Raw genomic sequence first — 252,222 nt, 5'->3', positions numbered from 1 at the left:
AAATTCATACATGTTGGCAGGTCTGCACGAACACTTAAAGTACTCCCTGCCTCTCACGACCGAAGCGCTGCTTTATTGCAACAGCGTGCTTGGTGCCTTGGTAGATACTAGGGGTGTCACATGATCTTGTGTCACAATCATAAATAAATTAGTTAATCAGACATTAAATGAAAACGAACTTGATCATTTTGCCGGCCTCAATATATTGCCATGTGCATGCGTGTCTGTTTTCCTCGTCTCCCGCTTCCAAACAGGCACGAAAGAGAGTTCACTCTGTGCATTGGTTGTAGCATCTTGGCACGTTTGTTTCATAGAACAACAGCATGAACGGAGTGAGCCCTTTTGTCAGTCACACAGTCTTTTTGTCTGGGTGGGTGGAGGCGGGGCGGCTGGCATACACACAGAATGCAGAGTGTAGCCTCATGAGGAGCAATGTAAGGTAAAGTAGTAGAAATTAAATTAGTACACTGCAATATATTGTTATAGATTTTTTAAAAATAATTTTTCATTGTGCTTTTCTTAAAAGTAATGTTAAAATCTCATCTGATCTCGTTCTCGTAGACCCAATCTCGTGTACCGTCTTGTGTATCTCGAGGGAGTGTCGTGACACCAAAAACACTTTTTGGCTCATTTTTGCATTAATTTTTTTTTTTGTAACAAATATTTCAACTTTAATCTCGTGATTTTTTTTTTTTCTCAGAATATTATCGCTTTATCCCAAAATATTTTGGCTTTATTCTCTTAATGCGTCTGGAACAAATACCAACTAGTGCTGAGGGAAGGAAAAAGGAGACACAACATGTCCAGAGAGCGCTCTCAACCTGTGGGTACCCGCGGTGGGCTTTTAACAAATGTCAAAAGAAGAGAGCAGGGAAAGAAACCCAAAAGCCCACAGAAGCAAAAAGGAGAGGAGTGGTAGTCCCTTATGTAGCTGGGGTCTCCGAAAAACTCCAGAGGATCTTTTGGCAACACAAAATTCCTACCTATTTCAAACCAGTAAATACCCTGAGACAAAAATGAGTGCATCCTAAAGACAAGGCTCCAAACCAGAAACAAAGCAATGTGGTCTATTCCATCCACTGTAAAGATGAGGAATGCAAAGAGCACTACATTGGGGAAAATAAGCAAATGCTCCAAAAAAGGCTTTATCAACATCGCTGGGACAATTCTAGTGGTCCTCAATCAGCAGTACATCTACACCTTAAAGAAACCAATCACTCTTTTGAGGACAGCGAGGTAAAGATTTTGGCCAAAGAAAACAGATGGTTTGAAAGAGGAGTAAAGGAAGCTATTTTCGTCAAACAACAGAACCCATCATTGAATCGGAATGGTGGTTTGAGGTTTAATTTGGACCCTGTGTTCAGCAGGTTACTGAGACCAAAACCCACAGCTCTTAGTCTTGCAAATGAGGTGGAGCCAGGGCCGAGCCAGAACAATAGATGCTAACGAGCCAGTATCAGAGTCGTTCATACCCAACTACAGGGAGCGACACTTCCCTTTTATCGGAGGTGCTAATAGCAGGAGAGGATTATACCACTACTCCGCCCAGGCTTAGTGTAAGGAACCAATAGGAGGAGGGCATTGGCACATAATTCCGCCCACTCTTACTGTATTTAACGCCTAGGCTACCAGCACTTATTAGTTCACTGACGAAGCTCTTCGGATGAGGAGCGAAACGTCCGACACCTTCTTCACAGAAGTACAGATGACGTCTCAAGAAGCCTTCCCTTTATTCTCTTAATGTTATAGCATTTTTCCCAACCTAACCGCACATTTGTTTTCTTTTTTCTCATATTACGGCTTTTGAAAAAATATGCCCTTTTTTCTTTACCGTATCAACTTTGTTTCTAAACGACTTATTTCCTCATATTACGACTGTATTGTTGTAAAGTTGAGATAAAGATTACCACGCTTATCTCTTATTAGTACAACTTTACTCTCTTCTCATATTTGCTGTTTTTTTTGTTTTTTTTTTTAGTTTTCCTGTTTAATTGTATTTCTAGAATGTGCCGAGCGCCATTAAAAAAAACAGCTCTGGGCTGCAAATGGCCCCGGGGCCGCACTTAGGACACCCCTGATCGAAGTAGTTAACAGGTAAATAGATGCAGCCTAGATAAATGTATCAATATGCTGATTATTAGTGTAGATATGATGAAATACACGTGCTAAATACAGTCCAAGTCGACCAACTCATCAAGTCTCAGTCCACTGTGTCTTTATTACTAAAAAGTTTCGGTACGGAACATTGGGTGAGGGACAGGAAGCAGGACTGCCTCATGATATTTAGTAGCCACACGTCTACTTTACAGACAAATCCAGTGCAGTCCAGCCTTTGGCTAACAGAAGTCATGGCTAGCGATTGTGCCAAGGAGAAGCCAGAGCTTGAAAAGCCTCTTTCAAGGTTAAAGTTTGGGAACCTTCCTGCTGGAATAGCTAAGGGAACAAAGACAAGCAGATGAGGCAAAAGCAGTGTGCCGCCATGGGGATCACGACTTCCAGCTGTGACTAGGGGTGCTCCGATCCATCAGCCACCGATTTGCGTAAAAAACACGTGATCGCCATATGCCGATAAACGCCTTACAAAGCCGATCACAAAAAGCGATCGTCGTGCGGCGGCGACATGACAATTCAAACATGACATGAACATGCACGTGTGCTATGTCACGTAGGGTCCCAACACCTGTACTGACTCGACAAGGGACGCACTTTGCCCCGTACTGAACCAACACCAGTCTGAGTTTGACATCTTGCCACAGGCTACGCCAATCCATGCCAGCGTGTTTGATCACTCCCTTGTCAAACTTGTTGGTGTTTGACCTTTCTTGCATCTTTCTTTAAACGCTTTGCCATGTTGTCACTGGCGGCAACTAGGTAGCTAGGTAGCTAGTTAGCTAGTTATCTACCTAGCTTCTGTCTTTGCACTTCAAATGTGACTTTTTACCACAGTGACATTTTGTTTTTAAAACAAACAAGCAATACGGTTAGTTTGGAGCTCATTTTTGTCCCACGGGGAAGTGAATATCACGTTCATGGGGTACGTACTAACTTTTTCAAGTGTCACTGAACAATTCTGCTCTCTTGTTGTCATGATACTAATTGTGCTTTGTCCTCAAAACACTATTTGGGTGTGGTTATCTAATGAACATAAACACAAAGGGTGTCCAGCCTTATGGTGGTGATACTATCACAGGGGTCTCCTAGCTCGCCAAAACGTCAAAGAATACTGTATTTGCTTCAGCTCTCAGTAGTTTTTTATTAGAACTGTTCAATTCAGACTTTATGCTTACTATATAATGACAAATGAGCACAAAATAGCACAAACACGATGGCCACACTGTCTGAGTGGAGATGTGCTTGGTAAATAAAATAGTGTACGATTTATATGTTGCCAGTCGTGAATAAAACATAAATAGTTGACAAATGTATGTGCAGTGTATTCATATTACTGCAAAACATGCATCAAATTAACTTTGTTTGTGTCAAACAGTACAAAATTTGTTTCACAAAATTAAAGGCAAAGAAACAAAACAAACTACCCATCCCAAAGTTTATTTTTTAATAATTCCCTATTTGCCACGGACCCTCGGAATTGTCTAAGGGCGGCCCTGGCCAATAGCAATCATCATAAATTGAAACATCTACAGTTAACGCAGTGCTTCTCAAATACAGTAGTGGGGCAGGCCCCCCTGGGGGGTACGCAGTGAACTGTCACGGGGGGGGGTTGAGAGGCATGGAGTACTTTCAATGTTAGTGCAGACCTGCCAACATGTACTAATTTATCGCACTCATCATGCAATTTGACTCTTGAACACGCTTGTACGCTTCATTGCTCTCCGTTTTGTTGCATTTTGCTGGTTTCAGTTTCGAGTTCAGTCTGTGCAGTAGAGATAAATAAATAGATATTATCAGTTTCTCAATAGTATTTCAAATTGGGGGGGGGGGTCTTTATAATACACACTTTGTTCTTCATATGCATAGCTTATCATACGGTATATTGGATCAGTTTGGTCTTCATGCAATTCTCTTTGCAAAGAGAATTCCATTTATTGGAAAATGATCTGGAAGCAGTTAGCATTTTTTCATTTTTCATTTTAGAAGCATTACGCCATCGGTGTCCAAAGTGCGTTCTGCGGGCTATTTGCTGTTTGTTTTTTTTTTTATAGGGTCGTAGCACATTCTTGTAAAAATCCTTTTACAAGAATAAAATTGAAATATTAAGAGAAAAAGTTGTCATTTTCCAAGAATAACATGGTAATATTGTGAGGAAAAATAATGCTATTTTAAGAGCATAAAGTTGAAATATTAATAAAGAAAGACAATTTTTTCAGAAGCTGTAATATCATGGCAAACAAACAAAATAACAAAGTTGTAATTTTTGACAAATTAAATTGCGGAAAAAGTGATACAAGTGTTACAAGTCAAATATGAGAATAAAGTCATAATTATGAGTAGAAAATTTACAAGAAGAAAGTTAGTAGTGAGATAGTTGGGGGGAAATATACTGCAGAAATGAAAAAAAAAACAGCTGTAATTTTATGAGAATAAAGTCAAAATATTAAGCGAAAAAAGTTGGATTCTACCAAGAAAAGAAGTCAGTTTTCCGAGAACAAACTTGTAACACTATGAGGAAAAATAACATCACTTTAGTAGCACAGACTTGAAATATTAAAAGAAAAAAAAATAGTTTTTTAAGTTGTAATGTCATAAAAAACAAAATAAGGTTGGGATTTTTGGAAAATTTGGTTGGGGAAAAAAGTCATAATATTATGGGAATAAAGTCCTAATACTACAAAAAGAAAATTTACAAAGAGTATTTGAGAAGAAAGTTGAAATATGTTGAAAATTAAAAAACAACAGCAAAAATGGGAAGAAAGAGCAAAGAGCCAAGTTGATACGAATAAGAGGCTTTTTCACATGCAGTATACCACGAGGCTTCAAATATATAACTTATCTATAAGTTATAAATATCAAAGTGGCCCTTGCATCCTTTCATTTTTCAGAATGTGGCCCTCGCTGGAAAAAGTTTGGACACCCCTGCACTACACGATAGCTAAGCATTTTCTTTACTGTCCCCCCAAATGAACCAAACCCTGACCTTATCACCGAGGCAGGTGCCAGTGTGTGATTGTGGTGTTCTGTTCCTATCAAATAGGTGTTGTTTAACCAAAATAATTGTGTTTTTTGTTCGTTTTTCCCATGTCTGAGTTTGTGCGATGCTGCGTGTGCTGCATTCCGTGCTAACATGCTGTGACTGATCATGTCTGTGGGGGTCAACAGTGGAGATGGAGCCGTGTGTTTATCCGTACCTCACTCCCTCATCGCCTGGCTTCAGCATCCGTGATCCATGATCCCGGCTGCTCCCACGTTCCTGTGACTATCTCTGTCTAGCTCGAAGCGCGAGAGAGGTCAGAGGTGTCTACTTGCATAAATATACAAGCACATACCGTTGTGTGTGTCTAAATACATACTGTGTAGATATGTGGTATCCCACAAATGTATGCTCTTCTGACAAAGAGTTCGACCTCAAACTTGTGAGGATTTGCGTGACTATGTTACTCATTAAAAAAAAAAGTTGTTTTGATCTCATCTGGACTAAAGAGAACTGATGAGTCATTGGCGGCTGAACAATAAAGGAAAGTGAGTGAGAGGAGGTCTGCTTCCAATTATTCCCCCCCTCCAGGGCCTCGGATCATCTCGTAAACAAGACGGCAAGCGGTGCAATTTGATTAAACGTAGAGGACAACAGGAAACTTAGCTGCACGTATAATGCGCATGCAAACACGTGCAAGGCATCCTTCAACATGTACAGTTCACCTAATCCTAATTTCACCATTTACTGTCTTTTTATTATGCCACTATACCATGAAATGTTTATATTATTTTGGATTATTAGTAAACGTCATTATTTAGGGCTGTTATTTCCTGAGTCATCTGAAGCTTGTTTCGATTAATCGAGTAATCGGTTAGGCCCCAGATCAGGGACGTCATACCGGTTTTCACTGTGGGCCGCATCTCAGTTCTGGTTACCCTCAGAGGGCCACCTGTAACTATGAAACCATACAAATGTATATTGCCTCATGATTTTAACCAGATTAATCACAGTTATTAAATGAAACATTATGATTAATCACCATTAGCAACTATGTCTGAAATATGCCCATTTTTACTGTATTTAATGAAGAGAAAGGTAATTGACAGGGCAGGAATATGTATATTTGTATGTATTAACAGCTCCAAATGAATTGAATATGTCAATCAAACTAAAAGACACCACACAAGTCTAACAAACTATTTGTCTAACACTAGTCTCTTTAATAGTAGCAGAACATTTGAATCACACTTTTAACTGTGTTATTATGAGCAATGAGGGGTTGCGTTCAAAGACATCATGTAATTTAAGGTAAATTTACTTGTTTTCAGTGTATTTTCCAGCATACTTAAATGTAGCAAATTGCACATCCGAATTACGAATTTTGAAGTGAATTATAACTTCATGTTTTTCTTTATCTTCCTGTTTGTTTACACACACACACACACACACACACTCACATTATAAAGCCATTTGTTTTCTGTTCGGAGTGTCCCTGAATGCATCTCACGTTTTTGTAATGAGAATGAGGAAGTGTCGTTCCCAGGATGACCGGATTAGAGACGTGTGTGATTTGGAGATACATCCGGTAAATGGTGTTGGAATTGTTCTGCTGTTGATGTGTTCGGGTCAGAATGAAATTCTAAAAGAGCGTCAGAGCCTGTGTGACTGACTGCGTGGGGACGCTCCATTGCACACTGATTCCTTCTGACGTCACAACAGAGAGGCATGCTTGCGCTGGTGCAAATGAGTTAATTACACAAAAAAATGTGAACACGGTTAATGAAATAAATGACTTACCGCCGTGAACGCGTTATTTTTGACAGCCCTAATTATCATTTTCACCTTTGTATTGTTTTACCAGCAAACTTACACTGTACAAAGTCAAGGTGCAAAGCAGAAATTTGCGTATGTAAATATTACACAATTCACAGGAGTGTCACAGGATCTCACAAGATTTAAACGTGACAAGATTTCTCGTTCAGAAAAAAAGATGTCTCGTGGGCACGAGGCCTGGGATGATAATAAATTAATGAATGAATCACACAATGAATGAAAATGAACTAGAATTTGCCGGCGTCAATATATTGTCATGTGTGTTGGTTGTTTTCTGTCTCCTCGCGCCAAACAGGCGGGAACAGGATTCACTCTGGGCTTCTTGGCGCATTTGTTCCAAAGAACAACAGCATGAACGGAGTGAGCCCTTTTGTCAGTCATACAGTCTCTCTGTCTCGATGGGTGGAGGCGGTGCTGCTCGCATACACACACAGTGCAGAAGAGTGTAACGTAGTAGAAATTAAATTAGTAGATTGCAATATACTGTCATATATTTTTTTGTTTTTCATTGTACTTTTCTTAAAAGTAATGTTAAAATCTTGTCTCGGCTCGCTCTCGTAGACCCAAATCACGTGCATCGCCTGGTCTCATCTCAAGACACCTCTCATAATCTATTTTAAATAGAGACAACAAAAAATAAAACTCCAATTGCATGCAGTTCAAATTTTCTGTCACAATTTACAGAGCAAGTGTCATTTTTTTTTTTTTTTATTATTTAAGTATGTTAAAAAGTAACAAATATATTTACCAAGAATGATTGTCAAAAGTAAAAAAAAATAAAATAAATAAGAAGAAATGAAAATATAAATAAAAATGTAAAAAAAAAAATACAAAAAATTATTTTTTTAATTCATGTCTTTTTGAAGTGCATTAATTCCAAGCTTTTGCGGGCCACATAAAACGATATGGTGGGCCAAATATTGGCCCCCGCGCCTTGGGTTTGACACCTGTGCTCTGGACGGACCAAATCAATATGAAGCAACACAAACAGTTAGTGGTCTGGTCCACAACGTATCAGAAAGGAGGCAAAATGTTTGATCATTGTCGTCCAAAGTCAAAGCTGATGTGTGTGAATATCTTGTTTCGCCTAAAACACAAAGATAATAGGTCTGCTTTCATGGATGACTAAGGAAATTAAAAATATTCACATTTTTGATGCTGAAATCAGACGATATTTACATATTTAAATTTAAAAAATTATTAATCAAAGACTAAAATAGTTGATAATTAACTGGATAGTTGAATAATCACTGATTCATCAATTAATTGTTGCAGCTCTACAATTATTTACATTTTTCAACAATTAAATGACATTTCTCCATTGTAAGATGAATACATTTTATTTTAGATTTTTTACTTTATATATTTTGTGTGCAAGGAAAACACAACTTCCTCGGTGGAGGTAAACATCTGGAAAGTTGCAGGTAAATCTTTTACAGACAAAACAATGAATTGTTAAAAAAAATAGTTTTTGACAATTAAAATCACCAAAAAATATTCATCCACCTCACATGGTGGCATATCAGTATTATTGCAAGTGTGTCTTAGGCTGGCCACAATAAAAGGCCACTCCAATATGTGCACTTCTACTGTCAGAAAAGCTTTCACTACCTGGTGTGACTAGCATTTGCCTGCCATCTCCTTTGAATAGAGTTGGTCAGGTTGTTGTTTGTTCCATTCCATTCCACTGTCTTCCGCTTGTCCAGGTCCGGGTCACGGGTGAAGCAGTCTCAGTAGAGAAGCCCAGACTTCCCGGACCCCTGCCACCTCTTCCAGTTCCACCAGGAGGAGACCAAGGGGTTGCTGTGAGACATAATCCCTCCAGAGTGTCCTAGGTCTACCCCAGGGCCTTTTCCCGGCTGGGCATGCCCGGAACACCTCACCAGGGAGGCGTCTGGGAGGCATCCTGGCTAAATGCCCGAGCCACCTCAACTGGCTCCTCTCGATGTGAAGGAGCAGCGGCTCTACTCTGAGCTTCTCTCGGATGACCGAGCTCCTCACCCTATCTCTTAAGGTGAGTCCATCTACCCTACGTAGGAAACTCATTTCAGCCGCTTGTATCCGCAATCTCGTTCTTTCGGTCACGACCCAAAGCTCATGACCATAGGTGAGGGTGGGAACACAGATTGATGGGTAAATTGAGAGCTTTGCCTTACGGCTCAGCTCTCTCTCGCCACAATGTAATAAATTAATTTACAGCCTTAACCGAAAAACACACTATATATTAGGGATGTCCGATAATATCAGCCACCGCTAATTATTGCCCCGATATTGGGAGATAAATGTGATATCAGCCAACTTCGGTATCGTCTTTTTGCCGCTTACAAGCCTGTGAGGAAGAAGTAACTCTTTATCAACTCATTCATCATTTACAGCAAAGCATGCGGGGAAACAGGAAGTGTTGTTGCCAAAACCATATACACTCCTGATCGAAATCTTAGGACCAGTTGAAAAATTGCGAGAATTTGCATTTTGCATATTTGGATCTTAATGAGGTTTTAAGTAGAGCTACAACATGCAAAACAAGAAGGGGGAGTGAGACAAAAAAAAATTTGGAGCTTGTAATTTAAACAAAAAAAAAAAAAAAAGAAATATGTTGTTTATCACCTAATCAAAAGTTTAGGTCCACAGGCTATTAAAGCCAAAATCTGCTCAAAATGTTCATTTTCTGTCAGGCATTCACACTGTCATGCCCTCCTGATGGCTAAAGATAAGAAGCTTTCTCTTTTTGAACGTGGTCGGATTGTGGAGCTGCATAAGCAAGGCCTCTCCCAGCGTGCCATTGCTGCTGAGGTTGCGAGCAGTAAGACAGTCATTCTACATTTTTTAAAAGATCCTGAGCATTATGGAACAAAAAAGTCAAGTGGTAGACCCAACAAAAATCACACCTGCGCTGAGCCGGACGATCCGATTGGCTGTCCATCAAGACACAGGGCGGTCTTTGACCCAAATTAAGGCCCTTACTGGTGCCGACTGCAGTGCAATAACCATCAGACGGCATCTGCGGGAAAAGGGGTTAAAAAACAAAAAATTAATTCAAAGACCTCGTCTCCTTCAACGCCACAAAACTGCCCGTTTAGACTTTGCCAGGGAGCATCAAACATGGGACATTGAAAGGTGGAAAAAAGGTTTATTCTCTGATGAGAAAAAATGTAACCTTGACAGTCCAGATGGCTTCCAACGTTACTGGCATGACAAGGAGATCCCACCTGAGATGTTTTCTACCCGGCACAGTGGAGGGGGGGTCCATCATGGTCTGGGGTGCTTTTTCATTCAGTGGAACACTGGAGGTTCAGGTGGTGCAGGGTCGTCAAACGGCGGATGCTTACGTGCAGATGTTGCAGCGGGCATCCCTCATGACTGAGGGCCCTCGTCTGTGTGGTAACAGCTGGGTTTTTCAACAGGACAACGCTGCAGTTCACAATGCTCGCTTGATCAAGGACTTCTTCAGGGAGAATAACATCACTCTTTTGGACCATCCTGCATGTTCCCCTCATTTAAATCCTTTAGAGAACATTTGGGGATGGATGGCAAGGGAAGTTTATAAAAATGGCCATCAGTTCCAGACAGTTGATGCCCTTCGTGAAGCCATCTTCACCACTTGGAGCAATGTTCCCACTAGCCTCCTGGAAACACTCGCATCAAGCATGCCCAAAGCAATTTTTGAAGTGATTAACAAGAACGGTGGAGCTTCTCATTACTGAGTCCTACTGAGAACATTTTTTGTTCTGGTTTGGACAGTTTTTTGTTATTTTTTGAGCGATGGTCTTAAACTTTTGATCAGCTGATAAACAGCCTATTTCAGTTGAATTGTTGTTTTCACTAAATTACTTTTTCAAAATGCTTTTTGTCTCACTCCCCCTTCTTGTTTTTGCATATTGTAGCTCTACTTAAAACCTCATTAAGATCCAAATGTGCAAAATGCAAATTCTAGCAATTTTTCAACTGGTTTTAAGATTTTGATCAGGAGTGTATTTGAGCTGACACCACTGCTGCTGTGTTTTTGTTGTTGAGTTTGAAAAAGTTAACGCTAGTTGTAGGTGTTTGTTTCTATGTTGCTATGTGAAATGAATGCACCGAGGAAGGACGTTCCAGTAATGCTTAAAATGGCCAAAGTACTGTAAGTATTACATGTTATCATGAATGTATCTGTTACTACATGGTTCCAGCATGGATATAAAACCATAAAACCTTGTTGGAGGTTGTTGGAGGTGTTTTATTAGTGGTCTTTGTAGGCGGCATACAGTAGGTGCAGTAATGACCTCTTTCTTATCTGTTTTTATATCTTTAGAATGCACAGAAAAGAGAGAGGCTTACATATTCATGACGTCTCACATCGGTTCAATATAGTTAAGTTCATTTTGTGATCGCAGTAATCAGCACATGTTGATGTTTATTCAACACTTTCTGTTTATAGCTCAGAATGTTAAAACAAAAATAGTTATGTAACTCAGGCAGTGTGTCAGCAGAAAGAGACGGCGAGCAAAGCCACTTGTGGTCTACGTAAACAAAGTCTAGACGTTTGCATTTATCAGATGCAGGAATGCTAACAGGCGAGTCGATGAGATCTCAGGTTTCCTGTGACGGCTCCTTGAAACGGAGTCACTATTAGTGTAGTGTAGCTTCTTATCTTATTCTTACTTTATTTAGACAGTATTTATTATACCGGTCTGGATACAATAACACTTCAAAGACATACTTGATATGAATAATCTGGTATGTTATTGAAACTGAATCATCAAATATAACAAGTATTTTACTCTTTGACGCAAAAACAGGACGTCAACTTCCTGTTTTTTTGTCTACGCAGGGGGCAGTTGACTCACCAAAGTTCAACTACACAGTATTCATTTGTTCATTTAGGAGTCACTTTCTCCGCCTTAAATTAGTCTTAAAGCCCCCAAATGGACACTAACATGTTGTGGTATTGGTTTAGTGTATTGTAAACACGTCCACACAATGTTACGTTGGAGTACATCTCTGCTTTACAGTTTTACAATTCAACATGTTCAATACAATATGTACACCTTTTTTTAATATAAAAGGGATAAGCATGTTAGTGACGTTAGTCATACACCTTGCAATTGTTAAAATGCTAACTCTATCACTGGTTTGACCCTCAAAGGCCGCCATCGCTACGTACCTTAGCCATGTTAGCAGCTGTGAGAGACAGCCTTTATACGTGATATACAATATACAAAGACACACAGCAACATTTGTTTAAAATTATATAAATGCACATTATAATGAAAGTACCTCTTCAAACGAGCTTTAAGTGCGTTGATAGTGGTTGTACTGTACTTACCGACCACAGGGAGCAGCAGGTGGGTTAACTATGTGCCAAGGCACCATCGGTCACAGTGCATTCTGGGACCTGTAGTACCTAAGGTGCGTGTGGCTATTACTTTAGACAAAAAATATTTTGCTGCCCCAATAAAAGTTTCCCTAACGTTTATTGCTTATATTTATAGGGCACTGTTACACGATAATAATACAATGTATTATAATCCTTCTATCGGGTGTTGTTGAATGCCCTTGTAAGACAAAGAATGCAAACTTAAATCAAAATGGCCGCCTGACAGTCAGGCTAGCTGCAGCAATGCTCTGCACAGCTTTCTTTTTCAGCTTCATGTTTACACTACAAAAATATGACAGTATAATCAAGGCTATTGAACTGTAGGCTATTTAACGACAACAATTACTTAAAAGTTGGCATACTTGGGACTACAAATAATGAATAATGACAATGTGGGAGGCAAAGATCCGCCATACCAGGGGTGTCCAAACTACAAACTACAAATAATGAAGGACAAAGAAGCTCTGAATACAGTGTGCACAGGTTTATGTTTAATCACATTTTGTCAGTGTGTCACCACAGTACAGCACAATCATTGAGTTTCAACATATATGCACCATACATTTATACCAATCTTAGTATTTTATTGGGGGCAATCAGTCCTATATTACATAACAGATGTAGTGGGACAACCATAGACCTGCTACTAATATCAACAAAACACAGTTAAAATGTCCAGCTTGGCTTATATAATAGAAAAATAAATTATATGTATTGACTTTTAGCATTATTCAGTCCGTAGTGTTCACAAAAGATACAATCACACACACGAGAGGAAGTGTAAAGTGCAATCTACATAAGGAGTGTGCAATCAAGTCATGTGACTAGTCAGATGTTATACTTCTTCATCTAACAACAGTATATATTGTTTTATATTAACCTTTTGTAGTGTTGTAAGCTTAGTTTTTTTAAAGAAAAATGCAGCGTTTAGGCTGAATGTCAACAAGTGATTTTGTTGCTGCTGCTAATTACTTCAAACTGTAACGCCACATAATTAGCATGATCAGATTTTTGCTAAAGTGAGGCGAGTAGCAAGCTTCAATTCATGAGAGACTTGGGTCTTTCTTTAACAAAATGTAACTTTCACACTTTTGGATGATGTGCCTTCAGTTGCAGTCCTTATGATATGCTATGCTAAGCTAAGCTAATAAGCAGTGTATGGGTAAGAGGTGCGTTGCAGTGTCTCAAACGACAAATACGTTTTTGTTCATGTTCAAGGTCCAGCAGCAGCGAAGTTAATTTTTCACATTTTTTGTATCAAAACCAAACAGGGAACCGTAACTAGACACAACTGGCCAAAAACTGCAGTCACTTTTAAAACTAAATAAATTGTTTTAATTTTCTGGTTGCTCCTGTCTTATCCAACCTCCGTAATTTAGTGCAAGTTTGAGATTTAAACCCAAATTGAGGCATCACATCCCTTTGGAAAATCCTCCCAAGGAATAAAAAGCCCTTCATACACATTGTTCAAGCGATAAACCTTCGGACATGCTTCCGTTTCCTCGACTTGCAGTATTTCACCATCAGTCCCGACATGATCATTGCGAACAACACAAACACGACAACAACAATAATATAGTTCACTTTCTTTGGACTATGACACATTTCCCGACTCACTTTCTCTATATTGACCGGTTCCGAGTCCTCCCGTAGAAGGCAGGTGACCGTCTCGATGTCGGGAACCACCACGGTCGAGTGTTGGACCAAATGCAGGAAGCCGAGGTTGCCGCAGCAACTGAGCGGGTTGGAACCCACATAGAGGGTTTTTAGCGAGCGTTCCAGAGCGATCATGGTGCTGTGCTCTAGAGTGACTAAGCTGTTGTTGTGCAGATTGAGTGTCTCGATGGATGACTCTTTGGACCACGCGGGGAGACTGGTCAGCTGGTTGGTGGACAGGTCTACGAGTCTGAGGCTCCTCAGCGAGGACAGTTCCGTATTCAACTTGGAAATGTTGTTTTCTCTCAGGAAGAGGTGGACTAGGGTGTGCTCGAGACCGGACAGAGAGTCTGGATGCATTTCCAGACCGGGGTTGAGGGACAAGTCCAGCAGGGTCAGAGGGGTATCGGCAAATGCACTGAAAGGTAAACTCTTCAGGTTGTTCTGTGAGAGGTAAAGGTACTTCAGATTGGGAATGCAAGAGAAATAGACACAATCTGGAGGATGGAGGCGGTTGTGGTCTGACGGGCATGGCTTCGTATCCCAGGGACAGACTCTCAGGTTGTTCTCCTGAAGCTGCAGGAGATTTAGACTTGGAAGTCTCTGGAGTGTTTGCTGTTCAAGGGTGCTAAGGTCGTTTCCTCGTAGTAAAAGCTCTTTCAAAGATTGTAGCGTAGCTTCACCGAATGAAAGTCTCTGTAAGGAATTATAGTTGAGGTTGATAATCTTCACTGCTGGTAGAAGGTCTTTGTCAACAATCAAAAATGAGTCTATACAGTTGTTGCTCACGTTCAGGACCTCCAGGGATGTCATAGTGTGGAAAAAGGACTGGGGTATGTCCTTGAGTTGGTTGTAACTCAAGTCCAAGTATCTCAGGTGATTCAAAACCACGTGGGTCTTTCTTTCTGGCGTGTCCGTCATGTTGACGCTCTGCAGCTGATTGCGTGAAAGGTCCAGATGTTGGATGCTGTTGTTTGCCGGGAGGAGTGGAAAGCAAGGCAGCTTGTTTTCGCTCAAATCCAAAAAGACCAGGTCGTACACATCGGTCAGTCTCGTGCTCTGGAAAATCTCGAGGCTGTTCTTGCTGAGGTTTAACACTTTTAACCGACTCAGATTGAAGTCTGTGATACACGTGATGGAATTCTTGGACAAGTCGAGCTCGGTCAGACAATCCAGAGAGTCAAAGGCACCATCTTCGATCTCCAGAATGACATTGTTGTGGAGACTGACTTTCCTCAAGGACAAAGCTCCCCTGAAAGTGTTTTGTGCTATTTTGGTGATGCTATTACTGTTCAAGGACAGCTCCACTAGTGATGGAGAGTCTGCGATTAAGAAGTCGGACATCCCGGTATACAACCCGTTACTGGACAGATCGAGAGTCTCCACGGCTGCAAGAGTCCCAATTTTGTTTTTGGTAAGCGCAAATACATTTAAATGATTCCTGGACAGATCCAGGATTTTAAGATTAGTCATGTCTTCAAAGAGTCCGGGCTGGATGAAGTGGATCTTGTTAGAGTGGAGGTTGAGGTGACGGAGGTCCGTGCGGTACGCCAGGGTGTCCCGGGTGAGGTTCTGCACCTGGTTGTGTGACAGGTCAAGCGTTTCAATACCCGGGGGTAGGTTGACAGGGGCCCCGGTGAGGCTCAGATTGCTGCAGACCACCACGCTCATCTGGACCTGCCAACAGAGACAGAGTCGGGGTTTTGTCAGGACAGAATGTTCGAAGTGGACCTTTGATTGATGAGACCGTATGCTATGCAAGACAGTACATCAGTCCAATCAAAATCTCAATTCCCCAGTTCAGAAACCCAGCAGCCAAGATGGAATACCATTGAGTGAAAAGGTACCCCCCTTCTTTGCCATTTTCTCCCTGTTGGCACATTGAAATATTTATTGTACTTATTGAGTTCATAATTCAAACCACATGGCTAAAGAAACGCCCCCACCCCCTCCTCGTCTTCCAGTCCAAAAACAGCCCATAAAACTGTCTCCATCTCTGATTTCTCAGTAGGGCCTTTAAAGTTTTTCTTGGCATATTTGTGGTTTGATGAAAAGTGCTCGCTGCTTACACAATACCTGCAGAGGGTAACATCTATCTATTTTAACCAAGCCCAGGAAATACCAGAACTAACTAACTTACACATTTTAACTAAAAACTGATGGAAACGCTCTTGTTTTGATCGCACCAGTGTGTTTTGGAGCCCAAAAACAATAGCACTAAACAACAGAGGGTCTTCTGGGTAACCATCCAGACAGTAATGGTGGAAAACAGTTCAAGCTAATGCTTCTTTTGCAACCAGCTGAGTCACATCGCGTACAAAAGTCATCAACAATCGGATGCCGTGGCCTGACTGATGTAGTACCTGGACGGACCTGTGAGAGGCAGCAAAGGGCTGCAGGCCACCTGAAAGAATGTGGTAAAATAATTCGAAGAAGTAGCTAGGCTAACTGTTAGCTTACGTGGTAACTCCATTGCCGTCAGGCTTGTGTGTGGTTGCCAAACGTCCCTTAAAAAATGAAATCGTACAAAAGTACGCCTCACATTTTGAGTCACTCAAAAGGGAAGCGATTTGTCCCGTAAAATCAAAAATGGTTCGTAAAATATCACTGTGGCATTTTATGGCAAATTTCTTCCCATCCCTTTGCTGCTCTGTCACCAAGTGTTCTGGTAAGCCCTGGTGGTGGAGTGTGTACACTTCTGACGGGTTCACGGGTTTGATCCCCGGCCAGGGTTGCATCAGGAAGGGCATCTGGTGTAAACATTAAGCTAAATCATTATGCAATTTGCTGTGGCAAACCCTAATCGGAAAAACCTGAAATACAGTTATTTATTTTATTGGGTTAATTTTGTTATTTTGCACAAAAAAATGAATAATTGAGCAATTTGTTTCCCGTGTAGTCTTACTACGCAATAAAAATTCATTTGCTCGGATGTCGTCGTCTTTGTCGACCGCGCACAACTGGATTTTTCATTGTAAATCTCGGACATGTTTAATATCTGCCATTACCACAAAAATAAATCTGTAATAAACACACATCCCGCATGCTAAACCGACAAACAAAACACAACCGCAACAGCGGAAAACAGCTACATATAGCATTTGTACCAATATAACGCTCCACTTACGACACCTGCTAATGTATCCGGGGGTCACGGTACTCACTAAGGGGCACGTCAGACAGCTCTTGTGCCATTAAACGTAAGCAACTTGACGTAGTACCCAGACTGACCTACGGGAGGCAGCAACGGCAGCAAAGAAACAAGAAGCTAGGCTAACTGTTAGCGCCTCTATTTCTCTATTATTTAAGTTTGTTTGCTTTCTTCAGTCAATGTCATCGGTGTTGACCACACCACACCACAGGAGTTTTCTATGGAAATATTGAATTGTGATCGTGGGAAAAATACCACCGTTAGCAAACCAGAAAGCCAGGCGATCATTTTAGCTCAAAATCCACAAGTAGCACTTTAGTCATCGCCTCGCCACCTACTGGCCTGGCATACATATTACAGCTTTTCCCCCACACTTTTTTTTTTTTTTTTTTTGCCTGAGTCATTTAAGTGCGCTTGAAAAACCAGCAAAAAAGAAAAAAAGCTTTTATTAGGCTGTTATGTTCATTCTTACTCAACATGACTTATACGCGCTCTTTATGAGCCGCCAGTGATTCCATTCCTCATCACCTGAGTGTGGACTATTTCCTTGGAAGAAGAAATATGTCCTCTGGAACGCTGGAAGCGGGGTGAGTTACGTCCCAGATCGCCACCCAATTACAACAGCAACCACTAGCGGTGATTTAAGAGGGGTCAAAAAGTATTTCGCCAGAAGGATTTCTAAAATAAACCTCGCTATTTGTTTATGTTAAGACACAAAAAAAGGTAAGGAATGTGCAAGACTGCAAGAGAGGATGTGTGGACCGCACAGATTCGTACACACGACTTACCATGTGGCATGAAGGCCGGTGGCGGGGAAGGCGGGGATGGTGAGCGGCGGACGCCATGCCGCGGATGAGGAGCGCGAGGAGCAGCGGCAAGGCGGCCATGTTGCTGCGGCACAAGGATCAATCATCAACAGACACAAGAGCAGGATGCTCGCTGGGAGCGATAGGCTCGCAAAAAGGAAGCCGAGGGGAAGTAGAGCCGCTGGGTTGACCTTTGACGAAGCTATTTATGCCCTCACTCACGTAGAAAAAGGGGCTTTTCTCTTTGAAAAACTGGTTCTACAGAAAGGGGATGACTTTACAAATGAAACCATTGTCATGTCCGTGGCTTCTTGTCGTTTGTTTTGCATCATGTGAAGATCTGAGTGACTCGTTGTTCACCCGTGGCAAAACAAGCAAACAAGTCACGTTCGTCCATGACAATGTGGGAGGTGAAGATCCGCCATACCAGGGGTGTCCGGAGGCCATTTGCGGCACGCGGCTGGGATTTTATCGGCCTGCTGTCTAAAAATGTCATTTAACAAGGAAACTTTTAAAAAAACAGCAGCAAAAATAGGAAAATCAATCAAAAGTCAAAATATTAATGTATGTATGTATGTATGTATGTACTTTATTTATCCCACAGCGGGGAAATTTACTTGTTACAGCAGCAAGCAAGCAAGATACGCAAGTAAAGAGAAGAGTTGTAATCGAGCAAGGAACAAAAAGCCATCATTTCACAAGAATAAAGTAGTAGTGTGAGGAAAAATGTCATTTTAGTCGCATGAAGTTGAAATATTAAAGAAAAAAGTCAAAAACAGTGAATGAAGTTGTAATTTTTGGAAGCTTAGGTTGGGGGAAAAAAATGATAACATGGGAATAAAGTCAAAATATCAGGAGACGAAAAAGTAGTTGAAATATTTGGAAAACTGTACCAAAGAAAAATCAACAGCAGAAATTTGATTTTAAGTAAAGTCAAAATATGAGGAGAAAAAAATGGTTTTCTAATGAGGAAAAAAAGTTGTCCATTTTATGAGAGGAAACTTGTAAAATGAGGAAAAATATCATTTTAGTGACAATGTTGAAAAAAAGAAAAAAAATACGTGATTGTTTTAAAAGATATAAAGTTTGATTTATGAGAAGAAAATTTACAAGAGGAAAGCTGAAATGAAATAGTTGGAAAATTAAAAAAAAAAAAAAAAAAATCAGCGGAAATGGAAAAAACAGCTGTAATTTTACAGGAATAAAGTCCAAATATTAGTCATAATCGAATGAAGAACAAGAATAAACTCATATTATGATGGAAAAAACATCATTTTTAGTAGCATTTTGCCTCTTTTACAAAGGTGAAATGCCGTTTTTTCATGAGCTACGTATAGCTTCTTAGCATATCTCAATGTGTTGGTTGACAAAATATCAAGTTAAGTAAAGTCAAAATATGAGGAGAAAAAAATGGTTTTCTAATGAGGAAAAAAAGTTGTCCATTTTATGAGAGGAAACTTGTAAAATGAGGAAAAATAGCATTTTAGTGACAATGTTGAAAAAAAGAAAAAAAAATACGTGATTGTTTTAAAAGATATAAAGTTTGAATTATGAGAAGAAAATTTACAAGAGGAAAGCTGAAATGAAATAGTTGGAAAATTTAAAAAAAATAAAAAATCAGCGGAAATGGCAAAAACAGCTGTAATTTTACGGGAATAAAGTCCAAATATTAGTCATAATCGAATGAAGAACAAGAATAAACTCATATTATGATGTAAAAACATCATTTTTAGTAGCATTTTGCCTCTTTTACAAAGGTGAAATGCCGTTTTTTCATGAGCTACGTATAGCTTCTTAGCATATCTCAATGTGTTGGTTGACAAAATATCAAGTGGTCCCTTGCGAACTTTCATTTTTCAGTGTGTGGTCCTCGCTGGAAGAAGTTCGGACACCCCTGGTCTAGACTGCATGACAGCAGCGCTCGGCTGTTTTTAAAACGCTGGTCAAAGATCCTCTCTATCAGAGCTTCTCAACTGGTGGGTCGGGACCCAAAAGTGGGTGGCAGATCCAATTCTGGGCGGATCGGAGAGAGCAAGTCCACAATGACATCAAAGTATGTGACATACAACTGATGTCTGACTTGTTTTCAAGTAAAACTGAGCAATGCTTGAGTCGTCTTCCTCCGCGGTACAGGAGATGCACACGGCACACCACACTAGTGAAATATCTGATGTTGTGGTCTTTGTGATATTTAGTTCCATTGGATGCGTTATTTGTATGCACGCTGTTATCATGTTATCATCTGTTATCATTTCTTTGACAAAATGTCATCCTGGATCTGTCTAACACGTCGTGATGTGTGTTCATCGATCCAAAGATGATAAAGCAAACGCATTTGCTTGGTTTGACTTCAGTCAAATAGAAATAAACAAATGAAGGCATAAAGAAATAGAAAATAAACATGGCTTAAAAGTGTAAACGCTAAAATAAATAATAAAAAGGACTTCAATGTGTTAAAAAAAAAAAAAAGGACAAGCGGTACAGAAAATGGATGGATGGAAAAAGTAATACAAATACATAAAAATAACTTAAAACTGTAAAACTTATAATCTAAAATGACTTACCGGTAAATAAAAGTATAAAAAAACAAATAAAAATGACTTAAAGAAAAGCATTAAAATCATTAAAAAAAAAAAAGTGTCAAAAAAATACAAATAAATAAAAACAGACAACAGATTAAAAAAAAGTGTTAAAAAAATGTAAAAACAATAATAAAAATTTTAAAATAACTTATAAATAAAAGCGTAAAAAATAATTTTTAATAAATATAAATTAAAGTGACTTAAATAAAAGTGCAAAAAATAAAAAAAAGACAAATAAAAGCATAAAAATACCTAAAAAATAAATACAAATGGCTTAAATAAAGGCATAGAAATAATAAAATAAATAAATAAATAAATAAAAATAATACATTCTAGGGGCCGCTGGTCCTTGCTAGGGTCGTGGGTGTAAGCTGGAGCCTATCCCAGCTGATTTTGGGTGACAGGCGGGGTACACCCTGGAGTGGTTGCCAGCCAATCACAGGGCACATATAGACAAACAACCATTCACACTCACATTCATACCTATGGACAATTTAGAGTCTCCAATTAACCTAACATGCATGTTTTTGGAATGTGGGAGGAAACCGGAGTACCCGGAGAAAACCCACGCACACACGGGGAGAACATGCAAACTCCACACAGAGATTCGAACCCACATCTTCCATACCTCGTGACAGTGTGGCCAACATGCGAACCACTAGGCCACCGTAAATAATGCAAATAAATAAAAATAGAAACGACTCAAATTTTAGTGTAAAAATGATTTTCTAAACTCCAGCATAATCCAAAATCCAGCACTCAGCTGATTTTAAGAACCTGCATAAAAAATGCTAGTCAAAGATCCTCTACATCGGTGGCTCCCGTCCACTGGGTTGGCTAGGTTGGGCCCCACCCATGGAGCGGTGCCAGGCTGCGGGAAACTTTCAGAAGCGGTGATAACATAGACGGTTCTTTTAAATGTTTTTGTAAAAAAAAACGACGTAGAATTTCACGTAAAATGCGTACCAATTTTGCAAGTACGGGCAATTATTTTATTCGAAAAAATGACACACAAAAGACATTTATTTTACTCTGACGTCACTCTCGCCATCCCCAGCAGCGCTTGTTCATTTTGTGTGTTTCTCATGTGATGTTTTTCCTGTCTTGAATAAACTATACATCATGCAATGCATTAGCACGAGGCCCCACCCCTTGGGCCGCCAGAGGTTTGTGGGGACACGAGCCGATCCGTGGGTTCATAAAGGTTGGGGCTTCCGTAAGCGTTAGTCAAAGATCCTCAGCAGCACTCTGCTGTTTTTAAGAACCCACTGCAACAACACTAGTCCAAGGTGGTCTCTGTGTCAGGAGCACGCTGCTGTCCGTAACATCCTCGATATGACAGGAGCTCTAATTAGGAATGCGCAGTGAAAAGCTTTAAAGTGAGGTTGCGTGTGGGAGTCATGCGTGGTTTGGCTTGCGGTGCCGCCAATTGAAGAGCACGGCCTTCCATAGGAAACTAAATATATTTACCTGACTCTCAGCAGAGTTGTCGTCGTGCAGCGTGTCCTGACCACGTTGATTTCACATCGTCACCCTCACACACACACACACACACACACACACACACACACACACAAGCACCCCCTTCCTCTGAAAGTTAGATAGCAACCACTGGAAACCAAAAGGCTGCTCGCTCTCGCTCAGCTGACTCTTCCCAGCTCAGCTCGGACTGCTGCTCGTTCCAGCCATCAACATCCTGTGAGAACATCCTGCAAAGGGGGCCAGGCCTCATGCCCCCCCACCCCACCACCACGACTATCTAAGACCACCTCCCTCTCTCTCCTCTCAGGGAAATGCCTTAAAAGGGGGTCCTCATTACAAGAAGACACCCTCCATTCATCACAACCTTGCACTCTTCTCCTGGTACAAACATCCAATAGGAATTTTGGGGCACTTTACAGTTCAAAGGTCACATGTACCTTTGCCTTTTTTTAAGAAAGCATACTTTGAATTGTCTATTCCCAGGATTGGTCTTGGACTGCAATGTGACCATTTAGGGATGGGGCAACAAACAAAGGGAAGCTAAAAGTCAGCAGCTTTTATTGACCGCGTTTTCTTATGCATCGTGTTTAAACCCACATCCTTGTAACGAGGGCTCCGATTGGTCGTCACACTCTTACGCTGCAATAACGGAAGTGAACGTTTGAGAACCTTTTCCAATCGAAAGCAGGACGAATGTGTATTCTAAAATACGTTGTTTTTGAGGAATGTGGTGCGTGTATGCTAGCACGACAACGGCCAGTTCAACTCATTACGAAGCCACAAAACAAACATTTGTCTGTGGAAGCCCGCTTCTGCCCCTGAAAGAACAAAAATATCCCAATGAGATAAAAAGTCTAAATTATGAGATAAAATGTCAGCATTATGAGATAGTCATAACTCTGAGACAAAAAGTCATAATTATGAGATAAGAAAGTAATAACTCTGAGACAAAAAGTCATAATTATGAGATAAGAAAGTAATAACTATGAGATAAAAAGTCTAAATTATGAGACAAAGTCAAAGTTATGAGATAAAAAGTCAGCATTGTAAGATAAAGTAACTATGAGATAAAAAATAGAAACTATGAGATAAAAAGTCAAAATTATGAGATAAGAAAGTTTTAACAGTGAGATAAAAGTCTAAATTATGAGGTCAAAAGTCAAAATTATGAGATAAAATGTCAGAATTATAAGATAAAGTAACTATGATAGAAAAAAATCAATTATGAAATAAAATGTCAAAATTATGAGACAAAGTCATAACTATGAGATAAAAAGTCTAAATTATGAGACAAGAAAGTCTTAATTGTGAGATAAAAAAGTCAAAATTATGAGACAAAGTCAAAGTTATGAGATAAAAAGTCAGCATTGTAAGATAAAGTAACTATGAGATAAAAAATAGAAATTATGAGATCAAAAGTCAAAATTATGAGATAAAAAGTCAAAATTATGAGATAAGAAAGTTTTAACAGTGAGATAAAAGTCTAAATTATGAGGTCAAAAGTCAAAATTATGAGATAAAATGTCAGAATTATAAGATAAAGTAACTATGAGATAGAAAAAAATCTATATTATGAGATAAAAAGTCAGAATTATAAGACAAAGTCATAACTATGAGATAAAAAGTCAAAATTATGAGACAAGAAAGTCTTAATTGTGAGATAAAAAAGTCTAAATTATGAGGTCAAAAGTCAAAATTCTGAGATAAAATGTCAGAATTATAAGATAAAATAACTATGAGATAAAAAATATAAATTATGAGATAAAAAGTCAGAATTATAAGACAAAGGCATATCGATGAGATAAAAAGTCAAAATTATGAGATAAAAAAACTTAACTATGCCATAAAAAGTCTAAATTATGATATGAAAAGTCTAAATTATGAGTCAAAGTCATACCTATGAGATAAAAAGTCTAAATTACGAGATAAAAAGTCATAATTGTAAGATGGGAAAGTCATTATCAGACAAAAAGTTGAAATTACCATCCATCCATCTTCTATGCCGCTTATCCTCACTGGAGTGGCGGGAGTGTGCTGGAGTTTATCCCAGCTGACCTTGGGCGAGAGGCGGGGTACACCCACTGCCACCCAGCCAATGGCAGGGCACATATAGACAACCAACCATTCACACTCACATTAGCTTGAAATTACGATGAGATAAAAATCAAAATTATGAGAAAGTCATAAAACTGCGGCCGTGCTGCCTTCTTCATATCACACAGTTTGTATGTCATACTTATGACTTTTAAAAATCTATAATTTACCATTGGGATATTTTTTCTTTCTTTCTTTCAACGGACTTCCATATATTTCAGTGAAATGTACACCAAAAATGTCAATTAATGTCTTACCTGGTCGTTGCTCAGCCACTCTGTCGACTTTTAGTTTCAGGATCAACATCTTTTCATTGCCGTTGGCTTGTCAATATGAAATTGACCTGTTGTTACCTGTGTAATTTCCCGGGATTCCCAGCAGTTTGTTAAAAAATATTAAACACCGCCCTCTGCTGGTCAGACTCATACAGTGCATCCATATGTTGCTTTACTGTAAACAGCGACTTTCGGTTTAGAGCGATTTTAGGGTCAAACTGAAACATACACTGTAGCTGTCAATGAGATCAATAAGTAAAACCTTAATTTATTTTTTAAAAATCTATTAATTTAAATGTGAATCCACTTATTATTTCTGCTTAGTTATGCAAGTTATTCTATACCAATGCAATGTAGATTTTACAGTAGATGACATTTGAACTACAGTACATGATGGACAAGTTAATATAAACTACATTAATATTTCAATGAATGCTATTTCATTGACTGATTATCTATTTCATACATCACTAAAATATATTATGAAAATATGACTTCTCCTATTACGTGTGTATTTACGTGTGTGTGTGTTTATACTCATTGACTATATTATGACTATTCGCTTGCAACTTCCTGTTATATAAGATCAACCAGGATTTTTTAACAAGATTTTTCATCAAACTGTTATATGCACTGTATATATACTGCTCAAAAAAATTAAAGGAACACTTGGAAAACACATCATATCTAAACTGGGGGGGAAATGATCTTGAATATCTTTCCTGATAATAAGTGGGTGATGTATTAGTAACAAAATGATGCCACATCATTTGATAGAAATGAAAATGATCACCCTATAGAGGGGGGAAATCAAAGACACCCCAAAAATGAAAGTGAAAAAATGATGCAGCACACTGGTCCATTTTGCTAAAATGTCATTGTAGCAACTCAAAATGATTCTCAGTAGTTTGTGTGGCCCCCACGTGCTTGTACGCATGCCTGACAACGTCGGGGCATGCTCCTAATGAGTCTACGGATGGTGTCCTGGGGGATCTCCTCCCAGATCTGGACCAGGGCATCAATGAGCTCCTGGACAGTCTGAGGAGCAACCTGGCGGCGCCGGATGGACCTAAACATAATGTCCCAGAGGTGTTCTATTGGGTTTAGGTCAGGTGAACGTGGGGGCCAGTCAATGGTATCAATTCCTTCATCCTCCAGGAACTACCTGCATACACTAGCCACATGAGGTCGGGCATTGTCGTGGACCAGGAGGAACCCAGGTCCCACTGCACCAGCGTAGGTTCTGACAATGGGTCCAAGGATTTCACCCCGATACCTAATAGCAGTCATGGTGCCGTTATCTAACCTGTAGAGGTCTGTGCGTCCTTCCAGGGATATGCCTCCTCAGACCATCACTGACCCACCACCAAACCGGTCATGCTGAATGATGTTGGAGGCAGCATAACGTTCTCCACGGCATCTCCAGACCCTTTCACGTCTGTCGCATGTGCTCAGGTTGAACTTGCTCTCATCAGTGAAGAGCAAAGGGCACCAGTGGTGTAGTTGCCAATTCTGGTGGTCTATGGCAAATGCCAATCAAGCTCTACGGTGCGGGGCAGTGAGCACAGGGCCCACTACAGGACGTCGGGCCCTCAGGCCACCCTCATGGAGCCTGTTTCTGATTGTTTGGTCAGAAACATTCGCACCAGTGGCCTGCTGGAGGTCATTTTGTAGGGCTCTGGCAGTGCTCATCCTGTTCCTCCTTGCACAAAGGAGCAGATACCGATCCTGCTGAGGGTTGAGGGACCTTCTACGGCCCTGTCCAGCTCTCCTGGAGTAACTACCTGTCTCCTGGAATCTCCTCCATGCGTCCAGGTACCGCAGTGATGCCCTGGTCCAGATCTGGGAGGAGATCCCACAGGACACCATCCGTAGTCTCATTAGGAGCATGCCCCGACGTTGTCAGGCATGCGTACAAGCACGTGGGGGCCACACAAACTACTGAGAATCATTTTGAGTTGCTACAATGACATTTTAGCTAAATGGACCAGTTTGCTGCATCATTTTTTCACTTTCATTTTTGGGGTGTCTTTGATTTCCCCCCTCTATAGGGTGATCATTTTCATTTCTATCAAATGATGTGGCATCATTTTGTTACTAATACATCACCCACTTATTATCAGGAAAGATATTCAAGATCATTTCCCCCCCAGTTTAGATATGATGTGTTTTCCAAGTGTTCCTTTAATTTTTTTGAGCAGTATATACTGTCCACAGCTGTCATGTTAAACCAGATTTAATGCGGATTGGAAGCCATTTAAATGTAATACGTACATTTAAATATTTGACCTAAAATATACCCTGTACTTACATCTCACAAGTCTATTGTGTTTTAGAAATATCCATCCTTCCTTCCCTTTTCTTCCGCTTATCCGGGTCCAGTTTGCAGGGGCAGCGGTCTCAGTCGGGAAGTCCAGACTTCCCGCTCTCCAGCCACCTCTTCAAGTTCCACTGGGAGGAACAGGTGTTCCCAGGCCAGCTGTGAGACATAATCCCTCCAGCGTGCCCTCGGTCTGCCCCGGGGCCTTCTCCCGGCTGGGTATGTCCGGAACACCTCACCAGGGAGGCATCTGGCCTAGATGCCTGACCCACCTCAACTGGCTCTTCTCGAAGTGAAAGAGCAGCGGCTCTACTGTGAGCTCCTCCCGGATGACCGAGCTCCTCGCCCTATCTCTTAGGGTGCGTCCAGCCACCCTACAGAGGAAACTCATTTCCGCAGCTTGTATTCGTGATCTTCTTTCGGTCACGACCCAAAGCTCATGACCATAGGTGAGGGTGGGATCATAACATAGATCGACAGGTAAATTGAGAGCTCCGCCTTCCAAGTCAGCTCTCTCTTCACCACGATGGTCCGGTACAGCGACTGCATTACTGCAGACGCTGCGCCGATCCGTAGAGCTGGTCCAGTGTTCTCTGACCGGGACGAAAACCAGATTGCACCTCCTGTAGCCGAGGTTGGACTAACGGTCTCTCCAGCATCCTGGAATAGATCCTTGTTTAAGAAACATTTTAACTTTTTTTTTTTTTTTGGAACTTGACTGTCAAAGACTTGTGCAGCTAAAATAATAATAATAAAAAAAAGTAGACAATATATGGCCAGAAATAGTTTTATATAAAATTTGAACAAGTGGATACAGAATGGCTACTATGTGTATAAAAAAATACATACAATAAAAGGAAAAATAAATGAATCTTATCTTTTCTATCTTTAAAGCAGATGTTCAAGTTAGCTGATGAAATGTAAAAGGCACTAAATGTACAACGTTCCAGTTTTTTTGTTGGCTTTTTTTTTTTTAAAACAGAGGCCAGGTCATTCAAAGATGGAAAATAAAAATCACAGGGCGTTTTTGTCTTCCGTAGTCAAGACGTAGTGCAGATATTTTCTTTCTTTCTTTTCTTTTCTTTGTTTTTTTTACAACATAGCAAACAAATCACCAACATCACACTATATATATATATATATATATATATAAGAACTATTTAGCAAGAAGAGAACGCCGTTAAGAGTCTTTACGACTTTGGAATTTTTCTTATAATTTATAGTTTACATCACTACAACTTGTACAACAGCACGACTACACACGGCCACCAGTCACAATCAGAAGCGGAGCAACTAGCGGTTTAAAACAAAAAAAAAAAAAAAGAAATGATAGCGTTTGTGATTTTTGACAAAGAGGCGTAGCGTCCTGCTGACAAGCAAAAAAAATTAAATGGATGAAGACGTTAAAAATACACGTGGAAGACAGCGGTGCCTGCAGAGTGTAGTGCAGCGTTACTGCGTCAATACAACGTGGACGTAGCATATTGCATATGCTAACATGCCCCTAACCCCCGCCTGTAAAAAAAAAAATTGCAATTTATTTTCCGCCTTTTGAAGTGGCATCATAGCGGTAACGAGGAAGGCCAAAAATCTGTGACAGGGATGTGAACTTTAACACCCGACACTCGCTGCGGTTGTGTTGACAGCGATTGTTGCCGTCCCGCAAAGTATTGCATACGTCGTTACGCAATCGACTTTATCGGATTGCGGCATGCCGGGCGTCCTGAGGACATTTTTGTTCACTGCTTCAAAAAGAATGCATCAAAAGCTTTATTTACCCCAAACCACAAAGAGAACAGGGCGTTAATTAGGACCAAGAGGCCATCATTTCCCAAATGTGAAAAGTCATTATATATACACTCGTAACAAGTTCATTTTTCACTTTAATAATAATTTGGAGTGCGTGACAAATAATGCCATCTTGTGGCCATTTTTAGGCGGTTGCCTACAGCCACAGCTGTGAATGCCAATGTTTTTTGACTGCACTAATTAGAGACTGGGCGACGATAGAAGAGTATCTTATTTTCCATGTTGCCTTTGCTGACCACCGTCGCCCTCATTCCCTTACTGTGACATCACAGGGGGGCGTGGCCACAAGCCAACTGGGACGACTTCACGTTACGTCGTATTGAAGCGCAAGTGTGTCACTATCTGCAAGCACTTGGCAAATAATCATTAAGACTGAAGGGGAGGGGGGAAAAACAGATGTTGGAATGAGTGAGTTACAGTAAAGAGCACTACTTTACATCAACAAGTGTTTTCTGTACAAATACTGTCAACTTGGACACTTACTGCATCGGGGATGACGGCATGAAAGCAGTTTGGACAAACACAAAACACACACACACACACACACATATTTCACATTAACAAAAGGAATTTGGCTTTAAATGCTTCAACATGACGAAAAGAAAAAAAGGGAATGCATTTTAAAGCTGGAACGTAAGTGGTGAATGACATATGTGGCCCGCGATTCTCTTTTTTCATATCAACAAGGAGTAGTGATAATTATCATGTTAGTAGATTGCATGCAAACAGTGTTTCAGTATTTCTTCCCCCCACAAAGCGAGCAGTCGCCTTTAGATTTTCCCCTCAGTGGAACGGGCAAAAACAGAAAAAACATAATTTTACATATATTTACTTACACATTTGATCAACCAAAAAAAAAAAAAAGAAAACAATTATTCCACTGAGGGGAAAATTGAAAAAAAAAAAGAAAAATGGTAGCACAGCAACATGCTGGAAGGTTACACAACATGCGTTCACAGTAACAACGTTATCATCATCGCTGTAAGACAGGGGTGGGCAAACTTTTTTTTTTTACAGTTTCAATGTTGAAGGGTTAAAAAAAAAGAAAAGAATTTGGAAATGCCCGGTGGGCCGGATTAAGAAGCTTGGCGGGCCTGATGTGGCCCGTGGGCCGTAGTTTGTCCACCCCTGCTGTAAGAGGAGGCGGACTTTCCTGATGGCTGCATGCATACAAGATGGTTACCGTGCGGAGGACTTAAAAACCAGAGCCCAAAAACCTTTAAAAAAACAAAACAAAAAACGCTGAGTCAAAATAGCTTGTCTCTTTGATTTCCAACTGTACCTGAATGCAGCACCACAAAGAACACTTCCAGAAGAACAAAATAGCGTTTCCTTTTTGGCCACCAAAATAAATAGTTTTTCTACACAATTCCGTGAATTTTATGCAGATAGGTTAAGGGATGGGTATGATTCATTCACTTTAATCATGTGGGCTTCTAGTTTGTTTTTTTATATAATGTTTATAATAATAATAATAATAATAATAATAATAATAATAATAATAATAATAATAATACTAATAATAATAATAATAATAATAAGCAAGCCTCAATCAGTTTCACTTCTTGGCGACCTGGCAGAGAGCACCAACGTCTCTTTTTTAAAATCAATATGTGGTTTAAATGAACAGATTGAACAAAAGAAGTCTATAATTGTCACAATTACAAATTTAACTGCATAAAAATGGTTGTAAATTTTTGTTTCAAGATTTTTTGTATTGTGTGCTAAATGAGAGCTGGTCTTCTTAAATGTAACTGTGACTAATTAGTGCGTCATTTGTTGACTGGATGCACTGACTATGTTAGAAAACCCCCAATTTTGCACGTGTAAGTAAATTTATGCCATTCCATTCCATTTTATTCCGCTTGTCTGGGTCGTGGAGGCATCAGGCTCAGTAGGGAAGTCCAGACTTCCGGGTCTCCACCACCTCTTCCAGTTCCATCGGGAGGACACCAAGGCATCCCCAGGCCAGCTGTGAAACATAATCCCTCCAGCGTGTCCTAGGTCTGCCCCGGGGCCTTCTCCCGGCCGGGCATGCCGAGAACACCTCAACAGGGAGGCGTCCGGGAGGCATCAGGACTAGCTCTTCAGCTCTTTCTTCACCACAATGGTCCGGTACAGCGTCCACACTACTGCAGATGCTGCGCCGATCTGTCTGTCAACCTCACGCTCCAACCTTCTCTCACTCATGAACAAGACACAGAGATACTTGAACTCCTCCACCTGGGGCAGGACCTTACCCCCAACCCGGAGGGTGCAATCCACCATTTTCCGACTGAGAACCATGGCCTCGGATTTGGAGGTGGTGAGCCTCATCACGGAACCCCACTCAGCTGCGAAGCACCCCAGTAAACTCTGAAGGTCACAGCCCAATGAGGCCATCAGGATCACATTGTTTACGAATAGCAGAGACCAGGTCCTAAGGCCCCCAAACTGGACTCCCTCGACGCCTTGGCTGCCCCTACAAACTCCATCCATGAAAATTATGAACAGAATCGGTGACAAAGGGCAGCCTTGGCGGAGGCCAACGTTCACCGGAAACAGACTCGACTTACTGCTGGCAATCCGAACCAGGATCCTGCTCTGGTTGTACAAGGACCGAATGGCACGTAGTAGCGTGCCACCACTCCTGTACTCCCAGAGCACCCCCACAGGACACCGCGAGGGACATGATCGAATGCCTTTTCCAAGTCCACATGTAGACCGGTTGGGCAAATTCCCATGTACCCTCCCTAATTCTACATGTTATGTTACCCTTGTAAGGGTGTAGAGCTGGTCCAGTGCTCCTCGACCAGGACGAAAACCACTTTGCACCTCCAGTAGCAGAGGTTCGACTAATGGTTTGCCTGAACCTCTTCGAGGCTGACCGGAAGTCGTGCTGTGCTCCATGGCCTCACCAAACTCCTCCTACACCAGAGATTTTGCCTTGACCACCGCCGAAGCCCTGTGTCGCTTGGTCTGCTGGTACCAGTCAGCTGCTTCAGGAACCCCACAGGCCATCCATGCTCAATAGGACTCCTTCAGCTTGACGACAGCCCTGACCTCTGGTGTCCATCATCGGGTTCGGGGCTTGCCGCCACGACTGACATCAACCACCTTGCTGCCGCAGCTCCGATCGGTTGCCTCAGCAGTGGAGGAACGGAATACGGCCCATTCGGACTAGATAACCTCATCCTCAGGAGAAGCTCTGATGAACAGGAGACTCTGCCAGCACACCCTCACTACAGGTTTGGGTCTCCAAGGTCAGTCCGGCTCAATCAGGTGGTAATCAGTTGACAGCTCAGCCCCTCTCTTCACCCGCGTGCCCAGAACATGTGGACGCAGGTCTGATGATACGACTACGAAGTCGATCATAGACCTGCGGCCTCGGCTGTCCTGGTGCCAAGTGCACTTATAGACATCCTTATGTTCGAACATGGTGTTTGTTATGGACAAATTGCGGTTCGCACAGAAGTCCAATAACATCACACCGCATGGGTTCAGATCGGGGAAGCCATTCCTCACAATCACGTCCCTCCAGGTCACAATATCATTGCCCACCTGGATGTTGAAGTCTACCAGCTGGGGTGCTCTACAAATTTGAGACCTATGTAATAATCGTACAAATGCAAATTATCATTATTGACCATCAATTTGTTAAAATATGAATGGCCTCGCCTCATATGCTACTAGCCAATTACCTGCAAGTACACCCCACATTTTCAAAGCTAAACTGTAATGGTTATCAGTGTTAGCAAAGAAAGATATTTTTAAGGTGGTACTTAGTACGGAAATGCGTGCAACGTCGTGCTTTTGCTCATGCACGTCAGTTTACTGACGCTTTGTGTTCACATTAACAAGTCACATTTTTTTGGTATCGTGAACGACCACATCAAAAATTGGATTTAAACATAAAATCCCAATTGGGCATCATACCCTGCAGTGTCAACGTAGCCAAATATGTTTTTTTAGTATCTTCTACCGTGTGAAATAAATATACAGGGCAACATTTCCCCCTTTCTAAGCAATTAGATGTACTGCGACAAAGGATGTTTTTAAACGCATCTTTTGCATTGTGATATACATTTAAAAGCCAGCAGAGGGCGCCATTTTCCCAAGGGCAGAATTTTTTGTCTTGTGTAATAAATATAAACATAAATGACACACCAAATTTATTGCATACCCATCCCTTTTTGATCTACAATTAGCTGACTGTTTCTAGTATTTGCACTTAATGTCAGTGGTTAGTGCAAGAAGGAATGTTGAAAGGTTCTGGAAAATTCTGTGCATGCTGCAGTATAAGAAATTGGGCCACTGAAGCATTAACTAACTTTTTTTTTTCGGCCAATGCAATATTTCATAAGACGGATTGAGAACATGGATATGTTGTGTTAAAGTGTGGAGTCTTTGCATTAAAAGCACATAAAGAATAAAGGCGTCATGCTTCCAGAGAAACCAAAACACACACAAACAATTCAAATAAAAGCGTCCCTGTATAATAAAGAGGCCCACCCTTCCCGAGAGCAGCTGACAGAAGAGGTCTGATACTTTACTGTGTGTGTTATTCTCTTTTTCACGCCGCTCCCAAGTCCATTTCAGTTTTTGCGAATGTCAGCGTAGACCACCGGCTCCATTTTGTGGAAGGAGTTTTTGCTGCCTGAATGATCCAATTGGACGTATATCACCGGGCCCTGTGACAAAGACAAGCGTATCACACCATGTTCAAGATAACAGCATCCTGAAGTAAATCCGCTTTCCCCGCCCCCTGATAGACAACCATGAGAGTCATATGTGAAAGGGTGGAGTGGGACGCAGGTCATGCATTGGTCCTGCGGCTCCTACCTGGACTTGACCTGAGGGGCTGGTACTCCTGGGGCTCTCCAGCTTTGGCTCCGCCTTCTTTATGGGCGGCGGAGGTGGAGAGCGCGTGCTTTCCAAGGTTATACAGCTAGTTTGTGCGAAGTAGGGAAGGGGGTTACGGTTTGCCATGGTGACGAGCGACCATTGTTGTTGTTGGAGAGACACAATGGAGAGACAGGGAAGGACAAATGATTGGGGGTGGGGGGGATAGGGGGGGTTGGGGACAAAAAGAAAAGCACAAAAACACAAAGAAAAACTGTGAGAGATGAGCAGGTGAAGCGTGCAGATGATAACAACAAATATGCCGCAAAAGACACAAATACTTTGTTCTGACTGTGGGTGGTTTTGTTGTATCTTATAGTTTTTATCAGGCCCAGGCAACATTTGAAACATGGGCCATATACAACCCGCCAGAGCACTTCATCTAGCCCCCAAGTAAAAGCTCAGAGGAACAGAGCAATGATGCTTTTGCACTGCAAAGTACTGACTCTACTCTGTTTGGGTGTCGATTTTTCACATCTAAAACTATTCCGCAGGAGCCTGCAAAAACCATACTGCTTTAAACGCATCAGTTGGAACGAGACACGCTAACGTAACAACAATGGAGGAGAATGTGTGTCATCAATACTGCTGCTACCAAGGACTCATTCTCATACGACTAATTCGTATGTGTCAAACTCAGGCCCGCTGTTTGGAAAACAGCTGGCCCGCATTGCAGACCTGAACCAACTAAATGCTTGTAACAATCTGCATGATCAAGTCATTTCTCCGGTAAAAACTACTACTCGTCTGAGTAGTAGAGCAAGAGCTAAAGTGACAACAGTATTATTTATATATAACACAAACTGCACAACCACTCACGAAGGGTGATTCAGACCAAAAGTAACAATAATTTGACTGTATACAACTAGAAACAACTTTAACCACTTTAACCATTACATCCTGTCTGTACTAAATAACACCTTAAAGAGGCATAAGACAGTCAAAAGTGATCATTTTAACTACAACAAAACATGCTGGGAAACGTGTAATCTGTCCATTTTGAAGCTGCAAACCCTTCCAGGTTACACAGCTTGCGGATTGTAATGTTTTTGTGTTGCTATAAAATACTGTAGCTTTTGCCTCGGATGTTGAAAGGATCAACAATCACTTTACTTGAAACAAACAACTATGTCAAAACAACCATTGTCATATATCCGCAGCCGTCTCACCCTCCCTCCTCCTGGCTCATCCAATCAGCAGTCAGGATACATTCACGGTGTCAGAGACTATCGGAAAGTAGAAACTCAAAAAGAGATGAACAGACACGAACATGATATTTACAAAAATGCACAATTTCCCCCATTCCGATGTTTAAAAAAAGTCCATGCACACGAGTGAAGTTTAAAAATAAAAAGCCTGTCCACATAAAGACACATTCACTGACTGTCATGCGCATTTTGTCCCAGCCTGAAAATGCAACCACAGCGGTGCATTATACTGGTATGTCCCAGTCCTGGCAATGCACGCGGGGACCCGGGATAAAAGGCATGTAGGCTGCTTACTTGTCTATTTGTCAGAGCTAATGTGGCACTTTCTCAAAATCTGACCATACTAAATTTGACTACTTTTTTGAGCCTGGATTATTGAGGCATGTTTTGTCAAGTTTGCAACATCAAATGATCATCTGTGTGTGTGCACTGATAATGCATATGAGTGTGCTACATTTACCAATTATGTTGGTTAAAGAACAAGAAGGTTTTAAGAAGGTATTCAATATGCAGAAATATACACTTTGTCACGATAAATAATCAGAAAGAAAGTGAGTGTCTCGTCACACCCCTATTGCTGACGTATGCAGTAAGGTAATGCTTCATTTCCAGTTTTCGGACGTGCGCATTAACAATGTAGTTGCTCTGTGTAATTGTTATATTATTCTCTCTCTGGACTTGTATTAATCTACTTATTCCTGCAGGACTTCTGTTAAAGTGCACAAAGCATTTATTTTTCTGTTTTCGCTACTTTACATTCAAGCTAGTTTAGCGATGAGCATGACTTGTTGTCTTAGCTATTCCTCATCCTGCTTTTAGCGATGATACTTGATGACAAGAAATGTTGATTTGCCATCACAGAGACAAGGATCAGTAACTCAGAGGAGTGGCTGGTGTGGAGGTGAGCCGTGAGCCTAAATATAAATAGAGCAGTCAAGCGTAAACGTTTTAGGTCAACTGGACAGCGCTAGTCTCGAGACAGGTAAGGAGACCAGTTTTATCTGAAAGGAGACTGAGGGCGGCGAGAAAAAATGCGCGCTGCAGCAAAGGGGTGACTGTGGAGTATAATACTGCAGGGTAAGCTTGTGTTGTATTTATTGCAAAATATTGCCGCTCAAACAATGAGGTGTCGCCCCCACCATGAGGTACTCGAAACAGCGAGTGGAGGCGAGTCTGTATGACTTTGTGGAAAATAGCGCGTCTAAGGGCAGTGACCAGACACTTACCTGCAAGAGCAGTGGCAATTGAAGCATGTTGAGATTTAAGATTCTATTAAAGATTCTATTCTTGAAGCGGTATCGACACACAGAACATGCTACGTGTTGTGAGTTAGCTAGCGAGCTTGACAGATGCAGATAGCGTAGCGGCTGTGAGAGGTGACAACAACAATGACAAGGATGTTATAGAATTAAGTTTAGACAAAAAAGATGAGACAGAAGTGACTGGCACCAGTGCAAACAGCAACCCCAAAGGATCACCAGGACACAAGATCGAAAGACGGCAGATTTATTTGGGACGGTCCATCACATTTGTTTTTGCCAAGTATTTGTAGAGCAAACTGAGAATTCAATTTTGCAAACCGTTCCAGATCAATTCGCTGGTTCACAAGTGAGAATCAATAAGTCTTTTAAGCCCTGTTTCCATGAAGCGGTACAGTTTGGTTCAGTTCACCAAGTTACAGTGCGGTTCGGCCTGTTAAATCCTGTCCCAAAGGTGGACAATTCTCTAGTCAATCAACCAATTGAGAGCATTGTAGTGTTGGCTTTGGATACCTTAGGACCCTTGCACTGCAAATGGGATCAAATCAAACTTAACAGTACCGCTTGGTGGAAACGGGGCTTTAAAGTCATGAAGATGATCAGAGAAAGTGTGTGATTGAGAAAAAGTCGAACAGGAAAACTGTCCTTCTCTCCATGTTAATGATTAGTGCAAAATCAGTTTTTTCTCCAATTAAAAAGTAAACTCAGCAGGTGTGCAGTGTTAAGTGTTAGAGGAGTTACAGGCTGATGTTAAATTATGGAAAAGAAGCCTGCTTACATACATTGTTAGGTAAGATTGGCTGTAATATTCCATAATTACATATACACAAGTCAGTCCTTTGACATAATGCAAACAAAATTGGGAAACACCACGCTAAAAGAAAAATACAATCTGGTATAGGCCAAAGGTTGGGTCACATTTGTTCAGGCAACCAAAGAAGTGAAAAAAGACAGAGAACCTACCCTTCGTAATCGTGGCGGTTGTGAAGCACCTTCATGACGACGCATACGGCGACGAGGATGAGCACCAGCAGGAACAAAGCACCACAGACCGCTCCGACAATGACCGGGGTGTTGCTCCGAGGAAGAGATTCTGCACAGGAAAGCGAAAAAAAAAAATAACACGTTAACGGCAGTAACTAATTTATTTCAATAATTAGGTTGCATTTTGTGTATTTAACGCATGCGCACCAGAGCAAGCATGCCTCCATGTTATGACAGCAGACAGAATCACAGTCGAGCGTCCCCACACAGTCACACAGGGTCTGACACTCTTTTGTAACTTCATTCTGACCTGAACACATCAACAGCAGAACAATTCCAACACCGTATACTGTATGTACAGTATCTCCAAATCACACACGTCCCTAGTCCAATCTATTATGCCTGCAGCTACTTCCGCATTTTGTTACATTCCTGCTACCCTCCCTCACCATTAACGTTGTTTTGACGACGCACCACGTCCTGACACCCTCAACGCAGTGAAGCAAAGCATCGGCTCAAGTATGCTGCGTGTGGACTGTCATGGCGAGAGGACACGCTGCTGCACGCACACAGGGGATACAAGGTCTATAAACCTCTAAACTTTGCACAGAAACATGTCCACAAATGTTGCTCAGATTGAAGTTACAGATGTCCACCAACTCCTGGTGTAAAGTATTAGCTATATGAGGCACCGTATTTGCAGAAATGGCTTGTTAAATTCAGCAATGTTGCTTGTTGCAATTTAGCGACTTTGCCGCTTAAAGGGTTATGTTTACAATAAACCAATTGGAGGCTAAATAGTTAGCTCGGTAGAGTGCTTACGGCAGTGATCCCGTAGTTGGGCAATGTGGTGTAAACAAAGAATAATAGGAGTGTAAAGGTGACTGTAGGGGTGTTATTTCATGTCTACAGGGCTCTAATAATGGTAAAAAATGTATTTAGAAAGTCATAAACAGGTTTTCTACACTGTAACTATGAAAAACCTCCATTTACTAATATTGAATTCTACTTCTTGGAAATTCGTTCATCGCGGTCGGGTCTGGAACCAATTCATAAACGAGGGACAACTGTAATTGGTAAATTTAGTGGATGACAAAAAGACAACTACTCAAATGATTAATTGTTTCTTCAAGATACAACTGTGTTTAGTCTGATGCTGTCCCTCTTTGATCCAAAGGTTATCAACCTAACCTAACAAGCTCCATACTGTAGTTGAAGTGTGAAGTAAAAGTCAAGTAAATCTACTGGAGCTGAGTTGACAAAGCGTCCTCTACGATCTCGGCTTTTTCAAGTGCAGGCTGGCTCAAGTCCACAAGAATCTGACATACACTAGAAGATGCAAACCACTTATTAGCAAGTAGAATAGGAAAGCCAGGCTGGAATTTGCCAGAAAGTACAGAGATGAGCCTAACAATTAATCAGTCCATAAAAGTTTTGGCTCAAAATTTATGAAAAAAAAGGCTGTTCAGGCATTTTAGGCCGTAACGATCACACAAAAATACCAGAAAATGATGGAGGAACTGATTCTATTCATATTAGTTAATTTTTAAAAAACTACATCAAGAGGTTGCCCACAGCCACAGGTGTTAATGCCAATGTTTTTTTTTACCTAGTGCCAATGAGAGAATTGGCAAGTGTTTGCTTTTATAAACCATGCATCCTCAGGTAACTCAATAGAGGCATCACTTTTAGTGTTTATTAGGAGTGTCCTGATACAACTTTTTCACTTCTGGTACAATACCGATATTGCAGCCTTGAATATTGACTGCTACAGATATTGATCTGATATCAGCACAAATGATACACTTTTTATTTATTTATTTTGTACTGGGAATGTTAGAAGAAGTGATATTAGAAAATTTTGTTGATTTAGTAAATGTTCAAACTGCTAAAATAATGCAGAAAGTTAACTATCTTGCTACCCAAAAATGCCATACAGTATTTAAGAGAGGAAAAATATGGTCTTAGGGAAAAATTTAACTTGAAACACTTATATGCGAGAACAACGCTGAAAACCCACAGCATTTTAGTATGCAGAATTAAATTATGGAACGGATTGAGCAAAGAACTAAAACAATGCACCAAGATGAGCAAATTCCAAAAACAATACAAGCAGTTGATGTTTGATAAATACATATAAGGCAGAAGAGTCTTGAACTTGCTTTATTATGCTTGTCTTCATCTTATTTATTATTATATTCATTATTTATTTATTGTTTTATCATGCTTGGTTTTATTTATGAATATTTATTTATTATTACACTGATTATTATATGGAATAATATTATATGGAATACAGGAAGTGAATAAAACGTACTGCACAAGATGTGGAATGGATAAAGGGATAGGATTAAATCAACTTTGCTTCTTCCTACTCCTTTTGGACGTGTGGAACTGTGAAATGATTCATGAGATGTATTCCATTGTATCCTTCATGCATGTTCAAATAAAATTAAACCAAACCAAACCAAAAACTCATCCATTTGCGTCTTTGTGCATGTGGGGTATAGTTTTATCCACAATGTAGTGGCATCTAGGCATAATATGTTTGAGGTGCTCAATGAAGCATTTACACCCGACATTACTCACCACCAACAGGGGCTCACTCTTTTCTGTTATAGCTAATGGCTTCTTGCCGTCCCTTGGGAGTTTCTCTGTGTGATGCCGCTTCGTATGCGCAATGTGGTTGGTCGTATTAAACTTCCCCAGTTCTGTGCCATCACGGGAGACTTGTGCATGATAAAAGTTTTGCACCGAGCTGCAACGTCTTTTTACTGCCACACGGCTGACATCACTCGTGCTCCTTACTACTATGTTAGCACGCGAGCCAACACTGTTGTTGTGGTCACATGGTCTCCATTCAGTCGCTGCTGGATGGACGTGCTGTGGCGGAGTCTGGAATATACTGCTTGTATCTGAGTGTTAATATCGGAGATTAGCGATGCAGGCCGATATAATCCCATATTGTTCTTTGTGCTGATATCGGCCCGATATCTGACATCAATATAATTTTGGGACATCCCTAGTATTTATATTGTATTATTCATATTTTTTAAATCAGCCTTTAGGTGTTTTGTGTTTTGTGGCTAGCTGCACAGTACTTTCTGGGTCCTGCTCAGAATGTTGATACAGAAAAAGCACAGCAAGCCATCACATGCATGTGTTCAGTAACAAGGAAAACATAAGAATGCACCCGCGTGACAGCGGAGGTAAAGGTACGCCTTATCATATCCCACAACTGCAAAAAAACCCAAAACAAAACAAAAAAGCCTGGCATTTACCTCTCGAGACCACCCGCAGCTCCGTCCGAGCGGACGTCCCCGAGATGTCTGGCGGATTCTTCACGTCGCAGAAGTAGGTGCCGTTGTCGCTGAACTGGGCCGGGTTCAGTCGTATCGAGACATCCTTCTTGTTGATGTCGCCGATGAATTCCACCCTCTCTTTGAACTCTACTGGCCCCGGGAACGTGGTACCGCTGTAAAAGTAGAAGATCTGCCAAAAAGAAAGGGACAAGTCAGTCATGCACCAAAACTGAGTGGTCTTTGGTCTCTAGGATAAAGCAGTACGGGACAGTAATATGCAGTGGAATCCCCAAATGCCCCAAAAATGTATTGGAAAAAACTTAAATCAACCATTACTGGAAGAGACATCATCACATACTTTATCATCTCACAGATGAACTCCACAAGTGTGTTTTGCTTATCCTTTGGCTTTTTATGCATGTATGTATGTATAGTACTTCATTAATCCCACAGCAGGGAAATTCACTTGTTATAGCAGCAAGCAAGATACGCAAGTAAAGAATACATAGTGACACATGGTCCGGGTGGTGCAGGTGTTGTAGAGCCTGACAGCGGTCGGTATGAAGGACCTGCGGAACCTCTCCTTCTTACACCGTGGGTATAACAGTCTGCTGCTGAAGGAGCTGCTAAGGGAACCCACAGTGTCATGTAGCGGGTGAGAGGTGTTGTCCATGATGGATGTCAGCTTAGCCAACATCCTTCTCTCCCCCACTTCCTCCACGGAGTCCAGAGGACCGTCCAGGACAGAGCTAGCTCTCCTGATCAGTCTATTGATCCTGCTCCTGTCCCTGTCCGAGCTGCCCCCACTCCAGCAGCCCACAGAATAGAAGATGGCTGAGGCCACCACAGAGTCATAAAAGGTCTGTAAAAGAGTCCTGCACACACCAAAGGACCTCAGTCTCCTCAGCAGGTGGAGGCGACTCTGGCCCTTCTTGTACTGTAGAGGGCGTGGGTGTTGACGGATCAGTCCAGTTTGTTGTTAAGGTGAACACCCAGGAATTTGTAGCTGTCTACCAACTCTATGTCCGCTCCCTGGATGTTCACCGGTGTGAAGTGAGATGTTTTCCTCTGGAAGTTATTGATCATCTCCTTTGTCTTGCTGGTGTTGAGTTGTAGCTGGTTAAGCTCACTCCAGCTGACAAAGTCCCTGATGACCGTCCTGAAGTGGTTAGGCTCCTTGGGACGCGGTGTCTTTGGTATCGGGACCACACAGGAGGTCTTCCACAGGGCCGGGACTTTCTCCAGGCTCAGGCTGATATTGAACAAGTGCCTGAAAACTCCACAGAGCTGGTCAGCACAGTCCTTGAGGATTCTAGGGCTGATGCCGTCCGGTTTCGGGGCCTTCCTTGCCTTGGTCTTCTTCAGCTGACTTCTCACCTGATCATCAGTTATGGAGAGGGGGGTAGAGGATGGCTGGGATGGGGATGTGGGGGTGAAGAGTGGTGAGAGTCTCAGGGGGGGTTGAGAGGGGAGTGGTGAAGTGGTGAGGGGGGGAGGAGTGGGCTGGTGGGGGTTGGGTTTTCTGTGGTTTTTGTGAGGCCACCACAGAAAGGTACCAGTGGGAGGAAAAGTACGATGGTAGTCATTAGGAATGTCCCGATCAGACATTGATATCAGGCAGATATCAGCAAAAAAAACCCGATCAGATTATATCGGCCTGCATCTCAAATCTCCGATATTGGCACGCCGATACAAACAATCGATTCCATACTCCGCCCCAGCACGCCTATCCAGCAGCAACCAGATGGAGCTTGTGTGATCATAACTAGTGTTTTCTAGCATTCTAACAAAGTAGTAAGGAGCAAAAGTGATGTCAGCAGTGTGGCAGTAAAAAGACGTGGCAGCTGAGTGCACAACATTTATCATGCACAAGTTACATTTGGTGGCACAGAACTGGAGGAAGTTTTAATACGACCAACGTCGTCGTGCATATGAAGCGGCATCACACGGGGAAAAAGTCATGAGCTCCAACAAAAAAGAGCCGCCCCTGTCGGTGGTGGGCAAATGCTTCACTGAGCACCTCCAACCTCGCTATATTATGCCGAGGTGTAGGGGTGTAACCATTCATCCACTACATCCATGCATCGATTTTTATTCCTATGATTCAACTAAATCAATCTGTGATTAGCAAGTTTCCATTCCGAACGACATATATCGATCTAACATTTAAAAGGTAATCAATTGATTGAATTGATACTACAAAATAAAGCATTAGATTTAAGCACAGCAGGCTTTATATGGATGTGTGGGGTTTTTTTTTTTAGCACTTTTGATGATAAAGACGTTAAACTCTCGATTCAGGCTGCCTGTCGGATGTCATCGTCTGCCGAATATGTGGTGGTCATGGGACTTGTAGTGGACCTTCTTCTTCTTTTGGTCAGTTGATTCACTTCATTAAGTATTCATATTTAACTTGTCTGTCGTTATTTGAAACTCCTTTTAAGCGACATTTATGGGGACAATATGCAAAGTAAGGACGTTTTGTACGCCCCTAGATGGTAGTTTACGGTTCAGTAGCAGTGACGTCATCATCCAGCATGGCGTGTCCAGGTCAAAACACATATGTGTGCTGCAAAACTTCTGTTATTTGTGTATTCTTGCTAGTTGCTGCACCGTCAAATGGCTGCTATGATAAGGATCATCAGGAGGATTATCACCACAAAAAAGCCCCTGCTGCCATCAGCCCGTACAGGTGAGAAACTCTCAACACCTAACTGAAGATACAATACCACATTCATTTGCTGAGGAATTTGCATAATGTCCCTCACCTCTGGGTGCAAAGTGCAGGTTTGGATTGCACTTTTTAAAATAAATAATCATGGCAAGCTTTACCACGCTCTGTGCATCCTAATTTGTATTGCTTTTTTAACCATTTTTTTGTTCACAAAATTTATTCTAAGTATGTCACTATTATTAATAGGGGTGCTCCAATCGATTGGCAACCGATCAGTACCATCGGATTTCCGTGGAAAAGCACGATATCAGCATATCCCAATACTTGCTTTTAAACACCGGTCCCCTTCGCCAATCAGCTCCGCCCCCATTGCAACAGCCAGCCTATAGCGACCGTCTCCCGCCCACTTTCCCTTCACAGAGCCAAAACAAGTATGTCTACCATGTGGGACTTCCTGTCGTTGTGAGAGTGATATAAGTTTTGCACCCTGCAAAACACGCCTTCAAACTCTTTAGTTCGGTACGACATTTGGGGGGGCGGGCATTTTGCAGGTTGTGGTGAGTTTTTGCAGCTCTGGATGTGATGCAGCGGCTAATTAGCCAAAATGCGGGACACGCGCCTGTGATAGCCCGAACAGCGGTTGGATTTGTCAGGCTGGATGGCCGGCCATCAGCGGGGGTGGAGGAAACCGGGTTTGCCATCAAGCTGCTGCATCCAAAGTCTCCTTAAAGAAGGCGTCTGATCCTCTAAGTTTCACCAGTGATTTTGAAAAAGAAGTCAAATATGTTTTTGTCTAAATTTTATGGCTCCCCTTTCATATCATATAGCCCAGGGGTCACCAATGTGAGGCCCCCACGACAACATGAAGCGCCTGCATGCCTGCTTTTCATTCAGGTTTTCAGTTAATAATGTGAGAACAATCGAAAGAAATGCATTCTGAAATACAAAATGTGAGTTGTGAATCGCAGCACGTTGTTAATGTTCTGGTAAAACAAACATATTTGCCTTGTTTGGGTTGTAATAAGCTAGGAAAATAAATGTTTTTTATTTTAAAATTTTCACTTATCACTCATCTATGTGATCGGTAGGGGTAATAGTATCGGCCGATTTCACTCATGGATGATCAGTATCGGCAGCATAAAAACCTGATCGGAGCACCCGTAATTTTTAATAACTTATACCTGACTCCCTTACAAAAAACAATGAGAGTCTAGGAAACTAGGTATTTTTCACAGGCACACTGGTTGAACTGTTGGCTAAAAAGTTACTGAATCGATTTAAAGTTACTGAATCGTATTGTTCTAAATCGAACAATATTGTCCTTGAATCGTATCGACAACCACGAATCGTGACACTAATCGAATCATTGGTGAAACAAACTGCTGCACCCCTTGTGTTTCGGCTACATGTAATTGATCGTGGCGATGTGCCACTACAAAATAAAAGCCGCCACAATTAAAAATGAGGGTTTTTAAAACTTGAAAACAATTTTAAGTAATATATTGTATGAATGTATATATAATGCTATATAGATACATATATAGCTCATTATTTACGTACATATTGGCCACAATTATTTAAAAAAAAACATAATAAAAAACATAATAAAAATGTTTCACTGCGCTTTATTTTGATAAGCATGCACCGAAATCGCCTGTCTGCCTTGCTGGCACTTGTCCAGTGACCAGGTATGCGACACGTCTTGTGTTGACTTTCACTTTGTTTCTTATTATGGGGAGAATGAACAACAGCCCGTAAAATGTGTAGATGACGACAGCTTGTCACATGCTAAGCCTATCTATGCCAGTGTGTGCGATCGCCCACGTTTCAATCTCATTCCACTTTCTGGCACTTTTGTTTAAATGCCTGGCTGGCGGCATCTAGCTTGCTCGGAGCTACAAGTGGCTATTATGTTCATGGGATACATCAATCATCGATTATCATCACAACTTACTTTTTTAAAGTGTCACTTCACAATCTTTTTCTCTTGGTATCATTATAATACTTATGGCTCGTCTTCGAAACACTAGTTGTGTGTCGAAGTTGTGCATCTGAAACACGTAGTGTGTACAGCTTTAGACAGTGACGCTGTGCCTATATATGCAGTCATTGACATAACATATATGTTATTATATGTCATTGACTGATATAATATGTCCCATACTCTACTCCCCATAGGAGCTTAGTTTGGAATTGTCTTTTTTCCCCTGTTGTTCTCTTTCCTCTCCCTCCTCCATTGCCCAGTCATCCTGTCATGGACACACCTGTGCTATCATAACCCTGGACGGTCAATTTATACTGTTTATCCAGGACAAATTTATATAACAAAAAATATTTACATGATTTTATTTTGTTAAATGTGTTATGCGTCAAATTCATTTCCCATGTCGTAGTTTTGGTCTAAAACATGCATCAAATTCAATTTAGGTTTGTGTCAAATAGTACCAAATGTACTTTTGTACAAGTCACGTAGTACTATTGGACTAAATACGTCAGGTAACAAAAAGAGGCTCAACATTTTAGACTCTCACTTTAAGTGCTCTCAGCAAGTTTGCCTTTAAATTAACAGTTTTGCAATGTTCTCGGTTCATCTTCTGCTGGTTGTTCAAAAAAGTTAAATAAGTTAATAAATAAATAAATAGTCATAAAAATTGTTATGTCATTTAAAAAAAAAATGCAGATGCAGCAGCAGCAGCACAACACAGCAGTGGCAGTCCCATGCAGCCCACCACCACAGCTTCAGAAAATCCTAGGGGAAACCCTGGACAGTATCACCCAACAAACCCCTTCACATACCCCTTTACAGTGTCTTCAAGAGGTGAGTAGTTTTACCTGACATGTGGTTATACTGTATTTGTAGTTTTAACTACTTTTTATTCTTGTATGAACCGTTAATAATTTTAATAAATTAAATGAATGAAACCAATTCATTCATTTTATATTACCACCGTATGGGAATAATTACTAAAGCTGCAGTGTGAAGTGAACTAAAAGGACAGTTTCTTGTGTTATCTGCTTCCTGATAAGTCACGCCGTTTTCCGGTTTTATCTCTTACACACAGCAGCAAAAAAAGCAGCAACACTGAGCGGATTTGTCATGGAAGGAAATGTATCTTTCTAAAGATACTGTGTAAAATTTGATTTGCCAAACGCGGTCGTCAAACATTCTTGTCTGTCGAAAAACACAGGAAAGTGACAGCTGCTGTGTTTTCCACAGGCGAGCGTATGTGTCCGTGCTGGCATGACAGCTCTGTGCAAACATAAGGCCTTGGCTCTTGTGTCATCATGTTCATCACAAGATCACCAACAGCTCTGTTTGACAGCTATGTGAAACAACATACTGTATACAACACACGTAGATCCTGTTCCTGATCTGCAAACCTCCCCAGACGGAAGATCAATGTTCTTTGTTTGTGACGCCACCACAGAGGGGTAGCAGTCACGGCAAAGATGAGGTGAAAAAATATAACATAGACCCATAAATGGAAGTCACTGAAACGTATAGGGAACTATGGCATTGCTACTATGAATGATAATACACTTAATATGGAAGTGGCAGTGTGCCAGGCTGGATAGAAACCTCACATTCAGTGCTTTACGCACACTATAAATCTTGCAATTCTACCTACCTCAAGGTTCCCAGCGTCACTCGCTCATGACACGTCTGTTTTTTTATTCTACAAATCTAAGATTTGTCAGATTAAAACATGATGGCTGCATAAGACTTCTATCAAAACATATGATAGTCTGAAATCTCAAAAGACACCCGGGTTTCCCCTAGAATTTCTGAAGCTGTGGTGGTGGGCTGCATGGGAGGGCAGACTGGTGCTGCTGTGTTGTGCTGCTGTTGGGCTGTTGGTTTATTAGCTTATTCATTTAACATTTTTCAACAACCAGCAGAACATGAACCGAGAACATTGCAAAACTGCCTCCCTTTGTTACCTGACCTATTTAGTCAAACAGCACTATGTGACTAGTACGAAAGTACCACATTTTGTACTTTTTCACACAAACATAAATTTAACTTTATGACTGTTTTAGATTAATATGAATTTATGATGGCACAGGTGTGTCCAACTTGCAGCACTATTACAGCTACTTTGACAAAGAGAAAGGAAAGGTGAGCTATTGTGTTTTATGCGACAGCCAACATTTAAATTGTTCTTTATTTACAATGTACATCTCCACTCAGTGTTAAATACAGGCATCATGTTTGAATAGAACACTTATAAAACTACTAAGAGGTGAAGCAAATGCTGAGCTACAGCTAGCATACGAGCCAACTGATGGAAACCCCTGTGATAGCGTCACTATCTTAAAGCTGTATGGTGAACAACTTATAGACACAACTGGTGTTTTCAAGACAAGCCATAAGTATTATAATGATAACAAGAAAGCAATATTGTTCAGTGACATTTTAAAATGTAAGTTAGCATGAACGTGATAGCCAATTGTAGCTCGCCCGTGGGACACAAATGAACTAGCTAGCTACCGCCAGAGAGGCAAAATGTGTAAACAAAGATGCCACAAAGTCGAATGAGATTGAAACGTGAGCGATCACAAACGCTGGCTGAGCCTGTGACAAACTGTCGTCAATTGACTACACATTTCACAGACTATTTTTCAATAGAAAAGAAACAAAGCGAACATTGTTTATCTGTTCACACATACACAAATGCCAACATGGCAGACAGGCGTTTCCGGTGCATGTTCAGATATATCAAAATAATGTGCAGTGAAATTTTTTTAATGATATTTTACATTGCTTACAAACTACCGGTAATGTATATGTGCGTAAATAATAAACTATACTATATGTATTAGGGCTGCAACTAACGGTTATTTTAATAACCGATTATCAGTCGATTCTTTTTTTCGATTAATCGATGAATCGGATTTTTATAAAATGATTTCCGCACCGTAATCTTGTTGTCCAAAACCCGGTTAATTTTAACCGGCTGTTAACTTGACGTTAAAGTTAACACACCTAAGGACCGACGCTAACATTTTAACAGTGTGGTTAACTCTCAAGATGGTGTTGGCAGCTAAGTCTGCTTTCATGATGCCAGTTCAGCGCAGGAAACGTGGGCTTGACTTTGGCATTGGTAATTAGTCTACTGAAGAGGTACGCATCTGCAACCACTGTTTGCTTACCTATGCAATCTACTGCAAGGTAATCTGCAGCGTCTGACAAACAGGGGACACGCACTGACTGTGGAACAGCAACATTTGGTCGCCCTCCGTTTCTATGCAAGTGGAAGTTTTTAACAGATTGTTGGAGATACTGTAAGATTACATTAGAGCATCGTATCGAGGATAGCTAGCGAAGTGACCGATGCCTTCGTGAGAAGACAAAAGTATTGTTTCATGACCGACTGAAAATCGCCGACTTCGACAAATTGAAGATGGCTTCTTCAAGCTAGGTGCTTTCCCTATCGATAGAATCCATATTGCTACACAAGCCCCAAGTCAAGACGAACCTGCATATGTAAACAGGAAAGGTTTCCACAGCATAAACATGCAGGCAGTGTGCGATCACTAAACATTTCCTAGTATCACTACAATTAGAGTGGTTTTCCCTGTTTTTTTTATAAAAATCAAACTCTCCCAGTGAATTGAAATGAATCCTACTTTATCCGTGTTGTCAGAATCTTTTGTAGAGTAGGAAAAATAGCATTTTTCATAGATTTATTAGACAAATAAGACATGACTGATCTATTTGGACATTTGAACGGTCTTACATAATGAAGTCAAAAACAAATACTGGAAATAGATAAACATTGCATCTGTATGCAGCATCCGTAAAATGTATATATTTTCCTTGTCCATGGTAACTTGAATAACAGTCTAAAATTAGATTCAATTAGATACTGTAGGTTACAATAGATATAACAAGCCAAAAAAATTAGCTCATGGATTTATTACAAATAGATGATTATGTCCCACAATGAAGTCAGTTTTTCAGTAAGAGATATTGACAGAATCATATTACATCCATGTGAAGCACCCGCAAAATATCTGCTGTAAAGTTGACTGATTTTCTCTGTTCACTGGATCATTCAATACCATTTAAAGACTTGTTCAAAGAGACATGGCAATGATGATGCATTTTATATAAATACATGTAAAAGGCATTAGTATTTACATAGATTATTATATTTCAAAATATTATTAAAAAAAAACAATACAAAGTACAATGAAACCTAAAATGGCATTCAGTATAATAATGCTAAAAGAGATGACTTCATTTTGTTTGTTTGTTTTTTTTTCCAAACCATCCTTATCAAGATTAAACATGGGGTATGATAATTGCTTGATATGAAGCATAAAATCAATGATTCGTCTATAAAATGTCTAGTAATTGTAGGTGATGCCCCTTCTCTGTATTCAATCTTAAGTACAAAACAGAGAGCTAGCAGTACGTGTGTGGAACATTACATTATAACATAATATTACCGATAAATTCAGCAAATTTCATTTCAATATGATGCCTATTATCATGATAAACACTCCATTACTGTTCCTGTAGACTATGTGACAGTGTACAAAACAATAGTAAGTTTATGGTTCTTTAATCTTACAGGAAAGTTCACCAACATTTGTGTGAAATGGCCCGGGTCTGCTCACGACAGTCACATCGGTCAACCACACGGTTAACTTGGTTAACGGTGCCGTTAATTAACGTCATCAATAACCATGTTGAACAACGCATATAACAGTCGTTTAGCTAACGGCGGGTGAAGAATTTAACCAGTGGTTAGGGGTTAACCAGCGGTTAAAATAGCCAAGTTCTGAACTGCTGGAGCCTATCTCAGCTGACTTAGGGCGAGAGCGGGGTACACCTTGGACCGGTCACCAGCCAATCACAGGGCACATACTGTATAGACAAACAACCATTCACACTCACATTCATACCTATGGACAATTTAGATTCACCAATTACCAGTAATCTAACATGTATGTTTTGGGGATGTGGGAGGAAGGCGAAGTATCCGGAAAAGACCGACACGTGCACGGGGAGAACATGCAAATCCACACGCAGATGCCCAAGAGGAGAATCAAACCCAGGTCTTCCAGATCTCCTGGCTGTGTGGCCCACATGCCATGCAATGGCCAACACTTGGCCACCATGCGGCCCTTCTGTTAAAATAATGTTAAATCATAACAAATCCACATAATAATTTTCTTAGTCGATTAAAATATCAGGAAAGAGGCAAAAATGTCTGTCACTTTTTCCCAAAGTCAAAGCTGATATGTGTGACTTTGCTTTGGCTAAAACACAAAGATAATAGGTCTGCTTTCATGGATGACTAAGGAAATTAAAAAATATTCACATTTGAGGGGCTGAAATCTGAGGATATTTACATTTTTAAATAAAAAAAAGATGAATCAATTAGCAAAATAGTTGTTGATTAATTTGGTAATCATCAATTAACCATCGAATGATCGATTGTCACAGCTCTAATATGTATCTATATAGCATATACAGTATATCAATTCATACAATATATTACTTAAAATGGTTTTCAAGTAAAAAAAAAAAATCATTTTTAAGGTGTGGCAGCGTTTATTTTGTAGTGGTGGGCCGCCACGATCAATTATATGTACCGGAAACCCTGGACACGGTAAACTCACCATACATGCGTCCCGGGAACGCAACTCAGTTTTCCCATGTAAAATGGTACATTGTGAGCATCTCGTGTTTAGAATCAAAGTAACTAGCGAAAGAATCCTTGTTGTCAGCAGACTAGATAAGCTCTGTTTCAACCCTCCGTCACAGCATTCACTCGCATTTTTTCGACAGAGCTTCTGCATACTTCATATGGACATAGCAAAGGACTACATAAATACAGTCATGCAGGAGCAGCGCAAAATGGTGTGCCTTCCCAGTAAGTGCACTTTCCTCCATGCTGCTCTTTAGTTGAAAAGCCAGCATTTCCAGAAATGCTACAAATGTTTGGCAGACAGTATGAATTGCCTGTGAGAACACACTTGCAAATTCCACAACTTTACAAAGTGAAAAATTCCATATTAAAAAAAAGGAAATACTGCGTTATTATGATATGTTATTATACTTATTTTTAATATATTATTAACATTAGTGGCTTATCTGTTCTCAGAATATTTTGATAATATTGTTTAGTGTCAATTTGTGGGACAATAAACATTTCAAATGCACCTGCATTGTTTTGTGAGTCGGTTAAATTAAAAAAAAAAAGTTTGTTTGTCCAGTCATATTTTTTCATTGTACTTTTCTTAAAATTAATATTTGTTTGGCGGTTCTTGAACGCACCATAGTTGCCGTGAGATTCAAAACCGAAACTGAAACTTCTACACAGTGGCTACGATGCCGTAGATCATCTTCTATTATCATTCATTACTGCTGTGAACGTATACAATTTTAATTTCAAATACCTTTATAAGTGTTTGAGGTATATTGCAGAGAGACAGGGAGGGTTCGGGAGAAGTCACTCTTATTGCAAAATGTTGATCCGAAATCAGAGGCGTCAAGCCATCAGGAGGGTTTGGAGGCGGAGAGTGAGCTATGTGTCAAAAATAGACATTTTTATAGGCGTCTCAGTTACCTGAAGATTTGCGCCATTCGCTTCTGGTCCCAAAACGGAACCCCTGCGTAAAGCAGGGATCTACTAAAATGCATATATACTGTAAGTATAAATATTGGACACGCAAAGGTTTGGGAAACTGTTGTGAAGCTGTGTAAACAGGCCAGTGCGTGGACTCACCCCATACGGCGCTTTGGAGAACTTAGTGTCAGGCTGACTGGACTGGAAGCTCCAGGTCGCGGCCATGTTGCTGTTCACCACTTCGCTGGACTTGAACGTACAGCGGAGGACTACGGCGGTCCCGTTCTCCACTACCACTTCCGATTCGGTGTAGACCTCAACTGCCAGCGTAGGTTTTAAGACTGAAAAGAGAGGGAATGTCATCGTTAGCGTGACCAACTTTTAAATTCTCCCATATTTAGGTTTTAATAGAGTATTACATTACAACTCAACCAGTATGGAATTCAACCAAATTGTCAAAAAATACAACTATAATGAGAAAAAGGTAATTTTGTTTGGAATGTCATTACATACTACTAACAGTGAAGGCAAAGAGGAAAATATGATGATAAGCAGAGAAGAGGAACTGCACCTTATTGCAATGTAGTCATTGCAGAAAACTACCTGAACTCTACCTAAAAAAAATGTCTCGGAACAACCTTTAGTTCTGCTGTAGTTGCATTATCTAGCAAGATCTCACACTGAATTTGATTAACAAATAAAAAACATTCCCTGCAGGGGATTAGTCTGCATACACAAGCTAGCTGCACTACCTCAACACTGTGTCTGCTAGCTACCAGGTTCAAAACATACTGTACATAGAGTACAGTATATACTGTAAATCCTGGGGAATGTATTTACCTAATTAGAAGAAAGCAATAATTAGAAGGAAGCTGTTATTTCCAAAATTTAAATATATCTTAAGTTAATATTTTTTTAATGATTTGGAGTGGGTTTGAGTCTCCGTTGGGCATTTCTGTGTGGAGTTTGCATGTTCTCCCCGTGCGTGCGTGGGTTTACTCCGGGTACTCCGGTTTCCTCCCACATTCCAAAAACATGCATGTTAGGTTAATTGGAGACTCTAAATTGTCCATAGGTATGAATGTGAGTGTGAATGGTTGTTTGTTTATATGTGCCCTGTGATTGGCTGGTGACCAGTTCAGGGTGTACCCTGCCTGTCGCCCGAAGTCAGCTGGGATAGGCTCCAGCACACCCTAGCGAGGAGAAGCAGCAGTGAAGATGGATCGATGATTTAGAGTGCATACGAAAGCAGAGAGGAGCACGTAGCTCGCATTGACCACATGGCCATTTATATTGAGTATATCTCATAACACAGCAGCAACAGAATCAATGTTGTAATTGCAGAAAGGAGCAAACTGCTTAGCCAGCATTAATACAGTCGTGCCTTGCTACATTGCGGTTCGAACATCGCCCCCTCACGATCACAGTTTTTCAAAGAGTAATTAATAAATGATCACCGTTTTGTGGTTGAATAAGGCCTATTCTTATGAAAAAAACATGCATATTTAAGCAAACTGTACTGATTATTGGCTTAAATTAAGCATTTTCAGCATAAAAATGGCTAAATGAAGTAACTAAACGAACTAAAATGAGTAGAATTGTGAATGTGGTACTCCACATTGACCACTAGGTGTCAGTAATTATCATTGAGATAAAGCACCGGACGTGATCGCCAGAAAACGCAGTTTTAAATTATCTCAAAACAGGCACAATAATAACATAATCATAATAGTATAATAATAATAATAATAATAATAAACACGGACTACTGTTGGGGCCATTTCCCACAACAAGCTAAAACTCAACTCTGAAAGTTCAACATCACTTCCTGTCGGCCCACCACTTAGGTCCCCTAAGGAACACCTGGCTTATTTACTCTTATGGGCGATACGAGTGTAAAGCCATTTAAAGCCACCATTACAATACATTAATGTGTAATGTGTAAGTCTTTTATCTTATTTATGTCTCATATGTTTATTTTCGGACCGGGTGGTCTAGTGGTTAGCACATGGGCCACACAGTCACAGTCTGGAGATCGGGAAGACCTGGACTCGAATCTGCGTTGGGCATTTCTGTGTGGACTTTGCACGCATTTCCTTCCACATTCCAAAAACATGCATGTTAGGTTAATTGGAGACTCTAAATTGTCCATAGGTATGAATGTGAGTGTGAATGGTTGTTTGTCTATATGTGCCCTGCGATAGGCTGGCAACCAGTCCGGGGTGTACCCCGCCTGTTGTCCGAAGTCAGCTGGGACCCTAATGAGGAGAAGCGGTATAGAAAATGGATGGATTAGTTTAAAAAAAAAAAACATCAGGAAAGCCAATCTTTTTTTTTTCCTGTTTGCGCCAATTAAAGACACCAGCGGTTATGTGCTTTTATAGATCACGCTCCTGGCGAAAGACCATTGGAGACAGATTTGTTTTAGTCAATGAAATCAACAAAATGTAGCAATTTTGATGAGGAAATATGTGACTTGACGTGGCTTCCGCTTTGACAACATCAGGAACAAGTTGTCTGTGCTGTGCTGTGTTGTAATGTCATATACTCTGCTGGGAAAACAGAAGTAGAGTGTGTCGGCTTTAGCTTTAACTTTCGTATATGACATAGGGAAGTGTTTGTCACCTATTCCGCTTCCTTGTCTGGAGTTACGGCTCTATCTAGAGTCAAAGCAGAACCTGCATAGCCAATAATTTGCATATGCAAAATGCAGATTATTATGATTGCCAACATACCTTCATGTGTTCATCTATCTCCTCTGGTTATTCATGAGTAAATCCTCTAACCTAAAAATAAACTAAAAATAATCCGGGTAAACTGTGCATTGTGTATATGCATTCTATTTCTGTGTAGATGCTAGATTAGCTAGAACACTATAAACACAAGTGTACCGTCGTGACTTGGCCAATACACTCGCCATCGTGTACATGGTATGTTGAATGACCAAAGGTTATACCAAATGAGACAATGTACTCTGACAATGGCGAGGCTAAGCTAAGGCAATTTTGTAGCCATTCTGAATATACAGTAGGATACAGTATAATAGTGTATAATATAATACACATTTTAAGTGAATGGAGAATTATCATTGAGACGAGACGTAGACGTCTAAATCCGTAATTTTCTTCCAACCCTGTCGCCGAACGTTCTAGTACAGTATGTTTACTGGGCGTGATTGATAAGACGACAGTTGATCATTGAGCGTGTATCAAACTCATCCTTTTAGTGTTTTTTGTGTCATTAAAACGACCATTTTTGTTTGAACAGTGCGGCAATTCGCGGCCAGGGCGGCAGCCAGCCAGCCAGCTAGCTAACGTCTATTTCAGCTTGTTTGTGTTTTGGTGGAGTTTAACTGCTACAGTCAAAGAGCTTCCCCCCTTTCAAAGCCTATTGGTTACATTGCGGTGTTTTGGCGTCGTGTTCATTTTCGTTTACATAAAAAGGCAACATTAATTACACAGAAGATAATGTCGAGGTGTTGTTGGCAGGGAAGGTGTATCCCCCGTACACGATACGTCCTGATATCCACACCTAAAAAAATCACACAATCACACAAATACAACATTCCGCAACGTTAGTTACACTTCTCAAATTTCCTCACCTGATAGAACACATAACACAAATCCGGTCAGTACAAGGCGCCAGGCATGCGTATTTGTCCATTTAAGCTCCATTGTGTTGTTGAAAACGGGACTACTGCTGCTTGGCTTTTTTTCCCACCCTCTGTCTTCCGAGCATTGTCTTCTTCGCGGGGAGGAGGTTGGACAGCGTCGAAACACGATTTGTGCATATGTTGCCCCCTGTCGGTTACACTGGTACATTGCGATAATCTATTTGGATGTGTGCTAGCGTTGAAGCTTAATAAAAAGTTATAAACACAGCGTATAATCAGTAAAAAATACGTTTTCATTAAAATACGTATCTTTGGCGAAAACAATACTCTAGTAATTATTTTTATACGTTTTACGTAATGTCCTTTTTTATAACAGTAGAAAAGATAACTTTATTTAAAAATGTGTACATTTTTTAAATAAAATTAATTTAAAACATCAGGTTATAGCTCTACTTACCTATATTTTTTATTTAGTTATATTAACATTGCACATGAAGATAACATTTTCAGTCACACCAATGATATTGTAATAAGCAGTTTTTCTACTTAGTTTCCACTTACAGTATATGTACTGCAGCAACCATCTTCATAATTTTATTTGAAAAAGTAGTTGTAATATGACCATGTACAACACTGAAGACATCGGTATCAGTATTCCGTATCTTAAAATGACTGTATATTACCAAAAAACACCTCTACTGATTTAAAAACCACAATAACCGGATACATTTGATAAGTTGTGCCCATAAAACATGCCGGTCGCTAGGACAACCATTTAGGGAAGATATACCTTCTATTTCATTGGACAAACCCCAACAAATCACATATGACCAAAAAGCCTCGTGTTTTGTATTTGAAATAGAAAATGAAAAACACATTTTGAACACAGAAGTTGACATTTTATTGACCAATTGATTATTATTTAAAAGTATCATTGAATTATTATTCATTTTGATAATTGTCATAATTACTATTCAAATAATTAACATTACTAAAAAAAAAAAAAGATGTTTTTTTAAAGTTGTAAATCGAATCTTAACTGGAAAATGTGCCGATTGCATTCCCTACACAATAAACACTGTTAACCAGTCAAAATGAAGGAATAAAACCCACATGGCAGATGTGTTTCTTCACTGTATTTCTGCATATTTAAAAACAAAAGAGGAGCTTAAGAAAAGCAAGATACAGCAGCTCGCACAGCTTTTGCAGTTATCCCGGTGAGTCACGTGAAAGTATTTTCCATAGCCATAGTATTTCCTTCATCTTGTGTTATAAGGTTGTACATGGATGGAGAATGTCACATAAAAATAGCCAGAAAAAGGTGAGTTGAACAATTACGGACCAGTCAGACAGAAAAGAGAAGCCGCAGAGGAAAAAGTGCTTTCAGATGATGACAAACCTTTTTTTTTTTTTGGTTGAGCTCATTGGACAAATAAAGTTGTAATTGAATTAATAGTCATATCTACAGTAAGAACAATACACACACACACGCACACACACATCCACAGGCAGACTTCCATACACACACTTAAATGTTTTTAGTAGTGTTCATCATTATTGTGTCCATGGTGATTGAATGTACACAAAAAAGGCCATGAGCTCCTCATGCCGTCGCCATGACGGTTATGGAGTAGGAGGAGGTGGAGGAGCAGGTGGGGCTTGGAAGTGTCAGATCAATAATGTTAATTGGGATGGGGAAAGATGTGGGGAATGAAACTGAAGGCAGTCCGTTTCCACAGGTTGGGTATCATGTCTCCGGAAGCTGGTTGATGTCAGTCAGGTTGGTGTCGTTGAGGATTAATCGGATTCGATCCAACGAGTCGGCCTGTCGTATTCGCTCCAGCTGGACCTGAGGACGTGGACATCAGTGACCATCCATGTAAAAGTACAACGTACATTCAAAATGAGATTTGTTACCTGAAGAGTCTGAGAAAGCTTTACAAAGTCCTTCTGAACTTGCTCGCTGACATCCAGCTCTGTTTGCAAGCGCTGGGCTTTGTCCTTCTCTTCCAACACCTGACTCTCTAGTACACCCTGCAGAAGACACACACATGCACACACACGCACACACACAGTGGATAAGCTTTGCGTTGAACATGATCACATGATCTCCAAAATATGCAACATTCTGCATAACTGAAGGGGCAAAATAAGCTTTTTCTTCTCTTTGGCAATGTGGTGCAAGAATAGTCACGGCAGTGCATGATATGCTGCGATGCCTTCAATATTTTCGAATAATAATAATAATAATAATAATAATAATAATAATAATAATAAACGTTACCAAATTTCCAGCCAAAATGTGAAGAAATCTAGATGCACTACAATGGCGGCATCTAGGCCTGCCACATAATCAATAAATCAATTAACCGGACGATGAAGAAAAATGAGCTTGATAATTTTGCCGGTTTCGAAATATTGACATGTGCATGCGTGTTTGTTTTCCCCCCTCTCTCTCTCTTCCAAACAGGCTGGATGACAAGATTTACATTTGCACACATTTTGTCCAGCGGTTTGTCGTGGCAATTGGTGTTATTTATTTATTTATGGCACCCTTGAAAAACGTGAAGACTTGTGTGCGCACTGTTTGCGTTCTGTTCACGCATAAATTACGTACTTGGCTAAAAGAAACAGGGTCCATTTTATTTTCATTGGGGTTTTTTTTGTCTTTTTTTGTTAGTTTAATTTAGTATGTCGTTTATTTTATTTAAAAGCTCTTGACATTTGAATTACAAAGTTAAATACTCTTGAGAAATTAAAGTTTACTGCTTTTGAGACGGTGTACTTGCATTATGACATATATTATCATTACATTAATGAAAAATGGTCTCAATAATAATTTGTAGGACAATTATCATCCAGCAAAATTGGTTATAGTGACAGGTCTAGTGATGTCACATAAGCTCCAAAATTTGCACCAATATGCAAAATAAGCTCTTTCTTATTTCTTTGCAGTAATGTGCTAGAACAGTCATGACAGTGCACGATATGCTGCGATACCTTCAATATTTCTCAGACAATTAAACAAAACTAATCCATTTATCAGGACATTGAGGCACAATTTGCAAAGGTCTTTGGAACAATGTGCAAAATAAGATGTTTGTTGTGATTTGCAGTATGGCATTAGAGCAGTCAAATGCTTTCACTAGTTCTCTGCATGACTACCAAGTACAAGTATTAAAGACCATATAGAGCATACATCTTTCATCTCTAACAATTCACTGTATCCAACACCAGTTGTTCTGCGGAGGACAGATGACAATAAATCTATCGTGTCCCGCACAGATACAGTGTTGTGTAGAGTTTAAGCACATGGGGGTTAATTCTGTATAAGATTGAAACTGACCTTGGCTGTGCTCAACTCTTTAAGCTGCTGCTCCAGACTCATTTTCAAGGCCTGGATGCTCTCCAGTGTCTCCGTCTTTTCCACTAATCTGCTCTGCAACTATACAGAAATAAAACACTGTACTGTAGGTACACCAAAACTAATTCATTTAAAAAACAATGAACAAAACATATATACATATACTGTATATACATACAGTACATAGCCCACACCGTAGTTTGAGGAAACGCAGTGGTGTGGCAGTTGATGTGGAGCCACAAATGGGAACAAATATTGGGCAGAAATGGAAAAAGAAAAGGGTCGTTTGAATGGTAAGTTTACCTCCAAAGCCCTGGCATATGGATCTCTTGACAAGACCAAAGTTATTTGTATCTACTGGCGCTGTGAGCCGAGTTGTCACAGAGTACATAGACTGAAATGGCAGTCAAAAGAGAGAAGGTACTAGTGCACTGCAGGTATTTTTTATTGCCATTTATACAGTGGTACCTTGGCATACGAGTGTCCCAACTAACTAACTTTTTTTTTTTTAAATATACGAGCCATTTGTCTGCAGATTTTTTGCTTTGAGCTGCGACCTAAAATTTGGGTTATGAGCGAGTAGTTACAGGCAGGCATAGCCAAGGACAGCTATTTGGGTTGTTGTGTCAATGTGACAAAGGCAGAAGTGAGCGAGCACATACACAGAGAGATGGGAGTAAAGGCTCGCTAGGGACATTATTAGCATTATTATTATTATTATTTATTAACAATTTATTTGTGTTTATGCTTGAACTGCTGTGTTTGTCAAAGATGACGGAATAAATGTTGCATGTTGCAAGACCCGTGGTATCAAACTTCCACGTCGTTGAAGTCACCAGATCAAGGAAAGTGTGACAAAGTGTGTGTGTGTGTAAAAGAGAGTTTGTACATGTGTGTAAAAGAGTGTTTGGAAGTGAAGTATAAGCTACAGCCTGACTGCATTACAGTATATGGGCGCAGTCCTATTTCTGTAACTGACTGTTCTTGAGCACTCTATTTTATTTTTAATTACTCAATATTTATTTTGCTGCGATTGGCTGGCGACCAGTCTCTCACCTGAAGTCACCTGGGATAGGCTCCAGCATACCCGTGGCACAGAAGATGGATGGACGTATGGATATTTATTTTTGTTAACCCCCTGTTTTCATTTCACTTGGTGGGTGATTTTGCAAACCTTTATTTGTAATGTTAGTCACAATTGTATTTCCTGAGGTTACATTCTTGAAGAGAATGAGATTTGAGCGATAGACAGTTGACCAATGTCTCTTGTCAATGTTGTACATTGTGTGTTTTTTATACATTGAGGTCCATTTTCTGTTGAGCTGTTTAAAAAAAACAGAATGTTTAATAGCAAAAATTTGCATAAAGCAAACACTATCAAGTTTCATATTGATAAATGCATTAAAAACTTTAAAATTGTCTTTCAAAAAGGTACTCTTTATTAAAGATAAAGCATTTTTATCTGCGATTAATTATGAGATAAATATGGACAACATGCGATTAATCAAGATGAAATTTTTAATTGATTGACAGCCCTAATACACACACACACACACACACAGTCATCCCTTGCTACATCAAGGTTTTAAAAAAATGTACGAAATGATCGGTTTCATTGACTATGCCCTATTATTAGTAAAAAAAAAAAAAATCAAACAGCATGATTTATTAATGACTATATTTTTGAAAACCGTGATGGACTGAAGCCTCAAAATTCGACAGTGAAGTGGCAAGGCGTTACTGTATTATACAATATAATATAATAAAATACAGTAAATCAAATGAAATCTTGAAACCCTGCACAGGATAATCAAAATGTATTTAAGACACCGACACAGTGAAGTAATGACAGAGGTTGATATTGGGTACAATTACCAAAAGGAATAGAATAAAACCCTTCTTTATACAATATGTATGTTACTAAATGTTATTTCAGCCCTGACACTTGACTTACCTGCTCTTTCTCTGCCTTTATCCGCTCCAGCTCTGTCTTCAAACTGGAGAAGGATGCTGTAGGACGAGGAGACATGGAATCATGGACATATCAAAGCCAAAACACCATCCCTGTTCTGAAAATGTTGGTTTGATTCATCCGTGAATAATACAACAAAAGGTGAAAGAGACACGTCGAATAAACTGCATGTGAGGTGTTACATCAAACAGGACTGCGTTAAATGTGAGCCGCAAGCTAAGCCAACTATAGAAAGAGTAAGAGCAAATCATTAACAACAATTTATAGTGTCAAGTTCATTAGTGTGTCAAGTTCATTAGAGCACACGCCTGCAGCATGAACACACACATACTGTATACATACACAAGCAGGAAAAAAGTGCATGTTGTCATACCTTCCAAGATGTCTGAATGACAACAGAGGAGAAACAAAAGCAGAAACAGAGAAGGATGTAAACATATCTGGAGAACTTCAGAATACAAATGCAAGGTGGATTCGACCCCGCGTGCATGTGGAAGGTTTCCTCTCTGAAGTCATTTCCTGTTTGGCTGAGTTACATCACTGGTCACTCACCGATCTCCTCCTTGCAGCCCTCGATCTCCAGCTGGAGCGTGTCCTCCAGGTTCTCCTTGAGGCACTGCTCAGCCTGGATCTGCTCTTTGAGAAAGAGGATTTCCGCCTTCAGCTTCTCCTCCATGTGGTCTGCAGACGTCCGCAGCGCCACTGTGTCCTCACGCAGCTCTGTCACTTTGGTCTGGAGCTCCTGAGGAGGGACCAAAATGTATTTATATAATATCATATATGTATATATGCAACATAACAGGGCATTTCCAGCCCGGTAGGATTCAGATCAAAACTTGGAAGCGACTAATTCACTGCAGCAGATTCCTAAAAACCAGCAGAACTCTGACATATAGAGGATCTTTGACTAGTGTTCTTGTAACAGATCCTTAACAACAGCAGTGTCTATGTGTGCCCTGAGATTGGCTGGGGACCAGTCCGGGGTGTACCCCGCCTGTTGCCCGAAGTCAGCTGGAATAGGCTCCGCATGCCCCCGTGACCCTAATGACGAGAAGCGGCATACAAAATGGATGGATGGTGTATATAGATATATACGCACATACACTATGTGTGACGTGTGTGACGAAGGAATCAATTCTGGGGTGTTACCATTCCAAATACCATTCTTTCTCACGGTGTCTTTAAAGAAAGACTTAAAAAAACATCAGACAGCAAAGTAATAGGTAGATAACGGACAGACACTACCAACGAATAATGCTGAATAATCAACAACTACATGAGCTCTAACTATGTAACTTAGCAACAACAGCAGTACAGCAACAACAGTGCAGCAAAGCACGCTGGGTAATATATAACAGTATATATTTTAGTTTTAATGCAATAAAATAATGCAAAATAAGAACATCTAAGTTATCAGTCAAAATAATAATCAGTACATTCATGTATTTTAAAACAATACCCTTTTAACTAAAAATAAATTAAATCTTTCCAAAAATAACAATTAAGGCACAAGAAACACAAATGTACTCTTGTATAAAATATGTAATAAATTATCTACTCGGAGATGTGTGTAGTAGCCAACAAAACAACTGTACTCATTTAAGAGTATTGTTACTTTACAACAATTTTACTCAAGAAAAACATATGTGATGTTGCACATATCGGTATCGGTAATCGGTTGATATCGGAATCGGAAATTGAGAGTTTGACAATATCGGTTTTCAGCAAAAAAGCCAATACGTACATCCCTAAATACAATCCTTTTGTATTGAATGTGTGACATCACCTTACGTAACTTTCACAACGCTAACACCCACTGAGGAAAGACTGAGGCACCAACAGGCAGCTCACGTAGCAATCGTAGGCGCTCAATAGTGCGCCAGTGCAGCTGTGATATAAAAGGTGCAGCTTGTTCAACCGCCAACGTGTTGAAAATGTCACAGGAGCATCCCAGGTGCACCACCTACCATGTTTGATAGTGCAGGAAGTGTGGGAGGAGCGTGTGTGTGTGTGTGTGTGTGTGTGTGTGTGTGTGCGTGCGTCAGCAGAGCTATTGTAAAAAATAAAAAATAAAAAAAAAATCCTAACCAAAAATAAAATTCTCTTCCTTGTCAAGATAAGCTAGATTTATGAAAAGACGTGAGGCAAAGACATACAAACATACTTGCACAGTGCTGGGCATGATGAAGTCCTCCTGTTGCTGCAGCTCCGTGTGGAGACGGTGTTTTCCTTGCAGGTTCTCGTTGTCCCTCTGTAGTCGACTCAGCTCGTCTGCCACTTGCTCTCTCGACTGCACCAGTACAGCCTAAAACAAGCACGGCAAGCAAAACATGAGAAACACATCTCAGCGGGATGCTGAGTAACAAGAAACAAGCCTGTAGCCAGTGTACAGCTTATATAGCAGTATAGATTTACTATCAACACACACATTGTTGTCTGTTTACTGTAGCTGGATACACAAGGGAGTAGCAAGACACTTGTGTCTTGACTACCCTCGAGCATGGAGGCGGTGCACAAGTGTTGCCAGGCAGTGGTGGTTCATTCAGGGCGAAACATGAATTCCAACCTGTTCTGAAATAGAAAATGTATCCTCTCCCTTTGGAAACTGATGTCCAACATGTTAATAAGGTGCCCAAACACAAGATGACAAGTGTCTTGCTGAGGAAGATGACGGTGAAGTATGTCTCCTCCACACCTGAACCCAATTGCGCACCTGTGGAGCATCCTCAAGCAGAAGGAAGGAAGGTGGAGTGCAAGGTGTGTAATATCCAGCTGCTCCACCAGTGATGTCACCATGGAGGAGTGGAAGAGGATTCCAGTAGGAACCTGTGCAGCTCTGCTCTACTCCATGACCAAGAGGGTTAAGGCAGTGCTTCACACTAAACATGCACACCAAAGACACCATTTGGACATGTTCACTGTGAGTGAACTCATTGCGTTGCAGTTATTTAGACAATGGCTGTGTGTTGATAGTAAATCTATATTGCTCAAGAAGATGTAACCTGACTACTTTAAAGTACAGTCCATCTACTGTCTGTTTATAGTGTTGTCCCTTACAAATGCTTGCTGATTCACTTTTGGGAGAGACTGTATCTAAAAGGTTGGCATGAGGAACCAGGCATAATATTTAATTATAAGGGATTATGCTGCTCACCATCTGTTCCTGCGTGTTCCTCTTAGCTTCACTGAAGGCCTCTTGTAGTGTGCCGAGCAGTGTCTCAGACTCCTGGACTCTTTGTATGAGGGTGGACACCTGTCACACAGCCAAAAAAAACCTGTCCTTACTTTAGAAACCATCACTGCTTTGATTGCTTATAACATTCGTTGTGTCCAAACCTTAGCAGAAGTTTCCTCGTTTCCCACCTTGACCGAATCTTCCATGTTCTGTTTCTCAATCATCGTCCTCTCCAGCTGATCATTTGCCTGACGCAGCATTGCCTGCAGTTTCTTCACCTGCAGACGAGCGTTAAAATGGTCAGCCAAGGACTGACGCAAGCATTCGAAGGAGTGGTAACAACGGACGGGACCTGATCTCGTGTCTCGGCCTCTTGTCCCTGGAGGACCTGCAGCTGCTTCTCGTAGTTAGAGCACATATCACATCGACGGCCCAACTTCCTGCCGGCGTTCTTGACCTGATGGTGGCATGATGACACAAACAACATCCAATCATTTTCTATGCCGCTTATCCTAATTAGGGTCGCGGGGGTATGCTGGAGCCTATCCCAGCTGACTTCAGGTGAGAGGTGGGGTACACCCTGGACTGGTCGCCAGCCAATCGCAGGACACCAAGAACATATGGGGTCACATTTGATGCCAGTACCATTACACAGCAGGCACGCTGCAAACCCTTGCAAACCCTCAGTGAGCTTCATGAGGGTCACCTGAACTGGTTTTCACCTCACAGGTGTGCCTTGTCAGGGTTACTTAGTGGAATTTCTTGCCTTATTAATGGGGTTGGGCTCATGGGGTTGTGTTGTGTGTGTCCAAATGTTTGGCCTGTACTGTAAATAAGTATATAATTTTTAATTATTGTAATATATATTATATTCATTTATTTTAATACATTCTTCAAATTATTTTTACTATATTTTAGGCAGGATATTATATATAATAATATTAAACATTATATAACATAACTTATTCATTTGTACAAAAAAGGCCTCAACTCGAATCAACCGCTTACCTCTATTAAATGTCTGGCACTCCTTGCAGTTGAGTAAATACAAGCACATGGCCACTATTTCAGGAATTATGGTGTTGGTGGTGTATATAACAACATCTACTATATACATTTACTTCATTATTATAATAGATATTATTGTCATTTATTTTAATATATTATTTTACTTGAAGTACTTGAAGGGGGAAATGATAGTATTAAAATATTATAATTTGTACAAAAAACAGCTTCCACTAATAAATGCCTGGCACACACCACAGTTGAGTAAACAAAAGCACACAGACACTATTTCTGCAATGACAGTGTGCAGGATACAAAAAAGCTACATCAATTCTGCCTAGCAACAAGCAACCGCAATGCCTACCTCTTGTTGCAGCAGGTTCCATTCGCTGTCACTGACCAGGCGGTATCCTGAAGGAGGTAAATAAGCAGTGTCGGGGGCTTGCGAGATGCTGGACAGCAACGACGCCGTCTCCTCCTGCTCGGGGGTCATGGCTTTAATGGCCTTCTCCTGGTCTTTTGTCAGCAGAAAGTGGCTGGCCGTGAGCTTTATGGAGCTAATGGACGAGGTCTCGCCAAAACTACTGTCTGCGATCCCGCAGTCGGCCCCCACTAAGGGCCCAAAGTCCGACTCGTCCAAGTGGCTGGCTGACTTGGCCTTGTGGTTCTGTCCACCCAGACCTTGCTGAGTGGACAGCGTGGAACCGAGGCTGTCCGTCGACTGGACTCTCCGCAGGTTGTCCTTGTAAGGGTCGGCCAGGCCGCCTGCCACCACATCAGCGTCCAGGGAGTGCATGGAGCCATGGGCACTGTGGTTGGTCGGCGGCTAAGAGAAGAAAGAAAAGAAACTGCGAAAAAGAAATCTAGATCAAGCAGAAACTAAGTGTCATGCCTTTGGGGAAAAAAATGTCACACCCCATTTCTGAAGTTCTGAATTTTATTCTCTTTAATCTATTTTAATTTCTTGTTTGTATTTCCCTTTTGTCTTATTTTTACTTTTATTTCATTTTCTACTTTAGCATCACTTTTAATTCATCATTTATTGTTTATATATATATATATTTGTGATTTCAACTCTGGTTTTATTCATATGTACTTATGTATTCATTACTTTAGTTCATTTTTCTACTTTCATATTATTTATATATTTTTTAATTTATTCATTTAATTTTGTAGTTTTATTTCATTTTGGACTTTAGTTTTGCTTTTATCGTTTAAATTTTTTATTAGTATTATTTTTTGTTGACTTTATCTTTACATTTATTTGATTTTACACTTTAGTTTCTCTTGTTTATTCATTCAATTTTAACTTACATTTATTTAATGAATTGAAAAAATGTTCTCTCTCTTTTATTTCAAGTTCCTTCCTAGGGTAGCTAAGAATCTGTTGGCTATTGAGTCAAATTGTTATGAAAGGTGGTGTTATTGCTAACATTTTACTTCAAGAATCATTTTGAGCTGTGAAAAAACACATAATATACATGCAAGCATTTTAGTTACAGTATGACAGTATTTTGTTATTTTTATGTTTTACACTAAGTTTTACAGTGGTTAACTTACAGTATTATATTACACCCTGGACAGATTCAAGTATTTCTATTTCCATTCATCCTTATGGTAAGGAATTGACTTTATAAAAGATACCTACAGTATATTCCTATTTCCCAGTGTCATGAATGCATGAATGCTATGACTATAATACGCAGAAGGTCAACAGTGAAGGTACTCTCATGTTACTCAAAGGGAATGTAGCACAATGACAGACGATAATGGTGCTGTATCCGATTACGCAATGCCCAACCCCTACCTCGTCGACGCTCAGACCAAGGAATAAATCCTCCAACGGTTCTGTGTTGTCTCCGCCATCTTCCTCGTGGAGATCCTTCACTTGGCTCAGCCTCTCTTTCTCGTCCTCCTCCTGGAACAGAGAAAAAATAAGCTACACTTCGCAGACGATACATTAGGTACAGTACAGGTGGCCCACCTTATGAGACGAGATTGGAGTACGTAATGTGTCTGGCGAGTGTATTTTAGTGATAAAAAAAGCACAATTTTATACTGTGTATAAATGCATTAGGTGGGAGACACATTAGTTAAGTAACAATGAGGTTGTAATGGATGCTCCTCTTTCAGTCAATAGCTCAGTCTGGTCTCTGCTCACTCCATTAATTGATCTCAACATGTGTGGCTTCCCAAATGCAACCGGAGACCAAGAGAATACCAAGCAAAATGGCGACCTCCAAAAGCATCACCTGGTCTTTCTTCTTTATCTCCTCCACCTGCCGGAGCTGCTCGGACGACAACACGCTTTCAATTCTCTGCATGTCCCTCATGAGGAGGCGCTGGGACTCCAGGAACTGGTCATTGGCTCTCTGCCACGTGTGTTTGAGCTGGTTGTGCTGCTGACGCTCCAGCTCCAGTTTGTGGCACACTAAGTGGAAACAAGCAAAGGTTGAGACTTACGACGGAATGGACCTTAAGTCATAGTTTATTTCAACCAAAAGCAAAGAAGCAAAGCTCATGAAAATGCCCTCCATGATCATATATTGATAATACAAATTTAAAGATACTTGAATTCCATCCATCTTCTATGCCGCTTATCCTCACTAGGGTCGCGGGTATGCTGGAGCCTATCCCAGCTGACTTTGGGCGAGAGGCGGGGTACACCCTGGACTGGTCACCAACCAACCGCAGGGCACATATAGACACATATACATACGGTATATACAATCATTCACACTCACATTCATACCTATGGACAATTTAGAGTCGCCAATTAACCTAACATGCATGGTTTGGGAATGTGGGAGGAAAGCGGAGTGCAACATACAACATACAACTCCCCACAGAGATGCCCAACAGAGATTCGAACCGTTGCGGCCAACCTGCTAACCACTAGGCCACAGTGATATACGTCAATTGCTATGCCGCTTATCCTACCCTTCAATTCACTAACACAAAAATGTGATTATATAGACAAAGACAAAAATAAAACAAATTAAATTACATAAAATTCCACAGTACACATTGGAATAGTTAGATAACATGCAATATGAAAATCAGCATAAATAAATAATAATAATAAATAAATCAGCATCAGCAACTATATACAGTTGTGTTAACTCTATATAGTTTCAGTAACTAACTATTTTGGTAATAGATTTATCGTTTTATGATTTAAATATGTAAACATCCTCTGATTTCAGCCTCTCAAACGTGAATATTTTTTAATTTTCTTTGTCATCTATGAAAGCAGACCTACTATCTTTGTGTTTTAGCAAAAACAAGATAGTCACACATATCAGCTTTGATTTTGGAAAACAGTGATGGCCATTGTGGCCTCTTTTCTGATATTCTGATACCCAACCACTAACTGTAGGCGTTTGCTTCATATTAATTTGGTCCATCTATGGCAGGGGTGGGCTAACTTTTTGACTTGCGGGCCACATTGTGTTAAAAAATTTGGTGGAGGGGCTGCCTATATATCGAGGAGGCATCAAGCAGAATGACATACTTACTCACGGTGCAACGAAACGAAAACACAACACATCCACAGCAAGTTAATGCATCACATAAATCAACAACTAAGAGCTAAACATTGAACATAACTTAAAACTGTTATTTCCAAATGCCCGCAAGGCATGCTGGGTAGTCCAGCTGACCCACCATGAACTATGAGTATGTTGACTCTGCCTTGTTTACTTCTCTGATCACCTAATCAACATACTTTGCAATCAAGCAAAAATGGGACAAACATGGCAAAATGTTGGGAGAAAGAGCAACACAAGCTACCCAGCATGCCTTGCGGCAGGAATATATGGGTGTTTTTTTGGCATGGGTATTGTGCATAGACATTTGTTTGTATGCCCACATGGTGCAGTAGGTAGGTTATTTTGTGTGTCGTGTGCATTGACGTGTTGTGTTGTTTGGATGGCTTTTGTGCTACAGACTATTTTGGGTGACAATAGCACTGCAAGTCATGTTGCCGGCTACAGTTTCCATGTTAAAGGCTTAAAAAAAAGAATTTGGAACCAGATTTTAGGCCAGATTAAGACGCTTGGTGGGCCTGATGTGGCCCGCGGGCTGCAGTTTGCCCACCCCTGATTTATTGCCTAACCAATTACTCCATTAATTGAAACAACAAGCTTCAAATGAATCATTTTTGTGTACATTTATTGTTTTACTGAAGCTATTTGACAACCATTCAACAATATTCAAGCGGCAACCTGATGTTTCTGCATATAGTATTTGCTCTGTCAGTTCAAATCTTCTATTTCTGAATAAATAGGTGAAAATTAAAAATGTGTGTATGTTTTTTTTTTGTTTTTTTTTAAAATCAGATTCATCGATTAATCGAAAAAATAATCAACCAATTAAATCGGTTATTCCACTAACCGTGAGTTGCAGCCCTAATTGATACAGACCCTTTCCAAAAAATTACAATGTCATGGAAAAGTTGTTTAATTTCCATAATTCCATTCAAAAAGTTAAATTTTCATAGATTATATATTCAGGGCCCACAATTTAAACGATTTCAAGTGTTTATTTGTTTATTTTTACATAATTTGGGCTTCCAGCTCATTAAACCCACGAAAACAGGAATTCAAAAAATTTGAATACTGTGAAGAAATCAGCCCAAATTTTGCAGGGCATGAATGTTTTAAACTGAGTGTCACACACTAATCATCTACTAAACTCAAATCACCTGCACAGGCTTCCCCAGGTGTCATTAAATTGCTTCAGTTTGGTTCAATTGTCTCAGTTCGGTTCAATATGGGGAAGACTGCAGACATGACAACTGGCCAGAAGACCATCATTGATACCCTCCATAGGATGGGTAAGCCACAAAAGTTCATAGCTAAGGAGGCTGGCTGTTCACAGAGTGCTGTGTCCAAGCATGTCAATGGAAAGTCTAGAGGAAGGGCAAAATGTGGCAGGAGAAGATGCACCAGCAAAAGAGATGACCGTGGGCTTCAGCGGATTATCAAACAGGGAAGATTCAAGAATCTGGCAGAGATCCAGAAAGAGTGGAATGAGGCGGGAGTCACAGCTTCAAAACCACCACATTCAGACGCATCCGGGAGATGGGCTACAACTGTCGGGTTCCTCGGGTCAAGCCACTTCTGAACCTGAGCCAACGTAGGAAGCGTCTCCACTGGGCCAAGGAGAAGGACTGGACTGTTGGCCAGTGGTCCAAGGTCCTCTTTTCCAATGAAAGTAAAGTGTGCCTTTCATTTAGGAATCAAGGTCCAAGGGTTTGGAGGAAGACTGGTGAGGAACAGAATCCAAGCTGCCTGAGGTCCAGTGTGAAATATCCACCGTCCGTCATGATTTGGGGTGCAATGTCCGGTGCAGGTGTTGGTAAACTCTGCTTTCTTAAATCCAAGGTCACCGCAACAGTCTACCAGAATGTTTTAGAGGACTTCATGATTCCTTCTGCTGAGGATCTGTATGGAGATGCAGATTTCATCTTCCAGCAGGACCTGGCCCCTGCCCATACCGCCAGAAGCACCAAAACCTGGTTTGATGCCCATGCCATCACAGTGCTTGACTGGCCAGCCAACTCAGCGGACCTAAACCCCATTGAGAATCTATGGGGTATTCTCAAGAGGAAAATGAGGGGCACCAGACCCAACAACAAAGAAGAGCTGACAGCAAGCATCAAGGAAATCTGGGCTTCCATAACTCCCAGGCAATGCCACAGGCTGATTGCTTCAATGCCACGTCGCATCGAGGCAGTGATTAAGGCAAAGGGATTCCTAACCAAGTATTGAAGATTGACATCGCTTTGAAAGTACCATATTTTGATTGATTTGATGTGATCCTAATTTCTTTCTTTTTTTCCTGCAAAAACAGAAGTAAATGGTGATTTCTTCACAGTATTCTAATTTTTTGGAATTCCTGTTTTCGTGGGTTTTATGAGCTGGAAGCCCAAATTACGTAAAAATAAACACTTGAAATCGTTTAAATTGTGGGCCCTGAACCTATAATCTATGAAAGTTAAACTTTTTGAATGGAATTACGTAAATTAAACAACTTTTCCATGACATTCTAATTTTTTGGAAAGGGTCTGTACACCTATCAAACACAGCTCATTTCTCCCCCTCCAAACCCTCCTGCTAGCTTGACGCTGATGTTCTCCTCTGATTTCGGATCAACATTTGCAATAAGTGTTCTATTTATTAGATTAGATTCAGCTACAGAACTCCCCCCACCCCCTTCTCTCTTCAATTGCCATTGGTCACTAGCGACAGAAGCTGACACATTTATGAAACACCTTCAAAGTAAAAAATGTATTCGGTACTCACCACTAATGACTGATTGACGAGCCACACCATCATACCATCACATATTAACTTGTGTTCACCTCACTGCACGCTTTGGGGGCGGATTGACTGTTGGCGGTTGAAGTTTAATGCTTCCATAGCCAAACAAACTTTTGCGTCTCAGCACGCAGCATTGGTGCGTTCAAGGGCTGCCGAACAAACTGCAAAATCTCAACGCTTGATGAAAAAACATCAGTTTTTTTAAAACTGTGGTGCATTTAAGCTGTCCATTTGACCTGTATTACCAGGAATTTATAAATTATTACCACCAATGTGTGGGGATCCACTGTATACTGTTTGTGACATTTTTGTTGGTGGTGCGCTGTGAGATTTTAATGTAAAATACACGCCTTGGTTCAATAAAGGTTGGGAAACATTGCCCTAGTGGACATGTGATTTTCTCATGCAGTCCATTAAGCAAATAATTTAAAGCTGAGAAGAATTAGGCCAGATTCTTCTAACTTCATCATCTCTTCAACCCTTTTGACAAAAAGGCCAGCCATTTTTAAACTTCCAAATGACTGAACTTCCTTACTGTTCTGCACACAAAAACCTCAAAACAACCTCTGAAGACAATAACAAGAAACAAAAATAAAGCCTTCAAGGAAAACTCAATGAATGCTTTTCTTCCTGTCACTCCTGTCTTGTATTCAGGGTGGTCTTATATTTGTGTCAATAATAAACAACCACCTTCGTGGAGCTCTCTGCGCAGTTTCTCTGCATCCTCCTGCAGGACAGACTTCTGTGTGTTGAGCACCGCCACGTACATCTCCAGGTCCGTGCGACAAGACTTCTCAGCCTCCAGAACGTGATTGAGCTCCTTGACCTGACGAAGGATGACTACAAATATTAATCATTGGAAATTCAAAAATTCTCCTCCTACAAAGACAGCAAGGAAAGGTTGTAGATGGCCTCAATGAATCCCACTGAATATTTGCTGGATTTTGTCACACATAAACACAATTACTATGCAGTTGCGCACTACCTAGTAGGCAGATTGGTCAATTACGGTGCATGCAGTGTAAACCCACAGGTATCCAACCTTTTTCCAGCGAGGGCCGCATACAGTAAACTAAAAAAACAGGAAGCACTTGGAATTGTTCAATTTTGTCAACTAACCCATGTAGCTATGCAAAAACAAGTTATATATATTTAAAAAAGAAACAGCCTGCATCTCAGCTTGGTGTTTTAGGTAACCAAGTGTATTATTACTTGAACTTTTTCTCCACTGCTTCTTTTCCATTTGTTGTTTTTCATTTTTACATAAGTTCCAACTTTTTTCTCATGATAATTTTTCATTACATTGTCACTTTATTCCATTTTCATAATATTACAATTTTATACTTATATATTAGGGGTGCTCCGATTGATTGGCCACCGATCCGTGAAAAAGCATAGTATCGCCATATCCCGATGCCGCCCACTTTCCCTTCACAAAGCCAATAAAAGCATGTCTGCCATGTGGGACTTCCTGTCGTTGTGAGAGTGATATAAGCTTTTCACCCTGCAAAACAAGCCTTAAAGAGCTTTAGTTTGGTGCGGCATTTGGAGGGCTCGGCACTTGGCAGTGTGTGGTGAGTTTTCGCAGCTCGCGACGTGATCGGCGGCTAATTAGCCAAAACGCAGGACACGTGCCTGTGGTAGCCCGAACAGTGATTGGATTCGTTGGACTGGATGGCCGGCCGTCATCGGCGTTGGAGGAGACTGAGTTTGCCGACTGCCTGGGGTCCTGCTGGAGTGCCATTAAGCTGCTTTTGCATCCAAAGTCTCCTTAAAGAAGGCGTCTGATCCTGTAAGTTTCACTAGTGATTTTTGAAAAAGTAAGTCAAATATGTTTTTGTCTAAATTTATGGTCCCCTTTTCAAAAAAATATAGCCCAGGAGTCACCAATGTGGTGCCCGCGGGCACCAGGGAGCCCCTCACGACGACATGAGATGCTGCATGCCTGGTTTTCATTCAGGTTTTCAGTTAATAATGTGACAACACTAGAAAGAAATGCATTCTGAAATACAATATGTGAGCTGTGGATACAAGCATTTTATTAATGTTCTGGTAAAACACACATATTCACTTTGTTTGGGTTGAAACAACCTATGAAAATGTTTTTTTATGTTTTGTAGACTTAATCTATGTGATCGGTAGCAGTATCGGCATTGGCATCGGACGATTTCACTCATGGATAATCGGTACCAGTATCGGCAGCATAAAAACTTGACCTGAGCATCCCTAATTGATATAAAAAATATGTTAATATAAATTTACATAAGAATTTTACATTATAATTTTCCCAAAAAATGCAACTTCATAAAAACGAATAGTTTTTAATATTACGACTTTCACATTTATTTAATATTTCAATTTTATGCTTCAAAAATTATTTTTATCACTCATAGTATTACGAATTCATGCTTGTAAAACAACTTTTTTATGACTAATATTTCTCAAATTACTGCTATTTTTTCCACTTTTGTTGTTGTTTTTGTTTTTTTTCTCGTTTAATTGTACTTTGCTTTAAAATGTGCTGAGGGCCAATATTTTAAAAAATCAGCCACTGGCCACCCTTTGGACACCCTGGTGTACACAAACCTTAGACGCCTCCAGTTCCTTGACTCTGTCCTCGGCTGTGGCCAGCTTGGCTTTAAGTGCCGCAATCTCCTGCTCCATGGGCATTACCACAGAACGAAGCTTCTCTGCATCCTCCTGAGCCTTTAAGCAGATTTTATACACCCATAAACATCTCAAATTGTCCAATTGAAATTGTCAAGTCCCAACATAAATATCGACATTATGGACTGTCTACTTTTTTCATATCGTCCTCCAGGTTCTGCTCCTCCTGGCCCTCGGTGAGTCGCCGTCTCAGGTCGCCCACCTCCCTCTCCATGGCATCCCGGTACTGGCCCCACTGGGCTCGCTCCTGCTCCAGACGCTGGTGGAACTGGACCTCATACTCACACACGGTTTCTGAGTAAGGGCATGAGCATTACAAAGAAAAACAGCGTGTAACAAATGGTGACATTGGTTTTGGCTTGGTTTTTTTTTTTTTTTTTTTTTTTTTTTTTTTTAATACCTTTCATGATGGCCTGCAGCGAGGCCACCTCCTCCTGCCACTGGCTGCGGACTTGGTCAATGGCCTCCTGTTTGGTGTTCTCTGACACAGTGGCCACCGCTTTGATGGTCTCGATTTCGGCCCGAGCTTCAGACAGCTGGGCCTGGACTGCGCTCAGCTCAGCTTGGGCGCCCTCCAGCAATGACATCTGCCTCTTCAGCTCCTCTGGAGATCGAAAAAAAAGATTAGCGAGGTAGGCGAGCACAGTAAATGCTTCAATGAATGCCTCAATTTAGTTAACCACCGAGTCTTACAGTCGCCTGGTACGTGGGCTACACAAGCAAATAACTGGCGGGGTCTCGCGGTCTAGCACAGGGGCAAAAACATAGGCATTAACAGCGGGAAACCTCCTGATGCTGTTTTATATTAACTCCACAAGATGGCATAATTTGTGGCTGCTCCCCCACTACCTTGCTATATGATATGAAAAAAGGAGCCATAAAATCACCTTAATTTAGACAAGAACGTATTTGAGTTACTTTCTCAGGAGAAACTTACAGAAGACGGGAAGCCTTCTTTAAGATGTGAGAGTACATTGGTGGAGCTCTAGCAGACTCCCAGGTAAGTGAGCGAGAACTCGGCGAACCCGGTGTCTTCCACCGCTGAGAAAGGTTGGTCATCTCGTCCGATGAATTCAATTATTTTTCAGGTTATTTGTGACTGTCACGCACATGCGAGCGAGTGTTGTCCACATGGCTACGTTAGCTGCTGTTTGAGTGATGATCACACTATGAGTCTCAAAAACTCACCATAAAAGTTTTTTTTACAGTGCTACGCCAGCAAGATGAGTTTTCGCAGCATGTGTTTGCAGTTAAGTTCCACACGGTTTTGGTACACCTGCGCAGTGTGAAGGGAAGTGTGAGAAGGACGCTGCCCGAGACCTTAGTTAGGGCAAGCCATAGGTCAACGTCTTTTGCGATCGGCACTGAAAGGCATTTATCGGCATATGCCGATCACGTCAAATTTCAAGGAAATCGGTCAATACTGATCGGTGGCCGATGGATTAGAGCTTCCCTACCTGTTAATAAATGACTATGTAGTCAAAGACAGCTGCGTTTTCTCTTTCCACTTTCTCATGCACTCCAGATAATTATTAAAGTTGAAAAATGAACTCATAATATATAACATGAGTGTTCAAAATAAGTAAATAATCTCTGCTTCCAATTAAGGCCCTGTCCTTTTTACAGTTTAGGTAAATAAACACCATGGCTACAATTACAGCATTTACAGAATGCATCATTACCAAGGCTAGAAAGCGCGGCATGTTTTATGTATTCAACAATTGGTATGTACATCCCATGGCACCGTGCCTACCTTCTTTGGCCAAGTAGAGCTCTTTAAATTTTGCTCGCTTCTGGTTGAACTCAGCCCTCTCCCGCTCCAGAACCTCCACCCGCTGCTGGAGCTCGTCTGAAAGCATCAAACGGAAGCAGACACGGAAGAAACATTCAAGCATTAAGCAAGGCAGACCGCCACACAATATCGCGAGTTATGAATAATGCATTGCCTAATACTTCTTAGCCAGTCTACATTCAGACATTTAGCACAAAGATGCATATGTAAAGTATATCCCTTCTTCCATTCATCATGGAGCCAACCATGCAAGCTTGAGTTGTTCCATCATCAATTAAATGTTACTTAACACATGCAAAGATGGACGTTTGCACATTGCAGGTACTTCATAATCCACACAGTGCTGTGAGAATTTTCAATGACATTGTACGCACAGGACGTTACTGCACGCTGTAGCATGAACAGTGCAACTGAGTAAGTAATGTGATAAGTGAAACCGATCAGTACCACGTACTGTACTAAGGCAAGGCCAGCAGCTCAATAAGCATACATTACAATAGTACGTATATGCCAAAGATGTGTCATAAAATATTGTCACTGTCTCGTGAAAATTAATGCAATCCATCCATGTATCTCCAAATGTCACTGTCCAAAAAACAGCAAGGGTCTCCAAATATACAGGTGAAAAGAATTTTTTTTGCTTTTGTTGTTTGTTTATTGTTACTATGTATCTGCCAAAATAAAAAAAATATGTTTCCACATTTTGTGTGTGTGTGTGTGTGTGTGTGCGTGTGCGTGTGCGTGTGCGGCTGGCAGGGAGGGGTGTTGACCTAACCAGAAACGTCAGGAAGGACATTGATTGCCAATGGTCTACAGCCAATCAGGACCCAAAACACAATGGCCGGGTTCTCCCTTAGCCAATAAGGACTGTTGTGGCTCTATATTTAGCCGGCTCTCGTCTACTGTGGGTTCCTGCTATGCTCCTACAGGCACCTTAACAACTGCACACGTCTTCAGCATGTACACCCTCTACTGGTAGCAATAGAAAAGACAGTAACAGACACACAACAGAGCACCGATAGATCACTCTAATACACCATAAGGACACAGACCACAACACGTTGCTGTTTGATGTGTGTTAAAAGGCCGTGTAGTGTGCTAGCATGGATTAACTTGAGGTTGTGCACCAACAAATATGCACATTAGCAAAACGTACCTTTATGCATTCCCACATAGTATCAGCATTTGGGACCGAATATGAGGTTAGGCCTGTCACAATAACAAATTTTGCTGGTCGATAATTCTTACAAATTATTGCCAATAATCGATATTATTGACACCATTTTTTGAGACCATTTTTTCAGTAATTACTGTATATGGCATAATAATGCGAGTACATCGTATCATACTTTCTCGGGAGTATTTAACATTGTAATTGGAATGACAAGAACTTTTAAATAAAATAAATTAAACAAACAACATAATCAGTTAAACAAAAAAAAAACAAAAAACACCCCAATGAAAATAAAATGGACTCTTTTAATCTCTTAGTAAAAATTGCACTTAAATCAAACTCACATACTCCAAAACAATAACAAGTAGATCCTGTCTGTTAGAAAAAAATTCTCTCTCACTACAATAAAAAGCACACACAACAATAACTACAATATAAATAAAATGGAGTATCACGTCTCTTGTAAACAAAATTGCACTTGAATAAATAATCAACATTGGCCATTATTCCTTAACAGGAAGGCTTAACATACAGCGAATGACACTGTGAGTATGCACCTTTCTGCACTATTTTGTTGATATTTATTTTGCCGACCAAATGCCTCAGTAAGCGTTGGCTGTTGGGAGGAAGGCTACTCCATTGGTAGTTGTTTTTTCACAGATATATGCAACTGTTAATGCACATGTCCACTATTATCGAAGACTGGCGTTTCAAAGTGAAATAAAGATATATACACAGCGTCCCACTTCACGTCATACTTCTATGTAGGTTTTACATGGGCTCACACATTCAAAAGTTAATGTCTTCATTAAAATCTTTTTCAAAATGTTCCAAGTAATGTATTTACTTGTAATTTCATATATTGCATGTTTTGAAAGCAGCCCTCCTATTAAGTCTAGTAACATAATGTTTCTTTTCTTCTTATTCATTTTCTTGTGTTTTCTTTCTTTTGTTTGGGAGAATGAACAGAACAAGAATTTCATTGCATAGCATAACTACCTGTTTTACTGCGCATATGACAATAAAACTCTTGACTCTTGAATGCATGTTTGGTTATTATTTTGTTTGTAGTCAACTTTTTTTCATTTGTCTTTGAGCTGTTTGCAAATACTCAGTGGCTGCAGACAGAACTTTCCAATAGCTGGTAAATATGACTAATTGATCATGGTAGTTGATATTGGTTGAATAAGCCTTTGATAAACACATAATGTATTAGTTGAAAAACACCTCACATTAGCCTATTATCTCTTTCAGCCCAATGCAGCCACTTGTTTTTATTTTTTGTATTATTCGTATTACCACATATAGTAGACATAATAAGAGTTAATAAGCCATTTAAGACGTAAATAAAAGAGGGACCTTAGTGGCGGCCGGACAGGAAGTGACATCAAGGGTTCAGAGTTGAGTTTTAGCTTGTCGTGAGTAGTTATTACCAGTAGTTATCCATCCATCCATCCATTTTCTATACTGCTTCTCCTCATTAGGATCGTGGTGGTATGCTGGAGCCTATCCCAGCTGACTTCGGGCGACAGGCGGGGTACACCCTGGACTGGTCGCCAGCCAATCGCAGGGCACATAGAGACAAACAACCATTCACACTCACATTCATACCTATGGACAATTTAGAGTCACCAATTAACCTAACATGCATGTTTTTGGAATGTGGGAGGAAAACGGAGTACCCGGAGAAAACCCACGCACGCACGAGAACATGCAAACTCCACACAGAAATGCCCAAGGGAGAATCTAATCGACTCGATCTCCAGACTGTGACTGTGTAGCCAACATGCTAATCACAGTAGTTATTATTATGATGATTATGTTGTAATTATTGTGCCTGTTGCGAGATAGTTTAAACTTCAATAAATGCCTGTCTGGCGATCACCTCGGGTGCTTTGTCTCAACAAACAATTACTGACACCTAGTGGCCAATGTTGACTACTACATTCACAATTGCAATGCTTCTTCTGCCTTGTATTTGTATTTTTAGTTCATTTAGTAAGTTCATTTAGCCATTTTTATGCTTGAAAATACTTACTTTATAGGCCGTATTCAACCACGAGACAGCAATCATTTAATTCATTCATGGGGGGGGGTTCCTTGCTGTCCACTGAAATTTTATGAGTTCATTCTTTTATCCTTGCTCTTCGATGAAAAGAAAGTGTCTGCAAATGTTAGTTTTTAGTCAAAGAATTACGAAATGATGTTTAACATTTTTTGCGTAATTAAGGCATGCCACGCCTCTCTGTTATGACGGCAGACAGGAGGCACAGTGTAGCATCCCCACAGAGTCACACAGTATCTCTTTAATCACTTTATTCCAACCTGAACACATCAACAGCATGCAATTCCAAAACCATATATGTATCTGTATATACAGTATACACTGTATGTATATATATCTCCGTCTTTGGAACAACACTTCCTCATTCTCACCACACTCGAGTGAGGTGCATTCACGGAACAAACCAACGTCTTGCAACTGTAACAAAGGACTTGTTAAGCAAACTGCTAGGAGCATTATACATCCTGGGACGTACTAAAACCCTCCTCCCTCTCTGAGCATGAATCTCCATCTACAAGGCATACATTCGGAGTATGCTTCTCCGATTTGGTGTGGAGCAGGCACCACCGCACTCACACTATTAGACAGGCTGCTGAGCAAAGCCCTCTGATTACTAAAAATCATTTAGGAATCACACGGAGCTGAAATTATCCCACTTGAGTACTGGAGGAAAGTTGCATCCCTTTGCACTTTTTACCGACACTTCTTCATGAAACCAAATCTGCTTTAAAAAAAATACTGTCAAATATTACGTCTTAAGTCTTAAGACGGATACCCCTCAGGTCTGGTGCCCCTGGCAGCCTGGCTAACTTCAGTTTTGTCCCGTGAACTTGCAGCATGTCTCTCATGCAATTGTTTTCGAGGTGTGTGTTTGGAATTTGTTGCATTTTTCTTCTGCATTTGTTTTGGATCCAGCATTAACGTGATTGAAGCATTCTTAATTTGCAGCATTTCTATTTTGCATGTCTTGGGTCACTTCTGTGTTTGGAGCGTTTGGACGTTGATGTGCATTTGCTCGTTGGCCAGACGGCACCGCTTGGGTGGGGATCTGCTTTGTAAACAAAGTACAACTAAATGTTGCCAGTTAATACAAATAGTGTGCCACTCTAACGTCTGGAAAATGTAGTGTAATAAATAATATCATAGTTTTATATTGAGATTTTGCTGTTTTTTTTGTACAACAAGCAAAACTTAAAACAGCCTATTCGCCTTGACAATTTATCAAGCATTACCTATGGCTACAAAACAGACGTCATGACTGTTTATAAGCTGTCAATCAAAGCTACAAGACCCCAACATGACCCCTAAACCACTGCTTGAGCAACCTGCATAAAGGGGACAGACCCTGTGGAGTGTGCAGGCCACATAATGATCACCTATAATCACTCCTTAAGCCCTTTATGTACACTTCAAGACTGGGAATATGCAGATCGCTCTAGCTTGAGCTTGTCTGGAGCCTCTTGTGAGTGCTTGACAGGTAGCAGTGTTAGCTAGATGAAATTACTGTTATAACACGCTTCTACCTTATTTTGGAACCTTCTGGTGAAAATAGCACACATTATTCCAGCTTGTTAATTTCATTTGAACATTTAAACACCCACAATATGAGTTTATAATTGTTGACAGCCTGTGTGTGACACGTAGCCCCGGGGATGCTAGCAAGCTAATGTTGTCAAAAGATGCCGAGGCCGCTAGCTGCTAGTTCCGGAGGTCGCTAGAAATTAGCGTGCTCCCAACATAACCAAAAAACAAAGTAATGTTACCGTCATGCTGAGACGAGGGAGCGGATCCCGCAGCCTGCTCGGCCATGGTTTCCTGGGGGAGCTTGAGGTAACCAGCAGAGCAACGGTGTCCAAGCTAGGAGTGTCTAAGAAACAGGCTAACATGACAACTCAAGTGAAACGTACGAGGGGAAAAGGGCACCGCTTCCGGTTGGGCTTTCCAAGTAAAATTAATGTCACGGCGTTTATTTTGCAATATAGTGTACTACCGAAGTAAAGTACAATTGAAAATTTATTAAATATAGACATATAAAACTGTATCTCAACATTAATCGTGGCACTAATCCCTTCTTTTTTGTTAAATAGACAATTTCTGGTACTAGACAACCTATTTCCTGTACAGTGTTTCTTTATTTTAACTTGCTTGAGCGCGGTTTGCTCGAGCCTTCAAAGTAAAATAAAATGTTACGACGTTTATTTAACAATATAGTGTACGATTTAATTAAAGCACAATATACATTTACTAATTATAGATGTATACACCTGTTTCGCAACATACATTTGTTCACTTATTCTTTTCTTGTTTGCTAAACAGACCATTTCTGGTATCAGAAAAAGTATTTTCGGTATTAGACAAGCTATTTCCACTGCTGCACTACTTTTTAACAATTTTTTAAAAGGCTAATTGTTATGTGTTGAAATGATACTTTCCATTTAATTTTATTAAACATATTATGTTATATTTATATATACATATATATATATATATATATATATATATATACACATACATATATATATATATATATATATATACACACATACATATATATATATATATATACATACATATATATATATATATATATATCTTGAAAATGGTTGCTGCATTTATTCATTCATTTTATTCATTCATAAATTGTTTTGGGGCCGATATACAGTATGACCGTGTACCACAAACTCGCAGGCCAGTTTGCTATTAGCTAACCTCAATGGTCTTCATGTCCATTACAGTTGAAGTCTGTTACTTTCCAAACTTTTTAACGCTGACAAAAGATATAGCCCCAAAACAAATGTCTATCCCAAAAACAAATGTCTGCTACAGAGGACACAAATGCATAGGCTTCTTTTCAGGAGAATACTGGTGGAAAGTGACAAAAAGGTATACAGTACAGTGTTACATTTTTACTCAAGGGTAAAGCGAGATTGCGGGAGAGACAAAGTGAGCGAAACATAACCTTAAACGTGTTTGTCTGAGGCTTACAAGCACTTTTATTATGACAAATGTACAAGATCATAAGAAATACTGTAACAGTTAACCAATCAAGGGGTCAGGAGCGGTTGACTAGGTTCTGTATACAGGGGGTGGGGGATGGGAATAGAAGAGGGGGGCGTTTCCACCCGCTGTTTCTCCCAAATTCCCAATGAGGTCAAAGGGTGGACGTAATATTCCGCTCATTGGCACCAGATACTCTTATTCCCATGCAGCTCTTACAACAAGTCACACTAATGTCCACTAAAATTCAACAGAATTTTTTTCCCTCCCCAATTTAGTCTGTTTTTGGCCAGCCTGACAGGATAAATACAAACAAGCTTCTGTGGTCCAATTCCACCCGTTTTCCCCAGTTTTGATTTTATTGTCTAATAATTAGACAGCAGGTCACATGCTAACATGTTCTGTTTTTTTTGTACGAAAATTCAAGAGTACCTAGAGTTCCTAGGGGAAAAAAACAGAAAGGAACCCATGCAATCCCATAGGAAGAATTGCCTCATGGTTAAAAATGCCTCCATAGATACATTACAAATAACTACACACAAACTATATTTTTAATTCAAGACTTTAGAAAATTATCTAGTGTGCATGGGAAGACCCAGAAGGAAAGAATAATAAAAAAAAAGTTCATAAAAACTGTGACCCTTTCTGCTGTGAATGTACAAAGAAAATAACACTCTTTACACGTTTGCGTAGCGACACCACATCCAATCAACGTTTAGATATGCAAAAAAAATACATTATATATATATATATATATATGTATAGATATATATATATATTGTGTGTATAAAAAGTCCAGGCTAGACACTGTAGCGTTACTGGGGAGTGTCTTTGCTCCCTTTTGTAATGTAAAAACAACACAGGACACAGATGGCAGTTCAAATGTGTACAATATACAAAATCATTTCACACAGGATGGAAGGGAGGACACATGACAGCAACGTTTGGTACAGGAAAAAGGGGGACTAGTGTATTTTTACACCACTTCTAACCTGGAATGATCCACTTCACTCAAAGCAGAAATATTTAGTTGCCCTGCCGTGTGAACGGGGAGGATATTGGGGACATGACATAAGGACACGTGGGACGACGGAGGTAAAGAAACCTTTCACACTGAATGCGTCCAAAAATGCTGCCTGTGTGAAAGGGAATAGGGGAAAAGCAGGAATGATTCTGGGGGGCAGGGTGGCGGGATGCCGTGTTGCTGTGTGAAAGCAATATCCTGCATTGCTGGGGGCTGTGTAAAAAGGGGATGAATGCCGGCTCTGTATTCTCTGGGTCTCTGCGTGAAAAGAGACAATCCGGCTATGTTCAAACAGGGAGTTGTTGCAGAGAAAGAGGCAGTATTTATTATAACAACAACAACAATAATAATAATTAATAATAAAGTTAATGAATATAAAAATACAATACCACAAAAAATAAGAAGAAATAGTACACCATCTTGTCATTTTTTTTTTTTTTTTTTTACAAGTCTTCGTTATTGCAGACGTAGTCCACGAGGTCTGTGACCCCCAAGAGGTCGTCTTCGTCCTCCTCTTGTGCCGCCCCTTGCTGGCCGCCCACTCCATTTCGGCTGATCACGCCCTCCACGTTCTTGGTCTGTCCGTTGGAGGGTGGTGGCAGCGGAGATGGGAGTGACGGCTCGGCCGTGTTGCAGACCGATGAGTTCGTTCCCTTCGCCGTCACACTGCCACCACCGCCGTCCTCGGCTGCTTTCTTCTCTTTCGGTTTCTCGTCTTCTTGCTCTTTGTCGTCCTCGTCATCCGAATCGATACGGTTTACCCTCTTACGGACGGGCCGGTCCTCCTCAGACGATTCGTCAGAGTCGCTGTCCGAGTCCTCCTCTTCTGAAGCTCTCCTGCGCTTGAGGGCGAGGCGCCGGCGTCGCTGCTGGGACTCTTCTTCCGAGGAGTCGCCTCTCCTCTTCATCCTCTGATCCCTGGAGCCCTCCTCAGAGTCTCGGGAGAAGCTCGCTGGAACACAAAATGAGAAACATCTTTCAACGTGTGCCAATCATCATGTAACATTTGTATGAATACTTTACTCCGGTCAACATCACTCTCTGTTACAAAGTACAACAACTGTCTACATATTTACATAGAATATTATTGAATGATTCTAATTACATTATAATGGTATTTACCGGTGGGGAGGAATTAAGTTATATTAATTCAGGGCCAACAGCTTTGTTCCTCAACCAGCTGCAGGACTACTTAGAACTAAACAAGGTTTGTTGTGAATACAGTAGATCCACGACTGGCAATAAACCACAAATATTAGAAGCACACTTAAAAAGCTCTTTAAAAAAAAAAAAAAAAAAAAAAAGAGTGATGCTCTAAGTGGTTCTGGGATTCATCTCTTCAAATACACCATCCTTTACAGGCACTTTTTCTAAAAATACTTTTGAGTTTGTGGATAACAACGTATTATTCCTCATTAAACATTTCTGCAATTTTGGATCACAGCTTGTCATAAAGTGGTGATGGTAGGTCAGGCATCCAACACAGTTAAGAACCACCACCGTCATCCCTTGCTACATCGAGGTTCTAACATTGCTCCCTCACTCTATCGCAGTTTTTCAAAATATGAATGAATGAATAAATAAATGATTGCAGTTTCCTGGTTGACTATGGCCTATTAGTAGTCCAAAAAAGACGTATATTTAAGCAAATTGTATGTATTTGTTGCCTAAATTAAGTATTTTCAAGCATAAAAATGGCTACATGAACTAATATACAAGCCATTAAAGCCCACCACTCAACTTGTGAATGTAGTATTCGACATTGGTCACTAGGTGTTGTTCGGTAAGACAACCACCAGACTTGATTGCAGGAACAACAGGCTTTTATGGCAGGTGATCTCACAACAAGCACAATAATAGTAATAATAATAGTAATAGTAACAATAATAATAATAATAATAGTAATAATAATAATAATAATAATAATAATGATAATGTCAAATATGAACCCCTGACGTCACTTCTTGTCCGCCACTGATTCTGAGTCTGAAATGTCTTATTTTTTTTCTGATTATATACTATATTGGGTAATATGTAAAGGTGACTACATGGGTGTTATTTCATGTCTAGAGGGCTGTAATAATGTTAAAGAACATATTTAGAAGATCCTATGCCATAACTATGAAAATATTCCATTTATAAAGAAGGAATCGTACTTTGTAGAAATTCACTTATCGTGGTCAGATTTGGAACCAATTAACTGCGATAATCAGGGGATTACTGTACTCTACACCCGATAATATAACGCTTACACTTATTGAACCCATTTAAAATTCAGTTGTACACATAAACAAACAATGACAGCCATACGGTACACAGTATTGTATTTGTATGTGCAGTTACACATCATCATACCTTGTCAAAGCATCTTGCTGTTGGAAAATATTAAGTGAATTGATTTGTGAGAGCGCCCCCTGCTCGATTCATATCTGCATCACCCTCCCCCTCAGCAAATTTGCTGATCCTGAAATAGACGGGGATCTACTGTACATCAATTCTACTTCTGATGAAAGTTAAACCATAAATGTGTGTATTTACTGTTGGTGGAATAGGAATGCATTGTGGTTACCCACACAAGGAAAGTTAGCATGCCGGTAGGTGAACTATTAGCGCATGTTTTAAGTTGATGGACTGTTATTTTGCAACAGCTGATTTTGGAAAAAAAAGAAAAGAAAAAAGAGACAGGTCCAGAGTAATTGTGTCACTTTTGGATGACATCAACGCAGGACTCTTACCGTCACTGTCCGAGCTGTCCAGGCGCCGTCTCGGTTTAATTTTGTCCCGGTTGGTTTCGGCCTGAGAGCCTTCGGATTCTGACGTCTCTGCATAATTCACCTGCGCCTTGTGGCTGCGCCGCGACCGCCGCCGACTCATGTCCAGATCGCTGTCGCTGTACTCGCTGGAGCCTTCCGTCGCTGGAGATACAAAGGGTTACAAACTTCCCCTCATCAACAAAATGTACTTTTATTTTAATGATGTTCTAACAGTTTACAGTCATCCCTCGCTACATTGCAGTTCGAACATCGCGCCCTAGCCCTACTATGGTTTTTTAAAAATTAATTCATAAATGATCGCTGTTTTGTGGTTGACTATGGCCTATTATTACTAAGATTAGTTATATGAAGTAGTCTGGTCACTAGGCGCCAGTAATGTTTCACTGATGAGACATTACATTACCTCAACACTGCATGCAGTCAGCCATGGCATGTCCGACATGATGTAGTGGGGGGAAAAGTTCTCCTCTCATTCCGTGTGGAAGTGGTAAGTTGTTAGTTTCTTACTTTGCCCTTCTTCCCCACTCCGTTTGAAACACTTCCTTACGTTTAGAACATATAAATTGAAGAGACCAACTAGTTAACTTGGTAGCTTGCTATACTAGCGTTGGCCGTTTCTAATGTCCCTGCAGTGATCCCAAAGCCTGTGCATATGTGTTGCGTAATGTAGTGTACTGTATTTTCACGACAATAAGGCGCACTTAAAAGTCTTAAATTTTATCCAAAATGGGCGGGGCGCCTTATAATGCGGGGGCAACTTATAATGCGGAGCGCCGCGTGTGTACCGAGTTCCAAAATCTGTAAGTGTTGCTGTGTGACTTTTATGAGCGCTCCGCTAGACTGTGAGCGTCTCCTGCCGACACGCTGCTTGTATAGAGGAAAGCGACGTGAACGTGACTGAGGACGCTAAAGGCACGCCCCAGTAGTTATATAAGTATACTTAATGAAATGGCGCCATCTATCCATCCGGGCAAGGACTACCGTGGCGCAGCAACATTCAGCGGATTACAAGGAAAGCTGGCCATCTTCCGTTCCTGCTGCAGTAAAAACATTGTAGACAACTACTACCCAACTACATCACCAACATGAACGACGTGCCGCTCACTTTCCACATCACACACGGGGCACTAGAAGTCGGCTTTTACTGTTTACGGGTGCGTCACAAGTGCAGCAAATGAAATTGGAGCTTAACATTACTGACGAAGGAACTCCAACCGCTGGACATCGGTATAAACACGGCGTTTAAAGTCAAGTTGCGAGCAGCGTGGGAGCGATAGATGACAGCTAGTGAACACAGTTTCACTAAGACTGGGAGGCAGGGCCGTGCGAGTTTCGCCACTATTTGTGAATGGATGTAAACACGGCGTTTAAACTGAAGTTGCGAGCGGCGGGGGAGCGATGAATGACAGCTAGCGAACACAGCTTCACTAATGGATTGTGGATGCTTGGGCTAATGTGTCTGATGCACTGTTCGAGCTTTCACAAAAGCCAGCATAATTTCTGAGGCGCCACACTGCAACAACGACAAGGAACCTGGCGTGTTTGACGGTGAACTTGCCACGCTGTTCATTTGGGATACAAAAGATGAGGACTTTGATGGATTTGTGGATGAGGATTGATCAAAAATAACGTGAGTGCATTGTTAAATACTTCAATAAAGTACAACCGAACTCAGTTTTGCTCCCGCTGGCTTTTTAAAAACATACAATAGCATGCATGCTAATATTGTAGCATCGCTGGGAGCACTTCCTGTTCCCCAGCGTGCTTTGCGGTAGTGTTTTGGTGCAAATGCTCTTAAACTTACAGAAGTAGCGGTAGTGTCTTGTCTGTTTTTGTGTTGCTGTGTGATGTTTTTAGTTGTGCACCATGACTGAGACTGCTGTGTTGAGTCATGACCATCCTGATTTCAAGTGGGTTTGATAAACTGAATGACAGTTCTGCTCTTAATTTATCTAAAGAAATAAAGCACTGTCGCTTCCTCACTGAGTTCTGAGCATCACTGTATCTTTTAGCGTGCATACCTGCGCCCAATAATACGGTATTATTACGGCCTTGTGTATGTGTTAAATACAAAAATAGCACCTGGAACTGAGACTGCACCTTTTAATACAGTGCGCTTTATGGTCGTGAAAATACGGTACACAAAAAAAATAATAGGAGTGTAAAAGTGACTGTAGGGGTGTTATTTCATGTCTAGAGGGCTCTATTAACGGTCAATATTAAATATTTAGAAAGTAATAAACAGGTTTTGCTCTAACTACAAATATGTTTATTAATATTGTTTTCTTCTGGTGGCTTTCAATGAAGGCGGTCGCATCTTTTCCCTCTCCTCTCCCCTATCATCCCTGCTTTTCTTCTCATGTCTTGTTTTGTACTGTCTCATGCTTTTAAGAGCCTCTCTACATTGCTATCAAAATCATGGAATTAAATCAACTGGTCTGTCCACGCAATTGACAAAATCTTCTCGACGAGAAGCTCTGGTTCGGTCGAACCTGTCTGCCCTGACGGCACATTCACCACCGGTTATGTGATGGACAGTTGGGGGAAGTTGAGGGCCATGTGCCTGGCAATAACAGGTCTGTTGCTGATTGGAATTAAGCACTGCCCTCGTGTATTGGACACAGAATTTAGCAGTCAAACGTGCCCACCAACTGCCTGTCATGATTGATGTGGTGGGTAAAGCCATTGACACTCTACGAATCACGACAAGGAAAACATTTTGGAGAAGCTTTCAACTTTGCAAAGTCAGGTGGATGGATGGACAGACCAGAATGGACAAACAGAGTAGCCGAGACTATTGGAATGCGGCTACTCGCACTAACCCAAACAATCTAATTAATCTGCATTTCGGCGGCGTTGAAGTAAAGGTCTCTCTCTCGAATCCTACTTAGCGGAAATTTACAATTGGTTGTATGTTGTTCATAAAATGAAGTGAAAGGTAATGCACCTATTTCCTCTTCCTCAACATCCTCGTCCGTTTCCACTTCCTCGTCATCAGAGTAGCCTTTGGGTCGCCGCCGCTTTCTGGAGCTTCGTCGTCGCTGGAGCAGATTCCGGCTGTGTAAGCTGGCCGCGCGACGCTTGCCGCTGATATTGCTGTCGCTGCTGTTGGAGTCTGCGTCAGTCTCTGCTTCTGCCTCGTTCTCGGAGACCACAAAGTCCTCCTCGGAGCTACACCAGAAAGGCACACCAGAAAGCAGATATTAAAATGAACTTGTTAGGTGCCCTTGTAGGACTCATTACTACCTTTCGCTGAGACAAAACTCGTCTTCGCTTTCCTCCTCGTCCACCGTGCTGTCGCTGTCCAGGTCGTTGAGACGCCGCCGTTTTTTCTTGCGCTGCCCGGCGCTGGGGTGCATTGGTCGGCCGTTCTCCTTGCCCTCTTCCGACTGGAGGATGGTGGACATGTCCTTGCCTCGGTGTCCTGTGATGTTGGCCATGTCTTTTCCACGGCCGGCTCCTGTCAAACAGTAGGAGGACACTTTTCATAACTTCAGCCTTTCCCTAAACTCCCTGGCCTCCAGGTCCAAGGTCACTTCTGAGTGGGTCTTAGGTGGATATTATCAACTTCTTTATCCTGAATTAGTGTGATGATAACCACAGAACCAGAAATGGCACTTACAACACAGGAAATGCTCTTAGTCAACATTAAGCAAAATCATTATGAGATTTCAGAAGATGAAAAAGATGTAGATGTTCAGACTTGTCTGTACCCTGAATCACCAAGCGCAAACTTTCAAGCACCAGTTGCATTTCAGAAAACACCTCATACATAGAAGAGATCCATGTTGACAATTTAGTGACATGGTGGCTATATGTAGCAAGTAAGGGTGCTCATTTAAGTGTTTCTTGCATCTATCCGGAAATTAAATACAAGATGTGAACCATCCGCCGAGCAGGTGCGCGGGAGTGAGCCCTACCTCTGTAACGCTGTGCAACGCATGTCTGAAAGCTTAAAAAAAAAAACACACCTCTATAATGCAACCCAGCCCCTGACCAACATCGCCAAGAAGGCAGAGCTTGGACACAGTGTTTCGCCTTCCTGTCAAAACATGCATGGGTGTCTAAAGTGTGGCACAGGGGCCATCTGTGGACCCGTGGCTCATTGCAGAAATAAAACAAACAAAAGGCCAGCAAAAGTGGAAAAATAGAGCAAAAGGGCATAATGTAACTAGAAAAAGCTAAAATGTTGACATTAATAACTAATAAAAACTAGGGCTGTCAAAAATAGCGCGTTAATGGCGGTAACTAATATATTTCATTAATTACATTAAATTTTTTAGCGTAATTAACGCACACATATCATGGCAAGCCGCGGCTCTCTATTATGACGACAAACACACAGTGTCTGATACTCTTTTATAACTATATTCTTACCTGTACACATTAACAGCAGTGTAACACACACACCACATATGCTTCTCCTACTCTAAACAAACACGTCTCACGTCTCATTCATTGCAACGACACGTCCTCATTTGCACGAGAGAGAACGCAATGCAATGCGTCCATGAACGCATGAACACGCCAAACATCACAATAACGTCTTTTGTGCATGTACGGGTGGTCTAAATCAACAGAAATGCAATGAAAATCAAAAAGTGGATATTCTTGTCACTCACTTTGTAACTCTTAATGCAGTAGTACAATTTGCTGAATTTAAGTGTGCTCGTGAATGTGAATTAAATTTACAGTCATGTGAAAAAATTAGAACACCCCATTAAATATTCAGTTCTTTATTAAGAAATGTTCACATATCAATGTCTGATCTTGTTTTTCTTTATCTCTGGAAAAGAAAGTGATTTAATTGCAGGTAAACAACAAAAATTAATATTGTTTTACTCATTAAACAAAATGTATCAACAAAAATGCATATTCTAACTGAGGAAAACGTTAGGACACCCTACCACCTAATAGCTAGTGTTACCCCCTTTGGCTGAAATAACTTCAGTGAGACACTTTTTGTAGGCATCTACCAGTCTTTGACATCGGTCTGAAGAAAGTTTGCCCCACTCCTCGACGCAGAATACTTTCAGCTGTGAGATGTTTGAGGGGTTTCTTGCATGAACAGCCCGTTTCAAGTCACCCCACAGCATCTCAATGGGATTAAGATCTGGGGTTTGACTCGGCCATTCCAGGACTCTCCCTTTCTTCCTTTTCAGCCAGTCCTTGGTGGATTTACTGGTATGTTTTGGGTCATTGTCATGTTGCAGGGTCCAGTTTCGCTTTAGCTTTCATTTTTTCACAGATGATCTCACATGTTCCTCAAGCACCCTCCGATACACGACAGAATTCATGGTGGATTCTATGATGGTGAGCTGGCCAGGTCCTGCTGCAGCAAAGCATCCCCAAACCATTACACTTCCACCTTCATGCTTCACAGTTGGTATGAGGTTCTTTTCCTGGAATCCTGTATTGGGTTTATGCCAAACATGTCCTCTGTTCTGGTGTCCAAATAATTCAATTTTAGATTTATCTGTCCAAAGAACATTATTCCAGAAGTCCTGGTCTTTTTCTACATTCACTCTGGCAAACTTTAGTCTGGCCTTCATGCTCTTCTTGGAGCGCAAAGGTTTCCTCCTTGCACACCTCCCATGAAGGTTAAACTTGCGAAGTCTCTTTCTGATTGTAGAGGCAAGCACTTTCACATCAACAGTAGCCAGAGCCTGCTGTAGGTCCCATGATGACATTTTAGGGTTTTTGGAGACTTCTTTTAGCATCTTGCGGTCTGCTCTAGGGGTGAACTTGCTTGGACGGCCAGACCTGGGCATGTTGGCAGTTGTTTTGAATGTCCTCCACATGTAGACTATTTTCCGGACAGTGGAATGGCTGATTTTATATTCTTTTGAGATCTTTTTAAATCCCTTAGAAGACTCATAAGCGTCTACAATCTTCTTTCTGAAGGCCTCAGACAGCTCCTTTGATCTCACCATGGTGTTTTCTCTCACTTCAACAGTCAGGGGCACACCAAACTAAATGTGAGGTTTAAATAAGGCAAGCCTCCTTCAAAACACTAGGTAATGATGCTCTAATCATGTGCACCTGATGTGATACATCTGTGTGTGATTTTAGCCATTTTCAGTGGGATTGACTGTGGAGATGTCCTAATTTATTCCTCAACAGAAATTGCATTTATTTAAAATTACATTTTACAGAAAGTTATAAAAAATCTTTTTTTCCAGTTTTATTTGTTTAGTTCTATTACTTGAATCTCTCAAGATAGTTAAAATTGATATTAAATATCCATATGGCCAAATATGTTAGAAAACACACAGGATTCCATGGGATGTCCTAATTTTTTCACATGACTGTAAATGACGTGGTGTTTTTCAACGCAACTCCTCATTGCTCATAATAACACAGTTAAAAGTCTGATTCCAATATTCTGCTATTAAAGAAACCAGTGTTTTCAGACATATGTGCCATATCTTGACTTGATTTAAATTGTATTTTTTATATCATCCTGCCCTGTCATTTATCTTTCTTTCAATAAAATAGGACTAATGGGCATATTTCAAACATGATAATGGTATTAGTTAAATTTATTTTGAACATGCATACAAGTTACATTGGAATACATCACATAGTACAATTTACTGTTGTACATGTCCAAAAAGGAGGAGGAAGAAGAAAAACTTATTTAATCCTACCCCCCATCCATTTCACATCAATTGCACTACATTCGTTCACTTCCTGTATTCCAAATGTACTTTTCTAGTTTAAAATGCATAGGAAAATCTGATAATATGATAAGGTAATATAAGGTAACAGTGTGATATGGTGATTAATCATCCAACCATCTTCTATGCCGCTTATCCTCACTATGGTCGCGGGTATGTTGGAGTCCAGAGGCGGGGTCTGGACTGGTCGCCAGCCAATGGCAGGGCACATATAGACACAACCATTCACACTCACATTCATACCTATGGACAATTTAGAGTCACCAATTAACCTAACATGCATGTTTTTGGAATGTGGGAGGAAACCGGAGTACCCGGAGAAAACCCACACACGCACAGGGAGAACATGCAAACTCCACACAGAAATGCCCAACCGAGATTGGAACCCAGATCTTCCTGACTGTGTGGCCAACATGCAAACCACTAGGCCACCGTGCGGCTCCGTGATCAATCATGATTAATTTGAAAACTGATTCATCAGATTCCATTTTTTAATCATTTTACAGCCCTAGTAAAAACACAAAGATTTGTCTTTAAATACTGTATATGTTTTTAAATATGTTTTTTTAAATTATAAATTATTCTTTTTTTTTTTTATCAAAAGGACAGCCCTGATGTAAATAGACAAGTAAACAAAAGAAAAACTGTGGGCGGTATTATTATTATTATATATTATCGTAACAGTGTTATATATTTTCGCAACAATTATCGTAAAAATATTTGGTATCAAAAAAATGTTGACAGTAATATCTTTGAGCGTCAATCTGTGGGACAATAAACATTTCAAAATGCACCTGCATTGCTTTTTGACTCTGTTAAGCAAAAAGGTTTGTTTGTCCAGTCATATTTTTTTCCATTGTACTTTTCATGTTAAAATCTCGTCTTGCTCTCGTGGACCCAATCTCGTGCACCGCCTTGTCTCATGAGTTATGTGCCCCGTGACACCCCTATTCGAAAGCAATCACACACACACACAAACACACACACACACACACGCACACGCACACACTCAAGTAGGACATAAATAGTAGGAGTGTGATGAAATATCGATGTGAACTACTGCAATATTTAACATTACGATAGATTATTGATACACTCTCACTGCGTATCGGTTTTGAAATTATTATTAAAATATAGCCATTATAAACTTAAGATTGCTGTTTGTATTTTAATTTATGCTGCAAAATATAAAATTACCCTTATTTTTCATTATTTGTTTTGTTTCACCCTATTGAGGCATTATTGTATCGTTTATTGCAGTGGTCCCCAACCTTTTTTGACCTTTTTTGATCTTATTTATTATGTATTGTGTAAAACTAACACATGAATAACACCAAATTAAAAGCACAAAATGAATGCCGACCCACCATCCACCAGTTCAAGTTTCAGCCAAGTTTTTCCAGAGAGATTATTACATCGCCGTTTGACGTGTGTGGTAAAAGGCAGTGTGCTAGCATGAATTAACTTGAGACAAATGTTCACATTAGCACTCAATAAGTCATCAAAACTTACCTTTATGCATTCCCACATAGTATCAGCATTTGACACCAAATATGAGGTGAAAGAAAAATGGTAAAAATACAGTAGTAGTCTATCTGTGTGGCGAGAGAAAGTTAGCATACGCACAATGGACATGCGTCAAGTGAGACGGATGTAACAGAGAAAATCCGGCCACTTTTCAAAATAAAAACAAAAAAATTAAATAATGGAAATTATTTTTTTTTTCTTTGCGACCCGATACCAAATGACCCACGGCCCGGTACCGGGCCGCGGCCCGGGGGTTGGGGACCACTGGTGTATTGTATGATGAGGTACCCTGAGATCCCAGCCCTAATAAAAATAGCATGTAGCATAATGGCTAACAGCTAGCTTGAAAATGGCCACACTGAAAAGAGATAATAATCATTTCCAAAGGGTCAATAATTTAACTTCTCTTTACACTTGTACGGCACTTAGTTTGATGCCAAGTTTGGTATTTTGGTTTTGCTTTGATATATTTTCATCAGAGTGAGTACTCACCTCCTCCTTCGGCTTCTTTGATGTCTTCCTCAATGGCCTCCTCAATGGCCTCGTCAAACTCGTCGAATCTGTCAGGTTAGCACCTGGTATTAGCAAGTACGCGCTAGTAGGTTACCAGTCAGAGAGGGAGTGAGGGCTCAGACCTGTAGCTGATGGACTTCTTGGCTCTTGTTGACCTTCGACCCCAGTTCTTGCATCGCTTGGAGTCCTTCTTCTCTTTGACAATCACCTCTGGCTTCTCCTCCTCCACCTGACGGCAAGAGCCAAAGTTAGCTGACGAACAAAAGAAATGCTGTGCACTGCCGCTGCGTACTTACCGTAGGTGTGATGATGTTTTCCAGACTGATTCCGACATAAATGAGACGCTCTTTCCTGAAAAAACACAAAGACAATAATGTCGCTGACAATTCAATATGGCAGCTAATCTATTGTGACCACAAAAGGAAACGTCACCTTCTCTCTGCCCGCTCTTTCTTCTTCAAGGCGGCGTCAAGGTTTAGCAGCTGCTCTTCTAGTTTATCACAGAGCTTTTTCTACAAAGAGACGCACAACGTTCATGGTTCACCAAAACATGGCTGTTCTCTGATGACACGTACTGAGGAACACGTACATGCTGGCAGGGCGGGCAGAACCATTCACCGTCGGGGATGATCATGAGTGGCGGTCTCAGACAGGCCGTGTGGTAGCCGCTGTCGCACGAATCGCACAATAAGATCTGGGAAAGACAAACTGTATCAACAAAGGTATCAACAGCATCTCTACCGGTTGCAACCAAGTAGTCGATCTGATCTATTTTGCCTTGAAGATGTGTATTTTCCCAGATGTCTGTATGGTTTATAGTGCCACCTGCTGCTTTGGCACACGCTTAACAAGCAAGCCCCTTTCTTGCTTCTCAAACCCGAGACTTGTTGTGTTTCGCAATTAATTAATGTGTCATCCTGAACTACATCTACCCACCAGCTCCGGGTGATTGGGAAGACCACAGTGTTTGCACGGGTCATCGTTGGGCGGCAGGTCATCGTCGTCCGAGGACGTGGAGGAGTCTGAGCTTCGTCGCTGTCGGTTGTGGCGGCGGCGGCGCTTCCGGCCCCGCTCCACCTTGTAGTCCTCGTCGCTGTCGTCTTCGTCCTCTTCGCTTTCCTCATATTCACTGGACTCCTCATCGCTGTTGTCGTCTTCATCATCGGAGCCTTTCCTTTTGTGGCGGGTGCGCGTGTTGGACCAGCGTGTCTTCCGGCGTTTTCGCCCCTAAAAAAACCCCACAAGTGGACTTTAATCAAATGGAAAATCCAAATGAGACCTTGTAAGGAAAACACACCTTTGGTTTGGATTGACCCTCCTGAGCCAACTTTATCTCTCTGGGCTTCTTTTGAACAACCTTCACCTCCTGCTCCTCCTCCTCTTCTTCTTCCTTGTTTTCTTCTTCCTCATCTTTTTCCCGGGTGGCCTGGCACTTCTCCGCCTTCTTGTCCTGGATCTCCACCGCCTTTAGCGTGGGTCTGGAGATCCTCGGCGATCGTCGCAGCGACCTCCCGCCAGTGTTGGTGTCAGACTCCGAGTCGCCCCTCCTCTCCTCCTGCTGGAGTTTGGCCTTGCGGAGGTGAGCGGGAATTCTGCCTTTCCGGCAGACGGCCTTCTCCTTCATGTCTGGCAGACCTTCGCTGCAGTTTTCCGTCGCCTCTTTCTTGGACTCGTCTTCTCCGCTTTTGCTTTTGGCAGCCTTGTCTGTTGGCTCGCTGGCGGTGGGTTCTTTGCTCTCACTCGTGTCCTCAGATCGCTGCGGCTCAGACGGTTGGTCAGTGGATTTCGTCACTTCAGGTTCTTCAGGTGCATCTTTCTCCGTTGATTTATCGCTTTTGGAATCCTTCTCATTTTCATCCTTGTGGACTTCTGATGCAAGCTCCTCCTCCATTCTTTCAGGCTGTTCCCCAGCTGCCTGTTCCTGTTCCTGTTTGGACTTTGCATCAGATTCTAGAGGGGTGGCGGTTTTGTCAGCAGTGCTGGATATTCTTTCTTTATGTTCAGAAGCCTCCTCTGTCGTTTTGGGACAATGGTCCTGTTGCAGTTTTGCCGTGTAAAGATCTACAGTGTTTGCTTCTTCAGATGATTCAGATGTCTTGCTGTCCTCGCTGGCTTGAGGCTTTTTTGGGGTCTCCTCTTTCTTAGCCGATGGACACAATTCTGCGCCCAGCTTTGTAATAACAGATGCCTCAAAGCATTCTTTATTACAGGATGATTTCTCTGATTTCACGCTTTCAGGTGTCTCTGCCTTTTTAATGACGCTGGAGCTCAGTGCTACCTCTCGGCTCCCTGCGTCGTCCTTTTGCTGGTCTTCCTTCTTGACGATGGATGTCGGCAGCACCTTCTCGTGAGGTCCTGCAGGAGAAGTTTTCTTGATAGAGTTATCCAACTTTCCTGCTTCACTCTCGCTTGAGTCTTTTTCTATCATGCTCGTTTCTGTTTGCTTGACGTCTGCTATACTTTGTGTCATCTCGGGGTCCTTCGTTTCTTCAGCAGCCGTCGAGTTCCCGCAGTCTAGTTTTTCGGACTCTATGTCTTTGACTTTATGATTTGAATTGTCTTTAGCATTTTTTGACGTGTGCATCTGGTCACCTGCTGGCTTGGCTTCTGCTAGAGTTCGATCCTGTTCCTGATTGGATGACCTCTTGTCCTCATTAGTCAAAGACTCTGGAGGAGCTTCCTCCTTCTCCATTGTGGCACTCTTTTCTGTTCCGACCAGCACACTTGGTTCTTTCTGGTCCGATAGTGGCAACGGTGGTGGTGTGATCTTCACAGGACAGCGAGGTTCCTTCATGGCATCTTTCAGCACATCTTCTTTTGGAGAAGCTTTGTGTTTTTCCTGGTTGCTGTCACTCAAGTTCTCGCTCAAACGCATCTGGAGTTGCGTCTCTGGTGTCGGCTGAACTTCGCCGTTGATGTGGTCGTTGCCGCCTTGCTTGGAAGGGGTGTCGGGTTTGGAAACAGGCAGATTCTGCACAATGTTTTTGTCAAAGTCCTCGCTGAACTTCATCCCTCTTTTCTTCAAGGGGATCTTGGCCTGCTGCTTGTTCTTGATCTGCTGGATCTCGTCCGAGTTGCTTCTCTTGGCCTCCTCACCTGCCTCAGCCTTTGCACACTCAGGATCAACTTTTGGGAGAGTCGGGTCCCCGCCTGCCAACTTCACATCATCCGTCGGCTCTTCTTTGATGCTCTGGACTTTTGTGGCTACACTTTCATCAACTGGCTTTTCCGTTGCAGCCTCAACGATGCCGTTCAAAGTCGATTTGACCTCGGATGTTTCCAATTTGACGTCATCATGGTGTTCAACTTTTCGATTGCTCTCTGTCTTCGGTGAAACAGGTAAGGCCACCTTGGTGGAGTCTTTGCTGTCCTCATCTGATGAGCTCTCGTCTTTTTTTACTTCGCCTGTCGGAGAAGAATAAAGTTACTGTGTGTCGAGACGCATGTCAACTTTTTTAATTATTTTTGGGTAAACCTTCAATTAATACATTTATCAAAAACTTGATTAAGAACAAACACTTGTTCCATATTAACCAAAAAATAATAAATATAAATATAATATAATATGAATATGAATATATGAATATAAATATAAATATAAAATAACTGATTAAAATACAGTACAAAAAAGTTAGTCATACATAAAAACGACAATAAAAACCTACCTAAATTAAAGGTTAAAACTTTTAAAAAATACATATACATTTCTGTCAAAACTGGGTGGCAGTATTGTCAAACTAAGTTTTATCTGTATTTAAGCCACGTGTTAGCATTTTGCAGCAATTTCATTCTGACAAAGAAGAAAATCCTATTTAACATGTTCTGACAGACTGCACAGAGCGAGTGGTGCTGTAGGTGAAAGACAGTTGAACCTAGACGTGAAAAGTCCAATGGAATTACATGCAAATGTCAAAAAAAGGAATGGATGGCGAACTAAAACACTGGTTAATAATACATTAGCAATCCTCAGACACCATGCCAACCCAGCCCCCTAGTGGTTGAAAGCAGTATCGTGATTACATCACAGCTAGTTGATTCGTTCGTAAGTACTATGGTTATCTAAGGAAGCCATGATATTGCACCTTTTTAATTTGAAATGAAATAAATACCTCCTTTTTCCTCTTCATTTTTGGCATCTTTCTGCAGGAGCTCAGGATCAATATGTGTCTTGAGCAGAACCAAGACCTGTGCTAGGTCGTTACGATCTCTACAAGGGAAAACAACCCAAACCGTGATAAATCATAACCATAAACTAAAGACGCGGTCAAACGCTTTTGGAGAAACGTTACCTGACGATACACTTCCATGAAGAGCCGTCCAGGTCGTCCTGCTCCTCCACATAGAGGCGGACGTTGTTGTCCTGGTCCAGCTGGAACCAGTACATCTGGCCGTCCTTGTCGCGGCCGATGGGCTGCAGCCGCATTTTGTCTGGGTCCTCCTCATTGATGGCATTTTTGAACTTGAGGTTGTCATCAAACTGACACTCGCACAGATACTGTGAAGAGAGATAAATATGACGTGTCTGGTTCGTTATGCATACCTTTTCCTCATTCTCTGTTAAAGCTACACTTTTAATGGCCCCTTTCATAAAATGTAAAACAACTACCTTATATAATAATATTTATTTCCCTTTCATGGCATCAAATATTTTCAGATTTAAAACATGTTTTATTATTTTCTGTTTTTTTTTTTTTTAAGAATCCCTGATTTTTTTAAATGAGAAAAACAAAAAATATTCAAAATAGGGGTCCCTTACAGGTCCTTTGAAGGTACAGACTACGATTTACAAAGCCTTATGACAGGTGTGGAGTGTCAGTGTTTATGCAAATCTCTTCTAACCACTCTAACCACTCTTCTAACCACTCCCCGCCATGGAGGGGATAGTGGGATTTCAAAAATAAAAAAAATCTTGTCCAAGTTTCGTACAATTAGCCTTTAAAATGGCTGATTTGAGAATTAAAACAATCAAATAAAAGTCGAATGTACATGGTCCCAAAAGTTGCCACAAGGATTAAAGAAGTACGTGTTTACTTTGAGAATCGCTGTCTTGCTCTCCAACGTCATACCCTTGTATCCCTTTTCCTCCAGCTCCCATGCCCATGTTGTGTTGAAATCTTGGCATATCTGAGCGACACAAAAAAAAATAGTCTCACAAATATCGTGATCAATTACTGCAGGTTGATATAAATACCCCATTCTGAACAAATACATAATGATCAGAGGGGAGCATCTTCAAGGAGAACGAATACAACAAAATACCTAACGCGATGATGTGTAAATAAGCAGCCATCTATGAAAAATAAACAAGTATGCAAAAGATAACATGAAATATTTTTGTTTTCTAAGCTAAATTAAAAAGCAACAACTTATTATACCTTGACTAGATACTTCTCCCATCTGTCCGCTGACACGGACTTTCCAATCTTCCTCAGCAACTTGACATGAAGATCAACCAGAAGCTTTGGAACTACAAATACAAATACATACATATATGCACATATATGAGGGATATATACACACACACACACACACACACACACACACACACACACACACCCCCCCCCCCACACACACACACACAAAATAATATGTATATATTTACACATACACACAGTATATATGTATACACACACACACAACAGTATATATATAAATACAGTCAAACTTGTCTATAGCAGCCACTAGAGGGAGTCTGCAAAGTTGGCCGCTATAGACAGGTGGCCTCTATAGACAGGTTGGCGTCCAGTTTGAATGTTGACCAGTAGAGGACACTGCGGACTGCGGATAAAAGTTGTACATTACTACTAGGCTTGTTATTATCATGGTTCATGGTTTTAATTCATCCTGAACAGTAGCACATCACATAGTACAATTCACAATTTTGCATGTCCAAAAGGGAGTAGAAAGAAGCAAAGCTTATTTAATCCTACCCCTCATCAGTTGCAATACATTTATTCACCTCTTGTTCTTCCAAGTGTACTTTGTAGATCTACATGACAATGTAGTGCAATCATAGCCAAGGTTTTTACTTACTAAAAGGAAGCTAGAGGCTTAATAATAACTGATAGAATATATCCACGACCCACAGAACAAAGCTGTGCTAGTAATGTCTTACGCTTGTTTTTAATATTTTACTTTTTATACGGCAGAGTGTCATTACAGCTTTAGTTCATCAGGAAGTGACGGGAAGTGACGGTGGGCGCCCCGAGCAGGAGAGCTACGCTCAGTGCTAGCTGTGAGTTTCGAGAGAGTTGGGAAGTGTGTTTATGTTGCTGTGGATGTAAAGTCATGCAGTGTTCTCCGCTGTTAATAAAGCCATTAAAGTGCATCGGCGACGTGAGTCTCTCCTTCCCCACAACAAGCGACATTACAGTATTGACCAGTGCACATTGTCTCACACCAGGAAATAAACGATGTCACTTGTTACAGGCATTGCCTGGACAGCTATGTAGTGGGGCTTGTTTAACCTTTGCCTTGTGGGCAAGCAGGAAGGAGAGACGATGCTGAGAGATGTGTGTGTGTTCTGAGCTGCTGTCTGGTGGCTGCGTTCAATAAATAAAGTTGGCAGAAGCAACAGGAGAAGTTTCCTTCTTTGCTTCGGAGCTGAATAACACTGACAAGTTAACAGACTAGTAGCGAACCGAAAAGAAGACGGCTTTTTTTGAGGACTTTGATGGATTTGTGGATGAGGATTGATGAAAAATAACGTGAGTACATTCTAAAATACTTCAATTAAGTACAACCGAACTCAGTTTTGCTCCCGCTGCTGCATGCATGCTAGCGTATGCTTTTTTTTTTTTTTTTTTTTTAATTGTAGCGTCGCTGGGAGCACATCCTGTTCCCAGCCTACTTTGCGGTAATGTTTTGGTGCAAATGCTCTTAAAGTTACATGTTTGACCAGGAAATAGCAAGCTCAAAAGAAGACGGCTTTTTTATGTGGAACAACTGACAGTTTGTGTGGATCTTGTGAATGATTGTGACTGAGCTAGGACTCAGTAATCAAAGTCTACACACGACGGCTTCATTGATTGAAAAACAAAACTTTTTCGTGCATGAAGCTTCTACTTGAGTTGGTAATTTGGCTGCTATATGCAGTCAGATATTGACCAAGGGAGACAAAATGGGTGGCCGCTGGCCGCGTTAGACAGGTGACTGCTATACACAGGGTCTATAACATGTAAATTTGCTACGGGGGATTTTTCAGTGGCTGCTTTAGGCAGGTGGCCGTTCTATAAAGGTGGCCGCTAAGACAGGTTTGACTGTATATATACTGCTCAAAAAAATTAGAGGAACACTTCATAAACATCAGATCTAAACTGGGGGAAAAATGATCTTGAATACTGTATCTTTCCTGATAATAAGTGGGTGATGTATTAGTAACAAAATGATGCCACATCATTTGATAGAAATGAAAATGATCACCCTATAGAGGGGGGAAATCAAAGACACCCCAAAAATGAAAGTGAAAAAATGATGCAGCAGACTGGTCCATTTTGCTAAAATGTCATTGTAGCAACTCAAAATGATTCTCAATAGTTTGTGTGGCCCCCACGTGCTTGTACGCATGCCTGACAACGTCGGGGCATGCTCCTAATGAGACTACGGATGGTGTCCTGTGGGATCTCCTCCCAGATCTGGACCAGGGCATCTATGAGCTCCTGGACAGTCTGAGGAGCAACCTGGCGGCGCCGGATGGACCTAAACATAATGTCCCAGAGGTGTTCTATTGGGTTTAGGTCAGGTGAACCTGGAGGCCAGTCAATGGTATCAATTCCTTCATCCTCCAGGAACTACCTGCATACACTAGCCACATGAGGTCGGGCATTGTCGTGGACCAGGAGGAACCCAGGTCCCTCTGCACCAGCTTAGGTTCTAACAATGGGTCCAAGGATTTTATCCCGATACCTAATAGCAGTCAGGGTGCCGTTATCTAACCTGTAGAGGTCTGTGCGTCCTTCCAGGGATATGCCTCCCCAGACCATCACTGACCCACCACCAAACCGGTCATGCTGAATGATGTTGCAGGCAGCATAACGTTCTCCACGGCATCTCCAGACCCTTTCACGTCTGTCGAATGTGCTCAGGTTGAACTTGCTCTCATCAGGGAAGAGCAAAGGGCACCAGTGGTGTAGTTGCCAATTCTGGTGGTCTATGGCAAATGCCAATCGAGCTCTACGGTGCGGGGCAGTGAGCACAGGGCCCACTACAGGACGTCGGGCCCTCAGGCCACCCTCATGGAGCCTGTTTCTGATTGTTTGGTCAGAAACATTCACAACAGTGGCCTGCTGGAGGTCATTTTGTAGGGCTCTGGCAGTGCTCATCCTGTTCCTCCTTGCACAAAGGAGCAGATACCGATCCTGCTGAGGGTTGAAGGTTCTATGGCCCTGTCCAGCTCTCCTGGAATCTATCTATCTATCTATCTATATATCTATATATCTATATATATATATATATATATATATATATATATATATATATATATCAAATGAGTGAAACAACATATTAAACTAAACAAAATTAAGTGCCAGACACGCACGCGCAGAACAATCAACTTAAATGACCCACAGTGAACTAGCAACCGGAAGTACTTGGAACGTGTTTGAATTCACATACGGTCAAAGCTACAGGGTAAGCTAAAAATATATAAATATATAAATATATATATATATATAAATATATATATAGAGAGAGAGAGAGAGAGAGAGAGAGAGAGAGAGAGAGAGAGAGAGAGAGAGAGAGAGAGAGAGAGAGAGAGAGAGAGAGAGAGAGATTTTGTGAAACTAATACGCAATGAATTGATGTTAATTTTCGTACAATGTTTATGTTAGACGTGTGACTTTAATTTTTTTTTTTTAAAAACTTTTATTTTGAAAACCGGAAAAGGCTTCAAAGAAGCGAGGTTAAGCAGAGCACTTGGTGAATTAGTGTTTTAACTATGAATAAAGTGTACATTTTTACGCCGTTCTCTTGTACGTAAATACAAACGGACACATTTAAAACATCTAAAAGGTGTGTTGTGTGAACTCGCATCACGGTGGCTGCCTAGTAGAAAGTACTTATCTTTGCATGTTGTGTTAGTGTTGTGTTACAGCGGCAGATAAAGGCTGCTTACAGGGGGGGGGGAAATAAGGCACATTCAAAAGCTTAAAAGTGAGACAAAAACGAGGGTTATTCTGCGAGCCGGACACACGTACAGTCATCCCATTGCACCTAAATACTCTTGGTACTTCCTGGCGCACAATACACGTTAAACCGAGTCAACACGGAGGGGAGTAAGGCACACAATAACACAACACTTGCTAACCTAGCATGCTAGCCAGCTAGCTCGGTACCATTATCATTAAGTCTCTCCTCCAGCCCGGTGGGGGTTGTCCGTTTTCCCCGCCCTACCTGAGGATGTGTCCCGCAGGTACCTCTCCAACTGTGGGAAGGTGAGCTCTGGCAAGTCCAGCAGTGCTCCGTAGCGTTCCAGGAAGGAGCATATAACGGCGTAATTTGGACACAAACCAGGGGGAGAACTCGCTGTTGCCGCCGAAGCAGCCATCTTTTCCAACACCACTGTCAAGCTCGCGCATAGAGGCTCTTCTCCAGGCTTCCGGTGTTGACGAAATAAAACAAACGAAGTCCGCAGGAAGTAAAACTTCTAGCGTGACTTCTACCTTCACTATTATTATTTCGTATACAATGTCAATGCAAAGCTCTGCCATACCATACCAACATTTTAGTCCGTCATAAATAAAGTCATAAATTAAAATAGACAATATGTTTGTGCGAGTCAAAGATTCTCTATATAACAGGACTGCGCTGCTGTTTTTAAGGTCCTACTGCAAAAAATGCTCATCAAAGATCCTTTATATGCCAGTAGTACTCTGTTTTTAAGAATGTACTGCAGAAATGGTTAAGTCGGGTTCTGCTGTTTTTGATGGTCTATTGCAAAATACCAAAATCCTCTACAGGGAGGTTCTGCTGTTTTTGATGACCTACTACAAAAATTCTACTCAAATATCCTCTATATGCTGGGAGTGCTCTGCTGTTTTGAGCACCGACCACAAAAACAGGAGGGTTTTCCTGTTTTTCAGAGCTATTGACAAAAATGCCAAAGATCCTCAATATGCTAGCAGCACTCTGCTGTTTTTTAACGACCTAATGCAAAAACGTTAGTCAAAGATTCCGTCTATATGTCAAAGAAGTTCTGCTGTTTTTAAGGACCTAATGCAAAAATGCTAATCAAAGATCTTCCTCTACATGACAGGACCGTGCTGCTGTTTTTAAGGATCTACTGCAAAAAAAATGCTTGTCAAAGAGCCTTTATATGCCAGGAGCACTCTGCTGTTTTTAAGACCTTAATGCAAAAATGATAGTCAAAGATCCTCTGTCTTCTGTTTTTGAGGGCCTACTGCAAAAAAATACCCAAGATCATCTATATGACAGCGTGGTTCTGCTGTTTTTGAGGACCTACTACAAAACATCAAGTCAAATATCTTCTACATGCCAGGAGCGCTCTGCTGTTTTTAAGGACCTAAAGCAAAAACGCTAGTCAAAGATCCTCTATATGCCAGCAGCACTCTTCTGTTTTTAAGTACCAAATCCAAGCACTATGCTAGTCAAAGATCTTCTGTATACCAGGGGTGGTTCTGCAGTTTTTAAAAGTCTACTGCCAAAAAATACCATTCAAAGACCTTCACTACGAGAATTGCACTCTCTGTTTTTTAGGAATCTGCTGCACAAATGTTAGTTGCTCTCAAATTTTGAACCGGTCTGATGTCATTCCAAGGTTGAATTTAGCTGTCCATAGTAATGGGACATTTTAAAAAATTGGCAAAGAGGGAGAATCAAAACGTCATTATGTCGACAATAAAAAAATCACTGTCATTGCGTTAAGCTAGCTTTATTTCACATTTATTTATATACAATAAATACTGTTAAACATCCACTTGTGTGTAAATGTGACGTTGGGCCCCCACTGCAGCGCTAACATTGTTGAACTAAACATGGAATATAGGGACCAAAACAAAGCCTTCTTTATTTTTTCTTTCAATACAAGACGGTAAATGCAAACTTCAAAAATAAGTTTGATGTCATTCAGATCTCAAGGAGATCAACGAGAAACAGCAACGTGGCTGACAGATATCTTTTTTTCTGCAGTTTAAGATGAACTATATAGGGTTTTTTTTTAAATCCTAACTCTAAACGCTAAAGTTACAAACGCTAACATTTGTACAGATATCCATCTCCAAGCTCTCTGTAAACTAAAATCTTTCAAAAATAAAACGTCATTACTTATAAGACGCTATCATGTCTACTTAAGGCTAAATAACACGATACAAGTATTTATTCCAATACAGGCTGGTAAACAAAGGAGACATGTTGAAAATAAAACATTAACAATTTAGCATCCACAACAGATCAATACTGAGAAGGAATAAGAAGACATCCAAAAGTGCTTCATTGTGACAGTATAGATTTTTTCTCCCCTTTAAATGAGGATGATTCCCTCCTTAAATGAACGCTTCCATGTCAGAATTACTGTTAAAAAGAATGTTGCATTTCCCTTAAACATCTTGCAGACAGCAAACAAATAGTTAAGAGGGTGAGGTGGGGTGGGATCCGTCATTCTTTACGAACATTGCACAAGCTACGAGCGGTGGCCAGGACCAGCCTCGCCCCGCCCCCCCATTAGCTATTCCGACACAAACTGGATTCAAACAGAATTGGAACTAAAATGAAGCAGTAGATACAGTATACTGTGTATTTTGGGTTCAACGATGAAGAGTCTTTTTAATTTTTTTTTTTTTTTTTTTTAGGACTCTTAGATTCTGTCCCGGTTCGGAAAAAGGCACCGCACTGTTCTTCCAGCGAAGGAGGCTTTCTCCAAAGTGTCCTCAGAGAGCGTTGAGGGAGTGCAGGGGGGGGTGTCTCAAAGTTTACTCGGCGTTGCTTTCGCCTTCACACCAGCGTGATCTCCACCTCCTCCCGCCGCTTGACCTGCCCCCGGGGGTGCTGCTTCGGAGGTGGAGGAGCCGCTCTGACCTGGACACAAACATCAACGCTTTCAAATAAGTATGAACTGGGACAGACACAGAAAGATCCATTTTTAAAAAGTTTAATAATGATTTGGAGCGCATGAGAAAGTGGAAAGGAAAACCACATGGTCATTTATGAACAAGTATGTTGCACAACACAGCAGCAAGACAACCAGCGTTGGAATAGCGGAAAGGAGCAAACTGCTCAGCATTAATAGCGCTGGTGAGTCCATTGTAAACAGCAGTACAGCAAGTCTAACATGCGTGTGTTTCGCACCAACAGCTGAGTAGCGACAAATTAAAGTGCATGCAGAGGGAGTTAAAGCTGCTGGATGTGTCAAATTTGATACTTCAAATATCCACTTTCTTGAGTAAAAAAAAAAAAAAAAAAGGAAGCATTCACAGCAGGGGTGTCCAAACTTCAGCCATTTTCGACCCTCGGCACGTTGTAAAGGTAAAATGAATTAATTACTAATGACACCTCTTCTTAAATATAATACTAATTTCATTTGCTAGAACACAAAGCCAAGATGTGGATGTTTGGTTCAGATAGTTTAGCACTGATCTACATTGGATTGCTTTTAGCAACTTTGATGTACAAAATGCATCAAAGCGGCCCCTGTATCCTTCCATTTTTATGCATGCCGTCCTCAGTGGAAAAGGTTGTGACAGGAGACTAAAAGGGCCACTGCAGCAAAGTGGAGACTGTGGAGTGCAGCATCCACAGCTAAGCTAGCAAGTGAATAAGCTGAACCACTGATTGACCAGCACTCGGAAGCCCAGCGAAGTGGGTACTAGAAATGGTACCCAGTAGTACCTGATTCTGCTAACTGATTCTGCTAGTATCCTGTATTTACATAAAAAGACATTTTATCCACGAGGAGACTGAGGGCCAGTGCAGAAAAGTGGAGACTGTGGAATATAACACTGCAACATCCACAGCTAAGCTAGCATGTGTAGCATGTGAATTCAGTTGGGTACACTTGGAACCCCAGCTGGCCAGGTACTAAAAATAGTGCCTTGCAGTATCTGCTTTGCCTGACAAAAAGAAAGTGCCAATAGCAAGTAGAGCCATGTTTAGTCAAGTAGATACTGTGCAGAGGAATAGATGCTTATGAAGATTGTTCACTCACAGGTCGGATGGTGCCTGAGCCGCCCTCCGGGTATTTGGGAGGTTGAGGGGATTCTTGGGCGGGACCTGGATCGATGCAAACCCAAGTTTAGTTCATGTTGGTGATACAGTGTAGTAAACGTTGGCCCAAACGTACTGTGAAAGGGGCTTTTGTGCGGCACCGGCCTGTGGTGACCATTGTGATAGGAGGGAGGTCTGCCGATGGGCGAGGCTGTGGCGCTGCAGGGGCTGGACTGTGGAGACGACACGGTGGGTGTCTGCAGCGGGCTGCTATGGAGTGGCCCAGAGTGGAAGGGGCTTCGGGGGGAGCGCTCGCAGTGGGCCAGCGGGCAGGGAGAAGACTTGAAGACAGGAATGGAAGGGTTAATACAGACTTCAGTGAAGTGCCACAAATAGTATTAGCCTTAACAAGGTTATGGTTACTGTATGTTAGCAACCACCAGAGGGTACAATTCAGACTAAATCGTTCGTGAACAAACAGCGTTTACTGGACAAAAAAAAAAATAAAAGTAGTATGTCTGCTGTAGACGTTGCAACACTGGCAAAAGGGAACGGACTGATGCTCCCAGGTTGACATCCTCTCCACTTTCCCATCTTTGGAGGGCTTTTATTTATTACTGTTATTATGATTACTATTAATCATATAATTTTTACCACCACCACCATCATCTTAGCATTATTATCACCATTATCATTATTATTAAGGGTGTCCCAATCAGACATTGATCTCAATCAGATATCAGTATAAAAACAAAGAACAAATTGGCACTCCGATACAAGCAGTGTATTCAAGTGTCCATTCCAGCACTTCCATCCAGCATGTGGACTCCACATGATCCCAACAACATTATGTGCTAGCGTGTTTAGCATGTGATGTTGGCCGCATTTTTCATCAAAGCCTGAAAAAGATGTTGCAGCTGAGTGCAAAACTTGTCATGCACAGGTTTCCCGCGGTGGCACAGAACCAGGAAAGTTTAATACGACAACCTTGTTGCAATTTTGAAGGAGGATTTTCGCAACACCGCGACTTCCCGAAACACCCATAAAGCGTGAGAAACTCCCATGGGACAACATGAAGTCATTGGCTATAACAGGAAAGCCTGTGTCAAATGTCAGTAATGTCGGGCCTCGCTATGTTATGCCTACTGTGAATAAAACTACACACCACATGCATCAAGATGTAAATGGATCAGTTTTTCTTATACCTACTGTTGCTGACTATTATTATCTGTTTGAGTAATATCACTTGATGAAGCCTTTTCTACTTACATGCTACTAAACGAGTTATAAATGTATGTATGATTCGTGCTAAAATCACATCAATATCCCTAACAGCCGATATTCCCACTGCAGAAACGCTAGGCAAAGATTGTCTATAAAACGAAAAAGCTCTGCTATTTTTAAGGAACTACTGCTGAATGCTTGTCACAGATCTTTTTTTCTGACCGGAGCAATTTGCTGTTGTTGAAGACTTACTACAAAAACTGCTAGTCAAGAATCCGCCGTGAAACGCTGCCTTCATGAGTGACTTTGCATTGACCTTCATGGAGAGGGCGTGACGGGAGGTAGGATTACGTACGCACACTTCTACTCCAAATACGACAAACTGCATGAAGGTGCCCAGGGCCGTGTCTAGCCTTGTGGGGGCCCAAAGCAAGATGGGGGTTGGGGCCCTTAGTTTGTCAATCTATGATGTAGAGATTTGTAATCCTTACTTACTGCAGCTGCTCTACTAACATGCCGCAATTTATTACACCACATGAGCAAAATAGGCTGCAGGTCCAATGAAACATCTTAGTTGAACTAACTTGAACTGCAAGAGCGGGTAAATTTAAGGCCGCATTAGATTGGAATCAGATCCAGAGTAAGCAATCTGTTCCAGAGCTGGTCTCTCTGAACATTTTTAAATCTTGCTTAAAAGCTTTGAAGAAAAGCCATGGTGGTTGTAAATCTTTTATTTAACTGTATGATACTGTGCGCTCTTTAATGTGTGCACATGTAAACTGTTTCCAGTGTGTAATGTCTTTTTAATATGTTCAATGTCTTATGCTGTGCTGTTGCTACTTGGCCTGCTTATACAAGAAATGTTTCATCTAAATGAAGCTGGTAAAATAAAGATCAAATGGTCTAGGCTAGGGATGCTCTGATCAGGGTTTTATGCTGCCGATTCAGATACTGATCATCCATGAGTGAAATAGGTAGATACCGTTCACATTGATCCTAGATTCTCATAGTGGCGTACGTACACCCAGAGGTACGCCAATTGTAAAAGGGGGTATGTGAATAAAAATGAAAAACAATTAACATCTACCACTTGCAATTACGAGTGCGCCTGAATGCCTCACGGCGAAAGGACAACAGAGCAGAAAGCCCTTGCTCATCCAATCAGCAGTCAGAACGCAGCCTAGATGCATTCACAGACTTGCGGGGTTAAAAAAAAAAAAAATCACCGGGCTAAGCAAAGGGAGCCGCAACAAGGAGGCTGAAGAGCCACGGTTTGCCGACCCTTGATCAAAGATCAAGCTCAAAGTCCAAAGATTCTCTATATGACTACTCTGCTTTGAGGGTCGACTGCAAAAATGCTATTGAAAGATCTTGACAAATGCTTAAATTATTAAAATGACATTTTCTCACGCCCATACCCGAGTACTGCCCTCTCGCTGTCCATCTCCGTTCTCGCTGCTGCTAGCCAGGTCTTCCACCAGGACGGCGGGGAAGACGCCGACGACGCCGTTAAACTCGCCCTCCCAGAAGCCGTCGTCCTCGTGGGTCTCCCGGCTCAGGATGCGGATAATGGCGCCCTCGGGGAAGGAGAGCTCATCGTCCGTTTGTCCGGTGTAGTCATACAGGGCCTTGGCGAAGGACACTGTGGCAGGGAGGGAGGAGCTTGATTCGGGTCAAGGGTGACCACAGCAGAACAAGATGGGAATTTCATTACGGTCTCACCGCTGGAGTCGCCGTTGACGGAGCCGGTTGGGAGCTCACTTTCGGGTTCTGTGGAGTTACTGGAGGAATGGGATCGGGCGTCCAGCGCGGCCAAAGACTGCAGCATGCTCAGCAGGCTGTTAGAGGATGGCAGCTGGAGGTACTTCTCTGGGACGTAGCCCACCTGTCCACTCCGGTTCCTGGCCTAGGAAGGAAACAAACAAAAACAACTCAGATGATGATGATGATGATGAAAGAAAATGTACAAAGGGGTTGAAGTGGAACAACAAACAGCACCTTCACCCAGTCCTCCATGTCACCGTCGTCGATGACCTCCAAGATTTCTTGCTCCTCGATGGTCAGCTCATCGGGCTGAGAGGCCTGAAGACAAAAAGTCAACATGAGACAGCAGGTGGCCTCTTTGATGTTCTTCACATTGGTGTTGATAAAACACGCTACTACCAATCCAATGTAGGTCAACATATGCTAAGATATGCTAATACAGTCAATGATGTCCACACCCCTCGGCTTGGCTGACGCACGTCGAAAAGAGCTTGCAAAAGCTTGCACTTGGGACTTTCGTTAGGACATTTGTTTTCCAACAATTGGACAAAATTTAAATGGGTCCATTTTGTTAGTTGCAAAAATTAAACATCCATCCATCCATCCATTTTCAATACCACTTCTCCTAAATTAAACATCATTCACCACAAATTCATGGACGATAATGATGAAGTTGGCAATACTACATACTACACATGTAGTCGACATAAACAGACCCATTTTCATAGAAATTACCCCTTTTGGTCTCAAATTGTATGTCGACAGTGGTCAACCATGTCTTTTGACATCAACTTAAGCCGGCACTTTTTAGTAATAATACAGTGGATCGGTACTTGTCAACATAAATGGGACCAACTTAGCGGGTTCTACTGTATAGTTGACTACATACTGTACAAAAACAGAGCCCGGTACATCCTTTTTTCAGTCAGCTATGAGCTTTAAATCTACAACTATAATTCCTTATTTCAGTAATAATTAACTGACAATTATCCACCCTTTTCCGAATGAGAACCATGGCCTCAGATTTGGAGTCTCATCCCAGAAGCTTCACACTCAGATGCAAACCGCCCCAGTAAACGCTGCAGGTAACAGCCCGATGAGGCCATCAGGACCACATCATCTGCAAATAGCAGAGACGAGATCCTAAGGCCACTGAACTGGACTCCCTCGACACCTTGACTGCGCCTAGAAATTCTGTCCATGAAAATTATGAACAGAATCGGTGACAAAGGGCAGCCTTGGCGGAGGCCAACGTTCACCGGACACAGTCTTGACTTAATGCTGGCAATGCGAGCCAGGCTCCTGCTCCGGTTGTACAAGGACTGAATGGCACGTGGTAGCATGCCACCAATCCCAGACTCCCAGAGCACCCCCACAGGACACTGCAAGGGACATGATTGAATGCCTTTTCCAAGTCCACAAAGCACATGTAGACCGGTTGGGCAAACTCCCAAGTACCCTCCAGTACCCTTGCAAGGGTGTAGAGCTGGTCCAGTGACGAAAACCACATTGCACCTCCTGTAGCAGAGGTTCGACTAACGGTCATATCCTTCTCTCCAGCAACCTGGAATAGACTTTCCCAGGGAGGCTGAGGAGTGTGATCCCCCTATAGTTGAAACACCCCCTCCGGTCACCCTTCTTGAAAAGGGGGACCACCACCCCAGAGGTGCTGTTCCCGACTTCCATGCAATGTTGAAGAGACGTGTAAGCCAAGACGGTCCCTCAACATCCAGAGCCTTGAGGAATTCAGGGTGAAACTCGTCCACCCCCGGAGCTTTGCCACTGGGGAGCGTTTTGACTGCCCCAGATACCTCAGCCACGGTGATGGAACTGTCCGTATTCGTGTACCCAGACTCTGCTTCCTCTATGGAAGGTATGTCAGTGGGCTTGAGATAAATTTTTTTATTATTTTAAATTGTGTCATCTAATTTAAATATTATCCAAATACTAGATTCACATTTTTTTGGATGGATTTTTTTCTTTTCTTTTTTGTTTTGTTTTCAATGCTACAAAAAAAAAATTAACATATTCCTAATGTGATTTTTTTTTAAATTAAAATTATAGAGCACAGACTGCTACTTTTTTTTTTTTTAAGTTGGTTCCATTGCAATTTCATTTAATTACACTAATATCTGAATCAATTCCTAGGTAGAGAAACCTCTTTTTTTCTCGTAACCATTGCAGTGTGGCCCTAATCATCTTTATGTTGTTCTGATGCAGGCTGTGTTTTAATAAACAATGAGCTGTGGGCTGCATTGTGGACACCACTGCTTCAGAAGCTACATTAGTGGTGTATACACAACATTTTTTTTTTTATTTTTTTTTTTTACATTTTTCTCATTGACTAATCGCTTCTATAAAATCACGTCTAAATGTGTTTTTAATCATATATATTTCTATTTTAATGGATGAAAAATACAACATTCTGATATTTTTGAATTTTAGCTATTTTTATATTATTCTTAATGACTAGTTATACTTTCAAAAAGTAGTCCCTTGTTTATCACTGTTAACTGGTTCCAGACCTGACCACGGTAAGTGAATTTCCGCGAAGTAGGATTCAATATTAATAAATGGAATATTTTCATAGAGCATATAAAGCCTTTTTATGACCTGCTAACTCCGTTTAACCATTATTAGAGCCCTGTACACATAAAATAACACCCCTATAGTCACCTTTACACTTTGTATTACCCAATATAGTAGACGTAGTCATAGAAAATAAGCCTTCTAAGACTTAAATAATGTAAGACAGACTCACGTTAGCACTGACAGCTCCTGAGGTGGCTGATCAATGTAACGTTGCTGACACCTAGAGACCAGTGTAGAATACTACTCTATTGCCACTGTTTATGAGTAAGGAGAGACTCATGATGCTATTCAATCGCTTTACTAACACGCAGAGAAAACATGCTGCGAACATTCGCACTGCTAATCTGCTGCTAGCACTCAACTACAGTCAACTCTAGCGAGCTGACGTCGCACACATCACTTCCCAGGCCCTGCCTTTTAGAGGCGCACACAAGTCACTGACACTCTATTACACTTTATATCACGTCTTCTGAATGCATATATTTGTATTTTCGTCCATTATGCCATTTTTATGCTTGAAAATGCTTAATTTATGCCAAGAAGACATACAATTTGGTTAAATATGCATTTGTTTTTGACTAAGACTATATTCATCTATGAAACAGCAATCATTCATGATTTCATTTTTGAAAAACCGCAATAGAGTGAGGGAGTGATATTCGAACCGTGATGTAGCGAGGGATGACTGTATAACTACAAATTTCACGAGACACTTCTAAACCAAGGGTGAGCAAAGTGCAGCCTAGCGGCCAATTGCAGCCCACAGCACTTTAAAAAGTGAAAAATAAGTGTAAAAAAAAGTGTAAAAATACCATTACTAAAAAAAACATAAAAAATGGGAAAACAGAACAAATAAAAGCAACGTAATGAGAAATGTTGACACTAATAACTGGAGGCTATGTTTTAATATAACTTCTTAGCATATCTACATTGTATTGGTTTGAGCCTTTTTTTACACAATTAAAAATATCACCTCCCACCCTCCTACCACCATATGCGTCCTCTGATTTGTCTGTATGTGGCCCTGGCTGAAAAAGTTTGGTCACCACTGCTCTAAAAAGGGGCAACACACCTTGTAGGAGTAGAGCACTTTGCACGTGAGGGGGTAGTTCTTCAGCGTACTGGAGGGGCTGGAGCTGCTGTCATCCAATACCTCGCCGCTGTCCTCTGTCTCCTCCTCGTCTTCCTCTTGCTCCAGGTCGGCGGTTCCCTTCCAAAACCAAAACAGGAACTTTCAGCGCCACATTGACATATGAAACATAGGGCGCTGAGGGGGTGGGGGTGTCTTACGGATAGCGAAGGGTCATGGCTGCTGAGGTTGTTCCAGCGGTCGTTCTCCAGCTCCTCCATCACCTGATTCATGGCACTCTTCAGCCACGTTTCCACGGTGATGCCCGCTTCCCTCAGCAAGTCCAGGCGAGCCTCCGCTTTCGCTTTTACCATCTGCCAAGGGTATCAGAAATAATAGCGGACAGATTAGTAATTTGATAATCACAAACGTATCATATGTCAAGATCATTTTTTAGAATCACATACATCTATAGCTATACAATTATATACATTTATATAATACATTTTTTTTTATAGTCATGGCTAATACACTGTATATTTCTACATTTACAGTATCTTATTTACTCTTCATAAAAAAATCTTTTAAAGTTAATGAAATACTGTATATAGAATAATTTAGAATTATTTTGGAATGAATAGCTATTTCTAAATGTATTTTATTTACTAATTATGTTAAAAATAATCACATTCTTAAAAAACTATAATATAAGACAATATAATTTTAATGATATAAATGAATAATTACTGTATTTAGATTAACAAAATACCTGAAACAATTATAAATTTAAAAAAAATTTGATATACAACTACTGTATGGTAAAGATTACTGTTAATATCTAAAATTAGCATTTTTTAAAATACAATTTCATATTAATAATTCACATGCATCTTTACATTCATATGTTTAAATGAATCTATTTACTAACCATATTTGGGGGGGAAAATTGTTTAATCATCCACCCATTTCCTATGCTGTTTATCCTCATTAGGGTCGCGGGAGGGTATGCTGAAGCCTTTCCCAGCTGACTTCGGGCGAGAGGCGGGGTACACCCTGGACTGGTCGCCAGCCAATCGCAGGGCACATATAGACAAACAACCATTCACACTCACATTCATACCTATGGACAATTTAGAGTCTCCAATTAACCTAACATGCATGTTTTTGGAATGTGGGAGGAAACCGGAATACCCGGAGAAAACCCACGCAACCCACTCAAAGAACATGCAAACCCCACACAGAGATTCCCAAGCAGAGATTTTAAACCAGGTCAACATACTAACCACTCAGACACCATGTGGTGCATTATTTAATTTTTTTAAATTTTTTATTACTATTAAAGTTATATGGTTTAGATGCTTTACGATGCTAAGTATAATTAAATTGTTTCTATTTATTTTATTAACCACATTTTTAAGTTTAAATCTATCCACAACGTATGTTTAAAAAAAAGCTTTTGAACCAGAAGGTGGCGTGCTGGGCCAGCTTAAGCAACAGGACCTGCTGATTCACAGCCTGCAAACAACACTCCACACTCCAGCTGATGTTACCTCTGCCCTCCGAAGACTCTGCCTGGCCACCTCCATCTTGGTCTCCAGCTCTCCTGCGTTGTGGTCCAAGCTCTCCTGAGCGCCAAATTCCTCCAGGACCTGCAAACAAACCACACATGGCAAAAAAGGGACAAACAGCCATCACTCTCCATCAAGTACATTGGGTGTGAGTCATTTCCTGGTTACTGTACTATCCTGGTGGACTGGAAAAAAAAAATTCCCAGATGAGGTCAGGCATGAGGTGGTGATGATGAACTCCCATCAAGTTCCTCCCACGTGCATATTATGGGATACAATTTGGCCTTTGGTGTTATCAGACTGACCTAAATTGCTTGTCCTATTTTAGCCCTCACTTCATTGATATCAATATTACTGTCATGCATTTACAGGCACTAAAAATACAGTAATACAATACATGAATTCACATGAAACCAGCTGTTTTAAAACACATGTAAACACCTTCATTAGATCGTGTTGGACTTGAAATGAACATACCTAGATTATGCGATTGGGAATGGAGGCTTTCCATACACGTGTGAAAATGGAAGGGACCGTTTTAATTTAGTGCTTACTGACAGGTGTAATGTCTCACCCTTTGCGTGTGGATGATGCTCTTGTACTCTCGAGCCACGCGACTGGCCCACTTCCTGGCCTCCTTGTCCAGGTTGTGCTCCGCTGCCATGCCGCTCTCTTTCAGCAGATGTGTCACCTACAAAGAAGAAAAAACAAGGAAAAAGGACAATTGTCAATAGCAGTTTATGACACATGCTTAAAAAATTTGAGTGAAAAATCTCCTATATAAGAAGAGTGCTCTTTTGTTTTTAAGAGCCTCCTGCAAAAACAGTCAAAGATCTTCTATATGACAGGAGCTGGCTGCTGTTTTACGATAGTCAAACATCTTCCGTTCTGCTGTTTTTAGGGACCTACTGCGAAAACACTTAAAAATATTTCCTATGTAACAAAAGCACTATGCTGTTTTTAAGGACCTACTGCAAAAATACTAGTTAAAGATCTCCTATGTAACAAGGGATCTTGCAAAGATCTCCTATGTAACAAGAGCACCTCTACTATTTTTAGGAATCTACTACAAAAACATTACTCAAAGATCTTCTATACCAGTGGTTCTCAAATGGTTTGTCTGCAGGACCCACAATCACCGCTCAATGACAAGCAGCGATGCAAACTGCTAAATTTTTTCCAACTCAAACTTCTCAAATATTTTAGATTTTCAGGGACTGTTTGCAAAGGTGAGATGCTGTCTTCTCTGTATGGCACGCTCTTCTGCAGCAGATATCTGCAGCTGTGTGTCGGATGGATGGTGCTTTAAGTCCCCACTCCATGTCCTTCGCTGGTCAAACACCCTGTATAATAACAGCGGCGCAATCTTTAAAAAATACCTTCTGCAAAAATTTGTCAAGATCCTCAAAAAAACAGGAGCACTTTGCCGTTTTTAGGAATCTACTGCAAAATTGATAGTCAAAGCTCTTCTATTAAACAAGAGCAGGCCACTATTTTAAAAAGGACCTACTGCAAAAACACTAGTCAAAGTCTGCAATATGACAGGAGTGATCTGCTATTTTTAGGAATCTACTGTCAAACATCCTCTATGATTGGAATGCTCTGCTGCTTTTAAGGATGCAACAGCAGCAATGTTTTAAAGGACCGTGTGCAAAAACGCATGTCAATGGCCTAAAAAAAGCATGTTGCTGTTTTTAGGAATCAATAGTCAACGTTCTTCTATTCAACAAGAGCATGCTACTATTGTAAAAGAACCTGCTGCAAAAATGCTAGTCAAAGATCTCCAGGAATTTGCTGCCAATTTATTGCCAAAAACGCAAAAGATCAAAGATCTTCTATACAACGATAGGAGTGCACTGCTGTTTTTAAGGGCGTACTGAAACAAACTACACTAGTTAAACATCTTCTATATGACTGGAAAACTCTGCTGAGTTTAAGGACCTGCTGCAAAAACGCAAGTCAAAGATCCTCAAAAAACAGGAGCATGCTGCTGTTTAAGAATCTGCTGCAAAAATGCGAGTCAAAAATCTCATACATAACACGAGAGCTCTGCTGTTTTTAGGGACCTACTGCAAAACACTAGTTACATCTGCAATAAAACAAGTGATTTTCTATTTTTAAGAATCTACTGCAAAAATGCTAGTCAAAGATCCTCTATACAACAGGAGCATTCTGCTATGATGAGGAATCTGCTGCAAAAATACATCCATGTATTGGGCTGTTTTTTTTTTGTTTTTTTTTTAATTTACTGAAATGTAAAAAACGCTTGTTGCTAAGAAGTTTCAAATTCAACTCGTTGGCCGTATCTGGGATCAAGGCTGGCTACATCTCCATGTGACTTGCTGACATTCTTTGCTTTGTGGCTGATGAAGGTCTTGTGCCAGGACAAGGAAACAGATGAGAGACAAGAAGAAGAACGTGTTAGCCGCGGAGGAACACATTCCTTCCAGAAACATGACGTCATGTGATGAAAATAGCGGCTCCTAATTGAGCAATGAAGGCATGCAAAGCAGCTGTCTTTGCTGTGATTGAGCCAAAATGTTTAAGTTCTTGCGGGAGAACACAAACCTGCATTAAGATGTTTCCACATGACAGCATCAGTGTGTGTTTGGAGGGGCGGGGAAGGTCAGTGCACTGCGATGAGGCCCACTCACAATGGCTCCTTTTCACACATGGCTTGTTCACTGGGGCCGGCCTACCTCCTGCCCCTCCCTCACGCTTTGCTTTTGGGCTCCGTCCCCTTTACCGGATCCCTCCGTCTGGCCAAAGCGGCGTGAGGAGAGGAGAGGGTAGGGGAAGGGAGGGCGGGGTTTTTGTGTGCCCACCGTTACTGTTTTCTTTAGGAACAGGCTGCCGCTTGTTTGACGTCCAAGGAAAACAACGCCACCGTTTGCAGTTTGAACAAATTGTCCAGTGTGGACGAGCGCCGCGGAGGCCTGGTGAAGACGTGTGTGTTTGTGTGTGTGTGTGAGGCATAAATACAGGGAGGGGATAAAAAATAGTGATCAGCGGTTGTGTAAGAGGACAGCTCCATGAGACCTACTTAATATAACGACGTGCGATGCAAAGGTCATGCGGCTTTTTATAACTATTGTAGTACACAACACCTCTGGCTGGGACAGACTTTGATAAAAACCACAAGCGGGACCGAGTGATGTAATATGGTCATGATGCAACACAAGTCCCATTTGAAGGCCCATTGACAGAAATACAGCTGAGCACTTGAAATAAATTCTGGCTTTGATGTGACACATGGAGTTATGCTGACTTCTTTTTACACTTGAGTGATCATTAAATGTCCAATATTAAACTAGTTTCTCATCCCAGAGGTCCCACAATAATGTATTGGAAGTGTTTTGTCCAAAATGTACCCTTGATCCTGGAATTTTAAAAGTGCTTTTAGTAAGCCCGACTGGGAAAACACCGTTTAGTGTGTGTGCGAGTACCTTTAATGCTAATGAGCTTTTGTGTACTTTATCCATTTTTAATATATACACTGTAACTCTGCAATTGTCCAACATAATAGATGCCTTTTATCACATACAACAACGTAACATTCAGGAGGACACAAACGTTAGCGACACTAGCATAGCTATGTGATGCTAGGTTAGCCTATTCACTGAAAAAAACCAAAATGATCAAACGTACAGCTCCCACGTCTGTATCTGCCTTATGGATAGTTCGCAGAGCTTTATTTTAAGATATGCAGTGAAGCCTGCTTTACGGCATTGTATACATTATCATTAAATAAGCCTCTAAAGTTGCACAAAATGATTAGTTTGAACCATCGCCACAAAAGACCCGAAATATCACAAGTGTACACAACTTTGCTAGCTTGTAAGTAAACACACTTGGAATCTCCAACGCCAAATACGTCTGAGGTCATACAATTTTTAATCCTAACAAATATTTTGTGAAATATATGCCTCTAGAGTCTATCATAACTTCAAAAACGCATTTGAAGTAGCAAGTAGCAACCCACAGTAGCAAGCTATGCGAGCTACAGTGCTATGCTCAGATTGTAACAGCAACATCATGCTAGGTTAGCCTATTCACTGAAGAAAAACAACATGATCAAAGTCCTACGTCTGTAGCTGGATAGCTGGCAGAGTTCCAGGCTTTGTTCTAAGAAGTGTGGCGAAGCCTGTTTTTTTACAAAGTGGTGGGCAGATACACTGGGTGGGCTCCTCTAGCTAGGGGCAGGTCAGAGGCGGTATCCTTCATGAATACCTGTAACTTCAAAAGCGACAAGGTGAATAGCATCTGTCAGTGCCATGGCAACCCCGCATTGTCTACTTTAGCGGCCTGTAATAAGGGTGGACCAGCCAGGACACCCTATTCACTGCTGACCATATCTGTGTCATTTAACTTATTTACCAGCCACAATTGCTCCTTACTGAGGCTTTAAACCTGGCTTAGCCTTGCTGCTGGACAATGCCCTTTTTTCCCCCCTTCCACCCCGGCGTTGGCAAGATGTTATTTTTGTTCATGTTCGTCTGAACACAAACCCACGTCACTCACATTAAAGCCGCTGCATGTCGTTGACCTGCTCGCCTACAACGAGAGCAAACACTGCAGTTGTTTGCGAAGTGATCAAAGTCCATGGTTGACATGAGATCATTAGATATAATGGCTATGAGGCTGCTTGTTAAATGTTTCGGTTCCGCTACGGACAGATTTACAGACATAAAACACACATAAAAAAGGTAGGGGTGTAATGCTCTGTGTTTGTGTAAACAGCTTGAATGATTTTTTTAAAAGAAAACATACAGTAAAAACATTGTGATTTTCATGTTTTACCGTATCCGTGTCAATGGGCTGGTACGAGAAGTCTGCCACTTTCTGGAATATTGGGTTCTTCTGCACAAACAGCTGCTGATGGAACTCCTGCAACACCTATTTCGAAGATGCAAATTCTTTGTGACGCTGTGGTCGACTTTATTAATTGAGAGCCAAGAAGGCTTACCCCGTTGGAGCTGTTGGAGAGCCGGCTGAACACGTTGTGCGCGGCCTGGTAGGTCTCCAGCTCAGTTTGACACAGCGACACCAGGTAATCTTTCACCTGCTCGTAAATCCTGCCATCCAACACCTGCAGGTGCAGAAACCCCATGCAATTTAAAGCTGTGAATTCATCTCCATGGAGACATGTGGCACCACAGTGCACCTTGAGGCAGTCGCTGAGGTCTGTGTCGTAGTAGCGTTGCTGGTGAGCGTTGGCGGCTGCTAGCGTGAGAAGGTAGTCGTTCCTGGCGTGGGTGGCTTTGGAGTTGCACTCGCTCCTCTTGGCTTTCAGCTGGAATGTAGGAATTTTGTCAGGAAAATTGAGCAGCGCTTGTCTTTTTTGGCTTTTTGGGGTGCAAATAGCTCATGCATACCTTGACAGTTGCCCTCTGCAGACTAGATTTGGACTGGAAGAGGCTCAGCTTGGACCTGTGTGCAAGAGACAACAAAAAGTGCGGCATGTTAGCAATTAGCAACATGTATTCTAGTCTCTGCACTATGGAGTACATCTTTAACAGGTTGAGACCGTCAACAAACAGACTGTAATTTATGAGCAGCAGTCAGCTGTGGTGGCCAGAGAGCCATTACACTTTAATATTTGGTTTTCCATGTGTGGTGTCGTCACGCTCCACTCTTGTTTGGCGTCACCGCTGGCTCGCTAGTAAATAAGCAAACGACCAACAGAAGGTGGCGTGTAGATTTTCCAATTGAACCAAAGACATATTAGTTGCGTATGCTCACTTGGCTTCCAGCTCGGCCTTCTCCCGCACGGCCTGCGCCATTGTCTCCGCCTCCTGGTACTTCTTCCTGCTCTTGGCCAGGTCTTTGACGGACTCCTGCAGCTCAGCTTGGATGGTCGTCAGCTGCTCGATACACTGGCGACACACGGAAACAAGATGGTATTTAAATTACATGACTTGTAGTGCATAATATTCTGATAACACTCAGGATAGTGACACAATTGCCAACTGCAAACTATATATAATTCTTTGGAGGTTTTTTAATTTGGTCATTAGATCCCACCTCGCTTACAGCAGCCAGCATGCAATCCTTTATCATCTATGCGTCGGTGAATGGTCCAGCTTCGCTCGTAGTTGTCTTTCAAAGCTTTTAAGTGAGTTTTTAGTGAGTGTGTGTGTGTGTGTGTGTGTGTGTGTGTGTGTGTGTATCCAAACTGAGCAGATAGACTGTAGTTTTGAGCTTCGTGTGAAAGTGCCTCAGCAGGGTAAATTCCTTGGAAACAGAGTTTACTTTGTTACAAAATAAACACATGGATTCCCCACTGACTTTCTGGTCAATGCATATTTTGCAGTCCAGTCACATTTAAAAGTCCAATTTTCAGTGTCTTTTATTTTTTTATTTTTAACAGCATCATATTTGTTTAAAATGCGAGCAGTCTTCTTCTACTGCTACTACATTACGACGCGTAAGCCTCGCTGTTGCCCCCTGTACAGTAGAGAAAGTACTGCATGAACGAGCACTTCTCTAGTCTGAATGCTAAAAAAAAACAGCAGCAAAAATGGGGAAAAAAACAGCAGTAATTTTATGAGAATACAGACAAAATAATCAGCCAGTCATAATACTAAGTGAATAAATAGCATAAAGTTAAAACATTAAAGACTAACGTGTTTTTATTTTATAATACTTAAATATATTACATATTTTTTATAATTAATATAAAAATATATTTGAATCTTTTTTTCTAAGTTGAAAAGAAAAATTAGGATGGGGAAATCTTATATTACAATAATATAGTCAAAATGAATGAGTGGGGGGAAAAAAGGAGGAAAAAATTTGCAAAAAAGTATAATGTAAGGCGAAAAGTTAAATATTAATTATACGCTTTGTCACGATAACACAAAGCTGAGATGCCGGCTGTTTTTTTCTTTAAATATAAAAAAACATCTCATATCTACATGGGTTGTAAAACGTAAACGCGGCCTCAAACACACACCTTTGATTTTTCAGTATGCAGCCCTCAGTGGAAAGATTCTGACACCCCTGCTTTACATTATTTGGGTGATATTTAACAAGCCTTCCTTACCAAATGAAAAGCTTTGGTGGGCCGAATGTGGCCCGCACGCCGCCGATTGAGGCCCTCTATTCTACATGACAGCAGTATTGTGCTGTTTTTAGGATCTACTGCAAAATGTTTGACCAAGATCATCAAAATGACAGGAGCACTCTGCTGCTTTTAAGAACCTACAAACAAAACTGCTAGTCAAAGATCGAAAAATCAAGTTGACTAGCCTTGCTATAAAGGGGTTAAACGCCTTAGTCGTAAATGATGTTTTAACAATGCCGCAGAGCCACACTTGTTTTAGTTGGACCCTGGAGGAAGAAGGGACGGACACGTGACCTAAACGGCATGAGTGAAGCTGTCCAAACATTTGGAAGCTTGTGTAACGAGTGACAGAAACCCGAGCTCAAGTTGCGAGACTGACCCTTGTTGCCGTGTTCCGTTTTACCTTGCGCAGCTGCTGCTCCTTCTGCAGCCTCGCTGTTTTGGCGGGGTCGGCAACCTGCACTTTGTAGTTGTCACAGGCGGTCATCCTGGACTGGGTGACCTGGACCGTACCCTCCAAGTAGGCCCTCCAGACGCAATACATGTTCCTGTACCAAACACACACACACACACACACACACACACACACACACACACACTTGTTTTACACAGCTGAAGCAACAGTGTGTAAGCACTTCTGCATACCCAGGAGGACGTTTGTGGCCCAAATGTAGCAACAAGGAAAAAGAGATGTGTAGAGTTTCACAAAGTGTAAGAGGATACCTCCGATCAGCATCGTGCACCTACAGAGGACACAACAATACTCCCCCTTTGCCTCACCTGTGATCCGCTTCTTCTTCCAACAGGCTGCCAGGCCATTCCCTCTTTAGGTACTGATTGGCCAACTTCTGCAGGGCCTGGAGGAGACAAAGTGAAGACTACATGTTCACTTTTGACACCGGCACACATTTCCTGGAACCCTCTTTTTAACCGTCTGTGACCTTCCTTGATAATATCTGGAAAGCAGTCAGCGCCATGCTTAAATGGTACATGCAATGCCACTTCATTCACTCTTTCACCTTTTCTCTGCTTTTGCTTGAGCGCAATTTTGGTGAGAAGGGGATGGGGGAGAAAACCTTAATTCACGGGATGCCAAATTGAGCCATGAAGATACTGTATGTTGAAATTCTGCATGTCCGCCAACGGTGAGGTTAACCGTACACGAACCGAAATAGCAGAAGAGAGTAAACATTTAAAAGGGAAGCGGTACAAAAACAAGGCCCGATTGATATATGAAATGGTACAGTATCTCACAAAGGTGAGTACAACCCTCACATTTTAGCAAGCATGTTTAAGACATTACATCTTCTCAAGGCACAATACTATACTGTACAAATGAAACGTGAATTTACTTTGGAGTAGTCAGTGTAGAGCTTGTATAAGAGTATACTGTGGATTTGTGATGAACACACAGCCATTATTGTCTAAATAGCTGCCAACACAAGTGAGTACCATGATAATTGCTTACAGTCAATATTTATGTTACTGTGTGTGTGTGTATATATATATATATATATATATATATATATATATATATATATATATATTTATATATTTATCTAAGGCTACGTTCGCCCAGCAGGATATGAAGTTCAATTTGGAGTTTTGTAAAAATACGATTTTTTATGTGGTCGTTCACATGTCCAAAAAAAAAAAGTGACTTGAAAATGTGCAAAGCATCCGGGAAGTGACGTGCATGCGCAAAAAAAGTATGACGTCACACATATTTCCGTGTGTTTGCGGAAGTAAAAACTGCTGCAGTGTGTGTGGTCCTTAATGCGTTTGTGGCAATTTCAAGGATTTTGTGCAACGGGAGTCAATATTTTTTTAACCAAATTATTCCACATAGGAGAATAAGAAGAAAGAGGGCAAGGATATTGACTATGGCAGTTCGTAAACAACTTGCCGCCACGTCTGTTCCGAGGAGCGTGTGGGTGGCAAGAGTGGCGTGACATTGCCATGAGTCGCTTCACTGACACTTTTTAAAAAATAATTTTCGGATGACAAGAGCTTTTGCCTACATGGATGAGTACCTTTATCCAAGTCTCACACGGTAAACCACACCTTTCAATGATGTACAGGTATATGTTGGACATATGCAAGCTGACTGCTCAGACTGCAGTAGATCGGATAGATCCATCCACCTTCTATGCCGCTTATCCTCATTAGGGTCACGGGTATGCTGGAGCCTGTCCCAGCTGACTTCGGGCGACAGGCGGGGTACACCCTGGACTGGTCGCCAGCCAATGGCAGGGCACATATAGACAAACAACCATTCACACTCACATTCATACCTATGTACAATTTAGAGTTGCCAATTAACCTACATAGGAACGAGGCCTGAGCTGCATTTGAAAAAATGTATAAAAAGTTATTGAATAATGAATAAAAACTATTTCTTCACAATACACTAAGTCCCCAACCAATGAACACAATTGGTTCCAGACGACCGTTCTTAAGTCGAATTGTTCTTAAGTCGGGGAAAAGGTAATACTACCAATGATATAGGTACTACATGTACGTGTATACATATACAGTATATGTGTATGTATGTAAATATGAGTTTGGATGTAGTAGTAATATTAAATGAGGATAATTAATGAAAAAAATAATAAAAATGATAATAATATGTAATTATAAATGTTATTTACCTTTGAAGAGGAGTGGTCGAGAATACGTCGTTGTGGTGGAGTTGGAGGAGGAGTTATCGAAAAAAAGGACAAATCATCTTTGTCGTTAGACTCTTCTAAAAGAGGTAGTGTTCTGTGAGTGGTGTAGAATTAAGCAGGCCTATTAACTCTTCATGAACTTTAATCACACGCTCTGTCCGGGTTGTATCATACAGCTACAATTTAGCTTTCCATTTAGCTTTATCTCCAGTGGCTTCCTGTTCCCATTAGCAGTGTCACAGTGCCCTCTACTGGTCAAGCATGTAGCAGTATAAATAATGGAGTTACAGTACTAAAAGGCAAAATACATGAAAAAAATAGACCAGTCGGCTTGTGTTCATATCTCCGAAAGTTCGCATGTCGGATGTTTGTAAGTTGGGGACCTAGTGTACTATGTTACGCTTTTGGTACCCCTTTCAGGAGAATGCTTCATATGTATTTTAGTTAATTAGCCATTTTTATGCTTGAAAATGCTTAGTTTAGGCAAAAAATACGTCAAATTTGCTTCAATATGAATACTTTTGAATAATAATGTGCCGTGTTCAAACACAAAACAGCATGATATATTAATTACAGTGGAACATTGGTGAGAATCCGCCCCGGTTAGCGTGTTTTTCGGTTAACGCCGAAAATTTGCGCCACAGTTTGTGTGCATTCTCCAGTTAGCGTACAATATGGCGCACGTTTTGTCAAGTTGTAAATACACTTTGTGAGTCCAATTGTGTTCTTAATGTATTTTTTTAATCACAAAACGTTCTCCCTTGTTAGCATTCTAATTAGTTAGCTAAACAAAATGGCAACGGGAACCGGAACTTTCGTCACCCATGTCATCAGCGGTTGACTTTCAAAAATGTTAAACACACAACATGTTTTTATAGTTTTACAGGCATAAAATGCCTATGAATGTTGAATGAAAGAAATAAATCAACTTTTAAGGCTACATTTGCCTTCACTGAAGACGGGACTGTTCCCAAAGATACGATGTGGCAGAGACATCAACCACCACCACCTTCCTGTTTTCAGTCACATCAAGAATCCGTCTTCAACGAGGTAAAAGTAACTTAAATGTTCATTTATCCCTTTCATTCATCACATATATACAGTATATTTATATGCGTTTTGAACTGTTTCCTGCATGTAAAACTAAAAAAATATGTTTGGTGCTAATATTTTTGGCTTTCTGGAACTGAATGATTGGAGTTACATTATTTCTTATGGGAAACACTGATTTGCTTTCCGTCCATTTTGGTTAAAGTCAGACCTTCTGGAACAAATGAATGACGCTAGCCTAGGTTCCACTGTAATATGCTTTTGAAAACTCCTGCGAGATGATAGATGGATAGGTCCTGAGTTGGTCAAGACGCCTCTGAACCCAGCAGTCCCGGTGCCAAGCCCGAAGAACCGCAACAAATCGACCCATTGTGAGAGTGACACGAGGGGAGAATGTGCGACTGAACTGGGATAAGCGGACACGTTTGAATAAGAGCGCCTGGAGGAGGAAGAGCCAAACAGAGGAGGTCATTTGAATGGCTCGGTGTGATGGGAATAGCAATCCCCCGGTGGCTGAAGCAGCTCGCAGGTGTACGAGGAACTAAAAGTGCCCGATTGACTGGAGCACAAGCAAATCTTTCAGCCTCACTTTCATTTCAGAGCTTTAAAAAAAAACACTCAACACTTTTAAGATGTAAATGATAACATTCATTTCCACACATTGTTCTTCTCTCCAGAGACGCTCGCTGCATCCCAATGCGGAGGCTGCACCAGGAAGAACGAATATGAGGGCGGACAACTTTTACAACAGCTCAAAAATGGGTCCTTTTGATTGACTTTGGACTATAAAAGAATAAAAATAAAGCAAAAAAACGCTGAACAGAAAGGCAGCCGACACTCAGAGATCTTCCCGCTGTTTATCAGAACATTAAAAGTGTTTCAAAGTATAAAAGCGATCTCAAAAAGTAAGAGAAAACACCCAATAGGAAGGCTGTGGATGTTCAGAAGTGTTGATGCACCAACTTTGTCCGCACTCCATTGCCTTTCCATCAAGTGCTGTGCACATAGTTTAGGCTGTATTGCAGTATTTACAACTTTTTCCCACATTTTCTGTTCCAATTTCTTTGATCTTTCTCAAGTATGCAGCCTTTTAATTAGTCGGGCATGCATTAAGTTGCCTCCTCTGCTGGTTGTGACCTAAAATTCTAACAAAGGCCAACCCTAGCAGTATCGAGGCAATCCTAATGTCCATCATCCGTGAAGCGGGTTTGTGAAAAAAATTTTTTTTACGTAATCCTGCAGACGTACGGGCAAACAAAGAACGCGACCTCTCCGGCAGAGGCACTTCCTTCTCCGCCTCATGATGCAGATGGGCAAACAAGACACTTTGGGTTGCTAGGCGGACCGCAGACGAGCCCCCCCCCTCTCTTCACATTGGCACTGGACATTTCTCACAGGGACGAAAACACGGCAACACTGCCAAGGCGGAGATGTGCGTTTTCCAACGTCCAAGCTGATGTCCCACGGGAAGCTTGCAGGAGGTCTCTTCAGTGTCTGTAGTGATAGTTTGTTCTGTTTACGACATGGAGGTTTCCTTACCTGGGCGTAGTCCCGCTCTACAGACGCCCTCTTTTGGCTAAATGTCCTGCAAAAAAAAAAGAGAATTATTAATTCATTTGGGATTTAAAAAAGCTAGAAAACTGTCCATCCATGTATTATTTTGTCTATTAGTCATTGGCCCCACAACAACTTCGTCTTTACCCCCGCCAAGTAGCCTACATTTCCATTAGAACGTTTGTTTGCTAGTTACACACAACAAAATTTCTACAAAACTAGAAAAATTGGGGAATTCCTTACATTTGGATGCAACTTGGGATCAAAGGTGCCAATACATGGTGGTAAGGTGCAGGGGGACTCATCTATAAAAGTGTGCGTGGAATTCTGAATTTTAAAAAAAGTGGCGTACGCACACATTCATGCAATTTGTGGTTTATAAATTCCACCTTGAGTCCAGGTGTGTGTGTGCAGCTCTGCCTCAAGAATTGGCCGTCAATATTTAAAGACCTTTGATTGCATTGTTACCATGGCCACTTTCATTCGGAATCACGGCTTGTAGGAAGACAGCGAGGACTAAGAAGCAAAATTTCACAGAAATGGAAATACTGAAAGAAAGTATCATATTTGGAGGACCCAGCAGAGGCTTAGCAAATAAAAGAAAGCTTGAGTGGCAGAACGTCTGCTGTCATCGGTGTGAATGGAGCAGGGCAAACGATAGCAAAAGGAACACTTTTTCATTATTAGTGTGCATGTTTTTAATATTGTTATCTAATTGATGCCACATTTTAGATGACTACAAGCTTAGCCAAATCGGTTTCATTTAAAAGGTGGATGCGAAGAGTCAAAACGGGGATGAAGTTACGTCAAAAAGAAATTGCTGGAATTCCAGACGGATATTTTAAAAATATTTAGTCTTATAATGACATTAATCAAAATATTAGGTATATTAGAATGACTCTTATGAGGAACTAATTTTGTGTTTTAGTTTTAAGCACAATAAAACAAAACCCTATCATAGAGTAACTTTCCGCACACAGCCCTGGCACTATCCACGCAAATAAAGGCCATGGTAAGACAAATGCATATTGCTATTGATGACATACTTGACATATTCAATGAAGAACTGTCTTATTTTTTGATAAACTGTCCAAATAAAAGCGAGCAACGGAGCACTGAGGACATACGTACACCTACAGAATGATTTATTTGACAACTTGATGTTTGTCACGATCAATAATAATCAAATACGTTATAATATTCACATGATCCATCCATCCATTTTCTATACTCATTAGGTTCGCAAGGATATGATAGAGCCTATCCCAGCTGACTTTGGGCGACAGGCGGGGTACACCCTGGACTAGTCACCAGCAGGGCACATATACTACCAACCATTCACACTCACATGCTTACCGATGGACAATTTAGAGTCGCCAATTAGCCTAACATGCATGTTTTTGGAATGTGGGAGGAAACCGGAGTACCCGGAGAAAACCCACGCACGGGGAGAACATGAAAACTCCACACAGAAAATGCCCAACGAAGATTCAAACCCAGGTCTTCCCGATCTGGACTGTGCCTGTGTGGCCAACATGCTATGTACAGTATCTTTAAGTGTGGATGCTACACTGGTGCGTATTGGTGTGATACTGCACTTCTTTTTCAAATTTTGCCCATCATCCACCATCCTTATGTGAAACATGAACACGTCTTTCCCTTTTCTGTGCATTCTAAAAGAGAGAAAAAAAACATCCAACATGAGGGAGCTAACAATGCACATAATGGACCCACGTATTTCAACTATAAAGTCCTCCAAAAACTCCAACAATGTTGCATTTACATAAGGTGATGTACATATTAACCCAACTATAGTGACATTGTTATTGAAGGAGCCAACAAGAATGATTTTCTGGTGTTACATAGTGCCTCGCTCACAGCAACTCACAACGCCTCACGCCACGCCAACATACTGTAAGCTAATGGTGTTGCATCGCCTGTGAGTTTGAATTGAATTTACCAGCTCAACGGGGAGCACAAGCCTTGTGCTGAAAGATACAGCCATCCCATCAGTCGGCATCCCAGTGAGAGCAGACATTGTAAGTGACTGTTTCATTAGGGTTTTATTTTGTCAATTAAACTTTTAGTCGCTAACGCTACGAGAACGACTTAGTGTTTCACGATAGATGGATCAGCCTCGCACCCAACAACGTTATTCTCTGCCCTGGGGGGAGTAAAAGTAAAAAGTAGTACAGTCGTCCCTCGCTCAATCGCGGTTCGAACATCGCTCCGTACCTCTATCGCGGTTTTTCAAAAATGTATTAATTAATAAATGATTGCCGTTTCGTGGTTGACTACAGCCCATCAGTCAAAAAAATGCATATTTAAGCAAATGTTATGTAATTATGCATTTTAAAGCATAAACATTTTCTAACTGAACTAAAATACAAATACAGTTTAAGGGGCTATGAACACAGAAATATTTTCATGTAAAAAAGGCCAAGTATTTTATTGTTTCAGCCTCTCCATCACATGGAGAAAAACGGCTTCCACTGTGGGAAAATCTGAAGAGTAATAAGTATGTCCCACACGTGCAGTAATGAGCTTGCTCTTTTTATCTTTTTTTTATAGTTTTAAAACACACAAAAAAGAGAAAGACATACTGTATGTGTTCATGTCTCACATACGGATTGTGGATGATGAGCAAAATTCCAAAAAAAGTGCAGTTTTCCTTTAAATTGCTTATTTTCTATATCATAATATCTACTATATTGGGTAATAGAAGTGCAAAGGTGACTATAGGGGTGTTATTTTTGTCTAGAGGGCTCTAATAATGGTAAAAAAAAATATATATTCAGAAAGTCAAACAGGTTTTCTATGTTGCAAGTACAAAAATATTCATTTTGTTAATACCGAATCCTACTTTGAGGAAAATCCCATATCACGGTCGGGTGGGAACCAATTAATCTAAATAAACAAGGGATAACTGTAGTCAGCGGTGGCTGTCACAAAGCCTGCCATAATTAGTGATAGCAAAAGTTCTTTCTATGTTGCTGTTGACGGAAGTAGCGTTCATTGCCATGAGCTCTGTGAAATCAATGCAATCAAAGCTCCTGTAGTGCTTAAAATGACCAAAATATGGCAAAATACCTTAAGTATTACGTGTTACGATCCTTCAAGCAGGAGGTGTCAGAAAAGTTACCACAGGGACAACTGGCTTGTGACGGCCAAGTGTTCATAGCGACGTCACTTTTAGATTTTTTGATGTCAGCTCCCCCATCATTGTGAAAGAGAATTCACCAAGCGTTGGATTATTAACCAACTAACATTGAACGTGAGCTGGGATTAGACTGTCTGTTGTTGCAATAGTAATCTTGCTAGCATGTACTGTATATAAAACAATAAAATGTTGTTGGGGGGTTTTGGAGGTGTTTTAATGGAGGGCTGGTCGGTGGACTAGGTGAATCCCTTTACCTGCATTGTTAGCTGCTTCGTGCTAGCAGTTTTTCTCTATTTAGAACACACAGAAAGGAGAAAGACGTGTGTTCATGCCTCACATAAGGTGGATGATGGGCAAAATGCCAAAACAAAGTGTAGTTTTCCTTTTTAAGACTGCCACGACTATCTATTTGATGTCACCATATGTTGACAAGCACATACAATATAGATTATTACATTTCATTGACAAATGCAGGGTTTCCGCTGAATGTAATTGATCGTAGCAAAATAAAAGCCGCCACACCTTACGAATGAAATAAATTTTAAAAAAGTCTGCATTCCCTTATTGACGCACTGTCCCTTATTACCGTAAGAATAAAAATAGTGTGTAAAATGTGGAGTCAATTGATGACAGCTTGTCACAGGCTAAGCCCATCAATGACAGCGTATGTGATCGCTCTCCTTTCACTCATTGTCTTTCCACGTTTCTAGAATCTTTATTTACACACTTTGCCAGACTCTCACGGATTCTCTGGCGGCAGCTAGCTAGTTACAGTTATCCGCCTAGCCTCTGGTTCACGGACTCTAAATGTAACAACTACCCTTGTTTAACCACCGTGACATTTTGTGTTTAAAAAAAAAAACAAAAAAAACAAGCAGTGCGGTTTGTTTGGACCTCGTTTTTGTCCCACAGGGAAGCTGCAAAGGCTATCACATTTATGCTGTACGTGCTAACTTCCTTTTTTTAAAGTGTCACTTAACCTTGCTCTCTTATTATAAAAATGATGACTTTTCTTCAAAACACTAGTTGTGTAGCTAAACTGTTCAACATAAACACAGTGTATCCAGCTTTACGATGATGTGACACTATCACAGGGTTCTCCAACAGGTAGCATTGTGCTAGCAGTAGCTCACAAAAAAATATTTGCTTCAACTCTTTGTATTTTTATAACTGTTCAATTCAGACATGATGGGCCGCATTTAATAGCAAATGAGCACAAAATAGCATAAAGACAACGGGCACACTTTTTGAGTGGAGATGTGCTTTGTAAATAAAGTACAATTGAAATGTCGGCAGTCACATAAAACACAAATACTACTTTCTTTTTGTCAAAGTAGCTTTAACAGTGCTGCAAGTTGGACACACCTACACTATCATAAACCTGCACACTCACTTTATACTGTTTTATATTAAGCAGGACAGATTTCTATAAGGGAAAAAAAATGTTATTTTATTTTGTTAATTGAGCTATTTTGAAATAAAAATATATATTGAACAATTCATGTCCAATGTATTCGTACTACTCTAAAAGAGTAGTGCCCTGAGCCAGGCTGCAAACTTTGCCATTAAATAAACAGTTTTGCAAAGTTTTCTGTTCATGTTCTGCTGGTTGTTGAAAACAGCTAAATAAATACGGCAATAAAGATGCCAAAATTATTTGTCGCCATAAATAATAAATTGCTGACACAGCAGCGGCACGACACAGTGGAAGTCCGCCTCCCATGCAGCCCTCTGGTCCATGTCTTTGGTATGTGTAGTATATTAACATTTTGAGCTCACTGAGCTGACTGTTTCAATGCAGTATTGTCATTGTGATCACTATCATAGTTCATCATTTCATGACTACTATTATGTGTGACTGTTTTAATGCAGTATTGTCATTGTGATCACTATCATAGTTCATCATTTCATGACTGCTATTATGTGTGATTGTCATTGACAGCGTTGTCATTGTGGTTGTTGATATTGTTTTGTCCTTTGTCCTTATGTCCTTGTTCGTCTTTATAGTTGTCACAGACATTTATTTGCTGATGTTGTTCTGTATGTTTCTGTTGTTCTGTTCTTGTTGTTACAATTGTTGTTGTTGCTGCTGTTGTCCTTGTCTCTTGTCTCTTTTTTTTTTGTCCCCCTCTCATCCCCGGACCTCCCCCTGTTTTCTTTTCTCTTCTTCTCTGTCCCCTCCTGCTCCGGTCCGGTCGCTCCAAATTTGCTTAATAACAAGCATCAAAGTCAAATAAATTTTGTATAACAGAGGAAGTGTATATCACACTTCTCCCTGGCAGAGTAAATCTGTTGAGCACTTGACGGCATTTAGATCTACAATTCTATCTGCTTTAAAGGCTGGACAGGACAGGGGTTAAAAAAAAAAAAAGAATCCTCGTGGTTATCAATGAAGCTGCTGATCCCAGTGAGGCTCTGACGGAGATCTTTTATTATTCCCGCCATTTCCCCCTTCCTCCTGTGCTCATTTCACACAAAATTGCCACCCTTGATGGCCAAATTTGACAAATCACAAGGGCTAAATGAGTTTCCCTTGCAACTGTTTGCTTAATTTCTTAGCTGCAAACACAAATTGTCAAATGTCTCGAGGAATGTTACAAAAGATTACCTTCAAACGGAGTGGATTTACAAGGCAAAAGAACAAAGCTGCCTCCATCCCTTGCTTTAATTTATAGGTACACTTGAGGGGAGAGGTCAGTGCCCCGGGAAAAGTCTGCTGCAGCAAAAATCATCATTAAGCTAGTAAACATGTCGAGACTTGAGTGTACCGCTCCACCTCGCGCTCCAAACAATCTGGCCTTACTTCCTGGGAGCTTCCACCCCTCCGTCTCTCTTCCTTTCTGCTCTTCCTGTCATTTTCCCAAGCACAAGCCTTGCTGACAACCTGGCACAATTTCCAGTTTGATGAATCACTGCTCAAGCTAAATGACGGAGCCACTAAGCTCCGACGCTCTCTGGCCTCGTATTGTCTCTGGCGAGCGTAGCGTGACCGGGAGCCTCCCACAGCCAGCAATTTGACGCCCGATCGGAACATCTGGCGCTCTTGGTACCTTAACTTCCAGCTGTTTGGAAGATTCGGCTCTTTGCCGCCAACCACAGACAGGAAGTGGGGAACTGTTGGGCTGTCAAGTCAACGGCGGCTGGAAACATGACCACAGCCTTTGACTTGTCAACCTTTGGAATGCATACATGTTGGAGAACAATACTGTTTGTTGCTGTAACACTTTGTATGTGCTGTACATGTATTATTTAACACAAACCTTTACATAGCAAAATCTGGAAAAACACCAAAAATAAAACACTAGCCAAACATGACAGGAGAGATTTTTACTTATCTCAAGCAAAAACACTAGTCGAATATCATCTGACGAATATGCTTTGCTGTTTTGAGGACTCTGTGAGATCCTATATATGACAGAAGCACTGTACAGTAATGCCTTGTTTATCACGGTTGATTGGTTACAGAACCGACCGCGATATGTACATTTACACCAAGTAGGATTCAATATTAGGATATATTTTCATAGTTAGAGCATAGAAAACCTATTCATGACTTTCTAAATACGCTTTTTACCATTATTAGAGCCCTGTAAACATGAAATAAAATCCCTATAGTCATCTTTACACTCATATTAATATAGAAGATATGATCAGAGAAAATACACCATTTAAGACTTAAGACGTGTGTGCTCGTGTGTGTTTCAATAAATGAAACTGTGTGTTCACAGTTTTAGCTGGAGTACGGCCACAACAATGATGACTATTATTGTTATGTTATTATTGTGCCTGTTGTGAGATAAATAATTATAAAATAATAAAAGCATGTCGTTGGCGATCAGGTCTGGTGCGTGTTACTAGTGACACCTAGTGGCCAGTGTAGACTACAGCTTATCAACGTCTTGTATTGCCTTAAACTGTATGTATTTGTATTTTAGCTCATTTGGACCATTTTTTGCTTGAAAAAGCAAATTTTTAATAATAGAATACATAACATTTGTTTAAATATGCATTTGTTGGACTAATAATAGGCTGTAATCAACCACAAAACACCTATCATTAATTAATTTTTGAAAAAACGCGATAGAGTGAAGGAGTGACGTTCAAACAGTAATGGACGACTGTAACGTTTTAAGTACCTCTGCAAAAACACTAATCAAATGTCTTCTGTGACAAAAGTACACTGCTGTTTTGAGGAATCTACTGCAAAATCGCTTAGGGGTGTCCCAAACCGATATTAATATAGGTCTGACATCAGCAAAAATAAATAAATATAAATATACCGGCCTGCATCCCAAATCTCCCATATGAGCAGTCTGATAGCAACGGAGAAGGAGCAACGCTCAAGTCCTAAAAAGACGTCGGAGCAGAGTGCAAAACCCGTCATGCACAAGTCCCCTGCGGTGGCACAGAACCAGGGAAATTCAACACAACCAACCCCATCAGGTCCGAAGCAGGACCACAAAAAACAGCATGAAGCTCCTCGCAAAACCACGCAGGTGAAAAAAAAACATTGCCCCCCCACGCAAACAACCAACACTGTCCAAAATATCCACAAAGCTTGAGACAGTGAGTTTTTCCTCATACCTATACCTGTATATGCTGCTGATTATTACAGGTGCTTACAAACATCAGTGCTCCTGTTATACAGTATAGAGGATCTATGACTAGCATTTTTGGCAGTAGTACCTAAAAAAATTAATTTGTAAATAACTACATTTAAGCTTGTCACAATAGCAAATTTCGCTGGATGATAATTGTCCTACAAATTATTGTTGATAATGGATATTATTGACAAGATTTTTTAGACCATTTTTTCATTAATAATAATAATAACAATAATAATAATGGCATAATAATGTGTGTACATCAGGGGTCACCAACGTGGTGTCCGCGGGCACCAGGTAGCCCCCCACGACCACATGAGGTGCCCGCAAGCCTGCTTTTCATTCAGGTTTTCAGTTAATAATAAAAGAACAGTAGAAAGAAATGCATTCTGAAATACAAAATGTGAGTTGTGGACACCAGCATTTTGTTAACGATCTGGTAAAACAAGCATATTCGCTTTGTTTGGGTTTAAAATAAGCTCTGAAAAGAAATGTTACAAAAATGAGTAGCCCTTGGCTATTTTCATTTTGTAAAAGTAGCTCTCACAAGGAAAAACGTTGGTAACCCCTGCTGTACATCATACCAGTAGCAATAAACTTTAATTTCTCAAGAGTATTACACTTTGTAATTGGAATGTCAAGAGCTTTTGAATAAAATTGCAGATGCAATTGTAATATCTTTATTAATTTATCCGATTTTTATGACACTCTAATTTTGGTACCACTATGAGACAGGATGTGCGGCGCTCTTATTTTGAAGGCCGGAAGTGTGTTGAAAATGTGTTTGGACTACGGCTAAGTGAGATAGCTATCGAGTGGGTCTTGAAGCCATGGCTGTTGTCCCTATTTCACACACAACTAGCATGAAGTCAGCGGCCAACCTATAATGTTGGGTTACATTAACAAGCACTAAAGCACAACTCATACAGCCTGAGTGGCTCACACACACACACACACACACACACACAGCTGCATTAGCATGCTCCGCTAAACCAAGCTAACCTAGCTAGGTAATACTGGCTATTGCTGTACATGAGCTCATGCTCACGTTCGGTGGCGAGCAAGAGTATCAAAAGTTTTTTTGCAGACTAAGCCGATGTTTCTGGTTGCCACCTCGACTTGTTTAGTTCAGCAGAGGGGTGGTTGGTGTTGGTAAGGACATGCCGGTGTGAATGAGCGGTCCGCTGGGCAAATATTTCCACACACTCTTCCTGTGCGAGCTCCCCGCACCATGAGAGAGCAGTCCAGGCATAGTGATGGGGAACTACCGCTTTTGCTACGGACCCGAATAGTGAAAAATTAAAAAGTGAAATTAACAGCGATGGAGACGAATATCCAACGTCCAACATGAAACTAACTTCACCAATGTGCAGCATGAACCCTATTGTCATGCAGCCTTTGCGGTAAAAAGAAGGGAAAACAAACACGCATGCACATGTCAATTTATCGAGGCCAGCAAAATGACAGAGTTTGTTTTTTTTTTCATTATTGTTTGATTAATCGAGTTATTATCGTGACAAGCCTAAATACATTGAATTTTATGTAAATGTTTATCAATATGGGCCATTATTTTACTTAAAAAATAAGACACAGTTACAAATCCCCCAGTTTTTGCATGTTTACATTGTATGTTGTGAGCGGCGACACGTCTCACTTTGTTCGTCGATCTTTGAACGCACCATTGTGTGTGTGTGACCTTTCTCCCACGCTGCACAGATAGACTTCTATACTGTATTTTGCCCGTTTTTCTTTGACCGCATACTTGGTCCCAAACGCTGTGTTGGAATGCTTGACGGTCAGGTTTGATGACGTTATTGAGTGCTAATGTGCAAATTAGTTAATTCATGCTATTGCTAGCACACTGTCCGTTACTATACACACCAAACAGTGACGTTATAATCTTGTCTCCAGGCTCGTACTGGTGAATGGTGTGTCTGTATTGTTTCTGTCTAAGTTTTACACAAAACATAAGATAAAATATATTGCTATAATGTACGAGCTGCCCCCTGCCCCCAGTCTGCTGGAGATTTGTGGGAACACAAGCCTGTCAATGGGTCTGTATGACAATGCTCTGCTACTTTTTGGAATCTACTGCAAAAGATTTTTAGTCACTCCAAAGTTGTGAACTGTCATTCCCGGGCCAGGATTGGCCCGTGGGCCTCCACTTGAACAACCCTGCTGTTTACTATGTTGACAGTTTGACACATTGGCCACTCACCTCAGGTCCTCTAGGAGGTCACACTCTGTCTGGTGTTTGATGTGCAATTGGCTCATCTGATCATTGTGAGTGTGCTTGAGCTCCTGGGTGACCCGGACCTGACGGAAGAAGAACACAATACTGAGTGCTGTTTTGGAACACTTTCTTAGGGCTAATTAAAAACACAAGCACAAGAGAAAACTCTGGAGAGGTGAGTGTTTGATCAGTCTCATATTGCGACAGTATGTGTTTCCTTGATTATATTACATTTTATTCCACTATGTATCAATAAATGCAGATATAAGCAATTGAACTGTTTCATAATCAGCAATATAAGAATCAAATGCACCTGGCGACATTTTCCATTAAATAAAAAGGTATGCTGTAATTCACTGTCATTCTCATTTTGTTGTAATTAAATTACACCCATATTTGGGGGTGCTACATTTCATATATGTGAGTTATTGTGACTTTTAAACGCTTTATAAGCAACGGTTGTTTCTTCCCTTCGTCTCTTGCAGAAAGGGTAAGAAAACGCACCACACTTCCGTTAGAAATCGGTGCATTTAAGGTTGCACAAATCCAAAGATACGTTAATCGAGAGCAGAACGTCTTCATGTGATACGCGTGTCATCCAGTTTGGCTCCATCTTAAAATCGGTGTTGATTGAAAATACAAATTCAACCGTTTTAAGTGAAATTATGACTTTTTTTTAAAAACAAGACTACCGCTTCAGTCTGCTGCAGTCGCTAGTAAAGAGTGGAGGTAAATGATATTTACTTGAACTCAAAGAGTGAATTTAGCTGCTTTAGAGTGCGCCTAAGTAACCAATGACTTAATTTACCTGTGAAAAATGTGACGAATACAAGTATAGAACAATTGTTTTCTATCAAAATGAAAATGTTTAGTTCGAGAACAAACAAGTTAACGGGTCCATTTTCCCCCCACACATTTGTGGCACATGGTGAATTTTTTGTACACAAGTTTTATTTCTTTCGCAGCTTCTTTTGTCATAAAACTAAGCGACAAAATGACAACACGCTGATAATGTTAAATAAGAACGGATGCTAGCCGTCGTCTGGCAACCATTAATTCGTCGAAGTAACGCTAGCTTAGGAGGCTATACGAGGAGAAAAATCTCACCTTTCTCGGTGGGGGTTGCATCCTTCTTTTTGGACATAAAAACTACGCGAAAAGTTCGAAAAGTTGTTTTTTTCTGGAAAAGTCCTTCGATGTAATGTCGACAAAAGAAAAGTCCAGCCACAGAACCGTCCGGTAAATAGTGAGTGCAGCCCCCGTTGATGAAAACACAACTGTGGCCCCAGGGAGCAGAAAACACACCGCGTCAAGCAACCATGTTAATTCATGAAACTACTTCCGTGCAACCTTCAAATTTAAGCCTGAGTCCGTGTCGTGTTCCAAAATAAAATACCTAAAAATAGTTTGTGTATACATTTTACATAACTCCTGCCATCTAGTGGTCATACCATGCACTGTGATTCATTTTGTACTGTGTGTCTTTTTTCATATAAACTACATTAAGTTTAGCATTAGAGGATATTTTGAGCATGCAAACTGAGACACGGTGGTCATAACATACCATTCATTCCTCTTGTGCACCCTATTTTTTTCGTCTTCAATTGCTCAAGCGTAGTCACATAACGATGCTACTTGCGGAAGTACGAGCAGAGTTCCCTCACTGACTTTTCAAAGTAAGGTAATTTTAAAAATGTGTGTAGCTCTTTGGGGGAAGCGATTGAATATTAGTCACCTCTCCTTGGTAAAATGCCGTATTGACGATTTTTAAAATAAAATTATGCTCCTTTGGAAAATGTTCAGATTCAACAAGAACATGCATCCAGAGGGGAACGACGAGTACGCGGACTTTTATTTTGAAGAAATCCTTCTATGGTTTGTCATGTTTTGACCGGTTGTGCAGGAATTGTGTTTCCCTTGCTGTCACGTTACAAGTTTTGACTGCGTGAACGATGTTTGGAGGGCATTTGCAGTATTTCTCGACGCTGGAGAAGTTATTCGGTTTGTGAGCTAGCTGGCGCAAAGCAATGTCCACGTGGCGCACATTACACGCTAAAGTGCGGACAGTCCGGGGTCTCTTCACCTTCAGACGGGTCACACTAGAGCACCGGTGGTCGTATGGTGTAATAACACCAAGACGAAGCCTGAAGACAGGGATTCATCTGGGAAATGACTTAATTAAAGGTAGGTGCCCACAAGTGCAACTCGGATGCTACACGTTCCGAACTGGAGATTTTGCATTAAAATATTATTGTGAGGCCCGCGCCGAATGAAAAAGCACACACAAAAACGTGCACGCATGCCTCCTGTTATATGCTCACACTTTGCTTTTTCAACACAGAAGGGAGTCTTAGTAAAAGAGCCACTATTTTTGCCGTAGATCTGAGGACCAGGCTGGCCGCCGCGAGGAAGAAGGTGTCAGACGCTCTGCCGGGGAGTTCCTGGAGTCCCGTGGAGATCAACCCCGCCCTTCCACCGGAGAGGGCCGATGTAGTGATTGTGGGAGGCGGTGTGATGGGCTGGTCCATCGCCTTTTGGCTCAAACAGAAGGAGAAGATACGTGGAGCGGTCAATGTTGTGGTAGTGGAGAAGGACACCACGGTGAGTGGACTCAGGGGCGATGTGTGTGTGTGTTGGGGGCGGGCTGGGGGGTGGTGGGGTGGGGTGGGGGTTTGGGGGGTTGACTGACAGGGCCCCCAAAGGATAGGTAAAATTTTAAATATGATTTTACCGTCTAGCTTGAGAATATTTTATCAAATACTGTCTACTCAGAAAACAACCCAAAACTATCTGAGTGGGTATGGTTGGTCAAAAACTTTGCTTTGTCTCATAGTTTCACATTGATACTTTTTATGAGTGCCAGGCTTCCTAAGCATGTCACTGGTTTTGTGCTTCCACAGGGAAGAAAAGAACATAAATGAGTGTCCATTCTGGATTGAAAGCACTGTCAACTTTTCCCTTCTTAGAGCGCCATGTGGATTGATTTTTCTCTTCTCCGGCTCACTTGTCTCACTGTCCTCTCAGTCCTCCAACATTCCCAGTGGCCAGGGCGTGGGAGGGCGGAAGTAGCAAGCGGGCAGCAGGGGACATACTGTATCGCTCTTCTTTCCCCATAACTTTCACCCGTCTCGCTGTCCTCTTTACCTGTGTCTATCACTTGTTGCTGTCTTTTTTCTCTGTATGTCTCACACATTCTTCTGTGTCACCTGGTTCGTTTCTCTCCTCTTAAATCTGTCTCTGTTGTATTGAGAGTCGCAATGTTTAGCGGCATGCACAGATTTGGTTGGCTGAGTAGTATCACGTGGGATGGCTTAACTCACATGCAATGGTCAGTGGGGTCCCTGAACTGCTCAAGCTGTATCGGAAAGTCTAAAAAAGATGTGCCGGTCAAAATAGAAGCTGCATGTCAAAACTTAAAATTCCTAAAGAATTTATGGGCTCCAGGTCCAGGTTCATATTGGATGGTGTCTGGGTCCGGACTTGAACCGTGGTCGGCCAGTTAGTGGTCACTGTGCTATGACATGCAAAAGTGAAAAAGTGGATCTTTGACAAGCATACGCCCTGTTCGGTGGGTTTACCGTCATCCCTTGTTTACCGGTGTTAATTGGTTGCAGAGCCGACCGCGATAAAATCAATTTGCGTGAAGTAGGATCAATATTAATTAATGGAATATTTTTGTAGTTAGAGCATAGAAAACTTGTTTATGACCTTGTAAATATGTTTTTTTACCATTATTAGAGCCCTCTAGACATGAAATAACAGCCCTACAGTCACCTTTACATTCGTATTACCCAATATAGCAGACATCATAATAGAAAATAAGCAATCTTATACATAAATAAGATAAGATAGACTTACACGTTAGCATTGACAGTAGGGATGTCCCGATCTGATCTTCAGGAGCGGGATCAGCAGCCGAGCCGCTGTATTTGTGAAGATTGGATAATATCGGCTTCCGCCACGAGATCGGCCCGATCCGGTTGCCGTATCACGTTTGTAACCCTGAGCCACACTCCAACATGGTAGGTGCAGTAATGCGCCTCAAAGCTGGTCGCCACTCGGCTCGTGCCACCCGCAAGAAGAAGGTAATGCAACCATGCAGACATGTGCCGTGGTGAAGTTAGTTTCACGTTGGACGTTGGCTATTCGGCTTCATAGCCACGGTGGTAGTTCCTTCTCACTGTGCCCGGACTGCTGCGTCATGGTGAACGGGGCTCACACAGGAAGTGCCGCTCTGACCACCGGTTGCTTATAAAGGGACCGTACAAACACTACTAAACATGTCGAAACGGCGGCGAAAAACCTTCGAAACTGTACTGTTATAGACCGTGAATGGAGGCTGTGTGTGTGCGCAACTCAGGCTGGATGAGTGTATTGGATGAGTATATTTTCACTGTGTTGTGTTTTACTGCTTTAATGTAAGGACTATTTTACAATGGCCACTGACGACGTGCAGGTTCTGAGTGAAAAAAGATGAGAAGCACGTTTATTCTTGCACCCAGTGCATATCAACCGTCAATTGCCATTCTCAACACACACATAACACATTCCGGCCTTCAAAATAAGAGCGCTCTTTGTCACATTTGTCGAATTCTGTAAACAATATAAGGGCGTCATTAAAATACTGTATCTTACATTAATAACGCGATTGGAATTACAACTTTGACTCCATCTTCCTTAATCACAAGTACGGGCATTACAGTGTGTGGAAGATTTTGTAGCAATACAGTATGTGCTGAAGATGACATCCCATTAGCAAGTTAGCTAAGCTACATCCATTTCTCACTTACTGGACAAAATGGGCCAATGATGTATTGCATCAATAAATGTAAGGATTTTTGCATTTTATTCACTAACCAACATAGCACACACTCTATGCTGGTAAAATAAGTGGAAAAGGTAAAACAATTCTAAAAAATTAAAACGAAAATAACTGAATTTGGGGAAAAATAAAACGGATTTCAAAGGGCCTTAAGGGAGTTTGTTAAAGAAAATGTCATATATTCTAAATCACACCACAAATTGATCTATAACCATGTGAAATGATTAGTCCTACCCTAAAAGTATTTTGCACATCTATTTTTTTCCAATTTTATCTTTTATTTGATGGACTTTTATTGGATTAGGGACCTGACTCACAGAGGTTTGTTACAAAAGCCAAACAATATTGTTGGTCAGGCTGTGTAATAAAAAGGTAAATTCAGCAATACTTTGTGGTTGCATTATTTTCAATGCTTTGAAGAGCTATTTTCATAACCATATTCAATTCCACAAATTCATGTTTGTAACAAAAGCAAAAAAAAAAAAAAAAAGACCGGGATCAGATTGGCAAGGCTACAAAAAAAATCGGATCGGATTGGAAGCCAAAAAATGTGGATCTACACTGCTAACCTGCTGCTTGCACCCAGCTAAGGGTCAACTCTAGCTAGATGACGTCACACACGTGTAGGCCTGTCACGATAATCGATAAATCGAACGATCAATAGAAACAAAGTTGATCATTTTTAAAGTTGACATGTGCATGCAAGCATGTCTGTTTACCTCGTCTCTCCCTACCTCATCTCTCTTTACCACACAGGCTAGATGACGAGAGGGTTCACTTTGCAGCTGGAATGAATGGAGAGAGTGAACCCTCCTGTCCTCTCCTCCCCTCTTTGTCCCTGTAGTCAGGGGTGTCAAACTCGTGCTATGGAGGGCCAAGACACTGCAGGTTTTCTTTCCAGCCAGTCACTAAAGCAGGTGATTTTAATGATCAACACCTTCAGTATGAGGGAAGGAGCTCATCAATTAAATCACCTGCTGAAGAAACTGGTTGGAGAGAAAACCTGCAGCGTCTCCGCCCTCCAGGGCACGAGTTTGACACATGTGCTGTACGTGGAGGCGGGGTTACCTTGGCTAGCAGCAAGTTAGCCTCGTGAGTAAGCATACGCTAACATGAATGAAGGCACAAAAGCGATGGTTTCTCAGGCGAATGCCACGGCCCCAGTGTGGGAATATTTCTGTCTTAAACAAAACGACCAAGGTGAGGGCATGCACACCAACGACCAACACAGACAGTTTTCCCAACTGGGGAAAAAATACCGATGGATAGGTAGCTATATAGGTATATTTTATGAAACGGCGCCATCTATCCATCCGGCAAGGACTACCGTACACCAGTAACATCCAGCGGATTACAGGGAATCTTCTGCTCCTACTGCAGTAAAAACATTGCAGACAAACACATCTAGCCCAACTACATCACCAACATGGACGACGTGCCGCTCACTTTCGACATCCCGGTGAACCGCACTGTAGAGAAGAAGGGGACCAGCACTGTAGCGATACACACACAATGGGGCACGGGAAATCGGCTTTTACAGTTACGCTTGTTCGCCATGGTAATGGACAGAAACTGCCGCCTGTGGTGATTTTTAAGAGGAAGACGGTGCCAGAAAAGTTTCCAGCCGGACCAATCAGGAGGAGAAAATGGCTGAGTGACGTGTATGGAAAGAGACCTGATGTTTTTTTCCCACACGTCACCGTCCCTGTGTATCCGACTCACATCCCATCTCACAGCCGCTGTGAAAAACCAAGTGCAGCAAATGAACTCGGAGCTTGCCATCATTCCGGGAGGTTTGACGAAGGAACTTCAACCGCTGGACATCGGTGTAAACACGGCGTTTAAAGTGAAGTTGCGAGCGGCGTGGGAGCGATGGTGACAGCTAGCGAACACAGCTTCACTACAACCGGGGGTGTCATTTCTGAGGCGCCGCACCGCAACGAGACTGACTCTGACAATGACGAGAAGGAACCTGGCGTGACGGAGAACTTGCCCCGCTGTTCATTTGGGATACAGAAGATGAGGACTTTGATGGGTTTGTGGATGAGGATTGATCAAACATAACGTGAGTACATTGTTAAAATTTTAAATACTTCAGTAAAGTACAACCGAACTCAGTTTTGCTCCCGCTGGCTTTTTAAAAACATACACTAGCATGCATGCTAGCATATTGTAGCGTCGCTGGGAGCACTCCCTGTTCCCCAGCGTGCTTTGCGGTACTCTTTTGGCGCAAATGCTCTTAAAGTTACGTGTTTGTTAGTTACATAGTTGTTAAAGTTACATACTTGTTAGTTATTGTTCTGAAAAAATAGCGGTAGCTTTGTGATGTTTTTAGTTGTGCACCATGACTGAGACTGTTGTGTTGAGTCATGACCATCCTGATTTCAAGTGGGTTTGATAAACCGAATGAGAGTTTTACGCTTAATCTATTCAAATAATTAAAGCACTGCCGCTTCTTCACTGATTTCTAAGCGACACGTTATGTTTTAGCGTGCATGCATGCTACCGTATGTTTGACCATACCTGCGCACAATAATAAGATGTTCCTTGTGTATGTGTTAAATATAAAAAGTGCACTTGTAACTGAGACTGCACCTTTTAATACGGTGGTCCTTATGGTCGGTAAGTGCAATTTTTGAGAGTCCATTTTATTTTCATTGTTTTTTTTTTGGTTTGTTTAATTTATTCTGTTGTTTGTTTAATTTATTTTTATGTGAAAAGCTCTTTACATTCCAAATACAATGTTAAAGCTCTTGAGAAATGATTGCTTTTGTGATGTACTCTCATTATTATGCCATATAATTGATGAAAAATGGTCTCAAAAATATGGATTATCGACAATTCTTGACCAGCAATATTTGTTATCATGACAGGCCTACTTACGTCACTTCCGAGGCCCCGCACACACACCTTTTTGAAAAAAGGCGCACAGAAGTCGCAGATACTGTATTACATTTCATATCATGTCTTTTGAATGCCTTATATTTGTAATTTTGTTTATTTAGCCATTTTTATGCTTGAAAATTCTTAATTTAGGCCACGAATATGTACTGTACAATTTGCTTTTTTACTAATAGGCCATATGAAACCACAAAATGGTGACCATTTATTAATTAATACATTAAAAAAACTGCGATAGAGTGTGGGTGCGATGTTCGAACCGAGATGTAGCCAATGACAACTGTACATTGAAAATTTACAGAAAATGTAGCCATGATTCAATACAACAGTGGTTGCTAGTTTTTTTTTTTTTTGGCCAATCAGACTTCTTATTCAACTGTCAAGGCCAGCTTGCAGGCCCACAGTTCTGATTGGTTGATCAGAGCAAAGAGGCATGCCCCCAGTCCTGACTGGTTGATCAGAGCAAGGAGGCACGTCCCGAGTCCTGACTGGTTGATCAGAGCAAAACTGTGCAACAAGATAAGTTAGGCCCACAATAGCTGACTAAGGATGAGGAAATTGACATCTCTGGTGAGTAGATGTATTGTGCATAGGTTTTACATTTTTGTCATGTTGTTAGATAAATATTGATTGTGAACTGCTTCAGTGTAGATGTTTGGAGTTATCTAAACCTTTAATCACCAAGTTGTTGAGCGCCAACTTTACAAGCACCGGTGTACCGCTGATCACCGGTGGAAATTAGAATTCAAAGTTATTAACAGTAATGTAAGTCGGGCATAATTGGTGGATATGTATCTGAACATAAAGGGACTTATGTTTTTATCAGTAGTTGGTATTGCGGCAATTGTAGTCGCGCCACACGAGCGACCCTGGTTTGAAACCCCACTCTGGCACATATTTATTATCATTATTGCTTTGCTTTTTGACAATGGCTCTCACGGTGTCTGGTGAAAAAAAATTTGGCCGGCCCACTGAAGGCCCAGGTACCCAATGCACCGCCTGCCAATGCTGTTTAGTGTAAAGTGTTGGCTGGCTACGCTATGAAAGCTTTAGCCACCCACCGTCCAATGTTGTGTGTGTGTGTGATGATGACGGCTGCAACGCTCGCATCTTGTTTATGTACATGTTCCACAGCAGATGACGATGCAAAGATGTTCTGCATCTCCACCTTCACACCACCAGTGCTCAGCAACGGCTCCTGCGCATGTGTGTTTTACGTGGGGCGTAGATTACTTGCTTGAAGCAGGAAAAGGGCGGGATATACGCTGTGTTACAAATTGTGATGCAAATAGGATTTTAGTATCATAAACATACAATTTTTTGTTTTTCAATGAAATTCATGGACGGTATTGTGTTTTGGGGCTCTTTGGATTACTGATATCAATCTCGGACAACTGGCATAATGAGTTTGCCAGGTGAGCCGAATTAAAAGAAAACTACTTAAAAATGATGATCCACATTGTTAAGCATGCCACAGATTTCAAGCAATATGGGAGAGTAAAAGGATCTCTCCACTGACCAAAAAAAAGCGTCAAATATTGCAATGCCTTGGACAAGGCATGAAAACATTCAGTAATTCACAAAAACTTTCATACAGTGAAGAAATTTGTGGCTGATTCAGATGACAGCCGGGATTGTGCTGAGGTTTCTGCCAGACAAATTTATCGAATCAAGAGAGCACCTGCTAAAAAGCCATTACAAAGCAGCAAACAGGTATTTGAAGCTGCTGGTGCCTCTGAAGTCCAATGAACCTCGAGGTGTAGGATCCTCCAGAGGCTTGCAGTTATGCATAAACCTACTATTTGGCCACCCCTAACCAATACTCAAAGCAGAAGCGGTTGCAGTGGGCCAACAAATACTTGAAGATTAATTTTCAAACTGATTGAGGGTTTACTGATTAAGGGCCGTGCAACCATGGGTGGTTTTGGATGGATGAACTAGAGTATGGCCAGCATATCTCAACAAGGCTGTGATGTCAGCAAGGGGGTGGCTGAGTCATGTTTTGGATCAGAATCATTGGGAGAGAGCTGGTTGGCCCTTTATGGTCATTAAAGGTGTGAAAATGACCTCAGCAAAGTACGTAGAGTTTCTGACTGACCACTTTCTTCCATGGTACAATATGAGGAACCGTACCTTCTGTAGCAAAAAGACCTTCATGCATGGCAATGCATGATGCAAAGAATACCCACCTCTTTGTCATTGGCTGTTATAGGCATAAAAGGAGGGAAACTCATGGTTTGACCCCCATTTTTACCCTGACCTCAACCCAATTGAGAACCTATGGGGCATCGTCAAGCAAAAAATCTATGAGGGTGGCTCACAACAAAACAGCAGCTTGTGGGAGGCTATTCTGACATCTCGCAAAGAAATTCAAGCAGAGACAGAACTCACAAGTTCAATGTCAGAATTGTGAAGGTTATATCAAAGAAGGGCTCTTATGTTAACATGTAACTTGGCCTGTTAAAATGTTAGTGATTGAAACAGCTTTTGCTTTCAGTAAATACGACCGCCTTGTGCTGCAAATTCAACAAATGACTTCTTGGCAACTGGTTCTTGACAACCAGTGAAATGCTTTGAACCTCTGTTGTGCATAATAATGTGGAACAGTGCATTTTAAGTTTTTATTTTTGAAAAAAATGCCGTTATCATTGGGAGGTTTGTTCAGTAACATTCAAATTGTACTCTTAAAGGTTGATGACTTGAAAATTATGATGACTGTAATTTATATTGACTATTTAGCAAAATCAGAGAAAAATATCATTTGCATAATAATTTGGAACACAGTGTAATCCAGAGTTGGCACACAGGCCACCATTTGAGTAGTTCTGCCTTATGTGACGGTCCCCTATTAACTGTGTCCCCCTTGTGCTTCTCCTCAGTACTCCCAGGCTTCCACAGTCTTGTCCGCTGGGGGGATTCGGCAGCAGTTTTCCCTGCTGGAGAACATCTGCCTGTCCATGGATTCTGCAGACTTCCTGAGGAACATCAACGTAAGTCAAAAATAAAGACAATCACTGAAATGACAATGTTACAAAGGGAAAAAAAACTCTGTCCTCTCAGGACCACCTAGGAGTGTTGAATGAAGACGCCGTGGACCTGCAGTTCAACCAATCAGGGTATTTGTTCCTGGCCAGCGAGAAGGTGGCGCACATCATGGAGGAGAACTACAAGACCCAGAGGTCATTTATGAAAACAAGTCTCAAAGTGATGCAAATATTCATCAATTTTTATGTTTTATTTTTAGGTCTGCTGGAGCCCAAGTGTCCCTTCTCTCCGCCACACAACTAAAAGAGAAATTTCCATGGATTAACACGGAAGATGTGGCGCTTGCCTCATATGGTAAATATATCAACACTAGGAGATCAGATTTAATGGCTAACCCATATCTAACTGGAAGCTAATCAGTACGCCACACTTGCCGTGTCAGATTTCCCAGAGCTATTTGACATTTCTAAAAAAGAATATAGAGATACAGTATAAAGAAAAAAAGCGGCATGGGAACTCGTCAGTGCCAGAGTAAACTTATCGGGTAAGTTTACATTCATTTTACACTGACATTTATGTACGTTTATCTTCAATACTAGCAAGATCCGGTACTAGCAAGAGTACTCGATCAACACCGACCGCTTTTCCTCCTCTGAACTACTTCGATACCCCCCAACTCCTTCCACATCTGAAAGCCAATCAAAACCGTGGGAGACTTGTACAATCTGGATGTGAACACGTCGCTCACGGGTGTCGCTGGTCACAGACGCTCGTCGACTCCCGTGTGCTTGGTTTGCTACGCGTATAAGTTTCACCAATCACAGTCGTTTGTCGCCTCCCGTGTGTGGCGCCCATAACTTACGGTGGCCGAGAAGTGCAAAACACGTTAACAAAAAGCAAACCAAATTCCAATTACACCAGCCGGAAAGGGAATGTCTGCGATTGGCTGGCGACCAGTTCAAGGTGTACCCCGCCTCTCGCCTGAAGTCAGCTGGGATAGGCTCCAGCATACCCGCGACCCTAGTGAGGATAAGCGGCATAAAGGATGGATGGATGGATGGATGGATGGATGGATGGATGGATGGATGGAAAGGAAATGTACAAACCCCAGAGTTATAGAAAGTGATAACGTTTGGGCCAATCAGCCCCGGGGATTTGGTACATTCCTTACGTTGGTATCAAGAAGTGCAAAAGACAAAACAAAAAGCAAGCCAAATTACAAGTAGACCACTGGAAGGGGACTGTGCCCCTGTTATACACTCATTAAAATATTTGATGGACTCCTGTAATACATCTGTTCCTTCCATCTGGTATTTGCATGCACGCCGAGATCAGCATGCACGTCGTAGGAGTGCACACGCTCTGCTAAAACCTAATCTATGAGACATTGTACTATTTTCTAAGGCACGGTACTTCATGATAATGAAGCGACACTGTTAGTCGGCTTTATTAGTAGCTATAAAACACCCGAAGTGCACAGTATATGAAAGCTTGGACTTTTTCACTTTAAAGTGTGTTATATATGTTGAAGAATTGAGCCGCACGGTGTCTAGCGGTTAGGCCACCGCTTGGATAGGCTCCAGCATACCCGCGACCCTAGTGAGGATAAGCGGTATAGAAGATGGATGGATGTCGAAGAATTTGATTCAGGCATACCTATCCAGAAATACAGTGAGAGGAGCAGGTTAGAAATCCACAGTGTATTTGTGGCACGCTGTATCAAAGCTGTCCCCCTATTTATTTGTTTTTGTATAACAAATGACTGTTACCTCTGTGGTTCTACTTGTATATGTGCTGTATACTGTATGTGCAAGGTCAGTTCACCTGTTCAGCCTATGGTCAGCAAGTGGCGCAATATTACTGCATTACAAATAAGACTATGTCACCAAACCATTGAAGAGTAGATGTGAAAAAGCCGAAAGAAAAGTATGACTTCATTAACATGAAGTACGGTGCCTTATAAAATAGTACAGTGTCTCATAGTTTAGGTGCTCCCACGACGTGCACGCAGTTCTCCGCGTGCATGGCAATACCAAATGGAAGGAACAGATGTCCATCAAATATTTTCATGAGGGTATAACAGGGGTACAATCCCCTTACGGGTGGTGTAATTGCAATTTGGTTTGCTTTTTGTTGTGTGTTTTGCCCTTCTCAGCTACCAACATAAACCGGAAAAGGAATGTACCAAAACCCCGGAGCTGATTGGTTGAAATGTTAGCACTTCCTATAACTGGGATTTGGTACATCCCTTTCCAGCTGGTGTAATTGTAATTTGGTTTGTTTTTTGTTAAAGTGTTTTGCACTTCTCAGCCGCCGTACTCACTGAGGCTAATGCAGCTCGAATATGCTAATACATGTACTAATTCATGGCTAACATTCTCATACTGCTGCTAACAGTGGCTAGTAGGGGTGTCGCAATTAAAAACGAGATTTCTCATTTGGAGAAAAGCTGTTTTGTGAGAACAGGGAAGCCAGAAGCTAATCAGACTGTGAACCTAGCATTGCTCCTATGAATGATAATACAGTAGTATGGAGGTGGCAGTGTTTAACTTTAAGAAATTGAAAGCTTTAGGCACACCTTGCAATCCAACCTACATTGGCGTTCACAGCGTCAGCATCAGCAAGTGACGTGTGTCTGTTTTTTTCATCGGAGTTGAATACCTGCTTGCTACTTGTTGATGTCCAAGCAGAAGCTGTAGTAATTCTAATAAATTAACATTTGATCAACTTTACTTAAAGATCTGTCATATCAACCCACAGACCTGTAGATGTTCGGACTTGTCTGCACCCTTGATCACCGAGCAGTTCTATTGGCGCTCTTTGCATTTGGATCAGCATCAGCTATCAAGTACCGGCAATCACGGGTTCCGTTCCGTAACACACCTCATACATAGAAGAGATCCGTGTTGACAATTTCGTGACATTGTCGCTATATTTACTGGCGCGTGTAAGCGTTTCTTGCATCATGCATTTATTCACCAATTAAATACTAGCCATCAACAAAGGTGAAGAATTCGTCGAGCATGTCTGAAAGCTGTAAAAGTCCCTCCAGAATGTAACTCAGCCCCGACCATGAGAGCCAAGGAGGTAGAGCTTGGACTCGACCCTTCGTCACATCGCTGCACCATGCCTTCCTGGCAAAACATGGGTATCCAAAGTCTGGCTCATTGCAGAAATAAAATAAACGAATATGCAGCAAAAGTGGAAAATAGGTCTAAAAGGCATAATATAACCAGAAAAAGCTAAAATGATACTACTAACTTGTCTTTAAATGTATATGTATGTATAATGGGCAGCCCTGATGTGAATAGACAAAGACAGGTAAATAAAGAAAAACAGTGAGCTGTATTATTATTATTATTATTATTATTATTATTATTATCATTCTACTGTAATTATGTAAAACCATAACAGTGGTTTATTTGGTCCCAAAAATGTGGACAATAATATCTTGGAAATAAACATTTCCACATTTCCAAATGCACCTGCATTGTTTCGTCAAAAAACAACAACAAAAAAAAGTCTATTTGTCCAGTCATATTGTTTCATTGTACTTTTCTGAAAATGAATGTTCAAATATCATCTCATTCTCATGGACCCAACCTCGTGCATTTTCTTGTCTCATGAGTTGGGTGTCTTGTTGCTAGCAAACTGCTCCCAGTCTCTTGACACATAACTGAAGGCTAACTCAAGCAATGTTAAACTGAATGTCAAACCACCCTTGGGCAACATATTAACTGCGCGTACGTGTGCAGGTCTGGAGAACGAGGGCTGGTTTGACCCCTGGACTCTGCTGAACGCCTTTAGGAGGAAGGCCATGTCCATGGGCGTCATCCAGTGTACTGGAGAAGTCATCGGTCAGTATCTTCCCTTAAGAGGAACATGGGGGAAAAAAACCTTGATAATAGTGTTTCTTTCCACAGGTTTTAAATACAAATCAAATGTGGTGGCCACAGAGGAGGGCGAACTTTTGGAGATCAGGAGGATAAATTATGTTAAAGTATGGAAGTATCTATAGAAGAGCTAGATAGATGTATTGATGAGATACATGAAATTAAATCAGCGTAATGTTGTTAGGTACAGATGCCCAACAGCCTGGAGTACCAGCCAGTGGAATGTGCCATTGTGGTGAATGCAGCCGGAGCCTTTTCCGCTAAATTAGCTGAGATGCTTGGATTGGGATTTGGACCCAAAGACACCATGGCTGCCATTCCGCTTCCCGTTGAGCCCCGCAAAAGGTAAAAATAAATAAATAAATAATAATAATACAAAGAATGAGCTTTAGATCAGGCGTTCCTAACCTTTTTCACCTTGGGGCCCAACCTGTCAAGTACAGAAGGGTACTGGGCCAACTCAAATATTAACACTGAATTGGTTATTTTACTCTTGATTTGATTTGTATTCAGTAACTATGTTTAACCTACTTACAGTTGAACAAGCCTAAACCTTGTCAAATGACAGAAAGCATGTGTTCATCACAAAGATATCCTATCATTGGAGCATAAACCAGTACAGACGTACAACGACAACATGCCAAACAGGCTATCATTTTATGGAACTGATCAAGCAAGGCAATTTGCATTATTGATTATTAGTTTATTTAACAATAACAGTGCTCTTGGTCAATCCAAAATGTTAATAAACCTCAACCTTGAATATTTAAGGAAGTGAAAGTGAGGTTTTGGCTTTTGTTGAGAATGTCTCTGTGTGCACAATTATTAGGCAACTCAAAGAAAAAAAAAAATTCCCATCTCACTACTTCATTTTCATTGTTTTTAAAAGTCAGAATGATAAACAAACTTTACAAATAAATATTTCTGACATTTCCAAAAATAAATCAGTGATCAATATATCCACTCTTCTTTTCAATAACACGGAGAAGGCTTCCATCCACGGAGTCTGTCAGTTTCTTGATCATTTGGCCATCAACTTTTTGTGCAGCAGCAAACAAAGCCTCCCAGACACTGTTCAGAGAGGTGTACCTTTTTCTTCACTGTGAATTTTACGTTTAAGGGCCCACAAGTAGTCCATAGGGTTTAGGTCAGGTGAGCAAGGAGGTCATGTCATTGTTTTTTAAGAGCTTTACTAGCTAGCCACGCAGTGGAGTACTTGGATGCATGAGATGGAGCATTGTCCTGCATAAAAGTCATGGTCTTCTTGAAAGAAGCACACATTTTCCTGTACTGCTGTGTGAAAAAAGTGGCAGTAGATTTGGGGGTCGAGTTTGAGTCCATCTTCAACCTGAAGATGGCATCTGAGTTGGAGTGGAGCTCTCTGCCCATTGCTGATGCAGCCACGAGCCCATCCCTCTGGTCCATCAAGAGTCAATCTCATCTCATCAGTCCATAAAACGTTTGAAAAATCTGTCTTCAGATATTTCTTGGCCAAGTCAAAGCCTTTCAGCTTGTGTGTCTTGTTAAGTGGTGGCCGGGTTTCAGCCATGTACTGAACACCATGTACCATACTTCCGGGTAGATTATAGTTCTGGAATATGACAGCACTGGAGGATAATCGTGTCCTGGGAGCATCACGTTTGATTTTTCTCAAATATTTGGCAGTTAATTTGCATGTTTTTCTCTCGACTTGTTTCTTGTGACCCTTTTGTGCACTCGCAACAAAACATTGAATGGTTCTGTGGTCACATCCTAATTTCAAGAGTGCTGCATCCCTATGAAAGATGTTTTACAATGCTTGGTTTTTCAGAGTCTAAATCTCTTTAAATCTCTTTTCTGGCCCATTTTGCCGGAGGAAAAGAAGCTGCGTAATAATTGTGCACACCTAATTAAGGGTGTTGATCGTCTAAGGCCACACCCTCCCTCAGTACACACATGCACATGCTCATACCCAACAGGGTTCAAGTTTATTCAGCTTTGGCTTGGAAAATATGCATAAAAATGAGAATATGGTCAACATCCAATCTAAAATATTGACTTGCCTACGGTAATTGTGCACACAGTGTAAAAGAACAAGGCTCAAGTCTGGAGGGAATTGCAAACAAAACATGAAAAAGGTGTGATAAATACAATTATGGAGTAATAAAATTAATTGAAATAAATATAATAAATTCATTGGCAATGTTTTCTTAGATAAATAAATAATAATAAAATGCATGTAAAGTGCAAATGAAAACGCAGCCTTATAACCTGGAAATTCACTTAAAACTTTCATCAGCAGTTTCTTAAAAACATCTCAACCAAAACAGGCAGGCAAACGCCGGCTTCCCCTCCTATCCTTGCGCTCATCCAATCACCAGTTGGAACTCAGCCTTGATGCATTCAGGATCTTACAGAAAGCAGAATGCACATTTTCCCCATTTCCCCCAACATTCAAGCAGTCTCAACAATGAGGCTGAAGAGCGGACCCCCGGTTTAAGGAGAGAGATCACGTCAAAAGATAGTACTCGGGTGTCACGTTTTCAGGACCCCCTACTGGCATTTATTAAGGGGGCAGAATCCAGGACATAGCCTCATCAAATGATGGTACCCTGGTTGACCACCTCACCTGCCGTGACAATTTACATGAAAAGACGCACGGTATTGGAATGTAACAGTCAGAGCCCAAAGACAAGAGACTCAAACATGTCACTTAAGTTATAGCTGTAAATGAGACATTTTCCCAATACAGTGGTCCCCTCTTAACACACTTATCCACAACTCCTGCTCCAGACTTCTATTTTTCCCAATTTTGATGTTTGTGTAATTTTATTTCCATATTGTATTTTGGACCAAGAAAAAAACAAGCCACATGCTTTTTGGTGCCCTTTGGACAGCAGCTGTTACGGGTGGCGGGTATGCCAGGAGTTTGGAGCCCAAAGCAGAGGCCGAGAAGGCAGGTGGTTCAACAATAAGGTACTAAGGGCGCACTACAAGGAGTGGAAAAGTACACAAAAAACCCCACCGGTGACTAGTGATGGGTAGATGAGGCCTCTTGAAGCGTTATTACCTAAACTGTATGTATACCTTGTTGCCCTTGGAAGGCAGAGGGAGCACATTCGATTCCAACCATGGAGAGCTTCTTTATAAAAAAAAACAAAAAAAAAACATGGAAATCAAAATGAAAGTGTTGTGAATGTGATATCGCCTGTTGTCTTTAAGGCAGGGAAGATTAAAAAAAATAATAATATATATTCTTTAACAGTAAAAAAAAGTCAGCTTTTCCAATGTCTTGGCATTCAAATACTGTGTTCCCTCACTCTATTGCGGTTCACCTTTCGCAGATTCACGGAATTTTATTTTTTTTTTTTTACAGTGTATGAACGCTGTTACACGCTGAGTCTGGCCCTTTAAGAAGAATTGAATTGTTGGAAGTTGAGTGTCTCTCTTCCCTCGCTCGTCTCTCTGCACCGCCCATTGTTCTCTGCGTTCTGATTGGCTGGAGACCATTGTCAATCAATCTCCTTCGTGCTGCCTGTGTCATTGTTAGCATGCTTGCTTGCTAGCTCATAAGTGAATCTTCGGTTCCAAGGACGGCAGCAATACGTTTTAACAAGGATACAAGAATGCTACAGCACAGTGGAACGGCGCCAGGACGAAAAAAGAGAAAAATACGCGTGAGTGACTTAATTTCTTGTGTCCTACCTGTCGGTTGATCATCGAAATTCAAACGAACGTTTGAACTTCTTTGAGAGTGTTTAAACAAGAGAGAAATGTGATAAAATACCTGTCTGAGAAAAGTATATAAAGTGTATGGTGGGGGGGTTCAAAGCAGTATATAATCATTGTAAAAAATGAACTTGGCCACTTCGCGGCTTTCACTTATTAGCTATCCCCCGCGATAAAATGAGGGAACACTGTACAACATTTAAACTGCAGAAAATCAAACATATTTTCAGCTAAGAGTCATTGAACTGCAGATGAATTCTGCTCAAGAGGAGATGAAATAAGGAATTAAAGGAAATAAAACCAAACAGCTGATATAACATCAAAATGGTCAAAATCTTTATTTTCTTTCAGTCTAAATGTCACACTGGATTAAATGAAAGAATTGTGCTTCCAAAGATTTGTTGTTATTGCATAGACGTTGCAACCCAATGACAGAAGTCAGACTCACTACCGGTGACAGAAGGTCACCAGGAAACTAACAAAGTACCAATGAAAGACTGAAAAGTAGCAACAAAGGAAAAAATAGCAAAAGCACAAAACTTACTTTTAGTAACACGTAAGGCAGGACATGCTTGGTGCTGATGAAGACAGGAGAAATAATGTATGACTCTTTTGAATGCATATTGTTTTGAGAAGCCAAACTCTTTACTTAAGTGGCCCCACAAACTAACCGGAACTACGTTCCGACCAGAACTCTGCTCACAGGACGAAGTGGGGGGTAAGTCACTGTGGATACACTGCACTGCACTGCCGATGGGGATGTCCTACGACCTCATGTCAAAAAATCCGAACTATCCCTTTAAGAGTCCTGGTGATTACTGACGGTAGGCAGGTGTGCAGCTGCAGCTCCTCCCAGGCACTGATCTAAAAAAAAGACTGGATCGAGCTTCTATTGTTTTATTTTTGAAGCCAATGGAAATTTGCGGCGGCCATCTTGGTGAGACCACTTTGCTGTGAGACAACAGTATGGCAACGCACTGGTAAAACTTCGATTGATCGTATAGCCACCAAAATCAACTGCTAAAGGTTATAACTACTCAGATTTATATGCTTTTGTGTCATTTATCAAGCTAGTAAGATGTATTTTAGCTTCGAGATGGACGAAAAATTGGCTGTGTGGCAGCCTGCAAACATTGTTTACGTACGGAATTTAAAGTCTATCTTTGTCTAATTATTTTCCTACGGTAAACCATTATTTTTTTTTATCTCAGGATAAGGTTAAGGCAGGAAGAAAGCAGAAATTTTGTCACATGTCTTCTACCTTTGCGTGAATCATGTGTGGTATCAGAATTAATGTAACTTGGTAGTTGTGGTAGCTTTTAAAAAAGCTGTTTTTTGGTACAAAAAGACATTAGATAAGTGCAAATACTCAAAGCCTACTGTAAAAAACTGCATAGAAATAATTTTATCATTGATTGCTAGGCTAGGCACCAAAAAAAGGCCTAGTTGTTACAGGAAGGTGTAACTAGAAAATTCTTGCAAAACCACCCATCAAAGTTCATACTTTAACTTTTGGTTACATTTCGAGAACTTTTCAAAGCAAAGCCGTTCAAGTAGTGGCACATATATCAGGTCAAAAAAAGGTGCCAAGTAAAAGTACTTACGAGTGGAAGGTTCTTGGGAAGTGCTTTTTAAGTTGTGTTTCCTCATCCTCGCTTCCTTCACTGGCACTCCTGATGTTTTTGATGATTTTTCACTAATTCTGCGTTCGTATACCAGCACAATCACAAAACTGTGGCGCGTAAGGTGGTCTCACCAAGATGGCGGCGATCGAAAAAATCTGGCTTCAAATTTTGGCGCGTAAAAACAATAGGTTGCTCGATCCAGTCTTTTTTTTAGATCAGTGCTCCCAGGGAGCGCAGCAGCAGTAATGGACAGCAGATGGCAGCAAACACCAGCAAAGAGCGCACATGACACCAGCTGCTTTTACGGCAACAGAGCTTTTTGGTTTGTGTCTTAAGAAATGGGCAACTTTATCACATGTTTTTAAAACTTATTTAACAACAGAACATTAAGTTATTGGCTATGAATGTTGGTTCCTAGGCTCAGTGTAAGCTAGTGCTGATTTTAAAGATAAAACCAACATCTTGATATTACCTTTTAAATGCTGATTGTATTGACAGACAGCAGAGGTGATTTTCCCTCCGGTTTTGAGGTATTGACCTAGCACAGGGGTCTGCAACCCGTGGCTCTGGAGCCGCATGCGGCTGCTTTCTCATTCTGCTGTGCTCCTGTGTAGTCACTACGCCAGGGGTCACCAACGTTTTTCCTTGTGAGAGCTACTTTTACAAAATGAAAATGGCCAAGAGCGACTCATTTTTGTAACATTTATTTTCAGAGCTTATTTTAAACCCAAACAAAGCGAATATGCTTGTTTTACCAGAACATTAACAAAGTGCTGGTGTCCACAACTCACATGTTGTTTTTCAGAATGCATTTCTTTCTACTGTTCTTTCATTATTAACTGAAAACCTGAATGAAAAGCAGGCTTGCGGGCACCTCATGTGGTCGTGGGGGGCTACCTGGTGCCCGCGGGCACCACGTTGGTGACCCCTGCACTATGCCGTCTCTTCAGACGTCGTCATGAGCCTTTCAAAGTTCTGCGTCGGAGTTGAGCGTGTGCCGTGCAATTCTCCGCCAAAATGCTTTGGGACAGTGAGTCCGCTTGGTGAGAATCTATGATGCTGGTCAACTATTTCACTTGTTAGCTTCCTTTTGTCGCTAATGAACAATGGCAACAAAAGGGGCATGGAGAGTGGTAATGGCACTGGAACTAATCAATGTATTACACCATTAAACGTGACTAATTGCTAGGTGGCAACAGGTGTGGCTCGTCACTCCATTAGGAAGCCAGACAAGGTACGTTACAATACGCTATAGGAAGCTATATATGTACCGTTACCTACAGTTTAGGTTTTGTGGCTCCAAGTGGGTTTTAATTTCATGGAAATGGACTCTTTTGATGCTAAAGGTTGTCGACCCCTGACCTAGCACTTGCTAGGAGTGGCAGCTGCAGGAGGGAATTACAAAAGGGAGCGCTCTGATTCGCTGAGAGCTTGTCACTCCACCTGCACGCAGATTGTTCGACTCTCCGTTTGGACATCTGTGTGGAGTTTGCGTGTTCTCCCTGTGCGTGCGTGGGTTTTCTCCTTGTACTCCAAAAATATGCAATCTTTGAAAAAAAAAAAAAAAAAGAATTATGAGGAAAAAAGTCTCCTGCATGAATAAAGTCGTACTAGTTTGAGAAAAACTTGCAATGTCACATTAAGTAAGTGAAAAGTTTATTTCAGGAAACAAATAAGTGAATATTACAAGAATCATGTTGTGTTATACAATAATATATTTAAAAAAAAGGTAATAAAATCACAGTAAAAATTATGTAAAAAGGCGTAAACTTACGTAAATAAAGGGGCAATATTTCAAGTGGTGTTTTTTTTTTTTTTTTTTTTTTTTAGGAAAAAAAGTCCTAATACGAAGCAAAAAATGTAATTAAATGTAGAAAAAGTCGTAATGTTATAAATTCATATTTATTGAAGGAAAAAGTTAAAACATTACAAGAATGAATCTTATCTGGACAGCTCATGAAGGTGGTGTCCTATGATGACGTTCAGGTATGTGTACGTGGTCCACTGTCCTGATGGTCCTGGTCTGGATGCGCCCTTCCTGATTGACTGCTCGGGAGTGTACTTCAGGAGGGAGGGGCTCGGAGGGAACTACATCGCTGGAATGTCGCCAGAGGAGGTTTGCCTGTTTTTAAGCTCCTTTTCATTTCAAATGAGATGAGAGAATTTCTGTCAAATTTAGTGTGTTTACGTTCTCAGGGGGAGGAGCCAGACATTGCCAATCTGGATGTGGACCATCAGTTTTTTGAGGACAAAATTTGGCCCAACCTGGCGCAGCGTGTTCCTGCTTTTGAAAAACTAAAGGTAAGTAGATAAGCTTTTTTTTTTATTTTTATTTTTACTGTTTTAACTTTAAGCAACCCACACAGGAGCACAATTAAAGCCTTCGCTCCTCTCGCCAGTTATTGGTAGAAATAATTTGCACAATACAAATAAACAAAAAAACTAAATTTTCCCACATTCCTCTCGCTCATACACGAGCACATGCACAACATAGATGTGTCATATAGTCAATGCCATCGCTCCTCTCGCCAGTTATTGGTAGAATTGAGTTGCACAATACAAATCAAACAGAAAACCTCAATTTTCCCACATTCCTCTCGCTCATACACGAGCACATGCACAACATAGATGTGTCATATAGTCAATGCCATCGCTCCTCCCGCCAGTTATTGATAACCGCCATCTTGCTCGATAGAAATAAACATAGACATGTCATATCATTAATGCGATTGAACCTTGCAAAAACAGAAGTAAATAGAAAGGCTGAAAGTAATCCACCAAGCCAGATCCCCTGGTACACTCGGTCACACACAAGCACATGCACAATGCAGACGTGAGCAATTTGAGCCCCTCCTCCTTCGCCAGGTAACCAGTGCGTGGGCGGGCTACTACGACTACAACACCTTAGACCAGAACGGCATTGTGGGCCTGCACCCGCTCATCGACAACATGTACTTCGCCACGGGCTTCAGCGGCCACGGCCTGCAGCAGTCGCCCGCCGTGGGCCGCGCCGTGTCCGAACTCATCCTGGACGGCAACTTCCAAACCTTGGACCTGAACGGCCTGGGCTTCAGGCGCATCCTGACGCAGGAGCCCATGTTGGAGAGGAACATTGTGTAGTTTTGAATGTCAATCCGGACAATATTTCAGTGGAGGCCGCAATGTCCAAAACCTAAGCCAGTCAAGTACTACATACGTACCTCTTACATAGTTTAGTATTAATAACTGTAATATTATGATGCCTATGAAGTAATCATGCTACACTTTTTTTATGGTCCTGTTGTCCACATGATCCACTTTTCAAGCACAGTGAGGGAGAAAAGCTCTTGTGGGATGTGTTGTTGTTGGAAGTAGCTTAGCAATGTGGTGACGTCCAAATGCCTCCAGTTAAAAAGAAGTGCGTCACGTCAACAACTCGTAAAACAAGCGTCTTCCTTTCATTTACGTACAACGGGCATATTCAACTAGCCCAACCAGACTCCAGCATGACATCACACCTGTCCGCCAGACAGCAGATTCCTAAAAACAGCACAACTCTGTTATACAGAGGATCTTTGACTTTTTGACGTTTTTGACAGTATGTCCTTAAAAACAGCAGAGGGGGTCCTGTCTATAGTGTTTTTGCAGTAGGTCCTTAAGAACAGCAAAGTCATATTCAAGTCAGCAGAGCACTCATGTCATTCAGAGGATTGTTGCAGTAGGTGGTTAAAAACAGCAGAGTGGTGCTGTCATATAGAGGATCTTTGACTGGCATTTTTGTAGTATTGTCTACAAAAACAGCAGAGCACTCCTGTCATATAGAGGCTCTATATGCTACTGCAAGATCTTTGATTTCCATTTTTGACAGTAGGTTCTCAAAAACAGCAGGGTTGTGCTGACATACAGAGGATCTTTGACTAGCATTTTTGGCAGTAGCTTCTTAAAAACAGCAGAGCTCTCCTGTCATACTGTAAAGCAGGGGTCACCAACCTTTTTGAAACCGAGGGCTACTTCCTGGGTGCTGATTAAGGCAAAGGGCTACCAGTTTGATACATATTTCTGAAATAGCCATTTTGCTCAATTTAGCTTTAATTATATGTTGTTATTAATAATTAGTGGTATTTAGCTATATGAAGACACTGATTATGTTAATGATTTCTCACAAAAAATATCAACAATGGTAACAAAATAGGAAATAAATTAATATCAGTATGCAGCACTTTATTTCTATATTTTGAAGTTTCAGTGTTTTTCAAATTGAACATTTTCAAATCATCACTTAACATTTTTAACAAACACCCTGCACCAGCCTAAAAAAAAGGCACTTAACAGTTGTGCTATCAAATGTTACATTTTACACATTTAACAAATCATGAATGACACATTTTGAACTGGACACCAAATCTGGTTTCTTTGTCAGTTAGTGGGAAGCCTGGCATTGCATGCTCTCCACCAGTGTGTTGTACTCTGGTGTGTAACTTGACATTGCAACTCTGAGTGAGTCTTGCAGATGTGCATCAGTGAGGCGTGTTCTGTGTTTGTTCTTGAAGTGCATGTCAGAAAAGGCTGATTCACAAAGATAAGTTGAACCAAACAGGCTTGCAACCTTCAAAGCTGCTGTGCATACACCACTGTACTTTTCAGTGTCAACAAGGCCCCAAAAGTTTGGTGCACCCTGATAGGCTTTGAGATGGAGGTCGTTTTGCAATGTTGCAATTTCAAGCTCCATCTGTCCAGCATCAAGCCTGAACGTTGCACTTAACTGCTCAGCAATGCTTGATATGTCCACATTCATGAAAGGATTGGAAATGAATGACACGCATGGCTCAAGCTGACTCAGGTCACAAAACCTGTTCTCAAACTCTTCTCCAAGTTTTTCTATGACCTCAGAGTATTTTTCTGCAACTTTGTCAAAAGCCTCAGATGCAGAAGTATTGTCTTTCAGGACCATCTGCACAGAGGGAAAGTGCAGGACCTTTTTTCTCTTTAAATGCACAGAGAAAATGCTCATCTTGGCTTTAAATGCATTTAAAGCACTTATCATATCAGCAACAGTCTTACCTTTGCCTTGCAACTCACGGTTCAAACTGTTCAGTTTCTCAGTAATGTCCGTTAAAAATGCAAGGTCAAGGGTCCAGTCAGTGTCCTCCAGCAGCGAGGTGTCTTCCCCGCTGGACTGCATGAACTCTTTGATTTCACCCAAAAGTGACAAAAAACGATGCAGAATCCGTCCCCTGCTGAGCCATCGGATTTCTGTGTGTAGCAGCAGGTCACCATATTCAGCTGACAGCTCCTCCAATAGTACCTTGAATGTTCTGTGCTGTTTAGCTTTGGAACGGATGCTGTTTATGATCTTTACAACGGGAGTCATCACGTGTTCAAAGCCGATCACTTTTGCACATAAGGACTGCTGGTGGATGATGCAGTGGTAATGCAGAAAGTTTGGGAAATCTGTGTCACCTTTACAGTGAGCAATGAATCCTGCGTGTCGGCCGATCATAGCAGGAGCCCCATCCGTAGTCACAGACACCAGCTTTTCCAGCGGCACCTTTTTCTCCACTAAAAACTCCTTCACCGCGTTATAGATGTCAACTCCCCTGGTAGTTGTCTTTAAGGGTAGTAGTGTCAGAAGTTCTTCTTTTGTGGTGAAATCATCAGACGACATCCTGATGAAGATCATCAGCTGTGCTGTACTGCTGCTGTCCACCGACTCGTCACACTGGATGCTGAACCACCTGCACCTCGCCAGATCACGGTCCAACTGATCGGCCAAGTTCGCGGACATCGCCGACACTCTTCTTACCATTGTCGATGCACCCAGTTGAACATCAGAGAAAGTGGAGATTACATCGGTTCCGTACTTCTCGTCTTCAAGCACAGTTTTAGCAATTATCATCATTGCTTCTTTGACAACAGCCCCATCTGAAAATGCCTTCTTTTTCTTCATCAAGAATTGCGTAGCTCTTAATGAGGCTTCGGTTGCTTTCCGGGAGCTTTTCACCGGTCTCGTAAAAAAAGATTGCTGTTTACTCAGAGCTGCCTTTAAATCGCGGCCTTTTTGTGCTCGTAGTGCGCTGCCCGGCGGGTAGTTAGCATGGTAGCTTGTGTGGCAAGTTGTGAAATGTCTCTCCACATTGTGTCGCTTTGCAATCGCTACAGTCGCCCCGCAAATGAGACACACGCAGGCTCCTTTCTCAGTGGTAAAAAAAAACTGTACCTCCCATTCATCGTGAAAATGATAGGTTTTCTTTCTTTTTTCTGCCATCTTTTTTGGGATCAATCATCGTGTTTTTGCTGCTCCACAAACGCTACGTTTTGGGCCTGCGCACAATACTGACCCTTGAACTACAGTAGGTCAGAGTTCATTTATATTAATTACTTTTTAAAAAATAAATTAATTAATATATTGTAATTTCCAGTTCACATGTAAGTGTGATTTAATCAAGAATAGCAAAAATAAAATTCAAATAAAATAAATGGATACGTGATACGTGACACCGATAGTGTGGTTATTTGAGCTAATTTTAGAACAGGCCTGCGGCGACTTAAGTGGTCCTTGGGCGACCTGGTGCCCGCGGGCACCACGTTGGTGACCCCTGCTGTAAAGGGTCTATATGCTATGCTGCAAATATCTCCTTTTATAGAGGATCTTTGACTAGCATTTATGGCACTGGATTCTCAAAAACAGCAGAGTTCTGCTGTCACATAGTGGATCTTTTACTAGCATTTTTGGCAGTAGCTTCTTAAAAACAGCACAGCATCCGTCATATGGAAGATCTTAAGTTGTTTTAGCTGTAGGTTCTCAAAAACAGCAAAGCGCTTCTGTCATATAGAGGCTATATGTATATGCTGCTGCAAATATCCTCTATGATAGAGGATCTTTGACCAGTGGTTTCTTTGAGTCAGGCCTTAAAAACAGCAGTGTGCTGCTGCCACATAGAGGATCTTTGAGTAGCTATTTTGCAGTCGCTCCTTAAAAACACCAAAGTGGTATAGAGGATCTTTCATGAATGTTTTTGAAGTAGGTTCTTCAAAACAGCATAGCGCTCCTGTCATATAGAGGCTGCAAATATCCCCGATAAAAGAAGATCTTTGGATGGTGTTTTTTGGAGTCGGTTCTTAAAAACAGGAGGGTGCTGCTCTCATTGAGGATGTTTGACTAGTGTTTTTGTCCGTAGGTTGTTAAAAACAGCAAAGTGGTCTTGTCATATAGAAAATCTTTGACTAATGTTTTTGCAGTAGTTTCTTAAAAACAGCAGAGCACTCCTGTCATATAGAGGATCTATATGCTACTGCAAATATCCCCTGTAATAGAGGATCTTTTACTAGCATTTTTGGCAGTAGTTTCTCAAAAACAGCAGGGTTCCGCTGTCATATAAAGATTCTTTGGCTAGCATTTTTGGCAGTAGGTTCTTAATAACAGCAGAGTGTCTCTGTCATGTAGAGAATATTGGGCTAGTGTTTTTGGCAGTAGTTTCTCAAAAACAGCAGGGTGCTGCTGTCGCAGAGGACCCTTGACTAGCACTTTTTGGAGTCTGTTTTCAAAGACAGCAGGGGGCTGCCGTCACATTGAGCAGGGGTGTTTTCCATCGAGGGTGGCATACTGAAAAGTCAAAAGATGCAGGGGGCACTTTTGTATCTTTTAGATATTTTTTACATTTTGTAAAAAGCTTAAGAAAAATGTTACATCCAGGCTGTTCCAAAAAAAAAACACTTGCTACTACAGTTTGTCATGCCAAGTGTTGGAGAAGACTCTGAAGATGATAATATGGGCACCCCCACTCTACCATCACCATGTTAGAGCCAAGGACACTAGAATTGAACAGGACTGTCTATCGGCTGCAAATGAATGGAACAGTGTAGTACGCCGTGCAGAACAAAGTCCGCCATGATGGTGAACACGAGAGGTGGGCGGGGCTAGGCGGACATCTGACTTGAAGCCATGTACCCCCTACTCCTTTAACTTTCATTAAATTGAAATATTAAGCATGATTAATTGGTGAATACCTTTTATAGTCAGTAATTCTCATTCAAAATTTTCCATGGTCAAATTTTGATAAAAGTTTTACATGAGCGCTGATAAATAGATAAGATGTGAATTTCTCTTGCAGATGAATAAAGCATCTAAGTATTGGTCCTACATAGGTTTTATTTCAGCCGGATGTTGGGATCCATCCGTTTGAATGGGTTGAACTTCAGCTTCACTTTTGTCTACTTGCAATCGCTATGATTTAAGTCTGCATATTAACTTGATACCAATTTGAAAGAGAAAGTGGAACAAACATGATAAAGCAGTATCTGAAGTACAAAAATACATACAAACAGCGATAAAGCCTCATTTTCAGGGGAATCCCCGCTCTCTCATGCTGACACGCACAAACAACAAATGTACTGAACGTACTAAACACAGCAGACCGATTATGATGTTTCACCCATTAATCAATATTGGTGAATATGTAACCAATATATGAACTTTTTTTTTTTTGGCTGCGCCTAAAATGGCAGTAGGTTCTTAAAAACAGCAGAGAGCTCCTGTCGTATAGAGAATCTTTGACCTGTGTAAAAATATTGTATTATAATTTATGACTACACTGTAAAGAATTGCTGTAAATGTACAGCAAGATTCCAGCAACAGTAATGTACTATTAATGTAAACAAATTACACTCACCTGAATGATAGCATGTTCCTAAAATACTTTAGCGTAATTCAGTCATCCTAACTGTGAATGACATTATTACCACACAGCAGGGGTTTACAAAGTGTGGCCTGGGGGCCATTTGCGGTCCGCAGCACATTGTAAAAATATAATTTAACAAGAAAACTAAAAAAAAAAAAAATCTGCCACAATTTTACGAGCATAAATCAAAACATTAACAGGGAAAAGTTGTAATTTAACAAGAAGACGTAATTTTAAGATAACGTTTTAGTATGAGGAAAAATAATTTCATTTTAGTAACATAAAGTTGAAATATTAAAGAATTAAAGGCATTATTTTTTAAAAGTTGTAATATTATGAGAAACCGACAAAAACAATTTTGAAAAATTTGGGTCAAAAAGGTTGTAATATTATGGGAATAAGGTTAAAATATTATGGGAATAAAGTCCTAATATTACAAGGAGGAAGTTTAAATAGTTGGAATATAAAAAACACACAACAACAACAGAATATTGAATATATAACAATGTATAACAAAGTACAAATATTAAGATGAAATAAAAGTCGTATTGTAATGGGAAAAAAACGTCTAAATTTTACCAGAATAAACTTGTAATATTATGGGCAAAAATAATGTAATTTTAGTAGCATGGAGTTGAAATATTAAAGAAAAAATGTTATTTTTTTTAAAGTCATAATATTATGAGAAACAAATAAGAAAATAACAAAATAAAGTTGTGATTTTTGGGAAATTATGTTAATAAAAAAAAAAAGAAAAAGTTATCATGTGGGGATAAAGTCCCTCCAACATTTTGTAACAATGTATAAATTCTCAAGAGACAATACTCCTGAAATCAAACTTGTGTATACTTTAGAGTAGTCAGTGTACAGCTTGTATAACAAGTTTCATTTCAATAGTATTGTCCCTTCAGAAGATAAGTGTCAGAAAATACTTGTTGAAATGTGAGGCGTGTATGGTGTTCCCTCCTTTATCACGGGGGACGGGTTCCCAAAATAGCCCGCAATAAGTGAAGTAGCCAACTTCATTTGTTTACCGTTGTTAATGTTGTTGTATGTTTCAAGGCTGTAAAACCCTTCACAATACACTTTCTACACTTTCCTCAGACAGGCAGTAACGTTTTCTCACACTTTAAACACTCGCAAAGTTCAAATTTCCTTTGAATTTTAATGATCAACCCACTAGGTTGGACACAAGAAATGATGAAGTGACTCACGGTATTCCCTCCTCTGATGTGCCTCGTCCTTTTTGTATCCTTGTTAAAACATATTAGCCGGTTAGCTTCTTCTCCTTATGTTGTTTAGCAAGCAGCTCACACAATTAGCGAGTTTGCTAGCAATGGCAAGACGAAGATTGATTGACAATGGTCTACGGCCAATCAGGACGCAGCACACAATGGGCGGATCCTCCTTTAGCTAATAAGGACTGCCGTGGCTCTATATTTAGCCGGCTATTGTCTACTGTGGTTTCCTGATACTGTATGCTCATATAAGCACGTGGAGCTGCACACGTCTTCAACATGAGTATACAACACCCTCTACTGTTAGCAGTAGTAAATACACGAACATACACATAGAACACACAGCAGCACCCATAGATCGCTCTAATACGCCACACGGACGCAGAACACAGTGCGCGTTCATATGCTGTTAAAAAACATATGCTAATCAGCGAAAGGTGAACCGTATACATTTTAGTCACAGCAAAATAGTATATTACCACAGTATGATATAATATATTATTATTATTATTATTATAATATATTATTTAGTCAACTAAAGTGTTTGCATTGACATGAAATAGAAAATAAGAATAACAGTGAAAGGAGAAATGTCCTTAGCTTTGTGAAAATGTGTTCCCCAGAGCAGTTTAGTAAAAGGCCCTGAGGTACAGTGTGACCATGTCATAATTGCAATATGGCCGCCGCCATCATTGTGATGCAAATGTGAGGAAGCCTTGCAGCTTTGAAGAGGGGGAGGGAAGAGGAAGGAGGAGGTTTAGGGTAAAGATGCAATTGAGGGATTTCTTTTGAGAGGCCCAAATGCCAAATGTTCTCTCAGGGCGGCACACAAACCACATTTGTGGCCCCCAGACCCACCCACCCACACCCCCACCACACACACAACAATAGCAGCCAGGACTTTCTCACCAATCCTGCAGCCCAATCCTGACAAGAACCTGCACCAGCAGCCATGACACCCAGGGAAAAGCTTTTTTAGTGGTGGTGATGACGGAGCAGGAAGAGGACCCCCCCCCCTCCCAACCCCACCTCTGTCTAGGTCCTCCGGGTCTATGCAGCCAGTAGACGTTGGCATGTGGCTGGGATTAGGACATTTCACTGTGGATTAAACTCTTTTGGTGCAAGAAGGAAAGAGTCGCACCACCAGAACCACTCTGGACTCAGGTATGTAGAACCCAATTTCATTGTAAGTGTGTGTGTGTGTGTGTGTGTGTGTGTGTGTGTGTGTGTTAGATATTTCTATATAAAATCCACTTTTCAACTAATACATGTACAGTAGAGTTACCATTGAAATTAGCTGGGAAAAATTCATTCAGATTTGTATGTCATCTTTTCCCACACAAACAAATAAAGAAAAAATCTTAAATGAATCAAACATCTACTCCACTTTTTTGTCTTTAACTAAAAGTTTTAAAAATTCATTTTGGGCAAACGTAAATATTTTTAACAGAAATTTATGTGGAAAATCGTTTTTGCATGCTGAAATAAATAGTAAAAGACGCCTAAGATGCATACATGAAATACTGCATGAATGTGTTTTTTTTATATGGCAGTAGATATGCCGCACAAAGAGACATAATAAATGTTTGAAAGTGAAGATATTTGGAGTGTTTGTCTTAATTTTGATATTTAATACTGTTTTAACACCCCCAAAAATAAATGAAAGCCTAAACCTGAACCTAATCTTATCAGGTTACGCAAGGCTGTAATGGCACCACGTGGTGAAATTAATCTTTTACAGGAGAAAGTGAATAAAACCATAAATTCTGTCATTAAAACAATACTTTAACAAATTAAATGATTCAATCAAATTAGTTCATTTAAATAACTCATTTTAATTCATGTCATTTTTGCACGAGAATTGTAAATTTACTGCTAATTGTTTTTCTCCTTTAAATCAATTATAGTGAAAAATAATAATTTTCTTATGATTTGTGCTTAATAAATGTAAAAAAAAAAAAAGTAAATAATTCCATTTTATAAAATAAAAAAATGTAAATAATAAAATAAAAATGTCAACTATCTTACCGAGTGAATGATAGTCGTTGCGAGATGAGATATGGAAGGACGGGTTAATTAAAGCTCATGAAAGAATAAATCAATTATTCGTAATTTTCCGTCAAATCTGCTCTTAAACCTTCCGCTGTAGTTCGGGACTTACTTTTTTTGTCAACTTTACCCCGCCACCGCACCCCCCAATTCGTGTCTGTTCACACTTTGTTGCCATACATGATGCATTCAGGGACCCTTCATGTTCATCTGAGTCAACAAAAGTAGTGATGTGCGGATCGATACTGAAATATAGACACGTCCCATACCAGATCTTTACGCTCTAAATTTGATTGTCAAATCAAAATATCACCACTTTTGATACTTGGGTATCATATGATATCACATAGTGCTTCAGTAGAGTCACAGGTCATGTGTCTGGTTCAAACCTTTGTTTGAATTTGAATCATCAACCTACAGGTCGGATACAAGAAATGATTAAGTCACTCACGCGTATTTCACTCCTGTGCCCGTGGCGAAGATTCATTTACAAGCTAGCAAGCTAGCGATGACACAGGAGACATGGCAGGGCGGCATGAAGGAGATTGATTGACAGTGGTCTACAGCCAATCAGGACGCAGAAGAGAATGGGCGGTGCAGACAGAGGAGAGAGGGAGGAGAGACACTCAAATTCCAACAATGCAATTCTTCTTAAAGGGCCAGGCGCGCCGTTGAACAGCGTTCATTAGCTGTAATTAAAAAAAAGAAGCACAAAAAAAAATTCTGTGAAACAGCGAATCTGCGAAAGTTGAACTGCGATAGAGCGACGGAACACTGTACTTCGGATCGGTATCGCCGATTCCAGCCTGAATTTCACTCAGTATCAGATCGGAAAGGAAATTGATGGTATGGCATGGCTTTTTGTAAGCTAAAAAGAAAGAGCTGTTAGCAGAGGCAACAAGCTGACCATGTGTCCTTTGTGCCTCACTGTTCCACCCAACTTTGCACTGTTGGATCTTAAGGAACTTCTAAGTAAATGCAAAAGAAGAAATGGGAGCGAGATAAAAAAGGTTCTGAGTAAGCAATTTATTACAAACAAGCATTCAAGTGAAATAGGCTGCTCATCAGCTGATCAATAGTTTAAGACCACAGCCTTTAAAAGCCAAAATCTTGGCAAAAATGTGGCTTGAACATGATTTTCTGTCAAGTATTCACACTCATGATCTCTTGGTGGCAAAGGCAAAAAAGCTTTCTCTCTTTGAACGTGGTCGGACTGCTGAGCTGCAAAAGCAAGGCCTCTCACAGCACGCCATTGCTGCTGAGGTTGGGTGCAGTAAGACAGTCTTCTTCAAAGATCCTGAGGGTTACGGAACAAAAAGCTAAGCGGTAGACCCACGAAAATGTCATGACCCTGAGCCGGAAGATCCGATTGGCTGTCCGTCAAGACACAAGGCGATCCTTAGCCCAAATGAAGGTTGTTACTGGTGCCGAGTGCTGTCCAGTAACCATCAGACGGCATCTGTGAGAGAAGGGTTTTCAGAAGAAAAAAACGTCTTCAAAGGCCTCATGTCCTTCAACGCCACAAAATTGCTGGCTTGTAATTTGCACAAGAGCACCAAACATGGGACATTGAAAGGTGGAAAAAAGTTTTATTCTCTGATGAGAAAAAAACGGAACCTTGACATTCCCGATGGCTTCCAACGTTACTGGCATGACAAGGAGATCCCACCTGAGATGTTTTCTACCCAGCACAGTGGAGGGGGGTCCATCATGATATGGGGTGCTTTTTCATTCAGTGGAACACTGGAGCTTCAGGTGGTGCAGGGTCGTCAAACGGCAGGTGGCTATGTGCAGATGTTGCGGCGGGCATCCCTCATGACTGAGGGTCCTCGTCTGTGTGGTAACAGCTGGGTTTTTCAACAGGACAACGCTGCAGTTCACAATGTACACCTGACAAAGGACTTCTTCCAGAGGAAAAACCTCACAGACAGTTGATGCCCTCCATGAAGCCATCGTCAGCACCTGCAGCAACATTCCCACTAGCCTCCTGGAAACACTGGCATCAAGCATGACCAAACCAATTTTTGAAGTGATTAACAAAAATGGCGCACCTACTCATTACTGACTCCTTTTTTTAACATTTTATTTCTATTTTATCAAAAGTATTTGATCAAACGTTTAAGACCATCGCTCAAAAAAATAACAAAAAACTCTCCAAACCAGAACAAAAAATGTTCTCAGTAGGACTCAGTAATGAGAAGCTCCACCGTTCTTGTTAATCACTTCAAAAATTGCTTTGGGCGTGCTTGATGCGAGTGTTTCCAGGAGGCTAGTGGGAACATTGCTCCAAGTGGTGAAGATGGCTTCACGAAGGGCATCAACTGTCTGGAACTGATGGCCATTTTTATAAACTTCCCTTGCCATCCATCCCCAAATGTTCTCTATGGGATTTAAATGAGGGGAACATGCAGGATGGTCCAAAAGAGTGATGTTATTCTCCCTGAAGAAGTCCTTGGTCAAGCCAGCATTGTGAACTGCAGCGTTGTCCTGTTGAAAAACCCAGCTGTTACCACACAGACGAGGACCCTCAGTCATGAGGGATGCCCGCTGCAACATCTGCACGTAAGCAGCCGCCGTTTGACGACCCTGCACCACCTGAAGCTCCAGTGTTCCACTGAATGAAAAAGCACCCCAGACCATGATGGACCCCCCCTCCACTGTGCCGGGTAGAAAACATCTCAGGTGGGATCTCCTTGTCATGCCAGTAACGTTGGAAGCCATCTGGACCGTCAAGGTTACATTTTTTCTCATCAGAGAATAAAACTTTTTTCCACCTTTCAATGTCCCATGTTTGATGCTCCCTGGCAAAGTCTAAACGGGCAGTTTTGTGGTGTTGAAAGAGACGAGGTCTTTGAATTCCTTTTTTGTTTTTTAAACCCTTTTCCCGCAGATGCCGTCTGATGGTTATTGCACTGCAGTCGGCACCAAGGTACTTAATTTGGGTGAAAGACCGCCCTGTGTCTTGATGGCTCAGTGCAGGTGTGATTTTTTTTGGGTCTACCACTTGACTTTTTTGTTCCATAATGCTCAGGATCTTTCAAAAAATGTAGAATGACTGTCTTACTGCACCCAACCTCAGCAGCAATGGCACGCTGGGAGAGGCCTTGCTTATGCAGCTCCACAATCCGACCACGTTCAAAAAGAGAAAGCTTCTTATCTTTAGCCATCAGGAGGGCATGACAGTGTGAATGCCTGACAGAAAATGAACATTTTGAGCAGGTTTTGGCTTTTATAGCCTGTGGTCTTAAACTTTTGATCAGCTGATAAACAACATATTTCAGTTTAATTGTTGTTTTCAATAAATGACTTTTTCAAAATGCTTTTTGTCTCACTCCCCCTTCTTGTTTTTGCATATTGTAGCTCTACTTAAAACCTCATTAAGATCCAAATGTGCAAAATGCAAATTCTAGCAATTTTTCAACTGGTCTTAAGGTTTTGATCAGGAGTGTATATAAACACACATATATATATATATATATATATATACACATACATGCACACACACACACACACACATACCGTGTATATATACTGCAGCATGTATGACCATTGTTCACTTCCTGTAGGTGTCCAAATACTTTTGTGTGTAGGACTTGAGGTGTGGGGATGTCCCAAACTGCAGATCGGGGCCCAAAATGGGTCTCAAATCCATGTTTTAGCCCAGGATTTTCAAAGTAAAATTCTGTTTGGACTAATGCAGCCTTCCCCACCAGGTTCCAGAATGTTCCAGCTGCTCCACGGTCACATCCAGCCAAGCAGGCACCCGAGTCGCAAAACCCGCCTGGTCACCAAAGACGGGCGCTGCAACATCGAGTTCGGCAACATCCACAACCACTTCACCTACCTGGTGGACTTCTGGACCACGTTTGTGGAGATTCGCTGGCGCTTCGTGCTCCTCCTGTTCGTGGCGTCCTTCACCGGGAGCTGGTTCATCTTCAGCCTGCTGTGGTACTGGATCGCCAAGAGCAACGGTGACCTGATGGGACAGACCGGCACGGACGGCCACGTCATGTGCATCGCCAACGTCAACAGCCTGACCACGGCGTTCCTCTACTCGCTGGAGACGCAGACCACCATCGGCTACGGCGGCCGGGCCCTGACGGGGCAGTGCCCCGGCACGGTAGCCGTCATCGTCCTCCAGTCGGTGGTGGGCGTGTTCATCAACAGCTTCATGTGCGGCGTCATCCTGGCCAAGATCTCGCTTCCAAAGCGGCGAGCCAAGACGGTGAGCTTCAGCGACATGGCCGTCATCTGCCTCATGAAAGGGAAGCTCTGCCTCCTGATCCGCGTGGCCAACCTCCGCAAGACTCTCCTCATCAGCAGCCAGATCTACGGCAAGCTGCTGAGGACCACCACTACGCCCGACGGCGAAACCTTCATCCTGGACCAGCTGGACATCAACTTCACGGTGGACGCCGGTAAGGACAACCTGTTCTTCGTTTGTCCGTTGACCCTCTACCACATCATCAACCGCTCCAGCCCCTTCTACGAGCTGTCGGCCGACACGCTCCCCCAGCAGGACTTTGAGCTGGTGGTCTTCCTGGACGGCATCGCCGAGTCCACCAGCTCCTCCTGCCAGGTGCGGACCTCCTACATCCCGCAGGAGATTCAGTGGGGGCACAACTTCCTGCCCATCATCTCACGCACCAAGACGGGCAAGTACAGCGTGGACTTCTCCAACTTCTCCAAAAGCGTGCGGGTGGGCACGCCGCACTGTGCCCAGTGCTTCGAGGGCAACCGGAACCACCAGCACATGAAGGACAGTCAGAAGAACCAGCAGAAGATGGGCATCGACAACTTAGGCTTCCACGTCATTGACATTCACAACGCCGTGGACGTCACCAAGATGTAAGGTGCTCTTAAAGGACGTCCTCCAAAGCAGAACCTCCGCAGTCCAACGTGGTCCAACGCCGTCCTTCGCTAGAAGTCATCTGTTCCTGGGTCAAACTGGACAGCCTAGGGCTGACTTTTTCTTCTTGCACGAAGGTGTCACACACAGCACTATAAAAAAAACCCATTGTAACTCATACAAGCGTAAAAAGAAGCTAAGCACCATTCAAAATAATGCAAAATTACTCTGCATGAGTGATGTTAGGAGATGTGACGTTAGATGACATGACCTTTCACACTGCATGGAGACCGAGCCAACATGCCATGGCTGAGATTAAGTGGGGGAAAAAAGAGGTTCTCCTCTCATTCCGTGTGGAAGTGGTACGTTTTTGGCTTCTTTGTCCTTCTTCCCCACTCCTTTCGAAGCACTTTCTTAAGTTGAGAATGAGTCAATTAGAGAGACGAGTTAGCTCGGTAGCTTGCTATGCTAGCGGCGGCCGTCTCTTATGTCCCTGCAGAGATCCCATAGCCTTTGCAATGTGATGTAAACAAAGAATAGGAGTGTACAAGTGACTAAAGGGGTGTTATTTCATGTCTACAGGGCTCTAATACTGTTAAAAATCGTATTTAGAAAGTCACAAACAGGTTTAACCACTAAACGATTCTGTTTATTAATATTGAATCCGCTCCATCGCGGTTCAAACATCTCCCTCACTCTATCGTAGGTTTTCAAAAATGTATTCATTCATAAATGGTAGCTGTTATTAGCCAAAAAATGCGTATTTAAGCCAGTGTTACGTATTCCAGGCCTAAATGAAGCATGACAATGTTCTAAATGAACTACAAGACATTGATGACCTGTAGTCTACGCTGGCCACTAGGTGTCACTAGTAACACACCAGACTTGATCGCCAACTACAGGCTTTTATTATTTTATCATCATTTATCCCAACAGGCGCAATAATAACAACAGTAATAATAATCATCATAAAAATAACAGGGGCTACTGTTGTGGCCGTACAGCAACTAAAATGCAACCCTGAATCATCTACGTCACTTCCTGTCCGCATGTCTGGGAGACATTTATTGAAACACACGCAAGCACGAGTCTTATTTAGGTCTTAAATGGCTTATTTCCCCTGCTTCCATCTACTATATTGGGTAATAGGAGTGTAAAGGTGACCATAGGGGTGTTAGTTCATGTCTAGAGGGCTCTAATAATGGTACAAATAGAAAATCAAAATAAAAAATAGAAAGTCATAAACAGGTTTTCTGTGCTCAAACTACAAAAATATTCCGTTTATTACCACTGAATCCTGCTTCACCAAAATTCACTTATCGTGGTCTTGTTTGGACTACAAGTGGAAAAAGAAGTTCATCACTGCTGAATTTCAAATCATGCCCATCTCAACTTTTCTTCTCGCATGAAAACGTCACGCATCGCGCTATTTAAAAAAAATTTAAGTGTAAAAAGAAGCCAATCGCTATTTAAAAAAAACAACTAAATTGTGGCGCTAACTGATGCAAAATTTGTATTACTATTATTAAAAACGATGCTTATTTACATGTTTGAATAGTTCCTGTTGTTGACGTACGGTTGCGTCAGCCATGTTGTCCTGAGCAGCCAGGACGGGGACGTACATCAATTAAGCGCCCCTGAAATAAAAATGTCCATGATAAATTTAGCCACAAGGACGGATTACTACTTATTACTTTTTGTATGTAATAATCGTGAGTGGCACTTTAAGAAAACACAAGTCATACAAGTGTAAAAAGAAGTTAACCACTCACTATAAAGCAAAAAAAAACAACCAAATTGTAGCCTTAACTCGCCAAACCGCTAATAAAAGTCTTCTTAAAAATGCACTGTTTTCCATTCTTTCCATTGCTCCTACTTCCTCACGACATGCGTCGCATTTAAAAATAAAAATAAATATATTCACCACTGTTGTACAAGCGTAAAAAGAAGTTAACATTATTAAAATTAAAAACTTTAAAAGCCTAAACTGCAGCCGTAGCTGATGCTAACTTACTATTATTAGTAGCAGTCCTAAAAATACAGCTCATTTTCATCCTTTCATTATTACTCCAATTATTGTTGCATTATGGATGCTGCAGCCATATTGTACTGAGCAGCCAGGACAGGGACGTGCAAGTGGGAACGGAAGACAAATCCAAAATGTCCGTTTTAGCTTCGATGGCCGAGGAGGATTAGGAGGTTTTGTTTTAATTCACAGCTGTCAAAAAAGTGTGAAAAGAAGCCACCCACCTAAAAACATTTATTAATGACAATTATTTAAAAAATAATAAACATTTCATGATTTGTTATCATTACACTTGCCTCAGCCATATTGTGCTGAGCTGCCAGGACATGGATGAGATGCCTGTACAGCTTTTTGTTTTGTTTTGTGCTGGTTCTATGGTTATCTTCATACTTTTCCTCTTGGAAAACCGGAGTGTCTGTGGTGGTATCCCAAAAAACATCCAACAAAGAAAAATGTTTCTTTTCAAAAAGCAAATTCCTGATGGTTGGACTTTAGAGGAGCTGGGATAGGCTCCAGCATACGACCCTAGTGAGGATGAGCGGCATAAGAAATGGATGGACGGGTGGACTTCGGAGGTTCTGCTGCACTGTGAAGGACGTGAAGGATTCTGAGCCAAGAGTGCATCGAAATGAAAAAATGGGGTTCAAGAAGTGTGTGGCACAGTAGGTAGTACTTGAGGAGATTAAGTCCTAAGCCTGTTTTAATGGAAAAACTACACAGTAGGGGAGGTTAAGAAAATCAAATAATAACGTCATCATGGCCTTTTAGCACTTTGTCATTAAACACTTAAGTCATCCTGACAGATCAGCTAGGAACACCGCTGCTAAATGCAACCGTTGTGGAGTAAAGTTACGCAATAAAAACATCTATTTCCACAATAACGTCTCGAGGTCGGTGTTCTTTTCTGTTGTTTTATGAAGATTGCTTTGATTTTTGGTCAACAAAGCGGATACAGTACTAGATAGAGAATACAAGTGGCCACTAGAGGGCATCGTAACACGGCTAAGCACGATAGAGAGGCGCGTGTGGACGGCTGTCCACTAGAGGGCGCCACAGCTCTGCTTTGCCTTGACATGACCAGCACACGTCAATAATTTAAGAGAGCCGCTCAGACAGAAAAAATGACGTCTCCAATGTCTTTAAATGTTAGCTGGCTAACTCATTTGCATAAAATTGACACGCAGGATTGGCAGTGAAATATGTCAAATGGCCGAGCCTTAAAAAATATATATAATAAAATGCAGGGGGGGCCTAAACTTTTTAAAATGAAAAGAGGGGGCCACTTTGATATTTTCTATAGCAACACGTGCTACAAAATGAGATATATTTGAAGAAAAACGACATCTGAGCTTTGCCATATACTGTAGGTGAAAAAGCGTATTGTTAGAAGAAACTGTTCTTTGGATTCACCCCCCCACCCCCCCTTTTTTTTGCTGTTTTAAAAATTATGTTATTCTCATAAAATTACAACTTTTTTCTCTTAATATTTTTACTATTTTTCTATTTTTGCTGTTTACAAAAAAAAAAGTTTTGTTCGTAAATCCTACTTTTAGATTGTGCGGCGGACCAATGAAAAGCTGCCCTGGGCCACAAATGGCCCCTGACCTGCACTCTGGACACGACTGCTATCTATCTATCCATCTATCTATATCTATATATCTATATGAGGTACATGCTGCTGTTTTAAAGGGCCAACTGCAAAAAGCTCATTCATAAAGATCTTCCATATGACACGAGCGCTCTGCAGTTTTTAAGACATACGGTGGAGAAAAAATACCAGTCAAAGATCCTCTATATGTGTGCACACTTATACACGTATACTGCATATACTTGAACTATACATGCACACCTACATAGATACCTGCACACATATACATATACACACCCACAGTACATACGTACCTCCCCACATTACTCACTGGTTTATCCAGGGTGGTATCATCTTGTTGGTTTTATTACAGTGACGGTGATGTCGGCAATAAGACTACCAGCAGTTATTCATTTATTATTTATTTCTGGACAAGGTTCCAGCAGGTTCCACAAAATATCAGACTGATCCAGATAATGGAATAATTACGCATATTTGCATTTTTTTTGTTGTTAAATAATTACACATTTTTGTGATGCAAAATATGAAATAGGGGACCTGCAACAAACACCATGACATATCGCCAAGGCACTGTGGAATCTGGAGCGTGCCAACAGATTGGTTGTATCTTCAAAAGCTATGGAGTTCAATCCAGAAGAAAACCGCCATTACGGAAAATGTGATTTTTGTGAATAACTACTGAACTAATATTGACATCTTAAAAATCCCAATGCTAATGTTATGTTTTCATGGTCAATGAATGTAAATACGTAGATACAATAAATGTAGTACTAACATTTATGGTGTGAATCACAATACGGGGGTGAACTACGGCGCATTGCGAAGGTCTGCACTCTGAGTGCTTTTTAGTTTCCATCACGGTCCTGATGACCGTTTTAGACATTTGCTGACGTAGTCCTGTTTGTTTCTATTGCTTTATTATCACCTCCGCCAAGCGCAGAGCAACACGCCTTCCAGTGCTGAGCTGCAAAAAGCTGACATGTGTTCAAAATAATAGCAGCCGGGGATTGGCCCGGCCCCCTCCACGACATTCATTTTGTTGGTTTACTTGTGTGTTTGGGGTCATTGTCTTGTTGAAACCCCCATTTCAAGGGCACGTCCTCTTGAGGCAACATGACCTCTTCAAATATTTGGACACATGCAAACCGATCCACGATCCCCGGTATGCGATAAACATGCCCGACACCGTCGTAGGAGAAACATGATGCTTGCACCACCGTGCTTCACTGTGTACTGTGGCTTGAATTCAGAGTTTGGGGGTCGTCTCACAAACTGCCTGCGGCCCTTGGACCCTAAAAGAACAATTTTACTCTCATCAGTCCGCAAAATGTTCCTCCTTTTCTCAGTTGATGTGTTCTTTGGCAAATTGTAACCTCTTCTGCGCATGCTTTTTTTATTTGCGGGGGATTCTTGTAAATAGATCAGCTTCACACAAACGTCTTTACCTGTCACAGTACTTCCAGGTAAGCCCACACTGGAGCTGATGATCATTGGCTGAGCCTTTGCCATTCTGCTTGTTTTTCGATCCGCTTTGATGGTCGTCTTCCGTTTTTTGCCACGTATCTGGTTTTGCTCTCCATTTTTAGCCATTAGAGATCATTTTAGCCCAACAGCCTATCATTTCTTGCACCTCTTTATAAGCCCCCCCGATGTTCTTCTGAACAATGTCTCGAACGACCCATTTTCCTCAGGCTGTCGAAGAGAAACGCATGTTCAACAGGTGCTGGCTTCAATCCTCAGGGGCCACCTGATTCACACCCTTTTTTCCACATTGATGACCTCACTGATTGACTGCCACACTGCTATTATTTGGAACGCACCCCTTTCTACCAATTGCCCAGCCTTAAGAGTGTGTATCGTGAATGCTGCGTCTTGTTGGGCTTGTGACAATCTCCTGCACCTGCTGGTAACGTGGTTGCCATGTAGCATTTAAAAACATACCTGTACTACAACCCTGGATTCACGTGGTTGCTATTATTTTGAACACTACTGTTTAAATGTTTGCACACCAACAAAACGCAGAGCAGCATACCATGTCTTGTCTGCACTCGGCACGATAAAACAAAGGAAAAAAAAAAAGAGTCACGTGCGTCAGAGTAGCAAATGTGCTTTATTGACAACTCCATGAGAGGCGAATGGGAATGAAGTCACTGTAAACATGTTGTGTAAGGTCACTTGGATGTCGGGGAGGAAATAGCCAAGACCTTCACACAACCAAGAAGTCCAATTCCGTCGTGTTGCGTACAGTAAAGTACCGTAGCGTACTTTCCTGTACCGCGGAGGCCAGCATGCACAGGAACTTACCCAGCAGCCTTCATTTATGCAGCTTGAATTAACGGACGGAACATTAGGTACACGCGTGCACATCTTGAGCCAACACAAATGCACATAAGTCAAAACAGAAAACAAAAAGAAATGTCTTCACGTTGGCCATTTTCAAAAGGGGACAACAATGGCGTCTGCTGAAGTTGTTTTTCTTTCCTTTCAATGTTGACTCAACGTGGATCATAATGATCCCAAGCAACAACCTTGCCCGTCTCAGCTCCGATGACACGCGATAAAAATCACACGGGCCACAGCGGCGGGTAGCGGTTCTCGTTTGCCCTCTGAAAGGTCATTTTGGACCAGCGGTGTGCTGCAAAGTTTGCGGGAACAGTTCGGAGACGACTCTCTCGGGTGAGTCGGTTGTAACTCCCTGCGTCCCAATACTTTTGTGTGCATGTCTATGTTAAAAGAAGGCGGCTGGGGAAGAATCCCGGATAGACGAGACGGGACAGGATGGACAAAAACCCCACATTTGAACCAATGAGCACTTCGAGTGTTTATGTGGTCTACTTCTATGAAGACGTTTGTTCTGAGCCTCAGTGGACGTCAAACATGACAAAAAGAACACAATAAGTCATTCTTTAACAATCACACTGCTTCAACAACAACACAAATGACCCGACGGGAGTGTATTTCTTTCCTGAGTGGACACACGAGTGCACCTCCAACCAAACAGTGCTCCGCTGCACCACCATCATGTGCACATTTACGCCAATTTTACCACTTTTGTTTGTTTTTGTCTCCACCTCGTCCTGCGTACGCACCACTGGAGAACTACTCTAATTCACAGGTGGTACCCGAGCCGCAACAGAGGCGGGACGGCATGTGAGGTAAAAGTGGAAAAGGCGCGACAGGGTCGGGAAGGTAAACATCCGCCACTCATTCCACCCGCCAATGTTGTGTTGCACGCCATCGTACGATTTCATTGGGCAACACGGCACATTCCGGACTTTTCTGTAACAGCATTTTCAAACAAAGCCAAAAATTGGGAATACTGCATTTTACTCACATAACAAAATAACCTTTTGTATTTACTCAACTGCAGAGAGTAGCAGGAGTACTCCGGCTTCTTCCCACATTCCAAAAGCATGCATGTTGGGTTAGGTGGGGACTCCACAGGTATGAATGTGAGTGTGAACGGTTGTTTGTGCGACCAGTCCAGGTTGTTCCCCGCCTCTCGCCCGAAGTCAGCTGGGATAGGCTCCAGCAAACCCACCACGACCCGAGAGAGGATAAGCGGCATAGAAGATGGATGGACACAAGTGATCCTCGTGGGACCAGCTGTTATTTGAAAAAAATCGGATTATTTGAGGAGTCACGTTTGTCTGTGGAAGTGTAGCACGGCGTCTATCGGAGGAAATACGGCATTTCATTATCTGATTTTGACGTGTTTGTCCCAATCCTTAAACCTCCAGCAGGTTGCGTCTTCCTACAGCAATATGAAACAATATTTGCTTTGCGCAGCACACTGGGAAACGCTGAGACGCATTTAGGGCATATTTCAGGCCATGACTACTATAAAATATCACTTAAAATACAAAAACAGTGATTATTCAGGACTGAGAAAAAGTACTACTAGAGTACACATTTGCGTCCTGTCCCTTGCCTAAGCTGGCACATGTTCAACACAGGAAGTCAAGCTAGAAAGTGAGTAAATGAGACACGGAGGACGGGTAGGATTACGTCTTCTGACTCCTTGTTGATGTTGAACTGTGCAAGTGTAAACCTGTGATGTGCTTGAAGATAAACTAAATGCGGTTACGTAAAGAGCGAGGAAGCGAGCTCGACGTGGTTAAAAGATGCAGTTAAAGACAGCTGATTGGTGGAAGTGGGCACCCACCTCTGGAAAGGCATTTTTCAAGTAGTTTGTCAAAGGAAACCTTCACTCCCAATGACTTGAAAAAGCAGGAAAAAACCCCCAAAACATCACACTGAGTAGCGGAATAATTGGAGAATTATTATAATCCCAAAAGCTGCCGGAGCGCCTCTAACCAGTCTGACTTCCTCCCATGGAGACTGAAATCCTCCACTCTGAAGGGTGAAGGGGGGGGGGGGAAGGAATGGGAACGTCTGCCTTGAAAAGAGATGCGCTTCTTCCTTTAGCATCTTTGAAGGCGGCCATTGAAAATAGGATTTACAGGAATAAATATTTTTAAAAATGAAAGAGGCTGAAAGACTTTCAGTAGATCATCACGTGTGCGACAATAAATAAGACATCTTTTGTCTTTTGCACCGCAGTCACCTGACGGAACGCCATTTCCGCCGCTGTTCCTCTTTTGGGATATAAAAGCAGGTTGCATGTCGTCTATGTGCTGGCAGCTTCCTGTGTGGACGGAGACGAACGGCACCCCCGTGTATCCTGGGATCCGAGACCTTCCAAAGCAGCTTTTTGTCTCCCCGTCCTATCGGAATGGCGGTTCGGGTTGTTGAGGGTTGGGCCTGTAGAGCTGCTGCAAACGCACGGGCCGTCCGTTAGCTGGCCAGCCGCCCGGCAGCTGCCCGATGACCCTGAGGCCGACCGGCTGTCCGTGCCCCGACAGCGGGGGGGCGCCACCAGGGCTGAAGATGTGCCCCTGGTGGGGCTCTGGCGGTGGGGGAGTCCTGTTTTGGTGGTTCGGCGTAGACACGGGATAATGCGGGAGGAGGATGGCCGGCGTGAGTCCGTAGCGCACCTGGAACACCCGGAGAGGTCCCTGCGCTATGAAGCCGTTGGGGCGCGGAGGATCCGGGAGGAGCCGCTCGGAGGGGACTTCCCCTCCCGTCTCCCTCTTCTCCTCACCGCCTTTACCCGTTTGCCTCTTGGAGCGGCTCATCTCCTGCATCTTCTCCGCTTGTGCTCGCCGGATATGATAAGTCCTCCTGGAGCTCTGGAAGGAGTCCAAGAACTCATCCAGGCTTACGTTCCCCTCCATGAACTTGTCCAGCAGCTCCTGTGAAGCAAGCCAGACAAAATAAACCCACATCAGCACACAAAGATGCACACACAAAGGGGGGGAGGGGAGGGCTCCCTTCAAACAAAATCCTCTGCAGAGAATTTAATAAGCGCCGGGATGTTTACATGTGAACTTTGGCCCGGTTAGTCAGCTGTAATAATTCACTGTAAGCAACTTTCTACGTGGCCAACAATGGCCCGGATGGCACAACTGTTACTTTTGGCAACGTATGAAAAGCCCCGAGCATCCGCGTCCCAATGAGTTCCCAGGACGGAGAGTTTGAAGCCCAATCCATCTGGGAGTTCTCATCAAGTGTCCAGTAATCAGCCTCGGTTACGTCACTCGCCACATGAGGCCGTGTTATTTGCTTTCAGGACGAGAGCACCCGGGATGGTTGTCACGGTGACACAGCACACAGGGCTGTAGCAGCAACATCGTGTCTTCCCAGGTCTTCATCGTTAGCTCACGCACGGTTGGGGTGACCAAACTTTTCCCAACGAGGGCCGCGTACATAAACATTGAAGGATGGGGGGCCGCTTTGATGCATGCAGTACCTCACAAGAGTGAGCACACCCCTGACATTTCGGTAAATACTTTACGCTATCTTTTCATGGGACAACACTAAAGAAACAACACTTTGAGTCAATGTAAAGTAGTCAGTGTACAGCTTGAATAACTGTACATTTCAACACATTCTCTATTTTTCCTCTGCAGGGTCATGTGACTTGGTCGTGTTTCAAGGTCTTAGGTGTGAATGGGGTGTGTTAAATTTGGCGTCATCGCGCTCACACACTCATACTGGTCACCGGAAGATGAACATGGCACCTCGTAGCAAAGAATATAAGACAGAACAGAAAAAGAACACCGCTCTACATAAAGATGTTCTCAGCTATAAGAAGACTGCCAACACCCTGAAAGTGAGATGCAGCAAGGAGGCCACAAACATGCAGCACTAACAGGACAGTGACGGCCGTACAGTTGTCCCTCGTTTATCACCATTAATTGGTTTCAGACCCAACCGCTAGAAGTTAGTTTCCGCGAAGCAGGCTTTCTAAGTAGAATTTTTAACATTATTTAAAGCACTGTAGACATGAAATAACACCGCTACAGGCACCTCTTCACTTCTATTACCCAATATAGTAGACATAAGAGAAAATAAGACATTTAAGACATAAATGCTCGTGTGTGTTTCAATAAATGTGTTCCTGTGTTTGTTTAAACCACATTGTGCAACTGTAAAGCGCAGGCTACGGGATCACTGCTAGCATGCAGCCCAGATAACTTGTTAGCCTCCAATTTGTTTATTCTAAACATAAATGTTGCAAACAGAGTGGGTAAGAAGGACAAAGTAAGAAGCCAAAAACCTACCACTTCCGCACAGAATGGGAGGAGAACATTTTTTTTTTCCCACTATCATGTCAGACATGCAATGGCTGCCTCCATGCGGTGTGAAGGTAATGTAATCTAAGGTATACAGTCGTCCCTCGAGGTTCAAACATGGCTACTGTAAGATAATATTGATTTATTAACTTGTTAGCTGAGTGAGTAAATATTTATTACAAGTAGATTTTAGTAGATTTTTTTAGTAGATTTCAAGTAGATTTTAGAACAGTTTGCATTGATGTTTATTGATTGGATTATTAACTTGCCTTAATGTGAGTATAAATATAACTTATGATTACCTGAGTGAGTGATTACAAGTAGTTTATAGAAAGAATGTTTTATTAAACAATTAGCTGAGTAGATGGACTACTGTTTAAGTGTGTCAAAGGTTAAACAGAAACAGTGAGTGCTCACACACAGGGTACAGTCAGCCGAAGGCCAGCAGCCAGATATGTCAACAAAAACATAAACAAGCCAATAAGCCTTGAGACGGACAAGACAGGAAAGTATGTACTGTTTGTGCAACAAAAGTGTCAACAACTCAGCAAAGGTTCCGCCTATCACCTGCTGGCGTCACACAACTTTGTCAAGGAATCCGGGAGAAAGTTACCTTTGGAGAGACCGGCGCCAATGGTCTGAGGAAAACAATTATAAAAAGGCTGAGGGGACTATCGATCGAAGGAAGAGAGACGGGTCCCGATCGATAGTTTAACCTTTGACACACTTAAACAGTGTGTCTTATTGCGTTCTATGTAACTCGGTACACCACTATACCGTACCCATGATTACCAATACACGTACCATCACACCTCTATGACCCAGTCTTTATTTGAAAATGACAACATGATATTAACCAAGTGTACAGACTAGCGACAGGATTGCATAAGATTGGCTCCTGCCCACTTTGGACATGTTCAATTGTGCAATTGTCACCACATTAACTTCCTTCATATCATTTTGTTAAGCATGGGGAAATCCTGCTTTCACAGAAAAAGATCTACTGTATTTCTGCTTCGCGACTCTAACCGCGTTCTGTTTGTATTTGGGTCATTGAATTGAAATCCCAGGCGTTCCAATAAAGGGCAAAGTGGGATGGAATGTTCTAAAAGTGGCTGGCGTGGCTTTTACTAAAAAAGCGTCGACATGATCTTAATTAACGGAGACATTCATGTAAATGAGGCTTCCATAAATAAACCACCTTATCAGATTTGCATTTCAGCAAGTTGGAGCATATTTCATTGACGAGAAAGTCTGTCCACATTGTTTTCTCAATTTTAAGCCTCTCAGCATGGAACAGCATCACTGCTTCCATCACTGATGACAAATAGACACCCAACAAATCACAGCAGCCTGTAATTAATTAACAGCACGTGCACGTGACAACCTACTTTAAAAAAGAAAAAAAACAGTTTTCTCCGTTGTGATTTTATGTACAGACGACAATGTTGTCAAAACCTCCCCTGATCACGCTCTCCTGCAAAAACAATGTAATATGCATTCCAGGCCAGTAGTTGTATGTAAATATTGACGTAAAAGTAGATTTTTAGTTGACTTTTAGATCCTTTTTTCCTGTAAAAGATGGCATGCTCCACTGTGTGTCGTGTCTACAGAATTGGAGAAGTCCACTGGGCAATTTTCCAACTTCAAAGTTTATGTGAGAAACGGGATGATTCCTGTGTGTAAGGAAATTCCACGATGCAGAGTATGAAGTTCCACCCTGCCCTGTTGTCAGGGCTGTCCCGATATAACTTTTTCACTTCCAATCCGATGCACATATTGCAGCCTTGAATCAGCACAAAACATACATGCTTTTATTACTTATTTTGTAGTGTGGAATGTTGGAAAAAGGTTTTAGCAAGTGATATTACTCAGAGAACAATAATCAGCAAAAGTAGGAACGAGAAAAATGGACCCATTTACTTCTTTCTGGGTTGTTCAAAACTCAGTTATTTTAACCACTGGCTCACCCCTAACCGGTTAAATCAGGGGCGTCAAACTCATTTTCACCGTGGGCCAAAACGGAGTTATGTTTGTCCTCTGAGGGCCACTTTTTAGAATTTTTTTTAAAATGTATTAATTAAATATTACATTAATTTTTCATTCATAACTAATTTAAAAAAAATAGTAATTTTAGAAAGATTGTTTTTTTTTATTAAAAATATATTTTTTTAAGTTGTTTTTGTTAGTAATATCAATTTTCTTTTTACTTTAATATATTGTTTTATTATTTATAGTAAACATAACGGTAAATCTTAATTTCATTATTGTAAAAATATTTTTTATATCTTAAAATTTTTACTTATTTAAATATAGTTATATTAAGTCAAAAATATAAAATTGCAGCATACAGAAAAATACAATAATGTAAATACATTTTTACAATAGTATAAAAGTAAAATAATGAAAAAACAAAGCTTCAAAAAGTAAAGACAATTAATTACAAATAATTAATTACAATATACAGTATATACAAATATTTTATAAATATTAAAATAAGTGTCCTTTTGACATGCATTATTTCAAGGCTTTCGCGGGCCACATAAAATTATATGGCGGGCCAAATCCAGCCTCCGGGCCTTGAGTTTGACACCAGCTAACCGACTGTTAAATATGCGTTGTTCAAACATGGTTAGTCGCGTCGTTAGTTAACGGTATCGTCAAAGTTAACTACGTGCTTGACGTCACTGGTCAGCACCAATATATCCCACAATTCCTCATTTTGTTGACTTCCAGGTTTTGCAGAAAAATTGATAGCAAAAAGATTTAACAAATAAATTTAAAAAAGTAACAAAAATATTTTTTTTGTTAAATATATTATTAATTAAAGTAAGCAATATTGAACCTAGTTTCCAGCTTTACAGCAAAATGAACCTTGGGCCCTACGGCGGATACCGGAACTACTTAACCAGCCTTCAAAGTAACAGCCCAGATGCACTTAAGTTAAAAATTTTGAAATTGTATTCTGCAACAAATCATTTGTATTGTATTTGTACTTTATTTATCCCACAGCGGGGAAATTTACTTGTTACAGCAGCAAGCAAGATACGCAAGTAAAGAGTACAGTGTAAAGAAATGCATATTGACTACAACATGGTTCAGGTGGTGCAGGTGTTGTAGAGCCTGACAGCGGTCGGTATGAAGGACCTGCGGAACCTCTCCTTCTTACACCGTGGGTGTAACAGTCTGCTGCTGAAGGAGCTGCTAAGGGAAACAACAGTGTCATGTAGCGGGTGAGAGGTGTTGTCCATGATGGATGTCAGCTTAGCCAACATCCTTCTCTCCCCCACTTCCTCCACGGAGTCCAGAGAACCGTCCAGGACAGAGCTCGCTCTCCTGAGCAGTCTATTGATCCTGCTCCTGTCCCTGTCCGTGCTGCCCCCTCTCCAGCAGCCCACAGCATAGAAGATGGCTGAGGCCACCACAGAGTCATAAAAGGTCCGTAAAAGAGTCCTGCACACACCAAAGGACCTCAGTCTCCTCAGCAGGTGGAGGCGACTCTGGCCCTTCTTGAAGAGGGCGTGGGTGTTGACGGACCAGTCCAGTTTGTTGTTAAGGTGAACACCCAGGAATTTGTAGCTGTCTACCAACTCTATGACTCATGCTAAACGTCTTACGAATTAAAACAAGCAAGCAATTTATGAACGACACAATTAAATAAAAACAATTTTGGTTAAAAATATTTTGCTCAGCACAAACTGTTATAGTTTGGAAAACTACTGAAAGCCGGCTTGCCTTCAAAGTAAGAGTCTTAGGGTTCAACCGAAAATTGGTGCCAAGATAATACGTATAATAGCTATTCATGTATAAACGACACATGAGCAATATTTATCAAATGTACGTTTGTTATTGTTACACAAGTGTACAGAACACAGCTTTCAATACATTGCAAACGACCCCGTACTCCTAAAGTACCCCCCAAAAGCTTGAATGCCTTTTCCAAGTCCACAAAGCTGACTCCCATGCACCCTGTTGCAACGGTGTAGAGCTGGTCCGGTGTTCCACGACCAGGACGAAAACCACACTGCACTACTACACTGTGAGGCTGAGGAGTGTGATCCCCCTATTGTTGGAACACCACCTCCGGTCACCCTTCTTGAAAAGGGGTCTCCAGTCTACCAATCTTGACCTATGGTTCCCGACTTCCATGCAATGTTGAAAAGACGTGTCAACCAAGACAGTCCTTTACATCCTGAGCCTTGATGAATTCAGGGTGAAACTCATCCACCCCTGGAGCTGCCATGGAGTAGTTTTTTGACTACCTCAGCAACGATGATGGACCCTGTCTGCGTTTGTGTCCTCAGACTCTGCTACCTCTATGGAAGGTATGTCATTGGGATTGAGATGGGCCTCAAAGTATTCCTTCCACAACCCAATTATGTCCTCAGTCGAGGTCAGCAGGCCTCGGCCCCCACTGTAAAAAGTGTGGACCAGGCACTGCTCCCCCTTTCTGAAGCGTTGGTTTGCCAGAACATCTTCAAGGCTGACCAAAAAACGTGATCCATGGCCTCGCCGAACTCAGCCACTGCCAAAGCTGCATGCCACTTGGCCTGCCGCTACCTCTCAGCTGCTTCAGGAGTCCTACAAGCCATCCATTCTCGATAACACTCCTTCTACAGCTTAAAAGCAGGCTTAACCTCCGGTCTCCACCCTAAGGTTTGGGGTTTGCTGCCACGCCTGGCACCGACCACCATGATTCGGTTGCTGCAGCAATGGAGGCACAGAATAAAGCCCATTAGGAATCAATATCCTCGTCCTCCCCCGGGATGCAGGCAAAGCCCTGCCACAAGTGAGAATTGAAGACTCAATGAACGGGAGGCTCTGCCAGACGTTCCCAGCACATCCTCACTACACGGTCCGACATCCTCCCCCGCCATCTAATCCAACTGATCATATGGGCGTTGAAGTCTCCAAGTACAACGATGGTGTCACCAGCAGGGATGCTCTCCAGCCCACCCTGCTGTTTGGCACGTACGTAAAGGCTGGTTACTCTTAACTGCTGTTTGGCATGTAAGCACAAACACCAATGAGGCCCCTTCCCTAACCGAAGGCGTAAGGAAATGACCCTCTTATTCACCGGGAATGAATACAACACGGACGCTATTAATAAGCCCACACCAGCTGGCCACCTCTGCCCTGCGGAAACTCAGAGTCAAACAAGGTCCAGCGCCTCTGGAGTAGTTGGGTTCCAGAACCCAAATTGTGGGTCAAGATGAACTCGAAAAAAAAAAAAAAAAAAAAAGCCACACTATGTCTAGTCGGAATGTCTCAACCTCTCACACAAGCTCAGGCTCTTTCCCCGCCAGAGAAGTGACATTCCATAAACCAGATTTGTCTGCTGAAGACCAGATCAGCCAGGCCCCCCACCTTCGACCTCCACCCAACACACAATTCACCGGCGGGAGACCCCGTGTGGCTTCTTCGGGCATCTTAGCAACTAATTATCCATAAGTCATTGAGCATTTGTCTCATGATAAAATTTGAGGATATCGGTACTACAGTAGATGTATGCACGCATGTCTTTTGGGCACACCACCATTGTTTTATCATAAGATAAGAAAACGTGGGTGTTGCTATAATCAATCTGCAGGTGGAGGTATTGATTAGGCCCTCATGGGGTGGGGTTGGGCTGGGGAATGTACATCCTCCGGATCAATGCAAGTGTGAAGCAGCCGCGCAAACAAAGAAAAGATCATGTGACGTCTTGTAAATCTCTCGCTCTTTGTTCTAACAATAGGGGAGCCACACAGACATGCATCTACAGGGCACGGATTCAATTGTGAAACTAATGCAATTTCACTAAATACACGTGTCTCATAAGCCTGGCTGTTTTGTGGCTGTCCCATCTGTCGGTGGGACAGATATGATTGAGCATTACAAACTCTGCAGAGTAACCGGAAAAGATTACCAGGAAAATGACTGCAGAGGATCTGTTGGTCTGCTAGAAAGTTACCATTTTATTTCAGTAGTTCATTTTCATGAATCACTTATACAGTAACAGAAAAAATGATTAGACCACCCCTGTTTCTTCTGTTTCTTGTTCATTTTAGGTACCTTTGTTTGGACAAATATAACAACAACAGTAATAGCTCATATGAGTTATTTTTTTTGGCAGTATAATGCTATATAGCTATTCATGTAAGAAGTTAATTGATTTTGATTATTATCAAGAAAACCGTGGAAGTTGCTAGATATCAGCTCTTAAATTCAATTCTTATGAGCTATATTTGTTATCATCATTTTATTTGTCCAAACAAATGTACCTTTAGTTGTACCAGGCATTAAAATGGATCAATAAACTGACGAAACAATGGTGGTCTAATCATTTTTTCCATGACTGTATATATTATTTACCTCTGAGCACTCCTCGGCACGTGCCACCTCTTCCTGCAGGAGGTTCTGTGCAGTCTGCAGGCTGTGCTTCTGGACTTGTGTCCCTGCAACGGCAAAGGAACATGTGTAAGGCATGCTGGGGGTGGAAGGAACGGCAAGCGTGACTTCACAGAGAAACCACAAGAGAGAACATTTGTTTCCACATCACATTGTTCGACAGAGTCATCTACACACACCATCTGCTCATTTACTGAAAAACCTCTTTTTCCTATCTGAAGCAAACGATAATGCATACATATTCTTTATCATGTTGAACACGGCTGACGATGCCTGCTCCTGCATGCGCTCACCCTTAAAATATCTCAGTGTTTCCCACATAGTCATAAATTTGGACCGCCAGAGTATTTTTTATTTTTTTAATGAATTTACGGTGCGGTGAATGCTGCAAGGCGAATGTGCTGGGATCCATTGTACAATAGCATCAAGCCGCCACTAAAAGACGAGTGAGACAGCTTCTCACAAATCATTCAACATGGATGCCTTGAAAACCCGTTGAAGCATTTAAGACAGCACTAGTCAACTGGCAGCTGTGTGCCAAGTCCAGCAGAATGACTTTAGACCAGCCCAAGAGTACAGTTCAAAACTTGTGACATTTTACAGCAGATTCCTAAAATCAGTGTGTGCTTCTGTCACATACTGTACAAGATCTTTGACTGGCACAGTCCTTATTGATATGCATTTACAAATGTCCTTCACCACATCGTGGCTTCACTCTTATCACAGCTTTTTAAACATATTAATTCATAAATCATGCTGTTTCGACTTATTCAGATTGTGAATGTAGTATTTTATGTAGTATTTGTCAGTAATTGTTCGGTGAGACAAGCATGGTTGAAATGATCTCAAAATAAGCACAAGAATAACACAATAACAACCATAATGATAACACTAACTACTGTTGTGGCCATACGCCAAAACTCAACTCTGAACCCCAACGTCATTTCCTGTCCTCCACACGGACCACATTTACTGCAACACACACGAGCACAAGTTTTATTTATGATTTTAATGGCTTATTTTGTCTTATTAGGGGTGCCACGAGACACCCAACTCACGAGACAAGATGATGCACAAGATTCAGTGCATGAAAACGGGACGAGATGAGATTTTAACATTAATGTTAAGAAAAGTACAATGTTTTTTTACAATAGGTTTTCTCTGGGTACTCCGGCTTCCTCCCCCATGTCCAGAAACATGCATGTTAGTTTAATTGGCGACGCTAAATTGTCCATAGGGATGAATGTGAGCGTGAATGGTTGTTTGTCTATATGGTCCTTGTACTGGCAATCAGTCCAGCATGTACCCCGCCTCTCGCCCAAAGTCAGCTGGGATAGGCTCCAGCATATCCCTGCGGCCCTAATGAGGGTTAAGCGGCAAAAAATGAATGAATGAATGAAAAGTACAATGAAAAAATATGACTGGACAAACAAACTTTTTTATTTAACCAAGACATCCCGTCACATTTTATTCTCTTTTAACCTCCCTAGTTATTATGTCTACTATATTGGGTAATATGAGTGTAAAGGTGGCTATAGGGGTGTTATTTCATGTTTAGAGGGTTGTAATATTGTATATATTGTATTTTATTGTATTCTATGCCATAACTACGAAAATATTCAATTTATTAAGAAGAAACCGTACTTTGCGGAAAAGAATGCAGGTGGTGTTTTAAACATTTATTGTCCCACAAATTGAATCAAAACAATAGTCAACATTTTTTGAGACCAAATAAGCCAACAACAGTAATAAAAAAAATACTATCATAATACTGCAATATCTTTTTTTTTTTAATTCTGTAAAGTTGCATAATTGTTGTTCGTGACATGTAGTTTCTCACAGGAAATTCGTACTATCATATTAATTATTACAACATTTTATATGTTTCTACTTACATCATGCCTTTTTTCTCATTTTTGCTGAGTTTTTGTTTATTTTATTTCTGCAATGAGTCACGTTCCACACGTGGCTCCTGCACTACACTTTGGACACCTACGCATGTTCAGCGAGCCAGACTGTCTTGGTTTTGCCTGGAAAATGAGGTGTTGCCAGGCGATGAAGTACATCCAAGCACTTCCTTCTCGTTTCTGTCACTGGAGGGGTTAAGTTGCATTGTTGAGGGTTTTATGCAGCTTTTAAACCAGCATCAGACCAGCATTGCAGGGCGATACTTACGTATGGAGGTGCACTTCAAGCCACAAACACTTCCTGACTTTCACTTTTAACGTGCATCCCTACTCGCTAAATACAGCGACCATGTCACTAAATGGTCAACACGGATCTCTTCTACATATGAGGTGTGTTATGAAGCGGAACTGGTGATCTCTTGTGCTTATAAAGTGTGCTTAGTCAAATACAACAAAGGTAAATACTGTAGAACTGCTGTGTGATTAAGGGTGCAGAGAAGTCTGAACAACTATGTGTTTTGATCTGACAAATCTTAAGTAACTTTGATCAAATGTAGAATTACTACAGTATCTGCTTGGTGACAGCTGTTCAACTCAGATGGGAAAAAACAGCCACACGTCACTCACTGACACTGAGAATTCCGAGGTAGGTAGGCTTGCAAGGTCTAGATTGTGCGTCAAGCACTTAATGTGCAGTTCCAATAATGCCTTGCACACATTTCCATATTACGTGTATTTATTATTCATAGTAGCGATGCCATAGTTCACAACCTGATTGGCTTCTGGCTGCCCTGTTCTCGCAAGACAGCTTTTCTTTAAACAAGACATCTCGTCACATGTTAATCTCTTTTAACCTCCCTAGTTATTATGTCTACTATATTGGGTAATATGAGTGTAAAGGTGGCTATAGGGGTGTTATTTCATGTTTAGAGGGTTGTAATATTGTCAAAAAATGTATTTAGAAGATTGTAAACAGGTTTTATATGCCATAATTACGAAAATATTCCATTTATTAAGAAGAAACCGTACTGTGCGGAAATTCACTTATCACGGTCAGTCTGGAACCAATTAACCGCAATAAATGAGGGATTACTGTAAATGAAATTCAATTTGGTTGTTTACAAAACAATGACATTTTTTGATGTGTAGGTTTTTTTAAAACATTGTTTCCGAAGGTTTTGCACGAGCCGGTAGTTGAGGACCTCTGATACACAGCATCTTTACTGGCATTTTTGATGTAGGTATTGAGGATTTTTGATCTTTGATATTGCTTGTGCTGTAATTTTTTATGACTATATTAGCCATTTGGTGAGGTAAAAATGTGAAGGTAAGACAGCCATGCATTAAACTTGAATACAAAATAAGAATAATAGTTCTTATTTTGTTCCTTAGCTGTGATGCAGACAGACCATCACTACATGACTATGTGTGAGGACAAATGGGCCCAGCCAGCCTAGCTTGCTAAATATGCATGCTCAATGTAGTCATCTCCCGGGATCGCAGTTGGTTGTCATGAACATCACGCGTGACCCAGCCGACTGCAAGGCGTCACTCGTCCCTTCAAGAGACGCTGTGACATCCACGCTAAATTCCCACAGGTCAGACTGGGCTCAGCGCTGTCCGGGGGGTTATAATGGGGGTGGGGCAAATAAAGGTCAAAGAATGGACTAATTACGGCCAAGCAACCTCCCCAAGGTGGAACTCTGCTAAACATGCAAATCCAACAACAGCCTTCCTTTTGTCGTTTGGAATGCTAATGCATCCTAATCTTCACAGGTAATACAATGGGAAAAATGAGTAGTTGATCCTCTGCTGATTTTGTAAGTTTACCCCTCTTAGAAAGACACAATGTAATAAAAATAACGTGAGTAGCGATACATGCGTTCATTTCAGACTCCCAAAAGTTTTCGTTGAATTTGTCACAAGTTTCTAGAGCAGTGGTGTCCAAAGTGTGGCCCGGAGGCCATTTGTAGCCCACAGCGGTTTTATTTTTTGTTCTGCGGCACATTCTAAAAATATAATTTAAAAAGAAAAAAAGAGCACAAAAAACGCAAACATGGTTAAATCAGCAGTAATTTTATAAGAATAGAGTCAAAACAAACACAAAACAAGTCGTATTGGAACAAAAAAAAAAAAAAACAATTTTAGGAGATTAATGTTTTCTGGAAAATTTGGTTGTTGAATAACTTTAACATTACGGGAATATAGTCCAAAGATTATGAAATATAGTCATAATTATGAGAGAAAATGTACAAGAAGAAAGGTGAAATAGCTGGAAAAAAAGACAGCAGAAATGGAAAACACAGCTGTAATTTTACAAGAATAAAGTCAAAATATTAACAGAAAAAAGTAATATTCTAATAAGAAAAGTCACAATTTTACGAGAATAAACTCAATGTAAGAAAAAATAATGCCATTTTAGTGGCAGAGGTTAAATATGCAAGTTTGTTTTTTTTAAATTTGTAATATGAGAAACAAAATTATTATTGGAAAACTGGGTTTGGAGAAAGTTATAATATGGGTTTAAAGTCAAAATATTGGAATAAAGTCACAATATTACATGAAGATTATTTAAGAAGAAATTTGATTCAAATAGTTTAGGGGAAAAAAACAGCAAAAATTAGCACAGACTGCGTTGATACTAATAGGCTTTTTCACCTATATGACAAATCTGAGATGCAGTTTTTTCTTGAAATATATACAACTTTTCAGCATATCTTTACAAAATATGAAAGTGGATCCTTGCATCCTTTCATTTTTCAGTATGTGGCCCTCGCTGGAAAAAGTTTGTTGACCCCTGATCTAGACGGCTCCGATTACTCAATAAATTTAGGGCCTACATTGGCAACACTGATCCCTCTTGCTACATCTTCTTATTTCCTGGCAGACCAGGTGCGTTATAATGTGTCTATGAGCGAAACAATGTAATACACAAGGCACGCAGACGGAACCACATGACACACCATACCATAAAGGAAGAAAGAATGCGCATAAATCTGTAGTTTACAAGGCTCATCTAGACTTACGACAAAGTGCAATTACTTCTATGAGTCAGTTTGGAAATTAAGACAACAAAATATCAGGAGAATGTTGACTGGGACATCATGGGCATCTTGTTGGGTGGTAGACCCCCCACCCCCTCCTCCTCCTCCCTCCCCCGCGGTCCTTAGCTTTCTGAAAATGTGGCCAATTGAAATGAATAGTCTGGCCACAGAGGAACCAAATGTTTGGTTTGCTTTTGACACCTCCATTACTCAGCATGAATAATCTATGACACCGTGTTCTGGCCGGCGCAGACAGAACATCGAGAGAACGTTTTTTTTTTTAAAGCATGCATGCGTGCATTAAAATAACCGCCTTGTCCATGAGACCCTCAAGTTGCAGATGTTAGTTAAGGGACGCTGGGGTATAATGCGACGTGACAGCCAGGAAAACAAATACTCCTACGACAGCCGAAAGTGACCTACATTCAGCATTGGAAGGGAATTGGACCTGGAGGGGGCGTGGAGAGGCTGTGCATCATGGAGTCACACTTAGTGTTTATGATCCTCATGGAGTAACACGTTCTGTCAGGGAGCGGCAGAAAAAAACAACAACTTGTGTGAAATACAGAGGCAGTGGTGAGTGAGCAGGTAGGCTGCACTTAAGGTCCTATGAAATCCCTATTATGTTTTCCCAAATCCTGTTTTTATTTTTCCCAATTTCCCATTTTTTTCCATTTAAATTTTTTAGAATTCCATTTTTTTTACTTTTACCACCATAGAGTGTGCGCTTTTTGTGCCAGTGAATAAAATGTGCATTTATTGATGTCCAGTACCGTCGTCCCTCGTTTACCGCGGTTAATGGTTCCAGAACCGGCCGGGATAAGTGAAAAAGCGAGATTTAATATTTAATAAACTGAATATTTTCGTAGTTTGAGCATAGAAAACCTGTTCATGACTTTCTAAATACAGTTTTTACCATTATTAGAGCCCTGTTTATAAACTAACTCCTATAGTCACCTTTACACGCCTATTATTCTTTTACACCGAGCTAAGCTGCCGGGCAAACCAGTTAGCCTCCAATTTAATTGTTTTAAACTTAAGTGTTTCGGAATGGGGAAGATGGACAAAGTAAGAAGCCAAACACATACCATTTGCACATGGTATGTATGACTTTTTTTCCCCCACTATCATGTCGGACATGCCAAGGCTGACTACATGCAAGGTTAAGGTAATGTCATGTCTCATCAGTGTAACACTGCTGACGTCTAGTGACCAGAATACTACACATGACTTGTATTTCAATATTTTTTGACTAATAAAAGGCCATAGTCAACCACAAAACAGCAATCATTCATTAATTACTTTTTGAAAAACCACGATAGAGTGTGAGAGTGGTATTCAAACCGTGATGTAGCGAGGGACGACTGAATTTCAGAAACGGATGTAGCTTCAGTTGGGTGTCTGCGTCTGCACACACTGTTACAAAATCCTCTACAAACTGTGCTTGTGGTTAAGGAAGACGTTAAGGAAGACAATTCCAAAAGCTTTATTAGCAAATTAGTAAAACAACACTGTGTAAACACACTCGTACATCCTGAGTTGCACACACACACACACACACACACACACAGCAGCATTAGCGTGCTCTGCTAAGCTAGGCTAACCCAGCCAAACTTCCACTCGCGCTCACTGACGAGTAAGAGGTGAGCTTCAAGTTTTTTTTCGCTGGTGCCCGCTTCGACATATTGTTTAATTTGGGAGAGGGTGTGTTAGTGTTTGTGAGGAGTTTCCACCATGAATGAGTGGTCCGCAAAATTTCCCACACAAACATTCCTTCTCCTCACAATGACAGCATTTCATTCACATTAAGTCAGGAGATTCCCTTTTTATTGGCCAATTCCGCGATACCATTAACACGGAAGTTATAGGGCCCTTTGTGCTCTACTGTGGCTGTTAGTTGAAAATAAAGCAAAATATATCTTACACGGCCAGTGAGAGCGATGCCTTCAGGCCTAATTGGTTAGCTGCCTAAACGGGCTGACATAGAAATACATATGGAGTTTGGTGCTGGAGCATTGGACTATGTCAAACCTTCATAGCTACAATTCTGTCAGACAGGTAGAAAGTGAATGGAGTGAGGTAACATGTACTAGCTAAGTTAGCGCACCATTTCCCCTATACCAGGGGTCGAGAACCTTTTTGGCTAAGAGAGCTACAAAAGCCCAATATTTTAAAATGTCCGTGATAGCCATATAATATATTTAACAAGACAAATAAACGTGCATTTTTAAGCAAGACTAACAATTTTAGAATATAATAAGTCTCAGATTTTATTCTTTTTAATAACGTTATGCTGAAGATAACCAATATTAAATAAAATAATTCTTACCATTAATGCGACTTTTGATGCTGCATGGTTTTGCACGGTGCTCCGTATCTTTCCTTCTTTTCACCATCTTCTTCGTCAAAAGGCTAGCTGACTGTTTGATTAAAGGAGGGAAGTTTACTTCTTGACCTCTCAATGACCCGGTTCGGCTACCGCATCATCCAGTAATAATCGAGTTTTGGTGTTTGACCAGGAAAAATATCGGAAGGAGAGCTGGCATTGGCTCTGGCCACCCACGATGAGGTAGAAAATGGATAAACGGATTAAAATGGTATATTTTGAACGTTATTTTTAACACTGTGATTTCTGTAATGTTTTACTTTAAAATGTCAGCAAAAAAATGTAAATAAATATATTTTACCGTGTTATTTTACCGGTCTGGCTCCCGATCCATAGGTTCCCTACCCGTGCTCTATACATATGTACAGTACTACTGTAAACTGTACTAACAAAATAAGCTCAGTAGTATGCATCTTGATGTCTACTTAACCTTCTACATATGGTTGACATTTTTCCTTCCTACATTGGATTCTAAGACATGGATTCTCAACTGGTGGCACAAGGGCCAAATCCGGCTCTGACTTGGGAGCGAATAACATTTTTACAACAGAGGACATACAGAGGATTTTTGACTAGTGTTTTTTTTTTTTTACAGTAAGTTCTTAATAACGGCAGAGTGCTCCTGCCATATAGAGGATCTCTGACCAGCGTAAACATATTGGTTGTGTTTTTAATACCACTCACAAGAAGTTAGTGATATTTCAGATACATTTCAGGATGAACCTAAAATGTGCTACTGTATAAACTTTACAGGTGAATAGGCCTGTCACGATAATCAATAAATGGATTAATCTAACAATAAAAAAAACAATGTCAATCATCTTCAACAGCCTTGACATGTGCATGCATTCGTGTTTGTATTCCTCGTCTCTCTTTCAGGCTGGATGACAAGAGGGTTCACTCTGCAGCTGTTGTGTTGTGTGTTGGCGCTGCAGTGGAATGAACGGAGAGAGTGAACCCTCCTTTGTACCTGTAAGTGGAGCCGCGGCTACCTTGGCTAGCAGCAAATTAGCCTCGTGAGCCAGGATGCGCTAACATGAATGACGGCACAAAAGCAATAGTTTCTAAGGCTAATGCCACATCCCCAGTGTGGTAATATTTCCGTGTTAAACAGAACGACTAAGGTGAGCGCATGAACACCGATGAACTGAGATGTTGCATTTGTGCGAAAGTAGTAACAAGGAAGCAGGGGAATAGGACCAACTTGTATGCACACCTAAAATGGAGGTGGAAAGGAGCCTTTGTCCCAACAATCAGTCAGTGTCGCTCGCTACATTGCAAAAGAAATGCAACATTTCGGGAAATGTTAATAATGTTTGACAGACAGAGAATGTACAAACAGCAATTCCTGAACTGTATAACCGAGTGAAAGAAGACATGTTGAAGGACATCAAAAAAATTGCATTTTACTCTGCCACCACAGATATGTGGGCCAGCTCAAATACGACCTCATACATTAGTTTAACAATACGCAACATAAATGCGTGTGTGTGTGTTTTTTATTGAAGTGTTTTTCCTTAACAGAGACAGAGTCCATTTTACTTTCATTGAGATTTTTTTCGTGTTATTTTCTTTATTTAATTTATTATGTTGTTAGCTTAATTTATTTAAAAGCTCTTAATATTCCAATTACAATGTTAAATACTCTTCAGAAATGTATGTTTATTGCTATTGATACAATGTACCCATTATTATGCTATATAATTAATGAAAAAATTGTCGCAAAAAATGTTGTCAACAATATCAAATATCGACCATAATTTGTACGACAATTATCACCCAGCAAAATTTGTTATTGTGACAGGCCTACAGGTGAACTTAATTTGATCTTCTCTATTCTAACATCACAGTTGTGCATATCCCTACATTTTTTGTGAGTAGTGTATTTATGTCTATATAGTAAACCCTTGTTTATCAAGGTTAATTGGTTCCAGAGCAGACTGTGATAAGAGAACTTCCGCAAAGTGGAATTCCTTCTTTGTCATGGAATATTTTTGTAGTTTTGAGCATAGAAAACCTGTTTATGATGTTCTAAATACGTTTTTTTTTAACATTAGAGCCCTTTAAACATGAAATAACACTCATATACAGGGAAAAACAAGCCATTTAAGACCTAAATAAAACTTGTGCTTGTGTGTTGCAATAAATGCGTTCCGGACGTGTGGACAGGAAGTGACGTCGGGCATTCAGAGTTGAGTTTTATCTGGATTACAGCTGCAACAGTAGCCTGTGTTATTATTATGATGTTATTACTGTGCCTGTTGTGAGATAATTCAAAACCAAAAGCCTGTTGTTCCAGCAATCAAGTCTTGCTCTTGTATGTTTCACCTACTGACACCTACAGAGACAAGTGCAGAATACTGTATCTCAATTTGAATGTCTTCTTAATGACTTATATTTGTATTTTACTTCATTTAGGCATTTTTATGCTTGAAAATGCTTCATGTGGGCAAAAAGTGCGTAAAATTTGCTTAAATAGACAACCATAAAACAGCATGATTTATTAATATATTTTTGAAAAACTGTGACAGAGTGAAGCTGCAAAATTGGAACCATGATGTGGCGAGGGACAACTGTATTAGGTAAAAATGTAACGTATTGCCCAGCACACTAAATAATACAGCAAAACCGAGATACAAATATGGTGAGTCACCCAGCACCTCGGGCCAAGAGGGGAAGAGTGTATGGGAGTTAGAGGTCTGACATGAGGCTAATGTGCTGTGGGCACGGGAGACAACACTATACGCTGCTGCACACACGGTGTCAAGTTGCCTCGCTATTCCCACACTGCTTGTTTTCTATCATTGCTTCCTGTTAGTGCACAATGCTTCTATTTCACAAAAATCTCAATGAACCTTGCCAAAAATGTTCCTTCAGAGGTCTGATAGAAGTATGAGGAAAGACTTCAAGAGTTGTTAACTTCAGAGTCATATACCGTTAGATCATGTCACATATAACAAGTCTAAAACAATGTGCAGTCTGTCCTCGCTTGGTTCCCAGAGGAAATGGTCATGAAAGACATGGCTGTTTCATAAGTCACTAGTGCGGTATGGATGGTTACAACCAAACGACCACACCCAGCATCACAATAAGATGTTTAGATGTTGGTCGACTGCAGGGCTTTCAACAAATTTTTCTGGGGGACACATTTTCAAAAAGCTGAGAACTGAAGGGGAAGTACTCTTATATGGTTAATGCAACGCTCTGTCATACCTTCATATTTTTACTTCAAAAAACACCATCTTCCAAAGACCCTACTGCCTGTGGTGCAACCGTGTTATTTCACTGCCATGCTTCTTTTATTTTGGAGGCCTGACATTAACGGTTGTATTACGCCTGAATGATGATGAGCAGACCGGAAGCTGTGCTGCTCCGACAGAATGGAGAGGAAACACACCTGTTTCCCAGTGAAAACCAGAGGGTTAACAGGTGTGTACAAGAGAGTCATAAATATATATAGTCATGAATAATGCGGATAGATGTGCTCGGGTGGAGTCCAGAATCCACTGCTTGTATCAGACTGCCAATATTGGATATTTTAGATGCAGGCTGATATAATTAGATAATAATAATATAATATAATTAGATACTAGCATTTAATAATATAATATATAATATAATAATATAATTATAATTTCACGGCTAGAGGTCTCTAATAATGTTACAAATCGTATTTAGAAGGTCGTAAACAGGTTTTCTATGCTTTAACTACAAAAACATTCCATTTATGAAGAAGGAATCCTACTTTGCAAAAGTTCACTTATCACGGCCAGGTCTGAAACCAATTAACCACAATATCCAGGGATGACAAAAGCCATAAATGAAAATGTTTACGCTGATCAAAGATAGTGTATACGACAGGCGCTAAGGAACTACTGTAAATGAATTGAATTCTTACGAAAGATGTTAACATGGCGCTTGTGTTGCTATATTTGATTGCCACCACGAAGCACAGTCAGAGAACAGATGGTGTGTGTGTGTGGGTGGGGAAGGGGAGTAAAGGAAACATGTTATTTCTGTCTGAGAATCTCGGACGACACAAAGTAGCAGATTGTTGCGCTCGGTTACTTCACACTTGTTTTGGCCGCAGCAGGTTGCGTCGCTGAAACGCAGTATTGGCGACACAACAGATGAGAGGCAGCAGCAATGCAGGGGTGTAAAGTTACCCCTGATGCGTTGGCCAGTTTTTACCGCCAGGTCCCCATGCGCCTTGTTCTGCAAGGCCTCATATGTGAATATATTTATTTACATATGACGACCCATTTGTGTATAATGAGCTGCAGATAGCTGGCTGGAATGTTCAAATACATCATCCCCCACATGCCAAAGTTGACATCTTTGTGGGGGAATGGAAGAATTGTATTCACCCTCAATCTGATGGCTTCTCAGTTTCGTGCTGTCGCGATGCTATAAATTATTTTGACATTTTTTTCTATGATCACTTTCTTCACAGGGCTGGTAAAGGCAAGTATCGCACATATCTGAATGAATGAATAATAGGCCTGCAAGGACATTTTTTTTCATAACAAATACATAACAGATACTCTTCAAATGTGCTCAAAATGCATGTTTATAGTCAGGTGTGAATGGTGACAAATCGAGTGTTGATCATAATATAAATTTTAGACAATTTTTTGCATGCCGAGGCGTGTTATATGGACTTGTCAAGCTGAGCTTGCTCTTCATCGGCTTTTGGGGTGAGAGGAATGTCTCATGAAAATATGACACACGGGCGGCACGACAAACATGCAAAGCAACCTCGTTCGTCACCACGCTCACGGAGAAAAGTGTGAGATAAATGTTGAATTTTCTATTTAAATGCTAACTGTTCTTATTCAATCAAGAGATGTGACTGCTCAACTTTATCCGAGTCACTCGTTCCGCTGATTACATCACTACTACTATATGACACATATTTATTTTTGTTATGCTTCTACTTAATAGATTTTATCTACTTGGGAGGGCAACGGGTAGGCTGGAGCCTATCCCAGCTGGAGGCTGCAAAATTTAAACAAATCGTATCATATTGTGAAGTAACCTGAGATTCCCAGCTCTAGTTTCCATTTCCAATGTTTTTTTTCTGTCATTGTGAAGTGTTTGCGGAGCGTTAGCTACCTAGCGCGCAAGGTGTCTGAGGCTGTGTGTGTGTGTGTGTGTGTGTGTGTGTGTGAGGGGGGGGGGGGGGGGGGGGGTGTCACATGATCAACGTATGTATTTTTACAACACGTACTTACAGCACATCACAAGTAGGAGAAAAGGAGCGATTGATTTTCTCATGCTAACCCACCTACAGCACAGTGGGGGTAATCTCCCCTCATTGGAGCGTTTTTTTAAATTATGTGACCTATTTTTTAATCTTATTGGATTTATTGGTATGATGTCAATTCCTCATGTCTTTATATTGTCATGTGAGTGTGTATGAGGGTGTAACATATACACACTCACACTGCTGCACACTTCCATCATCTTGGTCAGATGCGCATACTTTTCCACATATTCATTTTATTACCTTGAGTTATGCATGAGGCCCACCGTGCTACCAGAACAGCTTTGAACTTTTAATTGGTACCTCACCTAAGCCATAGAAGACTGCGTACCCTGTTGGCAGTGGCACAATAGCCACTACATACATCAACTTCTGTGCGTAAAACCGTACCAGCCGCTACCAACCGATATGCTGGTCCGATGTGTGGACTTTAGTCATGAAAGCATGAAAGCAAAGAGCTGTACGTAACGAACAAAGAAAATCTGAACTGTGCATCAATGGCGTGCCTTTGCCTTTATTTTAAAATGATACCACAGCAGTCTTCAAAGACAAAATACAGTGTTAGGACTCCACAGAGCTTTCCTTGCGACTCAGGCTCTGAGTGCCTCCAAATGGCATTCTGATCCTAACTTGACCCAAATCTGTGTAAAATATTCATTTTTTTGTAGTATTATTGTAAAATCTGGACTATGCAAATGACACGTTATTGGGTCTCAAGCTATGAACCCTTGTGTTTGATACCTGCGTACCTCCAAATTAATTACTTTGAAGGCACATTATTTGGAAGAAACACAGAGAAGACTCAGTTCATGTTCACCCTGGTTTTTCGGTAAACGTAAAAAAAAGTACGTCAAAATGTTGTCTCAGTTTGCATACATTTTTCGGTTAGCATAGAATATGGCACCTGTCTTGTCATGTATCATGACACTGCGTGAGTCCAACTGTGTTTGTAATGTATTTTTGTCACAAAACGTCCTTGTTAGCAACCAGAACCGGAAGTCTTCTGTCGCCAGTCGATGATGTCAATAGAGGTTGATTCTCAAAAAATAAAAACACAAAACACGCTTTCATAGTCTTACAGTGAAAGTTTTTCATGCATAAAACAATTGTAAATGCATATAAGTGATGAGTGAAAGGGATAAATGAACATTTAACGTTACTTTTACTTTCAAGGAAGTTCCCAAAAACACGTGGCAGCGAGATCAACACCATCCTCTTTAACCCCATCTTCCTGTTTTGCCATGAGTTATTTGTCTAATTCAATAGTGTTTATCACCTTCTTTATCAACACACTGACACTTGCAGCTTTCTTCGGCTACATTTTGGGTTATTGAGGTGAGAAACACTACTGAATTCAAGAAATAACACATGGAAAAACAGGAAGGTGGTTTGAAAAGGAAGGAACTGATCTCGCTGTTACATCGTGTCTTACTATTACTATCTATTAGTCGTGGCAAGGATCACCAAATGTGGAAATGTGATTCAGACGAGACAGGAGCCGAGGATAAGCGGTACAAACCGTTTACTCTCCACTGAACAAGTAACAACCATGGCTCAGTTGCTACAACAAATCACATGATCCGGAAACAGAAGGGAAACTTGGTAAATGTCTTTACTACATTGAGGGTCACCATACAAGCAAATCAATCAAAACTCAGCCAATACACTATCCAACAACTCCAAAACACTCTTGCGGACAAGTTGTGACCTGCACATTCACCGCGCTATCAAATAACACAGCATTAGGTTATTTTTGAATGATTTATGTTGTGACCTTCTTGAGCCATTTATTTGCACCATTTATTTACATTTTGCTTTGTTTTTACTAAGAAAATATTTATGGTATTGTGAAAATGGATGGATGGATGGACTTGAGTTATAGGATTCGCCACAGCAGACTGCATTAAGAACTGCATTTTATTTTATTTATTGAGAAAGAATTCAGTAATTTTTTGTTATTTTAAATACATACAGTCATGGAAAAAATGATTAGACCGCCCTTGTTTCTTCAGTTTATTGATCCATTTTAATGCCTGGTACAACTAAAGGTACATTTGCTTGGACAAATATAATGAGGATAACAAATATAGCTCATAAGAGTTGAATTTAAGAGCTGATATCTAGCAACTTCCATGGTTTTCTTGGTAATAACCAAAATCATTAGTTCTTACATATAGCATTGTAATGCCAAAAACATTAACTCTTATAAGCTATTTTTGTTGTCGTTGTTATATTTGTCCAAACAAAAAGGTACCTTTAGTTGTATCTGGCATTAAAATGAACAAGAAACTGAAGAAACAAGGGTGGTCTAATACATGAATACTTTTCCATGACTGTATATTCCAGTTCCATCGTGTTCCGAACTGCAATACAGTGATATTTTTGCCCAAGGTAATCTACCGTCAGAATCTCATACCGGCCCATGCTTATTATATGCATTTCAAATGGTTTTCTGCATGTAAAACTATAAACATTTCTATTGTGTTAGCATTTTAGGTTTTCTGGAACAGATTGATTTAATTAAATTATTTCTTATGGGAAGAATGTATCCGTTTCAGTTAGAGTTGGACCTTCTGGAATGAATGAATGACGCTAACCAAGGTTCCATTGTATAGGCAAAAATCCTTTTTCATTGTATTAAAAATCCAATTTGTCAGTGAGTCGCACTTGGACAGATTCTGACTGTTGGGGAGAGAAATTCACAGTGTTTCTTTCAATGGAGCCAAAAGCCTCTGCTCTAAATGGTTCAAGAACAGCTCTAAATGGTTCAAGAACAGCTTTACATTTTACAAGTGTTTTAGCCCCCAAAAAATCCCTGAATTTGAAGGGGTTAAGGACCTACAGCAAAAAATGTTAACCAAAGATCTGCTGTTTTTAAGGACATGCTAGAATTTTTAGGAACCTGCTGCAAAAATGCTAGTCAGTCCCACGTTTTGCAGACTTGATGCAGCCAATTCCACATCATAACCATTTCTGTTACAAGAATATAATTTTATCCTTTGCACTGCTGGGAAGATATTGGCACGGGGATTAAAGGAGATTAAAGGCATGCAGTGTCGTCATCACTAGACTGCAACACATCCATCGTTCCCTCAAAGGGCTCCAGACTGCGACTAAATGGTCGCATTTTGCAAGTAAAATATGAGACATTGCCAGTGAATTTTTCATCTACTTGTGCATGTGTGACCAGATAAAAGTACGTGTTCCGTATCCCTTATTGCAGGGAGAATGAAAAATAGTCTGTGAAATGTGTAGTCAATTGACGAGCTTGTTACAGTCTAAGCCTATCGATGCCGTCGTGATGGCTCACTTGCACTGACTCGCATTTAAGTTAGACTATTCTACCGTCTTTGTTTACACATTTTGCCTGGCTACACTGTCTCTCTGGCAGCAGCTAGCTAGCTATAGTTATCCGCCTAGTCTCTCTCTTTTGTTTTTGACCACAGTGACATTTTGTGTTTAAAACAAACAAGCAATGCTGTACGTTCAGGGCTCGTTTTTATCTCACAGGGAAAGACCATGGCTGTCACGTTCATGGGGTATGTGCTAGTGACGCTATCTTAACAGGTAGCTTGTGAACTACCAGTAGCTCGCCGTGTGATTAGCCCACCAAACAACATTTGGTTAAACGTTTAGTAATTGTTATAACTGTTCAATTCAGACATTATGCCTGTATTTAATGACAAAAGCATAAAGACACTGAGTGGACATGTGCTTTGTGAATAAAGTACAATTGAAATGTTTACAGTCACATAAAACACAAACAGCTCACCTCTAATTTCTTTTTGTGAAAGTAAATTTAATAGTGCTGGAAGTTGGATACACCTGCGCTACCATAAACCTGCACACTAAATTTACAGTATACTGTTTTATACTAAAGCAGGGCCGATTTTTATATGAAAGATATAAATTGTTATTTTATTCTGTGTTATTTTTAACAAAAAAATATATTATTAAACAATTAATTTCCCTGTATTAGTATTACTCTAAAACAGGTTAAATTCAGGTTTGTGTCACATAGTACAACATTTGCTTACTATGTTTGCTTACAACATTTGCCACACAACTGTCGGGTTGGTTGGCCCTGCCCAAAAGGTGTCCCTTATTTATATTTTTCCAGAAGATGGCAACCTTACCAATGAAATTTTCCAATTTTATTTTATTATTAATATTTTTTGTTGCTGACAAACGTCTGCTCTATACTTCAGCCCAGTAGTTGGAGTTATAATGTATTTGATGCCACCAATGAGGCCTTCCAGAAGCTATGGACAGGAACAGAGGGAGGAAATGTGAATATTTATTTTGTATGTGGGTTTTGATTTGCGCCCCTAAACTTTTGCGCTCCTAAAATGTTAAGTTAGGGGCCACTGTGGTCCTAGTAAATAAAGTTAGACTGAATGGCTGCCACAGCTCTGGGACGCTACACCAGGAGACAAACATGATGCTTGTCAAGCCTCACAGAGCTGATGCAAAGACATAAAAAGTCAAGGGGAGCTCAAATTGGCTCAGCCATCCTGTTATATCACAGAACATGTCCAGTTACATTTATTTAGTGAAGGTGATTGAAGCCTGGATCCATGTGTAGCAGCTGTGCAAGGAACACGAAACCAGAAACTGCGAGACATCTGACACCAAAGACACATGCGTCACCAGACCAGCGTGACACTTTATCTGACAACCTCCCCATGGCTCACTCCAGGCACAAAAAAATGATACTTGAGTTTGCAAAAATCGCACAATTCCGCAGGATAACAGCAGTGTCAGATGACAGGTTTCTTTAAAGTGCTTGGAATGTGCGTCAAAAGGCAGCTAAATAAATCATGTGTAGAAACTGTCTGCATAAAACATACAGTTTTGGTTGACTGCCACAAAGACATTGAGACATGAGAGTGCACTACTTAGCTGCAACCAGCAGAGGCGCTGTTATTGAGTCAGTTTCAACTACTTTGTCGAGTTCAGGGGTCGACGACCTTTAGCTTCAAAAGAGCCATTTTGCCTCCTCCTCCAGTAAAGAAAAATGGTCTGGAGCCGCAAAACATGACACAGTTTATAAGCTTTTTAAATTTTTTCAAATATTGCCTGTTACAACAACATAATCCAAATAACAGTGCAGAATGCTTGTGTAGGACTACTTTGAATTAAAAAACACTGAACTCCAGTCATGGAAAAAAAATGATTAGACCATCCTAGTTTCTTCAGTTTATTGATCCATTTTAATGCCTGGTACAACTAAAGGTACATTTGTTTGGACAAATATAATCATAACAAATATAGCTCATAAGAGTTGAATTTAAGAGCTCACATCTAGCAACTTCCACAATTTTCTTGATAATACCCCAAATCACAGAATTTCTTACATGAATAGCTATAGCATTGAACTGCCAAAAAAAATGTACTCTTATGCGCTATTTTTGTTGTCCAAACAAAGGTACCTTTAATTGTAGCAGGCATTAAAATGAACAAGAAACTGAAGAAACAAGGGTGGTCTAATATTGTTTTCCATGACTGTATGTAGGCTTTTTTGAATCGTTCCCGTCGTTTGTGTAAAATTAGAAGAAAGCACCCCATCAGAGTTCACATATCTGCATATCAGTGTGTCTGCTCAATATCCTTTGCATCACTTGACTCACCACAGGCGATTCAATATGTTTGCACTGAATGAATGTCATCAATTTGCCTACTGGTGATGTTTGTTGTCATTCTGATGGTCCTGTTCTTGACTGTCTTTGCAGGGAGGAGCATTTCTTTCATTTTCGGAATAATTACTGTAATATATACAGCGTATATGTTTGTTTGTTTTTTTATTCGGAGAACAGATGCTGTGATATTTTTATTAACGATTCTTTCATGTGTTCTTCATCTGTGAATGGCTTCCTCCTCCTTATGATCTCCAGTGCAGTCACAACGCTAGCAGCTGTAGTTGAGTTTGGAGCCTTCATCCATTTCTTGAAAGTATGTTTGCTCTGCTCAACCTTGACAGTAGTTCTAAAATTGCTCCCTTGCGCCCATCTGCAGTTGGGTACTTTTAAGAAAAAGCCAAGTGCTTGTTTTGAAAATGTCTTACAACGTTACATTTTCTGTTTTCTAATTTCTCACCACATATCTAGCACACGGCTGGTGAGCCAGCATCATTGGCAGTGAAGGCAAAGGAATATATTCATTCAGAATTAAACCCTCTATTTTCTTCCGATATTTTTCTTTTTATGGATGTATTCACGATTATAAATAGCACTAGCGGGGGTAGCACACTGTCAAGATGTCTTTTTCGTGTCTCACTGGCTGAACAAAATGACCCCTTCCCCTTCCCTTGCTCATCCAATCAGAAGTCAGAACGCAGTGTAGATGTATTCACAGACTAGTTTTCTTTTCGAAAACGCACATTTCTTCTGTTTCGGTGCTAAAAAAAAAAAAAAAAGCACAGAGCTCGGCTTGGGAGGCGCAACAATGAGGCTGATCAGCCGCGGGTTGCCAACCACTGGTCTAGTTAAAAATTGAAAGAACCTGATTTATTGTTAGTTGACCCACATGGCCATACAATTTGGTACACACCTTTAGGGGACTGGCAAGCACATGTGTGTGACATTTGAGGTGATCATTTGAAAAACATGGCTGCCAGCAGTCAAAAAGGAACTTTGCAGCTAATTGTCCATTAGTCACTGAGCTTTTGTCCAATGATAATAAAACTTTGAGGATGTCTGTATTACATGTAGGCTAGCATGTCTTCCAAAGTATTTTAACCACAACCCATGGGGGCTCCACAAATGTCATTTGCAGTCATGGATATATAGATGGATAAGGGATAATGGAAATGTATGAAATGTACACAACAAAACCAATTATTTAAGTGTCATCACCAACTACTGGCCCCACATGCATTTTACAGCGTTCCTGCATTTGTATTAAAAAAAAAAAACTAAGAAAAAAATTTGAAAAAATCTTGCCTTGGTCTCCCCAGTCCAAACCCCTTGATGCCCAAATGAGACTCAGATGTTTTGCAGAGAAGGACAGCCCCCCCCCCTTCTCCCATCCTGCCTTGCAGGGGAGGTGGTATTCCACTCACTCTCTCACTCTCTCACACGCACGCACACACGCACGCACACACACACGCACTGGTAGGAAGTTTAGAAATCCGCCAAACTTCCATGGCTGCCTAGGAGCTGAGGCAGAAATGATTTTCATGAGGAAAAAAGAAAAGTTTGTGCTGATCCATCAAAGCTAACGCTTCCAGTTAAAAATAAGCAGCACTTGTTAAACTTCCTCTGGAAGTGAGACGGTTAGGATTTACTTTATCACCTGATATTTGGTGCCGCTCCAACATTGACAAGATTTTCTCCGGCATGCCCGTGAGGCTTAAAATTTAGGACTAAAGCTGATGGGGTGGGGGGCATCATCTGGTGCTGCCCCGTCTTGCTTCGACAAAGTCCATAAAGGCCCCCTTTCACCCCATAAATTCCCTGACAACTGCGGCCAAGCTCCCCGCTGCTATTTGATATGTCCCATTTGGTTCCCATGAGCAAACTCCAGTCATGCTGAGGCTTTTGCTGAGCGATTGAAGACTTGTCAGCGTCAACGTCAAGCTTTTCCACAGTCTGAAGGGACTTCCAGCTCAGTCAAAAGAGATGAAATCCAAGATTCAAGGCGATGTCTTACAGTTTGACATCATAGGACATGTTCCAACATTATGAGCATACTTTTCTGCACATTCAACTTGTTAGTCGGCCACTGAAGGTCACATTGGGTTGTCATGTCATACCTTTCACTGCCACACCACGCTTAGCACAACCACATTTACCATCCAGTCCTGGAATTTGAATCTGTGACCTTTTCAACACAGTTTCACAACTCTTGACACTATTCCACAGCTATCCCACTGGCCACTGGCGGGCCAAATCCAGCCAGGGGGATGATGACATCAGGCAAAGTTCACTTCCAAACTTGGGAGCAATTAACACTTTTGCAACAGAATCCTAAAAACACCAGTGTGCTGTCATATAGGTCCTTAAAAACAACAGCACACTCCTGTGATATAGAGGAGCTTTGACTAGTGGAAACATTTTTGACTATATTATTCATTTGGTGAAGTAAACTATGAAGGTATGACAGAGTTTTACACTGACATGATATACAAAATAAGAATAAAAGTGAAGGGAGAAGTCCGGCGGCCCCACCCAGCCCTGAGCTGTCTGAAAATGTGGCCCCCCCCATAACAAGTCAGTAGTTAAATAGCCCCTCCTATCCCCCTTGTCTCCAAACTCACCAAGCTGACTCTGTTTTTCCCAACAAGTGGACGCCAGGTTGGACAGTTCCTTGTATTTCTCTGCCAACTGGAGTTTGCTGTTATTCAGGCGTGGCCGTTGGGCCAGACTCTCATCGGCCACGCTCCTATTGGACGCCAGCAGCATCTCTCTGTCCACTTGAAGCTCCTGAAACTGAAACAAAATGACAAAAAAGGTAACTTGACAGTCATGATGTGAGACGGCGTGGCGTGAATGAGGCCACGGCAGTTTTGTTGCCTGCGTGTTTGTGTCACTGGAAGCTGCCCCAACTCATTACTGTTAACAGCCTCGACCACCTTGACTGTGCCCAGCAGAGCTCTGAATCGCCACAAGACCGTGACCGTTTTTCCACTACACAGCACAGAGAGGTCAATGCCGTCCTGGATGACATGTTACAAGCTGTTCTCTACAATATCACAGTCCACTATTGGCCATGAAGGTTGTTTGGTACACAAAAATTACAACCATTTTCCTCAAAATCGTGAAAAAGGGTGGCTGATGCACATGTCACAGAGTGACCTATTGCATTTTGGAGCAAATCCAGACTACAGTGTGGATGTACGAACTTTCGCTACACGCTGGATGGGCTGGATTTTTTAAAACCAAGCATCTACAGACAAATAGAGTACCATGGAAGCACAGGAAGAAAGGCCAGGGCTCTAGTAGGCCTGTTACAATAACAAATTTTGCTGCTCAATAATTGTCCTTTAAATTACTGTCGATAATTGATATTATTGACACCATTTTTCATTAATCATATGTAGTCCTGTCACAATAATCGATAAATCAATTAATCAAACGATAAAAAAAATGAGGTTGATCATTTTGATGCCTCGATAAATTGACGTGCAGATACGTATGCATGTTTGTTTTCGTTGTCTCTCTGTCCCACACCGGCTGGATGACAAGAGGGTTCACTCTGCATGTGTCTGTGTGCATTGGTTCTGTAGTGGAATGAACGAGAGTGAACCCTCTTGTCAGCCATTCAGCCTCTTTGTCACAGTACGTGGAGGCGGAGGCTACGTAGTGAGAGGATACACAAAGCCTTAACATTTAGCAAGTTAGCAAGCAAAAGCGATAATTTCTAAGCCGAATGCCACATCTCTAGTGTGGAGGTGCAGCAGAGCTTTCGTCCCGACAGTCAACGCTTACTGAGGCGTTTTGTTTGATCGGCGAAGTAAATATATAAAACAAAACAGCACAAAATGGTGCACGCTCACAGTGTCGATCCCTACAGTGCAAAAGAAATGCAACATGAGTATTTAACATTGTAATTGAAATGTCAAGAGCTTTTATGTAAACTAAACATAATAAATTAAACAAAAAAAGACAAAAAAAACATTGTTAAGAAAACAAAACACTCCAATAAAAACCACACACACACATGCAGTTATGTTGTGTATTGTTAAGCAAATGTATGGGGTCGTATTCGAGCTGGCCCACGTATCTGTGGTGGCAAAGCAAAATGCAATGTTTCGGATATCCGTCAACACGCCTTCTTTCACTCGGTTATACAGTTCAGCAACTGCTATTTGTGACATGTACATTCTCCCAGGCAATTCGTACTGTCCGTCAAACATTTTTAACATTTCCCGAAATGTTGCATTTCTTTTGCAAAGCAGCGAACGACACTCACTGACTGTCGGGACAAACGCTTCTTTCTACCTTCGTCTTAGGTGTTCATACAAGTTGGTCGTATTCCCCTGCTTCCTCGTCACTACTTTCGAACAAATGCGACATCTTAGTTCGTCGGTGTTCATGCGCTCACCTTGTTCATTCTGTTTAACACCGAAATATTCCCACACTAGAGATGTGGCATTCGCCTTAAAAACGCTTTTGTGCCGTCATTCATGTTAGCGTATGCTGGCTCATGAGGTTAATTTGCTGCTAGCCAAGGTAGCCACGCCTCCACATACAGGGACAAAGAGGGGAGGAGACGACAGGAGGGTTCACTCTCTCTGTTCGTTCCACTGCAGCACCAACACGCAACACGACAGCTGCAGAGTGAACCCTCTTGTCATCCAGCCTGAAAGAGAGACGAGGAATACAAACACAAATGCATGCACATGTCAATTTAACGAGACCACTAAAAATGTGATCATTCGATTATCGTGACAGGCCCAGCTCTAAGCTTTGTACTTTCTGTACATTCTGCATTGCACTACGTCGCAGGCCTGACGTGTTGACACGGGTACTTTGATGTCTTCCAAAAATAGTCAAGACACTGCATGCCATGCTGCTCGATGCAAAAAAAAAAACCCAACTCATTTTCTGGGAAAACAAGCTATAGTATGTCCTTTGTTTAGTTTTGCTAGGAACAAAAGCAAACTGTTTTCAAGTGCCCCTCGTGCCCCTAAGCAAGTGCTATTCAACTGGCGGTCTGCAGGCCAAATCCAGCCCAGGAATGACATTAGACTGACGAGTTCAGTTTAAAAAAACTGGCAACAACTAACATTTTTAACAGGAGATTCCTAACAACATCACAGCCCTCCTGTCACATTGAGTATCTTCAGTGATGTTGATAGGTTTTCTACGTAGTGAGTCCCTGGGACCTACAGGTGGCGATTTGAGTGGGTCCTCAATTTGGTTTGGATTTTTTCCTCCCTTAATAATAAAAAGTTTCATTTAAGAACTGCATTTTCTGTTCTGTTGTGTTGTCACTGACTTATTTAAATTAGTTTAATGAATATGTGTTTTAAAACTAATTTAAATTTAAATTAGTTTGACGATTTACATTTAATTGTGACAAACATGCAAAAAAATAAGAAATCAGAAAGGGGACAAACACTTTATCACACCACTGTATATATATGTATTTATATAGCATATATATCCATTCATACGATACATGTTTACAAGTTTAAAAAAAACAACACATTTTTAAGGTGTGGCAGCTTTTATTTTGTTGTAGAGCTGCGCCACGATCAATTACATTTAGCGGAAACCCTGCTAGATCATGCTACACAACACATAATATATTCCGTCACACTGGGGCTGTTGGAGTTCTTGCATAGTGACTTCATCATTATGTCTTCCATTTTTTTTATTTATTGAAAACCAACTGTACCGTGACAGTGCTGTGATTATACAAGCCCAAAGCGTAAATCAGGCGTCACCGGATTGGCTCAAAATCGCATTCAAGTTGCTTGAGCTTTGTGTGATTACCCCTGAGTGAAATTTCAGTCTAGTATTTAACTTCTAATTGTGTTTAAACATTTTTCAAAAACTGAATCCTGTCACCTACTGAGGCTTGAAAGCAGCAAATGTAGATAAGCGGGTGGGCGTTGCAGGAAAATATTTTTCAAAAAGAAGCTTATCATCTGCGTGGGATGATTGTCTATGGCAGATATCTACTGTATGTTACAGTTGTGCCTTTGATTTCAATTACTTGTTTTGCTGCTAAGTGACTCTGCAAACTGGACTCCCACCAACAATGCGCTCGCTTCCTCTCAGTTGATACACACCATATTTTCATATGGGACTCAACGCCAGACGAGAGATGACAACAATGCAGCTTATCATCATCTCTAGTATTAAAAAGAAAAATTACGAAATCAGCTCCCAACTGCCCGTTGAGTGTCATTTTTGGGCGTTTGTCGACTCTTGTCAGTCCCACTTTACAGTCACAGCTTCCCAATACCGGCAAAACTCCCCAAAGTCCCTAAAGGCGGTCATCTGATAAGCGCAAACATGAACAGACATGACCATTAACTTCAAAAAAAGCAAGTTTCGCCACACATATGAACTAGTAGTAGGAGTAGTAGTAGTAGTTGTAGCAGTAGTAGTACTAACTCCTTCCTTTGACCGAAGTCACATTCTTCAAATGTTCTGTGAGCATGAATGCTTCATACACACCCTTTTGATGACCCATAAAATGCAAGACAGATGCATGGTGCGTTTACTAAAACTGCCTTTGGGGGTTTCAGTGACTCTTAGTGATAGCAAATGAGCAAGAAAAGTGTGACTGAGCAAATGTACAGTAGACTTGAGTTGGCTTCTGTGTAAATGGTTTGTATTACATACCAGTACTTTAAAAGTAGCGGTTAGGGCAGAGCTGCTCAGCTAAAATGTTCTGGGGTCAATTTTTCAGGACGCAGGACCAGAGGTCAGACTTCTCCCTTGACTACTATTCTCACTTTGGACTTCATGTCAGTGCAAGACACGGCCGTACCTTCACATATCTTCCATTTTCTTTTCTTCTTTACCATTTATAATTGTTATTTAGGTATACTTTCTTTTCCTTATGACTGTTGTGGCATTATTTAATCCTGGAAATTAACTTAAATTGTGTTGTATACGTCTACTTTCATCTAATAAAAAAATAAAATAAAATAAACTCAACCGACCTTCCAATCCCTTCAGCAACACAAACTCGGTGTAACAGTTCCTGTATCCGGTATGTCCGGCCATCAAAATAAAAAGCATGGCAGTAAAACTTGCAGTTACGCCACACTTTTACACTCTGAAAACTCGATTGCTGCTTTGGCTTTGCAGCATGTTTTATGAAGCAGCCCTTTCTCCTTCGAAAAAGAAAAACAGTCACCCATATCTGATTGCCAGGCGACCTTAAAATAACCATTTTTTTGTTTTTACTTTGGCTTGGTGAGCGGATGTGGTGCTGCATGTTCGGTTCGCCATAATACGGGTTAGCAAGCGGCTTTTAGCTCTCTTGCATCAGTAGCTAAATGCTAACCTGCAAAACAGCAGCATGTACTAAGTAACGCGCTTTTAATGAATCGATTGGCTGTGTAAGTAAATATGTGCAAAAAGGATCTTTTCATTGGCTGGACAGTGTCGGTCATTGTGTTATACTGCTTGTTGTCACCTTCCACTCCCTGAGTTTCATTGTAAAATGGTACAGAATAAATTGGTAGGTGTTTATTTCATTTACAGGTCAGGTTGGATTGTATTTTGCGCGCTACATGGATTTGCTGTACACTGGCAATGTGAGGGCAGTGTGCGACTGTGCACGCGCGCAGCTGAGCGGGTCCGCTGGAGATTTGTGGGAACAAGACCCGGTCCGTGGGTCCAAAAATGCTGGGGACCACCGTTCTATATGACGGGACCACTTTGCTGTTTTTAATGACCAACAGCAACAACACAAAGCCCAAAGATCCTCGTCAACATATTAGGTTTACTCTTGGAAAGCCGGTGTTTTCTCACAAAAGGATGTGACATTTGACGCCGCGCCAGGAGGAAAGGGATTCCAATAAACCACAGACGTTGTTGAGGCTCATCCAAACTCCCAAAAATGTGCGTGACGAATGTGAAGTAAATTTAGTCACCTGAGGCTGACCCTGCTGACTTGACAGTGTTCAGCAGCACCAGCTGGACATGCCCTGGAAAGAGCACATGTAAATCATTTTGTGTGTGTGGGTGTGTGCGTGTGCATGTTTGTGTGCCACAAAGCCCGCCATTCCTTAAATCTGTGCTGCATGTTTAGACAATGGCCCTTTTCCACTGCACGGTACCTACATGGCTTTCCATGACTCTACTTGCTGCGTTTTCTATTGGAAGACTCACCAATGACGAGGTACTACAAGTCAAGCAGATAAATGGCTAGAAATGACAAAAAATATACTCCGTAGTCTCCACTTAGCTGCAGCACTCCCTTTTCTTGCTGCCCTCAGGCTCCTCATGGACGAAATCTAATAATCATAGATTGGACTTCAATAAAGGCCGCACAGTGGCCTAGTGGTTAGCATGTTGGCCACACAGTCTCAGTCAGGAGATCGGGAAGACCTGGGATCAAATCTCCATTGGGCATTTCTGTGTGGAGTTTGCAAGTTCTCCCCGTGCGTGTGTGGGTTTTCTGCGGGTACTCCGGTTTCCTCCCACATTCCAAAAACATGCATGTTGGGTTAATTGGTGACTCTAAATTGTCCATAGGTATGAATGTGAGTGTGAATGGTTGTTTGTCTATATGTGCCCTGCGATTGGCTGGCGACCAGTCTATAGTGTACCCCGCCTCTCGCCCGAAGTCAGCTGGGATAGGCTCCAGCAATCCCGTGACCCTAGTGAGGAGAAGCGGCATAGAAAATGGATGGATGGACTTCGAGAGTGCTTTTCTAGATATTCAACTGTTTTTTGGCAGTAGGTCCTCAAAAACAGTGCAGAGCGCTCCTGTCATCAAGAGGATCTTTGATCAGTTCAAACATATTGCTTGTGTTTTCATGTACGACTTATCTATTTGGTGAGGTAAAAAATATGAAGGTATTGCAGGGCCTTGCAGTGACGTTATACAGTATATAAAACGAGAATAGTGAGGAGAGAAGTCCCACCTTCAGTCCTTAGCTTTTTGGAAATGTTCTACGTCCTGATTGACTGGCTGTAGACCACTGTCAATCTCCTTCGTCCTGTTTCCTATTGTGGTCAATAGTCGCTAGCAAACTCGCTAACTGTGTGAGCTGCTTGCTAACCACCAATAAACAATAGAAGAAGAAGAAGAAACTGACCGGCTAAATCAATCTCGAGCAGGACGACAGCAGGAGCAATATGTTTTAACAAGGACACAAAGACGCTACAGCCGAACAGCGCCAGGACAAGGCACGGTCAGGAGTGAATATGCGTGAGTCACTTAATCATTTCTTGTGTCCGACCTAGGCGATTGATCATTAAAATTCAAACGAAATTTTAACTTTGAGAGTGTTTAAACAAGAGATAAATGTAAGAAAATGTTCATGCCTGTCTGAGAAAAGTGTACTGTGAGGGCTTTAAAGCCTTAAAACATATAATAATTGTAAACAAATAAAGTTGGCTACTTTGCAGATTTCACTTATTGCGGGATATTTTGGGAACCTATCCCCCACGATAAATGAGGGAACACTGTACAGTACATCGTTTTCACCCAGTGATCCGCACCCATCTGGATACAACTATTTTCTAATCCAGCACAGTGTGGATGTACATTTTTTTAACCAGCCAAGAAAAAAAAAAATCCCATGAACGTTTGTGTGGACAGGGTCTGAGATGACAGCCCTGCAGGAGTGCATGCGAGATGCCACAGTATATAATGGGATCTAATCAACATAATCCTAACAGTCTGTGATATGCATTAGTGAGCAGGACAAAAGATGATCCCTCTACGCCAGTAAGGTCATCACAAATACAGTGGCATCTACCGCAATGCGTGTGGAACTCCATTGACAAACCGCACGGTTGTAAATTACACCTTAAACCTCAAAGCTGGTCAGTCACTTCCATTCAAACAAAGCTTTTTCTCCCCCTTGAGTTCCAATATCACTCCTTAATTTATCACGAACGCAAAACCCCCAAAACATAACAAAAATTATGTGCACTCTTACTTTGAATTAAACATGTTCATGTAGGTTTATAAATAGATGACTTACAGCTGTGAAGTTGCCATTTCTGTAAAACGAATACGTCCAAGTGAAATTAAATTAACGCCGAACTGTATAATATAAGACAGCTACTAAGGCCGATGAAGCTTCGGGTAATTGCTGAAGAGGTCACAGGCAAATAAAGAAAACAGTAAAACGGGGAGGTTTCAAGCGGGGTTCTTCATAAAGACAAGGGGTGGCGGGGGCTTCGAGCAAATATGGCACAGTAAATAAAGAAACATGGTAACCCAACGAAGGATTTATATTGGCTTAGAGTGGCTAATTCAACACTTAATTGGGGTAAAATGTATTTTAAATCTCACTACTCGCCACGCAGACAATCGACGAGGCATGTAAAGCGGATTTCACTCTAATACTTCTTTTGTGATGACGCAAAAACACGTTTTTGCACCCTTGTTGATTTAAGACTACACAAAAGAAAAAGGCAGCACACAGTTAAAATGCAGTGCACAAATGGGGGAGATGAGCTGAGCTGATACCCACCTTCTCATCGAGTCGAATGATTTGCTCCATTTTGTCGTCGTTTTGTAAAAGCTCCCGCAGCTCGCCGGTGCTCAGAGCCCTGTACCCGTCCGGGCAGGAATTGGACTCCTTCGAGTTGGACATGTTGGTCCTCCAAAAAGCCCCAGGAGACACTTTAAGACACAGTAAAAGAATGTCCACACTGTGCTTCACATCTCGCTCGCGCTGGAATGCGAATGATCTCAGCCTTGCCGCGTGCGCCTGAGCGAAGCTGGACACGCCGCTCGCAGGCAGCGGGCCACTTCCGGCAACTCCCTACCAAAATAAAATACAGGAAGTAGACGTGACTTGCGAAATAAAAGCTGGACTTACTTTATAATGATAAACGATAACAACCAGCAGGGGGCGACTCGACCGTTCACCAATAAAGGCTAAAAGCAGGGATATCCAACTGGTGGCCTGTGGGTTAAATCCAGCCCAGGAATTACATCAAACTGACCGGTGAAGTCAGTTCAAATCTCTGGAGCACAAGTAACTGATTCCTAGAAACAACATTCTTGCCATATGGAGGATCTGCAATAGCAGATCGACAGCATTGCACTCGTTATGTGAAGGATCTTTGAAAGTGTTTTGTGGCAATTGGTCCTGAAAAAAAAAAACACAGAGTGTTCGTGTCTCATAGGGGATCTTTGAATAGCTTTTTTAAAATTTAGCCCTTAAAAAAGAGCATAGCACTCCTGTCATAAAGTGGATCATAGTGTAGTGTTTTTACAAAAGGTTCTGAAAAAGCGGGAGCGCGTGCCTGTCGTATGGACAATCTTTGACAAGCTTTTTTGTTTTGTTTTGTTACAGTCGGTCCTTAAAAACAGCAGAGCAGACATTACAGAGACAGTACGCTTTGAAAAGCACTCATCTTGACACACACTATAGTGGAAAGTGACATTTTGTCCCATAGTAAGTGATTCTCAAGTAAAGACGTCCAAGTCATGTATCAAGTCAACACAAGACAGTTCAAGCCGAGTCAAGCACTGATTAGAGTTTTCCAAATAAAATTCCATTTTCACTTTTGCGGTTTACCTCTATGACGGTTTTCCAAAAATCTGTTCATGATTAAATGATGCTGTTTGATGGATGAAAAGAAGTTAAAGGTCGCAAAGCTGTAATAAATGCTGCTTCATGTTGTTCACGATTGTGATTTATGACGCGTTCACATGGATAGCATCACACATCGTAAATGTCGTTGTTGAAGAGGATGTAGTGTCAAACATGTACTGTATGCTCATGAAATAAATACATTAATATAGGGTTATTGTGTCAAAAGATTCTACTCTCCTTCAAAACAGCTATTTTTAGACACGCAGGCGTAATAGCGGTAGGTGGCACAAATCAGCGAGGGCGCACGTCTCGTCATTACACCGGAGCAACAGGCTTTTATTGCAGGTCTGAATGAACTCACAACAGGCACAATAATCCCCAATAATACTAATAAAAATAAAAACACGGGCTACTTGTGCGGCCCACTCAACTCAACTCTAAACCCCCGACGTTCCTGTCCGTTCCTCTTTCAAGTTCTGTAGGGAAGACATTTATAGTAACACACACATACACAATACAAATACACACAAATACACAAGTATTATTTATGTCTTAAATGGCCTATTTACTCATATTTTGTCTGCTTGGGTATTACGAGTGTAAAGGTGACTATAGGGGTATTATTTCACGTGTAGAGGGCTCTAATGACGTCAAAGCCCATATTCGGAAGGTCTTAAACTGCTTTTCTATGCTCTAACTATGAAAATATGCCTTTTATAAATAAGGAATCCTCCATCCATCCATCTTCAAAGCCGCTTATCCTAATTAGGGTCGCGGGAGTATGTATGCTGGAGCCTATCCCAGCTGACTTTGGGCGAGGGGCGGGGTACACCCTGGACTGGTCGCCAGCCAATCGCAGGGCACATATAGACAAACAACCGTTCACGCTTACATTCATACCCATGGTCAACTCCAGTCTGAAGTCATCAAAACTTTGACTTGAGTCTGACTCGAGTCCAAGTCATGTGACTGAAGAGCACACCTCTGGGAAATAATGGAGATGGAACTAATCCGTACTGGGGTCAAGCTGTGGCTGTCGTTAACCTTTAGCAACGGCACAGGCAACATTTGAGTAACATGTTCATGGTCTTTCCCTTACAAGTGTAAGAATAAGTTAAGCAGACATGTGACATAAAGGGTATGGCAGAAGTTAGCTGGCAGCTAATGTTCATAGTCAACCCTGGTTTCTACGCGATGCTAACTCATCAACAGTACATTATTATCTCCAGCTAACATGGCATTCAAATGTTTTTTTGTCTCTTAAGTTGAAGCTGCCCCTTCTTTGGGGATAAGCACGGCAAAAAAGCCAAAGAAAAAGCATAAGAAAGATACTTTGATGCTAGCTGAAATGAGGTTTCAAGAGGTACACTGAGATTTGCTCAAGTCTCGTTCCACACGGAACTACTTAACATCTCCACCGCCTTACTCAACATCATCATAATCCTTCTCGTCCTGGTTTTCGTCCTCAGCGGCGACGTCATCGTAGTCCTCTACCGGATCGAATACTTCCTGGTGTGGAGGCGCCGGAAGGAAAGCCTCGTCTTCGTCATCTACCTTCACGTAGTTAGCCTGCTCGTCTGTGATCTCGTCATAGTTTGGAACGTGGGACGGGTTGTGCTCAAAGTCGTGGAATGTTTTGTAGGCGGGCTGCAGGTCCAGGATCTGCTTTCGTTCACAAGGGACCACCAGGTTTGGCTCTTGATCGTGAAAGTCTGCCATGATTTGTTGGAAGTGGGACACTATTTTCTGTCCACAGTTGGGACGCTCACTGATGTTCTCGTAGCTCTGTGCCTCTGAAACATAAAGAGCAAGATAACGTGAAAAATTACTATTTTACCACATTTGGAAGGACCTACTGCAAAAACACTAGTCAAAGATCCTCTATTTGACGGGAGCGCTCTGCTGCTTTTCAGAACATGCAAAAACACCACTCACAGATCCACTACATGACACGAGCGTTCTGCTGTTTTTAAGGACCTACTGCAAAAACGCTAGTCAAAGATCCTCTATATGATGGGAGCGATTTGCTCTTTTTCAGAACCTAATGCCACAAAATACCAGTTGAAGATCCTCTATATAACAGGAGGGTTCTGCTGTTTTTAAGAAACTGTTGCAAAAACACTTGTCAAAGATTCTCTATTAAACAGGATCACTCTGCTGTTTGTAAGAACCTACTGCCACAAATACTAGTCAAAGATCCTCTATATAACAGGAGTGTTCTGCTGTTTTTAAGAACCTGTTGCAAAAATGCTAGTCAAAGATCCTGTATATGATAGGAGCACTGTGCTGTTTTTCAAAACCTATTATAAAAATAGTAGTCAAAGACGCAAGCGCTCTGCTGTTTTCAGAACCTACTGCCAAAAAATAAGTCAAAGATCCTCTATATGACTGGAAACTCTGCTGTTTTTAAGAAACTGTTGCAAAAACACTTGTCAAAGATCCTCTATAAGACAGGATCAATCTGCTGTTTGTAAGAACCTACTGCCAAAAATACTAGTCAAAGATCCTCTACATGACAGGAGCGTTCTGCTGTTTTTAAAGAACCTACTGGAAAAACGCTAGTCAAAGATCCTCTATATGATGGGAGCGATCTGCTCTTTTTCACCAGCTGTTGCAAAAATGCTAGTCAAAGATCCTGTATATGACAGGAGCACTGTGCTGTTTTTCAAAACCTATTATAAAAATACTAGTCAAAGATCCTCTATTGACCCTAGTGCTCTGCTGTTTTCAGAACCTACTGCCACAAATACTAGTCAAAGATCCTCTATATAACAGGAGCGTTCTGCTGTTTTTCAGAACCTACTGCAAAAAAATTAAGTCAAAGATCCTCTATATGACAGGAGCAATCTGCTCTTTTCCAGAACCTACTGCCATACTCTGTTGCCACACTCTGCTGTTTTTAAGAAACTGTTGCAAAAACACTTGTCAAAGATCCTCTATAAGACAGGATCAATCTGCTGTTTGTAAGAACCTACTGCCAAAAATACTAGTCAAAGATCCTCTATATAACAGGAGTGTTCTGCTGTTTTCAAGAAACTGTTGCAAAAACACTTGTCAAAGATCCTCTATAAGACAGGATCACTCCGGTGTTTGTCAGAACCTACTGCCAAAAATACTAGTCAAAGATCCTCTACATGACAGGAGCAATCTGCTGTTTTAAGCACATACCGAGCTGCAAAAATACTAGTCAAAGATCCTCTATATGTCAGGATCATCGACTTGAATAGTCTTTCGGTCTGCTGGATAGAAAGTAAAAGTGATGTTGCCAAGTCATCATTTATCTTAGTGGTGGTTTCCTGCACTGGCAGAAGTTGTTCAGCGTTTTATTTTGGTGTTCTTTTGTCAGACGTCAGCGGCGACGAGAGCGTGGTTGTTCCTTCCTTCCAAGTCAACCGCACTTGTGGATCCACTCACAGACCTTTCTTCAAATATGGCTCACTTCTATGCCAACATTCAGTAAAACCGTGGTCGCAGTGTAACTATTTTCATTTTACCTGCCAACAGAAACTGGGTTCGAGGAGGCAGGGGGGGAGTCATGGTCTGGTTCCTCTCCTGGTATTTGTTCTCCCTGAGTGGTGCAAGACAAGATGAATGTTTTCTAGTCCAGAAAATGCCATTTAAATCAATTGTTTTTAAGTTTGAGGACATTTTTAATATGTGTTGTCCCCCATGAAGCGTAAGCTAGCTGCCAATTAGCAAGATAACACATAAAGCGTCTAATATGACACTATTTTCACAAATTTTTCTCAAAGGAAATTACATTTAAGTCATTTGCTATTTTGAGGAAACGTACAAGGTGTTTTCAATGTCTGTTTTCCGTCATGAAGCAAGCGCTAGACGCAAGTTAGCAAGATTAGCATAGCTAACATGCAGCTTTCAATACAAACAATTTATTATTATTGCTATTTTCTCATAAATAAAAATACTTACAAAATAAATTCAAAATAAATAAATTCTTAAAAATACTTTTAAGAAAGGCTCATTTAAAGGAAGAATTTGCTACTGTATTTTGTGGTGTTGAAGGAGACGAGGTCTTTCAATTAGTTTTTGTTTTTTAAACCCTTTTCCCGCAGATGCCGTCTGATGGTTATTGCGCTGCAGTCGGCACCAGTAAGGGCCTTAATTATAATAACCTCAGCAGCAATGGCACGCTGCGAGAGGCCTTGCTTATGCAGCTCCACAATCCGACCACGTTCAAAAAGAAAAAGCTTCTTAGCTTTAGCCATCAGGAGGGCATGACAGTGTGAATGCCTGACAGAAAATGAACATTTTGAGCATTTATAGCGTGTGGTCCTAAACTTTTGATCAGCTGATAAACAGCCTATTTCAGTTTAATTGTTGTTTTCAATAAATGACTTTTTCAAAATGCTTTTTGTCTCACTCCCCCTTCTTGTTTTTGCATATTGTAGCTCTACTTAAAACCTCATTAAGATCCAAATGTGCAAAATGCAAATTCTAGCAATTTTTCAACTGGTCTTAAGGTTTTGATCGGGTCTGTATGTATCAATTTCAAACAATGAAATACATAGAGAGAGAATATTTGTATTACGTGGCTGTGGATTTGTGATCTTGTGCCAGTCTGTGTTTTCCTGTGAGACAAACAAGAGCAGAGTCAGTAAAAATTGAATCTTTATGTTAGAATCATCAAGTCTTGGTTGTTTTGTAGTTTTTATTGTGTGTACACGACACCACTTTAATACACAGTCAGTATTAGTAGTATTAGTAGTTAATGCAGTCAGTATTAGTAGTTAATACAGTCAGTATTAGTAGTTAATACAGTCAGTATTAGTATATTAATTGTCAAAAGTCCCTTTGCTTCCTGTTGTGTTGTGGTCTGCATTTACAGTCACATGTCACAGTTCAGTGAAGAAAAAGCAAAAATGAATAATACTGAAAATGAAACCAGAATCTACCGCCGAGTGGGATGTCATTATATTGTTAGCCAGGTGTTCACACAAAATGCTACTGCAAAAGCACGAGTCAAAGATCCTCTATACTGTATGACAGGAGCACTACGGTTTTTCAGGACCTACGACAAAAAGACGTTTGTCAAAGGTCCTCGACATAAGAGGACGTCTCTGCTGTTAGACCGTCAAACATCTTCGATATAACAGGAGTTCCCTGCTGTTTGTGGGGACATGCTGCAAAAATTTGTCAAATATCCTCTATATAACAGGAGTGCTCAGCCACTTTTTAAGGACCTACGGCAAAAAATGCTAGTCAAAGACCTTCTAAATGACAGGAGAAGTCTGCTGTTTTTAAAGACCTGCTGCAAAAGCGCTTGTCCAAGATCCTCTACATGGTCCACTGCTGTTTTTAACAATCCACTGCCAAAAACGCTAGTCAAAGACCCTCTTTTTAAGAATGTACTGCAAAAAATGCGAGTCAAAGACTCTCTGTGTTCTTTGCTGCTTTTGAGAACCTACTGTAAAAACGCTGGCCAAAGACCCTCTATATTTCAGGAGTTCCCTGCTGTTTTTGAGAACCTATTGCAAAAGCACTTGTCCAAAATCCTCTACATGACAGGTCCACATTGCTGTTTTTAAGAATCAACTGCCAAAAATGCTAGTCAAAGATCCTCTTTTTAAGAATGTACTGCACAAACCGTGAGTCAAAGACTCTCTCTGTGACAGAAGTTCTTTGCTGCTTTTGAGAACCTACTGTAAAAACGCTGGTCAAGGACCCTCTATATTTCAGGAGTTCCCTGCTGTTTTTGAGAACCTATTGCAAAAGCACTTGTCCAAAATCCTCTACATGACAGGTCCACATTGCTGTTTTTAAGAATCAACTGCCAACAACGATAGTTAAAGATCCTCTTTTTAAGAATGTACTGCAAAAAAGGAGAGTCAAAGACCCTCTATAAGACAGGAGTTCTTTGCTGCTTTTGAGAACCTACTTTAAAAATGCTGGTCAAAGACCCTCTATATGACAGGAGTTCCCTGCTGTTTTTGAGAACCGACTGCAAAAACACTAAACAAAGATCCTCCAAATTACAGGAGTGCTCTGTTGTTTTTAAGGACATGTGGCCAAAAAAAAATGCTAGTCAAAAATCCTCTGTATGACAGGAGCTCTCTGCTGTTTTTGAGGACGTAAAGCAGAAACACTACTTAAAGATCCTCAATGTGAGCACTGATGATTTTCAGGACCTACATCAAAGATCCTGTACATGGTAGGAGTTCTTTGCTACTTTTAAGAACCTACTGCAAAAACACTAATCAAAGATCCTTGCTGTTTTTCAGGACGTTTGTCCAAGATCCTCAATGTGACAGGAGCACTCTGCTGCATTTAAAAACCCACTGCACCCGCTCTAGTCAAAACTCCTGCATTTGACCGGAGTTCCCTGCTGTTTTTGAGAACTTACTGCAAAAAGAAAGTGTGACATTCCAACCGACCTGTTTTGGCGATGCACAAGTTGATGCAGAAGAAGATGAGGCCGATGACTACGCACACAAAGATGATGGCGAGCATCAGCCATAACCACAAGTATTCTCTCGCAATATCCATTGGCACTGAGAGATGATGAAAAGGCAGAAAATAAAAAGTCACATTGAAGTTTTCAGACAGAAGGAAAGAGGAGCTTGTTTTCAGTGGCAAGCAATGACGAAGGGAAAGAAGACCATCCTCTTCCTCTTTTTCTACTTTGACTAACGCTTATTTTAGTACAGGCAACATCCCATGGGGTTTTTTTTTTGCTGCTGACTAACATTCTGTACTGACAGTTGACACACATGTAATGTACAGTATTTGTCGTTATCTACGCGGGACATATCCTCTCTAATTATCGACTTCCTACAACAACTGCGGGCCCACAGCCCAAGTCCCGGAATGACATCAAACAACAACCACCACTTTTTTACAACACATCCCCCCAAAACATGCAGCAAATTCCTAAAAACACCAGAGCCGGCGCAGTGATATACTCAATTTCCATCTCAGTTGACCAGACTCTGCAAAATCTTCAGTCTGATTTTGATTTAATCCAAAGCGCTATTGCGAAACCAAAATTGGTATGAAATCCAGACAAATAAAAATATATGATACTTTGTGTTGATTCAAATAAGACTAATATTTCTGCTGTTGATGGGACTCGTTTGGAAATGGTATCATGTTATTAAACGCATGTGGTCGTCTGGCCTGAAACCCCTGTTATCAGCCTTTTATAGAAATAAATCTTGTCTTCCTCGCCACTGCAGGAAGCAGATAATGCGATCTACATTTGTATCAGTTTTAGACTACGGAGAAGTCATTTATATGCACGCTTCGCCCACTACGTTAGACCTCATTAGCCCTGATAAGAGTGCAACATTGCTTAAGCGGAGTTCATAAACGTACACATTTTGCCTCCGCATTGTCCTGCAATTTGCCGTGACCGTACGTGTCATTTATTTATTTATCTAGGGCACGCCTAAAAACCGTGAAAACTAGTTTGGACTTTGTTTGCCTTGTGTTTATCCATAAATTACACACGTGCCATGCAATTCACGCTCCCGCATGACTTTCTTGCAACTTGTCAAATGCTGTTTACGTCGAGCGCACGACAAAAGTACGCGCGATGCGCATTGCTCCCGCATGGGTATGCATTGGCACCACCGCTTCCCGCCACATAGCAGCAGGCATCACCCCTAGCTTCACCTCTATTTGCAACGGGACCTACGAGATGTTGAACTCCAGAGGTAAGGCAAGTCTATATTTTCTACCAGCTGCAGGGAGAGAATGTGCAACTACTACAAGAAAAAGAGACACGGACAGTGTGGGAGAGGGAATTGCTGACGAGAAGATATCGACGAGAGATATTTTTGGGGCATTGTGATGAGTTATTAACAGAAAATCACAAGGAACATCCAAGAGGCTACAGAAATTGCTTGAGAATTCCCCCCATATTGCTCCGAGAGGTGGTGGAAAAGTTAACCCGTTAATGTGAATGAGACACACAGACGCACGCTTTCAGTAGCACTGTCTGCATTGTTTGGGCATAGGTTGCTGTGCGTTCGCGTTGCTTTCACTGTTCACGGAAATTATGCGTGCCACAAATTTTGAACATTTAAAAAATGTCTGTACATACTGTACACATACTTTATAGCTGTTATGCCACCAATTTATTCATCGGCACGCAAAACTCCGTACCACTGGGGGGGACAACGTGCGTGCCAGTGTAAACGAGACTTGATTCATAAGGCATTTTTTCATAACTGACTTGCCTATTTAACACTGGGTTTGCTGGGTTTTACGTTGTTCAGTCACTCCACACGTGTTCAAAATCGCTTAGTTCTTAATATCCCACGTATTAGGACCGAGGTTGGAAACGTTGCTTTTGAGTATTTTGCACCTTTTAAACGGAATAAGCTTTTATCACAACTCCACATGGATTCCCTTTAATTATTTTAAGTATTGTGTTATGGGCTTTATGCATTCTGAATGCACGTGTACCTCTGAAATTGTTTTAATTGCTATATATTGAATGAGTGACTCCTGTCATATAGATGATCTTTGACTGGTGTTTTTGTAGTTTCATAAATAAGATGTTGAAATAAGTGTCTAGAGCAGGGGTCTCAATTACAATTTACCTGGGGGTCGCTGGAGGTAGAGTCTGAGTGAGGCTGGGCCGCATCAAGTATTGGGAGTCGGGGTGGGAATCTCGCGGTACCTCACGATACGACACGCGATGCATGGCTCACAGTAACAATAATATCTTGATACAGTAATGGGGAGAATCAAGTAAATAAATAATTTCACAGTTTATATTTTGCTGCATTCAGCTGGGATAGGCTCCAACTTACCTGTGACCCTAATGAAGACAAGTGGTATTGAAAATGGGGGGAATTTTTTTACCACATTTTTTAAGTGACTCACTCACTCTTAGTTCAGTGTAGGCTTATGCGTGCATCCTACGAGTAACATTGGCTTGTCGCATTACAGTAATCTTTGAAAACAAGTCGCAGGCCGCAAAATGTGACTCGGGGGCCGCAAATGGCCCACGGGCCACGACTTTTGAGACCCCTGACTTAGACTTTGCAGGCCGCATTTACAGTATCCATTCCTGTCAAGTCGCGGGCCACAAAATGTGACTTGGCGGGCCGCAAGTTTGAGACCCCTGGTCTAGAGTCATTCGCTGAAGTAAAACTGAGCCAGCCAGTCATTTTTCTGACTTTTCCAATGTATTAAGCAACTGACATGAGTTGCTCCATTGAAGTAATTCTTGTATCTGCCAGCAGAGGGCAGCAGAGTACATGTTAGTGATGCTAGCTGGTGTCAACGATAAACCTTTTGCTTTAACACATTGAAAGTCCATGTAAATGAATAGAAAAAAAACACATTTGAAATAAATAAAAATTTACATATACACACATAGAACTGTTGCCAAAGTAAGCCTGTTCTGCCTTCTCTGTGCTCTTCTCACTTAAGTGTGATTGCAGTTGTTTATGTGTTGAATGTACTGAGTGGACCGTGGAGTTGGATGGAGCAAAGGTCGCCTTGTGTAACAGTGTCAGGTGGAGGACAACCGCTTTGTAGAAAATACACACATCTTAGGAGTTATTGTACTCCACAATGACGCTGTCAGGTGTCACGTGACTGACACAATGTCCAAGCACACATTGACCCTTTGAAAATGATGTTTATTTAAAATATGTCTTATTTCTAAATAACATCATACAAAAATATCGCTCATCTCACAACATTCAGTACAGACACTCCTTACTAAATGGTGCTCGTACTCCTATTTGGCATCATTTGGAATTTCAAACAAACTTTAATGCTATTTTTGTACATGCACTTTTCACTTTTCACAGCTGTTTCAACAGAAGGGAAAATAGTAAAGTGTCAATAAATGACCTTTGGCAAAAAAAATTAATTGATTGATCAACAACATAGACATGAAATAGCATCCCTATAAATCACTTTTACACTCGTATTACCCATTATAGTAGATATAATAAGATAAAATACATTTAAGACATAAATTTGACTTTTGCTTATGTGTGTTGCTGTAAATGTGTTCCAGTGTTGGACAGGAAGTGATGCTGGGGACTGAGTTTTCTAATCATTGAGTTTTAGCTTGGCATGGGTTACGGCCATGACAGTAGCCCATGTTAGGGATTATTGTGCCCGCTGTGAGATAAATCGCATCGGCAATAAAAGCCCGTTGTTTGAGTGATCAAGTCTGGTGCTTGTGTGTCTCGCTGAACATTACAGTAACATTACTGACACCTAGTGACCAATGTAGAATACTACATATCATCACAACATCTTTAAATGCGTCTTCCAAATGCCTTGTATTTGCATTTTACTTCATTTAGCCAATTTTATTCTTGAAAATGCTTAATTTGAGCAAGGGGCTAGTGTACAGCATTTGATTAACTGCCCAACAAAGTGGCGAGGCTTCGAAATGGATTATTTTACTTGATCCCGTCACAAAAGGTGGTAGGTATTACGAGAGAAACTATTTTTCCAAGTACAGTGGAACATTGGTTAGCGTCACTGATTTGTTCCAGAAGGTCCGACTCTAACTGAAACGGACGCTAAGCGAATACATTTTTCCCCATTTCCCAGAAATAATGTAAATCCAATTAATCCTTTCCAGAAAGCAAAGAATTTTAAAACAAAATATGTTTATATATATATTTTTATATATTTACAATTAGTTGAATTGTGTTGCATATGCAGAAAACAAATGTAAATGCATATAAATGACAAATGAAAGGGATGTATGAACATTTACCGTTACATTTACCTTCATTGAAGACGTGATTCGTGACGTGACTGTTCCCAAAGACACGATGTGGCAGCGAGATCAACATCACCTTCCTGTTTTGCCATGAGTTATTTCTCGAATTCAACTGAATAAGCCAAAATGGAGCCAAAGAAAGTTGCAAGTGGCAGTATTTTGATAAAGAAGGTGAGAAACATTATTAAATCCAAGAAATAACTCATGGCAAAACAGGAAGGTGGCATCCATGTTGATCTCGATGCCACATTGTGTCTTTCGCAACGATCATGTCTTCAGTGAAGGTAATACAAATCTTAAATGGTCATTTATCCCTTTCATTCCTCATTTATATGTATTTACAGTTGTTTTCTGCATGTAAAAACTACAAAAACATTTTTGAGTCACATGCTAATGACATCATAGATGGCCTACATACAGTAGCTGACTTCTGGTCTCGGTTGCCATTTTGTTAGCAAGCTAAGGATGCTAACAGGGTGTTTTGTGATAAAAAACCCCCATTAAAGAACACAGTTGGACTCACGCAGTGTATTAATAACATGACAAGACGCGCGCCAAATTGTACGCCAACCGGAAAATGTACACAAGCCGAGGCAAACTTATGGCGTAAATTTCCCACGTTAAATGAAAAACACGCTAACTGGGGCGGATGCTAACCAATGTTCCACTGCGTAGGCAAGCCCTTTCATCACATTCACTTGACTTGATTGTACAACTAAAGATTCTCCTTAAAATTCTTCAACTAACGCTTTTTGAAGGTCCTAAATTCATTTCACCCTTCGCAAACACGATTTAGAAATAAAATCAATAAAATACTTACTGTAATAGTGCGTGATTAGTGACGAAAATGAGTATTTTACTTCATCGTACAACCAAGGATTCTACTTACATTTTTTGAGTGTCCTTAATTCATGACGTTCACCCTGAAGAACGAGTTAGCATTAAAATGAATAAAATACGTGATCGATTACTGGATCACGTTGCAAAAGATGGTATTACGAGACTACTTTTTAAAGCAGCTTTAACTGATTATTTATTCAGTGACATTTTTGTATTCTTTGTATATTGTTACAGTACCACAGCATAAAGCCTTATAAAGACCACAGTTTACCAGTGCTTGCTGCCACTTATTGACCAAATCCACCAAACAGAGGGCAACTTGCCGTGTTCTTCGACTTGAACACACATCTATACCTTTGACCGCTCCAAACCAGTGCATCCTTGGAGACACCTCAACACCCTGAGAACCCTCTCCGTTTCAACGACAACAGGAAAATTAAGGCTCTCTGCAAACGTCTTTTTTTTTTATACATTCACAGTAAAAAAAAATCGACGTATTTCTGACACAATCTTCACCTACAGACGCTAAATAGAGTGACGATCAATTTTTACGCCAAAAAAAATAATGTTGAAATCTTACGTGTCATAAGGGTAAACTAACAACTAAAGGTTTCACAGTTTTGTTATGTTTTATAATAAGCTGAAAAACATTACTCGAACAAATATGAACGTAAGAAAATGTAATCTCGTAAATTACCATTTCTGTTTCCAGGTAGCGTTTGAAAGTGATTCAATGATGCTCATATTGCTTCACGTTTTCTCCGTACCAGCCGAGAGGAGCCATGCGGCTCACTATCGCCTCTTGAGGCACCAAGCGGTATTGCAAGATGACTAGCACTCATCTGATATGTGCTTCTAAGTGTTTACTTTCCGACTAAACTGCATTTAAAAACATATTATGTTAAGTTGAATGCCTCAAACACTGCATAAATGCTTGAGCAAGGTCAACCTGTTGTACAACACAAACACTAATGTTTGCCTATTGGCTCTTGTGCTTGGGAACGGCGGCGTTGGGAACGTGCCGCCCCAGGAACGGGAGGATCTTCTCAAAGAGCAGGATGCAGCTCACGATGCCTGAGGGCCACACAGAACGAGAGAGGTTTCCACACAGGCAAACAACAACAGCTGGCAGCTGTTTAGCTTAACTTTTAGCATTAGCTTCCCTACCTAAGGCCGGCCCCAGCCAGTAAATGAAGCAGTATTCCAGGTATGTGTGGCCACTGCAGGGGAACTGGATGGAGAAGGCCAGGACGGGGTTAAAGACTGCCCCGGAGATGCTTCCACCTGTGAAATGACAAAACAAACATCATCACGTAGCCACACAATGTTAGCATACGTCAACAGCAGTCATTATTTGACGTGATCGCGTTACACTACACCACAAACAATTGCATTTTTCTAGCATTTTTTCCCCTGCAATTCATGAAGTTCACTCTTAAGTGAATTAATTTAGTCCTAAAATGAATAATATACGTGACTGGCAACAAAAGCACAACGTGATATGTGGCAGAAATGATCATTTTTACTTGATCGTGTTGCTGAAGACAGTAGGGTTGTGAACGATAAACCGAAGCGACCGGATATCCGGTTTGACGAGCCAATGATTCGGCTGTATCGATACGAATCAGCCATAAATCTTTAGATGAATCGATTGTTGAGACGGGCTGCATGTGGTTAGCATGTTGGCCACAGAGTCAGGAGATCAGGAAGACCTGGGTTCCAATCTCTGCTTGGGCATCTCTGTGTGGAGTTTGCATGTTCTCCACGTGCGTGCGTGGGTTCTCTCTAGTACTCGAGTTTCCTCCCACATTCCAAAAACATGCATGTTAGGTCTAAATTGTCCATAGGTATGAATGTGAGTGTGAATGGTTGTTTGTCTATATGTGCCCTGCGATTGGCTGGCGACCAGTCCAGGGTGTACCCCACCTCCCTGGGGAGGGCGCAAGAAGGACGCAAAACCAGAGCAGCCAGACCAACACAGGTGAATATGGTACCTTTTTTGCTTTGTAACTCGTTTACTTTGAAAGGTTGCACCTTGCCTACCTACCTGGATTGTTGAACGTACTACGCTCAGTCTGAAATGCTGCACGTTGTTATGACATTACTATTGTATTATTATCAATTATTACCATTATTATGACATTCCCAGTATGGGATTGTTTACTTTTCCAAACTAACGCGGCGTTTTCATTGCACCCATGTGACAAATAGTTCTATTTACTTATCTGTGCTTGGAAGACGTGTTATTATTTAAGGGGCTTTGCACTATTTATTTATTGTGTCTTATTGATTGGACTGAAGGCTAAGACGTCTGTTTTTTCATTGTTATATTTTATATAGATAGTTGGATGTTTATTATCATTGCACACAGTATACAACGAAACTGTAATTCCACTTGCATATAATTGGCATCTTTATTTTATAATGTAAGATTAATATCTACATCAACAAACAAACCGCAGCATCGAATCGAGTCATTCTGTTTTTAAAATGTAGCGATTTTTAATCGTATCGTAACTTGTGTATCTAGATTCGAATCGAATAGTCTATCACAAAGAGATTTGCATCCCTAGGAGACGGTATTGTGCTAACAATGGCGCTTTTAACCGAAATCCAATAAATTCATGAATTTCAACCCTAAAAACTATGATTTGACGCTGAAATGATTCAACTTTGTTTTAGTAGTGGTGTCACAAGATCTCGCGAGATTAAAACTTGACAAGATTTCTCGTTCAGACTAGGCCTGGGAGTAAATGCATAAATTGATCATATCATAAATGAAAATTAACTGGATAATTCCGCCGGCTTCAATATACTGTCATGTGCGTGTCTGTCTGTTTTCCTTCCCTCCCGCCTCCAAACAGGCAGGAAGAGGATTCACTCTGTGCGTTGCTTTCAGCACCTTGTCGTGTTTGGTCCACAGAACGACGGCATAAACGGAGTGAGCCCTTTTGTCAGTCATACAGTCTCTTTGTCTCGGTCGGTGGAGGCGAGACGGGTAGCATACACACAGAGTGCAGAGGAGGGTAACGCAGTAGAAATTAAATTAGTATATTGCAAAATATTGTCTTATAGCTTTTAATATTTTTTTATTGTACTTTCCTTACAAATGTTAAAATCTCACCTCATACACACAACCTCGCGTATCATCTTGTCTCGTGAAGTGAGTGTCTTGCAACACCCCTAGTGATTAGCAAAACATTGACTTAATTTAAGGCAAAACTGCATCTTAACTTGATATGAGCATTTTCTATTTTGGGAAAAAAAACGATTCATATTCTAGTGGATGAAAGCATAATAGCGCGTAGCTGCGCTACCTGGTGGCCAAAATCGTGAATTACATTAACCCTGCTACAAAACATATTCCAAGTAAAACTGTGGCCTTGAGAAAATTATTCCCTGCGAGACAGAGGAAGTAATTCAAGTAGGTTCAAGTAATTTAAAGGTTATCATCGGTAAGAAAAGGTTTCCAGTAGGGTTTGAAAAACAGGTCGGTTGCATGTGACGTCACGGGCACTCACCTGCGTACACCAGCGCTGTAATAACGGCTGCGAAGACAGGAACGCGGAGCTTCTTGTCCAATTTGTGAGCATGCAGAGACACAGCCTGGACGGCGAAGGCACAGCCCAGCTCCACGGCGGCCGCCTCCAGCACGGTGCCCCCCAGGGGGTCAAAGCACCTGAAGCCGAAGCGCCGGTGCCGAACGTGCATCTCCGACAGACCCTGAGACCACACCGAGGCGGTGGCGTACTGCGCGGCCAACGCGGCGCCGAACTGCCCGGCGATTACCGCTAGAGCCGCTCCGACGCTGCGGCTCTCGCGGCAAACTCGCTCCACGATGCCGCAGGGATTACACGAAGCTCCCCGGAAGGACAGCAGATGGACGACAGTGATGGCGTAGCAAAGCGTCAGGCTGACCGCCGGCTCCAGCCGCGCGGTGTCCCCGAGCAACTTGAGCTCATGCGAGCAGCAGCAGAGCTGGAAAGTGGAAGCCGCCTCCAGAGCCAGAGCTCCGGTGGCACCGCGGAGTACGCGCGTGGCCGCCTGGCGGGCTACCTCGCTGAGGAGCACCGCGACTGCCAATACCACCAGAGAGACCCACACGTCGCTCATCCCGCTCTAGTGGTCAGGTCATCGGTACAACTTTACAGTTGTCTCTCCAGTAGGAGGACCTCAGGACCAACTAGTGCAAGTTCCCTCCTGCTTACTTAAAAGTACTTCCGCTTATGACAGGATGTGGGGATTTTGATCATTTAAAATAAAAGCATGGCTTCAACTTTAACAATTAGGAGGCGATAATGCATCATTTCATATATTTTCGAATGAAACATATCCGCCTTTTCCAAGTTTACCCTTTAAAGATAAACGTTCACGCTGTCCCAGCCCCTTTCAAGTATGAAGGAACTGAAATTCATGACGACTAATAACGACCAATTCAGTATTTAAGTAAATGCACTTTTCTTCGCTGACATTTTACTGATGTACAAGTGCAAGTAAACGCCTAAAATCTACTCAAAAGGAAAAGTAAAATTTACTCAAGTAAACATTGTTAGTTGGCTGAATATTACTGAAGCAAAAATACATGTGTAAAAATCGACTCAAGCAAAAAAGTAAGTGATTTAAAATGTACTCAAATAAAATAGTTACTTGGCTGAAATATTACTGACGTACTCAAATTCAACTTGTGTAGAACTAAAAAAGTAAGTGATATCAGATGTAGGAAAGTACAACACTTAAATATACAAAGAAACAAATGTGTATGTTTGACTCAGTTAAACGTCAACATAAAAAATCCAAGCGTTTTCAATTCGAATAACTACTCATACTTAAATAATTCAGGCGGAAAATATAAATATAAAATATAAAAGCTACTTTACTTGTTTTTATACTTAAATTGTGACATGGAAACGACCACAATACACCACTGCGACTGTCTTGTTTCAGTTGTCATTTACTGTAAAGACGATGTGATATTGAAACCAATTTTTGCCTCAGTTTCTCTCTGACGAGATGAAAAGGAAGTTTCGTTATTGGTAGTACAACGTTTGAAACCCGCATACGCTGTTATTTCCTGAGCCCATAACCTGACTTGACTTTATTTGACTGATGACTGATGAAGTCTGACAACTTTTGCAGGCGTGTGGAATATAATACCACTAACAACGAAACCCATTTGTTCCACTTTCCTTTTCAAGTACAAGTTGTTTTTTCTTTGGAATTCTTTGGAACCACTCTCACCCCACACACAAAATGCAAACCATTCCGAGCTTGGTGTAAATGATTTACGTGATTGCTGATGTATAAATAAATAAAATGGATGAAATATGTGCAAATACATTATGAACATAACGTACGTTAGACGCAAGCATTAAGTGCGTGTAAATACTGGGACTGTAAACAAGTCAACGGCACCATCACGTCTGCATAAATTGTCGTTTTCATGCTTAACATATTCATTTCCGGGATGGCTTTCAGAATAAAGCAAAACTTATTTTGAACCCTATAAACTTTTTTTTCTAAAATACCAAATCCAACAGTCATGTGTATTGAATGTTACATAAACTAATTTGTACTTTGGAGTTATTGATATAGCTGTTTTTACGCAGCATCACGGCACCACCTGCTGTAGACATGTCGGTGAAGCGAGGAAGAGGAGGCGATTTCCTCCCATCGGATCTGTCACTGCGGAGGCAGAACCGACTGAATGGTAAAAACACCAGCCTCTTTTTAATTTTCACTACCTAAACTGTACTTTTACATCAATTCCGTGTTGGCACCGACTTTCATTTCAAAAGCAATCTTGTTTTGAAAACAATGTGCAATCATGAAATCAATATATCTAGTTAGGAATCCCTTAACTTCATATCGGCCTATACTGTCTAATACAGTGACCACATTTTGATTACCGATAAACCAGGACACTTGCCCCGGCAATGAGCTACTCAGATGATACTGGAAGTTTACACAAAGATGCCTTATTGCAATATACAGTCATGGGGAAAAATGATTAGACCACCCTTGTTGATCCAGTTTCTTGTTCATTTTAATGTGTGATACAACTAAAGGTACCTTGTTTGGACAAATATAACAATGACAACAAAAATAGCTCGTAAGAGTTCATGTTTTTGCAGTACAACGTTACAGCTATTCATGTAAGAACTTAAGTGATTTTGGTTGTTATCAAGAAAACCAAAAATATATAGGGATGTCCGATATTGGCTTTTTTTGCTGATAACCGATATGGGATATTGTCCAACTCTCAATTTCCGATTCTGATATCAACCGATACCGATATGTGTAACATCACATATCTTTTTCTCGAGTAAAATTGTTGTAAAGTAACAACACTCTTAAATGAGTACATTTGTTTTGTTGGCTACTCCACCCATCTCTGAGTACATAATTCATGTATTACATATTTTATATAAGAATACATTTGTGTTTCTCGTGCTTGAATGCCTTGTTATTTTTGGAAATTTTGGAATGGCTGCTAAATTAGTCAGCATTATTCGTCGGTAGTGTCTTGTCTGTTGTTATCTACCTATTACGTTGCTGTGTGATGGTTTTTTAAAGCTCTTTCTTTGAATACACCGTGAGTAAGAATGGTAAGGGGAATGATAACCCACCCCACGATTTCTATTGAGCTGGTAAGTTCGTTGTGGGCTCTGTCATCAATCTGCTAAATAGTTACTTTTTACTCCCAGGCTTGTGAGCGGCACAGTATTAACTACATGATTCAATGTTGTTGATGTTCATGTTGCAATACTGCAACGTTTATGGTAAAAATTCTATATCGGCTTTCAATGTAGGAAAAAAAACGGTACCGATGTTGGCCGATATCACATTGTGATGTCAATATTGGGCCGATAATTATCGGTGGCCAATATTAGCAGACAACCCTAAAAATAGCTCATAAGAGGAAAATGTTTTGGCAGTACAATGCTATAGCTATTCATGCAAGAACTTAAGTGATTTTGGTTATCATCAAGAAAACCATGGAAGTTGCTAGATATCAGCTTTTAAGTTAAACTCTTATGAGCTATATTTGTTATCATCATTATATTTGTCCAAACAAATGTACCTTTAGTTGTATCAGGCATTAAAATGGATCAATAAACTGAAGAAACAAGGGTGGTCTAATCATTTTTTCCATGACTGTAGTTAAGGTATGGCTCCCCTGTATGGATCGATAGAAAATTGTTAATTACTAATACCAGGTGCACCGTAAAGGGGGGACAAGTTAGGACAATTCCAAGAGATACAAATTAAAATATGATTTTGCTATCTGGGTTGAGATTTTCTTAAAAAAATACAGTCATAAAACAATCTTGTTGTTTTTGGCAGTAAAAGTTTAACCTACACTGGCTAAAAAGTAAACCCCTGTATTGACCAACCATCGCCTACATCTGCATGAAGTGGTTTGGTCCTGCCTTAGTTCAGAGACTCATGATAGTGCTTCATAGTTGCCAAAAGGATAGAATGTTGAAAATAAAATAAAATCAGTTTTTCTGAAAGGAAAATGAGAAATGGCAAAAGAAGGGGACAGGATAGAACTACTAGGGCTGCATTAAAAAAACTGAATCCTCCAGTGTTTAGAAACAGAAGTATATGTTTCTTTTGAGTTCAGAAGGGAAGCTACAGTATTTGTCCTTTATGACTGTGAGAATTAAAAATAGTCTGTAAATGTTAACGGTATTAATGGATGACAGAGCACTTTACATAAAATTGAACACAAAACTTGTTTCACACGCTGTTACCGTTATAATGAATAAGTATAATAAGTAAATAAGTCCAGTCCTGTGTGTCTTTTTATCACTCCCCCTCTGTTGTGTTGAAAAGTCGCATGGCATGGGGGAGGAATGATCTGCTCATTCTATAAGTGGAGCTGGGCAGTGATAGTAATCTGAAACTGAAACTGCTCTTCTGTCGGGACATGATGATGTGCATTGGATGATGCTGGTTGTCCATGATGGAAAGGAGCCTCCTCAGTGTCCTTTTCTCCGCCACAGATGTCAGGCTGTCCAGCTCAGTGCCAATGACAGAGCCTGCCTTCCTCCCCTCAACCCACTGGAAATCGCAGGAGGTCATTATATATAACAGTATAACAATAGAACGGTCGGACTCTCGGTGTCATCTTACTAAGAACATTAAACTCATCACACAACAACTTAACAGTCAAAAGGTGCCTGCCTTCCTCACCAGTTTGTCCAGGTGTGTGGCGTCCTTCTTTGTGAGGCTGCTCCCCCAGCACAATACTGTATACAGGAGGGCACTAGTACCACAGTCTGGTAGAAGATCTGTAGCAGCTTCTTGCATACGTTGAAGGACGCCAGCCTTCTGAGGAAGTACTTTCCTGCACAGAGGATCTATGTTGGCAGTCCAGTCCAGTTTATCATCCAGGTTATCATGCAGATGCACTCCATTTGTAACAAACCTGGTGAAAACCTGGTGAAGAGGAAATGTTTGACCTCTGTCTTTGCCTACCAAGGCTACATTACAAAGTATTGAGTTGAACTTTTATTGACCACATTTTTTTCTGGACCATTATACAGCTGCGTTCTTTAAAAGTCATTCACCATGACCAGATGTGAGCTTTGACAACAAGCCAGCATCATAATATCCATCATGACTCACCACAGTCGACATTGTCCTGATATTTTGTTGTCTCAAACTCCAAAATGACTCCCAGAAGTAATTCCACTAAGTCTAGACGAGCCTTGGAAATGTGAAGACGACAGACTTATGTGCATGCATTTTCACTTCGTGTTTAGTATGGTGTGTCACGTGGTACCGTCTGCGTGTCTGTTCACAGCGCCACACGTGCATGTGCCTTGTGTATTACATCGTTTTCACCCATGGATTCGTTCCCAAGTGGATGCAACTGCAGTATTTACTAATTCGGCACAGTGTGGACGTGAATTTTTTTCAACCCACCAAAAAAAAACCTCAGGAGTGTTCCAGTGTGGACAGGGCCCTAGATGCTGCTAATGAGAGCTAGTATGGGATCCAGGAAGCATATGTTGACACCTAATGGTCAGAGGAAGTATCATTCTTTGATATAAGCTCTCTCCCCAGACGAACCTGCACCTAGGAGTGATTTGTTTCTTTTATGATGTAAATTCTTGTGCATAAGCCGCTACTTTTTTCTTAAACTTTGAACCCTACGCTTATACAGTAGTGTGGCTAATTTATGGCTAAATTCTAATCTCGTGACATCTCCTTTACTTCCGAACTACTACTATTTGTTTAAATACTCCACTGCTCGCGAGTCAGTGAGGAAACGGTAGCTCTTTCTTGAACAGAAGCCAATCACAAGCTATCAACGAGCTTGTCAACCCACTGGAAATTGCAGGGGGTCATTAAACAGTATATAGCGGTATAACCATAGAACGGTCTGACTCTCAGTGTCATCTGACTAAGAACATTAAACTCATCACACAACAACTTAACTGTCAAAAGGTATACCTGACAAATATACAAACGTACCAATACGAGTAAAAAAAACTAAAACAACTGTTTTAAAGTTTTCCCATAATGCATTGTGTCTGAACAATGCATTCATTGGGCCACTGCAATGATGTTAGCCTCCCTCTGGCTCCTCTGGCTCCCTCCCTCACCAACAGGACTTTTTCAGTAATGATCAATGACTTCTCCTCTACAACCGCGTGCCCCAGGGTTCCATCCTTGGGCCTACCTTATTTTCACTATACAGTACATGCTACCATTAGGACCAATCATCTCCAGACAAAATATCCATTTTCATTTTCATGCCAATGATGAACAGCTCTACCTACCAGTAATGCTCAGTAACAAGAGCGCACTAGATCCCCTCCATAGCTGCCTTCATGACATCAAACAATGGCTGTCTCAGAATTTCCTTCATTTAAATGAAGGAAAAACGGAGTACATTGTTTTTACTCCCGATTCACCGCACAGTGAACCCAATTATAACACCCCCACCCCTCTTTTTGCTCCTGCTGTTAAAAAACCTTGGTGTGTTTTTTGATAAGCAAATTAGTTCTGTGGTCAGAGCAAGTTTCTTCCACCTCAGGCTCCTGGCAAAGGTAACGCCCCTTTTATCAAGTACAGATCTTCAAAAATAATAATGCTCCAAAATATGCCCATATCACTCCTGTTCTCCGTTCTCTCCATTGGCTCCTGGGACAGTCTAGAATCAATTTTAAAGTCCTTTTATTTGTGTTGCTCCAGCATACTTGGCTGAGCTTTGAACTGTCCGTCACCACTCCAGGGCCATGCGCTCTTAATACACAACATTAGAAGTCCCAAGGATGAAATACAAAAAAATGGGGGGAGATTGCGCTTTTGCTGCATTTGCCCCCACACTTTGGAACTCCCTTCCACCTGCGCTACGATCTATTACAGAGTCATCAGTTTTTAAATCTCTTTTAAAATCTCATTTATTCAGACTGGCTTATGACACATGATGATTATATGTACTTTAGTTGTGATTCTGTGCCTGTATTTTATTTTGTTTTAGTTGTTTTTATTCTGTCTTATTCGATCTTACCCTGTTCTTATTTGCTGTAACCTGTTTTTACTCTTGTAAAGCACCTTGGTCACCATTGGGATGTTGTAAAGTGCGATACAAATAAACTTAGATTTGATTTATTAGGTATACCTTTTGAGTGTTAAGTTGCTGTGTGTTGAGTTTAGTGTTTGTAAGACGACACAGTGAGTCAGACTGTTATATTGAGTAATGACCTCCTGCAATTCCCAATGGGTTGACAAGCTTGTTGTGAGGTTTTCATAGTTCATGATTGGCTCCTGTCAAATAAAGAGCTGCCTGGTCCTCACGGACTCGTGCACACCATAATATGCCATTTTATGATGTACGCACGTGCGACTTATATAAGAACAAATCAGTTTTTTCCTCTACATGTAAATTTAGTGGGTGTGGCTTATACACCGGTGCGGCTTACACAGGATTTTTATGGTAATTCATTTGCATGCAATGGCGTATGAGGATTGCTGTCAGGAAACCACTCTCGGCCAGACATCTGCAGACCGCTTTGCACTTTTTATGTTATCTGACCTCTTTTGCAAATATATAAACTCTGTAAACTCCCTGTTTTCATTTCAGGCATTGTCTTTTCTTAAGAAATTGTTTTTTGTTGTCCACAACACTGGCTTCAATCAAAAAGAACTTGGGAGAAAATAATAGCTCTCCCTTGCAAGTCATACTGGACAATAACTACAAAAATGATGAAACAATATTAGCTACAGTATCAAATCCACAAATACTGTAACTCTCACAAACTTTTCAATGAAATGATGTAAATAATAAATATTATTACAACAAACAGAATATATCTTCATTTGAAAAAGCATGCAGGACATTTTCAAAAGAAAAAAAAAATCAGGAAACATGCGAAAACAGGACATGTCCTGGGAAAACAGGATGTTTGGTCACTCTGTTATGCGCAGCCGAGAAATTCCAAGGTGCAAAGCAGCTCTACGAGATGAGACGAAGCATTTGAGCATGAAGTGTCCATTGGGCAGCGCCTTTTGATGTGGAACATTTCCTGATGATTGAAGTGGATTTGTTTCTTGTGCGTTTGTAGTTTCAACACAATTCAACTGTTCCTTCACATCAGGATGTGTTTAACTCCACAATAAAGAGACTCGTCACCGGCTTAAGTGTCCTTTGGCCCCCAAGGAGCGAGGATAAGCTTATCTTATCTTACGGACAGGCTGATGACATCGCTATAAAAGGTGTCTATGCTTGTTATTTGAAAGTCGTGTGTAAAGTAACATGTTGCGTTTCAGGTGTGTGTGATGGACAAGGAGTCAGCTCGTCGGTGAACCCATGGCGTCCACGTTGGGTGACACCGATCGCCGGCCTTTCGTGTCGTGTCTGTTGGGCCTGTACGGTTGCCGGTGGCGCCGCCAGCGCGGGAGCAGCACCCCACCCGGAGACTGCTGCTGCAGCAAGGTTAGCGTGACGTTAATATAGCTCGCCAAGCGCTGTTCGAATTTGTGAAGCTCTCTGATGGGGTTAAGGGTGAGGTTGTTGTCTCCGTAGAAACAAGGGCAATAAACGGCACAAGCCAATAAAAAGCAACTTCCTGTTTGGTGTCCTGACAGTTGGAAGGGGCGAGCTTTGCTCTGCTGGTGGTGGTCTTCTGTCTCACCCTGCTGTTTCTCTACTTCTGGGGCCAAGCAAAGAACGACTACAATGACTTTGACTGGTGGGTGAAATGCTTCGAACACTTGAATGAAACTCACGACTTCCTGCACTCAAACACATCCTTCCTCCCCTCCGTCTCCACATGCTGTCGACTTCCTGTTTTCATCGCTGACGCCCGGTTTGGGCAAACATGTCTGCTCGGCCCTGCCCGTCTTGTCCACCACCATGCAGGTTCAACTTTGGCAACATGGGCTTCTGGTTCCCGTGGTCTGTGGTGCTGCTGGTCATCGGCGCAGTGTTCTTCTCCTACACGGCAATGCTCATGGTGAGACATGGGCAATGGAGGGAGAAGCAGCCATTTTGGGTTTTTCAAAACACAAGAGATGACCATTTCAACATTCAGTTGTCCCTCGCTACATTGCGGTTTGAACATCGCGCCCTCACTCTATTGAGGTTTTTCAAAACTTAATGGTTGCTGTTTTGTGGTTGAATACGGTCTATTATTAGTAAATAAAATGTGCATATTTAATTCAATTGTACATCTTCTCGGCCTAAATTGAGCATTTTCACGCATAAAAGTGGCAAAATGAACGAAAAATCAGTGACTTCACATTGAGCCTGTGAAGTGTGGCCTGGGAATTGACGAGTGATGTCTGTCAGCTGGCTAGAGTTGACTGTTAGCTAAGTGCTAGCAGCAGGTAAGCAGTGTAGAGAGTGGTCGACAGCAGCTCCTGTGTGAATGTTCACTGCATGCGTTTTCTGCTTGTTAATATAAGCGATCGAAGTGCATCGTGAGTCTCTCCTTAAGCAGAAAGAATGGCAGTAGAGTAGTATTCTACGCTGGTCTCAAGGCCTGTCACGATACATTTTGCTGGTCAATAATTGTGCTATAAATTATCGACGATAATCGATAATTTCGACTATATTATCATAAAGTTTATCATTCAATGTGTCATGTCACATTTGAGCCACTAGATGGTACTCAAGTGTAGTGTATCTGTGTGAGGCACAGAAGACGCCTACTATACTACTTCACATATCGTGAGCTAGTGCCGCCTGGCACTATACATTCACTTTGCCAATCAAACGCCACAGCAAGCACCAACCGCCGGGACCAACACTGGAACTCTCTAGTAGTCCATTTTTAAATTTTATTGTAATTTGTGAATTATTAGTTTTACAATTTTTATTACAATACATCATTGTATATTTATGCATTTTATATTGTTATGTATATTTTTACACATTGTTTTAGGATAAATTCCTTCATTTTCAAATTTTATTTTAATTGTGAAATGAAAATTGGACATGAACATTTTATGATATATGTACTGTATATCTTGTTACATTATTTTTTCTGATGTTTAGCAGGTATCAGTTCTTCCAATATCTATTTTTTGAAGTAATTGTTTTATTATTTTTGTTAAGATTTTATGATAGATATTTTTTTATATTTAATTACAAAATACTTATATTTTCTTTATATTTTTTAACCTAATTTTTTTTATTATTTTTTTTTGCAGTTCTCAGTTCCTCCATCATACCAACATTCTATATTATATTCATTGTTCTATTTTTATTTTAAATAATTTAACATTTTTTATTTCAAATGATCTTACATTTTATGATGTATTTATGTTATTTGATTTAATTATGTAAAACCAGATTTTTTTAAATGACAAATTCCTCCATTATATTTGTATTACCATGACATAGTTATGAATCCAAATGTATTTGTCGTGTATTTGCAGCTCTTGGCCATCTGCTTGCTGTCCCAGAGCCAAAAGCTTTGTTTACATTGGAGTCACAAGGTAGGCCACTGACCTCAGATCAGATCAATCAACCAAGACAAAATCAACATATTGTGAAATTGATACCTTGTTATAAAAGGGCACATTTTTGGGTGTACCTAATAATGTGACCTCTCTGTGGTCAGGTGGGCCTCATGGTGAGCCTGACGTTCGCCATTGTGGCGATCGCCATCATGGCCGACCTTTGGAGTCAAGAATGGACTACGCTGCTTCTTTCCTTCCAAGTAACGCTCTAGAAAATTGTACTCGTTTCCTCTTCCATTTCTTAATTTGCTCTCTCACCTGTGGCCAGGTGACGGCGCCATATTTGCATGTGGGCGGAGTCTTGCTGATGACGACGCTGGCCTGGCCGGTAGCGTTGCATTTCTTTCACATGGCCAGCAGAGGTCAGGAAACCAAGATTTTGTTTGTACTAGAAGACAAGAACTTTAGCGCAGGTTATTTTAGCGTAATCAGACAGTGGCAGATTTCTCCCTCCTAGCTTAGTAACTAGCATAATAATGTACATATGCGAATCACAGCACAAAATAGTTAAGTGTGGCAAAAATTGTGCTTGTGAATTTATCCTGCTGTTAAAATTGGAGCAAAACCATTGTTAGTTACATTTTAGTCGACAGTGTTGCACTCCAGTCCTATAGGTGGCAGCAGTGGTTGACAACTAGCACATGGCAAGAGAAAGAGTGTTATGTGCGTGTCTTTTGTGGAAAGAAAAAATGATCAGAATTTGTGCATCCGCATTAAAATTAATTTAGTAATCCCAAGCCCCGTACCTTTTAAATTTCAAGTAAATCATCTCTGCAGTTTTGGGGTTGTCCTGGTAACAAACATAGAAACACAGCAAATAAGTTCGATATTCACGCAATATTTTGTGATTTTTTTTTTTTTAGTTTTCCCGGTGACAAACAAACGTAGGAAATAAGATATTCCTGCAACATTTTTTTTTTGTGATGATGTTTTAAAATCCTGCTAACATACAAACATAAACATACTTAGAAACACAGGAAATAAGTTTGATATTCAAGCAATATCATGTTTTTTGTGACTTTGAGCTGTCCTTGTAACAAGCAACCATAGACACAAACACAGAAACATAGAAGTAACTGATATTCTTGCAATATGCTGTTTTCTGATGTTTTTGTAGTTATCCTGGTAGCAACAAACACAGAACAGTAATACAAACACAGGAAATAAGTTCAATATTTCTACAATATGTTATTTCCTGAGTTGAAGAAACATACATCAAAAACAGGACATAAGTTCAATATTCCAGCAATATGTTTCTTTCTTCTGATTTTTTTAGCTATCCTGGTAACAAACAAAAACATACAGTACAAACATTTGTAACCCGCCCTGTTTCGCACTGTCCGCACAGGGGCTTGAACACAGGACCTTCGTATTGGGAGGCGAGGGCGCTGACCACGCAACTAAAAACCCAGATTATCCGCCGTGTGTTCAGCACAGCCCTTGAGGCAGAGGGAGTGAGGTTTACCAACGTACACTCGCACAGTCTCACATGCTGGCATCCGTTACACATATACGTACTGTATAGAAACTAGTATATAAGTCTGATGTTCCTGCAAGGATTTGTGAGTTATCCTGGTAACAAACAAGCATAGTATAAAAGTTCAATTTTCAAAATATATTTTTGTTTCTGATGATTTTCGAGTTATCCCAGACCTACTAATGTGTATGCGTTTTTTGTACACGGCACGCATTTTGACCCTTGTATGCATTGCTGTTCTGAAGTACGCATTTTGTTGCAGTTCGCTGGTTTCCTTGTTTAAGGCTAAAATATGCTACCAGGTCACGCAGCTGGCTCTTCTCCCTCCAAACCCTCTGATAGAGCTTCACATGCACCTCCAAAAAATCCCGGAGCTGACCGTGAACGCTGTGATTGGTTGCTGTGTACAGTAGAACTTTATTTTCTCGTTCAGATGGTACCTCCGTAAACGCCTTCTCCTCCAAATTTGGATCTACTGACTGTTGTCATGCATCGATTATTTCCAGTGGCAATAACGCAACCTTTCTCTCTTTAATTACCATAGTTTGCTCCCAAGCCAAATAGTGGATGAGAGATGAGGTTGCCCAACCCTGACGAAGACCTAGTAAAAATGTGAAAATTCAAAAGGCAAAATGGAATGAGAAAAAGCTGAAATGTTAGAAATATGTATGATGTTTTCTGTAGCCTTTTTACAAAATACAAAGAATACATAAAGCCATAAAGTTCCTGCAATATAATGTTTTTTTCCTGATGACTTTTGAGTTATCCTGGTGACAAAACATACATACAAACACAGGAAATAAGTTCAATATTCACACTAACTCTAAAATGTTGTTTTTTTATGCTAATTTGGCAGCATGGCGGGGCCTAATTTTGTCCGTCTACCTGACATTCCTATTGGTCCTTTACTTGGTGCCGCTGGGCTTGTACTCTCCATGTATTAGACATGAAGGGTCCCTGGGTCCCCCACCGGCCGTCATTGGCCACAGAGGAGCCCCTATGGTGAGCGTGAAGGCAACACCCCAGAACTAAACATTTAAAAACATGATTTTGACTGCAAGTGTTGTTGTTGCCAGTTAGCTCCAGAAAACACGCTCATGGCCTTCAAGAAGGCGGTGGAGGCAGGAAGTGAAGGCCTGGAGACGGACGTCACCATCAGGTCAGTTTGTGATGTGAACTAATATCTTGAGTAAGAATTGGAGTACTTGAAATCACTGACAATTTTGTGTTTTCAAGCCACCAGACTGAATAGTTTGCTTGTAAGATTGAAAAACTACATGTAAAAAGTAAAAACAAAGCAAAACAGCAAAAAAATACAAAAACATTACCTTGAAAATGCTTTCTTTTGAACTTGGTGTAGGTTCATTATAATAAATTCTAATAATAAATTCCCAAAACATGCATGTTAGGTTAATTGGAGACTCTAAATTGTGAGTGTGAATGGTTGTTTGTCTATATGTGCCCTGCGATTGACTTTCGACCAGTCCAGGGTGTAGCTCGCCTCTCGCCAGCTGGGATAGGCTCCAGCATACCTACGACCCCAGTGAGGATAAGCGGCATAGAAAATGGATGGATTACAAATATGTAGTTTGAGTTTGTCACTGTTTAACGCTCACAGCTATGACGGGGTTCCCTTCCTGATGCACGACCGCACGTTACGGCGAACCACCAATGTTCATCAGGTTTTTCCCAACCGGACCGATGCCTCGGCGGCCATGTTTATGTGGGCGGAGCTACAGAGGCTCAACGCTGGAGCCTGGTTCCTCTCTGTAAGTCATCTGGCTATTTATTATGATGTAACTATTGACTAAATTATTGATGATTTTCACCCCCCCAGAGTGATCCATTCAACACCGTGAACTCGCTTGGAGAGGAGGACCGTCTCCAGGCGGAAAACCAGTCCATCTGCAGCCTGCAAGACTTCCTCTGGCTGGCGGCCCGCACTGACAAACTGGTGATCTTTGACCTCTACCGTCCCCCAACAGGACACCCGTACAGGGACACGTGGATCCACCGCACGCTGGATGTCATTCACAATGAGACGTCCATTCAGCCCTCACAGGTGACACATCATTGCGTCTTAAAGGTGCTGCCTGCCTTAGGTAGGTGCTGCAAGGGGGTGGGGGGTGGGGGTGGGGGGTGATAACTCTCAAATGTGCTGCTGCACAACAACACAACTGCTTTTGTGTACGTGCGCGTGTGTGTACATGTGTTAAAATTCCCATACAATGCGTAACCTTCTGCACACTACACTCCTCCATGCTTTTCCACTTCCTCCTTGCTGTTGAGTGTGTTTTTACATGCAAATGATCCATGCCAAGCTCTTATCAAATGCACTTCTGCCACCTTGTGGCCGTTTTTATGGCTTAAAACTGCTCCAAACGTGACATCCATTAGTATGCAGTTGCGTCGCCATCTCTTTTTGCCTCTTGTGCAAAAAAATGTAAGGGATTGGGTGTTCGGGTTTATAAAAACATGAATACGTATTTAGTCATGAGTGAGGAATAAAAATCCAAACCTACATGGCCCTGTGTGTAAAAAGTGATTGCCCCGTAAACCTAATAAGTGGTTGGGCCACCCTTAGCAGCAACAACTGCAATCAAGAGTTTGCGATAACTTGCAATGAGTCTCTTACAGCGCCGTGGAGGAATTTTGGTCCACTCATCTTTGCAGAATTGTTGTAATTCAGCCACATTTTCCCGCATGAGGCGCCTTTTTAAGGTCATGCCACAGCATCTCAATAGGATTCAGGTCAGGACTTGGACTAGGCCACTCCAAAGTCTTACTTTTGTTTTTCTTCATCCATTCAGAGGTGGACTTGCTGGTGTGTTTTGGATCATTGTCCTGCTGGAGAACCCAAGTTGGCTTCAGCTTGAGGTCACGAACAGATGGCCGGACATTCTCCTTCAGGATTTTTTGGTAGACAGCAAAATTCATGGTTCCATTTATCACAGCAGGTCTTCCAGGTCCTGAAGCAGCAAAACAGCCCCAGACCATCACACTATCACCACCATATTTTACTGTTGGTATGATGTTCTTTTTCTGAAATGCGGCGTTATTGTTACGCCAGATGTAATGGGACACACACCTTCCAAAAAGTTCAACTTTTGTCTCGTCAGACCACATGAGTATTTTCCCAAAGGTCTTGGGGATCATCAAGATGTTTTCTGGCAAAATTGAGACGAGGCTTAATGTTCTTTTATTCAGCTGTGGTTTTAGTCTTGGAACTCTGTTGGGTGTTTTTGCCCAGTGTCTTTCTTATGGTGGAGTCATGAACACTGACCTTAACTGAGGCAAGTGAGGCCTGCAGTTCTTTGGATGTTCTTGTGGGGTCTTTTGTGACCGCTTGGATGAGTCGTTGCGCTCTTGGGGTAATTTTGGTTGGCCACCAATCCTGGATCCTGGGAAGGTTCACTGCTGTTCCATGTTTTCGCCATTTGTGGATAATGGCTCTCACTGTGGGCCGCATGGTGGCCTAGTGGTTTGCATGCTGGCCACACAGTCAGGAGCTCTGGAAGATGTGGGTTCACATCTCTGTTGGGCCGTTTGCATTTTTCTCCCCGTGCATGTGTGGGTTTTCTCCCACATTCCAAAAACACAACAGTTTTAACACAATTACTTTTTCACACAGGGCCATGCAGGTATGGATTTTATTCTCCCTTAATAATAAAAAAGTTTTATTTAAAAACTGGATTGTTGTGTTGTCACTGACTGATATTTAAATTTGAATTCACATATTTTGAGTGTATTTTCTGGGATTTCGGATTTCGCAATGTTTGGAGTGTGAACGCACCTCACGGTCGTGTAGTGAGGATGAGGAGGTGTCGCTCCGAGGATGGACGGAGAGACGTGTTTGTGAGTTGGAATTGCACAGCTGTTGATGTGTTGAGGTCAGAATAAAGTCATAAAAGAGTGTCAGACTGTGTGACTGTGTGGGGACGCTCCACTGAGAGGCGTGGCTTGCCATGATGCACTTGCCTTAATTTACAGACGTTAATGCGTTATTTTTGACAGCCCTAATATACTGTATGTATATACTTTTTAATATATATTTTGTTTGTTGTATTTCATGAAAAAGTCATTTATTAACAATTGGAATTTGTTCATTTGTGTGTGTGTGTCCACGCACCAGGTGCTGTGGTTGCCCCCCGAGCTGCGGTCTGAGGTGGTGGACATGGACCTGGGCCTCCAACAGACGTCCGGCACAGAGCTCCCTCTATGGGAGCTCCATAAGAATCACATCGTCAAGCTCAACCTGCACTACACTTCCCTGTCAGCTCAGCGCAT

The 252,222-nt window shown here is 41.2% G+C and overlaps 10 protein-coding genes across 17 annotated transcripts in view; 3 read left to right on the top strand and 7 right to left on the bottom strand.

Moving 5' to 3' along the window:
- Positions 1–12,526: 12,526 nt before the first annotated feature.
- Positions 12,527–22,277, bottom strand: lrrc32 (leucine rich repeat containing 32). 3 transcript variants are annotated; one of them, XM_054756038.1, is made up of 3 exons: positions 20,806–21,938; positions 17,877–17,979; positions 12,527–15,614 (listed from the first exon to the last, which is right to left on the bottom strand). In XM_054756038.1, exons 2-3 carry the CDS (start codon positions 17,973–17,975, stop codon positions 13,749–13,751), a joined length of 1,965 nt encoding a protein of 654 aa, XP_054612013.1. In that variant the 5' UTR covers positions 17,976–17,979; positions 20,806–21,938; the 3' UTR covers positions 12,527–13,748. The 3 variants fall into 3 exon arrangements, with proteins under 3 accessions (XP_054612013.1, XP_054612014.1, XP_054612012.1); XM_054756037.1 differs by lacking the exon at positions 20,806–21,938 and adding an exon at positions 21,947–22,276 and having other exon boundaries at positions 12,528–15,614; XM_054756039.1 differs by lacking the exons at positions 17,877–17,979; positions 20,806–21,938 and adding an exon at positions 21,947–22,277.
- Positions 22,278–29,917: 7,640 nt separating this feature from the next.
- mpzl1l (myelin protein zero-like 1 like) lies at positions 29,918–55,089 on the bottom strand. Of its 2 annotated transcripts, XM_054755672.1 has the most exons (6): positions 54,951–55,089; positions 51,509–51,690; positions 40,070–40,280; positions 36,768–36,897; positions 33,278–33,383; positions 29,918–33,126 (listed from the first exon to the last, which is right to left on the bottom strand). In XM_054755672.1, exons 1-6 carry the CDS (start codon positions 55,021–55,023, stop codon positions 33,031–33,033), a joined length of 798 nt encoding a protein of 265 aa, XP_054611647.1. In that variant the 5' UTR covers positions 55,024–55,089; the 3' UTR covers positions 29,918–33,030. The 2 variants fall into 2 exon arrangements, with proteins under 2 accessions (XP_054611647.1, XP_054611648.1); XM_054755673.1 differs by lacking the exon at positions 33,278–33,383.
- A 451-nt stretch (positions 55,090–55,540) lies between these two features.
- On the bottom strand, positions 55,541–80,429 carry rabep1 (rabaptin, RAB GTPase binding effector protein 1). Of its 2 annotated transcripts, XM_054755559.1 has the most exons (18): positions 80,266–80,429; positions 75,225–75,320; positions 73,872–74,075; positions 73,605–73,765; positions 73,391–73,510; positions 71,495–71,630; positions 66,731–66,909; positions 66,286–66,396; positions 64,843–65,304; positions 63,826–63,930; positions 63,635–63,751; positions 63,453–63,551; positions 62,463–62,603; positions 60,851–61,040; positions 60,281–60,336; positions 58,309–58,407; positions 56,880–56,996; positions 55,541–56,811 (listed from the first exon to the last, which is right to left on the bottom strand). In XM_054755559.1, exons 1-18 carry the CDS (start codon positions 80,309–80,311, stop codon positions 56,710–56,712), a joined length of 2,541 nt encoding a protein of 846 aa, XP_054611534.1. In that variant the 5' UTR covers positions 80,312–80,429; the 3' UTR covers positions 55,541–56,709. The 2 variants fall into 2 exon arrangements, with proteins under 2 accessions (XP_054611534.1, XP_054611535.1); XM_054755560.1 differs by lacking the exon at positions 58,309–58,407.
- Positions 80,430–81,113: 684 nt separating this feature from the next.
- Positions 81,114–103,565, bottom strand: LOC129169281 (remodeling and spacing factor 1-like). The gene is made up of 16 exons (XM_054755544.1): positions 103,408–103,565; positions 99,393–99,484; positions 99,049–99,141; positions 98,307–98,512; positions 98,127–98,224; positions 95,315–97,422; positions 94,954–95,244; positions 94,607–94,711; positions 94,450–94,529; positions 94,314–94,368; positions 94,140–94,246; positions 93,997–94,064; positions 88,544–88,757; positions 88,245–88,468; positions 85,259–85,438; positions 81,114–83,475 (listed from the first exon to the last, which is right to left on the bottom strand). Exons 1-16 carry the CDS (start codon positions 103,559–103,561, stop codon positions 82,967–82,969), a joined length of 4,584 nt encoding a protein of 1,527 aa, XP_054611519.1. The 5' UTR covers positions 103,562–103,565; the 3' UTR covers positions 81,114–82,966.
- Positions 103,566–104,889: 1,324 nt separating this feature from the next.
- On the bottom strand, positions 104,890–143,334 carry LOC129169523 (F-BAR and double SH3 domains protein 2-like). 3 transcript variants are annotated; one of them, XM_054756029.1, is made up of 20 exons: positions 143,282–143,334; positions 137,711–137,808; positions 127,714–127,759; positions 123,236–123,312; positions 122,859–123,003; positions 121,132–121,265; positions 120,765–120,819; positions 120,554–120,682; positions 120,356–120,478; positions 120,190–120,285; positions 115,964–116,080; positions 115,372–115,470; positions 114,043–114,195; positions 113,825–113,962; positions 110,395–110,478; positions 110,119–110,302; positions 109,815–110,038; positions 107,309–107,513; positions 107,174–107,238; positions 104,890–106,047 (listed from the first exon to the last, which is right to left on the bottom strand). In XM_054756029.1, the coding sequence occupies exons 2-20, from the start codon at positions 137,764–137,766 to the stop codon at positions 105,964–105,966; spliced, it is 2,214 nt and encodes a 737-aa protein (XP_054612004.1). In that variant the 5' UTR covers positions 137,767–137,808; positions 143,282–143,334; the 3' UTR covers positions 104,890–105,963. The 3 variants fall into 3 exon arrangements, with proteins under 3 accessions (XP_054612004.1, XP_054612003.1, XP_054612002.1); XM_054756028.1 differs by lacking the exon at positions 143,282–143,334 and adding an exon at positions 141,584–142,621; XM_054756027.1 differs by lacking the exon at positions 143,282–143,334 and adding an exon at positions 138,833–139,054.
- On the top strand, positions 139,505–166,829 carry foxred1 (FAD-dependent oxidoreductase domain containing 1). The gene is made up of 11 exons (XM_054756030.1): positions 139,505–139,909; positions 140,106–140,326; positions 148,328–148,438; positions 148,509–148,627; positions 148,693–148,787; positions 152,189–152,290; positions 152,357–152,433; positions 152,511–152,671; positions 159,646–159,775; positions 159,856–159,960; positions 160,525–166,829. The coding sequence occupies exons 1-11, from the start codon at positions 139,753–139,755 to the stop codon at positions 160,777–160,779; spliced, it is 1,533 nt and encodes a 510-aa protein (XP_054612005.1). The 5' UTR covers positions 139,505–139,752; the 3' UTR covers positions 160,780–166,829.
- A 179-nt stretch (positions 166,830–167,008) lies between these two features.
- LOC129169525 (ATP-sensitive inward rectifier potassium channel 1-like) lies at positions 167,009–177,374 on the top strand. The gene is made up of 2 exons (XM_054756031.1): positions 167,009–168,718; positions 173,317–177,374. Exon 2 carries the CDS (start codon positions 173,325–173,327, stop codon positions 174,453–174,455), a length of 1,131 nt encoding a protein of 376 aa, XP_054612006.1. The 5' UTR covers positions 167,009–168,718; positions 173,317–173,324; the 3' UTR covers positions 174,456–177,374.
- Positions 177,375–180,178: 2,804 nt separating this feature from the next.
- Positions 180,179–220,112, bottom strand: vps37d (VPS37D subunit of ESCRT-I). 2 transcript variants are annotated; one of them, XM_054756032.1, is made up of 4 exons: positions 219,839–220,112; positions 211,976–212,147; positions 191,080–191,162; positions 180,179–183,342 (listed from the first exon to the last, which is right to left on the bottom strand). In XM_054756032.1, the coding sequence occupies exons 1-4, from the start codon at positions 219,959–219,961 to the stop codon at positions 182,815–182,817; spliced, it is 906 nt and encodes a 301-aa protein (XP_054612007.1). In that variant the 5' UTR covers positions 219,962–220,112; the 3' UTR covers positions 180,179–182,814. The 2 variants fall into 2 exon arrangements, with proteins under 2 accessions (XP_054612007.1, XP_054612008.1); XM_054756033.1 differs by lacking the exon at positions 219,839–220,112 and adding an exon at positions 217,280–217,577.
- Positions 220,113–230,943: 10,831 nt separating this feature from the next.
- On the bottom strand, positions 230,944–236,687 carry LOC129168648 (aquaporin-11-like). Its single transcript, XM_054754136.1, has 3 exons — positions 235,997–236,687; positions 233,643–233,759; positions 230,944–233,549 (listed from the first exon to the last, which is right to left on the bottom strand). Exons 1-3 carry the CDS (start codon positions 236,586–236,588, stop codon positions 233,455–233,457), a joined length of 804 nt encoding a protein of 267 aa, XP_054610111.1. The 5' UTR covers positions 236,589–236,687; the 3' UTR covers positions 230,944–233,454.
- Positions 236,688–236,861: 174 nt separating this feature from the next.
- The window catches only part of LOC129168650 (glycerophosphodiester phosphodiesterase domain-containing protein 5-like), a 15,868-nt gene continuing 507 nt past the window's right edge, over positions 236,862–252,222 (top strand). The window contains exons 1-12 of the mRNA XM_054754139.1: positions 236,862–238,182; positions 244,263–244,428; positions 244,581–244,684; positions 244,855–244,948; positions 246,375–246,434; positions 246,560–246,658; positions 246,727–246,820; positions 248,792–248,937; positions 249,012–249,094; positions 249,554–249,704; positions 249,773–249,997; positions 252,068–252,222. The exon at positions 252,068–252,222 is cut by the window's right edge and continues 3 nt beyond it. Coding sequence (XP_054610114.1) covers positions 244,303–244,428; positions 244,581–244,684; positions 244,855–244,948; positions 246,375–246,434; positions 246,560–246,658; positions 246,727–246,820; positions 248,792–248,937; positions 249,012–249,094; positions 249,554–249,704; positions 249,773–249,997; positions 252,068–252,222 — 1,337 coding nt within the window. The 5' untranslated portion in view covers positions 236,862–238,182; positions 244,263–244,302. The remainder of the gene's footprint in view (positions 238,183–244,262; positions 244,429–244,580; positions 244,685–244,854; positions 244,949–246,374; positions 246,435–246,559; positions 246,659–246,726; positions 246,821–248,791; positions 248,938–249,011; positions 249,095–249,553; positions 249,705–249,772; positions 249,998–252,067) is intronic.

This window comes from Dunckerocampus dactyliophorus, chromosome 16, assembly GCF_027744805.1.
Source record: "Dunckerocampus dactyliophorus isolate RoL2022-P2 chromosome 16, RoL_Ddac_1.1, whole genome shotgun sequence".
NCBI classification, from domain to species: domain Eukaryota; kingdom Metazoa; phylum Chordata; class Actinopteri; order Syngnathiformes; family Syngnathidae; genus Dunckerocampus; species Dunckerocampus dactyliophorus.
The sequence above is the reverse complement of the archived record's forward strand: the minus strand, read 5'-3'. Positions and strand labels throughout refer to the sequence as shown.

What these genes read in the sequence shown, in the direction of transcription:
- lrrc32 (XM_054756037.1), bottom strand. Translation starts at nt 17,975, where the DNA reads ATGGCCGCCTTGCCGCTGCTCCTCGCGCTCCTCATCCGCGGCATGGCG. An exon ending in ACCGGCCTTCATGCCACATG is followed by an intron (nt 15,615 to 17,876) that starts GTAAGTCGTGTG and finishes CTCTGTTGGCAG; the next exon opens with GTCCAGATGAGCGTGGTGGT.
- mpzl1l (XM_054755672.1), bottom strand. Translation starts at nt 55,023, where the DNA reads ATGGAGCTTAAATGGACAAATACGCATGCCTGGCGCCTTGTACTGACC. An exon ending in TCTCCAAAGCGCCGTATGGG is followed by an intron (nt 40,281 to 51,508) that starts GTGAGTCCACGC and finishes TCTTTTTGGCAG; the next exon opens with ATCTTCTACTTTTACAGCGG. An exon ending in GCTGCGGGTGGTCTCGAGAG is followed by an intron (nt 36,898 to 40,069) that starts GTAAATGCCAGG and finishes TTTCCTGTGCAG; the next exon opens with AATCTCTTCCTCGGAGCAAC.
- rabep1 (XM_054755559.1), bottom strand. Translation starts at nt 80,311, where the DNA reads ATGGCCGAGCAGGCTGCGGGATCCGCTCCCTCGTCTCAGCATGACG. An exon ending in GCTCTACTTGGCCAAAGAAG is followed by an intron (nt 74,076 to 75,224) that starts GTAGGCACGGTG and finishes TTCGATCTCCAG; the next exon opens with AGGAGCTGAAGAGGCAGATG. An exon ending in TTGGTCTGAGCGTCGACGAG is followed by an intron (nt 65,305 to 66,285) that starts GTAGGGGTTGGG and finishes TTCTTCTCTTAG; the next exon opens with CCGCCGACCAACCACAGTGC.
- LOC129169281 (XM_054755544.1), bottom strand. Translation starts at nt 103,561, where the DNA reads ATGGCTGCTTCGGCGGCAACAGCGAGTTCTCCCCCTGGTTTGTGTCCA. An exon ending in CCTGCGGGACACATCCTCAG is followed by an intron (nt 99,485 to 103,407) that starts GTAGGGCGGGGA and finishes TTGTATTTGTAG; the next exon opens with TTCCAAAGCTTCTGGTTGAT. An exon ending in GGGAGAAGTATCTAGTCAAG is followed by an intron (nt 99,142 to 99,392) that starts GTATAATAAGTT and finishes TGTGTCGCTCAG; the next exon opens with ATATGCCAAGATTTCAACAC.
- LOC129169523 (XM_054756027.1), bottom strand. Translation starts at nt 138,853, where the DNA reads ATGCAACCCCCACCGAGAAAG. An exon ending in AAGGCCGAGCTGGAAGCCAA is followed by an intron (nt 120,820 to 121,131) that starts GTGAGCATACGC and finishes TCTTGCACACAG; the next exon opens with GTCCAAGCTGAGCCTCTTCC. An exon ending in GCACAAAAGCCCCTTTCACA is followed by an intron (nt 107,239 to 107,308) that starts GTACGTTTGGGC and finishes GCATCGATCCAG; the next exon opens with GTCCCGCCCAAGAATCCCCT.
- foxred1 (XM_054756030.1), top strand. Translation starts at nt 139,753, where the DNA reads ATGTCCACGTGGCGCACATTACACGCTAAAGTGCGGACAGTCCGGGGT. An exon ending in GGGAAATGACTTAATTAAAG is followed by an intron (nt 139,910 to 140,105) that starts GTAGGTGCCCAC and finishes TTTTTGCCGTAG; the next exon opens with ATCTGAGGACCAGGCTGGCC. An exon ending in TAGTGGAGAAGGACACCACG is followed by an intron (nt 140,327 to 148,327) that starts GTGAGTGGACTC and finishes GCTTCTCCTCAG; the next exon opens with TACTCCCAGGCTTCCACAGT.
- LOC129169525 (XM_054756031.1), top strand. Translation starts at nt 173,325, where the DNA reads ATGTTCCAGCTGCTCCACGGTCACATCCAGCCAAGCAGGCACCCGAGT.
- vps37d (XM_054756032.1), bottom strand. Translation starts at nt 219,961, where the DNA reads ATGTCCAACTCGAAGGAGTCCAATTCCTGCCCGGACGGGTACAGGGCT. An exon ending in TCATTCGACTCGATGAGAAG is followed by an intron (nt 212,148 to 219,838) that starts GTGGGTATCAGC and finishes ATTTTGTTTCAG; the next exon opens with TTTCAGGAGCTTCAAGTGGA. An exon ending in GGAAAAACAGAGTCAGCTTG is followed by an intron (nt 191,163 to 211,975) that starts GTGAGTTTGGAG and finishes TTGCCGTTGCAG; the next exon opens with GGACACAAGTCCAGAAGCAC.
- LOC129168648 (XM_054754136.1), bottom strand. Translation starts at nt 236,588, where the DNA reads ATGAGCGACGTGTGGGTCTCTCTGGTGGTATTGGCAGTCGCGGTGCTC. An exon ending in TACAGCGCTGGTGTACGCAG is followed by an intron (nt 233,760 to 235,996) that starts GTGAGTGCCCGT and finishes GTCATTTCACAG; the next exon opens with GTGGAAGCATCTCCGGGGCA. An exon ending in CTGGCTGGGGCCGGCCTTAG is followed by an intron (nt 233,550 to 233,642) that starts GTAGGGAAGCTA and finishes TGTGGCCCTCAG; the next exon opens with GCATCGTGAGCTGCATCCTG.